This window comes from Acinonyx jubatus, chromosome X (assembly GCF_027475565.1).
Source record: "Acinonyx jubatus isolate Ajub_Pintada_27869175 chromosome X, VMU_Ajub_asm_v1.0, whole genome shotgun sequence".
Lineage (NCBI taxonomy): Eukaryota > Metazoa > Chordata > Mammalia > Carnivora > Felidae > Acinonyx > Acinonyx jubatus.
This window is the reverse complement of record NC_069389.1, coordinates 46,581,032-46,869,389: the sequence shown is the minus strand read 5'-3', so window position 1 is coordinate 46,869,389 and position 288,358 is coordinate 46,581,032. Positions and strand designations below refer to the sequence as shown.

Below are 288,358 nucleotides of genomic sequence, written 5' to 3'. Positions count from 1 at the left end.
TGGGCCCCTACATTCATATTTAGAACCAGAGAATACACTACTACTGGCCAAAGTCTCCCTGACGCTACTGGCAGAAGAAGTCAAAAGGAGATGACCATAAGGACTAGAGATGGAAGGGTACAGGCCAATTGGCCCTGAAGAACCATCCCGGCCATGTCAGCCTTCCCTAATCCTGTTCCAGGAGCCAGGAAAAAAAACTCAAACAGCAGCAGAATGTCCAGGTGCCTAGGAAAAAAACGCAAACCTTGGGGACGTGGGTAAGTTCTGATTGGTGGGTTCTGGGCCAGCTAGTGGGAGCTGGGTGAGGTCTGTGCCAGTCCCCTTTGCCCAGTCCGTTGGAGGTTTCCAGACCTGTCCAAGAACCTGGACCGGTGATATCCAGGTCCTGTCACTTGACTGCCCAGCCGCCCCATTGCCCCACGTGCTGCACCTGTACAGATCTCCTGCCCACCCCAGCCTGTGAACACACGAATCCCATGGCACTCTTGCTGTCCTCCTCTCAGCTCTCCCTCCTCTGCTTCCTCCCAACCACCTCACTGCTCAGGAAGATGACCCGGCTACCCCTGGCCCTCTCCATCCTCAAGGACATTCTCTTTCTCCCCAACCCAAGCATCCCAGTGCCACAGACATGACCTGGGTATCCCGAAACCCATGCTCCTCCATGATGTCCATTTCTATCATTCCTCATTCATCTCTCTCATTACCCCCAACACCATGCCCTGGTCATAGAGAGTTCCCCCTCTCTAATGCCTCTGTACTGACAGCCTTTCTCACCTTGCATTAAGCCCCTCCTCACACAGCCTACCCAGGGCTATAAACTCTACCTCAAACACACCTCTTATGCTACTTTCTCCTTCCTCTCTACTCTCCTGGAAATACCACCAAATGGACACACTCTTTGCACCCTCCACACTTGTATTTCCTCTCTCTCTTCTTCCTACAGTAGCCTTCCACAAGGACCATCACCCACTCTCTTCATGATATTCAATGATAATTCATTGAGAAAAGACCAGTAATCTCACCATTTTCCAACCCTGGATCTGTAGTCTTGTATATTTGTATTCTTTGCTGCCCCTCTGGAGTAGGTGACCAGATCCCATTTGAGGTCAGGACCTTCATTTGAATCCCATATCCTTCCCCTTTCTCAAACAGTAGGCTTTTGCAATGATCATTCCTTTTTCCAGAATCATCGCATTTCTTATTTCTTTTGGATCATCCCATCATCTACAAAGTGGGCAGGAGAATGGCTGGAGTTTAGGAATTTGACTTTTTGGTTCCTGCTGTGCTATAGGTGAGATACCAGGGAACTGCATTCCCTGAAGGTGAAATGTGGAAATTGGCTGAGTCTAGAGCCAGAGGTTCTACCCTGAAGGAGACCTAACCTGGATAGGGGCTTAGATGACTCTGCAGCTGAGGTTGTGTAGTGCACAGCTCTGCCCAAGGGTGGGGTGGAGGATGAGAACCAGATTCAGAGAGGTCTACAGATGTCAACAGAGGTGAGCTGAAGCTGAGTCAACCAGGGAGCACCAGCTCCCAATCAAGAGGAGAAAGATAAAAGTGCAAGTATCACCCACCACACACATGGGTGGTGCAGGTCAGCATCACCAACTGGATCTCAGAAACAAAAGTTATCCTCTCCTCAGAGGATACTGTGAGCAGCATAAGAATTTCATAGACCCCTCCCCCTTCCCACATCACCCAGGAGACTTAAAAAACCATACATACCCCTTCCCAATCTTGGAAAGAAGTAGGGAGGCAGGGTGGAATCTGAGCATTTTCACCAAAAAATACTGCATATTTACTCAAATGAACCATTCACATTATAGTGAGAACAAAAGACCCCAATAATTAGAAAGCAAGATGGAAGAGAAGCTAAAATTTTAACCCGGAAAAATGACCATGAGGAGCAAAATCAGTCAGCACAACCTGAGGTGACAAGCCTGCACGAAATTCAGCAAAATTCCCAAAAGACCCCTGCAACACATCCTGCCATGTTCTTCAGCAGCTGTTACATCCTGAACTACTACAGGAAATAGTGAGTTGTATCCTGCTTGTCACTCTGCTCCCAAAGTTTGCAATTTGGGACCTGAGTCTGACCAAACTTGATAAAGGGCACAGAACTTGTGTGGTTTTTTTGCCTATGTAACCTTCCCCTTTGGAGCATACTGTCCATTTGTAACTGAAGCCTGCCTCTCCCCAGTTTGCAAACTGCATGGCAATAAAGCTTTTCCTTGCTTCTGACTAAATCGTTGCATTGCAAGATTTTTTGTTGTTGTTGACAATAGCATCTATCTACATATGTAAGACTAGACATAAATTCAGTGGGTTTTTTTTTTTTGGTGTTGTTGTTGTTGTTGTTGTTGTTGTTTTCCTCTTAGTGTCAAGTCCAGAGCATGGGCACTCATGATAAAGATCGCATCAGCCAGAGAGAATAAATTAACCAACATTACCTTGTGGTCTGAGGAGCACTGGTGAATCTGTGATCCCAGCTCACCATCCCCACAGGCCCCTGCTCTGTCCACCCTCCAATCGATCCATATTAGAGGAGGATGGGGCATCCTTGTCTTGTCCTCTCCCTTAACTAATGCAATGTTTCACATCCAATAAATGGACCCCCAAAGCAGAGCACAGAAGGAAGAGCAGACCAGACAGACACAGCGGAGTAACTCATAAGAGCTGTCGCTGAGGTGAGCAGGTCCTTCTCAAGTCTGTCATGCCCTCCACGAGTGATGCCAGGCTCCATTCTCCTTTAATAGCACAGACCCATTTTCCAGGGCATGAGCCATAGAGCTTGGCTTCAGAAAATGGTGTGGCATCCTGTACTTCTGGAGAAAATCACAAACACATTAGAGCTACTCTGCTTTCATAGCCTTCATAACCTCCTGGGACTTCAGTGCTTTACAGGATGCTTTCTTTGGGTTGTAGTCCCTCCCCCAGTCCCTTCTGAAGACATCCCAAGATCATGCTTCTCTCCTTGCGTCCTCTACCATACATATAGCCAAACACTTTCCCATTCTCAGGTGAGATCCTAGAAGGCAGGGAGAGGGAGAGAGAAGGGCCTATGTGCTGGGAGGGGGTGGGGGATTATGTTGTCTTGGCAACATTCTTCTGTCTGTCCTCACTGGATCACTCAGCCTCAGGCATCAGCCCAGCTGAAGGTCCAGGATAGATGAGAAAGCACTTCTCTCCATGTTGCTCTCTTTCTGTGACCAGAGTTTGAGATAACAAAAAAAATGGTTACCAGGGTAACTGAAGCTTCATCCATCTGACCCAAGCATAGAAGAAACAAAGGAGTGGAAACTAAGACACTAAGTGTATGGTGGGAGGCCACCCACAGACATGGAATCGTCACTCAAGAAAGGTGTTTGTTCCAAGGGTCCTGTGCATGCACAGATATTTGCACAGGTGGGTACTCAGGAGCACACCTTTCAGCCCAGAGCAGCACAGTTACTGTAGCATAAAGTACTTAAGTGGGAGACAGAGGATGAGGCAATGAGGCAGAAATGTAGGCAGAAGCCAGATCATGAAAGACAGGGAGACACCATTTCTTTTGAAATTACTACCTACCATTTATCACAAGGCTTTTAAAAAAATAGACTGTATTTCATTCAGTGGTTTTAGGTTTACAGGAAAAAAAATAAGTGGGAAATACAGATGGTTCCATATCTCCCCTCCCCCACATCCAGTTTCCCCGATTAGTCGCATCTTGCATTAGTGTGGCACATGTGTTACAATTGATGAACCAATATTGATACCTTATTATTAGCTAAGGTGTACAGTTTACATTTAGTTTCACTCTGAGTTGTACACTCTGAGTTTTGACAAGTATATAATGACACATATCCACCATTAAAGTATCATACAGAATAGTTTCACTGCCCTAAAAATCTACTGGGGTCCTCCTATTCATCCTGCCCTCTTTCTTCCTGAAACCCTGGCAACCACTGATCTTTTCATAGTCTCCATAAGTTTGCCTTTCGAGAATGTCATATAGTTGGATTAATATGGTATATAATCTCTTCAGATTAGTATCTTTTACTAGCAATATGCACTTATAGTTCGACTATGTATTCGTGTGTCTTGATGGCTCATTTCTGTTTATCACAGAATAATATATCACTGTATGAATGTACCACAGTTTCTTTATTTATTCACCTAATGAAGGACATCTTGGTTGCCTTCAAGTTTTTGAAATTATGGCTACCACAAGATAAATATTCATGGGCATATTTTTGTGTAGGCAAAATTTTCAGCTCATTTGGGTAAATACAGAGGAGCATAATTTCTGGATTGTATGGCAAGAGTATGTTTAATTTTGTATGAAAGTGCCAAACTGTCTTCCAAAGTGGCTTTAACCATTTTGCATTGCCACTAGCAATGGATGAGAGTTCATTTGCCCATTTTCAACCAGCTTTGATACATTCAGTGTTTCAGAGTTTCACCATTCTAATAAGGTGTGCAGTAGTATCTCATTGTTTCTTAATTTGCAATTCCCTAGTGACACATGATATTGAGCACCATTTCACAGGCTTATTTGCCATGTGTACATTCCCTTTGGTAAGGTGTCTATTTAGACCTTTTGCCCATTTTTAAATTGGGTTGTTTATTTTGCCATTGCTGAGGTTTAAGTGTTGTTTCCATATTTCAGATAACAGTCTTTTATCACATTTTTTAAATGAATATTTTCTCCCAGTCTGTGGCTTGTCATTTCATTCTCTGAATAGTGTCTTTCACAGAGAAGAAGTTTTTAATTTTCAGTGAAGTCCAATTTAGCAATTTTTTTTCATGGATCATGCTTTTGGTATTGTTTTTAAAACATCATTGCCTAAATTTGCCTAAAATATGTTACCTAAATTTTCTCCTATGTTGTTTTCTAAGAGTTTCATAGATTTGCATTTTTCATTTAAGTTGGTGATCCATTTAGAGTTAATTCTTGTGAAAGGTGTAAAGCCTGTGTCTGGATTTTTTTCTTTTTGCATGTGAATGCCCACCAAGGCTTATGTTGACATTTGTATTATGTTTAGTGTCTTATGTACATTTATTTAGGGGAAACTCTACACTAAACTAACTTCTTCTAAAAGAAGGTACAGCCATATTCCTAGCAACTTATGGGGGGAAAAGCAGACATATTCTCTCTTCAGATAAAGCAGGCTGGGAATTTACCTAGTGTAAATCAAATGAGCAAATAGATGGGGAGATGGTTGTATAATACAGTGAAAGACTTAACTTACACACTGAAAAAAATATGATTCCCAAATTGTACTTTTTTAACAGGATTTAGACGTTGCACTTCCTGCTCCAGGATGCATTTGAGTTCAACAGCACTACTCGTGTGGATATGTGCCTATTAGGTCATTTGGTTCTAGGTCCTTTATAGTTATTTGCTTCTGGTAAGTGGGAGGAACCCCAGTGATTTATCATCTGAAAAGATGTGGGAAAAGCCTGGTTCCATCTGAGATCTTTTGTTTATAAGTTAAAGATAAGTATGTCACACACACACACACACACACACACACACACACACACACACTCAAACGAGGCCATTGGGCTTAGAAGAGACATAGAGGATTGGAATTTCAAATTTGGGGAAAAGGTCCTTTGACCTGCATCATAGGATGATGCTGAAGCTTTTTAATGGGACGTGGACTGTAGTTTAGTTCTCAGCCTCTATAGGATCTCAAAGCATATTTTGGGGGGGATGGATATATGGTTGGAGCCATGATATCATGCATGCATAGGTAGATAGCTAGACATTTTAATTCCTAGTTTCTCTGATGAGGTCACAAGGGGGCTTTCCAGCCCAAGTTAACTTACATGTTTTATAATTGCTTTTAAGATGAAAATAATAATCATTATTAGAAAATGAATAGAAGATAGATCTGAAGATTAAATCAGAAAGGATAATGACTCCTTGCCAAACTGTCCATGAGAAGAATATATGAATGGGGCTGAGTACCCATCTGAGGAATCTACAGATACCAGTGAGTCAATATAATCCATTGTGCATCATGAAAAGTATAGATATACAACTATAAACCAATGTACATGCACATGCTCTAATTCTTATGCAGCCAGTGTGAGAATGCTCTTTATATAATCCCACAAGGAAGCATCCAGGCACAAGGATTGGAATTTGAAGTATCTCAACTAAAGGCAGGAGCAGCAATATGCCTGTCTTCACCACTGTGTGGAGAAACCTCTGGATCCCACTGCAGGGACAATGTGCCACCTGACTACCTCTGAAAGCCCTTCTGCCCTATGCCTGGTTTTAGGTGTGGTTTAGCTACTCACTCAGATTAAATCTTTTTTCCATGTTTCAGTCATTGCTCATAAATTTTGACCTTCAGGGAAATCCTCCTTATGTTTTAGGACACACTAATTAAAATAATCCATTAACCATTTTAGTATAACTTCACATAGAACGAAGAATCTGACTATGAATTCAGACCACTAACTTGATGTAACTTACAACTGAATTTATCGTCCATAAAATTCACTGAGGAAGTTCTGCTTCTGGCCACCATGGAGTGAACCCACTACTGCCTATCTCTTCTACTGATTACAGCTAAAGACTCTAGAAAACATACACAGAGCATGTACCTGAGGAATCAGAAAATTGGTCAAAAATAGATGGATTGTAATAAAGGATCAAAACATGGAACCCATCCAAATTTATATCTGAGGACCATTCTCTTCTCTGAAACCCAGACTTGTCTAACCTATGTGACTTCCCTGTTTGAACTCTTGGGTTTGTTGTATTTTTTCCCCGAGTGTCCATCAGCAAGTTCTCTTGATTGTATCTTGAAAACATATCCTGAGTAAAACTGCCTGATCTATTGCTACCATGTTAATATTCAATGTCACTCATCTTCTCTTGCCTTAATTACTGTAATATCTTAGTTTTCCTTCTTTATTCAACTCTCATCCTCCTAAACTATATTGTCCACAAGCTAGCTATCATGATTTTTAAGGATGTTGAACAAATTATGTCAGGACCTATTCAATTAAAATGGGACTTTGCATTTTAATTTGAATGAAATCCACTCTCCTTTGCATGGCCTGCAAAACCCTACACTATCTATCTGCCTTCTGCCTACCTCTACACCTTCTCCCTTCATTTAGCACAATCTATCCACACTTATCTTTTTCTGTTCCTTGATTATTCTGGGTTTGTTTCCTTCATGGGGATTTTTTATGTTTTGTTTTCTCTGATGTTCTATTTTTTATATTGCTGCTTTCAAATTTTCCATTTGTCTTTAGTTTTCAAGTTGCACTTCTCTTTATGTTTCTCCTGCTTGGAGTTTATTTAGTTTCTTTCATCTGTAAGTTAATCCTTTTACCATAATTTATAATTTTTTGCCTTTTTTTCAAAAACTTTGTCTGCCCCTTCTTTTTCTCCTGTCCTTCTTTTATTACAATGACACATAAATTTGGATGCTTGATGCACAAACCTCTGAAGCTTCATTCACATACATTCACTCTTATCTCTGCTCTTTCTTTCTTTCTTTCTTTCTTTAATTTATTTAAACTTTAGTTGGTGCTAAACATACAGTGCACTATTGGTTTTAGGAGTAGAATTCAGTGATTCATCATTTACATACAACACCCAGTGCTGATCACAACAAATGTCCTCCTTAATAACCATCATTAATCTAGCCCATCTCCCACCCACCTCCTTCCATCAACCTTTAGTTTGTTCTCTGTCCTTAAGAGTTTCTGGTCATTTGTTTTCCTGTCCTCTCCCCCGCTTTCCCATATGTTCATCTGTTTTGTCAGTACACCCTGTGCCACAGCTCTTCTGCATTTTTTCTTTTAGCATGCAGCTGGGATTCAAAATTTGAAATCTTAAAGGACCTAGTACCATGACTCACCCTCCTCCTCCAGAGTAGAACCTCTCTCTGCTGTGTCTGATGTCCTTTTTCCCAGAAAAACAGTTCCACATCTGCACAGTGCACAGTAGCTATGATGTAGCACCGCAAAAAGCGCAAGCAGGTTATCTGCTCTCTGCTTGCACCTCTGTCCCCTGCCAATGAAAGACTTTTTTCTGGTGTTGGCGGGGCTTTTTGTCCTTGGAGAGTCAATATACCCTCTTCCAAATGTACTCCAGGAAGGGTAGTGTGACCCAGCAGATCTCTACACCATGACAAGCAGTCTGGGTCAACACCATCTTTTACCCCAGGAGTGCATGTCACAGCTCTGCTCTGGAGAAAGTTGCACACTTCCAAAATCTCAGTTTGAGCTCCATATGCTGTTTGCAAAAAACAAAACAAAACAAAACAAAAAACAAAAAACAAAACCCTGCAACACTCAGTACCTCTTGCTCCCCAGTCCATGGTCCTGAGAGGTTTCCTCTTGTGTGACCCCATTGCTGCACTCTGTCAACCCCTCTCTCTTTCTCTCCCTTTGTCTCCCCATGGAAAGGGTTCTGTCCCCCACCTCGGCCCTGTCATTTTTCTCTCCTTCAATTCATTTCCATGCACCTTGTACCAACCATGCGGTCTCCCTCTAACCATAGAGATCCTTCTGTCAGTCCTCAGATTGATTTCCTGGGTGTTCCAAGTGACCTGACCTCAATACAGCTGTGATTGAGGAACAAGGAAAGCCCAGGGTCCCCCTACTTCTCTTCCATCTTAACTCCTATATCTGTTCTTTAGATTGAATAATTTCTGTTGTTCTGTCTTCATGTTTTCCAATTGTTTCTTTTGTTGTCTCAGTTATGCTCTTGAGTAAATTTAGTGATTTTTTTTCTAAATTTCGGTTGTTACACTATTCAGCTCTAGAATTTCCATTTTTTTCCTTTCAGAGTTCTTATTTCTTGGCTAATATTCCCTACTTTTGACCTAAATCCACTCTATTTTTCCTTTAACTTTTAAATATTTATTTCTTAAATTCTTTTGACTTATCTATAATAGCTGCATTAAAGTCTATCTGCTAAATTAATATCTAGTTTCACATAGGTGCAAATTCTACTGACTCATTTATTTTCTTGAGAATGGGTTATGCTTTCCATTTTCCCCCTATGTAGTAAATTGGGATTGAAAGATGAGCCTTATAGATGACACATAGTAGTGATTTTAATTTTGTTTTGTTTTTTCTTAATGTTGCTAACTTCATCTTTTTTTAAAATTATTAGTTGATAATTATTGTGACCTCAATTAGACTCAGCTGCTAAAACTGTCTCCCACATGGTGTGTAGGCAATAGTGTCTCTGCTCAGCATTTTTCCCTTTCCTTCCCCCCCGCCCTTTTTTCTTTTGTTAGGAACCCTGGCAGTCTTCCTTTCACTTGTAGAGTTGCTTTGCATTCAGACAATGATTTGGGTAGAGTTTTTGTTCAGACGCCTCAATTCTAAAGTTGCCAAATAAACTACAAGATGCCTTTTGAATTTCAGGTAAATGATGAATACTATTTTTAGTATATTTAAAATTCAAATGTAACTGAGCATTTTCTGTTTTTATTTGCTAAATCTTGCAACCTTACTCAAGCCAGTAAGGCCACCTCTCTCTGCCACCCGAGGTGCATGTGGGTTGAGGAATGCATTCAAAGGTACAGCAACATCCATCAACATCCATCATAAGTAATCCCACACTTCCAACTTTTGCCTGACTCCCTGTGTCTTCCCCATGCATGCAGTTTAGCAGTCAGACCATGAACAGTGGAGAATATAATATCTCAACCCTTTTATGACTCCCCACTTCCAAACTCTCCGTACAAAGTCCTTAATTGGTCTGTCAACATTACCAGATTGAGTCCACCACCTCCACACAGTAAAGGAGTTGATTTTTACTGTCTGAGCTGGAGAGTGGAGATGGGTACACCCCCAGGTAGAAAGGCCACAAACTTTTCTTCTTCCCAACATAACAGGAGTTTTTCATAAAGAAAAACTTTTCAGGGTTTCTATTGTTTGTCAGTGTCATAAAATAGTTGTTTTTCAGTATTTTTGTCCAGGTTTTTACTTGTGTTCTGTGAAAAGTGAATTGCCCAAACTCTTCATACCACTGTTACTGGAAAGAGAATCCCCACGGGGTCAAATTTTTAAAGACAAATAGCCCAAATAAGTGAGTCAAGAGGTGCTATTTAAGTACCTACAATGAACTTTCCACTTAATTGGATGTCAGAAGTACGCATGAGTGATGCAGTGTGGTCACTGACTTTAATAATTCTATGGTTGAGCTGGGAAGTCAGTTTGCAATGACACTATGCATTGCTGAAAGTAAGCACAGTTTGACCAGAAAAATTTTGTGGATTGCTTATGAGTGAAAGTGGTTCTAAAGCCTGATATATGCAGCCTTAAGCCATTCTGGGTACTGAAAACTGATTTTCTTGGTGTGAGGTGGTAAAGGAAATAAGTCCAAGTTATACACATGTAACATATTAACCACTCAATATAATAGCTTATTTACCACCTGGTACCTACACATATAATATCTACATTAAATTTTACAGAACAAAGTGAGTGTATCTTCTGTCAGAGTCATTACAAAGATAAATGAATTAATTCAGTTAGCAAACAGCAATGCCCACTGTGTTTCAAGGATAACCTGGAAGTGGGAAATGAAAGAAGAATGGATTATAGCCTTTGATATCTGGGATCTCACAATTACTTGGGGTAGATAGACATGCAAACAGAAAAGCTGTGTAAGTACAAAGAAAAGACACAGGGGGAAGGAAGCCTATGAGAAAAACACAGAATAAGTTCTGGCCAAAACATCAGGAGAAAGGCAGAGAGAGAATGTGAAAGAGCTCACTGCGACTCATCCAAGGCCACTGATCACTAAGGTCATGTTCTTGATTATGCTAGTGTAAGCTTACATACATAAGAATGACAGCTACAGTAACTGGCTGAAAAACTAAAGTACCTCATGGTAGTGTTGTATTCAACCAACAACTATTTATTGAAACCCGACTCTGTTAATCAGTTCTTTTGTATTTAGGTTTATGAAAGGGAAAAAGTGGAGAATACAATGGTACCAGAATATTCTGAACAAGATATGGGGATACAAACCACCACCACCAGCACTGGCCCCCAGCCCTGTTCTTATGAAAATAAATGTAAGCAGAGACTTTCTATGTTCACTCATCTTCAATATATTATATTATAGTCAATATATTATATTATGAGCAAGATGATCATATAATAATAGAGTGTTTTGAGTAAGCAGCATGTGTCATCATTACTCCTTTGCTGAGTACCAGGGTCCAGGTGCTGGGTGAGGCAGACTATGGAGACACAGGGATGATTTTTGCAGGACAACAGTGCTTGAGTAACTATCGTCTAATAAGCAGATGGCCACAGTGAAAATAATTAAAAGGCAAATGTGATAAGAGTCATAGCAGGAGTGAGCTAAGGAAACTTGGAACACAGAGAAGAATGTGTAATCCAGATATTTGGGAGCAGCCTCACAGAAGGAGTAATATTATTATTTACATTTATGCATGAGGTAATGGAGGATCAGAGAGGCTGAATCATTCATTCACCCTGCCAGTGATGAAGCCAGTTATCAACCTAAGTCTGTTTAAATGCAAAGTCCTGAGAAAATGCACTATGCATTACAAGAATCCTTCCTTCTTACTAGTATCCTCTTTTTGATTCCAATTCACCACCTCTACTTGAATTTGGTTCTGTTTTGCCTTCAAAATCTGCCTTTCTATTTCTAATTTTAAAGCTTTATTGTGATAATTGTAGATTCACATGCAGTTGTAAGAAATAATACAGATATGGGGCACCTGAGTGGCCCACTCAGTTAAGTGTCTGACTCTTGATTTCGGCTCAGGTCATGATCTCATGATTCTTGGGTTCAAGCCCTGCATTCGGCTCCATGCTGGCAGTGCAGAGCCTCTATCTCCCTCTCTCTCTCTCTCTCTTTCTCTCTCTGTCTCTCTGCCCCTCTCTTCAACTTGCTCTCTCGTTCTCTCAAAAAATAAACTAAAAAAAGAGAAAAAAGAAATAATGCAGATGAGATTTTGCAAAACTATAGTATATCACTATTAAGATATTGGCATGGATGCAGTCCACTGATCTTATTCAGATTTCCCAGTCGTATTTATTTGTGGGTGGGAGTGGGTGTGGGTGTATACTTAGTGTTATACAGTTTTACCACATGTTTGGGTTTGGGTATCCAGCACCATAGTAAAGACACTGAAGTGTTTTTTCATCACAAGGATCACACATATAGTCCTTTTAGAATGACACACATTTTCCCACCCTACCGTCCCTGACTCCCCTAATCTGGCAACCACTAATGCATTCTACATTTCTAAAATTCTCTCATTTCAACAATGAAATTATACAGCATATAACTCTTTGGTTTTATTTACTTTTTCCTCAGTGTAATTCTCTGAAGTTTCATTTAAGTTGTTGAGTGTATCAAGAGTTTGTTCCATTTATTAGTACCTTGTGCAATGGATGTATTGCAGGTTGCTTAACCATTCACCTGTTGAAGGACATCTAGTTTTTTCTAGTTTTTGGCTATTAGAAACAATGCTGCTATGAGCATTTGTATACCGATTTTTGTGCAAATATTAATGTTTATTTATAAGGGATAAATGCCCAAGAGTAAAATATCTAGGACTTAAAGTTACTGTATATTTAGTTTTTTAAGAAACTGCCAAACTGTATTGCAGAGTGGCAATGTCATTTTACACTTCCATGAAATATGCATGAGTATGAGTGCTCCAGATTTCCCACACTTTCACCAGTACTTGTATTGTTTGGTCTTGTGAGAATTCTTTATATGGTCAAAATACTAATCCTTTGTCAAATACATAGTTTGCAAACTTTTCTCCCAGTCTGTAGCTTGTCTTTTCATCATATTCACATGGGCTTTCACAGAACAAAAGTGTTTAATTTTGATGAGGTTCAACTTATCAGTTTTTCCTTTTGTGGATCATGCTTTTGCTTTCAAGCCTAAGAACTTGTTTCCTAGCCCTAGATATCAAAGATTTTTCTATGTATTTAAATTTTTTGTTATTGTCTTATGTTTTACTTTTGTCTGTAATTTATTTTGGTTTTGTTTTTTTTTGTTTTTTTTTAATATATGAAATTTATTGTCAAATTGGTTTCCATACAACATCCAGTGCTCATCCCAAAAGATGCCCTCTTCAATGCCCATTGCCTACCCTCCCCTCCCTCCCACTCCCCATCAACCCTCAGCTTGTTCTCAGTTTTTAAGAGTCTCTTATGCTTTGGCTCTCTTCCACTCTACCCTCTTTTTGTTTTCCCTTCCCCTCCCCCATGGATTTCTGTAATTTATTTTGAATTAATTTTTATATAGTGTGTGAAGTTTAAGTCAAGATTCATTTTTTGGACCTAAGGAAGTCTAATTACTCTTATACCATTTGTTGAAAGGTTATCCTTCCTCCATTGAATTAGTTTTGCACCCTTGTCAAAATTTAATTCAGCATATTTGTGTGGGTCTATTTCTGGATTCTCAACCCTAGTACACTTATGTACATGTCTATCCCTCAGCCAACACCACACTGTCTTGATTACTGTAGCTAAATAATAGGTCTTAATATTGGGTAGAATAATTCTTCCCATTTTACTCTTTTGGGGGGATTGTTGTCATTTTTAACAATTGTACCATATTTTATTATATGGTAACTTTTTCAATTAAGTCTTTTTTAGATCATTGTTGAATCACATACAGTTGAAAGAAAATAATAGAGAACCCAGTTAACATTTACCCAATTTCCCCCAGTGGTAATATCTTACAAAACTATAGTGTAATGACAACCAGGATATTGACATTGATATAGGCAAGCTACAAAAAATTTCTATCACAAGGATCCCTCATGTTACCCCCCCCCTTTTTTTTACAACCAGATCCACTTCATTCCCACTCTTAGCACTCTTCAACCTGGCAACCAACAATCTTTCTCACATATATTATTTTTGTGGTCTTAAGAATGGAATAATCCTGTGTGTAACCTTTTAATGTTGGCTTTTTTTCACTTAGCATAATTCTCTGGCAATTCATGAATAGGGTTGCATATGTAAATAGTTCATTCCTTTTTAGCAGTGAGTAGTATTCCATGGCATGGATGCACCATATTCTGTGTAGCCATTCACCCACTGAAGGACATTTGGGTCCTTCCCAGATTTTGGCTATTTCAGATAAAGCCACTATAAACATTCATGCACAAATTTCTGTGTGAACATAGTCTTCATTACTCAGGGATAAATGCCCAGGACTGTAATGGTACCACTTTATTCTCAATCAAAATCGTTTTAGCTATCTTTGGGCCTCTGAATTTCCATATAAATTTTTAAAGTTTATTTATTTATTTTGAGAGAGAGAGAGAGAAAGGGGCTGAGAGAGGAGAGAGAGAGAATCTCAAGAGAGAGACAATCTTAGGCTTGAGATTCTCTGCTTGAGACAGTGTGCAAAGCTTCATGTAAGGCCCGAACCCAGGAACGATGAGATCATGACCTGAGCCAAAATCAAGAGTCTCAACTTAACTTACTGACTTAGCTAAGTCAGTCTGAGCTGATTGAGAAGAGTCAATCAAAAGTCTCAATTTAGCTTAACTGACTGAGTCACCCAGGCACCCCAAATTTCCATATAAATTTTTCAATAGGCTCATCTACAAAAAAACCTTCTTGGGATTTTGATAACCACTGCATCAAACCTATTAAGCAATTTGGAAAGTGTTGACATGTTTTCTAGTTTAATCTTTCAATCCATGACTATGGAAGGTCTCTCCATTTGTTTGAGTTTTCTTTAGTTTTTTTTCATCAATATGTTATAATATTCACTATATGGATCCTGTATATGTTTTGTTAAGTGCACATGCAAGTGTTTCATTTTTCTGGAGTGATTTTAGATGGTAATGTGATTTTACTTTTTTGTTTAAAAAAAAACATACAGTTTAATAAATAATAGCATAGTTCCAAAAGACACATAGTGAGAATTTATGAAAACAAGAAGGAGAGACTTCAATTCAGTTTTTTATTTGTCCTGAGCCATCGTGCCTACCTGTTTGTAAATGATGATTCTTATTGTAGTTGTGTTTTAATTAGTTTCAACATGACAGCATACTAACAAAATTGTCCAGCCTTTTTGAGATATAATTGGCATGTAACAAATTATTAATGGTATAAGGTTTTAAATTTGCTCCATATTATAAATTGTGAGTGTAATTAGGCATCATTTCCAGTTGACACATTAATCCACAGGTAATGTGATGTCTCTTAAATTATGCTTGTGGCAATTAAACCAATAAACAATAGCAGTGAGAAAACTATTGATAAAATACAGGGAATGTTCATTTCTATATACTCTGGCTTATATGTATTTTAAGTAAAAGGACAATTTGAAGTAGGACAAATGGTAACCAGCTACCAAGAAAACAGGTAGTGAGCTCAGTCAGGAGTACTTTTTTAAAGCTCACCATATAACTAGATGGATGAAAAGAAAAATATAGGAGACTCTCATTCCTATAGAAAGATATCCTAATAGCCTTTACTAAAGTAGTAACTTCTGACCAAGATGTTATTAAAGCTATAAATAAAATCAGCCGTGGGAAATGACAGACAGTAACTCTGAATACTCAAGTAGAAAGGACATTGATAAGAATAAACATTCTGTGCCTTCACATTTTGGTGGATAGTTGGATCTCCCAAAACATAAGCAAGGACTGAAATCCAAATGAAAATTACTGTGAAGAAATAAAATAACTTTTGATTCTTAAATGGAAGTTTGGTGGTTTTAGAGAAAATCAGAAAGTAATTTATACATTTTATCAAGAAACCTGGATGATACAAAAAGCCATGATTAAAGGAAACAATTTCAGTAAATAGGCAGATACTGTATTCAGTAAACTTAACGCCTAAAAATATGTCATAAAATAGGTCATAATGGGTATATTTGCCAAAAGTAAAAGAGCAATGAACTCTAGTGAGATGCAAAAATATTCCATAAAACCTTGATAGGTATTTTTCCTTCTCATTCCTAGCATGAGTATCTTCAATAACATGTCCCCAAGTATAATCAATCATAGCAAAGAGTTAACACCTAGGGTCTGGTTGGTTTGATGTAACTGCCACTGAAAAGCACAGTTCTTTGAAGAAAAAGTAGCCATATTTTTTTAAATTAAATTTCACAAAGACTGCTGAAATACATTGAATAAAACACTGTTTCATTTTCTTTTTCATCCTCTGCTTTCTCCAATAGGTCTTTCTTGGATGATGATATTTATTTTTTATTTAGGTTTTACTGCCTTCAAACATCTTAGTTTTTGTTCCCTATCATTTTGCTATAGCAAAATGCCAGGTGAGTAAGCTCTGAGTCATTTGCACAAGTGTGAACGAAAGAAGTGCCTTTCCTCCTAAGTGAACCTTCCCCAGCAGGCTAGCTGAGCATGGTCACTTCTGATGCAGAGGATGGTCCTTGCAGCAGAGACCACGCAAGGTGTGGCAGTTCACGCTGTCGCTTAGTTTCCCAGACTCTGGGCTAGAACAGTCGTGTTGTGAGGTCACCACCAGGGCAATTTCAGCCAAAGGGCCCAACTGACTGTCAGAAAGAGGGGCAGGAACCCCACGCGCTCCCTTGGTTCTGCCCTGCCTTGTGCGGAAGGAGGAGGAGCCAGACGACTGCGTGGCTGAACCCCCAAGACCTGCCAGGGGTGTCCGCAGGCTTGTGACCAGGAGGTGCAGACATAGGCGCCAAGCTGCGTGCTGCTTTTGTATCCTCAGACCTGATTTAAACTCATTTTTTTTAGTTTTTGTTTGGTGTGTGTGTGTGTGTGTGTGTGTGTGTATGCGTGCGCAAGTGTGTGTGCATTTTGTAAATTTCTTTGTATTTTCTATATAGACAATGTTGTTATTGAATCAGGGCAGTTCTATTTTTTTTCCTTTCCCATTAATTTGCTTTTATTTAGTTTTATTATCTTACTTGTTTTAGGGGCTAGTTTACTGTTTGTTTGTTTTTTTTTTTTTTAAGTAAGAGTGGAGAGACTAAGAATAATTTCTTTGTTTTCAGTCTTAGTGGTAAACACTCTGTCTTAGCCATAGGCTTTTTTTGTAGATGTTCTTTATCAAGTTTAGGAAATTCACCCCTATCCTAACTTTCTGAAAGTTTGTACCATGAATTTGTGTTGGATTTTGTCAGGAGTCTTATGTGTCCCTTCACATAATCATGTTATTTTCTTCTTTAGCTTATTCAGATAACATTAATTGAATTTGGAATGTTGCAACACTGAATACCTGGAGAAGCTCCCACTTGACCATGATATATAATTTGTTTTTATATGGTGTTGGATTTAATTTGGTCATATTTCACTAACAGTTTTTGTGCCTGTATTCATAAGAGATTTGATAATGTGGCTTTTTGGTATTGTCTTCATCTGGTTTAGGTAACAGATTAATATTGGCCTCCTCCAATGAGTTGGGAAGATTTTCCTCCTCTTAACTTTTGAAAGAGATTGTGTAGATTGGTGTTACTTCTTATTTAAAGAAGATTCTATGATTCATAGAATTTTCCAATTAAATCATCTGTTCCTGGGTCTTTCTTTTTGGAAGATTTTTTAATTAAAATTTAATTTCTTTAGTAGTTTTGTGCTACTCAAATATCTAATCTGATAATGGAGCATAAGACAAGCTGATAAGCTGCAAACACCCCCCCACCCCAAGGTGGAATATGTGTGATATTCCTCCAGCACTCCTGGCTGCCCAAGAAGAAAGGAAAGGGAAGAAAACAAATGGTTAACTGATAGAGATCACAGTCCTCCAGGACATGAGTTTCCATCATTTTTAAATATCTTAGTAAATTACCAGAAAAAGGCAAACTTCTCAATAGCTTAATCTCCAGAAACCTATAGACTCTGTTTCCTGGAGCCCCAACATCACCCTCCCCTCCATAGTGATGTGGGGAACAAAGGCAAGAAGGAAATAGCAGATAAAATTAAATTTCCTTATAACCTGCAGTCAATTGACAACTATTTGAGGCAGGCAAAGTAAAACATTTCTCCAGGAACTCTTTACTATGTTAATGTTAATGCTTTCCTAGAGGGAAAAGCAACCTTAGCTTGACAATAGCTAGGTCTCCAGTATCCTGTGAGTCTTTCTCAGCATATGAAAATCTAATTGGAAGCTTCCCCTGGACTTTACCTCCCCCAACTCCCAAATATATGCAGTCTCTCCACAGAGTCCTGGGCAGCTCTTCCTGCCCATGGGTCCTGTCCCCTGTTTTAATAAGATCATTTTTGCACCAAAGATGTCTCAAGAATTCTTTCTTGGCCGTTGGCTCTGGACCCCACCCTTACCTCAAAACCTCATCATAATGTTTTATGAGTTTTAACAGTTTTTGAGGAATTGCTCCATTTCTTCTAAATTGTTGAGTTTATCAGCATACAGTTGTTCATGGTATTCCTATATTATGGTCTGGATCACCCAGCAGAAGAACCAAGCGGTACTCGGAGACCTTGGAAGGCAGGAGGTTTATTTTACACCAGTGGGCTCAGAGGAGATCATTCTCCAGAGGTCTGAGTCCTGAGCATAAGCAGCAGGGACAATTTATAGTCTGTTTGTTATGCCCAGAATTCGTGATCCCCAAACACCACCAGGGAGCCAAGTCCGATGCAAAAGCAAAAGAGCCTTTATTCCAGCTAGCTCAAGCTCAATCCCCTACCTGCACTGATGCAGCGGTGAGATACCGGAGAGAGAGAGTGAGTTTCAAAAGCACAAAGGTTTTATAGGGGTCTAGGGGCAGTTGGTGAGGTAATGGCTGTGGCCTCAGCCGATTGGCTGGGGAAGGGTCGTGGCCTCGGCTGATTGGCTGGGGAAGGGTCAGAGTCCTGTTACGAAGGTCGCTGTGCATGTTTTGATAGGGAAGTTTGAACGGGTGAGCGGGAGGTTACTCAAGGGGAGGTCTGAGGTTTCTGTGATTTTCCCAGAAAGGGGGCATGTCAGGGACATAGTCACTCAAGGTGGAGGACACAGAACAAGACGGAGTCGGCTGGCATAGGTCCGCCCTTTCATGTTCAAGCCTGGCAAGCGGGATGGGAAGAAAAACCCAGAAGGGGAGTCTTTGGGCAGGGACTGGAATTCCCCTATCAGTCCTTTCATCCACTTATAACAGATTTTTCCCTATCAATGGAATATCATTCCAGAATCTGCAGCTATTAAAAAGCATAATATAGGAATACCAGACCAGTTTCCATAACATTTGGTTCCCTGACGAGGAAATTCAACCGCACTGGCCCATTGTTGCCACCTGTTTGTGAAAATGGCAAGGCAGTGATGGAATTAGGAATCCCAAAGGAGAACGCATGCCCTGCTGAAATTTCAGCAGTCTCCCACTCAGTTGCTTCAGGCCAGCTCCGCTCTGCCTTTCTCACCAGACTCAAGAGACTTGGCAGGTGAGAACCTGCATCAAATGTTGGATCCCAGTAAGGCTTGGGGCCCCAATTCTGTCCTGTCCAGCCCACCCATAGTGGTGGAAGGGGGACCTGATCACTCCCCAGAGACTTCAGAGGTCTCACAGTTACAGGGCCCCAATTCAGTCTGATCCACCCATAGTGGTGGAAGGGGACCTGATCACTACCCGGAGACCTCAGTGGTCTCAGAGGTAGAAATTCTGACAGAGGGAATGTAATAACCTCTGGTGTGTATGTGAGTGTGAATGTGCAACTTGGTCTGGCTTACCTGCCAAGTTCAAGTCTGTGGCTCTTGGGCGGTCACCCTTAAGGTCCCCAAAACCCCATGGAGTCTGAGTCTTCCAGTCTGAGTGGGCCCGTCTGTGATTCTGGGGTGAATGGCATACAGTCTATGGCGGCATCAGAATAGTTTCCGATTGTAAGTCACAAATCTGAGACTGCTATGGCTAAGCATCACCTAAGTTCCTTTGGAACATGGCCAGATGTGCATGTGACTGGTCTTCTCATTAGAGGGGGCATCCCTATCCCTCTGTCTGTCTTTGTGACTCCATCTCATGGAAACGTTACAGAGTCAGGACAGAGCAAAGAAGGGGTTTTCGGGAGACTATGGAATTAAGATAACCGCTGGCAAGTTAAGGACCCTATGTGTGTTAGAATGGCCCATTTTTGGTGTAGGATGTCCCCCAGAGGGAACTTTAGATGTCCCAACAGTCTGCTGCATCTGGCATGTTGTCTCCAGAGACACAAGTTACCTTGATCAGTTCCCATATATGGACTCCTGGCTAGATATTGCCCAAACACTTCCCCCTTGGGTGTGATTTACCTGCAACAAACAGGGACAGGCTAGGGTCTTAGCCACCTCGACAAAATGGCCCCAGGAAGGTCAACAGAAGTCCTGACCTCCACAAATTCTCTCTGGTGATCCAGAGGAAGAACCAATCTTGCACCCCCCCCCATATGAACCTCCTGGTTCCCAATACTCCACCACCTTCGGTCTCCCCACCCCTCCAGACTCAGCAGATCCTCTCTCCCTTGGACCAGAGGTCATATTGGACCCTCAGCCAGGTGTAAGTGCCCTCCAGATGCTGGCCCACAGTCACCGGTACCAAGAGGCTCTCCTCTGGGGGATCCTAGCAGGGGCTAAGAAGGCCATGAATATGCACAGCACAAAGGAATCACTCGGGGATTATTATGAGAGGCTATGCGAGGCTTACACCCCATTTGACACCCTCCTCAGCCAGATCCCAGGCTCTGCCAGATGTATTACCTGCCTAGACTTAAAGAATGCCTTCTTCTGCCTCCTCTTGACTCCCCCAAGCCAACCCTTGTTTGCCTTCAAGTGGACCGAACCAGACACAGGACATCAGATGCAACTGACTTGAATGTGTCTCCCACAAGGGTTTAAAAAACTTGCCTGCCCTCTTCGGAGAGGCACTGGCCAAAGACCTTTCCGGCTTTCCAAGGGAAGCCTCATGCTGCATCCTTCTCTAGTATGTGGATGACCTCCTTTTTGCCAGCAATACCTGAGAGAATTGTACAGAGGGCACAAGGGCCTTACAGCTCTTGTCGGACTCAGGGTATTGGTTCTCATGGAAAGAGAGCAGTATAGCTGGAGTAAAAGAAGGTCATCACCTCCCTACCCCAGCCCCAAACTAAGAGGGGGCTAGGAGAATTCCTGGGGGCTGTGGGATTCTCCCATATCTGGATTCCCAGATTCTCACAAATAGAAAGACCCCTCTATAATCTCTTGTTAGGGCTGGATCGAGAACACTTTGGACAGAGGAGGCTGAAGCTGCCTTCCTAGAGATAAAGGCTGCCTTGGGGCAGGCACCAACACTTGGCCTGCCAAATATAAAAAAAGCCTTTTATTCTCTTTGCACATGAGAAGGAAAAGGTCACCTTCGGGGTTCACACGGACAGTTGACCCTTGGCAATGGCCAGTAGCATACCTGTCAAAGAGGCTGGACCCAGTAGCATGGCTGGACCCAGTAGCAGGATGGCCACCATGCCTTAGGGCACAAGCAGCCACAGTTCTGCTCATTAAGGAGGCAGATAAACTCATCCTGGGAGAAGAATTAAATGTCAAGGTTCCCCATGCTGTCTCATCTCTCATGCTCCTCCAATTCTCGGTTAGCACAATACCAGGGGCTCCTCTGTGAGAATCCACAGGTCACTCTTAAAACAGTGTGGACACCAGAAGGGAGACAACCCTACAGCATGAGGAAATTGTCTAGCAGACAAGGCAGCCAAGATAGCAGCTAATAAGGAGGTAGACATAGCTCCCTGTGACCCTCACCAGGAGTTCAAAGAAGAAATTGACCACCCCCCCCCCGTTTGGCCTGCTGGCCACAATCCACAGTGATAATGGACCTGCGGACACCAGCCTCAAAGCTCAGGAAAAGTAGAGTGAATGAATTGCACCCTCAAGGGAAACTTAGCCAAGTTTTGTCAGGAAACAGACCTCCCATGGCTGGATCTGTTGCCCCTGGCCCCCCTGCATGCCCGTTGCACACCAGGAACTCAAGGTTTTTCCCCTTTTGGGAGGCCTCCTCCATGTTTAGGGGGCCTCCCAGAAAGTAAATAAGAGAACAACTTCAAGCTTTAGGGGCCACTCTAAATGAGTTACAGTGATACCATAGACAGGGCACCAATCTCTTTAGAATCCCCTGTATACCACTTCTCACCAGGGGACTCAGTCTAAGTCAAAGACTAGAAAAAAGACCCTCTCAAACTACAGTGGACTGGGCTTCATATCCGTACCATATACCATGATTCTGGCCACCCCTACTGCCCTCAAGATCACAGGTATCACTGCATGGGTCCACCACTACAGAGTTAAGAGGGCCAATTCTGAGGAGCCCCAGACTTGGAAGACTGACCCAAATCCGATCTTAGCTTTTCAGCCCGATATCACCCCAGAAGCTGGCTGGTCTACATACAGCAGAAGCTTGAAAAATTGCTGGTCTGATAAAATAGATTATCCTTACTCCTTGTCATCGGATTGGCAGAGGTTGCCCCTAGAAAGCTGGGGAAACAGCGAAAGGTTCCTGTTCATGCTCACCTTCCTCTTATGGATAGGATGTTTTGTTGGTATTGATTACCTCCAATCTGGGCTGCATTTGTAAGAGCAGGGCACTTTCAGTGGAAGAATCTGGGGAGTTTAAAAGCTTAAATGTGGAGGTGCCTGGGTGGCTCAGTCGTTAAGCGTCTGACTTCGGCTCAGATCACGATCTCGCAGTATGTGAGTTCGAGCCCCGCATCAGGCTCTGTGCTGACTGCTCAGAGCCTGGAGCCTGTTTCAAATTCTGTGTCTCCCTCTCTCTCTGACCCTCCCCCATTCATGCTCTATCTCTCTCTGTCTCAAAAATAAATAAACGTTAAAAAAAATTTAAAAAAAAAAAAGCTTAAATGTGGTGTAACCTCTTTCAGTCTGCTGGTTTGCCTGCCAGTAAGGAGGTTGCTAATGCCATTTTGGGGAAGTGTTTGCACTAATGTATGTACCTCAAGCTTCAGGAAAAAGAGATTAAATGATTCTCAAGATAAAAGTTGGTACTTAGGTTAACCTTCAGCCTTATGCCCAGGCTAAATGAGCAGTGTTACTATCCATCCTCCTAGGGGCAGGAATAGCCATGAGGATAGGGACTGGCATAGGAGGCATAGGCTCTTTTGTGGGACTGAGTGGCCAGCTCCCTAGTGTCCCTGCAGAGCCAAAAAAAAGTTCCCTGGCAGGAGTTGTCCTCCAGAACAGATGGGCACTTGACTTCCTCACTGCCGAGAAAAGGGGCACCTGCATCTTCCTTGGAGAAGAATGCTGTTACTTTATAAACCAGTCAGGAATAGTCACAACCAAAGTCAGGGAACTGAGAGAAAGGACCAGCCCAAAATAAATAAAGATGATGCCCTCTAATACAGCCTAGATCTGTTTAAGGGGGGATCATAGGGGGGGATGATAGGGAAAAATCTGTTATAAAATGGACGATAGGACTGATGGAATTCCAGTCCCTTGCCCGAAGATTCCCCTCCTGGGTTTTTCTTCCCACCCAGCTTGCCTCTCCAACAGACTATAAATTGTCCCCACTGCTTAGGCTAGGAGCTCAGATCTCTGGAGAATGAGCTCCTCTGAGCTGTGTAAAATAAACCTCTTGCTTTCCAAGATCTCCAAGGGCCACTTGGTTCTTCTGCCAGGTGATCCAGACCAGTTTCTGTAACACCCTATCTGGTTTTGGTGATATGTGTCCACTTTTGTATTTTTATTAGAATTGCTGGAAGCTTATCAATTTCAGTAACAGTTTTGAAAAAAACTAACATTTAATTTATTTGATTTTTCTCTGCTGATTTCCTATTTTCAGTTTGGTTTCTATTTTGGTGTTTATTATTTCCTTTTCTGTAATTTCATTTATTTTTCTCTTCTTTTCCAAGTTTCTTGGGATAAAAACTTAGATTACTTAATTTTTTCTAATGTAAGCTTTCAGTGTTGTAAATTTCCCTGTCAGCACTGCTTCAGCAGCTTCATTTTAATTCTGCTTCATGTATATTTTATTTCCTTTGTGGTCTCCTCCTTGACCCATGGATTATTTATAAACACATTGTCCCATTTTGATTTGTTTAGAGATTTTCCTATTGCCTTCCTGTTAGTGATTTCTTGTTGCATTCCATTATGTTCAAAGAACACATTGTATGATATCAATTACTTTCAAATTGTTGATGATTGTTTCGTGGTCAAGGAAAAGGGTCTATTTTGATCAGTGTTCCATGATTGCTTGAAAAAAATATGTATCCTGCTGTTATTGACTGGAATATACTCTATATATACTGACTATATACTCTATATATAGTCTCTCTCTCTCTCTCTCTCTCTCTCTATATATATATATATATAGTCTCTTAAATTTCACTATGGCAATTAAACCAATCAATAATAGCAATGAGAAAACTATTGATAAAATACAGACAGGGAATGTATATCTCAATATACACTGGCATATATGTACCCACCAGAACGCAGGTTTGTGGAAGTTGGTGTAAGCAAGCTAGGTGGCCAGTTGGAGCTGCTTCCCTCAGGTGGCTCTGTGTTTATACTTAGGGGCAGGGAATAGAAATGTGGGCTGCCAGCTCCTTTGTTCCAGGAGAGGGGTCTCCTTAAAATGCTGCCTCAGGGATGTGCTCTAAGAACAAGCCACCCACTGTGTGCCCCAAGAACTCTTCAGATTGTTGTTTCCATGCCCTCTGCCCCGTGTTGTTACCCTGCTTTCTCTCCAGAAGTAAGGCACCCAAGCATCGCTAACCTTTAAAACTCCACTCTTTAAGCCCCACCAGTTGCAAGAACTCCAGAAAAATCAGCCACTCTCTTTTTCCCAGCCAATGGCTTTGTGGAAGTATTCACTTTGTGTGCTCCCCTGTGTGCTCCTCTCCCTCTGTCCTTTCTCCAAGACCATAGCTTCCTCCCCTCCACAGCATCCATGGTCTGTTTCTTCCTCAATCCGTATCTCCGCACTTCCTACCTTCTTTGATGTGGCCTTAGTTTTAGAATTTGTTCTGTCAGTCTTCAGGCTTATTTCTGGGGTTTTTAGAATGATTTGATAGTTATCTGGTTATGTTCAGGGGACTAGATGAGCCTAGCATCTTCCTATTATGCCACCATCTTAGCTACTCTACAAGGATAAAACATTTGAGCTTCAGTTACTATGCAAGGTCATTGCAAAAATAAAATGAATTATAGAAGAAATCATAGCAAAGATGGTACTGATGATGATGATGATGATGATAGACTGATTACAGTAGGTTTTGAAGTTGAGAAGTGTGATATTGCTAACTTTGTTCATTTTCAAGATTGTTTTGGCTTTTCTGGGATCTTTTTGTTTCCTTATTAAGGGTCAGCTTGGCAATTTCTGCAAAACAACAACAAAAAAAGCCAGCTGGGGTTTTGATAAGGATTGCATTGAATCTGTAGATCTGTTTGGGGAGTATTGCCATAGTAACAATATTAAGTTTTTCAGTCTGTAAACATAGGATGTTTTTCCTTTTATTTAGATCTTTTAAAATTGTTTTCAATAAAACTTTTAAATTTCAGTGCACAAGTCTCATAATTATTTATTAAGTTTTATCCTATGTATTCTCTTCTTAATGCTATTATAAATAAAAATTTTAATTGTATTTTCAGGTTGTTCATTGAAAGTATATAGAAATACAACTGATTTTTGTATATTTATCTATCTTGCATTTTATGAACTTATTTATCAGCACTAATAGTTATTTTGTGTATCCCTAAGATTTTCTATATGGAAGATCATGTCATTTGCAAATAGAGATAGTTCTATTTTTATTTTTTTCTTTATTTCATTCTATTACCTGACTGCTCTATGTCCTCATGTATAGTGTTGAATTGAAGTGTAGAGAGCAGACATCTTTGAGTTGTTTCTGACTTTAAAGTGAAAGCTTACTATCTTTCACCATCAAGAGTCTTTTTTTCCCATAGGTGCTCTCCAACAGATTGGGAAAATTTCTTTCTAGTCCTACTTTGAGTGCTTTTTAAAAATCATTGAGTCATCTTATATTTTGCAAAATACTTTTTCTGCATATATTGATATTATCATATGGTTCTTGTCCTTTATTATGTTAGTATGCTTTATTACTTTGTTTGATTTTCATATGTTGAACCAACCATCCATTCCTGGGATAAATCCAACTTGGTCATGTTGTATAATCATTTTTATATGTTTCCAAATTCAGTATATTAGTATTTTGTTTGGAATTTTCTTTTCTATTCAAAAAGTGTTGTTCTATGGTTGTCTTGTATATCTTTGTTGGGCTTTTGTATCAGGGTAATAATGCCCTCATAGAATTAATTGGGAAGTGCTCCATTCTCTTCTATATTTTGTAAGAGTTTGTGATGAACTGATTATAATTCTTTAAATGTTTGATCGAATTCACCAGTGAAACCATCTTGTCCTGAGCTTTCCTTTGTGGAAAGTTTTTGGATTACTAATTTAATGTCATTTCTTCTAACACTTTACTATGGTCTAAATGTTTGTGTCCCCGCCATGAAAATTTATATGCTGAAATTCGAATCCTAAATTATTGGGAATTAGGACCTTTGGGAGATGATGAATTCATAAGGACAGAGCTTCACAAGTGGGTTTAGTGCCCTTGAGGCTCCACATAGCAATATAACCCCTTCTATCATGTGGGGACACAGTAAGAAGATAATGGCTATGAAGCAGGAAGACAGCTCTCACTAGTATATGTGCAGCCGAAGCTAGCACGAGAGCTCTCACTAGAAAATATGACCATGCTGGCACCTTGATCTTGTCCTTTCCATCCTCCGCAGCTGAAAAAAATAAATTTCTTTTGTTTATAAGCTATCCTGTTTATGTTCTTTTTGTCATAGCAACCCTAATAGACTAAGACATAAAATTGGTACTGGGAGTGAGGTTGGTACTATAACAAATACCTAAAAATGTGCAAGCATCTTTGGAACTAGATGATGGGCAGAGGCTGGAAGAGCATGGAAGTGAGCTCTAGAAAAAGTTTACATGCCATGAACAGATAGATCTTTAAAGGCAATTCTAGTGAGGATCCAGAAAGAAGAGACTTTCTATCTTCTTAGAGAATATCTAAGTTGTTGTGAATGGAATGTTGGTAGAAATACCAATGGTAAAGGTCCTTCTGATGAGGTCTCAGGCATAAGGAATGTATTGAAAACTGGAGGGAAGGCAATTCTTGTTATAAAGTAGGACTTGGCTGAATCGAGTCCTAGTGTTTTGTAGAAGGTAGAACTTGTGAGCAATGAAATTGGATGTTTGGCTGAGGAAATTTCTAAGCAAAGCTTTGAAGGAGTAGCCTGGTTTCTCTTGAATGATTATTTTAAAAATGTGAGAAGAGAGAAATGACTTTAACGTGAAATTATTCATATAAGAAGAGCAGAACTTCAAAATTTGGGAAGTTTTTACTCTGCCAACATAGAACAGAATGAAAAAAAAAACTTGCTTGGGAGAGAATCTAGAGGGTGTGACTAAATTTGATTAAGTATACTAGTATGGATAGCCCATCTTAAAAGAAAGTAGGAGCTATTCATCAAGACAATGGAGTGATTTGTAAGCCATATAATATAAGCCAGGACCTATTGTCCAAACCATGGGAGAATGATCCCAACTGTGTTGTAGAGATCATCAGGGCTGCCTCTCCTATCACAGGCTTAGAGTAAAAAGTGCCTGTGGTGGGCAGAAAAGTTTCAAGATGATAGTCCTCATATTCTACCACCAGGCTCCTAGGACACAACAAGTTCAGCTCTGGAGGGCCCAGGTGCAGTTAGGTTCAGGGCAGCCACTTCTCCAGAGGGCACAAGCAGTAAACCTTGAATATACATGGTGCACAGGGTACACAAGGCATTGGAACATTGTTCTCTTCACCTAGATTTCTAGAATGGAGCCTCTGGGAAATGTAAGCATGCAATCCAGGAAGAGAGCTGCTGCTATGGAGGGACCATTGACTGATAGAGCCATGGTGATGAGGTTTTGGGGGTGATGGTGGGGACTCCATAGCCAATGGCCAATAAGGAATTATTTAAGACATCTTTGGTGCAAAAGGGTGATTTTATTAAATCACAGGACAGGACTTGTGGGCTGGAAGAGGTGCACTGGGGTTGTGAAGAGTGGCTCCTTATATATTATGAAGTTGGGGGAAGTAAAGTCAAAAGGGAGGCCTCCAGAGGGACTTTGATATGCTAAAGAGGACTCCTAAGACACCTGAGGCCTTGCTATTGTCCAGCTAAGGTTGTTTTTCCTCTAGTAAGGCGTTAACATTAGGATGGTAACTGGTTCCTGGAGAAATGTTATACTCTGTTTTTGCCTCAGGTATTTGTCAATGGGCTGCAGGTATAAGGAAATTTAATTTTACCTGCCATTTCCTTCTTGCCTTTGTTCCCCATATCACTATGTTGGGGCTCCAGGAAACTGAGTCTATAGGTTCCTAGATATTAGGCTTGTGATAAGATTACCTTTATTCTTGTAATTTACTACAATATCTACAAACAGATGGAGACTCATGTCCTGTATGACTGTGATCTCTATCAGTTAACCACTTATTTTCTTTGTTTTCCTTTGTTCTTGGGCAACCAAGAGTGTCTGAGGAATATCACACATATCCCACCTGGGCCTAGGATGGGGGTTAGCTTGTATTTTGCCCTCAGTCTGCTTTATGCTCCCTCATCAATGGGAATGAATTTCCAGCCTGAGAGAGCTACGGGCACTCTATTCCAACCCCTGAGAACATGGATATTACCACGCAGAGCCATAGAGGCAAAGCTACCTAGATCCTTGGAGATCCAAATCCAACCCCAATGTGTCCAGAAGGAGTGATGACAACCCCAGTGGGCCTGAAAGGCTAGGCATTGAGGTCTTGAGGTTTAGGGTTGTTTGCTCTGTTACAGAACCAGGCTGCAACGCTGGCGGAAAAACCAAGCAGCACTCGGAGATCTTGGTGGATTGGAGATTTATTTAACACTGGCAGGCTCAGAGGAGACTGTTTCTCAAAAGGTCTGAGCCCACAATGCAAGTGGGGAGGGTAATTTATAGCCGACAACCTCCATATCTGTGGGGGTTTTCACTGCACAGCAAACAAAGGAAGAAAAACCTGGAGAAGGTCTCTAAACTAGAGACCAGAGTTTGTTTTAGCCCCATCAGCCATCTTTGATGTATTTTATTTACTTGTCCAACAGCTCCACTAGATTTTAGACTTCCTGGGACAAGTTAATCCTTTTTTAATCTTCTATCCTTTCCTTTTGGAATGGGAATGTCTATCCTATGCCTGTCCCACCACTGTATTTGGAAGCACATAACTGTTGAATTCACAATTTCATAACTTAAGACCAATTTGTTCAAGGATGAAACATCTCACCCATATTAAATTAAGATGATATTTAAGATAAACCTTTGAAGTTAAACTTTTGAGTAAATACTGGAACAAATGAAGACTCTGGGGCTAGTGGGATGGAGTGAATGCATTTTGGATGCAAGAAGGACATGAATTTTAGGTAGCCATAGACAGAACTCAATGGTCTGAATGTTTTTTCTCCCACTGCCCCCCCCATTTTTTTGTTGAAATTCTAATCCTCAAGGTAATGGTACTAAAAAAAAATGAGATCATAAAGGCAGAGCCTTCATCGACATGACTAAGTTATAAAGATAGAGCCCTCATAAATGTACTTTATAAAGGATGACTTGCATATCTCCCTAGCTTTCTCCACCATGTGAGGACATGCCAACTGTAAACAAACAAACAAACAAACAAACAAAAGGATTCTCATGAGAACACAACCATGCTGGCATCTTGATCTTAGACTTCTATGTTCAAGAACTTTGGGCAATAAATTTCTGTTATTTTTAATCATCCAGTTTATGATACTTTTGTTATAGCAGTCTGAATGGACTAAGACACATGTCCATTCAGATTATTTGTTTCTTCTTGAGTCAGGTTTGGTACAAAACAAAACAAAACAAAACAGGCCAAAATGGTGTCACTTGTACTAAGCCCCATGCCAGCCAACCAAGACTTAATACCTAGCTTGTTGGACTTTTGGTCTCTCCCAGAAATGGAACTTTAAATTAATAAGTCTGGAATTTTTTGACCAACACTAATGAGGTAATCTGCATGATAGATGTCCACCCTTCCCCCAAAGAAAGATGACCTAGCTTAAAATAATATTTTCTTTTATTACTTCTTCATTCCCATACCTTCTGATTATACAAAATGCTTTCATTTTGTACACCTTATTAGAGCTCCTTTTTATTTCCTAAATGGGATGCTGCCTGATTTATGAATCATTGAATAAACCCAATTAGATCTTCAAATTTACTATTTGAATGTTGTTTTTTTAACATATTTATCAGCAGTATTGAGACCTGAAGTAAACTTATGACAACACTCAGGGACAGTGAGAAACACAGGTATGGTGTTTGCAAACCACCTTTCAGTTCCCCTTTTTACTGTTTCTGAAAACTATGGGTAAGTACCTCTCAGTTCTCAGCTCTTCTTTCTTTGTGTCAAGTTCTCAATAGAATTGACTTTCCAATACAGGGCAGGTCAGCTTTAGCTGGTAGATGACTGTACCAAGAGCCAAGTCCTTAGTGTTTCAGACTGCAAATCCCTAGTTTTTGAGTGAAAAACTCTCAGCTTTTAAATCTGTAAGAAGATCCATGTGGGAACTGTTAGTGGCAGTGTGGAGTCCCAGTCTTTAGCTTGAGTTTCTTGAGTTCTGCTGGATAAATTCATTCCCCAGTTAAAGATTCTAAAAGAATTGTTGGTGTGCACAGGGCCTTAATCTGTGGTCAGGAAGTAGTAAAAATCTCTTGATTACTGCTGATATATTAAGGTACACATGTTTGACTTTATTTCTCTTATTTTTTGGAAATAAAAAATAATTGTTAATGGGAATATCAGAAGTAAAAAGAGAGATGCCTGGGTGGCTCAGTCGGTTAGGTGTCTGACTCTTGATTTCAGTTCAGACCATGATCTCACAATTCATGGTTTTGAGCCCCATGTCAAGATCCATGCGTGACAACATGAAGCCTGCTTGGGATCCTTTTTCCCTTTCTTTCTGCCCCTTCCCTGCACACATACTCTGTCTCTAAATAAATAAAACTAAAAAAAAGGAGTAAAAAGAAAAACTTGAAAAAATTGGTGGCATTGATCAAGCATTTAAGAGCTGTTAGTCTGTATACCACTTAACAAAAAGACTCTTATATTAGGATAAGTTGATCATGGAATGAGTTAGGTTGACACAGCCTAACCTCAAGAAAATGCCCATGCAAATAGGTACACTGTAAAATACCACACAGTCTCCAGCCTGGTGACACATCTCTTTTAGGTAATAGTTCAACTGTCAAAGACTCAAAGCCTTAGAAATAAATAAATAAATAAATAAAATCTTAAAATCCAGACTTCAGAGTGCCACCTTTAGGCAAAACTGTTTATTTTATGTCTAAAAACTGTAGTCCCAGAAGCTGTAAATATCTACAAAAACAGCAAAGTCTTACTAAAAACAACCTAGAATTAAATTGCCACAATTAGGAACAATCCAATTAGATATGATCACTTATTTAAGACGGACACTTGAGAGAGAGAGAAGGAAATAGTGGAGTAGGAAGGTCCTGAGCTCACCTCCTCCCATGGGCACACCAAGGCAACAACTACATGTACTGCAACTAACTCTGAAAATAACTAAAAGTCTGGAAAATAGATGTCTCACAGCTAGTCATGGAAAAAAGGCCATATGAAAAAGGGTAAGAGGTGAGGAGATGCACTCAGGAACCAAACAAACACCCAATGCAACTACCCACAAATGAAGGGATATAGTAAGAATGGAGTAGTGAGGAATTCACACACCATACTGAGCACCCTGGCCCTGGGTACCTGCCCTGAGAAAGCAAGACGCCATAATGTACAGCATTGCATACACTGATTTAGTGGGACTTAACTTTGTGAGCTTTAAAACTCAGCCAGTTTTGCTACTTACATCAGACAAAATAGACATTTTTTTTTAGCTTTCCAAAATTGTTTTTTTAATATGACATTTATAGTCAACTTGGTTTCCATACAACACCGAGTGCTCATACCAACAGGTGCCCTCCTCAATGCCCATCACCCACTTTCCCCTCCTTCCCGCCCCCCCATCAACCCTTAGTTTCTTCTCAGTTTTTAAGAGTCTCTTATGCTTTGGCTCCCTCCGTCTCTGACGTTTTTTCCCCTCACCCTCCCCCATGGCCCTCTGCTAAGTTTCTCAGGATCCACACAAGAGTGAAAACAGATGGTATCTGTCTTTCTCTGTATGACTTATTTCACTTAGCATAACACTCTCAAGTTCCATCCACGTTGCTACAGAAGACCATATTTCAATCTTTCTCATTACCACGTAGTACTCCACTGTGTATATAAACCACAATTTCTTTATCCATTCATAAGTTGATGGATATTTAGGCTATTCCCATAATTTGGCTATTGTTGAAAGTGCTGCTATAAACATTAGGGTACAAGTGCCCTTATGCATCAGCACTCCTGTATCCCTTGGGTAAATTCTTACCAGCGCTATTGCTGGGTCATAGGGTAGATCTATTTTTATTTTTTGAGGAACCTCCACACTGTTTTCCAGAGCGGCTGCACCAGTTTGCATTCCCACCAACAGTGCAAGAGAGTTCCCATTTCTCCACATCCTCTTCAGCATCCAGGGTCTCCTAATTTGTTCATTTCAGCCACTCTGACTGGTGTCAGGTGGTATCTCAGTGTGGTTTTTATTTGTATTTCCCTGATGAAGAGTGATGTTGAGCATCCTTTTAAGTGCCTGCTGGCCATCAGGATGTCTTCTTTAGAGAAGTATCTATTCGTGTCTTCTGCCCATTTCTTCACTGGATTATTTGTTTTTCAGGTGTGGAATTTGGTGAGTTCTTTCTAGATTTTGGATACTATCCCTTTGTCCGATATGTCATTTGCAAATATCTTTTCCCATTCCATTGGTTGCCTTTTAGTTTTGTTGATTGTTTCCTTTGCAGTGCAGAAGCTTTTTATCTTCCTGAGGTCCCAATAGTTCATTTTTGCTTTTAATTCCCTTGCCTTTGGGGATGTGTCAAGTAAGAAATTGCTACGGCTGAGGTCAGAGAGGTTTTTTCCTGCTTTCTCTTCTAGGGTTTTGTTGGTCTCCTGTCTCACATTCAGATACTTTATCCATTTTGAGTTTATTTTTGTGAATGGTATAAGAAAGTGGTCTAGTTTCATCCTTCTGCATGTTGCTCTCTAGCCCTCCCAGCAAAATCTGTTAAAGACACTGTCTTTTTTGCATTGTATATTGTTTCCTGCTTTGTCAAAAATTAGTTGGCCATACTTTTGTTGGTCTAATTCTGGGGTTTCTACTCTATTCCATTGGTGTATGTGTCTGTTTTTGTGCCAATACCATGCTGTCTTGATGATTACAGCTTTGTAGTAGAGGCTAAAGTCTGGGATTGTGATGCCTCCTGCTTTGGTCTTCTTCAAAATTACTTTGGCTGTTTAGGGTCTTTTGTGGCTCCATACAATTTTTAGGATTGCTTGTTCTAGCTTCGAGAATGCTGGTGCAATTTTGGGATTGCATTGAATGTGTAGATAGCTTTGGGTACTATTGACATTTTAACAAAATGTATTCTTCCAATCCATGAGCACGGAATGTTTTTCCATTTCTTTATATCTTCTTCAATTTCCTTCATAAGCTTTCTATAGCTTTCAGCATACAGATCTTTTATATCTTTGGATAGATTTACTCCTAAGTATTTTATGATTCTAGGTGCAATTGTGAATGGGATCAGTTTCTTTATTTGTCTTTCTGTTGCTTCATTATTAGTGTATAAGAATGTAACTGACTTCTGTACATTAATTTTGTATCCTGTGACTTTGCTGAATTCATGTATCAGGCCAGCAGACTTTTGGTGGAGTCTATCGAGTTTTCCACATATGATATGATGTCATCTGCAAAAAGTGAAAGCTTGACTTCATCTTTGCCAATTTTGATGCCTTTGATTTCCTTTTGTTGTCTGATTGCTGATGCTAGAACTTCCAACACTATGTTAAACAATATCAGTGAGAGTGGACATTCCTGTCCTGTTCCTGATCTCAGGGGGAAAGCTCTCATTTTTTCCTCATTGAGGATAATATTATCTATGTGCTTTTCATAAATGGCTTTTATGATGTTTAACTATGGTCCCTCTATCCCAACTTTCTCAAGGGTTTTTATTAAGAAAGGGTGCTGAATTTTGTCAAACGCATTTTCTGCATTGATCTACAGGATCATATGGTTCTTATCTTTATTTTATTAATGTAATGTATCGCCTTGATTAATTTGCAAATGTTGAAGCAGCCCTGCACCCAGGAATGAATCCCACTCGATCATGGTGAATAATGCTTTTTGTATGCTGTTGAATTTGATTTGCTAGTAACTTACTGAGAATTTTGCATCCGTATTCATCAGGGATATTGGCCTGTAGTTCTCTTTTTTTCCTGGGTCTCTGTCTGGTTTAGGAATCAAAGTAATACTGGCTTCATAGAATGAGTCTGGAAGTTTTCTTTCCCTTTCTATTTTTTGGAACAGGTTGAGAAGGATAGGTATTATCTCTGCTTTAAATATCGGGTAGAACTCCCCTGGGAAGCCATCTGGTCCTGGACTCTTATTTATTGGGAGATTTTTGATAACTGATTCAATTTCTTCGCTGGTTATGGGTCTGTTCAAGTTTCCTATTTCTTTCTGTTTGAATTTTGGAAGTAGGTGGGTGCTTAGGAATTTGTCCATCTCTTTCAGGTTGTCCAGTTTGTTGGCATATAATTTTTCCTAGTATTCCCTGATAATTGCCTGTATTTCTGAAGGTTTGGTTGTAATAATTCCATTTCATTCATGATTTTATCTATTTGGGTCATCTCCCTTTTCTTTTTGAGAAGCCTGGCTAAAGGTTTGTCAATTTTGTTTATTTTTTCAAAAAACCAACTCTTGGTTTTGTTGATCTGCTTTACAGTTTTTTTTAGATTCTATATTGTTTATTTCTGCTCTGATCTTTATTATTTGTCTTCTTCTGCTGGGTTTGGGGTGTCTTTGCTGTTCTGCTTCTAGTTTCTTTATGTGTGCTGTTGGATTTTGTATTTGGGATTTTTCTTGTTTCTTGAGATAAGCCTGGATTGCAATGTATTTTCCTCTCAGGACTGCCCTCGCTGCATCCCAAAGCGTTTGGATTGTTGTATTTTCATTTTCGTTTGTTTCCATATATTTTTTAATTTCTTCTCTAATTGCCTGGTTGACCCATTCGTTCTTTAGTAAGGTGTTCTTTAACCTCCATGCTTTTGGAGGTTTTCCAGACTTTTTCCTGTGGTTGATTTCAAGCTTCATAGCATTGTGGTCTGACAGTGTGAATGGTATGATCTAAATTCTTGTATACTTATGAAAGGTTGTATTGTGACCCAGTATGTGATCGATCTTAGAGAATGTTCCATGTGCACTCGAGAAGAAAGTATATTCTGTTGCTTTGGGATGCAGAGTTCTAAATGTATCTGTCAAGTCCATCTGATCCAATGTATCATTCAGGGCCTTGTTTCTTTATTGATCCTGTGACTAGATTTATCCATTGTTGTAAGTGGAGTATTAAAGTCCCCTGCAATGACCACATTCTTATCATTAAGGTTGCTTATATCTGTGATTAATTCTTTTATATATTTGGGGGGCTCCTGTATTCGGCACATAAACATTTATAATTGTTAGCTCTTCTTGATGGATAAATCCTGTAATTATTATATAATGCCCTTCTTCATCTCTTGTTACAGCCTTTAATTTAGAGTCTAGTTTGTCTAATATAAGTATGGCTACTCCAGCTTTTTTTGACTTCCAGTAGCATGATAGTTCTCCATCTCCTCACTTTCAATCTGAAGGTGTCCTCAGGTCTAAAATGAATCTCTTGTAGACAACAAATAGATGGGTATTGTATTTTTTATCCTTTCTGATACCCTATGTGTTTTGGTTGGAGCATTTAGTCCATTTACATTCAGTGTTATTATTGAAAGATATGAATTTAGAGTCACTGAGATTTCTAGGTTTCAAGCTTGTAGTGATATCTCTGGTACTTTGTGGTCCTTGCAACATTTCACTCACAGAATCCCGTTAGGATCTCCTGTAGGGCTGGTTTAGTGGTGATGAATTCCTTCAATTTTTGTTTTGGGAAAACCTTCATCTCACCTTCTCTTCTGAATGACAGACTTGCTGGATAAAGGATTCTCTACTGCATTTTTTCCTGTTCATCACATTGAAGATTTCCTGCCATTCCTGTCTGGCCTGTGAAATTTCAGTAGATAGGTCTGCTACTATTCTTATGTGTCTACTTTTGTACGTTAGAACCTGTTTGTCCCTAGCTGCTTTCAGAATTTTCTCTTTATCCTTGTATTTTGCCAGTTTCACTATGATATGTCGTGCAGATGAATTCAAGTTACATCTGAAGGGAGTTCTCTGTGCCTCTTGGATTTCAATGTCTTTTTCCTTCCCCAGATCAGGGAAGTTCTCAGCTATGATTTGTTCAAGTACACCTTCAGCCACCTTCTCTCTCTTCTTCTTCTTCTGGAATTCCTATGATATGGACATTGTTCCATTTGATTGCATCAGTTAATTCTCTTATTCTCCCTTCATACTTTTGGCTTTTTTATCTCTCTTTTTTTCAGCCTCCTCTTTTTCCATAATTTTATCTTCTAATTCACCTATTCTCTCCTCTGCCTCTTCAATCTGTGCTATGGAAACCTCCATTTTATTTTGCACCTCATTTATAGCATTTTTTAGCTCCTCTTGACTATTTCTTAGTCTCTTGATCTCTGTAGCAATAGATTCTCTGCTGTCCTCTATGCTTTTTTCAAGCCCAGCAATTAATTTTATGACTATTATTCTAAATTCTTGTTCTGTTATATTGCTTAAATCGTCTTTGATCTATTTGTTAGCTGTCACTACTTCCTGGAGTTTGTTTTGAGGAGAATGCTTCCATTTAGTCATTTTGGCTTGTCCCTGTAATAGCTCCAAACTGAAGGGCACTTTCCCTGTGCTGTCTGGAGTAACTTGTGTTGGTGGGGGGGGGCGCAGTCAGACCCAATGTGTGCCCCCAGCCCACAGCTGGGGCCACAGTCAGACTGTTATGTACCTTATCTTCCCTTCTCCCAGGCGCAGGACTCTCACTGTCAGTGGTTTGGCCTCTCTAAGCTACTTGCACACTTGTCAGGTTTGTGATGCTGCTTTGATGGGATCTGACCAAGGGCGTATTAGCCAGGGTGGATCCACACAGTGCACAGGGGTGGGAGGGGTAGGCTTAGCTCCCTTTGCCATCGGTGGTTCCCCTCATCTCTGGCCTCTTACCTACACTTGTCTCTGGAGAGTCCGTTCTCCCAGTCTTCTGGTGGATTTCTGGGTTATTTAGGCATATTTGAGTGGAATCTAAGTGATCAGCAGGACGAGGTGAGCCCAGCATCCAAAATAGACTTTAAAACATAGACTGTAGCAAGAGACAAAGAAGGCACTACATAATGATAATGGTATCAACCAAACAAGAGGATATAACAATTGTAAATATTTATGCACTCAACATAAGAGCACCTAAATACATAAAAATATTAATAAACATAAAGTGAGAAATTTACAGTAATACAATTATAGTAGGGGACTTTAACAAATTCACTTACATCAAGGGGTGGATCATCCAGAGAAAATCACAAGGACAGAGACTTTAAAATTTTTTTATGTTTTTATTTTTGAGAGAGAGTGAGAGAGACAAAGGGTGAGCAGGAGAGGGGTAGAGAGAGAGAGGGAGACACAGAATCCAAAGCAGGCTTCAGGATCTGAGCTGTCAGCACAGAGTCTGATGCGAGGCATGAACCCATGGACTGCGAGATCATGACTTGACCCAAAGTCAGATGCTCAACTGAGTGAACCACCCAGGCGCCTCAAAGGGCACAGAGACTTTTAAGGACACATTAGAACAGGTGGACTTAATGGATACATACAGAACATTCCATCCAAAACCAGCAGAACCCAATATTATTTTCTGGTACACATGGAACATTCTCTAGGATAGATTGTATGATAGGGCACAAAGAGTCTCAATACATTTAAAAAATTGAAATCATATCAAGCATCTTGTACAGCTACAATTAAATAAAACTAGATATCAATTCTAAGAAAAAAAACTGGAAAACATACAAACACATGGAGGCTAAATAACATGTTACTAAATAAAAAATGGGTCAATGAAGAAATCAGTGAGGAAAAAAAATATCTGAAGACAAATGAAAACAGAAAAAAAACGCAGTTCAAAATGTTTGGGACACAGCAAAAGCAAATCTAAGAGAGAAGTTTATAGCAATTGGAGTCTACCTTAAGAAACATGAAAAATCTCAAATAAACGATATAACTTCACACTGATATAAACTAGAAAATGGACAGTCAAAGCCAAAAGTTAGTACAGGTAAGGAAACAATAAAGGTAAGAACAGAAATAAATGAAACAGAGAATAAAAAATCAATACAAAAGATCATTGAGACTAAGAGATCATTATTTGAAAAGATAAAATTGAGAATGTTTAGCCATACTCTAAACAAGAAAAAAGGAGAGAATACTCAAATAAATAAAATCAGAAATGAAAGGTGAGGAATTATTAACACCACAGAAATACAAAGAATTATGAGATTACTATAGAAAATTATATGCCAACAAATTGCAAAACTTAGTAGAAATGGATAAATTCTTAGAAACATACAGTCTTTAATAACTGAATCAAAAAGAAAAAAAATCTGAACAGAAAAACTACAAGTAACAAAATCGAATTGGTACTCTTAAAAGCCCCAACATAAAGTCCAGGACCAGATGGCTTCACAGGTGCATTCCAACAAACATTAGAAGAAAAGTGAATACTTGCCCTTCTCAAATCATTCAAAAAAAATAGAAAAGAAAACTTCCAAATTTATTCTATGAGGCCAGCATTACTCTAATAGCAAAGCCAGTCAGATACTATAAGAAAAGAAAATTACAGGTTAATATCTCCAATAAACAGAGATGGAAAAATACCCAACAAAATATTAGCAATGTGAATTTAAAAATGCATTGAAATGGTCATTTATCACAATCAAGTGTGATTTATTTAGCGATGAACTGATGCCTCAGTATATGCAAATCATTCAATGTGATACACTACAAAAACAAAATGAAGGGAAAAATATGATGATCTAATAGATGCAGAAAAAGCAGGTGACAAAATTCAACCTCCATTCATGATAAAAACTCTCAACAAAGTAGATATATAAAGGGAATATACCTCAACATAATAATGGCCTTATATGAAAATCTCACAGCCAACATCTTACCCAATGGTGAAAAACTGAGGGTATTTCCTCTAAGATCAGGGACAAGACAAGGATGTTCACTCTCACCACTTTTATCCAACATAGCACTGGAAGTCCTAGCCATAAACATTAGACAACATAAAGAAGTAAACAGCATCTAAACTGGTAAGGCAGAAGAAAAATTATATTTGCAGATGACATGATACTATATATAGAAAACCTGAAAGACTCTACCAAAAACGTATTAAAACTGAAAAATGGATTTAATAAAGTTGCAGGACATAAAGTCAATGTACAGAAATCTGTTGCATTCGTATACTCTAATAATCAAGCATCAGAAAGTGAAATTAAGAAAAAAATCACATTTACATAAGGAATTTTAAAAACTCAATACCCAACTCCCTCAAAAAAAAAATGGGCAGAAGACATAAATAGAGATTTTTCCAAAGAAGACATACAGATGGCCAACAGACACATGAAAAGATGTTCAACATCAGTCATCATCAGGGAAATATAAATCAAAACTACAATGAGATATCACCTCACATCTGTCAGAATGGCTGAAATCAACAACACAGGAAGCAACAGGTGTTGGCAAGGATTTAGAGAAAGGAGAAACCTCTTTAACTGTTGGTGGGAATGCAAACTGATGCAGCCACTGTGAAAAACAGTATGGAGGTTCCTTGAAAAGTTAAAAAAAAAAAAACTACCCTATGATTCAGCAATTGCACTACTAGGTATTTGCCCAAAGTATAAAAAATACTAATTCAAAGTGATACATGCTTCCCAATGTTTATAGCAACATTATCTCCAACAACCAAATTTTGGAAATAGCCCAAGTGTCCATTGACTGATGAGTGGATAAAGAAGAGGTGGCACTATATATATATATATATATATATATATATATATATATAGTAATATTACTCAGTCATAAAAAAGAATGAAATCTTGCCATTTGCAACTATGTGGGTGGAGTCAGAGAGTAATATGCTAAGGGAAATAAGTCAGAGAAAAATACCATATGATTTCATTCATATGTGGAATTTAATAAACTACAAATAATCATAGGGGGAAAAAGGAAAACCAAGAAACAGACTCTTAATTACAGAGAACAAATTGATGGCTACCAGATGGGAGGTAGGTAGGGGGATATGTTAAATAGGTGATGGGAGTTAAGAAGTGCACTTGGTTGTGATACACACTGGATGTTGTATGTAAGTGTCACATCACTAAATTTTTTACCTGAAACTAATATTACACTGTATGTTAACTAACAAGAATGTAAATAAAAACTTAAATTTTATTTATTTTTTAAATTTTTTTTTCAAAATTTTATTTACATTCTAGTTAACTTATAGTGCAATATTGGTTTCAGGAGTAGAATTCAGTCATTCATGACTTACAACACCCAGTGCTCATCATTAATAAGTACCCTTCTTAATACCATTACCCATCTAGCCCATCCCCCACCCACCTTCTTCATCAACCGTCAGTTTGTTCTCTATCGTAAAGAAAACAATAACATTTACAATTGCACCAAAAACAATGAAATATCTAGGAATAAACTTAACTGAAGAGGTGAAAGATTTGCACTGTGAAAACTGTAAAACATTGATTAAAGAAATTCAGGATGACCCAAAGAAATGGAAAGACATTCTATGCTCATGGTTTGGAAGAATAAATATTGTTAAAATGTGTGTACTATTCAGAGTGATCTACACATCGAATGCAATTTGTATCAGAAAACCAACAACATTTTTCACAGAACTAGAACACTCCTAAAATTTATATGAAACCACAAAAGACTTCGAATAGTCACAGCAATTATGAAAAAGAAAAACAAAACGGGAAGCATCACAATTACAGATTTCAAATTTTATTGCAAAGTGGTAGTAATTAAAACAGTATGCTACTGGCATAAAAGTAGACACATAGATCAATGAAACAGAATAGAAAACCCATAAATAAACCCACAATTATATAGTCAATTAACTTTTGACAAGGGAGGAATGAATATCCAATGCAAAATTACAGTTTCTTCAACAAATGGTGTTGGGAAAACTGGACAGCCACATGCAAAAGAATGAAACTATATCCCTTTCTTTCACCAATCACAAAAATAAACTCAACATGGATTAAAGACCTAAACGTGAGACCTGAAACCATAAAAATCTTTGAAGAAAGCACAGGCAGTGATTTCTCTGACATCAGCCATAGCAACATTTTTCTAGATATGTCTCCTGAGGCAAGGGAAACAAAAGCAAAAAAATTAACCATTGGGTCTACATTGAAATTAAAAGCTTCTGCACAGTGAAGGAAACAAACAAACAAACAAAACTAAAAGGCAACCTACTGAATGAGAGAAGATATTTGCAAATGACATATCTGATAAAGGGTTAGTACCCAAAATATATAAAGAATTGATATAATTCAATAACCAAAAAACAAATAATCCAATTTAATAATGGGCAGAAGACATGAACAGACATTTATCCAAAGAAGACCTATACATGGCCAACAGACACATGAAAAGATGCTCAACTTCACTTGTCATCTGGCAAATGCAAATTAAAACTATAATGAGGTATTACTTCATACTTGTCAGAATGACTAATATCAACACCACAAGCAACAACAAGTCTTGGTGAGGATGTGGAGAAAAAGGAATTCTCTTGCAATATTAATAGGAATGCATATTCATGCAGCCTCTGTGGAAAACAGTATGGAGGTACCTCAAAATTAAAAATAGAACTAACTACCTAACGGTCCAGGAATTGCACTACTGGGCATTTACCCAAAAAATGCAAAAACATTAATTCAAAGACATACGCATGTACCTATGTTTATTGCACCATTATTTGTGGTAGCCAAGGTATGAAAGCAGCCCAAGTGTCCATTGATTGATGAATGGATAAAGAAGATGTGATGTGCATGTATGTGTATAATGCTAAGTGAAATAAGTCATTGAAAGGCATACCATACGATCTCACTTGTATGTGGAATTTAAGAAACAAAATGAAAGAGGAAAGGGAAAAAGAGAGAAAGAGACAAACCAAGAATCAGCCTCATAGCTATAGAGAACAAACTGATGGTTACCAGAGGAGAGATGAGTGGGGATTGGGGGAAATAGGGGATGGGGATTAAAGAGTACACATGTCATGATGAAATAAAATAAAGTGATAAAAAGTGAATAAATAAAAAAATAAGTCAAAATAAACTCAAAATTGATTAAATCCTTAAATGTGAGACCCCAAACCATAAAAATCCTGAAGAAAACATGGGCAGTAATCTTTTGAACATCAACTTTAGCAATGTGTTTCTGGATATATCTCCTCAGGCAAGGGAAACAAAAGCAAAAATATATAAAGAACTCACAACTCAACACCAAAAAAGCAATATTAAGATTAGGAAATGGACAGAACGACTGAATAGACAGTGTTCCAAAGAAATATAGATAGCCAGGAGACACATGAAAAGATTCTTAACATCAGTAATCATTAGGGGAATACAAACCAAAACCACAATGAGATATAACCTCATGCTAATCAAATGGATAGTATCAAAATAAGAACAAATATTGATTAGGATGTGGAGAAAAGGGAACCCTTGTGCACTGTTGATGGGAATGTAAAATAATACAGCCACTATGGAAAACAATATGAAGGTTTTTCAAAAAACTGAAAATAGAAGTGCCATACGATCCTATAATTCCATTTCCAGGTGTTGTGCTAGGTAAAATATATCAGAAAAATAAAGGGAAATACCATATTATTTCACTTATGTGTAGAATCTAAAACCAAAATCAACAAACAAAAGAAATAGACTCATAAATACAAATAATAAACTAGTAGTTGCCAGAAGGGAGGAGGGTTGGGTGACAGGCAAAATAGGTGAAAGAGATTAAGAGGTACAAACTTCCAGTTATAAAATAAATAAGTCATGGAGATAAAAAGTACAGCATAGGAAATATAGTCAATAACATTGTAATAATGTGTGGTGAAACATGATAACTACATTTGTCTAGTGAGCATTTTATAACATCTATAATTGTCAAATCACAAGGTTGTCTAACTGAAACTAATGTAATAGTATATATCAACGATACTTAAAATAAATACATAAAATGAAAACTTCAAGACAATCAGGGAAAAATAACACAAACTCTGGATTATAGTCATTTAATTCTTGTTTTTTTTCTGATTCCATTTCCCTCTGGAACTCTCCGCACTTTCCACACAACCTATACTATGAATGCCTCCCCTCATGGACATAACTGGAAAACATTTAAAAAGGTATCTCAAATTGAAGGGAAATAAAGAACCACAGAAATCAGAAGTTTGTCGTTTCGATTAACACATGTTACAGATAAGGAAACAAGCTCAGGAAGGTGAATCTGACTTGCTCAAGTTTAGAGGTTAATGACAGAATCAGAACAAGAGTGCAAGTCCTTTTTTTTTTATGACTTGTCTTTTAACTTTTTATTACAGAAAACTTCAAATGTACAAAAGTTGATAGAGAAGTTTAATAAACTCTTCACTCAGTTACAATTATCAACATTTTGCCAGTGTTGTTTTATCTATCCCCTCTTCTATTTGTACTCAATTGTTTTAAAGCAAATTCAAGATATTTTGTCATTTCTTCTGTAAATAGTTTAACATGCTTTTCTAACTGATGAGAATATTTTTAAATATTTAAAAAAAGAAAAATCTATGCCATTAAACATCCAATAAAGTTGACAATAATTCCTTTAATAAAAGTAACGTTTCCCAAATTGAACAAACATAATGGGATACCTATTTAATTTTCATGCAGGAGCCTCCAAGAGGTTTCAAAATTCCAAAATAACTTCATTAAAATCTTCATTGCAAAAGGCTAATAAATATTAAAATACCTAAAATGAAAGATGATAAGACTGAGGTAACTTCTGCTCCCTGCATCCTCATTTATTTGAGCACACATTCTAGTAATCCTCTTTATAATTTGCCTTCTCACTCTGAAAACATTAGTAAAGTTACCTTTTGAAAAAGGACCACCCCAAGACTATAGATGATTCTCTTTATCCTTCACTTCTAGATCAAAGGCTAATCTAAGGCACATTGCACCTTCCTTTCCAAATTCAGGTCATTGTTTATTGATCTTTGGGAGTGCCTCTAGATCTGTTGAAGATAATATCTTTTGCACCTTCTTTGAACATGCTTCTTGGGTCCATGGGGTTAACAGTGCCAGTTTTTTCTGTTTCCTCTCAGTTGAAAACTGACTTAAAAGAATTTTTAAGTAGCTCTGTTTGTGGAGGTTAGCAAACATGGATGCTGAAATTCAGGTCCTGATAAGAACTTTTAATTTTTTTTAATTTTTTTAATGTTTAGTTATGTTTGAGAGAGAGCAAGACAGAGCATAAGCAGCATGGGAGCAGAGAGAGAAGATGCAGAATCTGAAGCAGACTCCAGGCTGCAGCTGTCACAGAGCCCAATGTGGATCTCAGACTCATGAACCATGAAATCATGACCTGAACCAAAGTCTGAAGCTTAACCAACAGAGCCACCTAGGTGCCCCTGATAAGAACTTTTCAAAGGCTTTCTCCACTAAGCCAAATGTACTCAGAGGTGGGGAATAGACATTCCAACATATATGGATGTGTGTGTTACTCCTTTGATATCCTTCAGATAGCAATCCAATTTTTGAATAACTAAAAACAGCTGTTCTTGATTTACAAATCTACTCTTTATAGGACCAGAGATGTGGTTCCAGAAACAATTCAAAGTCCAATCCTTTTTACCAATCACAAAACCACAAAGCCTCCCCTATTTTTCTCAAGAGGTTTGTCCCAGTGCCTTTGACGTGTAAATATCTCACCTGGTCCTTTCCAGGAATTCTTATCTAGGTGATCTCTAAAATACCAACTTCAGGAAGGTAATTCTTAGGAGAAAAAAAAGGGAAAGATTATTTGAAACTTAAGCAAATTAAAAAAAAACCTTAAGTGTCTTCTCCACAAATAACTGTTTCATAACTAAAATCTTACAGTGGAAGATGCAAGGACTCTGTCTGTATGTTCATATGTGTTTATATATGTGTGTACAGATGTGTGATATTTTCTATGTCCAGGTAGTATTGCCAACATTAATTATAAAAGAGCTCTATTTAATTGAATTTTAAAAATTAAGTGTTTAGGGGCTCCTGGGTGGCTCAGTGCATTAAACGTCTGACTTTTGATTTCAGCTCAGGTCATGATCTCATGGTTTCATGGGTCTGAGTCCCATGTGGGGCTCTGCACTAACAGTGTAGAGCCTGCTTGGGACTCTTTTTCTCTCTCTCTCTTTGCCCCTCCCCTGCTCATACTGTCTCTGTCTCTCTCAAAAATAAATAAATAGACTTAATTTTTTAAATTAAAAAATAAATAAAAATGAAGTGTTTGTATAAATTAAATTCCCAGAAATATAACAAACACTTAATTCAAATGAATTTCAGTTTTACATAATCTGGAAAATATTTAATATTAAAGCTAGTTTAAATTTGTTTGATTTTTCAAAGCATGGCTTTAGGGTTATCAGCATTAAATATAATAATGTTAATATATGTATCAGCATTTTATAATAATATAAAACCTTGTATTCTACCTAGGTTTACTAAAGGTCAAATAAGTTAGGGGCACCTGGGTGGCTCAGTCGGTTAAGCATCCGACTTTGGCTCAGGTCATGATCTTGTGAGTTTGAGCCCCACGTCGGGCTCTGTGCTGACAGTTCAGAGCCTGGAGCCTGCTTTGGATTCTTTGTTTCTCTCTCTTTCTCTGCCTCTCCCCCACTTGTGCTCTGTCTCTGTCTCTCTCTCTCTCAAAAATAAGTAAAATGTAAAAATAAATAAATAAATAAATAAATAAATAAATAAATGTCAAATAAGTTAGCGTTATCTCTTACAAAATTTATCAGTAAGAAAAATACCTTGAGACGATGGTTGACTTTTTCTAATGTATAAATGTATTCATAAACTTGCCAATCTATAGAATGATAGAATAACAGATATTTCACAATTGTTTGCTTCTTTATTTTCACATTAATTTAAGGCATTTAAGGGTTAAATTTTGTAATACATACATAAGCTACTAGAAATTATAAGGAAAACTTATCTAAATGCAAGGAAAGTAAGATGGTTGTTTTGAATAAGAGAAGGTATGAGGAATGTGATGCATTTTTTTCATGAGGAAAAGGAAAGTAATTTTGTCTAAAAATGAAGTTCATTGTTTAAAGAGGAAAAACAGGACAAGATCTGAATGCAAAAAGAAAGTAGGGGAAGGTTTGTGAAAAGGAAACTTGGGAAAGGACTTTTATGCTGGACAAGTTAAATAAATTTAAAAGTTTCTTTTAAAAAAAATAAGTTTAATATCTACAGGGTGCTTATGTAAACGTAAACCTTAAAATTTTTCAACTGCTGAAAGGACAAGATTTCTTGGCTTGTTCTTCCACTCTTAATAAGAAACTGTAAGCAAATTGTTTCATCTTTTATGTGATGTTTCTATCAAAACAATTTCCCGTGTTTGTTGTTTCTATTGTTTTGATTACTTAAACCTAGTCTTCTGGATACTGAAAGAGCTGTTTTGCTCATAACTATGAAATCTATATTTTACTATAAAGTCTTTAACTGTCACTTTGGTTAAATAGATAACTAAGTATTGTTTCACAGTAATCTATTATCCTATTTGGCCAAGTATTTTAAAACCTTTTGATATTTTTGATAAACTTCCCCAAAATCCAATTTTAAATAAAGTCTCTTTGAACTCCAACTAACTTTGGGATTTATCAGAAGTTCTCTGGAAATCTCAAGGGATTTGTTCTTTCTCTTTATAAAAAGGGAGATGCTAAATAAATTAGGCTAATTTGGTATATTAAGTTACATGGGAAGCACTGTCAAACAAGAAGTAATACTAAGCTTTCTTTGTCATATTTATATATAAGTGTTCTAGAAATTGTATGAAATGCCTAAAGTCTGATATGTTCTGGTACAATATTACCATAATAATTTCAGTCATCATCTAAAAATATTGTGTCACTGAAATAGTCAAATTCATCTGTCAATTCCATTATAATGAACTCTCATAAGATCTTTAACAATGGACACTTTTAAGTCTTTGTCATTAACAGAGAGTTATTGTTTTACTCTCATGGTTTTACAAAATTATTTCTGCAAGAGTGCTTCATTTTTAAGGAGACTGATGGAATGTACTATAGAATATAGATTTCTGATAACTTTAGGATCATAAAAATGAACTGGGTAAGAGTATACAGAACTAATGAAAACATTGTATTCAAGGAGAACAAGAATTAATAACATGGGACTGAATGAATTGATGAGGGTGATTATAATTTTTATAACTTTTTATTTGAAACATTGCTGGTTTATTGATGTTTTGGGTTTTTTTTCATATTTAAGGAAATATTTTTCTCTTACTATTGGCTTACAGCAGTTTGGTAAAGTAAACCTTTGTAAGCAAAGATAAAACATTTACTTCTCTCCCTACTTGATCCCTCCAGAATTCAAAAACACTTGAGTATTCTTTTCATTGCAATATAGTTAATATTGCATAAATTCAATAAGAATAGTCCTCCTTGTCACAGTACACAATTGAAAACATTGGCTTTATTACCAAGGCTTTTGACTGGAATGTCATATTGGAGAGAGATATGCATAGATTCAGATATGGTCAGACAGATTTAATAAACTGGTTTAACCTTGGCTAAGCTTCCTGACTTCAGAGGCTTCTAAGAGTACAGTCCAAGTTTCCTTATTAAAAGTACCAACAAAGCAGTCATAAAAATAACTCATATGGTCAATCACTCTTCTTGCTAAACTTATGTAAATAATCAGTCCAAATTTAATGCAAACAAATTAGTTTTACTGTGATTATCTTTGGTTAAAAAACAGGTGTGATTGTAGGGAGAAAAATTTTTTTGCACCTTTGTGGCTATTGGATTCTAATCCTGTTGATGTCTTGAGGATTTTATTATGTACTTGTAAACTGGACTGGATCCTGAATTCTTCTAGTTTCCTCAAATATCTGGCTACAACTCTCTAAACTAATGTTTCCAAATTTCTCTCCTGTTTTGATTTTAAATCACTAAGAAGACTGCTCTTGAATCTTCTTGGAAAGGACTATACCAAGTCCTCCTCACTAAACTTAAGAGACTTGAACCTTGGATATACATCCTGCCTGAAAAAGGCTTCACTTGGCATCTGGAGCTGTGCAATTGCTGGAGAACTTCAAATCAAAACGACTAAAAATAAAAGTAGCTGACAGCAAGGTAGACTGCTCTTCCCAAGACAATGAATAGAGCTTTTCTGCTTTAAACATTAAATCCTTTATTTCTTTTTTCCCTTTATTCTGGCATTGGCCTGGAAAGATAACACCATCATAGTAATCTCCCAGACTATTGATAAAGAGGTAACCTTTCAGACTGTTGAATTTGTCATTATAAACCCTGACCTGTGCATAATGCTAGAGACCCCTGGTTTATTTCCCTGTCTCTGGTTAACATTCCCAAACTTGGGGGAATGTTGTGTTCAGGCTGTATGCATAGAAAGGGACATAATGCAAGGGGTAACTAAAATAAAACTGCCTGAACAGCCTATGGACTCTCAACATCTTACTGGCCTCAATGGATGTCATCCTTTTAGTCTTGAGCCACAGATTCAAATAGGAATTACCAGAAGGCCGTTGTGAATCCTTCCTGAATCCTTTCCTTTGTTAGGGCTCTACTTCCCTGGTTATGTAAATGTAAATGAGGCTGTAATCAGGAACCTCTAGATTCTTGAAAATATTTCAGAATCCCCTGGAAAGCAATGTCTGCCCAACAAATATCTTTAGATTCTCTGGAAAAAAAGTTATTCTTTATAATAGGATAGCCCTCTATTATCTTTTTGTTTTATTTTATTTTTATCCTCACGTCAGATAACATACAGTGTAGTCTTGGCTTCAGGAGTAGAATCCTGTGATACATCAATTACATACAATTCCCAGTGTTCATCCCAACAAGTGCCCTCCTCTCTGCCCATCACCCACTTTCCCCTCTCCCCCACCCCCCCATATACCCTTAGTTTGTTCTCAGTCTTTAACAGTTTACTAAGGTTTCCCTCCCTCTCAGTTTTTATTTCATTTTTCCTTCCCTTCCCCTATGTTCATATGTTAAGTTTCTCAAATTCCATATATGAGTGAAATCATGTAATATCTGTTGTTCTCAGACTGCCTTATTTTGCTTAGCATAATACCCTCCAGTTCCATCCAAGTTGTTGCAAGTGGCAAGATTTCATTCTTTTTCATCGCTGAGTAACATTCCAGTGTGTGTGTGTGTGTGTGTGTGTGTGTGTGTGTGTATCACATCTTAATTAATTCATCAGATCATGGACATTTGGGATTTTTCCATAATTTTGCTATTGTTGATAGTGCTGCTATAAACATTGGGGTGCATGTGTCCCTTTGAATCAGCATCCTGTATCCTTTGGATAAATTCTAGTAATGCAGTTGCTGGGTCATAGGGTAATTCTATTTTTAATTTTTGAGGAAACTCTACACTGTTTTCCAAAGTCACTGCGCCAGTTTGCATTCCCAACCAACAGTGCAAGAGGGTTCCCCATTCTCCACATCCTCGCCAACGTCTATTGTTGCCCGAATTGTTAATTTTAGCTACTCTGACCAGTGTGAGGTGGTATCTAATTGTGGTTTTAATTTGTATTTCCCTGATGAGGAGTCATGTTGAGCATCTTTTCATGTGTCTGTTAGCCAACTTGATGTCTTCTTTGGAAAAGTGTCTATTCATGTCTTCTGCCAATTTCTTCACTGGATTATTTGATTTTTGGGTGTTGAGTTTGATAAGTTCTTTATAAATTTTTTGTATTAACCCATTATCTGATCTGTCATTTGCAAATATCTTCTCCCATTCCATTATTTGCCTTTAGTTTTGTTGATTGTTTCCTTTGCTGTGCAGAAGCTTTTTATCTTGATAAGGTTCCAATAGTTCATTTTTGCTTTTAAGTAAGAAGTTGCTGTGGCTAAGGTCAAAGAGGTTGCTGCCTGTTTTCTCTTCTAGGATTCTGATAGTTTCCTGTCTCACATTTGGGTCTTTCATCCATTTTGAATTTATTTTTGTGTATGGTATAAGAAAGTTATCCAGGTTTATTCTTTGCATGTTCTTGTCCAGTTCTCCCAGCACCATTTGTTAAATAGACTGCCTTTTTTCCATTGGATATTCTTTCCTGCTTTGTCGAAGATCAGTTGGCCATATATTTGTGGGTCCATTTCTGGGTTCTCTATTCTGTTCCATTGATCTATGTATCTATTTTTGTGCCAATACCATACTGTCTTGTAATACAGGCTAAAGTTGGAATTATGATGCCTCCAACTTTGGTTTTCTTTTTCAAAATTACTTTGTCTCTTTGGGGTCTTTTGTGGTTCCATACAAATTTTAGGATTGTTTGTTCTAGCTCTGTGAAGAATGCTGGTGATATTTTTTATTGGAATTTCATTGAATATGTAGATTCCTTTGGGTAGTATCAACATTTTGACAATATTTTTCTTCCAGTCCATGAGCATGGAATATTTTTCCCATTTCTTTGTGTTTTCTTCAATTTCTTTCATAAGCTTTCTATAGTTTTCAGCATACAAATCTTTTACCCACTTTCCCCTCTCCCCCACCCCCATCTACCCTTAGTTTGTTCTTAGTCCTTAAGAGTTTCTTATGGTTTGCCTCCCCCTCAGTTTTTATTTCATTTTTCCTTCCCTCCCCCTATGTTCATATGTTAACTTTCTCAAATTCCACATATGAGTGAAATCATGTGATATCTGTCATTCTCAGACTGCCAACCAAAAGGTTGGTTTATTCCCAGGTATTTCATGGTTTTTGATGCAATTGTAAAGGGGATTAATTCCCCGATATTTCTTTCTGTTGCTTCATTATTGGTGTATAGAAATGCAACTGATTTCTGTCCATTGATTTTATATCCTAAGACTTTGCTGAATTCATGTATCAGCTCCAGCAGTTTTTTGGTGGAGTCTTTTGGGTCTTCCGTGTGGAGTATTATGTCATCTGTGAAGAGTGGAAGTTTGACTTCTTCTTTGTCAATTTGGATACTTTTATTTCGTTTTGGTGTCTGATTGCTGAGGCTAGGACTTCCAACACTATGTTAAACAACAGTGGTGACAGTGAACATCCCTCTCATGTTCCTGATCACAGGGGGCAAGCTCAATTTTTCCCCGTTGAAGATGATACTAACTATGGGCCTTTCCTATACGACTTCTATGATGTTAAGCTATATTCCTTCTATCCTGACTTTCTTGAGGGCTTTTATTAAGAAATGATGCTGTATTTTGTCAAATGCTTTTTCTACATCTATTGATGAGATCATGTGGTTCTTACCCTTTCTTCTATTAATGTGATGTATCGTGTTGATTGATTTATGAATACTGAACCAGCCCTGCAGCCCAGGAATAAATCCCATTTGATCATGGTAAATAATTTATTATAATGTACTGTTGAATTCAATTTGCTATTATCTTGTTCAGGATTTTTGCATCCATGTCCATCAGGGATATTGGTCTATAATTCTCTTTAGTGGGGTCTTTGGTTTTGGCCTCAAGGTAATGCTGGCTTCATAGAACAAGTTGGGAAGCTTTCCTTCCATTTCTATTTTTTGTAACAGTTTGAGAAGAATAGGTATTAACTCTGCTTTAAATTTCTGGTAGAATTCCCCTGGGAAGCCATCAGGCCCAGGACTCTTGTTTTGGGGGAGCTTTTTCATAATTGATTCCATTTCTCTACTGCTTATGGGTCTGTTCAAATTTTCTATTACTGTTTGAGTTTTGGGAGTGTGTGTTTAGGAATTTGTCCATTTCTTCCAGATTGTTCAGTTTGTTGGCATATAATTTTTCATAGTATTCTCTAATAATTGTTTATATTTCTGTGGTGTTGGTTGTGATCTCTCCTCTTTCATTTGTGATTTTATCTACATAAGTCCTCTCTCTATTTGAGAAGTCTGGCTAGGGGGGTATCAATTTTATTTTTAAAAAAAAAACCCAGCTTTTATATTCGTTGATCTATTCTACTTTTTTTTTATTCTATATTGTTTATTTATGCTCTAATCTTTGTTATTTCTCTTCTTCTCCAGGTTTTAAGCTTTCTTCACTGCTGCTTTTCTAGCTTCTTTAGGTGGAATGTTAGGTTGTATATTTGCGACCTTTCTTGCCTCTGGAGATAGGCCTGAATTACAATGTATTTCCCTTTCAGGACTGCCTTTGCTGTATCTTATTATCTTTTAGCTTAAAAGGGAGGTGTCTGTGCTATTGTCATCACCACCTGCTGTTCCTGGATTAACACTTCTGGGAACTTGAAGATCACTGAGCATCCCACTTGGCTTAAAGAGGTTACTCCTTCAACAAAGTCTTTGACATATTTGATTTTGATTGGTTTGTGTCTTGGGGACCATAGTTCCAAAGTGCACTACAAATATTGGTAATTATCCTTTTCGTGATAGTCACAGCAATCTCTCTGGCACATTGAATTCTCTCAAAATATTTAAATTCATGTTTGCAACCAATAACCACAAAGCAAATGATATCCCTAAGACTGGAATGTAGACATAGAACAAAGAGAATAACCAACTAAAAAATTGTGAGCCTAAAGTCATGACCTATGTGTACCACAGAGAAACAGCAAAGAAAAACATGACCTGTGAATGTCACCCAGAGGATCAATAAAAGCTTCAAGAACTATTGAATTTAGAGGGACACAAATACCTTAAATTTTGATCACATCTCTCGGTTAGGCTTAGAATCTGATCAAGAGGGAGAAATTGTAAACTAACAGAACAAAACAAAACAAACAAAACACACACACACACACACACACACAACAGCCCCCCAAATGGAGTCATCTGTGCTACGTTCCAGGCCAGCAAACCAAGACTTAACACCTAACCTAACTGCAGTTTCATCCTTTTACAGTATTGGAATTAAAATTAAAAACTCTGTAAGATTTTGATCAACAGCAGTGAGGATCTTGCCTGAAATGATCTTTGTTTTGCTTATGACTTCCTTGTTCCTCTCTCCTGTCTATAAAAACCTTCCATTTTGTACAGCTTCTCAGAGATTCTTTCAATTTGTTAGATAATATGCTGTCCAATTCATGAATTGCTAAATAAAACCAATTAGATCTTCAAATTTACTCATTTTAAAACAGGTAACCTAAGGGGGAGGAAGTCAGCAGCCAGGAGCAGCAGCAGCCTCGGCATCTTGAGCAGCCGCAGCGTTCCAGAAGCTTCAGGCGGTTTTTCTGCCTAGCCTGGGTCCCGGCCCCCATCCTCCATGCCCCGTGGGTTGTTGTCAGGGCAGGTCCTGGCACAGATGTGAGTTTCAGATTTTTAAAAACACAAAATGAAGAGGGATCCTGGGAAGATGGCAGCATAGGAGGATGATGTGCTCACTGCGCGTCCTGCTGATCATTTAGATTCCACCTACACCTGCCTAAATAACCCAGAAAACCGCCAGGAGACTAGCAGAATGGAGTCTCTGGAGCCAAGCGCAGATGAGAGGCCCACGGAAGAGGGTAGGAAGGGCGGCAAGGTGGTGTGCTCTACACGGACTGGAGGGAGGGAGCCAGGGCGGAGAGGCGGCCCGCCGGCCAAGCAGAGCCCCCGAGTCTGGCTGGCAAAAGTGGAGGGGCCTGACGGAGTGTGTTCTGACAGCAAGAGGGACTTGACATCTGGAAGGTAATAAGCTAACAGCTCTGCTCAGAGAACGGAAAGGCTGGAGGATAACGGGAGGGAGAGTTGCTGAGCCGTGGACAACAGAGCTCAGCTTGGTGGGAACAAAGATGCTCACCAGCGCCATCTCCCTCGCCCATCCCTCAGCCAAAATTCCAAAGGGAACCAGTTCCTGCCAAGGAACTTGCTTGCACCACGCACACACCCAACACTGTGCTTCTGCAGATCCAACCCTCCAGCAGGTCTGACTCCCTGTCGGTGCCGCAGGGCCCCTCACAAGCAGATCTCCGAAGGAAAAGCAAGCTGAGCCTGCACCTCCCACCCCTGTGCACCTTGCTGATCCACCCCAGCTAATTCCCCAGATCCCCAGCACCACAAGCCTGGCAGTGTGCAAGTAGCCCAGATGGGCCACGCCACCCCACAATGTATCCCACCCCTAGGAGAGGGGAAGAAGGCACACACCAGTCTGACTTTGGCCACAGTGGTGGGCTGGGGGCAAACATCAGCTCTGACTGAGGCCCCGCCCACCAACGCAAGTTATTCAAGACAGCACAGGGGAAGTGCCTGCAGTCCCACACCACTCCAGGACCTGGCCAAAATGACCAAACGGAAGAATTCCCCTCAAAAGAATCTCTAGGAAATAACAACAGCAATGAACTGATCAAAAAGGATTTAAATAATATAACAAAAAGTGAATTTAGAATAATAGTCATAAAATTAATCACTGGGCTTGAAAACAGTATAGAGGACAGCAGAGAATCTCTTGCTACAGAGATCAAGGGACTAAGGAACAGTCACAAGGAGCTGAAAAATGCTTCAAACAAAATGCAAAACAAAATGGAAACGATGACGGCTCGGATTGAAGAGGCAGAGGAGAGAAAAGGTGAACTAGAAGATAAAGTTATGGAAAAAGAGAAAGCTGAGAAAAAGAGAGATAAAAAATATCCAGGAGTATGAGGGGAAAATTAGAGAACTAAGTGATACACTAAAAAGAAATAATATACACATAATTGGTATACCAGAGGAGGAAGAGAGACGGAAAGGTGCTGAAGGTATACTTGAAGATATAATAGCTGAGAACTTCCCCGAACTGGGGAAGGAAAAAGGCATTGAAATCCAAGAGGCACAGAGAACTCCCTTCAGACGTAACTTGAATCGATCTTCTGAATGACATAGCATAGTGAAACTGGCAAAATACAAGGATGAAGAGAAAATTCTGAAAGCAGCAAGGGATAAACGTGCCCTCACATATAAAGGGAGACCTATAAGACTCGTGACTGATCTCTCTTTTGAAACTTGGCAGGCCAGAAAGGATTGGCACGAGATCTTCAATGTACTAAACAGAAAAATATGCAGCCGAGAATCCTTTATCCAGCAAGTCTGCATTTAGAATAGAAGGCAAGATAAAGGTCTTCCCAAACAAACAAAAACTGAAGGAATTTGTCACCACTAAACCAGCCCTACAAGAGATCCTAAGGGAGATCCTGTGAGACAAAGTACCAGAGACATCACTACAAGCATAAAATATAGAGACATCACAATGACTCTAAACCTGTATCTTTCTATAATAACACTGAATGTAAATGGATTAAATGCGCCAACCAAAAGACATAGGGTATCAGAATGGATAAAAAAACAAGACCCATCTATTTGCTGTCTACAAGAGACTCATTTTAGATCGGAGGACACCTTTAGACTGAGAGTGAGGGGATGGAGAACTATTTATCATGCTACTGGAAGACAAAAGAAAGCTGGAGTAGCCATACTTATATCAGACAAACTAGACTTTCAATTAAAGGCTGTAACGAGAGATGAAGAAAGGCATTATATAATAATGACAGGGTCTACCCATCAGGAAGAGCTAACAATGATAAATGTCTATGCGCCAAATACGGGAGCCCCCAAATATATAAAACAATTACTCATAAACATAAGCAGCCTTATTGATAAGAATGTGGTCATTGCAGGGGACTTTCACACTCCACTTACAGAAATGGATAGATCATCTAGACACACGGTCAATAAAGAAAAAAGGGCCCTGAATGATACATTGGATCAGATGGACTTGACAGATCTATTTAGAACTGTGCATCCCAAAGCAAGAGAATACACTTTCTTCTCTAGAGCACATGGAACATTCTCCAAGAGAGACCATATACTGGGTCACAAAACAGCCCTTCATAAGTTTACAAGAATTGAAATTATGCCATGCATACTTTCAGACCACAATGCTATGAAGCTTGAAATCCACCACAGGAAAAAGTTTGGAAAACGTCCAAAAGCATGGACGTTAAAGAACACCCTACTAACGAATGAGTGGGTCAACCAGGCAATTAGAGAAGAAATTTAAAAATATATGGAAGCAAACTAAAATGAAAATACAACAATCCAAATGCTTTGGGATGCAGCGAAAGCAGTCCTGAGAGGAAAATACATCGCAATCCAGGCCTATCTCAAGAAACAAGAAAAATCCAAAATACAAAATCTAACAGCACACCTAAAGGAAATAGAAGCGGAACAGCAAAGGAAGCCTAAACCCAGCAGAAGAAGAGAAATAAAAAGATCAGAGCAGAAATAAACAATATAGAATCTAAAAAAACGGTAGAGCAGATCAATGAAGCCAAGAGTTGGTTTTTTGAAAAAATAAACAAAATTGAATAACCTCTATCCAGGCTTCTCAAAAAGAAAAGGGAGATGACCCAAATAGATAAAATCATGAATGAAAATGGAATTATTAATCTAATCCCTCAGAGATGCAAATAATTATCAGGGAATACAAGAAAAATTATATGCCAACAAATTGGACAACCTGAAAGAAATGGACAAATTCCTAAACACCCACATTCTTCCAAAACTCAACCAGGAGGAAAGAGAAAGCTTGAACAGACCCATAACCAGCGAAGAAATTGAATCGGTTATCAAAAATCTCCCAACAAATAAGAGTCCAGGACCAGATGGCTTCCCAGGGGAGTTCTACCAGACGTTTAAAGCAGAGATAATACCTATCCTTCTCAAGCTATTCCAAGAAATAGAAAGGGAAGGAAAACTTCCAGACTCATTCTATGAAGCCATTATTACTTTGATTCCTAAACCAGACAGAGACCCAGTAAAAAAAAGAGAAATACAGGCCAATATCCCTGATGAATACGGATGCAAAATTTCTCAATAAGATACTAGCAAATCGAATTCAACAGCTTATAAAAAGAATTATTCACCATGACCACGTGGGATTCGTTCCTGGGATGCAGGGCTGGTTCAACATTCGCAAATCAATCAACGTGATACATCACATTAATAAAAAAAAAGAGAAGAACCATATGATCCTGTCAATCGATGCAGAAAAGGCCTTTGACAAAATCCAGCATCCTTTCTTAATAAAAACCCTTGAGAAAGTCGGGAGAGAAGGAACATACTTAAACATCATAAAAGCCATTTATGAAAAGCCCACAGCTAACATCATCTTCAATGGGGAAAAACTGAGAGCTTTTTCCCTGAGATCAGGAACACGACAGGGATGCCCACTCTCACCGCTGTTGTTTCACATAGTGCTGGAAGTTCTCGCATCAGCAATCAGACAACGAAAGGAAATCAAAGGCATCAAAACTGGCAAAGATGAAGTCAAGCTTTCGCTTTTTGCAGATGACATGATATTATACATGGAAAATCCGATAGACTCCACCAAAAGTCTGCTAGAACTGATCCATGAATTCAGCAAAGTTGCAGGATACAAAATCAATGTACAGAAATCAGTTGCATTCTTATACACTAACAATGAAGCAACAGAAAGACAAATAAAGAAACTGATCCCATTCACAATTGCACCAAGAAGCATAAAATACCTGGGAATAAATCTAACCAAAGATGTAAAAGATCTGTATGCTGAAAACTATAGGAAGCTTATGAAGGTAATTGAAGAAAATATAAAGAAATGGAAAGACATTCCCTGCTCATGGATTCGAAGAATAAATATTGTCAAAATGTCAATACTACCCAAAGCTATCTACATATTCAATGCAATCTCAATCAAAGTTGCACCAGCATTCTTCTCGAAACTAGAACAAGCAATTCTATAATTCATATGGAACCACAAAAGGCCCCGAATAGCCAAAGTAATTTTGAAGAAGAAGACCAAAGCAGGAGGCATCACAATCCCAGACTTTAGCCTCTACTACAAAGCTGTCATCATCAAGACAGCATGGTATTGGCACAAAAACAGACACATAGACCAATGGAATAGAATAGAAACCCCAGAACTAGACCCACAAACGTATGGCCAACTCATCTTTGACAAAGCAGGAAAGAACATCCAGTGGAAAAAAGACAGTCTCTTTAACCAATGGTGCTGGGAGAACTGGACAGCAACATGCAGAAGATTGAAACTAGACCACTTTCTCACACCATTCACAAAAATAAACTCAATATGGATAAAGGACCTGAATGTGAGACAGGAAACCATCAAAACCCTAGAGGAGAAAGCAGGAAAAGGCCTCTCTGACCTCAGCCTTAGCCATCTCTTATTCGACACATCCCCAAAGGCAAGGGAATTAAAAGCAAAAATGAACTACTGGGACCTTATGAAGATAAACAGCTTCTGCACAGCAAAGGAAACAACCAACAAAACTAAAAGGCAACCAACGTAATGGGAAAAGATATTTGCAAATGACATATCAGACAAAGGGCTAGTATCCAAAATCTACAAAGAGCTCACCAAACTCCACACCCGAAAAACAAATAATCCAGTGAAGAAATGGGCAGAAAACATGAAAAGACACTTCTCTAAAGAAGACATCCAGATGGCCAACAGGCACATGAAAAGATGCTCAACGTCGCTCCTTCTCAGGGAAATACAAATCAAAACCACACTCAGATATCACCTCATGCCAGTCAGAGTGGCCAAAATGAACACATCAGGAGACTATAGATGCTGGAGAGGATGTGGAGAAACGGGAACCTTCTTGCACTGTTGGTGGGAATGCAAATTGGTGCAGCTGCTCTGGAAAGCAGTGTGGAGGTTCCTCAGAAAATTAAAAATAGACCTACCCTATGACCCAGCAATAGCACTGCTAGGAATTTACCCAAGGGATACAGGAGTACTGATGCATAGGGGCACTTGTACCCCAATATATATAGCAGCACTCTCAACAATAGCCAAATTGTGGAAAGAGCCTAAATGCCCATCAACTGATGAATGGATAAAGAAATTGTGGTTTATATACGCAATGGAATACTACGTGGCAATGAGAAAGAATGAAATATTGCCTTTTGTAGCAACGTGGATGGAATTGGAGAGTGTGATGCTAAGTGAAATAAGCCATACAGAGAAAGGCAGATACCATATGGTTTCACTCTTATGTGGATCCTGAGAAACTTAACAGAAACCCATGGGGGAGGGGAAGGAAAAAAAAAGAGGTTAGAGTGGGAGAGAGCCAAAGCATAAGAGAGTATTAAAAACTGAGAAGAAACTGAGGGTTGATGGGGGGTGGGAGGGAGGGGAGGGTGGGTGATGGGTACTGAGGAGGGCACCTTTTGGGATGAGCCCTGGGTGTTGTATGGAAACCAATTTGACAATAAATTTCATATATTGAAAAAAATAAATAAATGAAAATAAAAATGCAAAAACAGATGCAATTGCAAATGGATGCCATGGCAGCAAGGATGGATGAAGCAGATCAGGGAATCAGCAATATAGAAAACAACTTATGGAGAATAACAAAGTAGAAAAAAATAGGGAAACTAAGGCAAAAGAGCCAGATATAAGAATGAGAGAACTCTGTGCCTCATTAAAAAGAATAACATCCAAATCATAGGGGTCACAGAAGATCAAAAGGGAGAAAAAAAGGGTAGAAAATTTATGTGAGCAAATAATAGTGGAAACCTTTACTAACCTGGGAAAAGACACAGGCATCAAAATCCAGGAAGCACAGAGAACTCCCATTAGATTGAACAAAAAGCGACCATCAACAAGGCATTTCATAGTCAAACCCACAAAATACACAGATGAGGAAAGAATTATGAAAGCAGCAAGGGACAAAAAGTTCTTAACCTTTATGAGAAGACAGATCAGGTTCACAGCAGACTTATCCACACAAATTTGGCAGGCCAGAAAGGAGTGGCAGGATATATTCAATGTGCTGAATCGTTAAAAAAAAAAAAAAGAAAAGAAAAAGTAGCCAAGAACTCTTTATCCAGCAAGGCTGTCATTCAAAATAGTAGTAGAGATAAGAGTTTCCCAGACAAACAAAATAAAAAGGAGTTTGCAACCACTAAATGAGCCCTGCAAGAAAATTTAAGGGGGATTCTCTGAGGGGAGAAAAGACAAAACAAAGAAGACCAAAGGGAACAAAGACTGAAAGTACCAGAGAACACCACCAGAAACTCCAACTCTACAGACAACATAATGGCAAAAGGTCCATATCTTTCAGTACTCACTCTAAATGTCAATGGAATACACACTCCAATCAAAAGACATAGGGTTACCAAATGGATAAGTAAATAAGATCCATTTATAAGCTGTTTACAAGAGACCCACTTTATACCTAAAGACACCTTCAGATTGAAAGTACAGAGATAGAAAACCATCTATCATGCTAATGGTCAACAAAAGAAAGCTGGAGTAGCCATATTTATATCAGATAATCTGGACTTTAAAATAAAAACTGTAAAAAAAGATGAAGGGCATTACATCATAATTTAAGAGTCTATCCACCAAGAAGACCTAACAATTGTAAACATTTATGTTGCAAATGTGGTAGCACCCAAATATATCAATCAAATCATCACAAACATAAAGAAACTTATTGATAATACTACCATAATAGTAGGGGACTTCAAAACCCAACCTACAGCAAAGAACAGATCTAAGCAAAAAATCAACAAGGATTTACAATGGCTTTACAATGGCTTTAAATGACACACTGGACCAGATGGACTTAACAGATATATTCAGAATACATCATCCTAAAGAAGCAGAACACACATTCTTCTCGACTGCACATGGAACATTCCCCAAAATAGATCACATACTGGGACACAAATCAGTCCTTAACAAGTACAAAAAGAATAAGATCATACAGTGCATATGTTCAGACCACAATGCTATGAAAGTCAAAATCAACCACAAGAAAAAGTTTGGAAAGACAATAAATACTTGGAGAGTAAAGAACATCCTATTAAAGAATGAATTGGTTAACCAAGAAGTTAAAGAAGAAATTAAAAATACATGGAAGCTGATGAAAATGATAATACCAAAGCCCAAACCTCTGGGATGCAGCAAAGGCGGTCACAAGAGGGAAGTATATAGTAATCCAGGCTTTCCAAAAGAAGGAAAAAAGGTCTCAGATACACAACCTAACCTTACACCTTAAAGAGCTGGATAAAGAGCCACAAACAAAACCCAAAATAGCAGAAGATGAGAAATAATAAAGATTCGAGAAGAAATCAATGATATCAAAATCCAAAAAAAAAAATAAAAAAATAGTAGAACAGATCAATGACACCAGAAGTTGGTTCTTTTGAAGATTAACAAAACTGATAAGCCCCTAGCCAGATTGACAAAAAAAAAAAAAAAAAAAAAAGAAAGGACCCAAATAAATGAAATCAAGAATGAAAGAAGAGAGATCACAAACACTGCAGAAATACAAAGAATAATAAGAGACTATTATGAGAATTATATGCCAATAAATTGGGCAATTTGGAGGAAATGGAAAATACCTAGAAACATATAAACTACAAAAACCGAAACAGGAAGAAATAGAAAATTTGAATAGACCCATAACCAGTAAAGAAACTGAATCACTAATCAAAAATCTCCCTACAAACAAGTGTCCAGGGCCGGATGGCCTTCCAGGGGAATTCTACCAAACGATTAAAGCCATCCAGATCCAACAATAAATTAAAATAATTATTCACCATGATCGAGTTGGATTTATACCTGGGATGCAAGGCTGGTTCAATATCCACAAATAATCAATGTGATACATCACGTCAATAAAAGAAAGGATAAGAACCACATGATCCTCTCAATAGATGGTGAAAAAGCATTCGACAAAATACAGCATCCTTTCTTGATAAAATCCTTCAAGAAAGTAAGAATAGAACGATCATACCTCAAGATCATAATGGCAATATGCAAAAGACCCACCGCTAATATCATTCTCAATGGGGAAAAACAGAGCCTCCCCCCTAAGGTCAGGAATACGACAGGGATGTCCACTTTTGCCACTGTTACTCAACATAATATTGGAAGCCCTAGCCTCAGCAATCAGACAACACAAAGGAATAAAAGGCACCCAAATCAGCAAGAAATATTTCAAACTTTCACTCTTCACAGATGACTTCATACTCTTTTTGGAAAACCCAAAAGCCTCCACCAAAACACTGCTAGAACTCATCCAGAATTTCAGAAGTTGTAGGATATAAAATCAATGTACAAAAATCGGTTGCATTTCTATATACCAATAATGAAACAGCAGAAAGAAATCAAGGAATCAAGCCCAGTTACTACTGCACCAAAACTCATAAAATCTCTAGGAATAAATCTAACCAAAGAGGTGAAAAATCTATACACTGAAAACCATAGAAAGCTTATGACAGAAATTGAAGAAGACACAAAAAAATGGAAAAAATATTCCATGCTCATGGATTGGAAGAACAAATATTGTTAATATGTCAATACTACCCAAAATAATCTACATATCCAATCCAATCCCTATCAAAATAGCACAAGCATTCTTATCAGAGCTAGAACAAACAATCCTAAAATTTGTATGGAACCACAAGACCCCAAATAACCAAAGCAATCCTGAAAAAGAAAAACAAAGCTGGAAGCATCACAATCATGGACTTCAAGATGTATTACAAAACTGTAATCATCAAGACAGTATGGTACTGGCACAAAAACAAACACTCAGATCAATGGAACAGGATAGAGAACCCAGAAATGGACCCACAAACCTATGGTCAACTAATCTTTGACAAAGCAGGAAAGAATATCCAATGGAATAAAGACACTCTCCTCAGCAAATGTATTGGGGAAACTGGACAGCAACATGTAGAAGAATGAACCTGGACCACTTTCTTGCACCATATACAAAATAAATTCAAAATGGATAAAAGACCTAAACATAACACAGGAAGCCATCAAAGTCCTCAAAGAGAAGGCAGGCAAAAACCTCTTTGACCTCGGCCATAGCAACTTCTTACTGAACAAGTTTCTGGAGGCAAGGGAAACAAAAGGAAACATGAACTATTGGGACCTCATCAAGATAAATAGCTTCTTCACAGCTATGGAAACTATCAGCAAAACTAAAAGGCAACCAACAGAATGGGAGAAGATATTTGCAAATGACATATCAGATAAAGGGTTAGTATCCAAAATCTATAAAGAACATTTCAAACTCAATACACAAAAATCAAATAATCCAGTGAAGAAATGGGCAAAAGACATGAATAGACACTTCTCCAAAGAAGATATCCAGATGGCTAAAAGACACTTTAAAAAAATGTTCAACATCATTAATCATCAGGGAAATACAAATCAAAACCACAATGAGATACTACCTGAAACCTGTCAGAATGGCTAACATTAACAACTCAGGCAACAACAAATGTTGACAAAGATGCAGAGAAAGAGGGGCCCTTTTGCACTGCTGGTGGGAATGCAAATTGGTGCAGCCACTCTGGAAAGAAGTATAGAGGTTCCTCAAAAAATTAAAAATAGAACTAGTCTACAACCCAGCAATTTCACTACTAGCTATTTATCCAAACAATATAGGAGTGCTGTTTCGAAGAGGCACATACACCACAATGTTTATAGCAGGACTGTGGACGGTAACCAAAGTATGGAAAGAGCCCAAATTTCCATCCGATGATGACTGTATAAAGAAGATGTGGTATATATATATATATATATATATATATATATATATATATATATGATGGAATATTACTCAGCAATGAAAAAGAATGAAACCTCACCATTTGCAACAACATAGATGGAACTAGACTGTATTACACTAATTGAAATTAGCAGAGAATGACAAATATATGACTTCACTCACATGTGGAATTTCAGATACAAAACAGATTAACATAAAGGAAAGGAAGCAAAAATAACATAAAAACAGGGAGGGGGACAAAACATAAGAGATTGTAAATACAGAGAACAAACTGACATTGCTGGATGAGTTGTGGGTGGGGGGATGGGATAAATGGGCAAGGGTGTTAGGAGGACATTTGATGGGGTGGGCACTGGGTGTTATATGTAGGGGATGAATCACTGGATTCTACTCCTGAAATCATTATTGCACTATATGCTAACTAACCTGGATGTAAATTTAAAAAAAAAGTAAACATTATGAAAACTATATGCCATGAAATTGGACATCCTGGAAGAAATGGATAAATTACTAGAAACATATAAACTACCACACTGAAATAGGAAGAAATAGAAAATTTGAAAAGATCAATAAAAAGGGGTGTCTAGGTGGCTCAGTCAGTTAAGCATCCAACTTAGGCTCAGGTCACGATCTCATGGTTCATAGGTCTGGGCCCTACATTGGGCTTCATGCTGACATCTCAGAACCTGGAGCCAGCTTTGGATTCAGCTTCTCCCTCTCTTTCTGTCTCTCTCCTGCTTGTACTCTGTCTAAAAATAAATAAATAAATAAATTGAATTGGTAAACACATGCACACACACACAAACAAAACAAACAAAAAACTCCACCAAACAAAAGTTCAGGGATAGATAGCTTCACAGGTAAATTTTACCAAACAAACTTTTAAAGACAATACCTATTCTTCTCAAACTATGTTTTAAAATAGAAATGAAAGGAAAACTTCCAAAGTCATTCTATGAGGCCAGCATTACCCTGATACTAAAACCAGATAAAGACACCACAAAATAAATTCTCAAAAAAATACTGGCAAACTGAACCCAAAAATACATTTACAAAAATCATTCACAATGATTAAGTGAGATGTATTCCTGGGTTGCAAAGGTGTTTCAGATTTGCAAATCAATCAATGTGATATATTACATTAATAAAAGAAAGGATAAGAGCCATATGATCATTTCAATAGATGGAAAAAAAAGCAGTAGACATCCATTGATGATAGAAACCCTGAACAAAGTAGATTTAGAGGGAACATACCTGAACATAATAAAGGCCACATATGAATAACCCACAGTCAATATTACCCTCAATGGGAAAAATTGACAGCTTGTCTTGCATGGTCAGGAACAAGGCAGGGATGTTCACTCTCACCACTGTTTATTACCATAGTACTGGAAGTACTGGATGCCCTAGTCACAGCAATCAAACAAACAAAAAGAAATTAAAGGAATCCAAATCATTAAGGAAGAAGTAAAACTTTCACTATTTGAGATGACATGATACTCTGTACACAGAGTACTGTACACAGAAACTTGAAAAGACTCCACGAAAAAAACTGCTTAATGAATAAGCATTAAACTTGATGTAAGCATATAAAAATGAATTAATGAATAAGCATTTAAAAAAAACTGATAAATGAATTCAGTAAAGCCACAGGATCCAAATCCACATACAGAAATCTGTTGCATTTCCATATGCTAATAATGAAATAGCAGAAAGAGAAATTAAGGAAACAATTCCACTTATAACTACACTAGAAATGATAAGATACCTAGGAATAAACCTAACCAAAAAGGTGAAAGACCTGTACTCTGAAAAGTATAACACACTGATGAAAAAATTTGAAAAAGACACAAAGAAATGGAAATACATTCTATGATCAAGCATTGGAAGAATGCATATTGTTAAAATGTCTATACTACCGAAAGCAATCTACACATTTAAGGCAATCCCTATCAAAATAACGCCAGCATTTTTCACAGAGTTAGAATAAACAGTCCCAAAATTTCTATGGAACCACAAGAAACCTTGAATAGCCAAACAATATTGAAAAAGCAAAGCAAATCTGGAAGCATCATAGTTCCAGACTTAAAGTTATATTACAAAGTTATAGTTATCAAGACAGTATGGTACTGGCACAAAACTAGACACATAGATTAATGGAACAGAACAGAGAACCCAGAAATAATCCCACAACTATAGGTCAATGAATCTTCGACAAAGCAGGAAAGAAAATGGGAAAAAGTGTCTCTTCAACAAATCATGTTTGGAAAATTGGACAGCAACATGCAAAAGAATGAACTGGACCACTTTCTTATACCATACACAAAAATAAATTCAAAATGAATTAAAGACCTAAATGTGGGACCCGAAGCCATAAAAATCCTAGAGGAGAACACAGGCAGTAACCTCTTTGACATCGCATGTAACAACTTCTTTCTAGATAAGTTTCCTGGGGCAAGGGAAACAAAAGCAAAAATAAACTATTGGGACTTTATCAAAATAAAATGCTTCTGTACAGTGAGGGAAACATTAAAAATATTCCAAAAAGCAACCCTTTGGAATGAAAGATATTTGAAAATGATATATCTGATAAAGGGTTATATCTAAAATATATAAGGAATTTATAAAATTCAACACCCAAAAACCAAATAACCCAATGAAAAATGGGCAGAATACATGAAGAGATATTTTTTCCAAAACAGGCATACAGATGGTCAACAGACACATGAAAATATGCTCAACAGTTCTGATCATCAGGGTAATGCAAATCAAAACTACAATGAGGTATCAGTTCACACCTGTCAAAATGGCTAAAATCACCATGACAATAAACAAAAGTTGTTGGCAAGGGTTTGGTAAAGGAGAAACCTCTTGCACTGTTGAAGGGAATGCAAACTGGTGCAGCCACTGTGGAAAACAATATGGAGTTTCCTTAAAAAGTTAAAAAAAAAACCCTAGCCTATGATTCAGCAATATCACTACTAGATGTTTATGCAAAGAATATGAAAATACTAATTCAAAGGGATACATGTTCCCCAATGTTTATAGCAGCATTATCTCCAACAGCCAAATTTTGGAAATAGCCCAAGTGTCTATGGACTGATGAATGGATAAAGAAGAGGTGTGTATATATGCATACATACATACACACACACACACACACACACACACACACACAGTGTACACAATAGAATATTAGCCATAAAAGGAATGAAATCTTCCCATATGCAACGACATAGATAGAAGTGGATAGTATTATGCTAAATGAAATAAGTCAGAGAGAAAAAAATATCATGTAATTTCAGTAATGTGTGGAATCTAAGGTACAAGCCAAATGACCAAAGAAAAAGAGAGAGAGAGAGAGAGAGAGAGAGAGAGAGAGAATGAGGCAAACCAAGAAACAGACTCTTAACTATAAAGAACAAACGGATGGTTACCAGAATGGAGGTAGGTGGGAAGATGGGTTAAATAGGTGATAGGGATTAAGGAGTGCACTTGTGATGAGCCCTGGGTGTATATGGCAGTGTTGAATCCCTGTATTGCACACCTGAAACTAATATTACACTGTATGATAACTAACTGAATTTAAATAAATCTTTAAAAATAAATGAAAAGGCCATACAATCCAGTTGTTCCACTGTTGGTATTTACCGAAAGAAATCAAAAACACAAATTTGATAGGATATATGCACCCCTACATTTATTGCCGCATTATTTACAATAGCCACATATGGAAGTCACCCAGTGCCCATTGATAGATGAATGGAGAAAGAAAATATGGTACATATATACAATGGAATATGGTGCAAACATAAAAAACAAAAAAAAAAAGAATGGAATCGTGCCATTTGCTACAATATGGATGGGCCTAGAGGATATTATGCCAAGTAAAAGAAGTCCAACAATGAAAAAGAAATGCCACATAATTTCACTCATATGTGGACTCTTAAATACAAAACAAAATGAATAAACAAAAAGACCCTTAAATACAGAGAACCAGCTGGTGGTTGCCGCAGGAGATGTGGGTGTGATGATAGGCAAAATAGGTAAAGAGGATTAAGAGGTACAAATTTCCAGTTATAAAATAAATAAGTCATGAAGATGAAAAATACAGCATAGGGAATATAGTCAAGAATATTTTAATAATATTGTATGGTACAAATGGTGACTATACTTATATTGAGCACTGGGAAATGTACAGGATTGTTGAACCACTATATTCTACACCTGAAGCTAATATAAACTATATCACCTATACTTTAATAATAAATTAAAATAAATAAATAACTTATGGTAATTTTCAGATTCTGGAATATATAACAGAAAGAATTTATGCAGAAATATCTACATAGTGTATTGGTGTATGGTCAAATGGCAAAAAAGAAAACTGCAGATCAATATGTAGAGTATGATCCCATTTATGTAAATATAATGTTGTAATATGTAAAAATAATATGTAAATATAATACTAATGATGATAATCTGCTCCACAGATGAAATTGCTTGATTATGACATAGTCTAGCTGCCCTAGAATTGAGAAGGAAAGGGGAACATAGTGAGAAGAGGAGAATAAAAATTAAAAAGGGAAAAGGAAAAGGTAATAGAAAGGAGAAGATAGAGAAATTCACATTTTTAACTGTATATAATGAAAGAAAGGGAGCATAGTTCTTAAAGAATGTGAGTTCCAAAGAGTGTGAGTTCTGGAACAGACTGCCAGAGTTCATAGTGGGCCTCTGTACTTACTAGCCAGGTAATTATCAAATAGTTACCTCACCTCTCTGATCCTCAGTTTCTTCATCTGTAACATGGGGATAATAGCACCTTATTGGGATGTGCTAAATTAATCCCTGTAAAGCAGTTAATGACGGTTCTGGTACATAGTAATCACTCAATCAACATTAGCTGCTATTTTTTTAAATTTTTAAAAAATTTTTAAAAATGTTTTTATTTATTTTTGAGACAGAGAGAGACAGACATTGAGCAGGGGAGGGGCAGAGAGAGAGGGAGACACAATCTGAAGCAGGCTCCAGGCTCTGAGCTGTCAGCACAGAGCCTGACACGGGGCTCAAACTCAGACTGTGAGATCATGACCTGAGCTGAAGTCGGAGGCTTAACCGACTGAGCCACCCAGGAGCCCCTAGCTGCTATTTTTTTTTTTTTTAACCAGGCAGTGTGCAAAGTTTTCTGTAGATGATGTTATTAAATTGTTACAACGACCTGGATGTAGTCTGTGAAAGCTGAGTCCATTCCCACTTGTGCTGCAGTTGCTTCTGAGTTTTATCGTCCTCCTTTTATAGTTGAGGGAAACCAAGGGTCAGAGAGGTGATTTTGCTCAAGGTGCAGCTACATATTGATTATCTGATTCCAAAACCCAGCAGGCTCATTTAACTATTCCAGAGGAGGAAGAGAAAGAAAATAGGAGAGAGGTAGTGCTAAGTGATGGGGTTGGGTGATAGGGGACTACACTGGGTTTTATCTCTAGCAAAAGCCTGAGATACCTTTGGGGCCAATGGATAGCCTGGCCAGCAGGAGAGAAGGGTGGAGCTGAGCCAAGGGGGGAGGGATAAATGCCAGGTCCTGACTCACAGCACCCACCCGTCGTTCGTTCGTCCTCAGTGCAGGGCAACAGGTAAGAGTTGCTTTCAGCCTGGGTGCACTCTTTCTGGTCTTCTGCCCACCTCAAGGCTGCATACGCTGACTCTCTGGCCTCACTAGATCTAACTTTGTTCCTTAGAATCTGTCATTTTCTCTCTCACTTTTCTCTCTTTTTCTTTTTTCTCTTTCTTTTCTTTATCCCCTTCTCTTCTTTCTCTTTTTTTCTCTTTATATATTTTTTGGCTTTCTTTGGTCTTTTCCTCCCTTGTTTCCCCTCCTTTGTTGGTATTTAAGATCATTCACTTCACTTCAATTCTGACACTCTAGCTTTCTCTTAATTTTCCTTTGTCTGATTTCTGTCTGTATATTCTTCTCCCAATCTTTTTTTTTCTCTTTTTTTATACTCTGTATCTCTCAATCTCTGTCTGTATCTATATTCCTTTTCTTCTCTGTTTCCCAGAAAAAGGTCTTGATATTTATTCCAACAATTCTCCATTTCTCCTTCACTTTGACTCTTTCTCTCTGCTCAGATGATGGCAGAGCTCGACGGGTCAGTGCCTAGATGGCCAGAGGTAGGGAGAGAAAATTGAGGGAATGTGGGGATGATGGGAAGGATGAATTGGGTAGAGAGAGATTTGAAGGAACTGAGAATTGAATAATTAGCATAAAGGGGAGAAGGTGGAAGAGGAATGTTGTGTCACTATAAGGGCCCTATGCTGAAAGTCAATAGATTTGTATTCTCACCCCAATTCACTGTGAGACCCTAGACAAGTCATTCACTCTCTGAAAAGAGGGCTTGTCTTATGACTTCCACAACCTCTTCTGATTTTGATTTTGTGGTCTTCTAAATTTTTGTTTCTAAAAATTTCTGGTTCTATGATTCCAAGTATCTAAAATTCTCTATGATTCTTCCATGATGGTGGGAGGATACTAGGAGGGGAAGTAAGGCCTGATGCTTCCAATTCCTGAAGAAAAGTGATCACATCTCCTCCAAACTTAACTGATTCTTGCAAAGCAGGCAACAAAGGGGAAATAGCAAGTAATGTGGCAATGAGTGGTTTCTGGCTCTCTTCTGGGATAGAGTTGTGGTTGGCCCTTCTGATCTCTGGGACTAAAGATTGGTTGCTGACATGAAAGGGGATTTTAAGGTGCAGGGAACACCTTCAAGTAATAATATGTCACGTGGCCTGAAGTTTTACCATTATACCTTTTGTTAAAAGCATTGTTTTAAGAAGATCCTTGGCAAGGATTATCACACAATGGGTGCATAGTTAAATGAAATGAATGAATGAATGCTCACCCGTGCCTGAAATTCCACTACAATTAGAAATCTGTTCCTTTCGTAAAGGCATTTGTCAAAGTCCAAAATCATATGTCCCAGAAAGGGGCCTGTTAGTGCAGCAGAGGGGATTGATGTCTAGAGTCAGTCTTTCAGTCAAGAAAATATGTAGTAATATTTGAATCATAGATCCATAATGGTTAAGGTATCAGTCTCTGGAGCCAGATGACCTAGGTTTGAATCGTGCCTCTCCTACTAACTAGCTTGGTCACCTGGACAGGTTACTTAATATTTGGGGGCTTCAGTTTCCTCAGGTTTGAAATAAAATTGATATTAGTGTCTACCTCACAGTGTTGTTGTTAGAATTAAATAAGTCAGTGCATGTGAAGCATTTACAACAGTGTTTCACTATTAGGACCAGATGAAATCTATGAAGTTATCTAGTCCAATGTCTATGGAGAAATTGAGGCCCAGAGAAGAAAACTACAGAGCCCAAGTTCACACAGTATGTTGTAATAGGATAAGGACAAAAATCAGAATTGAGACAAGAATCAATTTTTGTGAACTAGTCTAGTGTATTCATGATGTGACTTTACTTGGATGTACCTTCACTTTCTCTACATAGAAAGTATAGAAAATAAAAATAATAGCTAACATATTTTTCAGTATTTAAAATAGGTACTGTTTTATATACTTTGTACAGATTATTTTGCCAAAACTTCACAACATCCCTGTGAAGTAAATTGTCTTTGTTATTATCTACATTTTACAGATATAAGATATAGAGAAGAGACATAACTTTTCTAAGGTCTCAGAGCTAGTGAGCGGTACAGCCAGGATTCAAAAATGTCTGGCTCCCAAAGCTGTGTTCTTAATACCCTAAATTGCCTAAAATACTTTCTTGATTTAATTTTACACACTACAGTCCCATGATAGATAGTGAAATGGAATGGAAACAGAGCTGAAGGTAACTAGACTATAAGATTATGGGTCATAAAGATGGGCAGGCAGAGTGAGGCTGGACAAACTTGAGGAAAGGAGTATCGGAACAGAGAAATTTGAATTGAAGCTTGAAAGAACTTGATAATTCAACAAATTCAAAGAAGTAGTCTGTATTTTCCCAGGTCACTCAGAATATCATTGTCAAAAGTCCCTTAGAGATGATGAGTGTATTGAATTTCTTTCATTTTTATTTTTATTTTTTTAATATGAAATTTATAGTCAAATTGGTTTCCATACAACACCCAGTGCTCATCCCAACAGGTGCCCTCCTCAATGCCCATCACCCACTTTTCCCTCCCTTTCACCCCCCATCAACCCTCAGTTTATTCTGTTTTTAATAGTTTCTTATGGTTAGGCTCCCTCCCTCTCTAACTTTTTTTCCTCCCCTCCCCCATGGTCCTCTGTTAAGTTTCTCAGGATACACATAAGAGTGAAAATATATGGTATCTGTCTTTCTCTGTATGACTTATTTCATTTAGCATAACACTCTCCAGTTCCATCCATGTTGCTACAAAAGGCCATATTTCATTCTTTCTCATTGCCAAGTAGTATTCCATTGTATATATAAACCACATCTTCTTTATCCATTCATCACTTCTCTAAAGAAGACATCCAGATGGCCAATAGGCACATGAAAAGATGTTCAACATCACTCCTCATCAGGGAAATACAAATCAAAACCACACTGAGATACCACCTCATGCCAGTCAGAGTGGCTAAAATGAACAAATCAGGAGACTATATATGCTGGAGAGGATGTGGAGAAAGGGGAACCCTCTTGCACTGTTGGTGGGAATGTAAATGGTGCAGCCACTCTGGAAAACAGCGTGGAGGTTCCTCATAAAATTAAAAATAGATCTACCACATGACCCAGCAATATCACTGCTAGGAATTTACCCAAGGGATACAGGAGTGCTGATGCATAGGGGCACTTGTTTATACCCCAATGTTTATAGCAGCACTTTCAACAATGGCCAAAGTATGGAAAGACCCTGAATGTCCGTCAACTGATGAATGGATAAAGAAATTGTGGTTTATATATACAATGGAATACTACTTGACAATGAAAAAGAATGAAATATGGCCTTTTGTAGCAATGTGGAAGGAACTGGAGAGTGTTATGCTAAGTGAAATAAGTCATACAGAGAAAGACAGATACAATATGTTTTCTTTCATTTTTATACACGGGGTGGGAGTAAACCATAATCCACCATTATTCCAAGGTAGGACAGGACCCTTCTTCCAATCTTGGGGGATTTTCTTCCCATTACATACCCCAATGTTGTTGTCATTATTGTTGTCAGTGTCGATGTTAGGAAAAGGAGTTTTCAAGAGCCTGGAACCTGGCCATTTTCTTTGCCTGCCTTTCCCTGGACCATCCACCCATCCTTACCAAATTTAGCCAGAGTTAGCCCCAGCCAGATGGTCAGAAATGATTCTAAAAAGGAGTTCCCCTCCTCTCCCACACCCTGGTCTCAACTTAGGGAGTGGTCAGACCCCAATGGTGATAAATACTGGGAGCTTTATCTGTGGTCTGCAGACTCAGCCCTAAGTGCTTTGGCCTTTGCAGGCAGGCAGGGGAAAGGGGGACTCATATCTCTACATATGAGGTAGGCATTAGATCCAATTCATTACCTACCCCATGAACTAGCCATAAATGCCTTACATTTGACAGCTGATGAAAGCTATGAACCAGAGAGGGGAAGTGGCTTTCCAAGAACATCCAACAGGGAGTTGGGAAGCTGAAATTGAAGTAGGGAAAGCTAACATTTATTGAAAACTTACTGTGTGCCAGGCATTGTTCTAAAGGCTTAACATGAGTTTCATTTAGTTTTTTCAATACCTTGGCCTTTCCCAATTTCAGGGCCCATAGTCCCTGCCCCACATACTGACCTATGTTCCCATGACAGCCTGTGAATATTGTAGAGAGAATATTCTTGGATAAACAAGGGGAAGAGATTGCTTTGTGAATTAGGGGGGGAAGGATGATACTCTGTAAGATATGAAGGAGGTTGCGGTATGAGGACAGGGCCATGAGTTCCTCCTGTTCATTTTTGCCTTCCAATATAAAGTTCTGTATACTGGAGGTGCTGCTACATTCTACTCAGTATCTCTTCTGGTGGTTCCAGGGCCTTAGTCTTTCCACATTCCCCCATATCTCTCCTATTGTCCTGTCCCATATTTTGTCTCACTGGATGACATTGGACCTCCAGTTTGCCCTTTTCCTTTTAATCTATTTCTCCTTTCATGTTCATTGCCTTTCTCTTTTGTATCTCTTGCCCCTCCCTCATCTTAATCCTAAACCCACCTTAACCACCTCGCCATCTGTATTCTTTGATCTAGTCTCTACTCCTTTCTCTCTTGCTCAGCCTCTCTCTCATCTCCCTCAGTGGGGTTGATTTCGTCTTCCCGTAACTCTTCTGTGTTTCTCTCCCTCACCCCTACTCTCTCTGGAGGCATTTCTCCTTTATCTTTGAACCCTGCTGACTCTCTGCTCCTACTGTATTCTCTCCTCTCCTGCTCTCAGTTTTTTTAGTCTTTGTAGTTTCTGTAGTTACTTCCATCTCTCCTCATGTCCATTTTATATCCCTCTGTCTGTCTCTGCCTATACCTCTGCTCTGTCACTCAATCTCTCTCTCTCTCTCTCTCTCTCTCATCTAAGTCTCTTTGCTTATCCTTTTGTATTTCCCATCATCTTTTTTCTGTTTTTTTTTTTTTCTGGATAAGTCCTCCTCTCCCTGTTCATATAACTACCCTATCCCTTTTCCCTATGTTGTTGATCTCTTTCTTCCCCACAATTTCTGTCTTCTTTTTTTAAAATTTTTAAATGTTTATTTATTTTTGAGGGACAGAGAGAGACATGGAATGAGTGGGGGAGGGGCTGAGAGAGAGGGAGACACAGAATCCGAAGCAGGCTCCAGGTTCCAAGCCATCAGTGCAGAGCCCAATGTGGGGCTTGAACTCACAAGCTGTGAGATCATGACCCGAGCTGAAGTCGGACACTCAACCCACTGAGCCACCCAGGTGCCCCACAATTTCTGTCTTCTAACTTCACCACTATCACTGTACCTTTGTTCTCTCTTACTTTCCTATTTTTATCTTTCCCAATCTCTCTTTTCTTCTGACTCTTCTTTCACCTGCTCTTCTTTTCTTTATTCCTCTTGAGTCCCTGTTCATTCATTAACTTATTCTTAAATTCAGCAAATAGTTATTGAATGCCTACTATAAGTATTTGGTTTCTTTTTTCTGATCTTCATTCTGTCCCTTCTCTTCTCTGTCATAGCCTCTGCCTCTTACATTATCCCATAGACTTGTTTCCCAGACCCTTTGGGTCTTGTTTTCATCTCCTTCTCTAACTGTCCTTTTCTAAAATCCAGTTGCAAGTTCAAAGAAAGCAAAATACCAGTCTAGTGGCACATGGCCTGTAGAGCCTAAAGCCCGCCTTTTTGTCCTATTTCCCTGAATCTACTTAAGCTGGTACCTGTGGTCTCAAACTCCTTTTCCCTTGGTGGCTGGGCCTGCTCAGGAAACACTCTAAACCAAGCCCCAGAAGCCCTGGCCAATGGCATCTGTCTGCATTAGCAGGCTGAATATTAACTTGGCTGAGGCTCATATTCTTAGAAAGATTTTTAGCCTTAAGTGTTATCAAAGAGTTGGTAAGTTGTCAGCTCTCATCCTGCCACACACAATCACACTTTAGTACTCCTCACCATCACAGAAGGGGTCAGTGGCAGTCTGAATCAGAATTCAGGCTTCCTGACCTTCAGCTGGAACTTTCCTTTATCACTTTGTCTAATGGTCATTGTCTTATTTATTCCTCCCTGATGCTCTATTGGTACATTTTTACATTGGGAAAAGTTCTTGCCATGGAAGGATGATAAGTACATCTCTTGGGAGGGCAGCATGCACTGGGTGGGAAGGATCAAACACAGGAATGACCCTTGGCTTTTGGCCAGGCCTTCATGGTAGACTCTCATCTCTTCCACATCTTCTGCAGGACTTCGGGCTCAGTATGGTAGCAGCAGTCATGTTGCTACAGTGCTGTCCGGTGTTTTCCCGGGGCCACATAGGCCTCCTGGGCAAGATGATAAAGACTCACCAGTTCCTGTTTGGTATTGGACGCTGTCCTATCCTGACCACCCAAGGACCAACTAGTTCTCAAATCCACCTTAAGGCAACCAAGGCTGGAGGAGGTAAGAAGTTTATGGAAAATTGGAGAGAATGTTTGAGTCCTGGAGACAAAGTGCCAAGTCATACTGGCCATCATTACCTAACAAATGGGAAAGATCATGTGAAAAGTGTCAAGGCAAATAAGTTAATCCCAAAATTCACCTGGGGTCTGACTTCTGCCAATATTTCTCACGAGAGTCTCACTCCCATCCTCTCACACTCTATATAATCCAGTCTTGCTGAAACTACTTAAAATTACCTGGATCAATTCTATTGTCTCAAGCTTCTGAGTCTTTACTCCTGTCAAATGACCCTCACCCATGCCCTGTATTACAGTATCTCATACTTCTCATGTGACACTTTACTTGAGCATCATCTATCTCCTCTGTGAGCCTTGTTTATACCTCCAGCCTGTCCAATTCCAATTCTGGGTCATGTCCACTCCCTCTTTTAGACTTTCATAGCCCATGTCCTCCCTCTCATTCCAGCACTGTTCATAATGTGTCTTCAGTGTATGCCATTTGTGCCAGCCTAGAAGCTCCTCTAGCACAGGGACCAAGACTTATCTATTTCTGTATCTCTATCATAGCCTGAGATAGAGCTTTGGGATATAGTAGGTTTCAGTAATCATTGTTAAACGTATGGTTGGAAATGCATTGCTACTTACTCTCTTGCCTTTGCATAGACTCTCCATCTTGGGCCAAGAGCCACTGTCCCTTTATGCTGTCAGAACTCCAGGATGGGAAGAGCAAGATTGTGCAGAAGGCAGCTCCAGAAGTCCAGGAGGATGTAAAGACTTTCAAGACAGGTTGGAGTCAAGTGCCACCTCATCCAGCTTCTACTCCTAATGCTTGAACTCACTTCATCACAGTCCTCAGCTAGGCTAATTCAAGGTCAGCTAGTACACATCCCATGATGGGAAGTCCAGTCTTTTCCAAAGGGACCCTAGTAGGCAATAGCTTAGACAGTGTAATGTACCCTCCCCAACACACATATGTGCATAGGCTCTTGTAACTTTTAGCTATTAGTCTAAAATGAGCCCTCTAGAGTTCTTCCTCCTCTATCCCAAGTGGCTAAATGGATCCCAACAGTTTGGGTTCCCACATTTAAGCAATACCCCTCTATGACAATCTGGATTTGCATGAAAGAATAAGTGCTAGAAGCAGATACATCTTTCAGAAGGGCATGAAGCCCAGGTCAACTCAATTGGTGCAGACTTGTCATATACTCTGGGTCTAAAGTTCTTTTTTGTCCAGCAAGAAAGTGAGATGGAGGATTAAAATGTGAGAGATGGCTAAGGTCCAGGAGGAGACAAGAGCCCCAATTAAGGGCCCTTGTTCCATTTTTATTAGGATCAGAAGGCTTACAAACATAGTGATGGACATGCACAAAGAGACAGTAAGTCTGTGAACATTAACTTATGGGCATGAGGGAAAGAGGGGTTTAAAGATAATACAGTGTTAGGGGTTTGGGTCAATATAAAACAAAATCCTGGTGTCAGGCAGATGGTTGTTAATGGCAGACTGTGTCTGTCTACCTTAGCTAGCCTAGGGGATAAGACAGATAGAGCATGCTACCTCAGGGTTAACAAGGCACCTTTCTTTTGCTAATTAGCTCTCCTCTGGGCAACTTCACCCAGTAGTGGTCTATAGCCCTATTTGCCTGTTTACCTAAATTGGTCCTTCTTTCCTGTGAAAGCAGCTTTTTTGGGGGGTGTATCCGCCCTGAATACCTAATCTTACTTACCTCACCTACCTTTGTATTGGGGCTTTTGCCCCGCCCTCTCTATACCTGTTTACCTAATCTTGTTTACCCAAACTTGAGTGTGAGCATCCTATGGCTTTATAATTCTTTATGCCTTGTTAACCCATCAGTGCAGGCTCAGGGAATTCCTAAGCTTATTCCCCACACAGACTATTTAAGATAATCACATTTGAAAGATGATCACAGTGTTGATATTTTTCATAGGCCCTTTTGGGATATTAAAGGTAAAACTTTCAAAATTGAATTTTAATGACATTCAGAAAAGAAGAGTATGGTACACTGTCCTGCATATACCTCCCAACTGCAAGATGCAGGGTGGCAGCCCCAGTTACTTAACCCAAGGGAAAATTCTAATGAGGAAAATATAACACCTTATAGAAGGTGTCCTGACACAGGTTTCCACTTAGGGAGATGAGTTGGGGCTCCCTTTACAGAATATTTCTTCTCTCTGCAGGCTTCTCTACTTCATAAACTTGAATTTTCATGTTGTATTGAGTTTTAAAAGGACAGCACATGCTTTCTTTTTTCTCCCCTCTCTTCATGGCCAATGAATCCCACACTCTGTCAGACCTGCACAGCTCCCTGGCCTCAACCAGCCTAAGAAATCCATTGTCCACTCTTCCGGAGCCAGAGCTAATTTCAGAAAAGGTCACACACCTGGTTCAGAACAACATGGTTGGTGAGTTTGATGAGGTGGATATAGAGAGGTAGGAATGTGGAAGGAGTGCTGAAGAGGCCTCTGAAATGATAGAGGAAATGTCAGTAAGTGCTTTGGAACCAAAGGGAGTCTAGGTTTAAATTTTAATGCTGGCACTTGCTGGATATTTGTGGTTTGGCAAGTAAGTCACTTCCCTTTAGTGAGATTTTAATACCTGCCTCAACAGGTTATCATGAGGAAGAAATAAAATTAGGTTTATGGAAATGTTTCTAGCTGTTTTCAAGGCTCTTTAAATACTAGGTTTACTCCTATTATTTCTTCTCTTTGCTTCCCTCAAAAACTCATCCTTTACTGAGAGCCTTTTCTTTTCCCTTTCTTGTATGTGTTTATAGTGTTTATATTAATTTTTCATAATGCAATTTGGCCTTTTTCTAATATAAAAGGAATATGAATCATTGTATTTTTCAACAGATACAGGAAAATATAAAGAGGGAAATTTAAATCACTCAGAGCACCCATTCACGATTACCTTTTTGTTATATTTTCTTCCAGATATCTTCCCATGACTGACCACACACACACACAGACACACACACACACACACACACACCACACCTCCTATGCTTCCCTCCATATGCATGTTTTTTATTAGGAATGGGGTTTTATTCTATCAGTTTTGTTATCTTGCTTTGTTTACCTAACAATATGTCATGGGCATCATTTCATGTCCCTAAGCATAGAGCTGCATAATAATTATTAATGGTTGAAATGTCTTCTGTAGCATGGATATACCATCAATTAAGTTAATCAAGCATTTATAATTCAGGTTATTATATTCAATTTTTCATTCAATTTTTCAACTTTCTTCTGGTTTATATTGTATGTTGGTTTTATGTACATATAAATGTACTCAATGATAATATATAGTATTATCTTAGACCCAGTATGGATATACTAGAGGTTATTTAGCTATTCCCCTATTGAGTTGTTTTTAGTTTTTCCTATTACAAACAGTGATGTAACAAGCAACGTTGAATATACTCCTCATGCACATAGGTAAGTTTTTTTCTCTAGGATAACATTAAGAGGTGAAAATTCTTAGGGTGTAAGGTTGTGTACAATTTCAGTATTAATAAATATTGTCAATTAGTGCTCCAAAGGGGTGTACCAGTTATCAAAGAGAGTATCTATATTCTCACACCCTCTCCAGCACTTGATATTATCAAACTTTTAAATCATTATCAACATGGGTAAAAATTTGATTTTGCAGTTTGATTTTCCTTGATTAAGCATCCTCTTCCACATTTATTGAATTTTCTATTTATATTCTTTGCCCATTTTTCTACTGGTGTGAAAAGTTTTCATAGTTATTTTTCAGAATTATTAAAAAATAAGTTCTGGGGACACCTGGGTTGCTCATTTTGTTAAATGTGGGATTCTTAATTTCAGCTCAGGTCATGATCCCCCAGTTTGTGGGACTGAGCCCCACATCAGGCTCTGCACTGACAGCTCAGAGTCTGCTTGGGATTCTCTCCCCCTCTCTCTCTCTGCCCCTCCCCCTCTCTCACAATAAATAAATAAATTTTTAAAAAATAATAATTAAAAAATAAGTTCTTGATGTCAATCATTTTTCTGTTAAAAATGCTGCAAATATTTCTCTAAGTATGTCAGCATTTGCATTTTAAAAACTCTTGATACATATCTCTAAACATCCCTACAGCAAAGATGTTACCAACTTACATCCCTACCATGTAAGTTGTCATTTGCAACAATCATGATTTCTGTCTCATGTATAGAGTTCTAGAGTTTAACAAATCTTTTGGCATACATTATGTCAATTTATCCTGAAAATAGTATTGCTCCATTTTGTACTAGTAGCAGTTTAAAAAATAAACTCTAGGTCACTTACTTGTAGGTCACTTACTTGCTGCAAAATCTTGGTAAAGTTACCTAAACTGTCTATGTCTCCATTTTCTCATCTGTAAAATGAATATACTAATAAAACTCTCCAGGGGCACCTGGGTGGCTCAGTCAGTTAAGCATCTGACTGTGGCTCAGGTTAGGATCTCACAGTTCCTGAGTTTGAGTCTCACATTGGACTCTGCTGACAGCTCAGAGCCTGGATCATGCTCCAGATTCTGTGTCTCCCTCTCTCTCTGCTCCTCCCCCACTTGCACTCTGACTCTCTCTCTCTCTCAAAAATAAACATTAAAAAATTAAAAAAAATAAACTGTTGTAAGGAATACATGAAATAATATTTATAACATCCCTAAGAGAAGGCATTACATGTAATAAGCACTTGTTAAATACTGGTTGTAATAATATAATTAAATATTGGCTATTACTATTACTATGACTACTACTACTACTACTATCATTGCAATAACATTACTATGTACCAGACATTAGTTTGGGTGTATTACATTCTGCTTGTCATCAAATGCTTACAATTCTGCAAGAAGATATTAGCCCCATTCTACAGATGAGGATATTAAAACTAAGAGAGCATTTATGACTTGCCCAAGGTCACATAACTAGGAAGTGGCAGAGAAATGACTAGAGACCAGATCTGTCAAAACTCTTTTTACTGAAGCTAGAAGTAGTGATTTCAGTAAGAAGGCTAACCTTAGAAAAAGAGAGGAGGCCATGCCAGGGGTAGGCAGCCCAAGTGATGTATGAATAAATTACTTGAGTGAATAAGCAAGTGAGTAAGCAAAGGGATAGTTGAATGAAATAGTGGAGAGTTACTGTGGTTCAGTAAGTTCATGACTTATCAAATAAATGAATAAATAGAGAACTGGAGAACTCAAAATCAACAGTGCCAATGAAATATGGACTAATCAGGAAGTAATTCAAAATGAATTATTTTCATCTCCATCTCTACTTCTGCAGGGAACGATGTTTTTGATTATGACCAGTTTTTCAGGCACAAGATCATGGAGAAGAAACAGGACCACACCTACCGTGTGTTCAAGACTGTAAACCGCTGGGCTGATGCATACCCCTTTGCCCAACACTTTTCTGAGGCCTCTGTGGCCTCAAAGGATGTGTCTGTCTGGTGCAGTAATGATTATCTAGGCATGAGCCGACACCCTCGGGTTTTGCAAGCTACACAGTGAGTAGTAAGATCTGGGCCATGAGCTGTGGGAACACAGGGAATACAGAGAAGAATCAAAGCCACACATGGGAAAGGCAGAGCTAGCAGTGGAAATCTGGGTTCTACCTACCAACCCTTTTGTTCATGGTCTTCCAGCATATCTAATCCTCAAATATGAACAATGTCAATCAACAAACCATGATTTCCAAAGTCCTAATTGTCCAGTTCTATGAGAAGATGAAAGGCCAAGCAAGTCCCACTTTCCATGAGCTCTTACTTTGGTTACAGAATGAGTATTGCCAGAGATAGTATGTGACCTCCTCTAGAAGGTCTTCCAAGCTGTTTACATTCAACCTAGCTTCTCCCTCCATCCCTGAATGCCATCAGCCTGAGAAGGAGGACCCAGGTGTCATCATTTTCTCCATCTTGCCCTCAACTTGATTACATAGGACATAGCTCATAAGGATCACTAATTCAACACTGTCCTCAATGAAGAGAAACCTGCTCAGTTCCTCAGTGCCTGACAAGGGTTTCTTTCCCCCTCTCCTTGTCTACCCTGTTTTCTCCTTGCCAGGGAGACCCTGCAGCGTCATGGAGCTGGAGCTGGTGGTACTCGCAATATCTCAGGTACCAGTAAGTTTCATGTGGAGCTGGAGCAGGAGCTGGCTGAGCTGCACCAAAAAGACGCAGCCCTACTCTTCTCTTCCTGCTTTGTGGCCAATGACTCTACTCTATTCACCCTGGCAAAGATCCTGCCAGGTAAGCCTGGGGCCTGAGTTCTGCTTATTGTTGGTATCCTGCAGTACAGCATGCAGCCTCACTGCCTTCATCACTTTTTCCGTCTATTATGAGTTCATTTCCTCCCATTGCCCTTTCTTCTTACCCGCTTTGTGTATCCTCAGAGCTGGATGACTATATCCTTCTCATTTCTCCCCTTCTGCACTTAAGCTGAAGACTACTACAGAGTAGTAGTGATAGTAGTGCCCAAACTCACAGATGGTTGACACCATAAATTTATCACCTCACAACTCAACTGGGCTCTTAACACTCATAAACAGTCCTATTATGTCTCCATACTAGCTTTTTCCAAACTTTCTTCTCTTTTAAAACCTGTGACTATCTTTTCTTTCACTCTTAGCAAATAGCCTCACATCTCACATCACACAAAAAAAGAAGCCACCAGACAGAAATTCTTTTAACTTACAGCCACCAAACCTACAAACATCTAATTTTTCATCTGCCCTTCTTTCATTCTTTTCTTTTACAATTTGAAGGCACATCTCTTCTGCCTAAAGCCAATCCCAGTGGATCCCATCTGGACCTAATCTTCCCAATCTCCCACTCTCTAGTTAATAATGTCCTCAACTCATATGCCTGTCATTCTATCACAGCTCCAATCACAGATGACTATAACTCTCCACCTTTTCCATGTCAATCCTAGGTGTATATAATTTCTCAGATGGGAGCCACTAAAAATTCATGGTACCCAACCTTTACCAGGACCTGTATGGTGTCTGGCAATTCTGTTTCTATGGTCAGCCCTCCAAGTCTCCAAAGCAGTTTTGCAAATCCCCCATTCTTCTCAGCCTTCCCACACTTCCACCTCACCTTCACCCATAGCAAGTGACTTCACCTCCTTCCTCCCTGAAAATAGAAGACCCTAGGTAGCAATGTCCTCAACTCCTTGACAAAAACTACCTACAAACTCAAACATCCCCACATGTCCTCTCACTTTTTCTCTCCTGTCACAATGAAAGAGGTGCCCTTTTTCTTGTTGACTAATCCTTTTTGCTGGTGCTCTGTCTCTTTCTCCTCTGCCTCCTTAGGAACCTTGATCTATCACTTCCCTCTCTCCTTGTGTCTTCAGCCTCTCCTCTTTAAACACGCTAATGTCTCTTTCATCTAACAAAATGTCCTCTCATCAGTCTCTAGCTACTGCCCTATCTCTATCCTCTCTATAACAGACAAACTGCTTGAGAGAAGTCTCCACACTTGCTATCTACTACCTTACTTCTGTTGATTCTTCAGCACACTGTAAACATCCCCACTACTTCTCAGAAACTTTTGTGAGATCACACATAACCCCAACCAAATCCAACCTCTTTGGGATTTTTTTCAGTGAACCTCCTCTTCAATCATTAGAATTAAACGTCTTTCCATTTCTACTGCCACCATCCTAGCCTAAACCAAAATCATTTTCTTAATTCACTTTTGCCCTCCTGTATTCTTTTCTTCATGGTAGTCAGAATAATATTTTTTTTTATGCAAACCTATCTTCATTACCCTTCTGCCAAAAACCCTGTAGTATATCCTTATTGTACTTAGGACCAAACCCAAACTTTTTATCATGGCTTCTAAAGTCCTCAATAATCTAGCTTCATTCTACCTCTTCAGCCTCATCTTTTGATAACGCTCCTCTCACTCTTTCATTCAGTAACATATTTATTTACTCACTTATAATTAAGTAATGTGTCCATCTGTTCATTCAAGAAATGTTTACTCAACATCTACTGTGTACTTAGCCTTATACTAAGTACCAGAGACAGAAAGATACAAAATTATCTGATATCTTTTAGTTTTGTTGATTGTTTCCTTCCCTGTACATAAACTTTTTATTCTGATGAAGTCCCAATAGTTTATTTTTGCTTTTGTTTCCATTGCCTCAGGAAACATATCTAGTAAGAATCTACGCCTAAGGTCAAAGATGTTACTGCCTGTGTTTTCCTCTGGGATTTTTCCTCTCACATTTGTCTTTAATCCATTTTAAATTTATTTTTGGGTATGGTGTAAGAAAGTGGTCTACTTTCATTGTTTTGCATGTTGCTGTCCAGTTTTCTCAACACCATTTCTTGAAGAGACTGTCTTTTTCCCATTGGATATTCTATCATGTTTTGTTGAAAATTAATTGACAAACAATTGCAGAATCATATCTGGGTTTTCTATTTTGTTCCATTGATGTATGTGTCTGTTTTTGTGCCAGTACCATACTGTTTTGATCACTATAGCTTTGCAATATAACTTAAGTCCAGAATTGTGATACCTTCACCTTTTCTTTTCTTTTTTTAAAATGTGTTTATTCATTTTTGAGAGAGAGAGCATGAGCAAGGGAGGGACAGAGAGGGGGGACAGAGGATCTGGAATGGGCTCTGTGCTGACAGCAGTGAGCCTGATGTGGGGCTCAAACTCACAGACCATGAGATCATGACCTGAGTTGAAGTTGGACACTCAACTGACTGAGCCACCCAGGTGCCCCTGCCTTTCATGTTCAAGGTTGCTTTAGCTATTTGTGGTCTTTTGTGGTTCCATACAAATTTTAGAATTGTTTGTTCTAGCTCTGTGAAAAATGCTGGTGGTATTTTGATAAGGATTGCATTAAATGTGTAGATTGTTTTGGGTAGTATAGACATTTTAACAATATTTGGTTTTCCCATCCATGAGCATGGAATGTCTTTCCATTTCTTTGTGTCCTCTTCAATTTCTTTCATCAGTTTTCTAAACTTTTCAGAGTACAGGTCTTTCACCTCTTTGGTTAGGTTTATTCCTAGGTGTCTTATTGTTTCTGGTGCAATTATAAATAGGATTGATTCCTTAATTTCTCTTTCTGCTGCTTCATTATTGGTGTATAGAAATGCAACAGATTTCTGTATGTTGATTTTGTATCCTGCGACTTTACTGAATTCATTTATCAGTTCTAAGCAGTTTTTTGGCAGAGTCTTTCCAGTTTTCTATATAGAGTACTATGTCATCTGCAAATAGTGAAAGTTTTACTTCTTCCTTACTCATTTGGATTCCTTTAATTTCTTTTTGTTGTCTGGTTGTTGTGACCTGGACTTCTAGTACTATATTGAATAAGAGTGGTAAGAGTGTACATCCCTGTCTTGTTCCTGACCATACAGGAAAAGCTCTCAGTTTTTCCTCACTGAGGATGATATTGGCTGTGGTTTATTCATATGTGGCCTTTATTATGTTGAGATATGTTCCCTATAAACCTACTTTGTTCAGGGTTTCTATCATCAGTGGATGTTGTACTTTGTCAAATGCTTTTTCTGCATCTATTGAAATGATCATATGATCCTTATTCTTTCTTTTATTGATGTGGTGTATCACATTGATTGATTTGCAAATATCAAACCACCCTTGCAAACCAGAATAAATCCCACTTGATCATAGCGAATTACTTTTTAAAAATATATTATTGGATTCAGTTTGCTGGTATTTTATTGAGAATCTTTGCATATATATTCATTGGGGATACTGGCCTGTATTTCTCTGTTTTAGTGGAGTCTTTATCTGGTTTTAGTATCATGGTAATGCTGGATGCATAGAATGAATTTGGAAGTTTTGCTTCCTTTTCTAGTTTTTGAAATAGTTTGAGAAGAATAAGTATTAGCTCTTCTGCTCTGCTCTGACATGCCATGAGCTTATGATTCAAACTGAAAATCTGCTAAGTATCTACCCTGTAACTATAAGCAGAGAGATGCTACCTGAAAGAGGTGGGATTTTATTTAGACCAGGGAGAATCTAGTATCAGTCCAAGTCGACAAGCATTCCCTGGGATAAACTCCTTTCCACGGCTTGATCTTATATATTTTGATTTTATATATTTAGACCCTGCCCTCAAGAAACTCTAGGGCTTCTTGGGAAATTAAAATTTCGTCCACCCCAAGATAGTGCCAAATCAGGGTTAGAATTGATTGAAGGGAAGGGCATAGGGGTCAAAATTTCAGGCAGGGTAGTCCTTTCAAGGGAGGAAGAGGTGTCAAAAAGACTTCCAGAGGAGAAGGAAGCAGAGCAGGATCTTCAAAGGGAGGGAGGGTTGGCTCTCTGCCCCTGTCAGGTCAGTCCTGAGGTTGAAGTAGAAATACCAGAACAGAAGCTTAAGAAATATGCCTCTGGTTCTTCAGGGTGCACGATTTACTCAGATGCAGGCAATCATGCTTCAATGATCCAAGGTATCCGCAACAGTGGAGCAGCCAAGTTTGTCTTCAGGCACAATGACCCTGACCACCTGAAGAAACTTCTAAAAGAGTCCAACCCTAAGATACCTAAAATTGTGGCCTTTGAGACCGTTCACTCCATGGATGGTATGTACATCATAAAAAACATGATGACAATAATAGCTGACACATATAGAATTTTTTATATGTCAAGAAAAATTATAGTATTTTACATGTATTAATTCACTTAATCTTCACAACAATTCTATGAGGTAGGTACTATTATTATTTCTATTTATTTATATGAGGAATCTGAGACATAAACAAGTAACTTGCCCAAGGTCATATAGCCAGTATAAGCTGAAGGATGGAGGCAGCTATTATACTGATCTTACAGGTTAAAAAACTGAAGTTCAGAGACACCACTCAACTTGTCTTGGTTGGATCAGTAAATTGGTGCCAAAGTATTTGCACCTAGTACATATGATTCCAATTCCTTCACATAATACTCCATTAGAAATGATGTGCATATCAATCACCCAAGTGTCTGGTTTCTGCAATGAAAAATTTTACAAACCATTGGCTGAGAGTTTTTGCAAGGTCTAGTATGAAGCATTGGAATCAAAATTTGTTTGCAAGTGAGACAGACCTGGGCTCAAGCCTCACCTCTGGCACTTACTGGTTCCATGCTCTTGGGTAACTGTTAAACTCCCTGAGTCTCAGTTTTCCCCAACATAAAATATTTGGTTGCAAGAATTAGAGACAATGGAAGTCATCCCATTTATTATGATCTAAGTAGAAATAAATGATCTTTACCCTTCTTCCTCTGATCTTCCCCTAACTAAAACAATGCTCAAATTGCTACCTATTGCTACTTTTTGAGCAGAATTCATGTGTTTTAGGCATCACCTTCTTGATTTATTAAAGAGAGATGCCCTCACTTCATTTCAATTTGTTGTTTTTCCAACTGAAACAAAGGAGAGTCCATAGTATTACCTGATTTAGCTTATATAAGTGCCATCAGCATAACGTAACTGTGATGCTGAAACAGCGGAACCAGACTATTCATGTTCAAATCCCAATATGACAACTTAATAGCTTGGGCAAATTTCTTAATTGCTCTGTGTCTGTTGCTTTATTTGTAAAATGGAGGTTATAATAGAGTAACTGTGAGAATTTAGTTGATATATGTGAAGAACTTAACTGTTGTGCCCACTGCAGTTCTACAACTAGCTGAAACTAGTCTAATTCATTGTCTTTAGTGGAAACCATCTTGGGATCATTTAACTTCCTTACATTTGCAAGTGAATGGCTCCTTATTTTGTTGGCAGAAACTGCTTAAACTATCAATTCTAGGGCTAAATTTCTCCCATTGAAATGATGCTTGAGTCATCTTACTCTTTATCTCAAGTTCCACTTCCTGTGATTTTCTTCCCTCATGTTGTCCCAAGAGTTGCTCACATTCTTTAATCCTGGTTTGGAGCCCCTGTTTTCACCTGAAGAACGTTCTTCTGTATTCCAACTGCCTGCACCTCAGCATTTTGCATATGGGGAAAGACAGAATGTATGAGTTCTTATATATGCAGAGTGGCCACAAAGTCTATATATGAGATTCATAGCCATTTGAAGACCTTATAAACAATTATAAGCATAGAAGATGTCTAGAATAACGTGGGAAAATGGTAAATCTGTATGAATAGTGAGAAACATACAGATTACTTCTAATTCTCTTTCATTCAATAAACTGAGATTGTGCCTGTGGGAGGGTGCCCTCAGGTAACAGTATTGACATAGATGAGAGAAACGCAATCCCACAGAGGCACAGAAAAGACAAGTGATAGAGGCACAAGGAAACTCAGAAAGAGACACAAACTTACAGAGAAAGTCTGAAGCAGAAAGAGGTAGACAGAAAGGGACACAAACAGCGAGATGGTTAAATTAGGGAGGAAGGGGAGGGAGGGAAGGAGAGAAAAAAAGAGAAAGATAGAGAAAAACAAAAGCAGAGACAGAAAAATGGAGACATAGAAATAACAATGGAAATGGTTATGGAAAAAATATAATGACAGAAATCCAGAAAGATAGAAACAAGGAGGACCAGTGAAGTATAAAGATATTGACAGGGATTCCAAAAGCACCTGCCTGAGTGAATGAATTGGATCTGAAATCAGGACGGCATTAACCTAGATCAAAAAGTTGCTTTTTTTTTAATTTATTAAAACAAAGGCATCATATGGGCCAGTGCAACCCTAAGTGAAAATACACAGACTTGTAGGAGGGAAAAAAAAATTGAATGAGGCTGGGAAATGCCTTGAACAAGAGGACAGATACTGTCAGAAGTAAAAAGTAGAGAGGTAAGCTTTGATTGCAAACTAGGGATAATACACACACGCACGCAAACACACACACACACACACACACACACACACACACACACCCTTTGAGTGGGAATGAGGTGGAAGCATTCAACACATTTAAAGAGGTTTGAAATAGTCCCGAGTATACACACCCTCATCCTTTTCCAACCCAAAGTAGTTATGGGTCACAAACCCTGGGGAAGGGTTGTAATCTCCTACCTCTATTTTCTCAGGTGCCATCTGTCCCCTTGAGGAGTTGTGTGATGTGGCCCACCAGTACGGAGCTCTGACCTTCGTGGATGAGGTTCACGCTGTAGGACTATATGGGTCCCGGGGTGCTGGGATTGGGGAGCGTGATGGAGTTATGCACAAGATTGACATTGTCTCTGGAACTCTTGGTGAGTGAGTACCTTGGGCTGCCTTTATATATAATCCAGAAACAAGGCCCTTGTAAGGCCCTTTCCTTCCTCCTCCCCAAAGCTATAAAAGATATTTGGGTAGAATTCACAGCTTCAGGCTATGGAACTCCTGGATTCCCTCCTTCCACTTCCACCCTACTGCAGAGATGCTGAGAAAGTCTGGGAGGGTTTTTCTAAAAAAAAAAAAAAAAAAAAAAAAAAAAAAAAAAAAAAAAAAAAAAGCAAGCTAAGCTGGGCCAAATAGCCAGGTTCAAGTCAGTACATGAAGAGTTGTGGTTCTAAATTCCTTCCCTACTCCAGCTCCAAATTTCATTTTAGTTCCACTTTTGGGCCTAACCAGCTAAAGGTCCCCACCCAGCTCCTGCCTATCTAGTCACTGCATATGGCAGACCTTGAAAGTCCTATCTCAAAGCAGCAGAATTATCAGTTATCGGTCTTGTCATGGAAAAGAGAGATAAGCAGAGGCCTGAGAAAGGAGTCTGGAGCTCCAGCTTCTGGTGCACATCCTTGTGTTACCTGGATATGATCCTATTCCTCTAGAGACTAATGATAGTCTCTGTGCATATCCTTCTTCTCCTTGTCTCCAGGCAAGGCCTTTGGCTGTGTGGGGGGCTACATCGCCAGCACCAGTGACTTGGTGGACATGATACGCTCCTATGCTGCTGGCTTCATCTTCACCACCTCACTCCCTCCCATGGTGCTCTCTGGAGCTCTGGAATCTGTGCAGCTTCTCAAGGGAGAGGAGGGCCAAGCCCTGAGGCGAGCCCACCAGCGAAATGTCAAGCACATGCGCCAGCTACTAATGGACAGGGGACTTCCTGTCATCCCCTGCCCCAGCCACATCATCCCTATCCGGGTGAGAGCCCAACCCTGACCATTGCCCTACTTACTTATCTCTTCTGGGACCTTCCCACACCCAGCAAATCAACATCCGCTCTTCTCATCAACTCTTTGCTTTCCTACTGTCCTTATCTGGAGCTTTGTTACCTTTTTGAAAAATTATCAGCCATTCTGGATTAACCACCTCTTTTTGCATTAGCTATAATCTCATGATTATTAGACTGTCCTGACCCTCACAATATTAGGTACCCATGACCTATAATTCAGTGTTTTTGAAATTATGGATCAAGACCATTAGTGGGTCACAAAATCAGTTTAGTAGGTTATGACTAGCATTGAAAATTTTTAAAAAACAGAATAGAAAATGTTGGAATACATCAAACATAGAGAAGGTATCATTTTGTGAGACATTTGTTTGAGGTTTGTATATGTGTATATGTGTATGTATAATACAGTCATGATGTGAAACATTTCTTAATAAGAATTGAAGTAAAAAAAAAAAGAAAATAAAAAATCATGGGACAAGAAGCTGTTTTGGATTCCCAACTATGTTTAAGAATTTACTGCCTTTAGAAATGAATTGCTACTTCTTAAATAACATCTATTTGTATATGTCAGTATGTCAGGGTGTGGTAAGGACACTTTTTATGTGACTGCTTTATGGATGAGAAAGAAATAGTCACTGCTCCTTGGACTAACCCAGTATTCCTTTTGGGGATATTGGGAAATATTGGGGATACTGAGAAAGACTATTTTGATATTTTTTTTTAATTAACCCAATGAAAGCACCACAGAGATAGTTTAGGGAGGGGGTATCTTCTTACCCAGAACCACCACAAATTAACATGCCATCTAGGTAAAACCAGTGTGCTTGCTCTGCAAACAGAATCAAGACAAGGTACCTAGCACCACCTCCATCCAAACCCCTTCAAATTTAATTGCTGCCTCTGAGAAACTCCTTAATAGAAAATCTGGAGCTGCCACTATAAGCCCCTTATGGAAAAAAACTGTCCAAAAATTCAGTGATGTTCATTGATGTGACTCCCTCCACCTGCTTAATGGAACTAGTTATTAGGCTAGCAGATACTGACAGGCTTTTCTCCTGACCCCAGGTGGGTGATGCAGCATTGAACAGCAAGATCTGTGATCTCCTGCTCTCCAAGCATGGTATCTATGTGCAGGCCATCAACTACCCAACTGTCCCCCGAGGTGAAGAGCTGCTGCGCCTGGCACCCTCCCCCCACCACAGCCCTCAGATGATGGATGACTTTGTGGGTAAGTTCTCAATATGGGTGTCTATAGCAGTCTCTTTGCCTTTAGCCGCAAGATCTGAAGAAGTTGAGAGAATGAATGCCATTCAGTTTAAAAGTTTATTTCTAGAATACCTATTGTGTGCCAGACCCTCTACTATGGTAATAAATGGATGAGAAATAGACCCATAGGGCTCTAGTTCAGTTGAGCCATAGTGGACACAAACAATGACTTTAAGGGGTGATCAAATTTCAACAAAGAGTGCATCAGGGAGTTGTGGGAGCAGAAAGGAGGGGCCTGACCCAACATGCGAGATTCAAGACAGGCTTCCTACTGAGGTAACACCTGAGCTGAGTCTTACAAGGTGAGTGGTATTGGACCAAGAAAAGAAAGAGAGTGTGGAACTGGTATTCCTAGCAAAGGGAAGAGCATGAAGAAAGGCAAGGTGAATAGTGGGAAGCAGCCTGAGATATATCAAGAACAATAAGCAGGTGTTACTGGAAAGTAGGGTAGTAGGAATGAAGTGGAAGAGTGTCAATCTATGAGGCTACAAAGACAACATAAGACAGAGAATGAGTTGAAAGACTTGTAGAACTACCGAGTAGGTTGAGTTGTGTCCTGAATGATGCCAGTTTAGTCAATTCACCTAAAGTTTACTGAATTCTCATTGGATGCAGTTTTTAGCATGGGGCCTGGCATAGAGCAGATGTGTATTCCAACTCTGTTGGGCAAAAGACATGTAGACAGGTGATGGTCTAGCAAAGGAGACAGACATAGACAGTACTGCTCCAGTATGATGAGCTCTAGCACTCCAGGAGCTGGAGGGAGAGTGATCACATAGGGCTAGGTAAAGTAGGAAGCATGAAGTTAGGAAGGCTTTGTGGGTGAGGAAGTCCTTGTGCTGCACCTTGAAGTACACGTGGTATAGTGTACGGACATTCCAGAATAAGGCAATTCCATGATCAAGGACCTAGAGATAGGAAAACAGAGGACATACATTGGCAACAGTCATTCTGTATGTCTGGAGCATAGGCAGTATTAGAGTTCAAGGAAGACAAGATACTTAGGTGCCATTCATTCATTTAAAAACACCAAATATGCTAGCCAACATCTATTAAGTACTTACATGTCCCAAGCACTGTTCCAAACACTGCATGTATTAACTTACCTAATACTCATGGGATAGAGATGCTATTAGCATTTCCATTATATATATATATATATATATATATATATATATATGATACATATATATATATATATATATGGAAATCAAAGCATATATATGTTTCCATTTCCATTATATTTCCATTCCATTTCATATATATATATATATATATATATATATATAATACATATATATATATATGGAAATCAAAGCATAAAAATATATAGTAATGGGTCTAAGATCACACAGCTACTAGATTTGAACTGGGGAGTCTGTCTCTACTTCCATTGCCATAACCACTAAGTCTACTACCTCAGCTGATGATCCAGAGTCCTGGATCTTTTGCTCAGTCCTCTAAATTGTTCTGGGCTTCAATTATAGAGTCCTCAGTACTCTCGGTTCTCTGAGTGTCCATTTACGCTGAGCTTTTGCAGGAAAGATATATGAGAAGCATCTACGATGACTCCACCAATCTTTCAATCCCACAGCCGACCCTTCCTGAAATCCTGCAACTGGTGTCTATAGCCTAATCTGTTTTTTCTATTGCCAGTTTTTTAGTATGTCAATGTTATTTCTTCCTAATTATTCTGCTTCTCTCTTGATCCCTAATTTCTTCCCTATAATGAGCATCAGAGGGGTTTTTGTAAACATTTGACTACCTCTCTTGCTTAAACCTCTTCATGTTTCCTATTTGCCTAGACTAGAGCAGTGGTCTCCAATGTGAGGTATACAAGATGATCCATAGGATGAGCAGGGCTATTAGAATCTTGTGTTTACCTTTTATATCTTAAAAATAGGAAATTAGGCATTACTGATATGGATCTTTAACATATAGACTGACGATACAAGTTTCAGTATATAAAAAATATACATAGATTGAAGGTATGTGCTAAAATGTTTGTATTGATAGAATGTACACTCCAAAATTTGGAGACCACTGGCATATAGAACAGTTGAAGCTCCTTGGCATGACCTTCAATGGCTTCAACCTGGTGATCTCTATGTCCTCACTTTTTTTCCACATGTCTTTTATTTCTGTAGTTACACTGAGTGACTTATAGTTCCCTCAGTTTGCTCTACTTTCTTACCTCTGGTGCTTTGCCAATTATGCTCCCTTTTAATAGGAACGCTCTCCTTCACTCTTCCCTCCGGCTTACATCCTTTTACCTTCTAGACTTAAATCAGCCATCTTTTCATTCATTCTTTCAGCAAATATTTATTGAGTATGGGAGTATGTACTGTTGCTAGACACTGTTCTAGGTGCTGGGGATATAGCAGTAAACAACAGGTGTACAATAACTATCCTTCTGGAGACTATATTCTAGTGGAAGGAGATAGTCAAAAAACTTTTAAAAATAAGTAATGCATTATAGCATGGTACTTTTAAGTGTTATGGGAAAAAAAAGCAGGATAAGGGGATAAGAAGTGCTTTTGGGGAGGAGTTAGTTTGGAGGGTTGTAGCATTAAAGTGTTAAGGGTAGAGATCATTGAGGTGACATTTGAACAAAGCTATGAAGGAAGTGAAGGAATTAGCTGGGTAGATATCAAAAGAAAGGTCATCCAGGCAGATGGAACAACATAAGGCAGGGAAGACCCAATCACAGGAGTATTTCCTCTGTACTTGAGGAACAATAAAGAGATGAGTGTAGATGAAGTGGTATAAGCAAGAGGCAGACAGAAAAGTGGGTGAGGGGAAATGTGAGGCCAGACTGTGTAGGGTATTGTAGTCCAGTGGAAGGATTTTGGCTTTAACTCTGAAATAGACAGTCCTTTGAAGGATTTGAGCAGAGTGACATAGCTGACTCACATTTTAATAGAACTGGTCCAACTTCTATGTTGAGAATAGACTGAAAGGGAGACTGAGTGGAAGCAGAGAGATCCATTTGGGGGCTACTGTAATAATCCAGGTAAGAGAGGATAGTGACTAGGACCTGATGATGGCATTAAAGGTGATGAGAAGTGTTTTAATTATTGAAGGTGAAGCCAGTGGTTACCTGCTGGCCAGTGGTTACTTGCTAATAAATTGGATGTGTGGTAGGAGAAAAAGAGAAAAATAAAGGATGGCTCTAAAATTTTTCAAATGAGCAACTGGAATTGCCATCAACTGCGAGATGGGTAAGGTTGAAATTAGACTTGATGGAAGGTAGGGAGATAATTAGCTCAGTTGTGTTCATGTGAAGTGAAAAATGCTTATCAGACACCCAGGTGGAAATACAGAAAGAAAATTGGATATACAAATCTAGAATTCAAAAGGGTCTGGGCTGAGTTGAAATGTTCAGAATTAGCATATAAATGGTATTTAAAAGCCATGAGACTAGACAAGATCTCCCAGGGAGTAAGCATAAAAACAAAGCCAAGGATAGAGCCCTGGCACACACTTGAGGCACTTCCAACAACAGGGTCAGGTTCTCTCCTCTGGGTTCCCACCCACTCCAGGAACTCCCTCTGCCCCAGGCTCCCAGGTCACAATGATGACACTGCATCATTACTGTCAGTGTTAACTTATCAGGCTGAGTTTCCAAGCAGATGGATTCACTTCTTAGGCCACAGCATGTCCTGTACTTACAGAGTGGTCCAGACCAGGCCAGTACAGCTTTAAATTGTGTCAAATGCTTCCCAATCTTTTGTATATAACAGCACCCACACACAAATGGTAACATTCATAGCACACAATGGAGCAAACAGAAGAGGTTACTTCTGGCTCCAAGATATCTGAGAGGTTTGAGGGGATCATTATCTTGGCACATCTGTATTGTGACACAGGGATTAAGACCTAGTCTAACCAATTCTTTCCTTCCCCACCTCCTACCACCTTTAGAGAAGCTGCTGGTAGCCTGGACTGAGGTGGGGCTGCCTCTCCAGGATGTGTCTATGGCTGCCTGCAATTTCTGTCACCGGCCTGTGCACTTTGAGCTTATGAGTGAGTGGGAACGCTCCTACTTTGGAAACATGGGGCCCCAGTATGTCACCACCTATGCCTGAGAAGCCAGCTGCCTGAAAGCTCCACCCCATCTGCACTTCACTTCGGACTGAGCCTCCTCCTATCCTCTGCTTTATTGTGTGCCTCTAGCTGACTTCAGTCTAAAAATAAACAAATAACAAACTGCAGCATTTGTAGCCCTTTATTAGACAGAAAACTGCATATCTGACTCCTTCAGATGAGTGGCAGCGCCATGAGGAAAATCCAGGGACTGACTGACTCATTAATGGTAGACCTGGACACAATAGGCCCATGTAGCCCCTGAAGTCAGGAGATAGAATCAGCCCTAACTGAACTATCTGGAAGAGAGGAATAGTTCCCCAAAACTTTGGAGGTATTATCCAGCAGATAGAATGGATGTCCGCTTTCTTTTCCATAGTACCTTGTAGAACAGGACTTACCAGCTCTATTTTCCAAGGTGGGAAAGAGACTTGGCTATAGCAAACAACTTTTTCAAGGCGATGCTCCCAATCTTTCCAGGCCATAACACACAGAAAACATTTGCATGGCACTCCTGGGTGAACTAATGACACCACTTGCTTAGGAGGCAATCTCTCCTGACATTTGTGCCCTGCTTGGAAACTCTAAGGCCATTTCTTTCCACCCTATAATACATTTGTGGCAGCTGTGGAACACACCAGTTGGGAAGTGCCAGTTTAAGGCTACACAATCCACCTGAGCTTTCTAACACACCACACCCACCTCCCTTGCTGATCCAACATCAGCAGTGCAAGGAACCCCTACAATTCAACAGAGCACCTTTATAGTGAATACCACTCTTCCTTCCTCCCCTCTCTCTAGGAGTTGTATCATCAGGCTACAGGCCGCTGGGAAATCCAGTGTTGAGATAATGTCTCTAACTCAACTTCATGGAGCATATCCAAATTGTGTACATGACATAGTATGCTAAAATAAAAACAGACTTTATTTAGGCACAGATATATTTGTCAGCAAGGAATAAAGGGGTTTAAAACCAACTTTCTACGGCAATTGGTTCCTGTGTACTTCTGACAGAAAGGTGGGAAGTACATTGGGGAATTGGGTCACAGCAATAGGGCACAAACAAGTAGCTCACCAATGAGGAGGAGCTAGGCAGGAAGAAGAAAGAGTAAGAGAGGCCTTAAAGAAGGAAGAGGAAGAGAAAGAGGAAAGGGAAGGGTCCTTGAGGAAAGTGGAAGAAGAGGAGGAGGACTTGGGGGAGGAAGAGGTAGCCTAGGAGGGGGCTGGCCTGAGTATGTACAGGGTTAACCATGATAGATATCCCTAGGCCTGGGTTGATTCAGCTGGGCCTGCTCCAGAGAAAAAAGTTGCAGCGGGAGGAAGGGTCAGTGGGAGGACCCTGGGGCCTGGCACAGATATAGAAGTGGCGGCCCAGGTTGGGTCCTGGCTTCTTCACAGTTCGCCTCACACATGGCTCCCTGTGGCCCCTACAGAGGGGCATGGACAAGGGCCCCCCTAGCACAGACTTCCAAAAAGAGGTCCGTATCTCCTTCTCATCCTTGGCCTCTGAAGCACTGGCCTGCCCCTCTACCACTTTGGCCATCACCTCCTTTTCTGACGTCTTTGGGGTCACGAGGGCACCCACACTAGGAAGTTCCAAGTTAGGAGAAGCTTGGGGATGGCTGGAAGATGGCTGGAAGTAGCTTGTCAGGTTTTTTTGGCCTCTGCTGGAGCCAGCTTGACTTGGCCGAGGCCTGGTTGAGCGCACACGAGCTTTGTTTTGGTGCATCTGTACCTGGGTTTTATTGTTGAGTTTCAGTGCTGAATGCCTGAACACAGGATCTTTGAGACGAACTAGGAAGCGACGGATCTTGAGCTGGGTGCCTGCAAACTCAGGGAGGAAGCGGGTACACAGAGGTGGGCACTCTTTTGCTGGCACAGAGGACACACTCAAGACTGCACCCACAGGGCAATGGTCAGAACCCATCACCTCAGGCAGTAGGAAGGAGTCCTGGAAAGTGTCTATTACCAGGGTCCGGTCCCCCAGCACATAGTCAAGCCGGGAGCCATAATTCAAATGCCGGGCACCACTAACTGCTGACCAGCAGGTGAATGCCCCCTCCTGCTTTGGCTGGAAGCAGCGGTAGCTATCAATGAATGGCCCCACATGAGACCCAGTCTGGCATCCCAGGCTACTGAGCAAGCTGTCCATCCACTTGCGCCCTGGGTCCTCTTCAAAGCATTCCTGGCAAAGGGGAAAGAGGAAAACAGGCAAAACTAGATGCCTAGACCTGGAAGAGACTTAAAACCAACTGCTTCATTTTTCAGATGAGAAAACTTGATTGTTCCAAAGACTAATACTCATGGTCACACAGTCCAGAACTGGCAGAGCTGGGATTCAATTTCCATCCTTACTTATTTAAAAGCCCATGTTTGTTTTTCCTTCTGTATCAGGTTACATTTGCCTTGCATTGATCCATAAATGCCAAATCTGAAAGCTTGTTTGCTTAATCAAAGCAATTCTCAAACTGCTCCCAAAAGGATGGAAAGCAGAAAGCTAAAAATGGTTACCTCTAGGAAGTAGGACTGGGATTAGGAGTTAAGACTGTTACCCTTTTCATTTAAACCCTCTGGAACAATTTGTCTTATCTTGTGTGTGTCAGAGGCCTCACAGACCATCTTCCCACTACCCCACCAACTCCTCAGATGAGGAGCTCCACAAATCTATGCCTAAGTATTTCCTTTGGCTCTGATCCCCAACTCATCCATCCATCCAATCCCCCTGCCCACCCACTCATTAAATGAAAAACGTTCAAAGAACACAGATTATTTGCCAGGCATGATGCTAGGGACAAAGTAGAAACCTGAACTCATCCTGAAAAGTGATCTAGAGCTGGGAAGTGAAGGCTGAGCAAGAGCAAGCCAGGCAGAGGGTGTTATAAATTGAGAGGGCAGCCTCTGTAATGGGCCTCTGGAGAGAGGGAGCAGTGTACCCAAAAGACTTGAGGGGAGACCAGACTGGGGACCAGCAGACCAGTAGGATAACTATCATAGTCCATGCAAGCAAGAGAGGATAAACACTCAGACTAGGGTAGGGCCTGAGGAGACAAAGAGAAATGAAATTAAGAGATGGTTTGATACTAAAGTCAATAGTACTCACTGATCAATTGAATGTGGGATGGGGGGATAGAAAAGAACAATACTAACACAACTCCCAGACTTCTGGTTGGAGTAGCCAAGGGGATAATGGTGCCATTTAGGGAGATGAAGAGCTGGGGCACCTGGCTGGCTCATTTAGTAGAACGTACGACTCTTGATCTCAGGGTCTTGAGTTCAAGCCCCATGTTGGGCATGGAGCTTATTAAAAAAAAGACTAAAAGAGCCAGTCTTTTAGGAAGTGGACATATTCTGCTATTTTGGAAAGTTTGTGCTTGTCATGTGACCTGGTACTATTAATTCTCTTTACCTAGAAGGAAGAAGAGGTGCACTTTTGAGATCTGCAATAGTTCTGAACTAAGAAGAAAAGGTATAAAGTTATATAAACTATCTCAGGAAGCAGAAAGAACAAACTGAGTAAATGCCTGATGAGGAATAAGGTAGGGAGGGACCAAAGGCTTTGTAATGTACAGTCTTCCCCACCACACACAACCACCACCATTCTTTCATTATCTCATTTCTGTTCATTTTCCCAGCTAGAAGCCACATCTATGTTTATGTGGCTCTTCTGCAAACTAATCAAGGAATCTTCCTACAGCCCCTTCTTTGAGCCATGCCCAATACTGAGTTGGACTATGCCAGCATAAATTACTGATCACTCCCCTTTATAAGGCAAATTGGGAACTGGCTTATAGATTCTAGTCAAGCTTGACTGTACAATAAAATCAGCCTAGGACCTTTTAAAACATACTGCTGCTCTGGCCCCACGCCCAAAAGATTCTGATTTAATTGGTCTGGGTGGCACCAAGATATTGATACTCTTGTAAAAGTTCCTCATTCTAATGTGCTATCGGGGTGAGAACCATCGGCCTAGAGGCACTCAGAGATGAGACATTCATATAAGAAAAAAAGACAGAATGGTACAGTGAGAAAGACCAAAATGAGAATAACTTTTGCAATGGACTGAGAGGAGATGATCTGTCTGCAGTGGATGGAGTGTGTAGGAGTACTGAGGATGGAAGTGGAGACTGGGCACAGACCAGAAAAAGTCTTCAATGCCAGGCCTAGATGTTTTCTCTGCACTGAACAAGTAACAGGGAGGTATTGAAGGCTCATGAGCAAGAAACCAGGGAATATTAGGGAAATGATCAAGGCAATGTAGAGTTCAAGGACCTTGAAATCTGGCCCCCAAAGGACTCTCCAGCCCCATCTCTGGCCACTCACCTCCCTTTCCATGTCACTGCCTAACAAGAATGGGACTTGCAGTTCACCATGCACACCAGGCAAATTCTCACCTTGCAGCCTTTGCTCATGCTAGAATGCTTTGCTTTCTTCACCCCAAAGCTCTGTTCTACTTATCTTTTAAAATCCAGCCATTTCCAGGTGCCTCTCTAATGTCTATGTTGGCTCAGGAATCCCATTTCTCCAGGCACGCCTAGACTCCTGGCCTGCCATCTCTGCTTCAGCCTGAAGACACCTTTCTGTAATTGGCTGTTCATATGTCCATAGCCCATCACCATGCTGAGCCCTCTGAGGGTCCAAGAGCCAGTACTGACTGGTAACTGAGTCCCCAACACATGGCTCAGGACCAAGCCAAGGGCAAGATCAGTAATGTCTTCTGAATGAATAATCCTCAGTGCTTTGAGAATAGTATTTCAAACTAAGCTCTGCTTTTCCATGAAGGAAGCTATCCTTGGCCCCAAAATCCAGCATTGGTTGGTTGGCTAAACAGAAACCCAATCAGAAAAAAAAAAAGAAAAAAAGAAATGAGGCAGGGGCCTAGAAGAGCCTTACCAGGTTGACTGCATCCCAGTGGTCAATGGGGCGGTGGGCTGTATTCAGGTCACCCAGAATGATCACATGGCTGAAAAACATGATATGGGATTATCAACTAGACATTCAAGAAAGGGAAGCAATAGTTCTGGCCCATGTACTTTCCCCTGGGCCCAAGAGCTCAGATTGGCCACTTCCCACCTTGAGGCCAAGGTGGGAACCCACAGCAATGCATAGCAGCCTACCTCTCCAATCTTACCACAAGATTACCACATTTTATGTCTGACCAACCCAATTCTGATCTCCAAAGATGACATCATTCCTTATTTGACACGATTGTCTTACTGATCTCTACCTAAGGCATCTTTCTGGTCCTTCAAAGTTGAGCTCAGGTACTACTTCTTTTAGGAAGCAACCCTTGATTACTCTAAGCCACCCTCACTTTCCTGTCCTTCCCTGGGACAAGACTTTTCATTTGCTTCCAGGCACTTTTTCTTTGTCTCATTCCATCCTTAAAATTATTCTGTGAGGTAGGAATTCATACATTCACTTAACAAAAGAGAAAATAAAACCAGAACTAGACTTGGGGCTCATAGTGAGTAAAAGGAACCAGAATAGGTGCTCAGAGGTATCTGAGAATAAAACCCATATTTGTATCACTTTTTCTGGTCCTTACAGCTCATACAGAGCAGGGCCCATTCAGGTAGGCATGCTGGTGTCTCCATCTAGGCTTTAAAGGACCTCAAAAGACAAAGACCCCATATTCCTTCCAATAAAGCTTGACACCTAAATAGGCTGTGTACCTAGAACAAGCTCAAGTACTTCCCAGGTTTACAATACCTGCCAGCTGCCAGGAGGGCTTCTGCTCGGATCTTCAGCAAACTATAGAAGCGCATCTTAAATGCTAGCCGCTCAGGTTTCCCAGGGTCCGCGTGGGGGCAGTACACGTTGATTAGGGTCAAGATCTTCTCTTTCCCTTCCCATGTGCTGGGGAGAAGAGACCGCCCCCCAGCCAAAAAGGTCATTTCCAAGCTTTCCCTCCCCATACCATGTGGATTCCACTTAATGACTGTCTGTGGGATGGATGTGAAGAAGGCAACAGAAAGACATGAATGGGCTGGCATGCACAGGACATGGGGACTGACTACAGATAAGGCAAAAGAGAGGGGCATCTAGAATGACCCCCAGGTAAACCACATGATGGTGCTGCCATTCACAACAAGACACCCAGAAAGAGAGCAACCTGGGAGTGATGAGTTGCCAAGTTGCTTTTGAGGTGCCTGGGTAATAAGAGAGCTGGACCTCCTGCAGTTCCCCACTGTAGAGATGGGGAACTCAAAGCTCAGAAGGGGACATGATTGGCCCAACGTCACACAGTGAATAGCCCAGATAGAACTAGAGTCCAAGAAAGGCAAATTTGGGAAGTTTTCCATGAGTACATGTTTTTTAAGGCAAGCCTCAGAATCACCATACTCAGAGTAGAAGCAGCAATGCTCAGTGACAGGGGGATGTGAACTATTACCGGATTTTGTGCTGTGTGAGAAGGGCCCGGCCCTCACTATCCAGAGCCCGAAGCTCCTCCTGGGTGAATTCATCCATGTTTCCATAGCAACCCACGTCCCCCTTCTGAGTGGCAAGTAGGCCACTGAGGCCTTCTTCAGCAGCCACAGGGGTAGCGCTGTCCTTACAGAAGGTGGCTACACCTGGAGACAGACAGGGTACTCTGAGCAGACCTAGAAGCCAACAGCCTATTGCACAGCTTGTTGTCCCCACACAGGTCACCTTAGACATCTTCATCAAGTGTTGCTGTAATGACAACCCTCCCAACTCAAGGGCCATGGATGGCTCCAAGAGCCCAAGGCAACTCTACTCAAACCATGGAGTCTGAGTTCCTTCATCTAAAAAAGCCACAGAATTAATAAGTTAATATTCTAAGTGTTTTACATGGACACATGGTAAATACCCAAAAAGTGTTAGCTATTATTATTATCACATGGCCTAATTTGTTTAATCCTTGTATAGGCATACCCCAATAGATTGTGAGTTTAGTTCCAGACCACAATAAAGCAAATATTGTAATAAAGCGAGCCAAATGAAATTTATGGTTTCCCAGTGCAGATAAAAGTTACGTTGTTACTATGCTGTAGTCTATTAAATGTATAACATTTTGTCTAAAAAAATCAATGTATATGCCTTAAGTAAAAAATACTTTATTGCTAAAAAGTGCTAACCTGTTAACCTGAGCTTTTACCAACTTGCAAGCAGTGATCACAGATTACCATAACAAATGTAATAAAAATGTTTGAAATATTGTAGGAATTACCAAAAACTGACAAAGAGACATGAGGTGAGCAAGTGTTGCTGGAAAAATGGTGCCAAGGGACTTGTAACACAGGATTGCCATAAAACCTTCAACTTACAAAAAATGCAGTATCTGGGGCACCTGGGTGGCTCAGCTGGTTAAGTGTCTGACTCTTGATTTTGGCTCTGGTCATGACCTCACAGTTTCTGAGATCGAGGCCCTCCCATGTTGGGCTCTGTGCTGTCAGCATGGAGCCTACTATGATTCTCTCTCTCACTCTCTCTCTGCCTCTCCCCTGATCGCATACACTCTCTCTCAAAATACATAAACATTAAAATAAATAAATAACACAATACATGCAAAACACAAAGTGTTTTATATATATATATGTATATTTATATATAGATATGTAAATTCATGTTATATATTTATTTACATAGAAGTTTATATATTAGTATTATATATACATATAATATATACATACATATATACATATAATATACATGCATACTATATATACATACAAAACAAAGTATGCCTATACTAGCCCTAGGAGGTAGGCATTATCTCCCATTTTTCAGCTGGAAACATGAAGCATGTAGAGGTTGAGTAACTTGCCAGAGGGTACACAGCTAGGAAGTGAAACAGGATTCAAACCCAGGCAGTCTGGCTCTAGAGCTCATACAATTTACTACCACATGATTGCTTCCAAAGTCCAATAGAATAATTTTATACATAAAAACTATCCTTCACATAATCTTATGTGACTTTAGCTCTGCGGATTAAAAGCCTGGGGACCTTCAACATTGAACAGAATTAGGGGATGCAAAAGACGCAGGCCAGAGCCACTGCCCTCACCATGACCCATGGTAACCAGCTAGCCCACCAGCCAGAATATGAAAAAGCAGAGTGAATAGGTTAAGGGAAAGTCCAAAGAATGAGAATGACAGGCTTCTGCTGCTACCCGCATGCAGAGGGACTCCGAGATCATTCAGCAGAAGCAGAAAAAGGCTAAGGAGAAGGAGGAATCCATGTATCTTTGTGTCCAATCCTCTTGCCCTTCCCTGTGTGCCTGGAGCCAGCCCCACCAAAGTTTGCCTTTTTTCACAGGTTCCAGCACAGATGGCATTCCCTTTGCCCTGAGTTTGCAGCATGTCCCTTTTGTACTTCCTTCCCCTCAGGTAGCCTCTTTTTCCCCTGGATCACCCTGGGGGTGAGGGGGTTACACCTTCCCAGTATTTTTATTCCTGTGGGGCTTACCCCAAAGTATTAAAAGTAGCTTTGTAATTTCAAAAAAAAACAACTTAAGAAAAAGCCCAAGTTTCTTACGACCTTCTCATCAAATATTGGAAAACCCCGGAACTGCCTCCATCACTCATTTTAAGTCCCAGAAAGCCCCATTTACCAGAATAGCCACTGCGGCTGCGGCTGAAGCTGAAATAGGAGTTATAGCCCTCAGTGATAGCCAGGGGCTCTGTCAGCACATCCCCTGCAAAAACAAATAAACAAACAAAAGAAAAAACCCCTAAAGTAAAGCCCCAGATACACAAAGGTCTGTAATTAACAGTTGTAGGCTAATTCCTTGCACATATCAGAGCCAGAGTTGGGAGGAAATATCTATGATTAGAGGAGAAGCTAGAAAGGCAGGGACTAGAGAAGAAATTGATATAAGGAGGGGGAGGCTATGGAATGTGAGGAAGGGAATTAGGTGAGAGGAAGCTAATGATTAGGTTAATGGAGGGAGCTGGAGGTGGGGAATGGGAATATGGGAGACGGAACTGGGAATCTGAGCTAGGAATAGGAGGTATGAGAGGGAGGCAATTAGAGGATCTGAATTGGGGATGGAGGGAAATGTAGTTAGAGGGTCTTAGAGGGGGTGCATGGGAGAGGGAAGGAATGGGGGTGTTGAGCTAGGGTGTGTGAGAGAGGTAACTTAGGGGATCTAATCTTGGGGTGGGACATGTGATAGAAATGATATAAGGTTCTGAGTCTGGGAAGGAGAGATGGGGGTAGAGAAATAGGGGACGTGAGGGGAGAACTGAGGATCTGAGATGGAGAGGTAAAAAGGAAGGAATTAGATAATCTGAACTGAGGGCAAAGGTGGGGTGGAAATTAAAGGATCTGAGCTGGGAGCAAGGAAGGGGAGTTGGGGGATCTAATTTGAGAGTTGGAGCTGGACAGGGTGTGGAAATTGGAAATTTGGAGTACTGATCTGGGACAGGATAATGAGTGGAAATTAGGGGATCTGAGCGAGGATGAAGGTTACAAGGGTGAGGGAATTAAGGTTCTGAGGAGGACAGGAGATGAAGTGGGAATTAAGACATAAAGCTGGCGTGAGAGATAGGAGTTTAAGGGGTAGGGGATCAGGATTCTGAACCGTGTCTAAGAGGACTCTACGGATAGAGAAATAGGAAAGTAAAATGATAACAAGTAGGGGGCAAAAGTTAGTAGAAAAGGTAAAGTATGGTATGGGTCCTGGACTTCTGAGCGCTCACTGGTCACTTTCGTCTCCTGAAAACACACGATGTCGGCGTCCAGCTTGTCCAAAATGCGCCCCACGACCATGGCGGCATAATTGCTGGGCTCCTCGTATATCATCCCTTGCAGGGGGCTCCGGATCCCATTGACGTTCCAGCTCACCACGCGCAACATCTTGACTCCAACGCCTCACAGTCCGCGCCCAACCTAGGGGCCACAGGTCGGCGGGACACCCTCAACTTGGCCAAGTTCTGCCTTCCGCGCGTAATGGCGCCTGCGTTCTCCTGCGCGCCACAACAGCGTCGTTGAAGGTTGGGGAGGGCTTCGAGTTCCTCAGTTCTTATTGGCGGGAGGAGCGGAAGCTGAAGGGTGTGGTGCAAATCCGTGGGTGGAATGAATGGCAGGAGAAAGCTCAGCAGTTAGGCTCATGCTCCTCCCGTCGTTCACTGGCGTCAGACTTCCTTTCCTTGCTGCTCAAAAGCCCCCTGGGTGCCGCCAATTACTTACAAACGAGATTTCACCACTTTTTAAGCAGCGGAACCTTGAACGGAACCGCGCTGCGACTGAAGCCCCGTCCCTAGTGCGACTGCCCCCTAAGTGCGCTGCTGGCTGTGTCACTGACGTCCTGGCAGTAATGGCTGTAACTGTGCTTGGGTAGGAGAGGGGAGGCGGGAAGGACACTGCGCGGCTAGAGGGAACAGGAAGAAGTACATTAGTGGAATAAGATTTAGGATTAGGCTCCTAGCTTTAAAGGGCAAGGAGAAAGGAAGGGAGGAAGCTGTCTCAAACCCACCTTATAGCCATTATGTGTCTTATAATGCCTTATGACATTCCTAAGGACATGGCCCAACACATACTTTTTATAGGCTCCATTTCTCAGATTAGTAAAATCGAGGACCAGAGAATTTAAGTGGGCCACCCAATCTCCAGAGCAGCACTGTTTCCCAGTGTAGCCCGTAGCTCTTCCATATACAATATTTGTTTCATTCGCTGGGCAACCCTGTAAGGGGTATTAAGGCTAAGTATGAGAGAATGAGTGAATTCATCTGTCTCACAGAAGTGGTAAAGCCAGTATTCAAACACTACCTTAATCACCTCAAGGAATACTTTCCTGAATAAGTTTTTCCTAACACCCATACACCACACCTCCCCAGTTAGATCTTTTCCTCTGGGCCCCCACAGCTCCCTCTGGTCCATTCTGTCACAGCACTTATCACAATACACAGCTACCATTGATTTCTGTTTTTGTCACACGACTTCCAGCAACTTGACAGCATTGGCCATGTCTGATTCATCTTGTTAGCCCCATCCTCTAATCTAGGGGACAGCATATATTAGGAGTCTATAAATATTTCCTAACTGAATGAACAAACACAGGACAAATGCAAAAACATGTTAGTGACATGTTTTTCAGAACACACAATATAACTAATAGACATGCCTAATGTCCAAGGAAAAGCATGACTTTGCAGTCTTAGGTTCCTTACCCCAAATTGCAACATGATTATTTTTCCCCAGAATTATTTTATAGTCTTAGAGCCATAATCCTCAATGTCTGCAGAAAAGACCCAAAGAGCTGCTTTTCCTCCTAGAGGACTTAAAGGTTACCTTCCAGTTATTGCCATCAAGATAAATAGCTCTGCAATTAAAATAAAAAAAATTGTTGCTTTGAGCTTTTTCATGCTTTGATGGTTATTGGCTCAGGATTGAGTCCCAGGAGTGGGATAACTAGGACAAAGGAAATTAACATTTTTATTGCTCTTGTTTCCTATTGCCAAAGCACTGCCCAGTAAGAGTTCATGTCCATTTACACTGAAGACCAATTTGAAACCCAGCCCCGAGGAAATCCAGATCTTGCCTGTCTCCATTGCTGGTTTTAATTTACCCATTTTGCAGTTGCTTGTTAATATTAGTTCTGACCTTTGGTGCAAGGAGAACACATGGTTGGCCTGAAGAGTAAAGGCTCCGGGTGGCTCACGAACTTCTTTGATAACTAACAGCTGATATTTCAACAGAGGGCACACATGCCCCTCTTACCCAGGGTACTTCCCTAGCCTTTCCAAGGAAACAACCAATGCCTCCAGGCTCTCTCTTTGATGCCACTCATGGACTTGCTTTGAGGGTCTAAATGCAAGAAAGCTGTGTGTTGGATAATTAGCGATGGAAGAAAAAACCTCTAGGAGAACAGGTAGGTGAGACAGAAGGAAAAATAGATGGGGTTACACAAACCCAAATCCATTCTTCAGGCTCTCTGGAAAGTTTTCTTTACATAGGGATTGCTTGAAGTGTGGATTAAAGGGTATGGAAGAGTTGGAGAAAAGAGGATATCTATGTCTAATTTATGTATGTATGTATGTATGTATGTATGTATCTATTTGTCATCCATTCCCACCTGTCTTTGTGGGACACTGTCATAAAGATGCAGTTCCCAAACACCTTGAAAAGTCTAACTTTGTCTATTCCAGTTTTGAGTGAACTGGATGGTAGGAATTATATCTCTTACCTCCCCAATGGTGTATAAAGTAGGTCTGGTTTGCGGTGGCACTTTGAACAAGCTTTTCACCTTTTCTGAGCTTCAGTAACCTCCTTACTATAATGGAAGTTGAAGTCCTTAGGCTACTTCCTTCAGAGGGCTGTCTCAAGGTGAAGAGGAGTGGGAGAACAGGAATCGAATTTCTGGAGATGTTTCAGGACTTCATGCTCTGAGATTAGTGATCCTGCTTTTTTTCTCTAGCCTCCACAGGCAATACCACCACAGCCGTACAGCTGCTCTTCTCCCTGAGTGACTATAGTCTGTGGAGAGTCACTCCTAGGACTACAATGCAGTGAGCCTTGGGCCCTAGGCATGGGGCTGAATATAGTGGGGGGGGATAGTGGGCCAGGGAAGTGGCTAAGAAGGAAGTGTTACCTAGGCTGTTGCCACAGAAGGTCTGATACTCACATATAAACACCTAAACTGTAAGCATGTAGCCAATCTCCCCTCTATACCCTTACCCCCCATAAATGCATTCATACTCACATACTCCCAAGCATTACTAATAAGGAGATCCCATTTTGTGATTTTGTAACCCATCAGTATGGTCTTCTTTTTTTAAAAATTTTTTTAACATTTATTTATTTTTGAGAGACAGAGCGAGACAGAGCATGAGTGGGAGAGAGGCAGAGAGAGGTGAGTATACAGAATCCAAAGCAGGATCCAGGCTCTGAGCTGTCAGCACAGAGCCCGATGCGGGGCTCGAACCCACGAACCATGAGATCATGACCTGAGCCGAAGCCGAATGCTCAACTGACTGAGCCATCCAGGTGCCCCCCATCACTATGGTCTTAATACTGCTTTTAATGGGATTCTCCCACATACCCCATACTTTGGGAGGATAGTCAGGATAAGTGGGCCTCAGGAAGTCACACTATGTAATTTTTCTTCCTACAGTTAACCTCATTTTAGAATTTGTGATAACCTCATTTTAGAATTTGTGACTCAGATCTGGGTCTTGTGTAAGTCTCTGATAGTGAACTCTTTTTTTGTAACCAGTTAACTGGACCTTTTTAGGGAAGGCTTTCATTCTTTTGTTTATTCTATTCTGCCCCATTCAAGGTTGAGAAACTTTCTAGATTCCACCTTCTACTTTTAGACCTAGTTTGCCCCCCCCCTCCAGTTCCCTGCATAGCTCTAAGTTATAACATTTACCTTTCTGAATGGGGGATTATTCATCTACATGGTCATCTCATCTAGGGCAGAGAGATATAGATTGCACAAATACTCACTGAGCAAGTGTCTTCCCTTTACCAGGACCTGAGCTGGACACTGGAAACACTGATCACAGATAACTGAGGTCTAGTCCCTATCCTCAAGTAACTCACAGTCTAGTAGGGAAGTATACAAACAAACACTGGTGGATACTTGCTCAGATAGATTGAAGCATATAGACAATACGAGAACCAAAGATAATGCCTGTCCCAGTATACAGGGAAAGTTTCCCAGAGGAGACAAACATTGAACCAGGTCTTGAAGAATGAGTCAGATTTAATTGAGAATGGAAGGAAAGATAAGGCATTTCAGGCTGAGCAAAGGCCCAGAGGTTAAAAAAAAAAAAGGCATATGCTATGTTTGGGGAATCAGTGAGTCAGCCAGTGTAGTTTAAGCATGAGGGTCTAAAGAGACATATGGCTACAGAAATAGGTTGAACTTGATTGAGAAGAGCCATTCTAAAACTTTTCCATAAAGCTTGTTTAGTTCTCCTGCTTCCAGTATCAAAATTGGTAACAGTGGTAAACAACAACAACAACAAAAACCCAAACAACACACATACAACCACAAAAACAAAACAAAACAAAACAACAACAACAAAACCAACCAGCTAGCTAGTTCCAGTTCCAGGTAATTTTCACTTGGGTTTTCAAGCCTGGAATCCAGGTTTACCCTTTCAGACCTTGCCAATAGCCTGCTTGCTTCCTATCTCAGATTTCCTGCTGCTAAAATTATCTTTCTGCCTCTTGGCAAGTTTGTGAGGACAAAACTGTAAACATAGAAGGGGGTTCATGTGACTGGCTCAATTACTTTGGACAAGTTATTTCCCCTCTCTAGACCTCAATTTCCCTGTGAGACTAGTGAGAATATTTATAAGGCACAACTAGGATATGGAATATGCTGTTGCTTTGTGCTCCATGGAAACATACATGTGAAAGGTTATTGTTAAGATTATTAGCATTGCAAATGAAAATGAGATATTACCTTACATGTGTCACAATGGCTAAAATCAAAAACACAAGAAATAACAAGTGTTGGCAAGCATGTGGGAAAAAAAGGAACCCTGATACACTGCTGGTGGGAATGTAAATTGATGGAACCACTGTGGAAAACATTATAGAAATTCCTCAAAAAATTAAAAATAGAAATACCATATGATTCAGCAATTCCACTACTGGGTATTTACCCAAAGAAAATGAAAACACTAATTCAAAAATATATATACACTCCTATGTTTATTGCAGCCTTATTTCCAATAGCTAAGATATGGAATCACCCCAAATGTCCATTGGTAGATGAATGGATAAAGAATATATGGCATATATATACACAATGGAATATTACTCAGGCATAAAAAGAATAAAATCTTGCCATTTGCAACAACATGGATGGACTTAGAGAATAATAATGTGAAGTGAAATAAGTCAGAGAAAGACAAATATCATATGATTCACTCATGTGAAATTTAAGAAGCAAACAAACAAGAAAAAAAGACAAAAACAAACTCTTAAATACATATAAACTGGTGGCTGCCAGAGGTGAGGTAGATGAGGGGAGGGATAGAATAAATAAAAAAGATTAAGAGTACACTTATCTAGATGATCACTGAGAAATATGTAGAATTGTTGAATTATTATATTTCACACCTGAAACTAATATAACACTGTATGCTAATTATACTTCAATAAAAAAAATCTAACACAAAATATAGTATGTGCAATATTGCACTGTCAGAAAAAGAAAAAAACCCAACTCAGTAGCAAGCAAAGCCAATGCTGAGGGGAAAAAAAAAGATTAACATTAGCAGAGTAATACCAGTTAGGAGACTTATTAGGATTAAGAGAGTTGTATCTCTTCCAAAGTCTAGTTCTGAGACTCTCAAGGTTCTGAGACCATCTGGAAGACTCCCTTCTTAAATCAAGCTAAACTAATTAATTAACAACAAAAAAGCCCTGGACTGGGAAAAATCAGGTCCACAGTGTCTTACTCCTGACTTGGTCACTTGTTTGCTACAGGACCAAAAAAGTAAAAGTGAGTTTATCTAATTGATTAGCAAGAGCTCTTTATTTATTATAAATGTTAACCCCTTGTTATATGTCATAAGTTCCCCTTACTGTTTCTTATATGCTCAGCATTATGTTAGAAGTTGCAGATTAGCTAAAGAGGTGATTGATCATTTACTACATAAAAAGAATGGGTGTTAAGTAATGTATTTTGAGCATTTCTAGGTTGCTTTATGTGTATTAACATGTTGAATCTTCAACAACTCTAAGTGGGTAGATACTCTTATCAGATTAAAAAAAAAATGAGGCACTGAGAAGTTAAGTCTTCTGCCCAGGATCTCATAGCAGAAGGAAGAGGTGGGATTCCACTCAAGTAGTATGGCTCCACAGCCCATTGCTCTTAACCACTGTGATTCACTGCCTCAATAGATTCATTTAGATGAGCAGGCTTTGAAATGTATTAAAGGTTTGGAATGATTTATACACAACCGGAGGGAATCTAACCTCTGAATAGACCAGGACACTGAGAATAAATTTTTAAGGAACTTCTTAAAAGGCAAAGTGGAGCTGAGAGCATTGAAGGAAAGTGATTAGAGATTTCTATCCCCAAAAGCTTGCTCCTGTGTAGCCCAGTTCAGTGGAAGAAAGTTGAGTTTCCTTGTAGCCAATCACTGGAGATTCATCAGGGGGTGGGAAGGTTGCAAAAGAATGAAGTAAGAGTACACTTGGACATCTTCCAGGTAAGCTGTGTCATTACATGAGTTCTACACATGAAAACCTCAAAACAACCCGGTGTGGAGGGGGGTGGCTAGGTAGAGCACACACATCTGGGTGGGATGGTTCTGGCCTATGGACTTGTCCTACTTTGAGGTCATTGCTCCCTGATCCCCACACTCAGCCTGCTGCAGCCTTCACCCTAAGCCTCCACCATCTTCACAGCTTGGCTTGAAGAGCTGTAGTCAGGTTGTGGATCAGATCATGATGCCTTTCTCCCTGGGGTTCCTAATGGCAGCTGGAAGCCATGTGGGCAGTGCTTACCATCTCTCCCCCCAAAAATGGCTGCATTCACTCCTCTTCCAAACGTTTACTCTAATTTATTTAGCCTTGGTTGGGGAGAACATAAAGATGACCAGATGGTGTCCATCTCTCCAAGTATGCTCCCTAAGCAGAACATTTTAGAAGGGAGAGGCCCTGTGGTGGGAAAGGCAGCAGAATTCAGGGGAAGACAATAGTTGCAGTAACATTTGGGGGTGGGGGAAAACAGGGAGACAATGAACCTTCCACTTCCAGTTTGGGTTTTTGATTGCTAGCTCAAAATATTGCAGTTTTCAGTAGGGATTTTTTTGTTTGTACTTGAGAACCTTGAATTTGTGATGTGGATCTCTAGAGGTTTCTGGGTTAGAATTTGACATTCTACTTGGGCGCATTTTTATTTCAAAGCTGTGAAAGCTGCCGAGACATGTCTCCATCACCTTTACTTTTTCCACCCCACACAGGATGTAAGCACATGATCTTTGGTCTTTTATTTGCATACTCTACTAGTCCTGTCTTCATTGGAGGGAAGTAACTGGCCAGACCTAGGCTATCTTGCTGGCTACCTTCCTTGCTGGGCTCCAACTTATCTCCTATGTACACAGCCCTTGGAGTTCAGAGGCCTCTGCTGACCTCTGCCCAACCTCTCTCTCTCTCTCTCTCTCTCTCTCTCTCTCTCTCTCTCTCTGTCACTCTGCGCCCAAGCCCCCACTGGTACATACAGGCACAGAGGCAGGCAAGTCAGGCAAAGACTAGGAAAGAGGAGAGGGGGCTGGATACAGGCTGCCAGAGGGCTCAGAAGCCCAGTGCACCTCCCTGTCCCAACTCTGTCCACCTGCTGCTGTGGCCACAGCAACAGAAGAGATAGCTAGTAAGGCAGGAGTGAGGCCCAGTACCTTGTGGACAGTGGTGTCATTAGCTGTGATGCCTAAGATGTCTCGAGAGATGGAAGAGCTCACCCAAACCAGGTTGCAGAAGATCTGGATTCCACATAGCAGTGGCAGCAGCGGGTTACAACGGAGGAGGGGCTGTAAGTGTGATTTGCTTCCCTGGGCCTCAAGGTGGTGGTGGTAGAGGGGGTATGTAAGAGCAAAGGACATGCTCCCCATCTACCCCCAACCCAACCTGAAAGTGGGACTAGATAAGCAGCTGAATTAAATAGCTGAAAAATAACAAAAGGGCAATGGCAGAAAAGATAGAAAAAGAATGAGAGAAAGACAAAAAGAGAGAGATGAAAGACAGAGAAAGAATGCAGATTAGGTAAAGACCATCTTAATCAGAACGATTTTTCACTAGGCACTTTTTTCTTTCTTATCCAGAGCTTATTTCAAATGCTTATTGTTTGAAATTTCACATTTCTAATTTGGAACTGTTCAGTGCTGGCCTAGAATGTTTCATTTTGGTGATCTCAGTGAAGTGTCTGGAAATTGGTCTTGTCTGATAGTGCTTGGGTGAAATAAGGTGATGGTTCCTGGCATAATTTCTCAGGGAACAGGTGCTGGATACATAATAGTACCACGTCATTGGTCAGTTTGTCTCCTCCATTTTCTCAAGCCTCTTATGGTAAGTTTCTATCTGTCTGATGCCCTGGGTGTCCTGTCTCCTGCATTGCTATCTTGGCATACATGGACACTTTTGCTGTTCTGGGAATTTGAGAGAGAAAACACTCAGCTTCTCAGGGACACCCTGCTGTGAAATATTCACTTGGAGAACTTAAAGAGCAGGGACAAAGGAGAATCAAACAAAACTTGTATATATATATACAATATATACTATATATATATACACACACAATATATATACTATATATATACACAATATATGCTATATATATAAATATATATACTATATATATAAATGTATATACTATATATATATAAATGTATATACTCTCTCTCTCTCTCTCTCTCTCTCTCTCTATATATATATATATATATATATATATATATATATATATATAAACTGTAGTATACCATTCCCCATAGATAACAGGGATGGTTGTGAACCAAGGTGCTTCCAGCCCAAGGATATGGCTTGAGGAGCCATGAGGTGGGCAGAGTTAAGACAGTTGTGCACTGTGGGACCCAGACATCTTGAGAAACAGCTAAGTTTCCACTATACAAATGTTCGAGGATGTTCAGGCTCAAGGATTTTGGGAGGAGATGTAGTTGCTTAGAGAATACAGGAAGATGTAGAATGTTAAAATATGGTATGTAGTATGTAAGATGAAGACAGAGGAAGAAGAGGAAGAGGCAGAAAAAAACCCAGCCTCCTGTTCTCTTTCCTTCTTCTATCCACCAGCAGTTTCACTCACTCATCTAGAGATCTAGGAGCCTGGATGAGACTGAGAATTTCATCTCACCTCCGTCCAGTCAACCACTTTGATCCTTTCCAAGGGACAGTTGGGTCTAGCTGGCAAGCAGGCAAGCTAGTCTCTGCACACGTGGGTCCTACAGAGTTAGGCCTTTTATATTCCTGTGAACTCTTTCAGGTTGCAGAACTATTATACATAAATCACTTAATATAGTTGCTGTCATGTGGAGGGTGCAAAACAAATATGTGCTCACTTTAGTTCTGAGCCTCTATTTCCTCAACTGCAAAACAGGATTAATAACTACTCCCCACACCATGTTGTTGGGGTGATTCAGTGGTTCAGAGGTTCTGGATCCAGACTGCCTAGGTTTGAATCCCAGCTCGGCTACCTCCTGCCTCTGTGACTTTGGGAGAGTATCTTTACCTCCCTGTGCTTCCATTGTTCCATCTGTAAAAAGAAGTGACTAATAATGTTGTTGTGAAGATTAGAGAGCTAAAGTATATGAAATGTTTAGAGAATTGTCTGGCTTAAAATAAGTGCTCAATGAATGTTAGGTATTATTTAAACAACGTAGGTGTGTGATCTTTTTGCCCATCATATCTTCAGCATCAAGCTCAGAGCCTGGCACATAGCAGGTATTTAATGCTCTACTTCCACTCTACCACTTATCATAGGCAAGCATGGGCTCTGTTTGCACAAGACAGTCACTCATTAGTGATTGACTGACTTATGTCAGACCACAGATGCAATAAACTTAGTGTTTGCCAAATCCTGCCCTGGGCAATGTCTGCCTCACCTCCCTTGCTGGGAGTCTATTTACCACTGAAAGACCTGAATCATCTTTTCCTTGGAGCATCCTCTCTAGAAGACCTACTTGGCCCCAAAGGAGGCAGTGGGCGAGGAGATGGACACAATCAATGATGCTATTCTGAGAACTAAATTCTTTAACATGTGTAAAGTGCTTGAAAAGCTGTGTATGTTCATCTGCACTTGTTTTATCATTCAACATTATGTTTTGTGTGCCATCTATATTATTGTGCATGCAGTTACATTGTTTATTCTCCATGCTATGCAATGCTACATTTTGTGAATATCTCATGGTTTGTTTACCCATCTAACTGTTTATGATCATTTAGGTAGTTTCTAGCTTTTGGTTATGAACAATAGTGCAATAAAAATTTTTGTCCACATAAATTTTGGAAGCAACTTTTCATTTTTTTTTAATTTTAGAGAGAGAGAGCATGCACGAGCAGGGTAGAGGGGCAGCGGGGAGAGAGAGAGGGAGAGAAAGAGAGAGAGAGAGAGAGAGAGAGAGAGAGAGAGAGAGAGAGAGAGAGAGAAGCTTAAGCAGGTTTCATGCTCAGCATGGAGTCCAACACGGGGCTTGATCCCAGGACACCGGGATCATGACCCAAGCTGAAATCAAGAGTCAGACATTCAAATGACTGAGGCACCCAGGTGCCCCAGGAATCAGCTTTTTAAGTTACACACACACACACACACACACACACACATACACACACACACAGGCAAACCTTTTGAGATTTTGATTGAAATTGCATTCAATGTGTAAATCAATTTAAGGAGAGTTAACATTTTTGTGACATGGAGTCTTCTGTAAACATAGTATGTCTCTCCATCTATTTAAACCCTTTCCATGTTATTCAAGTGAAGCTTTATAATTTGAAAGGACTTGCACATCATTATAAGTAATTCTTTTATTTCCTTTTTTTTTTTAGAGTGAGAGTGCCTCTGTGCACGTGTGGGGGAGGGACAGAGGGAGAAGGACAGAATCTTAAGCAGGTTCCATGCCCAGTGCAGAGCCCGACATGAGGCAGGATCTCTAGACCCCTGAGATGATGACCTGAGCCTAAATCAAGAGTCAGATGCTTAACTGACTGAGCCACCCAGATGCCCCAGAAATTCTTTTATTTCTTGCTGCTATTGTAAATAATACCTTTTTAGAAAAATATATTTTATAGCAATTTATTGCTAATGTTTACAAGTATAATTATAGTTGTTTGTATATTGCATTTGTAACTAGAAAACCTGATAAACTTTCTTATTAATTTTGATAATTTATATGTAAATGACAGTTTTCTTTTTTCACCCCCATCTTTATATTTTTATATCTCCGTTTCTTATATTACTGGACTCCTAGGACCTCTCACCTCCAACACAAACACACCATTTTAAGTACAATGTTGAATAGAAATGTTAACAATGCACATTGTTATGTTGATCCTAATTTTTAAAGGGAATGCTTTTAAAGTTTCACCATTGAATAAATTTGCAGTAGTTTTTTGTAGATACCATTTAACAGGTTAAGGAAGTTCCAGTTCATTCTTAGTTTGTCAATAGGATTTTTTTTAATGAGTACTTTCATTAAATGTGTTTTCTGTATTCACTAAGATGACATGTTAATTTTCTATTTGAATTTGTTAATGTGAATTACATTAGAGATTTTTCTCGTGTTGCACTAATCTCACAGTCTTAGGATAAATAAAAACTGCTGGATTTAGTTCATTAACATTATATTTAGGAATTTGGCATTTTGTTCATGAATGAGATTGGTTTGTAATTTTTCCATTCTCATGTTTCTGTTTGATTTTGGTGTCATAAAATGAAGTGGGAACGATTTCCTTTCATATTATTTTCTGACAGAGGTCATACAAGAAACTATATGTTTTTAAATATTTGGCACAACTTTCAGATAAAACCGTTTGAGACAGCTGTCTTCTTTGAAAGAAAAAATTTAACTGATACAATCTTTTAAATAGTTATAGAATTATTCCAGTTTGCTATTTCTACTTGTTAATATTGTTAAGTTATGGTTTTCTAGGAATTTTTCTATTTCATATAACTTTTCAAATTTATTTGCTTGAAGTTCTTATTTTTGGATTTTTAAAATCTCTGTTGCAGGGCGCCTGGGTGGCTCAGTTGGTTAGGCAACTGACTTCGGGTCAGGTCATGATCTCACAGTTTGTGAGTTCAAGCCCTGCGTCAGGCTCTGTGCTGACAGCTCAGAGCCTGGAGCCTGCTTCAGATTCTGTGTCTCCCCTCTCTTTGCCCCTCCCTTGCTCACGCTCTGTGTCTCTCTGTCTCGCAGTAATAAATAAACGTTACATTTTTTTTAAATTAAAATCTCTGTTGCATTTGCAGTTATATCCTCTCTTTTGTTCTGATATTGTTTATTTGTACTTTCTCATTTTCCTCTTGATCAATATTGCCAAAGTTTGTCACTTCTATAAGTTTTTTAAAATAATCAACTTTTGGCTTTTTAATTTTCTGTTATGTCTTTGTTTTCTATTTAGTCTTATCATTATACTATTTCTTTCAATTTCTTTTGATTTTTTTAACGTCTGGAGTTGGATGCTCATCTCATATTTGAGTATCAGCACCCGATGTTATAAATGACCTAGTAAATAGGACTGATATTCCTCAGATGCACAATTGTATGGACATAAGGATTTTAAAAGTCTTTCCAGATTATTTGGTAAATAGACATTGCTCCTGGCTTTTTTAGTTTCCCCACCACTTACCTCATTGCCCTGGCCACCTCAGTCCCTTTCTCAGGACGGCTGGGACCTACTAATCACCATTTAACAACTAAAGGGTTAATGCCTGACACAGCAGGAGGCCTTCAGTAATTTGGTGCCAGTCCTTGGGCCAGCTTCTGTTTTGACAGATCAGTGCCCCTGCCACTTCCAGTTTTCTTACATTCTTCTCAGAGAACAAACTTCTTATGATTTCAATTCTTTGAAACATACTGAGATTTGCTTTTTGTACCAAAGAAGGTCATTTTTGGTAAACATTCCATAAGTGCCTGAAAAAAATATACATTTTAGTGTAGTATATCCTTCAATTAGTCATGTTTGTTAATCTGGTTCAAATGTTCTACATTCTTCTGGGTTTTTGTCTAATTGTTGATATGAAAAAAATTGTTGCTATCTGCTGGTAACTATGTCAATTTTGAATAATTGTAAATACATTTGCAATTGTTATATCTTCCTGGTGAATTTAATATCTTATCAATGTGTAAGGAAATAATTTCTGGTTATTTAGTATCTTTGGCATTTTGCCCTACAATCAAAATGTTTTCTGATATTAATACATTTAGTTTATTATTTGCTTGGTATATCTTTTCTATACTTTCTAAAGATTGTTTTTGATAGAGATTTAATTCACACACCTTTTTAAAGTATACAACTTAGTGGTTTTTATCATATACACAAGGTTGTATACTATTACCAGTAATTCCAGAACATTTTCATCACCCTCAAAAGAAACCTCATACCCTTTGGAGTCATTCCAGTTCCCCCTTCCCCTCAGCCCCTGGCTACCACTAATCTGTTTATTGTCTCTATAGATCTGCCTGTTCTGGACATTTAATACAAATTGAATCATACAATATGTGGCCTTTTCTACCTGCCTGCTTTCATTGGACATAATATTTGCAAGGTTAATCCATGTTGTAGCATGTGTAGATATTTCATTCCCCTTTATAACTGAATGATATTTCACTGTACGGATATACAATCTATCTAATCATAAATTGATGGACATTTAGGTTGTTTCCACTTTTGGCAATTATGAATGCTTCCACGAACATCATTGTACAAGTTTTTGTGTGGATATATGCTTTCATTTCTCTTGGATATATACCTAGGAATAAAATTGCTGAGTCATCTGGTAACTCAATCTATGATGCTTTGAGGAACTGCCAAAATATTTTTCAAAGTGGCCAAACTGTTTTTCAAAGTTTTACATTCCCAAAAACAGTATTTGAGGGTTCCAATTTCTCTGTGTCCCCACTAGCACTTGTTTTTGTCCATTTTTAATTATATCCATCTTAAGTGGGTATGAAAGTATATCTCATGATGCTCATTTGCATCTCACTAATGACTGTAAACTAGTTCTATAACTATAAACTATAAACTAGTTCATAAACTACTTGGCCATTTGTATATCTTCTTTGGAGAAATGTCTATTTAAATTCTTTGCTATTTTTAAATTAGGTTATTTGTCTTTTTATTACAGTTGATTTTTTTTTGAAATTTTATTCATTTTTTTAACATTTATTTTTGAGAGAGAGTGTGTGAGGAGGGAGGTGCAGAGAGAGAGGGAGACACAGAATCTGAAGCAGGCTCCAGGCTCTGAGCTGTCAGCACAGAGCCAGACGCAGGGCTCGAACCCACAAACTGTGAGATCATGACCTGGCTGAAGTTGGATGCTTAACAGACTGAGCCACTAATTTCCACTAACAGTCCAAGAGGTTCCTTTTTCTTCAGGTCCTCACAAACACATGTTTCTTGTGTTATTGAGTTTAGCCATTTTGAGAGATGTGAGGTGGTATCTCATTGTAGTTTTGATTCGCATTTCCCTGATGGTATGTGATGATGAACATCTTTTTATGTGTCTGTTGGTCATGTGTATTTCTTCTTTGGAAAAATGTCTATTCATGTCTTCCACCCATTTTTTTTTTCTGCTTCAGTGTTCAATTTCTTATATTTTCTTCCTTACATTTCTTTAAAAACTTTTTAATTATAGGGGCACCTGGGTGGCTCAGTCAGTTGAACGTCTGACTCTTGATTTTAGCTCAGGTCATGATCTCACAGTTTGTGAGTTCGAGCCACACCTCAGGCTCTGTGCTGACAGTGTGGGTCCTGCTTGGGATTCTCTACCTCCATCTCTCTCAGTGTCTCTCCTCGGCTCGCTCTCTCTCTCTCTCTCTCCCAATCTCAAAATAGATAAACATTTAAAAAAATAAAAAAATAATAAATAAATAAAATTGTTATATTTTTACTTATTTTTTCAAATTTTTATTTAAATTCTAGTTAGTTAACATATAGTGTAATATTGTTTCAGGAGAAGAATTTAGCGATTCACTCACATGTAACACACAGTGCTCCACACAACTTCCCTCTTTAATGTCCATCAATCATTTAGCCAATCCTCCAGCCACTCCCCTTCAGCAACCCTTAGTACTATATAGTTAAAAGGCCCTATGGTTTGCTTCCCTCTCTTTTTGTCCCTTCCCATATGTCCATCTGTTTTTTTTTTTCTTAAATTCAACATATGAGTGAAATCATATGGTATTTGTCTTTCTTTGATTGGCTTATTTTGCTTACTTAACATAATATACTCTAGCTCCATCCACATCTTTGCTAATGGGAAGATTTCATCCTTTTCGATGGCTGAGTAATATTCCTGTGTGTGTGTGTGTAGCAATTCTTTATCCATTCATCAGTCAGTGGACATTTGAGCTCTGTCCATAATTTGGCTATTGTTAATAATGCTGCTATAAACATCAGAGTGCATGTACCCCACCAAATCAGTATTTTTGTATCCTCTGGATAAAAACAGAGTAGTGCAATTGCTAGGTCATAGGGTAGTTCTGTTTTTAAATTTTTGAGGAACCTCCATACTGTTTTCCAGAGTGGCTGCACCAGTTTACATTCCCACCAACAGTATAAGAAAGTTCCCCTTTCTACACATCCTTGCCAACATCTGTTGTTTCCAATGTTATCAATTTTAGCCATTCTGACAGGTGTGAGGTGGAATCTCACGATGGTTTTGATTTGTATGTCCCTGATGATTAGTGATGTTGAGCATCTTTTCATGTGTGTGTTGGCTTCTGTCCTTTTTAAATTGAATTATTTGGTTTCGGTTGCCAAGTTGCATAATTTCTTTATATATTTTGTATACTAACTCTTTATCAGATATGTGATTTGCAAATATCTTCTCCAATTCTATAGGTTAGTTTTCAGTTTTGTTATTTCCTTCGCTGTGCAGAAGCTTTTTATTTTTATAAAGTCCAAATAGTTCATTTATGCTTTTGTTTCCCTTGCCTCAGAAGACTTATCTAGAAAGAAGTTACTATTCCCAAAGTCAGAGAAGTTATGGCCTGTGGTATCTTCTATGATTCTAAAGATCATAGGTTTAACATTTAGGTTTTTAATCCATTTTTAATTTTCTTTGTGCATGGTGTAAGAATATAATCCAGTTTCATTCTTTTTTTTTCAATATATGAAATTTATTGTCAAATTGTTTCCATACAACACCCAGTGCTAATCCCAAAAGGTGCCCTCCTCAATACCCATCACCCACTTTCTACTCCCTTCCACCCCCCATCAACCCTCAGTTTGTTCTCAGTTTTTAAGAGTCTCTTATGCTTTGGCTGTCTCCCACTCTAACGTCTTTTTTTTTTTCCTTCCCCTCCCCCATGGGTTTCTGTTAAGTTTCTCAGGATCCACATAAGAATGAAAACATATGGTATCTGTCTTTCTCTGTATGGCTTATTTCACTTAGCATCACACTCTCCAGTTCCATCCACGTTACTACAAAGGGCCATATTTCATTTTTTCTCATTGCCACGTAGTACTCCATTATGGATATAAACCACAACTTCTTTATCCATTCATCAGTTGATGGACATTTAGGCTCTTTCCATAATTTGGCTATTGTTGAGAGTGCTGCTAAAAACATTGGGGTACAAGTACCCCTATGCATCAGTACTCCTGTATCCCTTGGGTAAATTCCTAGCAGTGCTATTGCTGGGTGATAGGGTAGGTCTATTTTTAATTTTTTGAAGAACCTCCACACTGTTTTCCAGAGGGCTGCACCAATTTGCATTCCCACCAACAGTGCAAGAGGGTTCTCGTTTCTCCGCATCCTCGCCAGCATTTATAGTCTCCTGATTTGTTCATTTTGGCCACTCTGACTGGCGTGAAGTGATATCTGAGTGTGGTTTTGATTTGTATTTCCCTGATGAAGACCGATGTTGAGCATCTTTTCATGTGCCTGTTGGCCACCCGGATGTCTTCTCTAGAGAAGTGTCTATTCATGTTTTCTGCCCATTTCTTCACTGGGTTATTTGTTTTTCAGGTGTGGAGTTTGGTGAGTTCTTTATAGATTTTGGATACTAGCCCTTTGTCCGATATGTCATTTGCAAATATCTTTTCCCATTCCGTTGGTTGCCTTTTAGTTTTGTTGGTTGTTTCCTTTGCTGTGCAGACTTTTTATCTTCATAAGGTCCCAGTAGTTCATTTTTGCTTTTAATTCCCTTGTCTTTGAGAATGTGTCAAGCAAGAAATTGATACGGCTGAGGTCAGAGAGGTCTTTTCCTGCTTTCTCCTCTAGGGTTTTGATGGTTTCCTCTTTCACATTCAGGTCCTTTATCCATTTTGAGTTTATTTTTGTGAATGGTGTGAGAAAGTGGTCTAGTTTCAATCTTCTGCATGTTGCTGTCCAGTTCTACCAGCACCATTTGTTAAAGAGACTGTCTTTTTTCCATTGGATGTTCTTTCCTGGTTTGTCAAAGACTAGTTGGCCATACGTTTGTGGGTCTAGTTTTGCGGTTTCTATTCTATTCCATTGGTCTATGTGTCTGTTTTTGTGCCAATACCATGCTATCTTGATGATGACAGCTTTGTAGTAGAGGCTAAAGTCTGGGATTGTGATGCCTCCTGCTTTGGTCTTCTTCTTCAAAATTACTTTGGCTATTCGGGGCCTTTTGTGGTTCCATATGACTGTTAGGATTGCTTGCTCTAGTTTCGAGAAGAATGCTGGTGCAATTTTGATTGGGATTGCATTGAATGTGTAGATAGCTTTGGGTAGTATTGACATTTTGACAATATTTATTCTTCCAATCCATGAGCACGGAATGTTTTTCCATTTTTTTTTATATCTTCTTCAATTTCCTTCATAAGCTTGTGATAGTTTTCAGCATACAGATCTTTTACATCTTTGGTTAAGTTTATTCCTAGGTATTTTATGCTTCTTGGTGCAACTGTGAATGGGATCAGTTTCTTTATTTGTCTTTCTGTTGCTTCATTATTAGTGTATGAGAATGCAACTGATTTCTGTACATTGATTTTGCATCCTGCAACTTTGCTAAATTCATGTATCAGTTCTAGCAGACTTCTGGTGGAGTCTATCAGATTTTCCATGTATAATACCATGTCAACTGCAAAAAGCGAAAGCTTGACTTCATCTTTGCCAATTTTGATGCCTTTGATGTCCTTTTGTTGTCTGATTGCTGATGCTAGAACATCCAACACTATGTTGAACAACAGCGGTGAGAGTGGGCATCCCTGTCGTGTTCCTGATCTCGGGGAAAAAGCTCTCAGTTTTTCCTCATTGAGGATGATATTAGCTGTGGGCTTTTCATAAATGGCTTTTATGATGTTTAAGTATGTCCCTTCTATCCCTACTTTCTCGAGGGTTTTTATTAAGAAATGTTGCTGAATTTTGTCAAAGGCCTTTCTGCATCGATTGACAGGATCATATGGTTCTTATCTTTTCTTTTAATAATGTGATGTATCACATTGATTGATTTGCGAATGTTGAACCAGCCCTGCATCCCAGGAATGAATCTCACTTGATCATGGTGAATAATTCTTTTTATATGCTGTTGAATTCGATTTGCTAGTATCTTATTGAGAATTTTTGCATCCATATTCATCAGGGATATTGGCCTGCAGGTTTCTTTTTTTACGGGATCTCTTTCTGGTTTAGGAATCAACGTAATACTGGCTTCATAGAATGAATCTCGATGTTTTCCTTCCCTTTCTATTTTTTGGAATAGCTTGAGAAGGATAGGTATTATCTCTGCTTTAAACGTCTGGTAGAACTCCCCTGGGAAGCCATCTGGTCCTGGACTCTTATTTGTTGGGAGATTTTTGATAACCGATTCAATTTCTTCGCTGGTTATGGGTCTGTTCAAGCTTTCTATTTCCTCCTGATTGAGTTTTGGAAGCGTGTGGGTGTTTAGGAATTTGTCCATTTCTTCAAGGTTGTCCAGTTTGTTGGCATATAATTTTTCATAGTATTCCCTGATGATTGTTTGTATCTCTGAGGGATTGGATTAATAATTCCATTTTCATTCATGATTTTATCTATTTGGGTCATCTCCCTTTTCTTTTTGAGAAGCCTGGCTCGAGGCTTGTCAATTTTGTTTATTTTTTCAAAAAACCAACTCTTGGTTTCGTTGATCTGCTCTACAGTTTTTTCCATTCTGTATTGTTTATTTCTGCTCTGATCTTTATTATTTCTCTTCTTCTGCTGGGTTTAGGCTATCTTTGCTGTTCTGCTTCTATTTCCTTTAGGTGTGCTGTTAGATTTTGTATTTGGGATTTTTCTTGTTTCTTGAGATAGGCCTGGATTGCAATGTATTTTCCTCTCAGGACTGCCTTCACTGCATCCCAAAGCATTTGGATTGTTGTATTTTCATTTTAGTTTGCTTCCATATATACTTTTAATTTCTTCTCTAATTGCCTGGTTGACCCACTCATTCTTTAGTAGGGTGTTCTTTAACCTCCATGCTTTTGGAGGTTTTCCAGACTTTTTCCTGTGGTTGATGTCAAGCTCCATAGCATTGTGGTCTGAAAGTATGCATGGTATGATTTCAATTCTTGTATACTTATGAAGAGCTGTTTTATGACCCAGTATGTGATCTATCTTGGAGAAGGTTCCATGTGCACTCGAAAAGAAAGTATATTCTGTTGCTTTGGGAAGCAGAGTTCTAAATAGATCTGTCAAGTCCATCTGATCCAATGTCTCATTCAGGGCCCTTTTTTCTTTATTGACCATGTGTCTAGATGATCTATCCATTTCTGTAAGTGGAGTGTTAAAGTCCCCTGCAATGACCACATTCTTATCAATAAGGTTGCTTATGTTTATGAGTAATTGTTTTATATATTTGGGGGCTCCCGTATTCCGCGCATAGACATTTATAATTGTTAGCTTTTCCTGATGGATAGACCCTGTCATTATTATATAATGCCCTTCTTCATCTCTTGTTACAGCCTTTAATTTAAAGTCTAGTTTGTCTGATATAAGTATGGCTACTCCAGCTTTCTTTTGACTTCCAGTGGCATGATAAATAGTTCTCCATCCCCTCACTCTCAATCTGAAAGTGTACTCAGGTCTAAAATGTGTCTCTTATAGACAGCAAATAGATGATTCTTGTTTTTTTTATCCATTCTGATACCCTATGTCTTTTGGTTGGTGCATTTAGTCCATTTACATTCAGTATTATTATAGAAAATATGGGTTTAGAGTCATTGTGATGTCTGTATGTTTTATGCTTGTAGTGATGTCTCTGGTACTTTCTCTCACAGGATCCCCCTTAGGATCTCTTGTAGGGCTGGTTTAGTGGTGACGGATTCCTTCAGTTTGTGTTTGTTTGGGAAGACCTTTATCTCTGCTTCTATTCTAAATGACAGACATGTTAGATAAAGGATTCTCGGCTGCATATTTTTTCTGTTCATCACATTGAAGATCTCCTGCCATTCCTTTCTGGCCTGCCAAGTTTCAGAAGAGAGATTGGTCACGAGTCTTATAGGTCTCCCTTTATAAGTTAGAGCATGTTTATCCCTCGCTGCTTTCAGAATTTTCTCTTCATCCTTGTATTTTGCCAGTTTCACTATGGTATGTAGTGCAGAAGATCGATTCAAGTTACATCTGAAGGGAGTTCTCTGTGCCTCTTGGATTTCAATGCCTTTTCCTTCCCCAGATCTGGGAAGTTCTCAGCTATTATTTCTTCAAGTACAACTTCAGCACATTTCCCTCTCTCTCGAATACCAATTATGCGTAGATTATTTGTCTTCAGTACATCACTTAGTTCCCTAATTTTCCCCTCATACTCCTGGATTTTTTTTATCTCTCTTTTTCTCAGCTTCCTCTTTTTCCATAATTTTATCTTCTAGTTCACCTATTCTTTCCTCTGCGTCTTCAATCTGAGCCGTGGTCATTTCCATTTTATTTTGCAGCTCGTTGATAGCATTTTTTTAGCTCCTCCTGACTGTTCCTTAGTCCCTTGATCTCTGTAGCAAGAGATTCTCTGCTGTCCTTTATACTGTTTTCAAGCCCAGCAATTAATTTTATGACTATTATTCTATATTCACTTTCTGTTATATTGTTTAAATCATTTTTGATCAGTTCGTTAGCTGTTGTTATATCCTGGGGATTCTTTTGAGGGGAATTCTTCTGTTTGGTCATTTTGGATAGTTCCTGGAGTGGTGTGGAACTGCAGGGCACTTCCCCTGTGGTGTCTTGAATAACTTGCTTTGGTGGGTGGGGCCACAGTCAGACCTGATGTCTGCCCCCAGCCCACTGCTGGGGCCACAGTCAGACTGGTGTGTGCCTTCTCTTCCCCTCTCCTAGGGGCAAGATTCACTGTGGGGTGGCATGGCCCGTCTGGGCTACTTGCACACTGCCAGGCTTGTGGTGCTGGGCATCTGGCATATTAGCTGGGGTGGATAGTCAAGGTGCCCAGGGGTGGGAGGGGCAGGCTCAGCTCACTTCTTCTTTGGTGAACTGCTTCGGGAGGGTCCCTGCAGCAGCGGGAGGGAGTCAGACCCACTGCCAGAGGGGGGGCTCCTCAGAAACATAGTGTTGGGTGTTTGCGAGTGCAAGTAAGTTCCCTGGCAGGAACTGGTTCCCCTTGGGATTTTGGCTGAGGGATGGGCGAGGGAGATGGCGCTGGTGAGCGCCTTTGTTTCCTGCCAAACTGAGCTCTGTCGTCCAGGGCTCAGCAACTCTCTCCTGTTGTCCTCCAGCCTTCTCGCTCTCCAAGAAGAGCTGTTAAGTTATAACCTTCCAGATGTTAAGTCCCGCTCGCTGTCCGAACACACTCCGTCAGGCCCCTCTGCTTTTGCAAGCCAGACTCCGGGTCTCTGCTTGGCTGGCGGGCCGCCCCTCCAGCCTGGCTCCCTCCCGCCAGTCCTTTTAGCCCTTCCTACCCTCTTCCGTGGGCCTCTCATCTGCACTTGGCTCCGGAGACTCTGTTCTTCTAGTTTTCTGGTGGTTTTCTGGGTTATTTAGGCAGGTGTAGGTGGAATCTAAGTGATCAGCAGGACGTGGTGAGCCCAGTGTCCTCCTACGCCGCCATCTCCCCCAAAATTCCAGTTTCATTCTTTTGCATGTTGCTGTCCAGTTTTCCCAAACTCATTTGTTGAAGAGACTTTTTTTTTTAATTGGACACTCTTTTCTGCTTTGTCAAAGATGACCAAATTATTGTGGGTTGATTTCTGTGTTTTCTATTCTGTTCCATTGAACTATGTGTCTACTTTTGTGCCAGAGCCATACTCTTTTGTTTAAGCAGCCTTGTAATATAACTTGAAGTCCAGAATTGTGATGCCTCTAACTTTGCTTTTCCTTTTCAAGGTTGCTTCAGCTACTTGGGGTTTTTTGTGGTCACATACAAATTTTAGGGTTGTTTGTTCTAGTTCTGCAAAAAGTATTGCTGGTATTCTGATAGAAAATTGCATTAAATGTGTAGATTGCTTTGGGTAGTACAGACATTTTAAAAATATTTGTTCTTAAAGTGCTTGAGCTTGGGATATTTTCTTTTTCTGTGTCATCTTCAATTTCTTTCATCAGTGTTTTATAATTTTCAGAATACAGATCTTTTACCTCTTTGGTTAAGTTTATTCCTAGATATCTTATGGTTTTGATGCAAGTGTAAATGGAACTGATTGCTTGATTTATCATTCTGCTGCTTCATTATTGCTGTATAGAGATGCAACAGATATCTGTACATTGATTTTGGGTCCTGTGACTTTACTGAATTCATGTATTAGCTCTAGCAATTTATTGGTGGAGTCTTTCGGGTTTCCTATATGTAGTATCATGTCATCTTCAAATAGTGAAAGTTTGACCTCTTCCTTGTTGATTTGGATGTCTTTTATTTCTTTTCATCATCTAATTGCTGTTACTAGGTCTTCTAGTACTATGTTACATAGAAGTCTGGAGAGCAGACATCCTAATTTTGTTCCTGACCTTAGGAGAAAAGTTCTCAATTTCTCCCATTAAGGATGATGTTACCTGTGGGCTACTCATATATGGCCTTTATTTTGTTGAAGTATGTTCCCTCTATCCCTACTTTGTTGAGAGATTTTTTAAAAATCAAGAATGGATGTTGTAGTTTGTCAAATGTTTTTTCTGCATCTATTCAAATGATAGTATGGTTCTTATCCTTTCTCTTATTGATGTTATGTATCACATTAATTGATTTAAGAAGATCAAATCATACTTGCAACCAAGAAATGAATCCCAGTCTATCATGGTGGGTGATTTGTTAACATATTGTTGAATTTGATTTGCTAGTATTTTATTGAGAAATTTTGCATATATGTTCACCAAGGATATTAGCCTCTAGTTATCTTTTTGGTGAAGTCTTTATCTGGTTTTGGTATCAGGGTAATGCTGGCCTCATGGAATGACTTTAGAAGTTTTCCTTCCTTTTCTATTTTTTTGGAATAGTTTGAGAAGAATAGGTATTAACTCTTCCCTAATATTTGGTAGAATTTGCCTGTGAAGCCAACTGGTCGTGGTCTTTTGTTTTTTGGCAGTTTTTTTATTACTAACTCAAATTCCTTGCTGATTATTGGTCTGTTCAAATTTTCCATTTCTTCATGTTTCAGTTGTGCTAGTTTATAAGTTTGGAGGAATTTATTTATTTCTTCTAGGTTGTCCAATTTGTTCGCATATAGTTTTTCATAATATTTTCTTATAAACACAGAGCGTTGCTGGAGGGGTTGTGGGAGGAGGGATAGGCTAAATGGGTAAGGGGCATTAAGGAAGACACTCGTTGGAATGAGCACTGGGTGTTATATATAGGGTATGAATCACTGGAATCTACTGCTGAAAGCCTTGTTGCACTAAGTGCTAACTAACTGGGATGTAAATTTAAAAATAAATACATTTAAAAAATAAAGTAAAATATGAAAAAATATTCTCTTATAATTGTTTGTATTTCTGTGATGTTGGTTGTTATTTCACCCCTTTCATTTGTTTCTATTTATTTGCTTCTATTTATTTGAGTCTTTTCTCTTTTCTTCTTGGTGAGTCTTGCTAGAGTTTTATCAATTTTATTGATTTTTTCATAGAACCAGCTCCTGTTTTCATTGATCTATTCTATTGGATTTTATTTTCTATGTAATTTATTTCTGCTTTAATCTTTTATTATTTCCTTCCTTCTGTTGCCTTTAGCGTTTTTTGCTTTTTCTTTTTCTAGCTTGTTTATTTGACGTTTTTCATTCTTCTGGAGGTAGAACTGTATTGCTATAAACTTGTCTCTTAGGACCACTTTTACTGCATCCCAAAGGTTTTAGACCTTTGTGTTTTCATTTTCATTTGTTTCCACGTAATTTTTTATTTCCTCTTTTATTTCTAGTTGACCCATTCATTGTTTAGTAGCATATTATTTAGCCTCCATGTATTTGTGGTCTTTTCAGGTTTTTTCTTGTGGTTGACTTCTAGTTTCATAGCATTGTGGTTAAAAAATATGCCTGGTATGGTTTTGATTTTGAATTTGTTGAGGTTTCGTTTGTGGGCTAATGTGCAACCTATTCTGGAGAATGTTCCATGTGCATTTTGAAAGAGTGTGTTTTCTGCTGTTTTAGAATGGAATGTTCTGAATATATCTGTTAAATCTATCTGTTCTGGTGTGTCGTTGAAAACTATTGTTTCCTTGTTCATTTTCTGTTTATTGATCTGTCCATTGATGTAAGTGGGATATTAAAGTCCCACACTATTATTGTCTTATTAACAAACAGTTCCTTTATCTTTGTTATTAACTGTTTTATATGTTTGGGTTCTCCTTTGTTGAGTGCATAAATATTTACAATTGTTATATCTTCTTGTTGGAGAATCCCCTTTATTATGATATACTGTTCTTTTTCTCTTGTTACAGTTTTTGTTTTACAGTTTTGTTTGTCCGAAAAAACTATTGCTACTCCAGCTTTATGTTGACATTTATTTGTATGATAGATGGTTCTCCATCCTCTCACTTTCAATCTGCAGGTGTGTGTAGCTCTAAAATGTGTCTCATATAGGTAGCATATACATACATTTTGTTTATTTTATCCAAGTCCATTTCTATTCAAAGTTATTTAATTTAATTTTTAAAAGTTTATTTATTTATTTTGAGATAGAGGGAGAGAGCAATCAGGGGAAGGGCAGAGAGAGAGGGAGAGAGAGAATCTCAAGCAGGGTCTGCAATGTCAGCACAGAGCCTAATGCAGGGCTTGAACTTATAAGCCATGAGATCATGACCTGAACTGAAACCAACAGCTGCATGCTTAACCAACTGAGCCATCCAGGTGCCCCTGTATTCAAAGTTATTTTTGATAGATGTGTATGTATTGACATTTTATTACATGTTTTGTTTGTTTTTGATGGTTTTCTCTGATCCTTTCTTTTTAAAAACTATTAATTTATTTTAGAGAGAGAGAGAGGGCAGGGGAGGGGCATACAGAGAGGGAGAGAGATAATCCCAAGCAGACTCCATGCTGCCAGTGCAGAGTCCGACACAGGGCTCAATCTTACAATCCTGGGATCATGGCCTGAGCTGATATCAAGAGTTGGAACCTCAACTGACTGAGCTACCCAGGCACCCCTCTAATCCTTTCTTGTCTTTCATTCAAATTTTGTTGATTTTCTTTAGTGCTATATTTGGATTTTTTCTCTTTATCTTTTGTATATTTATTCCTGGTGTTTGATTTGTGCTTATCATTAGGTTTGTATATAACCTCCTTAGCATATAGCAGTTTATATTAAGTTGATGGTCATTCAAGTTTGAACCCATTCTTTTCTCTTTTCCTCCTCATTTTAGATATATGTTATTATATTTTGTATATTTTTTTGTAATCTCCTTGACTTATTTTTTATATGTTTATGTTTACTACTTTTGTGTATCCTACCTATAAACTGTCACTTTTGGTCTCTCCTTTCCACTCAAAGAGTCCCTTTTAATATTTCTTGCAGAGCTGGTTTAGTAGTCATGAACTCCTTTAGTTTTTCCTTGTCCAAGAAAATCTTTGTCTCTCCTTCTATTCTGAATGATAGCTTTGCTGGATAGAGTACTCTTGGCTGCAGATTTTTTTCCCATTCAGAACATTGAATATATCATGCTACTCCCTTCTGGCATGCAAAGTTTCTGCTGAAAAATCTGCAGCTAGCCTTATCGGTTTTCCCTTGTAAGTTATTGTCTTCTTTTGCCTTACCACTTTTGAATTTTTTCTTTTTCATTATATTTTTCAAATTTAATTATAATATGTCCTGGTGTGTGTCTGCTTTTGTTGATATTTGGGGTGCTCACTGTGCCTCCTGGAGCTCAATATCTATTTCCTAGATTGAGGAAGTTTCAGGTGTTATTTCATTTCTAAAATTTTTTATTATTTTTAATTTAAATTCATGTTAGTGACACATAGTGTAGTAATGTTTCAGGAGTAGAATTTAGTGATTCATCAATTACATATAACTCACAGTGCTCAAAACAAGTGCCCTACTTAATGAGCATTACCCATTTAGCCCATCCCCCACCCACTGCACCTCCAGCAACCCTCACTTTGTTCTCTGTATTTATGAGTGTCTTATGGTTTGCCTACATCTCTGCTTTTATATTATTTTATTTTTCCTTCCCTTCCCCTATATTCATCTGTTTTGTTTCTTAAATTCCACATATGAGTGAAATCATATGGTGTTTGTCTTTCTCTGACTGACATATTGTGCTTAGCATAATAAATGCTAGCTTCATCCATGTCATTGCAAATGGCAAGATTTCATTCTTTTTGATGGCTAATATTCAATTACATATGAATACCATATCGTCTTTATCCATTCATCAGTCAATGAACATTTGTGAAATTGTTGATAAGGCTGCTATAAACATCAGGGTGCAAGTACCCCTTTGAATCTATATTTTTGTATCCTTTGGGTAAATACCTAGTAGTGTAATTTCTGGGTCATAGAGTAGTTCTATTTTTAAGATTTTTTTAAGTTTATTTATTTTGAGAGAGGAAGAGACAGTGTGAATGGGGCAGGGTCAGAGAGAGGGAGAGAATCTCAAGCAGGCTCCACACTGCCAGTGCAGAGCCAGATTCAGGGCTCAAACTCATGAGACTGCAAGATTGTGACCTGAGCCAAAACCAAGAGTCAGATTCTTAACTGACTGAGCCACACAGGTGCCCCTCAATTATTAAGTTTTTGAGGAATCTCCATACTGTTTTCAAGAGGGGCTGCACCCATTTGCATTCCCACCAACTGTGCAAGAATGTTCCTCTTTTTTCACATCATTTCCAACACCTGCTCTTTCTTGTATTGTTAATTTTAGCTACTCTGACAGGTGAGAGGTGTTGTTTCATCATGGTTTTGATTTGTATTTTACTGATGATGAGTGATGTGGAGCATCTTTTCTTGTGTCTGTTAGCCATTTGGATGTCTTCTTTGTAAAAGTATCTATTCATGTCTTCTGCCCATTTATTAACTGGATTATTTGTTTTTTGGGTGTTCAGTTTTATAAGTTCTTTATAGATTTTGGATACTCTTTTTTATTTCTTTATATTTTTCATATGAAATTTATTGTCAAATTGGTTTCCATACAACACCCAGTGCTCATCCCAACAGGTGCCCTCCTCAATGCCCATCACCTACTTTCCCCTCCCTACCACCCCCCCCCCCATCAACCCTCAGTTTATTCTCAGTTTTTAAGAGTCTCTTATGGTTTGGCTCCCTCCCTCTCTAACTTTTTTTCCTTCCCCTCCCCCATGGTCTTCTGTTAAGTTTCTCAGCATCCACATAAGAGTGAAAACATATGGTATCTGTCTTTCTCTGTATGATTTATTTCGCTTAGCATAACACTCTCCAGTTCTATCCACTTTGCCACAAAAGGCCATATTTCATTGTTTCTCATTGCCACATAGTATTCCATTGTGTATATAAACCACAATTTCTTTATCCATTCATCAGTTGATGGACATTTAGACTCTTTCCATAATTTGGCTATTGTTGAAAGTGCTGCTATATACATTGTGGTACAAGTGCCCCTATGCATCAGCACTCCTGGATACTAATTCTTTATCAGACATTCATTTGCACATAACTTCTATCATTCTGTAGACTGCCTTTTAGTTTTATTGATTGTTTCCTTTGCTGTGCAGAATATTTTAATCTTCCCAGTAATTCATGGGAAGATTTTAATCCTAGGAATTCATGTTTGCTTTGTTTCTCTTGCCTACATCTAGATGTCTAATAAGAAGTTGCTGCAGGGGTGCCTGTGTGGCTCAGTTGGTTAAGTGTCTGACTTCAGCTCAGGTCATGATCTCACAGTTTGAGCCCCGCATCAGGCTCTATGCTGACATCTCAGAACCTGGAGCCTGCTTCACATTCTGTGTCTCCCACTTTCTCTTCCTCTCCCCTGCTCATGTGCTCTCTCTCTGTCAAAAATGAATAAACATTTTTTTTCAAAAAAGAAGTTGCTGTGGCCAAAATCTAAGAGGTTGCTGCCTATGTTCTCCTCTAGGATTTTAATGGATTAATGTCTCACATTTAGGTCTTTCATCCATTTTGTATTTACTTTTGTGTGTGGTGTAAGAAAGTGGTCCAGTTTCATTCTTCTGCATGTTGTTGTCCAATTTTCCCAACACCATTTGTTGGAAAGACTGTCCTTTTGTCAATAGATATTCTTTCCTACTTTATTGGAAATTAGTTGACCATATGGTTGTGGGTCCATTTCTGGGTTTTATACTCTGTTCCATTGATCTATGTTTTGTTTTTTTGTGCCATACCATAGTGTCTGGGTGACTACAACTTTGTAATATAGCTTTAAGTGTGGAATCATGATGCTTCTAGCATTGCTTTTCTTTTTTATATTTGCTTTGTCTATTCAGGGCCTTTTGTGGTTCCATACAGATTTCAGGATTGTTTTCCTAGCTCTGTGAAAAATGCTGGTGGGATTTTGATAGGGATTACATTAATGGTGTATATGGCTTTAGGTAGCATACTCATTTTAACAATTTTTGTTCTTCCAATCTCTCAGCATGGAATATTTTTCCATTTCTCTGTGTCATCTTCAATTTCTTTTCTATTTTTTAAATGTTTATCTATTTGTGAGAGAAAGAGAGACAGAGCATGAGTAGGGGAAGGGCAGAGAGAGAGAGAGAGAGAGAGAGAGAGAGAGAGAGAATCTGAAGCAGACTCCAGGCTCCAAGCTGTCAGCACAGATCCTGATGTGGAGCTTGAACCCACCAACTGTGAGATCATGACCTGAGTTTAAGTTGGACGCTTAACTGACTGATGGGGTACCACTCAGGTACCCCATCTTCAATTTCTTTTATAAGTGTTCTATAGTTTTCAGAGTACAGATATTTTATCTCTTTGGTTTGGCTTATTCCTAGGTATCTTATGTTTTTATTGAAATTGTAAATGGGATTGATTTCTTGATTTCTCTTCCTGTTGATTCATGATTGGTGTATAGAAATACAACAGATTTCAGTACATTGATTTTATTTCCTGCGACTTTGCTGAATTAGTTTATTACTTCTAGCAAATTTTTGGTGGAATCTTTCATGTTTTTGACATAGAGTATCTTGTCATCTGCAAATTCTGAAAAATGTTCTTCTTCCTTGCCAATTTGGATTACCTGTATTTCTTTTTGCTGTCTGAATTCTGAGTCTAAGACTTCCAGTAATATGTTGAATAGTAATGGTGACAGTGGACACCCCTGTCATATTCCTGACTGTAGGGGAAAAGCTCTCAGTTTTACCCCATTGAGGATGACATTAGCTGTGGGTTTTTCATATATGGCATGCATGATGTTGAGGTATGTCCATCTATCCCACTTTATTGAGGATTTTTATCAAGAAGGGATGCTCTCTATTTTGTCAAATGCTTCTTCTGCACATATTGAAAGATTCACATGGTTATTATATTTCTTTTAGCAATGTGATGTATCATGTTGATTGATTTGGAAATATGAACAACCCCTGAAGCCCAGGAATAAATCCCACTAATAATGATGAATAATTATTTTAATGTATTGTTGGATTCAATTTGCTAGTATTTTGCTGAGAATTTTGCATCCAGGTTCATCAGGATTTGGACTGTTGAATCCTCATTTTCATTTGCTTCTATGTATTTTTTTTAAATTTCTTCTTTAATTTCCTGATTAACCTATTCATTTTGTAGTAGTATGTTCTTTAACTTCCATGTATTTGTGGTCTTTCCAACTTTTTCTTATGGTTGACTTCAAATATTATAGTGTTGTGGTCAGAATATATGCATGGAATGATCTCAGTCTTCTTGTACTTGTTGAGGCCTGATATTTGACCTAGTATGTGATCTATTGTGAAGAATGTTCCGTGTGCACTTGAGAAAATGTGCATTCTGTAGTTTTAGGATGAAATATTCTGGATTTATCTGTTGTCCATCTGGTCCAGTATGTCATCCAAGGCCATTGTTTCCTTGTTGATTTTCTGTTTAAATGATCTGTCCATTCCTGCAAGTGGGGTGTTAAATCCCGTAGTATTATTATATTATCATCAATGAGTTTCTTTATGTTTGTTATTAACTTATTTACATATTTGGGTGCTTAAAATTTGGGGGGCATAATTATATACAATGGTTAGACCTTCTTGATGGATAAACCCCTTTATTATGATATAGTGCCCTTCCTCATCTCCTGTTAGAGTCTTTGGTTTAAAATCTAGTTTGTCTGATGAAGTATGGCTACTCTGGCTTTCTTTTGAAATCTATTAGCATTGTAGATTGTTCCCCATACCCTCCCCTTCCATCTGTAGGTGTCTCTCAGTCTAAAATGGGTCTCTTATAGGCAGCATAGAGATGGGTCTTATTTTTTCATCTTTTCTGATACACTATGTGATTTGATTGGAGAATTTAGTCCATTTACATTGAGAGTGATTATTGATAGATAATGAATTTAGTGCCATTGTGTTACCTGTAAAGTTGGTGTTTCTGGTCATGTTCTCTGTTCCTTTTCTAGCCTATGTTGCTTTTGTTTTTCCTTTCCCACTCAAAGTGTCCCCTTTAAAATTTCTTGCAGGACTGGATTAGTGGTCACAAACTCCTTTAGTTTTTGTCTGAGAAAGTCTATCTCTCCTATTCTGAATGACAGCCTTGCAGGATAAAGAATTCTTGGATGCATATTTTTCCAATTCGGCATGTTGAATATATCATGCCACTCCCTTCCAGCCTGCCAAGTGTCTGGATATATCTGCTGTGAACCTGGTTTTTCTTCCTTTGTAGGTTAAGGACTTTTCTTCCTTTGCTGTTTTTAGGGTTCTTTCCTTGTCTGTGTATTCATACCCGCACTCTTAAGGAAATCGTCACAAAAGAGCAAACAATTTCACTTTCTGTGTCTCCAGCCTCTGTCAGATCTCTGCCTTCACCCTGTCCATGTCCAAGCTGTCTATCTGCCAGGCAGCAAGGCTCTCGGCTGTGCTTCAAAACTCATGATTTTAAGGATCCATGTGACATGGACCCCTGCTGATCCTCTGTGGGAGGTTCTTGCTGCTATGTGGCTGAGGCTGACCTGTCCCAGAAAAGCAGTTGTAGGACCGGGCAGAAATTCAGTTTATGGTAAAGTGCAGCAAAGAGCTGGCACCAAGTCTTAGTTCCCCAGCAGGTGACTCTTTTCCTTTGCTAGTGAACAGGGAAACTTGCTGATGCCCAGTAGCATTTCTGTCCCCATGTCATCACTCCCAAATACACTCCAAGTATAAACTGTTTCTACTTCTGTGACCAGGGGATCCTCAGACCACCCTGCCCATTCCTGGGCCTCTGCCCTCACTCCCCACTAGAGCACCACTAAACCTGCCAGGGATTGCCCTGATGATGGCATGGACTTGTAAAATTTCAGAGTTTGAGCTCCACTGCTTATAAAAACCTATCGTAGTCAGCCCCTTTCCTTTTCCCAGTCAATGGTTCTGGGGAATAGTTTTTCTTATGTAGTCCCCTCCAACCTGTTCTCACTCCTTTGTCTCTCTCCCTCTCTCTCTTGATCCTCTCTCCATGGCCATTGCTCCCTCCCTTCCATAGCATGCACAATTCCTTTCTTCCCCAAATCAACTCTCCAAAGCCCCCACCTTCCATGATGTTGCCATTTCTACACTTTTAGATGTGCAGTTTGTTCTCTTAGTCCTCAGATCAATCTCTTAAATGTTCAAAATGATTTTATATTTATCTAGCTGTGTTTGAGGGACAAGGCAAGTTCAGAGTCCCACTAATCCTCCACCATCTTAACTCCAAATAGCTTACTTTCTATTTTTGACTTTTTTTTATTGGTTGCTCTAGGTCTTTCCATATACATCTCAACAATCAGAGTCTACTTCAGGTTTATGCTAAGTCCAATGAGAAATAGAAATGTTACCTCTTTATAACTTGATTCCATCTTATCTTTTTTGTGCTATTATTTCATGCATATCATATCTGTGTATGTTAAAATCCCAACAATATAGTGTTATGATTATTATTTTACATCATTTTTATGTTTTAAAGAAGCTGAGAAAATTAAGGAAATCATGTATCTATTTATAGTCAAATATATATGTATATATAGTAAATATATACAGTAATATATATAGTAATATATATATATTTACTCTCTAGTTCTGTTCATTCCTGGGCTCACTTTAACTATATTTTTACCTGATTTTTGTATTAAGCTGTCAAGTTCATTTTGTATTACACTATAGGCTCCATTGCTTGCTCATGCTCTCTTGCATTCTCTCTGTCTCTCTGTCTCTCTCTGTCTCTCTCTCTCTCTCTCTCTCTCTCACACACACACACACACACACACACACACACACAATGCCCCAAGGTATACATTACTCAGCAGTGTTATCCAATCAAACCCTGGCAAAGGTACTTTTTAAAAATATAATTTATTGTCAAATTGGCTAACATACAGTGTGTACAGTGCACTCCTGGTTTTTTAAGTGAGTTTTTGAGGTTTGTTCTGGCCCCAGGAGTCTTCTTCTTAAGTCCCTCTTTCTTTGGTTCTTTGGGGTGAACTAGCTGGCCTATAGTTTAGCTTATTGCTCTTAATTAAGTGGACTTATTGTTTTTAAGAGCACCCTTAAGCTTGAGCTTCTCTGTGTTCTATTTCTAGTTAAGTCATTTCCTTTGGGGAAAGTTTCAGAGCTCTCTTGTATTTTGTATTGCCTCTGTCCATGGACAAACTCCCTGAGCCACTGCTGTGAGCGTTGAGTAGGGCAGTGGCATTCAGTCTTCTTCATTTGCCTATCCTGGTGTGAAAATTCCCACATATGAGCAAGTTGGAGTGAGGGTGACCAGGGCCCCACTATTCTGAACCTGCTGTACCTGGGGAATATCTTTCATCCTATAGGTGGGAGCTAGATGGAGGGAAGGGAATCTCCAACATCTTAGCCACACTTGCCATTGCAACTTAGAGCTGAAAGGGATGTGAAGTGCTGGCTGTCAGCTCCACGTAGTGAGGTACCATATCACTTGATTGGGTGACCTCCTCAAGGAGAAAGGGAGCTTCACCTTCTTGGCAACAGATACCTGGAGTGGAGTTTCCATCATGCTAAGCTTGGGTAGTAGTGAAGGTCGTGGCACAAATGTCAAAGAATTTTATTTGTTCTTACTGAATTTTAGTAGATTTTCTTGAATAAATGCTTCTTCATGTGCTATGTCCCATTAGGGCAATTTCTAGAGACTTTGAAAGTTTTGTTTTTAAATAATATTTATCAATTTTGCTTGTTTAACTAGGGAATGGGTCCATGGAGCTCCTAATGATGGAAGTAAAAGTCTCACAATTGATTTTTATGTGTTAATTTTGTATCCTGCAACCTTGATGAACTCACTTGTTAGTTCTAGGAATTTTTATAGTTTAGGGGGTTTTCTATGTACATTTGACCTTGAACAACGTTGGGGTTAATGTCATGAATCCTCCCCACACAACTGAGAATCTACTATATATAATTTTTGATTCCCCAAAAACCTGACTCCCCAAGCCTACAGTTGACCAGAAGCTTTACCAATAATATAAAAAGTTGCTTAACACATATTTCGTGTGCTACTTGTATTATATACTGTATTCTTATAATAAAGTAAACTAGAGAAAAGAAAATGTTATTAAGAAAATCATAAGGAACTAAAAAAATGGCTAGGGAGGGAGGGAGACAAAACATAAAAGACTCTTAAAAACTGAGAACAAACTGAGGGTTGATGGGAGGTGGGAGGGAGGGGAGGGTGGGTGATGGGTATTGAGGGCATCTGTTTGGATGAGCATTGGGTGTTGTATGGAAACTAATTTGGCAATAAATTTCATATTAAAAAATAAATAAAAACAAAAAAAGAACTAAAAAAAAGAAAAAAAATCACAAGGAAGAAAAAATAAATTTAAAGTACTGTACAGTATTTATCAAAAAAAATCTGCATATAAGTGAACCCACACATTTCAAACCTGTGTGGTTCAAGGATCAACTGAAGATAATTATGACATTGGCAAATCTGGAGTATTTTATTTATTCTTTTCCAAACTGTATGCCTTTTGTTTCTTTTTGCAGCCTTAATGCAGTGGTTAGAGCTTCCAGTACCATGTCAAAAGAATCAAGAGGGTGGGCATCCTTACATTGGTTCTGATATTAGTAGGGAAAGCATTCAGTCAGTTTTAAGGGTAGTGAGGAACAGATTATTTGTTGTACAGTTTTCTACAAGTTTAAGTAATTCACCTCTATTCCTAACTTGCTGATCATTTGTATCATGAATGGGTGTATGAACTGCTTTTTTGCATAAGTTGATATATTTTCTTCTTTAGTTTGTCAATATTGTGAATTACATTGAATTTTTTGAATGTGAAAAAGTACAGGTAGCCTTGCATACCTGTACTGAGTTTTACTTAATCATTGCATATAATTCTTTTTATGAGAATTTGGGTTCTATTTGTCAGTATTTTCTTGACGATTTTTGCATTTAAGTTCATGGTAGTTATTATTATTATCATTATTATTATTATTACAATTGGTACTCTTTTGGTCTGGTTTTGGTATCAGGGTAATTCTGGCCTCATAAAATTAGTAGGGAATGCTCCCTTCTCTTCTTGTTTTCTTACAGATATTATGTAAAATTGGTGTTAGTTCTTTAAATGTGTGATATTTTTCAAACCAATATATCTTGGCTTAGGAATTTCTATTTCTAGAGATTTCATTTTTAATTCAATTATAGGAATTAATTGGTTATATGAATATTCAGATTGTCTATTTTATCTTGGCTGAGTTGTGGGAGGTTGTGCATTTCAAAGAATTAATATTCTAAGGAACTCGAAGAAGTCAAATTTATGAGTGCAAAATTGGTTGCAGTATTCCCTTATTGGCTTTTTTTAAATATGAAATTTATTGTCAAATTGGTTTCCATACAGCACCCACTGCTCATCCCAACAGGTGCCCTCCTCAATACCCATCGCCCACCCACCCCTCCCTCCTACCCCCCATAAACCCTCAGTTTGTTCTCAGTTTTTAGGAGTCTCTTATGTTTTGGCTCCACTCTTTCTCTAACCATTTTTTTTTTCTTTCCCCTCCCCCATGGTCTTCCACTAAGTTTCTCAGGATCCACATAGGAGTGAAAACATATGGAATTTGTCCTTGTCTGCATGACTTATTTCACTTAGCATAACACTCCAGTTCCAACCATGTTGCTACCAAAGGCCATATTTCATTCTTTCTCATAGCCACGTAGTATTCCATTGTGTATATAAACCACAATTTCTTTATCCATTTGTCGGTTGATAGTATCTCTTATTGGCTTTTTAGTGACTGTGAGATATATAGTGATGTCCTTTATTTCATTTTTTTTTATATTGCTGTTTGTGTCTTCTCTTTTATATTTGTCATTCAAGCTAAAAGTTTATTTAACCGATTTTTTTTTGTTAGAAATCAGCTTTTATCTATTATTCTTTTTCTTGTGCTTGCTTTTGTTTATTTTGCTCTCATTTTTCTAGTCTTTTGAAGTTAGAACTTAGATCATTGATTTGAGACTTTTTCTTGCTTCCAGTGTAAGCATTTAGTGCCACAAATTCCCATCAGTACTGCTTTAGTTGCATCGCTCATATGAGTTGTGTTTTTGGTCAAAGTTGTATTTTTACTTTCCATTGGTTCTATGCATATTTTTAAATTTTTTTTTGAGACTTCTTTTCTCAACCATGGATTATTTGTAAGTATGTACTTTAATTTTTGAGTGTTTAGAGACCTTCATCTCTTCTTTCTTTTGATTTTTACTGTGATTTCATTGTGACCAGAGAACACACTATGTATAATTCCAATCATTTTTAATTTACTGAGTGTTGTTTAATGGTCCAGAACACAGTGAATGAACCATGGGTACTTGAACAAAACATTTATTTTGGTGTTTCTAAGTGTGGTGTTTTATATATGTCAATTAGATATTTGGATTGATTCTGTTGTTTAGTTCTATATTCTTACTAATTCGAATAATCCTATCAATTACTGAGAGTGTGTGTTGGAGTCTTCAAATATACTTGTAGTTGTGTATATTTCTCCTTTCATCTCTATCAGGTTTGCTTCATTTATTTTGAGTTTGTTTTTCTGGTGTACACTTTGGATTGTCATACCTTCCTAGGGATTAATCCTTTTATCACTATGTAATGCCCCCCTTTGTATGTAGTAATTTTCTTTGCGCTGAGGTCTAATTTACTGGATATTAATTGAGCCACTGTTTCCTTTTTTTTTTTTTGTAAATTAATGATTGTATGGTATGTTATTTTTTGTTTAAAACATGCATTTATTAATGCATTTAAATATGAAAATAATAAATCCAGTACATGTTAACATAAATAGCATATTTTTTCATTAAAAATAATTTTAGGGGCACCTGGGTGGCTCAGTTGGTTGAACATCCAACATCAGCTCAGGTCATGATCTCACAGTTTTTAAGTTTGAGTCCCACATTGGGCTTGCTGCTGTCAGTGTAGAGTCTACTTCCAATCTTCTGTTCCTCTCTCTTTGTCCCTCTCCTGCTCACACACTCACTCTCAGAAATAAATAACATTAAAACAATTTTAATAATTATTTCAAAAAATGGGAAAGAAAATTTGTTTTCCATATTTGCAAGTCTCTTCTATGTGTGGCTTAATAGAAGTTAGGTGTATTGTTATAGGTTCTGCATTCAATCTGTTGCAATGTTTTATCTTGGTGAAATACATATACAAAAATTATCCTCACATACAATAGCTTGGAAACACAGCAATATGGTAGTAGAATTTGTTTTTAGATAATGGTATTTTCTTTGATATTTTACCAAAATTGGACATTAGACTAGGCAGTGATTTCTTGGCTATGACAGCAAAGGCACAAGCAACAACAAGAAAAAGAGACAAGTGAGACTACCTCAAGCTAAAAAGCTTCTGCATGGCAAAAAAAATAAAAAAAATAAAAAAAAATAAAAACAAAAACAAAACACAACAGGGTGAAAAATGCAATCTATGGAATGAGAAAACATATTTTCAAACCATATATCTTATAAGGGGTTAATATCCAAAATATATAAAAAACACCTTCAACTCAATAGCAAAAAAGAAAAAAAAAGAAAAAAGAAAAACCTGTTTTAAAAAAATGGTCAAAGAACTCGGATAGACATTTCTTCAAAGAAGACATACAAATAGCTAATGGATGTATGTAAAGATGCTCATAAAAATATGCTTATTATTATTTATCATTAGAGAAATGCATATCAAAACCACACGTTTCATCTTATACTTGTTAGGATAGCTATTACATTTTTATTTAAAAAAATTTTTTTTCAATGTTTATTTATTTTTGGGACAGAGAGAGACAGAGCATGAATGGGGGAGGGGCAGAGAGGGAGGGAGACACAGAATCGGAAACAGGCTCCAGGCTCTGAGCCATCAGCCCAGAGCCCGATGCGGGGCTCGAACTCACGGACCGCGAGATCGTGACCTGGCTGAAGTCGGACGCTTAACCGACTGCGCCACCCAGGCGCCCCACATTTTTAAAAAGATAACAAGTTTTGGAGAAAATGTGGAGTAATTGGAACCCTTTTACATTGTTGGTGGAAAAGTAAAATGGTGCAGCTCCTATGGAAAACAGAATGAAGGAACCGGGGAAGATGGCGGCGTAGGAGGACTCTGCGCTCACCGCGCGTCCTGCTGATCACTTAGATTCCACCTACACCTGCCTAAATAACCCAGAAAACTGCCAGAAGACTAGCAGAATGGAGTCTCTGGAGCCAAGCGCAGACGAGAGGCCCACGGAAGAGAGTAGGAAGGGCGGAGAGGCGGTGCACGCTACACGGACGGGTGGGACAGAGCCAGGGCGGAGGGGCGGCCCACCGGCCAAGAAGAGCCCCTGAGTCTGGCTTGCAAAAGTGGAGGGGCCAGACGGAGTGTGTTCCCACAGCAAGTGGGACTTGACATCTGGAAGGTTATAAGCTAACAGCTCTGCTCGGAGAATGGAAGAGCTGGAGGACAATGGGAGGGAGAGTTGTTGAGCCCCGGATGACAGAGCCCACTTTGGCGGGAACAAAGGCGCTCACCAGCGCCAACTCCCTCGTCCATCCCCCAGCCAAAATCCCAAAAGGAACCAGTTCCTGCCAGGGAACTTGCTTGCACCGCACAAACACCAAACGCTGTGCTTCTGCTGATCCATCACTCTGGTGGGTCTGACTCCCTCCTGGTGCCACAGGGCCCCTTCCGAAGTTGAACTCCCAAGGAAAAGTGAGCTGAGCCTGCCCCTCTCGCCCCTGTGCACCTTGCTGATCCACCTCAGATAATACGCCAGATCCCCAACACCAGAAGCCTGGCAGTATGCAAGTAGCCCAGACGGGCCACGTCACCCCACAGTGAATCCCACCCCTAAGAGAGGGGAAGAGAAGGCACACACCAGTCTGACTGTGGCCCCAGCCGTGGGCTGGGGACAGACCTCAGGTCTGACTGTGGACCCGCCCACCAACGTGAGATATTCAACACAGAACAGGAGAAGTGCCCCGCAGAACCGCACCACTCCAGGGACTATCCAAAATGACGAAACAGAAGAATTCCCCTCAGAAAAACGTCCAGGATATAACAACAGCTAATGAACTGATCAAAAATGATTTAAACAATATAACAGAAAGTGAATTTAGAATAGTAGTCATAAAATTAATCGCAGGGCTTGAAAACAGTAAAAATGACAGCAGAGAATCTCTTGCTACAGAGATCAAGGGACTAAGGAACAGCCAGGAGGAGCTAAAAAAAATGCTCTCAATGAACTGCAAAATAAAATGGAGACAACTACGGCTCGGATTGAAGAGGCAGAGGAGAGAATAGGTGAACTAGAAGATAAAATTATGGAAAAAGAAGAAGCTGAGAAAAAGAGAGATAAAAAAAGCCAAGAGTATGAGGGGAAAATTAGAGAACTAAGTGATGCACTAAAGAGAAATAATATATGCACAATTCGTATCCCAGAGGTGGAAGAGAGAGGGAAAGGTGCTGAAGGTGTACTTGAAGAAATAATAGCTGACAACTTCCTGGATCTGGGGAAGGAAAAAGGCATTGAAATCCAAGAGGCACAGAGAACTCCCTTCAGACGTAACTTGAATCGCTCTTCAGCACGATATATCATAGTGAAACTGGCAAAACACAAGGATGAAGAGAAAATTCTGAAAGCAGCTAGAGATAAACGTGCTCTAACATATGAAGGGAGACCTATAAGACTCGTGACTGATCTCTCTACTGAAACTTGGCAGGCCAGAAACGAATGGCAGGAGACCTTCAATGTGACGAACAGAAAAAATATGCAGCCGAGAATCCTTTATCCAGCAAGTCTGTCATTTAGAATAGAAGGAGAGATAAAGGTCTTCCCAAACAGAAACTGAAGGAATTCGTCACCACTAAACCAGCCCTACAAGAGATCCTAAGCGGGATCCTATGAGACAAAGTACCAAAGACATCACTACAAGAATGAAACCTATGGACATCACAATGACTCTAAACCCATATCTTTCTATAATAATACTGAATGTAAATGGACTAAATGCACCAACCAAAAGACATAGGGTATCAGAATGGATAAAAAACAAGACCCATATATTTGCTGTCTACAAGAGACTCATTTTAGACCCGAGGATAACTTCAGATTGAGAGTGAGGGGATGGAGAACTATTTATCATGCCACTGGAAGTCAAAAGAAAGCTGGAGTAGCCATACTTATATCCGACAAACTAGACTTTAAATTAAAAGCTGTAATAAGAGATGAAGAAAGGCATTATATAATAATTACAGGGTCTATCCATCAGGAAGAGCTAACAATTATAAATGTCTATGCACCGAATATGGTAGCCCACAAATATGTAAAACAATTACTCACAAACATAAACAACCTTATTGATAAGAATGTGGTCATTGCAGGGGACTTTAACACTCCACTTACAGAAATGGATAGATCATCTAGACATACGGTCAATAAAGAAACAAGGGCCCTGAAAGACACATTGGATCAGATGGACTTGACAGATCTATTTAGAACTCTGCATCCCAAAGGAACAGAATATACTTCCTTTTCGAGTGCACATGGAACATTCTCCAAGATAGATCATATACTGGGTCACAAAACAGCCCTTCATAAGTATACAAGGCTTGAAATCATACCATGCATACTTTCAGACCACGATGCTATGAAGCTTGAAATGAACCACAGGAAAAAGTCCAGAAAACCTCCAAAACCATGGAGGTTAAAGAACATCCTACTAAAGAGTGAGTGGGTCAACCAGGCAATTGGAGAAGAAATTAAAAAATATATGGAAACAAACGAAAATGAAAAGACAAGAATCCAAACACTTTGGGATGCAGCGAAGGCAGTCCTGAGAGGAAAATACATGGCAATCCAGGCCTATCTCAAGAAACAAGAAAAATCCCAAATACAAAATCTAACAGCACACCTAAAGGAAATAGAAGCAGAACAGCAAAGACAGCCTAAATCCAGCAGAAGAAGAGAAAAAATAAAGATCAGAGCAGAAATATACAATATAGAATCTAAAAAAACTGTAGAGCAGATCAACAAAACCAAGAGTTGGTTTTTTGAAAAAATAAACAAAATTGATAAACCTCTAGCCAGGCTTCTCAAAAAGAAAAGGGAGATGACCCAAATAGATAAAATCATGAATGAAAATGGAATTATTACAACCAATCCCTCAGAGATACAAGCAATCATCAGGGAATACGATGAAAAATTATATGCCAACAAACTGGACAACCTGGAAGAAATGGACAAATTCCTAAACACCCACACTCTTCCAAAATGCAATCAGGAGGAAATAGAAAGCCTGAACAGACCCATAACCAGCAAAGAAATTGAATCGGTTATCAAAAATCTCCCAACAAATAAGAGTCCAGGACCAGATGGCTTCCCAGGGGAGTTCTACCAGACGTTTCAAGCAGAGATAATACCTATCTTTCTCAAGTTATTCCAAAAAATAGAAAGGGAAGGAAAACTTCCAGACTCATTCTATGCAGCCAGTATTACTTTGATTCCTAAACCAGAGACCCAGTAAAAAAAGAGACCTACAGGCCAATATCCCTGATGAATATGGATGCAAAAATTCTCAATAAGATACTAGCAAATCGAATTCAACAGCATACAAAAAGAATTATTCACCATGATCAAGTGGGATTCATTCCTGGGATGCAAGGCTCGTTCAACATTCGCAAATCAATCAGTGTGATACATCACATTAATAAAAAGAAAAGATAAGAACCATATGATCCTGTCAATCGATGCAGAAAAGCATTTGACAAAATTCAGCATCCTTTCTTAATAAAAACCCTCAAAAAAGTCGGGATAGAAGGAACATACTTAAAGATCATAAAAGCCATTTATGAAAAGCCCACAGCTAACACCATCCTCAATGGGGAAAAGCTGAGAGCTTTTTCCCTGAGATCAGGAACACGACAGGGATGCCCACTCTCACCGATGTTGTTTAACATAGTCCTGGAAGTTCTAGCATCAGCAATCAGACAACAAAAGGAAATCAAAGGCATCAAACTTGGCAAAGATGAAGTCAAGCTTTCGCTTTTTGCAGATGACATGATATTATATATGGAAAATCCGATAGACTCCACCAAAAGTCTGCTAGAACTGATACATGAATTCAGCAAAGTTGCAGGATACAAAATCAAGGTACAGAAATGAGTTGCATTCTTATACACTAATAATGAAGCAAAAGAAAGACAAATAAATAAACTGATCCCATTCACAATTGCACCAAGAAGCGTAAAATACCTAGGAATAAACTTAAAGATGTAAAAGATCTGTATGCTGAAAACTATCACAAGCTTATGAAGGAAATTGAAGAAGATATAAAGAAATGGAAAAACATTCTCTGCTCATGTATTGGAAGAATAAATAATGTCAAAATGTCAATACTACTCAAAGCTATCTACACATTCAATGCAATCCCAATCAAAATTGCACCAGCATTCTTTTCGAAACTAGAACAAGCAATCCTAAAATTCATATGGAACCACAAAAGGCCCCGAATAGCCGAAGTAATTTTGAAGAAGAAGACCAAAGCAGGAGGCATCACAATCCCACACTTTAGCCTCTACTACAAAGCTGTAATCATCAAGACAGCATGGTATTGGCACAAAAACAGACACATAGACCAATGGAATAGAATAGAAACCGCAAAACTAGACCCACAAACGTATGGCCAATTCATCTTTGACAAAGCAGGAAAGAACATCCAGTGGAAAAAAGACAGTCTCTTTAACAAATGGTGCTGGGAGAACTGGACAGCAACATGCAGAAGATTGAAACTAGACCACTTTCTCACACCATTCACAAAAATAAACTCAAAATGGATAACGGAGCTGAATGTGAAACAGGAAACCATCAAAACCCTAGAGGAGAAAGCAGGAAAAGACCTCTCTGACCTCAGCCGTAGCAAATTCTTACTTGACACATCCCCAAAGGCAAGGGAATTAAAAGCAAAAATGAATTACTGGGACCTTATGAAGATCAAAAGCTTCTGCACAGCAAAGGAAGCAACCAACAAAACTAAAAGGCAACCAGCAGAATGGGAAAAGATATTTGCAAATGACATCGCACAAAGGGTTAGTATGCAAAATCTATAAAGAGCTCACCAAACTCCACACCCGAAAAACAAATAACCCAGTGAAGAAATGGGCAGAAAACATGAATATACACTTCTCTAAGGAAGACATCCAGATGGCCAACTGGCACATGAAAAGATGCTCAACGTCGCTCCTCATCAGGGAAATACAAATCAAAACCACACTCAGATATCACCTCACGCCAGTCAGAGTGGCCAAAATGAACAAATCAGGAGACTATAGATTATGGAGAGGATGTGGAGAAACGGCAACCCTCTTGCACTGTTGGTGGGAATGCAAATTGGTGCAGCCACTCTGGAAAACAGTGTGGAGGTTCCTCAGAAAATTGAAAATAAACCTACCCTATGACCCAGCAATAGCACTGCTAGGAATTTACCTTAGGGATACAGGAGTACTGATGCATAGGTACACTTGTACCCTGATGTTTATAGCAGCACTCTCAACAATAGCCAAATTTTGGAAAGAGCCTAAATGTCCATCAACTGATGAATGGATAAAGAAATTGTGGTTTATATACACAACGGAGTACTATGTGGCAATGAGAAAGAATGAAATATGGCCCTTTGTAGCAACGTGGATGGAACTGGAGAGTGTGATGCTAAGTGAAATAAGCCATACAGAGAAAGACAGATACCATATGGTTTCACTCTTATGTGGATCCTAAGAAACTTAACAGGAACCCATGGGGGAGGGGAAGGAAAAAAAAGAAAAGAGGTTAGAGTGGGAGACAGCCAAAGCATAAGAGACTCTTAAAAACTGAGAACAAACTGAGGGTTGATGGGGTTGGGAGGGAGGGGAGGGTGGGTGATGGGTATTGAGGAGGTCACCTTTTGGGATGAGCACTGGGTGTTGTATGGAAACCAATTTGACAATAAACTTCATATATTGGAAAAAATAAAATAAAATAAATGGTTATTATGCAAAAAAAGGAAAACAGTATGAAAGCTCCTCAAAATATTAAAAATATAACCATCCCATGATCTAGTAATCCCATCTCCACTTATGTCATTGAATTTAAAATGAATTTCTTATAGATAGTATAATGATGGGTTGCATATTTTGTATTCACTCTGACAATCTCTGTCTTTTAATGGTGTCATTAGACCTCTTAATATAATTATTGATTTTAGTGCTTAAGTGCACCATTTAAAATGCTCTTTTCTTGTTTATTTTCTCTGGTCCTTACTACTCTGCTTCTCTTTTTATTCCCTGGGTTACATTGGATTATATTGATATAGGTATAATGCTATTTACCACCCTTTTAAGTGTTTTCTATTTGTTGCATTCATTCTCCTCCCTTCTTTTTCTGTGTTCTCTCATTTTAATTGAACTTTTTATGTGATTCAATTTCATCTCTTCTCTTTAGTTATTAGTGATGCTTCCTTTTCAAAACATTCTTAATGATTTACCTAAGGTTTAAAATATATGCTTTTAAATAATTTAATTCTATCTTCAAATAACAGTACTCTTTCAAGTGTAGTTCAGGTACCCTACAATCAATTATTTGCAATCCCCCATCCTTTCCCTTGGGTTATTACTGTTATTCATTTCACCTATTTATATGGTATAACCCAATACATTGTTATTATTATTGCTTTCCAAAGACAATATCTTTTAGATCAATTAAAAACATGAAAAATAAAAAAATAACGTTTTTTTAACCTTCATTTATTCCTTTTCAAACTCTCTCCCTTAAACATTTTTTGCAGAGAAGTTCTTCTAGTATCTTATTTCAGGATGCTATAACAGAATGTCATTGACTGGGTGGCTTATAAACACAGAAATTTATTTCTCTGTTCTGGAGTCTGAAAATCTTGGAAACCCAAGATCAAGATGCCAGCAGATTCCATGTCTGGTGAGGATCTACTTCTTGGCTCATGGACGACTATCTTTTTACTGTTCTCACATGGCAGAAGGGACAAGAGAGCTTTCTGGGTCTTTTATAAGGGTAGTAATTTCATTTCATTCATGAAGACTCTATCCTTATGACCTAATTGTGTCCCAAAGATTCCACCTCCAAATACATTGGGCATTAGAATTTAACATAAATTTTGGGGGTCACAATCATTCAGTCTATAGGAACTATCAATAAATTAATATGTGTGTTTATATAAGAAAGTCTTGCAAACTTTGCTGAGTATCAGTTTAGGTTTTTTCCTTTCAACACTTCAAAGATTTTGTTCCACTTTTTTCTTGCTTGCATGGTTTCTGATGAGAAATCTTCTGTAATCCTTATCATTGTTACTCTGCAGGTAAGCTGCCTCCCCCAACCCATTTATGGCTTCCTCAAAATATTTTGTCTTTGTCTCAGAGTTTCTGAAGTTGGTTGTAGTTATAGGTACAAAAGACTTCACATTTCTTTAGTGATCTTTTTTGTCTTTCCTCTTGGCTTTCAGGCTTCCCTTTGGATTGTATTTTACAGAGAGTCTCTCTCTTGAAGCTTTCCCAGTTGGAATTGCTGTTATTATTACTCAAGGAATATTAGTATGGTAGAGAGGTGTGAAGGAAGGTAGCTGTTCTCTAGTCCTCTGATTAAGTTTTAATCTTTGGATTGCACAATGGTCTGGTGTTTGGGGCATGTGTCCATTAGAAGTATTTCTGTCCTTCTTTGGCTATAGCATTCCTAGTCTATCACCTTGAAGCCTCTCTTCTTTTGGCTGTGGTTTTATTTTCATTAGGTGAGATATAAATTTTGGACCAGGTTACTGTGGGTCAGATTTTTCTTCTCCCAGATGTTGTAAAATTTTAGAATTGCGATGTCCTTCCTTTTGGAATTCAGGCCTTTGTTAGGGAGAAGGGTCTAAGAAGAGTTTACAATGACTACCCTTCCCCTCCTCCTGCCAATGTCACATTAGGAGCTTTCTTATATCGTCAAAGTGAAAACCTTGTGGAATTACTGAAAGAAATTTTTGCAAAAGTGTGGAAGCCCTTAAGAACACAGGGCCCGGGAGCTCCTAATTCTCATGGTAGTCCATAGTCTCCAGAAGTTTGTCAACATTACTAATTAATTATTCCAACTAGATTCTGGCATCTAGTGCCTTCTGCTCCAAGTAAGTAAATTTCAGGTGCTGTCCGTGCCTAGAAGTTCCTCACTTCAGATTTCAGTTTTCTATATGATCTCAATTCTCAGGTAAGTCCAAGAGAAGTCTGATTTTCAGACTGACCAAATTTTTCTAGTTGTAAAGAACAGAGCAATAACTCCAAGCTGTTGGAACTGAAACTAAAAGTTCCTTGGTTATTTTATAATCCCCAAATTAGACTTTTTTATTGTCATTTCCTGAGTCAATATTGGCTTAGTTTGCCATTTTACTTGTTCACCATTTCCTCTTGCCTGCTAGCCCTTATTTCTGGGACGGTTTTATATATATATATATATATATATATATATATATATATATATATATCTATCTATCTCCCATAGAACCCTACATACTGAAAGTCTGTTGATAAATTCTCTCAGTTGTTTTCTTGAAACTGTGTTTATTTCATCCTCATTTTTGAAAAGAGTTTTGATGAATACACAATACTGGGATAATAGTTATTTTCTCACAGAACTTTGATGATATTATTCCCCTATCTTTGGTTTTCATTACTGCATTGATAAATTAATTGCAAATATAATTGTAACTCTCATTAGGTGATATTTTCCTCTTATTGTTTTTTTAAAAAGATCTATTCGGTTTTAGTGTTCTTCAATTTTATTATGATATTTCTGAATGTTGCTTCTCTTCATTTTAATTTTTTAAGCTGTGCTTTTCTTACCTAAGCACTAATGATTTTCACCCATTCTGAAAAATTCTCTCACGTATAATTTATTCAAATATTGCTTTCCCCACATTATCTCTATCATCTCATTCTGGAACTGCAGTTAGAGTTATGGTAGACTATCACATTCTATCCTTGTTTTTCAATTTCAATTTTATATTTTTATATATTGTTTCTATGGTGCATTATTTATACATTCTTCAGATTTATGTTCTAGTTCAATAATTACCTTCACGTTTTTAGAATTTTCTGTTTAACTCATAGATTACATATTGAATTTCAATGATTTTATTTTTAATTTATGTATTATTTGATTCAGAAAAAAAATCATGTGGCCTCTTTTGATAATCTCATGTTTCTCTGATATATTTTTGATATCTCTTTCCATTTCCTTAAACATATCATGTGTGCTTATTTTACAGTATGCATCAGATAATTCCAATTGCAGTTTTTGTAATTCTGATTCATCAGTTTGTTGTACCTGTGGGTTCTTTTTCATATAGATTTTTCTTCTTGGGGTGTGTATTTGTCTATGTGTGTGTGAATGTGTGTGTGTGTGTTGCCTTGTTGTTGTTTTTTTCCACAGAAGTAATGTAAATTCAAACCCCAAACCCACATGAAAGCAGGCTTGGGTTAAGAACTCTCAGGAACGTTTATTTATACTTTTGTTCCCTACACAAAAGCAAGGTTGAGACAGTCTCTCTCAGTTGGGTGATTTTTTTTAACCAACTGGTAATTTCACCTTTTTGAGTCTTGACTTTAGGCAGACTCTGATTCAGCTTCAGACTTTGAGCTCATAATTTTGTTTAACATGCCCTGTACAACTGGGCCACACAGGAGGGAGGGAGATTTACTCATCTCAGAGCATTACTTGAAAAGACAGATCCCAAAGGGACCCCTCCCCTGAAAGGAGCTTTCAGGCATCCTTTTTCTCCTCCACCCCCAGTGTAAATACATGGCCACCTATGGGAACCTGTTCAGCACCAACACTCACTACTTGCTTGCACCAAGACACCTGCCCCCTGTGCTTAGCAGATGTGACCTCCCCAGGCATGTTCACCTCACACCTATTGCTGAGGGGCTTCTCTATCAGAAGACCAATGCAAACATTTGCAAACCTCAGTCTCTTGCAGTTCCCTCTGCTACTGCTGCAGCTGCCCCTGCTGCAGCTTCCAGGTCAAAGGCCCCACAAAGGCATGGATTGGTACCAGAGGATCAAACAATGCTCACAACATGCAAAGAGAGACACTACAGACCAATGGACTGAAGGGAAAAGCAGCAAAGACACAACAGGGCACATGCAACACACAGAGGAGTCACTCCCTGAAGTGCCAGGTCCTTGGGAACATGGGACACTACACTGCAGAGCATTTCAGGATCTTTTATTCATAAGGACATTACCTAAAGAACAGGAGACATAGCTGTCTTTTGTAACACAGAGAAACAGACAAACAGTTAGAAAAAATGAGGAGACAGAGAAATATGTCCCAAATGAAAGAATAGGAGCACACCACAGCAAGAGAACAAAGCAAAATGGATATAAGAAATATGCCTGATACAGAATTTAAAGTAATGATCATAAAGAGACTCACTGGATTTGAAAAAAAGAGTGGAGAACATCAGTGAGACCCTTAAAGAGATAAAAAAAAGAACCAATCAGAGATTAGGAAAACAATAAATGAAGTTTAAAAATACACTTGATGGGGGCCCCTGTGTGGCTCAGTTGGTTAAACATCTGACTCTTGATTTTTGCTCAGGTCATGATCTCACAGTTCATGAGATTGAGCCCCGCATTGGGCTCTACACTGATCATGGAGATTGCTTAGGATTCTCTCTCTCTCCCTCTTTCTCTGCCCCTCCCCCACTTACTCTCTGTCTCTCAAAATGAATACATAAATATATATATTAAAAATACACTTGATGGAGTAATAGCAGGCTGGAGGAAGCAGAAGAATGGATTAATGACCTGGAAGACAGAGGAATGTAAAGCAATCAAGCTGAGCAAATGAGACATAAAAATTATGCAAATTGAGCATAGTCTAAGGGTTTTCAGTAATCCCATCAAGTATAATAACATTTGCATTATAAGGATCCCAGAAGAAGAAATGAGAGAAAAGGGAGTAGAAAATTTATTTAAAAAAATAATAGCTAAAATCATCTTTAATCTGGGGAAGAAAACAGATATCCAGATCCAGGAGGTACAGAGATCCTCCCAAAATCAACCCAAGGGGGTTCACACCAAGACACATAGCAACTAAAACGGCAAAAAGTAGTGATAAAGAAAAAAAAAATTAAGTAGCAAGAGAAAAGAAGACAGTTACATACAAGGGAAACCCCACAAGGTCATACGCAGAAATTTTGCAGGCCAGAAGGGAGTGGCATGATATATTCAAATTTCTGAATGGGAAAAATCTGCAGCCAAGAATACTTTATCCAGCAAGGCTATCACTCACAATAGGAGAGATGAAGAGTTTCTCAGACAAACAAACAAACAAAAAACTAAAGGAGTTCATGACCATTAAATCAGCCCTGCTAGAAATATTAAAGGGAACACTTTGAGTGGAAAAGAAAGACAGAAAGTGACAGTATGAAGGTAGGAAACACAAAATCAATAAAAATGAATATTTTTGTAAAAAAGTCATGTTAAGAAACTCACAAAATAAATGTATGTAAAACATGAGAACATATAACTAAAACGTGGGTAGGAGAGGAGTAAAGAATGGGTTCAAACTTAAATGACCATCAGGGCACCTGGGTGGATCAGTCGGTTAAGCGTGTGACTTTGGTTCAGGTCATGACCTCACAGTTTGTGAGTTCGAGCCCCACATTGGGCTCTGTGATGACAGCTCAAAGCCTGGAGCCTGCTTCAGATTCTATGTCTCCCTATCTCTCTACCCCTCACCCACTCACACTCTGTCTCTCTCTCTCTCTTAAAATAATAAACATTAAAAAAAATTTTAAAAACCTTAAATGACCCTCAAGTTAATATAGACTGCTATATGCATAAGAGGTTATAAACAAAACTAATGGTAATCTCAAATCAAAAATCAGTAATAAATATAAAAAGAGTAAAGATAAATCCAAATATATCTCTAAAGGAAATCAGCAAACCATGAAAGACAGAAATAGATGGATCAGAGAAAATATTCAGAAACAAACATAAAACTAGTAAAATGGCAATAAATACATATCTATCAATAATTATGTTGAGTATAAATGTGCTAAATGCTCCAAACAAAAGACATAGTGAAAGGATGAATAGAAAAAAAAGTCCATTTATATGCTGCCTACAAGAGACTCAATTTTGGACCTAAAGACACCTGTTGATTGAAAATGAAGGGAATGGAGAAACTTTTATTATGCAAACTGATGTCAAAAGAAAGCCAAAGTAGGGATAATTATTTCAGACAAAATAGACTGTAAAACAAAGACAGAAACAAGAGACAAATAAGCACAGTATATCATAATAAAAGGGATTATCCAACAAGAATATATAGTAATTGTAAATATTTATGCATTCAACAGAGAATAACCCAAATACATAAAACAATTAATAACAAACATAAAGAAACTAATTGATAATACTACAATAATAGTAGGGGACTTTAACACCCCACTTCCATCAATGGACAGATCATCTGAACAGAAAAGAAACAAGGAAACAATGGCTTTGAATGACACACTGAAACAGATGGATTTAACATATATTCGGAACATTCCATCCTGAAACAGCAGAATAAACACTCTTCTACAGTGTACATGGAATATTCTCAAAAGTAGGTCACAGATTAGCCCCCAAAATAAAACTCAACAATAAAAGAAGATAGATATCATACCATGCATATTTTCAGGCCACATGCTATGACACTAGAAGTCAATCACAAGAAAAAGTCTTCAAAGATCACAAATACATGGGGGTTAAATAACATTCTATTAAACAATTAGAGGTTTAACCAAGAAATCGAAGAAGAAATAAAATAATACCTAGAAACAAATAAAAATGCAGCTAAAGCAGTCCCAAGAAGAAAGTATATAGCAATACAGGCCTACATGAAGAAGCAAGAAAAATCCCAAGTAAACAAATGAATCTTACACCTAGAGAAGCAAGAAAAAGAATAACAAAAATAACCTAAAATGAGCAGAAAAAAGTAAGTAATAAAGATCAGAAAAGAAATAAATGATAAATAAGTATAAAACAACAGAAAACATCACCAAAACCAGGAGATGGTCTTTTAAAAAAATAAATAAAACTGATAAACCTCTAACCAGACTTATCAAGGAACAAAAAGGAAGGATTCAAATAAATAAACTCACATATAAGAGAGGAGAAATAAAAACCAACACCACAGAAATACAAAGAATCAGAAGGGAATACTATGAAAAACTATATACCAAGAAATTGGACAATCTGGATAAATGGATAAATTCCTAGGAATATATCAACTACAACAATAGAGACAAGAAAAATAGAAAACTTGAACAGACCAATAAACAGGAAGGAAATTGAATGAGTGATCAAAAAAACTCCCAACAAACAAAAGTCCAGGGCCAGATAGATTCACAGACAAATCCTACCAAACATTAAGGAAGAGTTAATACCTACCCTTAAACTATTCCAAAAAATAGAAAAGGAAGAAAAACTTCCAAGTTAATTCTATGAGGCCAGCATTACCCTGATATAAAAACCAGATGAAGAATTCACAAAAAAGAGAACTGCAGATTTGTATTCCTGATGAAGATGGATGCAAAACTTCTCAATAAAATACTAGCAAACCAAATCCAATGGTACATTAAAAGAATCAGAGGGAAGACCCAAGATGGTGGAATAACATGGAAGTTTTTTCTGTGTCTCGCATCCATGAAATACAGCCAGATCAACACTAAACCATCATGCAAACCTAGAAACCTGATTTGAGGATTAACACAAAAATCTGCACAACCTGAACCACAAAACTCAGCAGGTATGCAGCACAGAGAGGTGAACTGGGGGAGAGAGAAGCTGTGGAGGGCAGGGAGCTGTTTTTGCTTCTGGAGAGAAGACAGAGATGGGGGACAGGGAGAATACAGGAAAAGCACCCCCAACCAAATCAGCTAGAGAGAAAGTGGAAAAGTGAAAATAGCCACAGGGGCTGAACAATAAACGGATAAAGGAGAAAGGAGATGATTTAAATTCCATTAAGCATCTATAAACAGGGGGAGTGGAGTCTGAAATCCACAGCTTGATACCTGGCAGTGCTCTTGGTGGGAAGAGTGAATTCCCAGGAGCAGAGTGAACTCTGGGGCTCTTTGGGCCACAAGGGGAGAGGCAGTTCCCCTGCTGGGAGGACATCTGGTAGACGCTGTTTGGCTCCCCAAAAGCAAAGGCCTAAGTGGACCCGGGAGAACAACCACACTCGCTGGTGCTGGAACAAGATCGTTGGGTTGAACCCTGGTGCCAGATGTGTGCTGTTATTTGCCATAATCCCTGAAACACTGTTGCCACACGATCATGTGAACTTTTTCTGGGGCAGACTGTTACCCAGCCACAGTCTCTGGGCATTGGCAGCAGCACAGTTCCACGAAAGTTCCTGGGTGTGGCCAGTACCTGGCTATTGCTTGGTGAGACCCTCCCATAGAGGGGCAGAAAGGGTCAAAGCTGAAGTCCCACAGAAGTAAGAGATATGGAAACACAGCCACATCTGAGATAAAACTCAGGAGGGAGGTTCTGCCTGGGGCTTGGTCACGGACAGTGTAAAAGCCAGGAGTGGACAGAAGCATAAGACAAAGGATGGGTGCATGATTGCTGATTAGGGAGAACAGAGTTCTGATACGAGAGACTGGGTAGCTGGGGGACGCAATTACCACCGCTCCTGGGGATGCCCATACACAACTACAAGTGCCACAACAATGCACCCCAGTAAGCTAAGCATCACCATTTGGTGGAGAATGGAGCCATTACACTAAGCCCCACCCCACTGGGCCAACCTCGCTCTTCAGGAACACAAGCCTCTCCACCTGATTAGTTTACGGACTATAAAGCACTTCATAGTTCGACTTCTAGGTGAAAGAGAAGTAATTTCAGTCGTATTTCAGTCAGTTCACTGGTACATCTTTTCAATTTTGATTTTGTTCCTTTTTTCTCTCTTTCTTATTTCTTTTCTTTTTCTTTAATACAGAAAGAGAAAATAATATTTTTATTTTCAATATTTATTAAAAATAATTTTCTTCCTTTTTTCTACTATATTTTTACTTTTGTGTAATTTTTTTCAAATTCTATTTTACTTGCATCATTTCATTTTATTCTATTTCACTGTATTCATTTTTTTTCAAATTTACAAACAATTCACAATTTTTTTCTTTTCCTTTTTTTCTCTAATTATTCAAGCCCCTTTTCAACACCCAGACCAAAACACACCTAGGATCCAGCATCATTTATTTGATTTTTTGTGTGTTTGTTGTTTTTAATTTTTTAATTTTAGTTTTTAATTATTTTTACCTCATTAATTGCTTTGCTCCCTTCAAAATGGTGAAACAAAGGAATTCACCCCAAAAGAAAGAGCAGGAAGTAATGATATCCAGGGACTTAACTAACACAGATATAAGCAAGATGTCTGAACCAGAATTTAGAATCACAATAATAAGAATACTAGCGGGAGCCAAAAATAGAATAGAGTCCCTTTCTGCAGAGATAAAAGAAGTAAAAGCTAGTCAGAAGGAAATAAAAAAATACTATAACTGAGCTGCAATCTCCAATGTGTGCCACGGTGGTAAGGATGGATGAGGCAGAGCAGAGAATCAATGATGTAGAGGACAGACAGACTTATGGAGAATAATGAAGCAGAAAAAAAGAGAGAGAGTAAGGCAAAAGAGCACGATTTAAGAATTAGAGAAATCAGAGACTCATTAAAAAGGAATAACATCAGAATCACAGGGGTCCCAGAAGATGAGGAGAGAGAAAAAGGGGTAGAAGGGTTATGTGAGCAAATCATAGTGGAAAGATTTCCTAACCTGGAGAAAGACGCAGACATCAAAATCCAGGAAGCACAGAGGGCTCCCATAAAATTCAACAAAAACCGACCATCAACAAGGCATATCATAGTCAAATTCACAAAATACTCAGACAAGGAAAAAATCATGAAAGCAGCAAGTGGAAAAAGTCCCTAACCTCCAAGGGAAGACAGATCAGGTTTGCAGCAGGCCTATCCACAGAAACTTGGCAGGCCAGAAAGGAGTGGCAGGATATATTCAATGTGCTGAATCAGAAAAATATGCAGCCATGAATTCTTTATCCAGCAAGGCTGTCATTCAAAATAGAGAGATAAAAAGTTTCCCAGACAAACAAAAATTAAAGGAGTTTGTGACCACTAAACCAGCCCTGCAAGAAATTTTAAGAGGGATTCCCTGAGGGGAGAAAACATTTAAATAAATAAATAAATAAATAAATAAATAAATAAATAAATACCAAAAGCAACAAAGATTAGAAAGGACCAGAGATCACCCCCAGAAACTCCTCCTCTACAAGCAACATAATGGCAATAAATTCATATCTTTCAGTACTCACTCTAAATGTCAATGTACTCTTTGCTCCAATTAAAAGACTTAGGGTAACAGAATGGATAAGAAAACAGGATCCATCTATATGCTGTTTACAAGAGACCCATTTTAGACCTAAAGACACCTTCAGATTGAAAATGAGTGGATGGAGAACCATCTATCATGTTAATGGTCAACAAAAGAAAGCTGGAGTAGCCATATTTGTATCAGACAATCTAGACTTTAAAATAAAGACTGTAACAAGAGGTGAAGAAGGGAATTATATCATAATGAAGGTATCTATCCACCAAGAAGATCCATCTATCCACCAAGAAGAAATTGCAAACATTTATCCTCCAAATGTGAGAGCACCCAAATACATAAATCAATTAATCACAAACATAGAGAAACTCATCGATAAAATGCGATAATAGGAGGTGACTTCAATACCTCACTTACAACAATGGACAGATCATGTAATCAGAAAATCAAGAAGGAAACAATGGCTTTGAATGACACACTGGACCAGATGGACTAAACAGATATATTCAGAACACTTCACCTAAAGCAGTAGAATGTACATTCTTCTCCAGTGCACGTGGAACGTTCTCCAGAATAGACCACGTACTGGGACACAAATCAGCCCTCAACAAGTACAAAAAGATTGAGATCATACCATGCATATTTTCAGACCACAATGCTATGAAACTCGAAATCAACCAGAAGTAAAAATTTGTAAAGGTAAGAAATACTTGGAGACTACAGAACATCCTACTAAAGAATGAATGGACTAACCAAGAAGTTAAAGAGGAAATTAAAAAGGACATGGAAGCCAACGAAAATGATAACACCACAACCCAAAACCTCTGGAATGCAGCAAAGGCGGTCACAAGAGGGAAGTATATAGTAATCGCAGGCCTTCCTAAAGAAGGAAGAAAGGTCTCAGATACACAACCTAACCTTCCACCTTAAAGAGCTGGAAAAGAACAGCAAATAAAATCTAAAATTAGCAGAAGACAGGAAGTAATAAGGATTAGAACAGAAATCAATGCTATAGAAACAAACAAAGAAACAAACAAACAAACAAAACCCAGTAGAACAGGTCAGTGAAACCAGAAGCTGGTTCTTTGAAAAAATTAACAAAATTGATAGACCACTAGGCAGTTTGATCAAAAAGAAAAAGGAAAGGACCCAAATAAATAAAATCAAGAATGAAAGAGGAGAGATCACAACCAACACAGCAGAAATAAAAACAATAATAAGAGAATATTATGAGTAATTATATGCCAATAAAATGGGCAATCTGGAAGAAATGGACAAATTTCTAGAAAGAAATAAACTGCAAAAACTGAAACAGTAAGAAATAGAAAATTTTAACAGTCCCATAACCAGTAAAGAAATCTAACTAGTAATCACAAATCTCCCAAAAACCAAAAGTCCATGGCCAAGTGGCTTTCCAGGGGAATTCTACCAAACATTTAAGAAGGAGTATACACCTAGTCTCTTGAAGCTGTTCCAAAAAATAGAAATGTAAGAAAAACTTCCAAACTCTTTCTATGAAGCCAGCATTACTTTGATTCTGAAAACAGAGACCCCACTAAAAAGGAGAACTATAGACCAATCTCCCTGATGAACATGAATGAAAAAATCCTCAACAAGATATTAGCCATCCAGATCCAACAATAAATTTAAAAAGTTATTCATCATGACCAAGTGTGATTTATACCTGGGATGCAGGGCTGGTTCAATATCTGCAAAACAATTAACATAATTCATCACATCAATAAAAGAAAGGACAAGAACTAAATGATCCTCTCAATAGATGCAGAGAAAGCACTTGACAAAATACAACATCCTCTCTTGATAAAAACCCTCAAGAAAGTAGGGATAGAAGGATCATACCTCCAGATCATAAAAGCCATATGTGAACGACCCAACACTAATATTATCCCCAATGAGGAAAAACTGTGAGCTTTCCCCCTAAGGTCAAAAACAAGACAGGGATATCCACTCTCACAACTGTCACTCAACATAGTATTGGAAGTCTTAGCCTCTGCAATCAGACAACACAAGGAAATAAAGGCAGCCAAATTGACCAGGAAGAGGTCAGATTTTCGCTCATAGAAGATGACTTGATACTCTATATGGAAAACCTAAAATATTCCACCAAAAAACTGCTAGAACTGATTCATGAATTCAGCAAAGTTGCAGGATATAAAATCAACACACAGAAATCAGTTGCATTCCTATACTCCAACAATGAAGCAACAGAAAGAGAAATCAAGGACTTGATCCCATTTACAGTTGCACAAATAACCATGAAATACCTAGGAATAAATCTAACCCAAGAGGTGAAAAATTTATACACTGAACAGTATAGAAAGCTTATGAAAGAAATTGAAGAAGACACAAAGAAATGGAAAAATATTACATGCTCCTGGATAGGAAGACAAATACTGTTAAAATGTCAATACTACCCAAAGCAATCTGCATATTCAATGCAATCCCTACCAAAATAACACCAGCATTCTTCACAGAGCTAGAACAAATAATCCTAAAATTTGTATGGAACCAGAAAAGACCCGAATAGCCAAAGCAATCTTGAAGAAGAAAACCAAAACAGGAGGCATCACAATCCCAGACTTCAAGCTATACTAAAAGTTGTAATCATCAAGACAGTATGGTACTGGCACAAGAACAGACACTCAGATCAATGGAACAGAATTGAGAACCCAGAAATGGACCCACAAACGTATGGCCAACTAATCTATGACAAAGCAGGAAAGAATATCCAATGGAATAAAGACAGTCTCTTCAGCAAGTGGTGCTGGGAAAACTGGACAGCGACATGCAGAAGAATGAAAATGGACCAATTTCTTACCCCATACACAAAGATAAACTCAAAATGGATGAAAGACCTCAATGTAAGAGAGGAAGCTATCAAAATCCTCAAGGAAAAAGCAGGCAAAAACCTCTTTGATCTTGGCTGCAGCAACTTCTTACTCAACACGTCTCCGGAGGCAAGGGAAACAAAAGCAAAAATGAACTACTGGGACCTCATCAAAATAAAAATCTTCTGCACAGTGAAGGAAACAATCAGCAAAACTGAAAGGGAACCAACGGAATGGGAGAAGATATTTACAAATTACATATCAGATACAGGGTTAGTATCCAAAATCTACAAAGAACTTATCAAATTCAACACCCAAAAAAAATAATCCAGGGAAGAAATGGGCAAAAGACATGAACAGACACTTCTACAAAAAAGACATGCAGATGGCCAACCAACACATGAAAAAATGCTCCACATCACTCATCATCAGGGAAAAAAAATCAAAACCACAATGGGATACCAGCTCACACTGTCAAAATGGCTAACATAAACAACTCACGCAACAACAGGTGTGGCAAGGATGTGGAGAAAGAAGATCTCTTTTACATTGCTGGTGGGAATGCAAACTTGTGCAGCTACTCTGGAAAACAGTATGGAGGTTACTCATAAAAATAAAAATAGAACTACCCCACGACCCACAATTGCACTACTTTTATTTAAATTCAACTTAGTTAACATACAGTGTAGTAATAGCTTCAGCTGATAGCTTCAAATACAATATAGTGATTCATTACGGCCATACAATACCCAGTGCTCATCACGGCTGCACTCCTTAATTGCCATCAGCTATTTACCCAACCCTCAATCAACTCTCCTCTGTTAACCATAAATTTGTTCTTTTTTTAAATAAGAAATTTATTGTCAAATTGGTTTCCATACAACACCCAGTGCTCATCCAAACAGGTGCCCTCCTCAATACCATCACCCACCCTCTCCTCCCTCCCACATCCCATCAACCCGAGGTTTGTTCTCAGTTTTTAAGAGTCTCTTATGTTTTGGCTCCCCCCTTCTCTAACCTTTTTTTTTTCCTTCTCCTCCCCCATGGTTTTCTATTAAATTTCTCGGGATCCACATGTGAATGAAAACATAGGGTATCTGTCTTTCTCTGTATGATTTATTTCACTTAGCATAACACTCTCCAGTGCCATCCACATTGCTACAAAAGGCCATATTTCACTCTTTCTCATTGCCACGTAGTATTCCATTGTGTATATAAACCACAATTTCTTTATCCATTTATCAGTTCATGGACATTTACGTTCTTTCCATAATTTGGCTATTGTTGAAAGTGCTGCTATAAACATTGGGGTACAAGTGCCCCTATGCATCAGCACTCCTGTATCCCTTGGGTAAATTCCTAGCAGTGCTATAACTGGGTCATAGGGTAGATCTGTTTTTAATTTTTTGAGGAACCTCCACACTTTTTTCCAGAGTGGCTGCACCAGTTTGCATTCCCACCAACAGTGCAAGAGGGTTCCCGTTTCTCCACATCCTTGCCAGCATCTATAGTCTCCTGATTTGTTCATTTTAGCCACTCTGACTGGCGTGAGATGGTATCTCAGTGTGGTTTTGATTTGTATTTCCCTGATGAGGAGCGATGTTGAGCATCTTTTCATGCTCCTGTTGGCCACCTGGATGTTTTCTTTAGAGAAGTGTCTCTTCAATGTTTTCTGCCCATTTCTTCACTGGATTATTTGTTTTTCAGATATGGAGCTTGGTGAGCTCTTTATAGATTTTGGATACTAGCCCTTTGTCCGATATGTCATTTGCAAATATCTTTTCCCATTCTGTTGGTTGCCTTTTAGTTTTGTGGATTGTTTCCTTTGCAGTGCAGAAGTTTTTGTTCTTCACGAGGTCCCAATAGTTCATTTTTTGCTTTTAATTCCCTTGCCTTTGGAGATGTGTCAAGTAAGAAATTGCTGCGGCTGAGGTCAGAGAGTTTTTTTCCTGCTTTCTCCTCTAGGGTTTTGATGGTTTCCTGTCTCACATTCAGGTCCTTTATCCATTTTGAGTTGTGTGTGTGTGTGTGTGTGTGTGTGTGTGTGTGTGTGTGTGTGAATGGTGTAAGAACATGGTCTAGTTTCAATCTTCTGCATGTTGCTGTCCAGTTCTCCCAGCACCATTTATTAAAGAGACTATCTTTTTCCCATTGGATATTATTTCCTGCTTTGTCAAACATTATTTGGCCACACTTTTGTGGGTCTAATTCTGGGGTTTCTGTTGTATTCCATTGTTCTATGTGTCTGCTTTTGTGCCAATACCATGCTATCTTGATGATTACAGCTTTGTAGTAGAGGCTAAAGTCTGGGATTGTGATGCCTCCCACCTTGGTCTTCTTCTTCAATATTACTTTGGCTATTCGGGGCCTTTTGTGGTTCCATACAAATTTTAGGATTGCTTGTTCTAGCTTCGACAAGACTGCTGGTGCAATTTTGATTGGGATTGCATTGAATGTGTAGATAGCTTTGGGTAGTATTGACATTTTGACAATATTTATTCTTCCAATCCATGAGCACGGAATGTTTTTCCATTTCTTTATATCTTCTTCAATTTCCTTCATAAGCTTTCTATGGTTTTCAGCATACAGATCTTTTACATCTCTAATCAGGTTTATTCCTAGGTATTTTGTGCTTCTTGGTGCAATTGTGAATGGGATCAGTTTCTTTATTTGTCTTTCTGTTGCTTCATTATTAGTGTATAAGAATGCAACTGATTTCTGTACACTGATTTTGAATCCTGCGACTTTGGTGAATTCATGTGTCAGTTCTAGCAGACTTTTGGTGGAATCTATCGGGTTTTCCATGTATAATATGTCATCTGCAAAAAGTGAAAGCTTGACTTCATCTTTGCCAATTTTGATGCCTTTGATTTCATTTTGTTGTCTGATTACTGATGCTAGCACTTCCAACACTATGTGAAACAACAGCAGTGAGAGTGGACATTCCTGTCGTGTTCCTGATCTGAGGGGGAAAGCTCTCAGTTTTTCCCCATTGAGGATGATATTAGCTGTGGGCTTTGCATAAATGGCTTTTCTGATGTTTAAGTATGTGCCTTCTATCCCGACTTTTTCGAGGGATTTTATTAAGAAAGGATGCTGAATTTTGTCAAATGCTTTTTCTGCATTGATTGACAGGATCATATGGTTCTTATCTTTTCTTTTATTAATGTGATGTATCACATTGATTGATTTGCGCATGTTGAACCAGCCCTGCAGCCCAGGAATGCATCCTACTTGATCATGGTGAATAATTCTTTTTATATGCTGTTGAATTCGATTTGCTAGTATCTTATTGAGAATTTTTGCATCCATATTCATCAGGGATATTGGCCTGTAGTTCTCTTTTTCTGTTGGGTCTCTGTCTGGTTTGGGAATCAAAGTAATGCTGGCTTCATAGAATGGGTCTGGACGTTTTCCTTCCCTTTCTGTTTCTTGGAACAACTTGAGAAGGATAGGTATTAACTCTACTTTAAATGTCTGATAGAATTCCCCTGGGAAGCCATCTGGTCCTGGACTCTTATTTGTTGGGAGATTTTTGAGAACTGATTCAATTTTTTCTCTGGTTATGCATCCATTAAAGTTTTCTATTACTTCATGTTTGGGTTTTGGAAGTGTGTGGGTGCTGAGGAATTTTTCCATTTCTTCCACGTTGTCCAGTTTGTTGGCAGATAATTTTTCATACTGTTCCCTGATGATTGTTTGTATTTCTGAGGGATTGGTTGTAATAATTCCATTTTCATTCATGATTTCATCTAATCGGGTCATCTCCCTTTTCGTTTTGAGAAGCCTGGCTAGAGGTTTACCAATTTTGTTTAATTTTTCAAAAAAAACAACTCTTGGATCTGCTCTACAGTTTTTTTTTTTTTTTTAGATTTTATATTGTTTATTTTTGCTCTGATCTTTATTATTTCTCTTCTGCTGGGTTTGGGGTATCTTTGCTCTTCTGCTTCTTTTTCCTTTATGTGTGCTGGTAGATTTTGTATTTGGGATTTTTCTTGTTTCTTGAGATAGGCCTGGATTGCAATGTATTTTCCTCTCAGGACTGCCTTCACTGCATCCCAAAGCGTTTGGATTGTTGTATTTTCATTTTCATTTGTTTCCATATGTTTTTAAATTTCTTCTTGAATTGCCTGGTTGACCCATTCATTCTTTCGTCGGGTGTTCTTTAACCTCCATGCTTTTGGAGGTTTTCCAGACTTTTTCCTGTGGTTGATTTCAAATTTCATAGCATTGTTATCTGACAGTGTGCATGGTATGATCTCAATTCTTTTATACTGATGAAGGGCTGTTTTGTGACCCAGTATGTGATCGATCTTGGAGAATGTTCCATGTGCACTCGAGAAGAAAGTATATTCTCTTGCTTTGGGATGCAGAGTTCTAAATAGATCTGTCAAGTCCATCTGATCCAATGTATCATTCAGGGCCCTTGTTTCTTTATTGATCCTGTGTCTAGATGATCTGTCCATTACTGTAAGTGGAGTATTCAAGTCCCCTGCAATGACCACATTCTTATCAATAAGGTTGCTTATGTTTGTGAGTAATTGTTTTATATATTTGGGGGCTCCCATATTTGGCACATAGACATTTATAATTGTTTAGCTCTTCCTGATGGATAGACGGTGTAATTATTATATAATGCCCTTCTTCATCTTTTATTACAGCCTTTAATGTAAAGACTGATTTGTCCAGGGACACCTGGGTGGCTCAGTCGATTAACCGTCAGAATTTGGCTCAGGTCATGATCTCGCTGTTTGTGAGTTAGAGCCCTGCGTCGGGCTCTGTGCTGACAGCTCGGAGCCTGTAGCCTGCTTCGGATTCTGTGTCTCCTTCCCTCTCTGCCCCTTCCCCACTTGTGGTCTGTCTCTCTCTGTCTATCAAAAATAAATAAATGTAAAAGAAAATAATTCTAGTTTGTCTGATATATGTATGGCTACTCCAGCTTTATTTTGACTTCCAGTAGCATGATAGTTAGTTCTCCATCCCCTCACTTTCAATCTGAAGGTGTCCTCAAGTCTAAAATGAGTCTCTTGTAGACAGCAAGTAGATGGGTCTTGTTTTTTTATCCATTCTGATACCCTATGTCTTTTGGTTGGTGCATTTAGTCCATTTACATTCAGTGTTATTGAAAGATATGGGTGTAGAGTCATTGTGATGTCTGTAGGTTTCATGCTTGCAGTGATGCCTCTGGTAGTTTGTGGTCCTTGAAACATTTCACTCACAGGATCCCCCTTAGGATATGTTGTAGGGTTGGTTTAGTGGTGATGAATTCCTTCAGTTTTTGTTTGTTTGGGAAGACCTTTATCTCTCCTTCTATTCTAAATGACACACTTGCTGGATAAAGGATTCTCAGCTGCATATTTTTTCTGTTCATCACATTGAACATTCCCTGCCATTCCTTTCTGGCCTGCAAAGTTTCAGTAGATAGGTCTGTCACTAGCCTTATCCGTCTCCCTTTATGTGTTAGAGCATGTTTATCCCTAGCTGCTTTCAGAATTTTCTCTTTATCCATGTATTTTGCCAGTTTCACTATGATATGTCATGCAGAAGATCAATTCAAGTTACATCTGAAGGGAGATCTCTGTGCCTCTTGGATTTCAGTGCCTTTTTCCTTCCCCAGATCAGGGAAGTTCTCAGCTATGATTTGTTCAAGTACACCTTCAGCCCCTTTCTCTCTCTCTTCCTCTTCTAGAATTCCTATGATACGGATATTGTTGTGTTTGATTGCATCACTTAGTTCTCTAATTTTCCCCTCGTACTCCTGGATCTTTTATCTCTCTTTTTCTCAGCTTCCTCTTTTCCCATAATTTTATCTTCTAATTCACCTATTCTCTCCTCTGCCTCTTCAATCTGAGCTGTGGTCGCCTCCATTTTATTTTTCACCTCGTTTTTAGCATTTTTTAGCTCCTCGTGACTATTTCTTAGTCCCTTGATCTCTGTAGCAACAGATTCTGTGCTGTCCTCTATACTTTTTTCAAGCCCAGAGGTTAATTTTATGACTATTATTCTAAATTCTTGTTCTGTTATATTGCTTAAATCATTTTTGATCAATTTGTTAACTATCGCTACTTCCTGGAGTTTCTTTTGAGGAAAATTCTTCCGTTTTGTCATTTTGAATAGTCTCTGGGGTGCCGCAGAATTTCAGGGCACTTCCTCTGTGCTGTCTGGAGTAACTTGTGTTGGTGGGCAGGGCCACAGTCAGACCTGATGTCTGTCCCCAGCCCACTGCTGGGGCCACAGTCAGACTGGTGTGTACCTTATCTTTCCTTCTCCCAGGGGCAGGACTCACTGTGGAGTGGTGTGGACCTTGTGTGGGTTACTTGCACACTTCGAGTCTTGTGGTGCTGCTATGATGGCTCTGGCATATAAGCCAGGGTGGATAAGCAAGCTTCACAGGGGCGGGAGGGGTAGGCTCAGCTCGCTTTGCCATCAGTTGTCCCCTGCAGGAAGGGCCTTGCAGCACCAGGAGGGAGGCTGACCTGTCAGAGGGATGGTTCCACAGAAGCACAGCGTTGGGTGTTTGCGCGGTGCAAGCAAGTTCAGTGAACTGATTCCCTTTGGGGTTTTGGCTGGGGGATGGGAGAGGGATATGGCGGTGACCAGCGCCTTTGTTCCCAGCCGAGCTGAGCTCTGTCTTCCAGGGCTCAATACCTCTCCTTCCCAATCTCCTCTCACCCTCCTGTTCTCCGAGCAGAGCTGTTGACATATAACATTCCAGATGTTAAGTCCCATTGGCTATCAGAACTCCTGGAGTCCGCCCCCTCTGCTTTTGCATGCCAGACTTCAGGGGCTCTGCCTTGCCAGGCAGGCTGCCTTTCTACTGCCCCAGCTCCTTCCCACCAGTCCGTGTAGCACGCACTGCCTCTCTACCCTTTCTATCCTCTTCCGTGGGCCTCTTGTCTACACTTGTCTCCAGAGAGTCCATTCTGCTTGTCTCCTGGTGGTTTTCTGGGTTATTTAGGCAGATGTGGGTGGAATCTAAGTGATCAGCAGGACGAGGTGAGTCCAGCGTCCTCCTTCACTGCCATCTTCTCCCTCACCATATATCTAAAAAACCTCAATTTGTTCTTTATAGTTAACAGTCTTTTTCTTGGTTTTCCTCTCTCCCTTTTGTATCCCAATGCTCAGTTGTTTTGTTTCTCAAATTCCACATATGAATGAAATCATACGTTTTTTTTTCTCTGACTGACTTATTTCACTTAACATAATACTCTCTAGTGCCATCCATGTTGTTGCAAATGGCAAGACTTAATTCTCTTTTATGGCTGAGTAATATTGCATATATATATATATATATATATATATATATATATATATATATATATCTTATTCTTTATCCATTACTGAGTCAATGAACACTTGGGCAGTTTCCATAATTTGGCAATTGTAGATAATGCTGCTATAAACATTGGGGTGCATTTATCCATTTGAATTAATATTCTTGTATTGTTGGGGTAAATATTTAGGAGTACAATTGCTGGATCATCAGATAGTCCTATTTTTAAAATTTTGAGGAGCCCAGACCCCATAATGTTTTCCACAGTGGCTGCACCTGTTTGCACTCCCACCAACAGTGCAAGAAGGTTCTATTTTCTCCACATCCTTAACAACACATGTTGTTCTCGTGTTGTTGGTGTTATCCATCCTGACTGGTATGAGATGAATCTCATTATAGTGTGGATTTGTATTTCCCTGATGATCAGTGATGTTGACCACATCTTTTCCTGTGCCCGATGGCCAGTTCTATGTCTTTGGAAAAAATGTCTATTCGTGTCTTCTGCTCATTATTTAATTGGATTATATATTTTTTGGGTGTTAAGTTTTTTTAAATTATTTTTTAAATTAATTAATTAATTAATTTTTATTTTTTGGCATTTATTTATTATTGAGAGACAGAGAGAGACAAAGCATGAGCATAGGAGGGCCCTTAAAGGGGAGAGACACAGAATCCAAAGCGGGTTCCAGGCTCTGAGCTGTCATCACAGTTCCTGACGCCGGGTTCAAACCCATAAACTGGGAGATCATGATGTGAGCTGAAGTCAGATGCTTAACCGACTGAGCCACCCAGGCACCCTTTAATTTATTTTTTTTAATTACATACAATTTAGCTAACATATAATGTAATGATTGTTTCAGGAGTAGAATTTAGTTATTCATCACTTGCATATAACACCCAGTGTTCATCTCAATAAGTGTCCTCCTTAATGCCCCTTGCCCATTTAGCCCATCCCCCCACCAAAACCCTGCCAGCAACCCTCAGTTTGTTCTCTGTATTTAAGTGTCTTTTAGGTTTGTCCCCTCCCTGTTTTAATATTATTTTTGCTTCCCTTCCTTTATGTTCATCTGTTTTGTATCTTAAATTCCACATGTGAGTGAAGTCATATGATATTTGTCTTTCCCTGATTGACTACTTTTGCTTAGCATAACACACTCTAGTTCCATCCACATTGTTGCGAATGGCAAGATTTCATTCTTTCTGATAGCTGAGTAATATTCCATTGCGTGTATGTGTATATATATGTGTGTATACACACACACACATATATTCCATATATTCCATATATACATATATATACCACATCTTCTTTATCTATTCATCAGTCAATGGGCATTTGGGCTCTTTCCATACTTGGGCTATTGTCAATAGTGCTGCTATAAACATTGGGGTGAATATGTCCCTTCGAAATAGCACTCCTGTATTTTTGGATAACTACCTAGTAGTGCAATTGCTGGGTCATAGGGTAGTTCTATTTTTAATTTTTTGAGGAACCTCCATACTAATTTCCAAAGTGGCTGCACCAGTTTGCATTCCCATGAGCAATGCAAAAGGGATCCTCTTTCTCAGCATCCTCACCAACATCTGTTGTTTCCTGGGTTGTTAATTTTAGCCATTGTGACTGGTGTGAGGTGGTATCTCATTGTGATTTTGATTTGTATTTCCCTAATGATGAGTGATGTTGAGCATTTTTTTATGTGTCTGTTAGCCATCTGTATGTCTTTGGAAAAGTGTCTATTCATGTCTTTTGCCCAGTTCTTCACTGGGTTATTTGTTTTTTGGGGTGTTAACTTTGATAAGTTCTTTATAGATTTTGGATACTAACCCTTTATCTGATATTTCATTTGCAAATACAGACACATAGATACAATGGAATAGAGAACCCAGAAATGGGCCCACAAACATATGCCAACTAATCTTTGACAAAGCAGGAAAGAATATCCAATGGAAAAAAGACAGTCTCTTCAGTAAATGAACCTGGACCACTTTCTTGCACCATACACAAAAATAAATTAAAACTGGATGAAATATCTTTTAGAAGTTTTATATATTTACATTATATATTTAGCACAATAATCTATTTTGAGTTCTTTTTTGCAAAAGTACAAGGTTTGTGTTGAGGTTCATGTTTTGTATAGGGAGTTCCATTTGTTCTAGCACCATTTTTGAAAAGTCTCTATTTTCTCCATTGAATTGCTTTCGATTTTCCTATATCAATTGACTGTATTTGTGTGGGTCTATTTGTGGGCTCTCTATTCTAATCCATTGACATATATGTCTATCCTTTTGACAATACACACTGTCTTGAGCACTGTAGTTTTATAGTAAATCTTAAAATCAGGTACGGAGTTTCCTCCAAAATTGTTATTAACTTGCAAATTATTTTAACTATTTTAGTTCCTTTGATCTTCCATATTAACTTTAGAGTTGGTTTGTCTATATTTTCAAAAAATCCTGATGATAGATTTTATTGATATTCTGTTAAATCTGTAGGTCATTTTGGATAAAATGGACATATTTACTATGTTGAGTCTTTCAATCCATGAACACGATATGTGTATTTATTTAGTTGTTTGATTTCTTTTAGGAGCATTTTGCAGTTTTCAGCATACAGATCTTATACAGGTTTTGTTAGTATTATACCTAAGTATTTTTTTTATCTTATTAGAAGTATTATAGTTTTTTCATTAATTTTGTTCTTTAGCTATTAATTGCTTATTTATAGGAATATGATTGACTTTTTTGTGTTGACATTGTATCCTGTGAAATTAATAAAATCACTTATTAGTTCTAGGAGTATTTGTTGCTTGGAACCCTCTCAGGAGCTTCCCAGGTGTAATATGAACCTAGATCCCTTATGAAGAAGGCAGGGAGAATTCAAAGAAAGAGGCAAGCTAATTCCAGGTGGGTAGGCGGAAATTTTTAATAATAATAATGGGAACCTACATACAAGGCTTGTCTTGGCTGGCAGCAAGAAAAATGGATCCCTGCACCTGGTCTCCAAATCTTAAAAGTTTATCATGAGGCCCTAACTGGCTCAGTAACATACCATATAGGTATTTTCCTTTATTTTTCCCTTTATTTTAGAGAGAAAGAGCGTGAGTGAGGAAGACGGGCAGAGGGAGAGAGAGAAACTTAAGCAGACTCCACACTGAGCATGGAGCCTGATGCAGGGCTTGTCCCACGATCTTGTGATCATGACCTGAGCAGAAACCAAGAGTCAGATGCTCAACATACTGAGCCACCCAGACACCCCGGTATTTTCATTTAAAAAATGTTTATTTATTTTGAGATACAGAGGGAGGTGCAGAGTGAGAGGGTGAGAAAGAGAATCCCAAGGAGTGTCCTCGCTGTCACCACAGGGCCCAATGATCTCACAAACCATGAAATCATGACCTTAGCTGAAATCAAGAGTTAGACATTTAACTGGCTTAGCCACCCAGACACCACCCCCCCCATGCAGGTATTTCCAACATATCACCATCTCAATTTTGTCCTTGGAGCAGCCCCTGGGAGTGGGAAAAGCAAGTGGAACCCATATTCCTAGGACAGAGGAGGGGGTGAGGAGCCTCTGAGTGCTTAGGTCCAGCTCATGGGGCAATTGGCTATCATGTATTTTGATGATGTTCCTCAACAGAATTTTTTGCAGATTTACTGGAATTTTGTACAATCTGTATACAATCTGTATACCTTATATTTGTTTGGTTTTGGCTTATAATACTGACTAGGAGTTTTAGTGCTATTGAATAAAAGTGATGAAAGTAGATATCCTTGCTTTGTTCCTTTTTTTCCATTGTTTTCTGTTTCTTTCTTTTGAAATTTTTACTTAAATTCTACTTAGTTAACATACAGTACAATATTGGTTTCAGTTGAATTCAGTGACTCATTACTTACATACAACACCCAGTGCTCATCATAACAATGATCTCCTTAATGCCCATCACCCGTCTAGCCCATCTCCCACCTCATCCTTCCATCAATCTTCAGTTTGTTCTCTATCATTAAGAGACTCGTGGTTTGTTTTTCTTTCTCCAATAGGTTCATCTGCTTTGTTTCTTAAATTCCACATATGTGTGAAATCATATGAAATTTGTCTTCCCTGACTGACTTGTTTCACTTAGTATAATACTTTCTAGCTCCATTCATGTTGGTACAAATGGCAAGATTTCATTCTTTTTGATGACTGAGTATGTGTATGTGTGTATATATATATATATATATATATATATAAAATACATATGTTATAATGTGTATTATATATAATATAATATATATGTTATACAATATATATAATATATAATGTATATATGTATAATATATAAATATATATATAATATAATGTATATATACATACTAGTAATGTATACATATATATATATATATATATATATATATATATACACATACACACTCACACACACAAACACACACACACACACCATCTCTTCTTTATCCGTTTAATAGTTGATGGACATTTAGGCTCTTTCCATAGTTAGGTTATTGTTGATAATGCTGCTATAACATTGAGGTGCATGTACCCCTTTGAATCTATATTTTTGTATTCTTCAGGTAAATACCTAATAGTGCAATTGCAGGATCATAGGGTAGTTCTATTTTTAACTTTTTGAGGAACCTCCATACTGTTCTCCAGAGTGACTGCACTAGTTTGTATTCCCACCAGCAGCTCAAGAGGGTTCCCCTTTCTCCACATTCTAACCAACACCTGTTTCCTGTGTTATTAATGTTAACCATTCTGACAGGTGTAGGGTGGTATCTCATCGTGGTTTTGATTTGTATTGCCCTGATGTAGAGTGATGTTGAGCATCTTTTCATGTGTCTGTAAGCCATCAGGGTGTCTTCTTTGGAAATAGTGTCTGTTCATGTCTTCTGCCCATTTCTTAACTGAATTTTTTTTTAATTTTTAAATTTTATTTAAATCCAGTTATTTAACATATAGTGTAATAATTATTTCAGGAGTAGAATTCAAGGATTCATCACTTACATAAAATACCCAATGCTCACCCTAACAAGTGCCCTCCTTAATACCTATCACCCATTTAGCCCATCCCCGCAACCAACACCCCTCCAGCAACCCTCAGTTTGTTCTCTGTATTTAAGAGTCTCTATGGTTTGCCACCCTCTCTGTTTTTATCTTATTTTTCTCCCCTTCCCCTATGTTCACCTATTTTGTTTCTTAAATTCCACATGAGTGATATCATATGATATTTGTCTTTCTCTGACTGACTTATTTCACTTATCATAATACACTCTAGTTCCATCCATGTAGTTGTAAATGGCAAGATTTCATTCCTTTTGATCTCCAAGTAATACTCCATTGTATGTATATACACCACATCTTCTGTATCCATTCATCAGTCGATTGACATTTGGACTCTTTCCATACTCTGGCTATTGTAGATAGCACTGCTATAAACACTGCTGTGCATGTGCTTCTTACTGCATTTTTATATCATTTGCATAAATACCTAGTGGTACAATTGCTGGGTCATGGAGTAGTTCTAATTTTAATTTTTTGAGGAACCTCCATACTAATTTGCAGAGTGACTGCATCAGTTTGCATTCCTACCAGCAGTGCACAAGGGATCCCCTTTCTGTGCATCCTTGTCAATATCTGTTGTTTCCTGAGTTGTCCATTTTAGGTGTGAGGTGGTATCTCAATATGATTTTGACTTGTATTTCCCTGATAATGAGTAATGTTGAGCATCTTTTCATGTGTTTGTTAGCCATCTGTATGTCTTCTTTGCAAAAGTGTCTATTCATATCTTTTGCCCATTTCTTCATTCGGTTATTTGTTTTTTGGATGTTGGATTTGATAAATTCTTTATAGATTTGGGATACTAACCCTTTATCAGATATGTTGTTTGCAAATATCTTCATTTGTACTGTAGGCTGCCTTTTAGTTTTGGTTATTGTTTCCTTTGCTGTGCAAATGCTTTTTATCTTGATGAAGTCCCAATAGTTCATTTTTGCTTTTATTTCCCTTGTCTCAAAAGACATATTTAGAAAAATATTGCTATGGTTGATGTCAGAGACCTCACTGCTTGTGTGTGCTTCTAGTATTTTTATAGTTTCAGGTCTCACATTTAGATTTTTATGCTGGTATGAATTTATCTTTGTGTATGGTGTAAGACAGTGGTCAAGTATAATTTTTTGCATGTAGCAGACCAGTTTCCCCAATTTCTTTTGTTGAAGAGACTTTTTTCCATTGGATATTCTCTCCTGCTTTGTCAAAGATTAATGGACCATAAAATTATGGGTTTACTTCTGGGTTTTCTATTCTGTTCCATTGATCTATGTATCTATTATTGTTCCACTATCATACTGTTTTAATGACTACAGCTTTGTAATATAACTTGAAGTACAGAATTGTGATGCCTCCAGCTTTGATTTTCTTTTTCAAAGTTGCTTTGGCTCTTTGGGGTCTTTTGTGGTTCCATAGACATTTTAGGACTTTTTTCCTTCTAATTCTGTGAAAAATGCTATTTGTATTTTGATAGTGATTGAATTAAATGTGTAGATTGCTTTGGGTATTATGGACATTTTAACAATATTTGTTCTTCCAATCAATGAGCATGGAATGTCTTTCCATTTCTTTTTTTAAATTATTTTTAGGGAGTGTGTGAGTGGGGAATTGGGGCTGAGGGTGTGGGAGAGAAAATCTTAAGTAGGTACCACAATCAGTGTGGAGTCTAACATGGGGCTCAATCCCATCACCTTGGGATTGTGACCTGAGCCAAAATTAAGAGCAAGACACTCAACTGACTGGGCCACAGAGGTGCCCCTGTCTTTCCATTTCCTTATGTCCTCTTCCATTTATTTTGTCATTGGTTTTTAGTTTTCAGAGAACAGGTCTTTAACTTCTTTTGTTATGTTTATTCCTAGATATCTTATTATTTTGGGTGCAATTGTAAATGGGATTGTTTTCTTAATTTTTTTTTTTTGCTGCTTCCTTATTGTGTATAGAACTGCAACCGATTTCTGTTTATTGTTTTTGTATGCTGTGACTTTACTAAATTTGTTTATCAGTTCTAGTCATTTTTTGATGGAGTCTTTATGGTTTTCTATATATAGTATCATGTTATCTGCAAATAGTGAAGTTTTACTTCTTTATTACCAATTTCGATGCCATTTATTTCTTTTCATTGTCTAATTGCTGTGGCTAGGACTTCCACTACTATGTTGAAAAAAAGTGGTGAGAGTGTACAACCTTGTCTTGTTCGTGACTTTAGGGGGAAAGCCCTGTTTTTTCCCTATTGAGTATGATGCTCTTTGTGGGTTTTTCATATATGGCCTTCATTATGTTGAGGTGTGTTCACTCTCAACCTACTTTACTTAGGGCTTTTTATTATGAATGGATGTACTTTGACAAATACTTTTTCTGCATCTATTGAAATGATCATATGGTTTTTATCCTTTATCTTAACTGGTATGATGTATCATGTTGATTGGTTTTTGAATATTGAACCATGTCACAGACTATGAGTTTGGAGTTCTCTCTTGTCCAGCAAGAGAGTGGACACAGAACTGAATACAAGAGAGGCTAATGTCCGTGAGGAGACAAGAGCCCTGAACAGGGGCTTCGTCTCTGTATTTTGAGCACTCAAGATCTTACACATATGGTGAACGTGAAGAAATCAGATAGTAATCATTAATTTGTGTGTGTAAGAAGCAAAGGGTTTGGGGGGAAAGTGGAGCTTGTGAGCAAAGCACAATAGTATATTGGCACCAGATGGAAAGTAAGTTCCTGCAGGTGATATAACAAGTTACTCATGATCCCATTACAATATCTTGCTAGCTAACCTTGGGTGCTTTCGCCTCGTGGAGGCAGCTTTCTGCCCTAAGCTTTTTTTCTAACCTATTTGTGTAAGTAGAACCTATTTCCCCACATAACCACTCCTGCATACCAGGAATAAATCCCACTTGATCATGGCAATGCTTTTTTAATGCATTGTTGGATTCAGTTTGTTAGTATTTAGTTGAGGATTGTTGCATCTATGTTAATCAGAGATATGGGTCTTTAGTTCTCTTTTTTTTTGTGATGTCTTTATACGGTTTTGGTATCAGGGTAATTCTAACCTCATAGAATGAATTTGGAAGTTTTCTTTCCTCTTCTTTTTGAAATAGTTTGAGAAGAATAGGTATTAACTCTTCTTCAATGTTTGGTAAAATTCACCTGTGAGGCTGTCTGGTACTGGATTTTTGTTGGGAGGTTTTTGATTACTGATTCAATCTCTTTGGTGGTAATAAATCTATGAAAATTTTCTATTTTTTTTCTGTTTCGGCTTTACTAGGTTATATGTTTCTTGGAATTTATCCATTTTTTTCTAGATTGTCCCATTTGTTTGCATATAATTTTACATAAGATTCTTTTATGATTGTATTTCTGTTGTGTTGGTTATTTAGCACTTATATTTGTAATTTTATTTATCTGAGTCCTTTCTCTTTGTTTCTTGATAAGTCTAGCAACAGGTTTATCAATGTTATTGATTTTTTTCAGGGAACCAGCTCCTTTTTTTAATGATCTGTTCTATTGTTTATTTAGTTTCTGTACCATTTATTTTTGTTCTAATCTTTATTATTTCCTTCCTTCTGCTATTTTAGGGTTTGTTTATCTTTTTCTTTTTTTAAAGATATTTTCATTTTTCAAAAGTTTTTAGGGGTGCCTGGGTGGCTCAGTCAGTTCAGCGTCTGACTTTAGCTCAGGTTATGATCTCACAGTTCATGGGTTCAAGCCCCCACGTCGGGCTCTGTGCTGACAGCTCAGAGCCTGGAGCTGCTTCAGATTCTGTGTCTCTCTCCCTCTTTCTCTTCCCCTCTCCCACTAGCACTCTGTCTCTCTCTTTCAGAAATAAACATTAAAAAATTTTTAAAAATTAAATTAAATTAAAAAAATTTAAACTTTTATTTATTAAGTAATCTCTGCCCCTAACATGGGGCTCACACTCATGTCCTGAATATAGTCACATGCTCTACCAACTGAGCCAGCCAGGTTCCCCTTGTTTGTTTTTCTTTTTCTAGTTACTTTAGGTGTGAGGTTGGGCTGTTTATTTCAGATTTCTCTTTATTTTTGAGGTAGACCTGTATTGCTATAAACTTCACACTTTGAACAGCTTTACCTTCATCCAAAATGTTTTGGACCGTTTGTTTTCATTTTCAATTGTTCCCATGTGCTTTTTGGTTTCTGTTTTGATTTCTTATTTTACCCATTAGTTGTTTAGTAGCATATTATCAAATGTCCATGTATTTATGACCTTTCCCAATTTGTGTGTGTGTGTGGTTTATTTCTAATTTCATAACGTTGTGGTCAGAAAAGATTCATGGTATGACTTTCATTTTTTTTTAATTTGTAGAGACTGATTTTGTGGTCTAATATGTGATCTATTCTGGATAATGTTTCATGTGTACTTGAAAAAAAATGTGTATTCTGCTGTTTTAGGATGGAATGTTCTGGATACATTGGTTAAGTCCATTTTGTCCAGTGTGCCATTCAAAGCCATAGTTTTCTTGTTGATTTTCTGTTTAGATAATCTGTCCGTTGATGTAAGTGGCATGTTACAATCCCCTACTACTATTGTATTACTACCAGTTAGTTCCTTTATACTTGTTATTATCTGTTTTATTTATTTGGGTTCCCTCATATTGGGTGCATAAATATTTACAATTGTTATATCTTCTTGTTGGATTGTCCCCATTATGATTGTATAGAGAGTCTGTTTTTGTCTCTTCTGACAGTCTTTGTTTTAAAATCTACTTTGTCTGACATTATTATTGTTCCTCTGGATTTCTTTTAATACCCATTTGCATGATAAATATTTTTTCCATATTCCCAGTTTTAATCTGCAGGTGTGTTTTAGTCTAAAAATGAATCTCCTGTAGGCAGCATATGGGTGAGTCTTGCTTTTTAATCAATTCTATCACCCTGTGTCTTGATTGGAATGTTTAGTCCATTTATATTCAAAGTAATTATTGATATATATGTATCTATTGGCATTTTATTACTTGTTTTGTGGTTGTTTCTGAAGTTCTCTTATTACTCTTTCTCTCTTTCATGATATGCTGTTTTTTCTTAGTGGTACATTTAGATTCCTTTCTCTTTATACTTTGCATACCTATTAGTGGTTTTTGATTCATTGTTACAATTATCTTGTACAAAAAAAGAGGTTAGAGTGGGAGAGAGCCAAACCTTAAGAGACTCTTAAAAACTGAGAACAAACTGAAGGTTGATGGGGGGTGGGAGGGAGGGGAGGGTAGGTGATGGACATTGAAGAGGGCATCTTTTGGGATGAGCACTGGGTGTTGTATGGAAACCAATTTGACAATAAATTTCATATATTAAAAAAACAATTATCTTGTACATAACATCTTCTGTATATCGCAATCTGTATTAAGTTGATGGTCATTTAAATTTGAACTGATTCTTTATTCCACTCCTTCCCACGTTTTAGGTATATGGTGTCATATTTGACAACCTTTTATTTTGTGGGTTCCTTGACTGTTTTTTTAACAGAAATACTAATTATCACTGCTTTTGTGCTTCTTATCTTCATATTCTAATTTATAGTTCTTCCTGTCCACTCAAAGAGTCCCCTTTAATATTTCTTGCTGGCTGGTTTAGTGATCAGTAACTCCTTTAGTTTTTGTTTGTCTGAGAAACTTTTTATCTCTCCTTCCAATGTTGGTAGCCTTGCTGGATAGAGTATCTTGGTTGCAGTTTTTTTCCCATTCATCAGTTTAAATACAACATGGCCTTATCCAGTTCATTCATTTGGGATAGATTTCTCTGTCCTCTCATTTTTTTCTAAGTCTTTATGCATGTTTCAATGTCTTAGGAAAGTCAACTACTTCTCCTGTTCTTGAGGGTAATGGTCTTATGAAGAAGATGTCCTGTAGTGCTCTGTAGTGTAGTATAGTACCCCAGGGCTTAGTACTTCAGGGGGTGTCTCTAATGTATGCTGCAAGCGCTCTGCCATTGTGTCCTGGGTGCTCTACCCACAGGCCAGTCATCTGCAGAGGCTCTTTTTGTCTGTTGTGGGCAATATGTGATCCCTACCTGAATGTGACAAGTTTTAACTAAGATGTGCTCTGGTCTCCTTGTGAAATAAGACCTTTCACCACTGCTACTAAAACCAAGGCCCTGAAAAACTCCTGGTTTGATAGATGCAGTATGGACAGGGCTTTAAGCTGGTCTTCTAGGGGAAGGAGCCCACTGCAATGGGACTGAGGCAAGCATGACTGAGAATGGTGGTTCCACCACAGCATGGGGGGGGGGGGGTTGGGGCTTGGTGTAAGCAAGTTTTGTGTCAAGTATAGTCTAATTGGTTCCTGCAAGTGACCCTGTGTTTAAACTGAAAGGCTGGGGAGGAAAATGGTGCCTGCCCTTTGTTACCAGAGGGGTCTTTCCCTGAATGCTGACACACTACAAGATATGCAGATATCCTCCCCCACTGTGTACCCCAGGTACTCTTCATATTGCTGTTTCCATGTTGTATGCCCACACGTTATTTGCCCTGCTTTCTCTTCAAGAACAGCCCCAATGCCCTCTGTGCTTTCCCAGAGCCAAAGCCTCCTGACCTTTAAATCTCTAGACTTTAAACCCAGGTGGTTTCAAGAACTCACAAAATTCATCCTGTCTTGCTTTCCAAGCCAATTTCTATGGTGGCTTGTATTCCCCCTGTGGGCTTCTCAGTGTGCTAGTCTGTCTCTGACCCTTTTCTACCGCTTCAGCGCCTTCCCCACCATGGTAGCCATGATCCGTTTCTCTACCAAACTGTGTCTCCACACCTCCTACCTTCTTTGGTGTGACCTCTTCTCTACCTTTAGTTGTGGAATTTGTTCTGCCAGTCTTTAGGTTTATTGTTGGGTCATTTAGGATGATTTGATAGTTATCTAGTAGCATTCACAAAGAAATGCAAGCCTAGAGTCTTCGTATTCCACCACCATCTTCCCAGACCTCTTTGCTTCTTTTTTAACATTTTGTTTTGGCTTCTTCTCATCTGATTTGAGAATTTTTATGATTCCATTTTATTTATTGTATTTATTTATTTATATATCTCTTTTTTTTAACTTTTTTAGTGGTTCCCCTAGGGTTTACAATGTATATTTTAAAGTAATTTGGGTTCACCTTCAAATAACACTATATTGTTTTACATGTAGAACAAGTACCTTATAACAGAATATTCCCAGAATCTTCTTCACTTTCTTTGTGTCATTGTTGTACTTATTTAATTTTCATACATGTTATAAACACCCAGTAAATTATTACTAGTATTGCTTTAAGCAGTTATCTTTTAGGGGCACCTGGGTGGCTCAGTCAGTCAAGCATCCAACTTTGGCTCAGGTCATGACCTCATGGTTTGTGGGTTTGAGTCCCACATTGGGCTCTGTGCTGACAGCTAAGAGGCTGGAACCTGCTTCAGATTCTGTCTCCCTCCCTCTCTGCCCTTCCCCCATTCATGCTCTGCGTCTCTCTCTCTCTCTCTCAAAAATAAATAAGCATTAACAATTTTTAAAACAATTATCTTTTAGAATGATTAAGAATATGTAAAATAAAAGATATATATTGCTTTTATTTATTCCTTTCCCAATGCTCTTCTTTAATTATGTAAATCCAGTTTCTTGACCTATATCATATCCTTTCTTTCTAAATATTGTTCTTTAATATTTCTTATAGGTCAGTTCTGCCTGTGATGAATTTTCTGTTTTTGTATGTCTGAAATACAAGCATTTACTTTGCCTTTATTTTTGAAGGACATTTTTGCTGAATTTAGAATTCTGGATTGGCATGGTTTGTGGTGTTGTCACTGTTGTTTGCTTTCAGTACTTTAAAATTTTTATTCCACTGTCTTTTTGTTTATGTGGCATCTGACAAGAAGTCTAGCATAATTCTTCTCCTTGTTCTTCTGTAGGTAAGGTGTTCCTGCCACTCCTTTTTCCTGGCCTCTTTCAATATTTTATTTTTGCCTGATTTTCTGCAATTTGAATTTGATACATCTGGGTGTGGTGTGGTTCTTTTTAAAATTTATTTACTCTGCTTGGTGTTCTCTGAGATACTTGGATCTGTGGTTTGGTATCAATAACTCAATTTTAGAAATTTTTTACAATTTTTTCTTCAAATATTTCTTCTTTCCCATTATCTCCCTCTTCTCCTTTTGTCATTCTAATTATATATTGCATATATTTTATATATACATATATATTACACTATTTGATACTTTCCCAAAATTTTTGGATGTTTTATTCTTTTTTCTTTTTTTTTTTTTTACTAATTTTTCTCTCTGCATTTTAATGTGTTTAATTTCTAGTAATATATCCTCAAGTTCATTGATTCTTCAGCTATGTTAAGTTCACTTATGAACACATTGAAGATATTCTTCAGATCTATTACTGTAGTTTTTTTCTCTTGATTTTCCTTTGATTCCTTCTTATAATTTTCATCCATATACTGAAATTATCTGATCTTTCATGTTGTCTACCTTTTCCAATAAAGTTTTTTTCTAAATTTATCAATCATAGCTATTTTAAATTCCCTGCCTGATAATTTCAATATGTGTATTATACCTGAATCTGGTCCTGATGATTTCTTTTTCTCTTCAGACTATTTCTTTCTTGCCTTGATTCTTCCCTTTCTGCTGCTCTCTGGAGACAATTTGTATGAAGATGAATCTTCTATTTGTGTGAAGATGTAATCTATTATTTTACTTTTTTTTTTACCCTGGTAGTAAGGAATAGGTGACTAATGATATTTCATGTTAGTCTGATTAAGCCTCAGCTTTAGCATGCTTATCCTCAGTCTTGGAGGTGTGACCTTCCCATGTGTTCCTGCCTCTTCTCTAACTACAGTGGTAGGCCCAGGACATCACCCTTCTTCCTTCACATTAAGGTTTATTTGCTTTAGGGGAGATGGAGTAGATTGGTATGGGCAGAGTTTCAGTAGTGTTGGCTATTCCCTCTGTCAGCTGCAGTTAATTTCCACTACCACTCTCAAGTTACAGTTGCATTGTCTTTCTCTGTGAAGACTAAAGCTTTTGTTTCATAGGATATAAAAGGAGAATGGTCTGGGCACAATTTCAGCAATAGCTGCTATTCTGTTTTACTCCCCAAGCCAGAACTATAGGACATCTCAGGATTGTTCTATCTTCCCTGTCAGCACCTGGTGGAATTCGTAGAGGAAGTCTGCAAGAGGATGCAAAACCACCTAGGTCTTCAACCCCCAGGGGCTTCACATTCTCATACAAGCCCACAACCACGTTAGCAATTTATTAAAAAGTTTTAGCTGAGTCTACTTATGAGTGTATGTTGAGCAGTAGTATCTATGAAAAATAAGCAAATACCTGGACTTTATTGCTCCCTGCAGATGTTTGACTGTTTATACAGATTAAGGGTTAGCTGTTTGCAGCACTTTTTTTTTTATTTTTTTTAAATTTTTTTTCAAAAGATTAAATTTATTGTCAAATTGGTTTCCATACAACACCCAGTGCTCATCCCAAAAGGTACCCTCCTCAATACCCCTCACACACTCTCCCCTCCCTCCCACACCCCATCAACCCTCAGTTTGTTCTCAGTTTTTAAGAGTCTCTTATGCTTTAGCTCTCTCCCACTCTACCCTCTTTTTTTTTCCTTCCCCTCCCCATGGGTTTCTGTTAAGTTTCTCAGGATCCACATAAGAGTGAAAACATATGGTATCTGTCTTTTTCTGTATGGCTTATTTCACTTAGCGTCACACTCTCCAGTTCCATCCACGTTGCTACAAAGGGCCATATTTCGTTCTTTCTCATTGCCATGTAGTACTCCATTGTGTATATAAACCACAATTTCTTTATCCATTCATCAGTTGATGGGCACTTAGGCTCTTTCCATAATTTGGCTATTGTTGAGAGTGCTGCTATAAACATTGGGGTACAAGTGCCCCTATGCATCAGTACTCCTGTATCCCTTGGGTAAATTCCTAGCAGTGCTATTGCTGGGTAATAGGGTAGGTTTATTTTTAATTTTCTGAGGAACCTCCACACTGTTTTCCAGAGTGGCTGCACCAATTTGCATTCCCACCAACAGTGCAAGAGGGTTTCCGTTTCTTCACATCCTCTCCAGCATCTATAGTCTCCTGATGTGTTCATTTTGCCACTCTGGCGTGAGGTGATATCTGAGTGTGGTTTTGATTTGTATTTCCCTGATGAGGAGCGACGTTGAGCATCTTTTCATGTGCCTGTTGGCCATCCGGATGTCTTCTTTACAGAAGGGTCTATTCATGTTTTCTGCCCATTTCTTCACCGGGTTCTTTGTTTTATTGGGTGTGAAGTTTGGTGAGCTCTTTATAGATTTTGGATCCTAGCGCTTTGTCTAATATGTCATTTGCAAATATCTTTTCCCATTCCGTTGGTTGCCTTTTAGTTTTCTTGGTTGCTTCCTTTGCTGTGCAGAAGCTTTTTATCTTCATAAGGCCCCAGTAATTCATTTTTGCTTTTAATTCCCTTGCCTTTGGGGATGTGTCGAGTAAGAGATTGCTACGGCTGAGGTCAGAGAGGTCTTTTCCTGCTTTCTCCTCTAGGGTTTTGATGGTTTCCTGTCTCACATTCAGGTCCTTTATCCATTTTGAGTTTATTTTTGTGAATGGTGTGAGAAAGTGGTCTAGTTTCAACCTTCTGCATGTTGCAGTCCAGTTCTCCCAGCATCATTTGTTAAAGAGACTGTCTTTTTTCCATTGGATCTTTTTTCCTGCTTCGTCAAAGATTAGTTGGCCATACGTTTGTGGGTCTAGTTCTGGGGTTTCTATTCTATTCCATTGTTCTATGTGTCTGTTTTTGTGCCAATACCATGCTGTCTTGAGGATTACAGCTTTGTAGTAGAGGCTAAAGTCTGGGATTGTGATGCCTCCTGCTTTGGTCTTCTTCAAAATTACTTTGGCTATCCGGGGCCTTTTGTGGTTCCATATGAATTTTAGGATTGCTTATTCTAGTTTCGAGAAGAATGCTGGTGCAATTTTGATTGGGATTGCATTGAATGTGTAGATAGCTTTGGGTAGTATTGACATTTTGACAATATTTATTCTTCCAATCCATGAGCAGGGAATGTCTTTCATTTTCTTTACATCTTCTGCAATTACCTTCATAAGCTTTCTATAGTCTTCAGCATACAGATCTTTTACATCTTTGGTTAGATTTATTCCTAGGTATTTTATGCTTCTTGGTGCAATTGTGAATGGGATCAGTTTCTTTATTTGTCTTTCTGTTGCTTCATTGTTAGTGTATAAGAATGCAACTGATTTCTGTACATTGATTTTGTATCCTGCAACTTTGCTGAATTCATGGATCAGTTCTCGCAGACTTTTGGTGAAGTCTATCGGATTTTCCATGTATAATATATCATCTGCAAAAAGCGAAAGCTTGACTTCATCTTTGCCAATTTGATGCCTTTGATTTCATTTTATTGTCTGATTGCTGATGCTAGAACTTCCAACACTATGTGAAACAACAGCGGTGAGAGTGGGCATCCCTGTCGTGTTCCTGATCTCAGGGAAAAAGCTCTCAGCTTTTCCCCATTGAGGATGGTGTTAGCTGTGGGCTTTTCATAAATGGTTTTTATGATGTTTAAGTATGTGCCTTCTCTCCCGACTTTCTCAAGGGTTTTATTAAGAAAGGATGCTGGATTTTGTCAAAGGCCTTTTCTGCATCGATTGACAGGATCATATGGTTCTTATCTTTTCTTTTATTAATGTGATGTTTCACGTTGATTGATTTGCGAATGTGGAACCAGCCCTGCATCCCAGGAATGAATCCCACTTGATCATGGTGAATAATTCTTTTTTATGCTGTTGAATTTGATTTGCTAGTATCTTATTGAGAATTTTTGCATCCATATTCATCAGGGATATTGGCCTGTCGTTCTCTTTTTTTACTGGGTCTCTGTCTGGTTTAGGAATCAAAATAATACTGGCTTCGTAGAATGAGTCTGGAAGTTTTCCTTCCCTTTCTATTTCTTGGAATAGCTTGAGAAGGATAGGTATTATCTCTGCTTTAAATGTCTGGTAGAACTCTCCTGGGAAGCCATCTGATCCTGGACTCTTATTTGTTGGGAGATTTTTGATAACCGATTCAATTTCTTCGCTGGTTATGGGTCTGTTCAGGCTTTCTATTTCCTCCTGATTGCGTTTTGGAAGAGTGTGGGTGTTTAGGAATTTGTCCATTTCTTCCAGGTTGTCCAGTTTGTTGGCATATAATTTTTCATCGTATTCCCTGATGATTGCTTGTATCTCTGAGGGATTGACTTGTAATAATTCCATTTTCATTCATGATTTTATCTATTTGGGTCATCTCCCTTTTCTTTTTGAGAAGCCTGGCTCGAGGCTTGTCAATTTTGTTTATTTTTTCAAAAAACCAACTCTTGGTTTCATTATCTGCTCTACAGTTTTTTCCATTCTGTATTGTTTATTTCTGCCCTGATCTTTATGATTTCGCTTCTTCTCCTGGGTTTAGGCTGCCTTTGCTGTTCTGCTTCTAGTTCCTTTAGGTGTGTTGTTAGATTTTGTATTTGGGATTTTTCTTGTTTCTTGAGATAGGCCTGGATTGCAATGCATTTTCCTCTCAGGACTGCCTTCACTGCATACCAAAGCGTTTGGATTGCTGTATTTTCATTTTCGTTTGTTTCCATATATTTTTAAATTTCTTCTCCAATTGCCTGTTTGACCCACTCATTCTTTAGTAGGATGTTCTTTAACCTCCATGCTTTTGGAGGTTTTCCAGACTTTTTCCTGTGGTTGATTTCAAGCTTCATAGCATTGTGGTCTGAAAGTATGCATGGTATGATTTCAATTCTTGTATACTTATGAAGAGCTGTTTTGTGACCCAGTATATGATCTATTTTGGAGAATGTTCCATGTGCACTCGAGAAGAAAGTATATTCTGTTGCTTTGGGATGCAGAGTTCTTAATAGATCTGTCAAGTCCATCTGATCCAATGTCTCATTCAGGGCCCTTGTTTCTTTATTGACCGTGTGTCTAGATGATCTATCCATTTCTGTAAGTGGAGTGTTAAAGTCCCCTGCAATGACCACATTCTTATCAATAAGGTTGTTTATGTTTATGAGTAATTGTTTTATATATTTGGGGGCTCCCGTATTCGGTGCATAGACATGTATAATTGTTAGCTCTTCCTGGTGGATAGACCCTATATTTATTATAAAATGCCCTTCTTCATCTCTTGTTACAGCCTTTAATTTAAAGTCTAGTTTGTCTGATATAAGTATGGCTACTCCAACTTTCTTTTGGCTTCCAATAGCATGATAGATAGTTCTCCATCCCCTCACTCTCAATCTAAAGGTGTCCTCAGGTCTAAAATGAGTCTCTTGTAGGCAGCAAATAGATGGGTCTTGTTTTTTTTATCCATTCTGATACTCTATGTCTTTGGTTGGTGCATTTAATCCATTTACATTCAGTGTTATTATAGAAAGATATGGGTTTAGAGTCATTGTAATGTCTGTATGTTGTATGCTTGTAGCAATGTCTCTGGTACTTTGTCTCACAGGATCCCGCTTAGGATCTCTTGTAGGGCTGGTTTAGTGGTGACAAATTCCTTCAGTTTTTGTTTGTTTGGGAAGACCTTATCTCTCCTTCTATTCTAAATGACAGGCTTGCTGGAGAAAGGATTCTCGGCTGCATATTTTTTCTGTTCAACACATTAAAGATCTCGTGAGAATCCTTTCTGGCCTGCCAAGATTCAAAAGAGAGATCAGTCACGAGTCTTGTAGGTCTCCCTTTATATGTTAGGGCACGTTTATCCCTTGCTGCTTTCAGAATTTTCTTTTTATCCTTGTATTTTGCCAGTTTCACTATGCTATATCGTTCAGAAGATCGATTCAAGTTACATCTGAAGGGAGTTCTCTGTGCCTCTTGGATTTCAATGCCTTTTTCCTTCCCCAGTTCAGGGAAGTTCTCAGCTATTATTTCTTCAAGTCCACCTTCAGCACCTTTCCCTCTCTCTTCCTCCTTTGGGATACCAATTATGTGTATATTATTTCTCTTTAGTGCATCACTTAGTTCTCTAATTTTCCCCTCATACTCCTGGATTTTTTTTATCTCTCTTTTTCTCAGCTTCCTCTTTTTCCATAATTTTATCTTCTAGTTCACCTATTCTCTCCTCTGCCTCTTCAATCCGAGCCGTGGTCATTTCCATTTTATTTTGCATCTCGTTAAAAGCGTTTTTCAGCTCCTCCTGACTGTTCATTAGTCCCTTGATCTCTGTAGCAAGAGATTCTCTGCTGTCCTCTATACTGTTTTCAAGCCCAGTGATTAATTTTATGACTATTATTCTAAATTCACTTTCTGTTATATTATTTAAATCCTTTTTGATCAGTTCATTGGCTGTTGATATTTCCTGGGGATTCTTTTGAGGGGAATTCTTCCGTTTGGTCATTTTGGATAGACCCTGGAGTGGTGGGGACCTGCAGGGCACTTCCCCTGTGCTGTGGTGTATAACTGGAATTGGTGGGCGGAGCATCAATCAGACCTGATGTCTGCCTCCAGCCCACTGCTGGGGCCACAGTCAGACTGGTGTGTGCCTTCTCTTCCCCTCTCCTAGGGGTGGGATTCACTGTGGGGTGGCGTGGCCTGTCTGGGCTACTTGCACACTGCCAGGCTTGTGGTGCTGGGGATCTGGCGTATTAGCTGGGGTGGGTAAGCAAGGTGCACGGGGGCAAGAAGGGCAGGCTTAGCTCGCTTCTCCTTAGGTGATCCACTTCAGGAGGGGCCCTGTGGCAGTGGGAGGGAGTCAGACCCGCTGCCGTAGGGGTGGCTCTGCAGAAGCACAGCGTTGGGTGTTTGTGCAGAGCAAGCACGTTCCCTGGCACGAACTGGTTCCTTTTGGGATTTTGTCTGGGGGATGGGCGAGGGATAATGGCGCTGGGTTGCACCTTTGTTCCCCGCCAAACTGAGCTCTGTCGTCCCGGGGCTCAGCAACTCTCCCTCCCTTTGTCCTCCAGCATTCCCGCTTTCTGAGCAGAGCTGTTGACTTATGACCTACCGGATGCTAAGTCAGGCTTGCTGTCCGAACACACTCGGTGGGGCCCCTCCGCTTTTGCAAGCCAGACTAGGGGGCTGTGCTTGGCTGACGGGCCGCCCCTCCTCCCCGGCTCCCTCCCGCCAGTCCGTGCAGCGTGCACCGCCTGGCCGCCCTCTCTACCCTCTTCAGTGGGCCTCTCGTCTGCACTTGGCTCTGGAGACTCCCTTCTGCTAGTCTTCTGGTGGTTTTCTGGGTTATTTAGGCAGGTGTAGGTGGAATCGAAGTGATCATTAGGACGCGCGGTGAGCCCAGCGTCCTCCTACGTCGCCATCTTCTGGATCCCCCCAGCACTTTTTTAAAAAATATAATTTATTGTAAAATTGGCTTCCCAGTGCTCATTCCAAGTGCCCTCCTCCCTGCCCATCACCCACTTTCTCCTCTCCCTCACCCCCATCTACCCTTAGTTTTTTCTCAGTCCTTAATAGTCTCTTAGAGTTTGCCTCCCTCTACCTCTGTAACTATTTTTCACCCTTCCCCTCCCACATTGTCTTCTGTTAAGTTTTTCCAGATTCATATATGAGGGGAAAAATATGGTATCCATCTTTCTCTGCCTCGCTTATTTCACTTAGCATAATACCCTCCAGGTCCACCCACATTGCCACAAATGGCCAGATTTCATTCTTTCTCATTGCCACGTAGTATTCCATTGTATATACAATCCACACTTTCTTTATCCAGTCGTCAGTTGATGGACATTTAGACTCTTTCCATAATTTGGCTATTGCTGAAAGTGCTGCTGTAAACATTGGGGTACAAGTGCCCCTATGCATCAGCACTCCTGTATCCTTTGGGTACATTCCTATCAGTGTTACTGCTGGGTCATAAGGTAGTTCTACTTTTAATTTTTTGAGGAACCTCCACACTGTTTTCCAGAGTAGCTGCACCAGTTTGCATTGCCACCAGAAGTGCAAGAGGGTTCCCATTTCTCCACATCCTTGCCAGCACCTATAGTCTCCTGATTTGTTCATTTTAGCCACTCTGACTGGCATGAGATGATACCTCATTGTAGTTTTGATGTGTATTTCCCTGAGAAGAAGTGACGTTGAGTATCTTTTCATGTGTCTATTGGCCATCTGGATATCTTCTTTGGAAAAGTGTCTATTCATGTCTTCTGCCCATTTCTTCACTGGATTATTTGTTTTTCAGGTGTGGAGTTTGGTGAGTTTTTTATAGATTTTAGATACTAGCCCTTTATCTAATGTGTCACTTGCAAATATCTTTTCCCATTCCTTCAGTTGCCATTTATTTATTTATTTATTTATTTATTTATATGAAATTATTGTCAAATTGGTTTCCATACAATACCCAGTGCTCATCCCAAAAGGTGCCCTCCTTAATACCCATCACCCACTCTCCCTTCAGTTGCCTTTTAGTTTTTTTTTTTTATTGTTTCCTTTGCAGTGCAGAAACTTTTTATCCTGATGAGGTCCCAATATTTCATTTTTGCTTTTAATTCCCTTGCCTTTGGGGATGTGTCGAGTAAGAAATTTCTGCAGCTGAGGTCAGAGAGGTTTTTTTCCTGCTTTCTCCTCTAGGGTTTTGATGGTTTCCTGTCTCACATTCAGGTCCTTCATCCATTTTGAGTTTATTTTTGTGTGTGGTGTAAGAATGTGGTCTGGTTTCATTCTTCTGCATGTTTCTGTCTAGTTCTCCCAGCACCATTTGGTAAAGAGAGTGTCTTTTTTCCATTGGATACTCTCTCCTGCTTAGTCAAATGGCATGCATGTTAGCCATGCATTTGTGCGTCCAATTCTGGGGTCCCTATTCTATTCAATTGGTCTATGTGTCTGTTTTCTGCCAATACCATACTGTCTTCATCATTACAGCTTTGTAGTAGAGGCTAAAGTCTGGGATTGTGATGCCTCCCGCTTTGGTCTTCTTCTTCAATATTACTTTGGGTATTTAGGGTCTTTTGTGGTTCCATAAAAATTTTAGGATTGTTCATTCTAGCTTTCAGAAGAATGCTGGTGAAATTTTGATTGGGATTGCATTGAATGTGTAGATTGCTTTGGGCAGTATTGACATTTTAATATTTATGCTCCCAATCCATGAGCATGGAATATTTTTCCATTTCTTGTATCTTCTTAAATTTCCTTAAGAAGCTTTCTATAATTTTCAGCATACATAGATCTTTCACATTTGGTTAGGTTTATTCCTAGGTATTTTAAGGCTCTTGGTGCAATTGTGAATGGGATAAGTTTCTTTATTACTCTTTCTGTTGCTCATTATTGGGGTATAAAAATGCAACCAATTTCTGTACACTGATTTTGTACCCTGAGACTTTCTTGAATTCATGTATCAATTGTAGCAGACTTTTGGTGGAGTCTTTCAGGTTTTCATGTAGAGTATCATGTTGTCTGTGAAAAATGAATGTTTGACTTTATCTTTACCTATTTTTATGCCTTTTATTTCATTTTGTTGTCTGATTGCTGATGCTAGGACTTCCAACACTATGTTAAACAACAGTGGTGAGAGTGGACATCTCTGTCGTTTAGCTGATCTCAGGGGGAAAACTCTCAGTTTTTTCCCATTGATGATGATATTAGCTGTGGGCTTTCATACATGGCTTGTATGATGTTTAAGTGTGTTCCTCCTATCCCGAGTTTCTTGGGGGTTTTCATCAAGAAAGAATGCTGTATTTTGTCAAATTCTTTTTGTGCATATTGACAGAACCGTATGGTTCTTATCTTTTCTTTTATAATGCAATGTATCACATTGATTGATGTGCAAATATTGAACCAGCCCTGCAGCCCAGGAATGAATCCCACTTGATCATGGTGAATAAACCTTTTTATATGCTGTTGAAATCGATCCGCTAGTATCTTGTTGAGAATTTTTGCATCCATATTCATCAGGGATATTGGAATATAGTTCCTTTTTTTTTCTGGGTCTCTGTTTGGTTTGGGAATCAAAGTAATGCTGGCTTCATAGTATGAGACCAGAAGTTTTCCTTCCCTTTCTATTTTTTGGAACAGCTTGAGAAAGATAGGTATTAACTCTGCTTTAAATGTCTGGTAGAATTCCCAAGGGAAGCCATCTGGTCCAGGACTCTTACTTGTTGGGAGATTTTTGATAACTGATTCAATTTATTCACTAGTTATGTGTCAGTTCAAATTTTTTATTTTTTCCCATTTGAATTTGGTAATGTGTGGGTCTTTAGGCATTTGTCCATTTTTTCCAGGTTGTCCAGTTTGTTGGCATATAACTTTTCATAGTAATCCCTGATAGTTGCTTGTATTTCTGAGGGATTGGTTGTAATAATTCCATTTTCATTCATGATTTTATCTATTTGGGTCCTCCCTCTCTTTCTTTTTGAGAAGCCTGGCTAGAGGTTTATCAACTTTGTTTATTTTTTTTTTCAATAAGCCAACTCTTGGTTTCATTGATATGTTCTACTGGGTTTATTGGTATTGTATGTTGTTTACTTCTGTTCTGATCTTTATTATTTCTCTTCTTCTGTGGGGTTTGGGGTGTCTTTGCTTTTCTGTTTCTATTTTCTTTAGGTGTGCTATTAGATTTTGTATTTGGGATTGTTATTCTTTCTTGAGATAGGCCTGGATTGCAATGTATTTTCCTCTTAGGACTGTCTTTGCTGCATCCCAATGGGTTTGGATTGTTGTATTTTCATTTCATTTGTTTCCATAAAACTTTTAATTTCTTCTCTAATTGCCTGGCTGATCCATTTATTCTTTAGTAGGATGTTCTTCAATCTGCCTGCTTTTACAGGTTTTCTAGACTTTTTCCTGTGGTTGATTTCAAGTTTCATAGCATTGTGGTCTGAAAGTGTGCATGGTATAATCTCAATTCGTTTATACTTATTAAGGGATGTTTTGTGACCCAGTATGTGATCTATCTTGGAGAATGTTCAATGTGCACTGGAGAAGAAAGTGTATTCTGCTGCTTTGGGATGTAGAGTTCTAAATATATCTGTCAAGTCCATCTGGTCCAACGTATCATTCAGGACCATTGTTTCTTTACTGATTCTGTGTCTAGATGATCTTTCCATTGCTGTACATGTAGTATTAAATTCCCCTGTAATTACCACATTCTTATTAATAAGCTTCTTATGTTTGTGCTTGTTTTATATATTTGGTGGCTCCCATATTTGGTGCATAGACATTTATAATTGGTAGCTCTTCCTGATGGATAGACCCTGTAATTATTATATAATGCCCTTCTTCATCTCTTGTTACAGCCTTTAATTTAAAGTCTAGTTTGTCTGATATAAGTATGGCTACTCCAGCTTTCTTTTGATTCCCAGTAGCATGATAGATGGTATCCCCTCACTTTCAATCTGAAGATGTCCTCATGTATAAAGTGGGTCTCTTGTAGACAGCAAATAGATGAGTCTTGTTTTGTCCATTCTTATATCATATGTCTTTTGATTGGAGCATTTAGTCCATTTATATTCAGTGTTATTATTGAAAGATATGTATTTAGAGTCATTGTGTTGTCTGTAAGGCTCATGCTTGAATTCATGTCTCTGGTCCTTTGTGCCCCTTGGAACATTTCACTCTCAGAGTACCCCTTAAGATCTCTTGTAGGGCTGATTTAGTGGTGATTAATTCCTTCAGTTTTTGTTTGTTTGGGAAAACCTTTATCTCTCCTTCTATTCTGAATGACAGGCCTTCTGGATAAAGGATTCTTGACTGCATATTTTTCCTGTTCATCACATTGAAGAATTCATGCCATTCCTTTCTGGCCTGCCAAGTTTCAGTAGATAGGTCTGCTACTACCCTTATGCTTCTACCTTTGTATGTTAAGACCTGTTTATCCCTAGCTTCTTTGAGAATTCTCTCTTTATCCTTGTATTTTGCCAGTTTCACTATGATATGTTGTGTAGAATATCAATTCAAGTTACATCTGAAAGGAGTGTTCTGTGCCTCTTGGATTTCAATGTCTGTTTCCTTCCCTAGATTGGGGAAGTTCTCAGCTATGATTTGTTCATGTATACTTTCAGCCCTTTGTCTCTCTTCTTCTGGAATTACTACGATATAGACATTGTTCCATTTGATTGCATCACTTAGTTGTCTAATTCTCCTCTCTTGATCCTTGGTTTTTTCTAATCTCTCTTTTTCTCAGCTTCTTCTTTTTCCATAATTTTAGCTTCTAATTCACCTATTTTCCCCTCTGCCTCTTCCATCTGTGCTGTGGCTGCCTCCGTTTATTTTGCACCTCATTTATAGCATTTTTTAATTCATCATGACTATTTTTTAGTTCCTTGATATCTTCAATAATAGATTCTCTGCTGTTTTCTATGCCTTTTTCAAGCCCAGCAATTAATCTTATGACTGTCATTCTAAATTTTTGTTCACCTATATTGTTTACATCTTTTTTGATCAATTCTTTAACTGTCACTTCTTCCTGGAATTTCTTTTGAGGGCATTTCTTCCATTTCATCACTTTGGCTATTTTTTTTTGTACCTTATGAATTTTAAAAGCTTGTTTTAGCTATTTACCTGCGAGCACTACTATATTACAGTGGTGTAATACACTGTCCAGGGCCTAGCTCTTCAGGAGGTGTTTTTTGGAGAGTGTTACTTGCTTTCTGTTGCTGTGACTTTGGTTATTTTATTTCTCTGCTTGTAGTGATGTTTTAGACACTCCACAAAGTGTGCTTTGATTTGTTCCTTAAAGTAGCCCTGGAAAGGAAAACAAACAAAGAGGAAACAGAGACTCGCAAACACACAAACAAATAAAACAAACAAATGGACACACACACACACAAAGAAACAAAAACAGTCCAAAAGCAAAAAAAGAAGGAAATAAAGAAATAAAGAAAAAGAAGAAACACCAACTCCAAGTAAAGAACAGGGTGGAGGCAGTGCTGATGGAAGAGCACATATAAAGAGAGAAATGACGGGGGCGGTGGGGACAAAGAGAAAATAAACATTGACTGGGCAGAGAGACTAAACGGCTTAATCCAGAGGGAGAGAAAGGAAAATTAAAGAAGGAGGCAGCAAAAAAATCGAAGGTAAAGTTACTGACATAGAAACTATATGGCTTGATTATCCTCAAGAGAGGGAGAGGAAAGTACTGAAGGAGATGTAGAACATGTATCAGGGAAATGGATTAAATATGTCTGCTTAAACAAACCAACAACCAGAGTTATAAGCCTAGATTAAGGAAGATATAGGAAGGGAGAATATATCTAAATAACAAGAATTTTCCTGGAATTAATCCAGGCTATGCATCATCACTGGTCTGGATGATGGAGCTCTCTGGTTGCACAGCATCTATCTGGTCCTAGCAGAAATGCAGTTACCCAGCACAGGGGGGCATAGTTTGGTGTAGGCTGGTCCCACCTCCACTATGGGCCCTAGGACTGATCCCTCAGGCCCTGCCTTGGTGGTTGATGGGGAAGGATGGTGACACCCCAGTCTTTTCTCCATGACCCGCTGGACTTCTTTCGAGTTGTCCTCACTGTGCTATGGGAGCAGATGGGGCAATCCTTCTCACTCCACCAACTCCCCTGCCCGGGCACCTGGCTAGGATTCAGAGATCTGCTCTGTGTGCTCTGGTACTGGGGAAGAGCCTATCTGTATGGTTTGATATGTGGTCCTGGCTGGCTTTCTCTGTGCCACTGCACTTCAGGGAGGACCGCCTTTTCCTGCTGTGGACTGCACCGCTGACCTTGCCGCCAAGCCTGGGGGTGGCGGACGCCGGTAGGCTTTGTTCTGTCCCACCGCACTCCAGGGAGGGAGCCGCTTTCTCCTACTGCAGACTGCACCCCTGACCTACCACACAACCCAGGGCTTGCTCCCCTCATCCCCAAGTGCATGAACAGGGAGCCTGCCACAGGCTGAAGAAAGTTCCACAGGTAGTGACAGGATTCCTCTCAGTCCTAGTCCGAGATTTTTCTCTTATCCTACACTTCCCCACCTCTTCTTTCTCTTCCCTTTGTCTCTCCCTTTCTCTTCCCTTTGATCCCTCCCCTCCATGCTTACTTGGCCCATTTTATCTCCCCCAGTTTGCAATCACCCACCTATCTTTTCTCAGGTTTTCTCATTTTCTTCCTGGTAGATTCAACCTCTTTTCCTCCCAGACTCCTGGGGTTCAAAGTTCTTTGTCTTCAGCACTTCTTTGTTTGAGAGATGTGGGAAATATGGATCCCCCTTCTTCTCCACCATCTTGGCCTATCAGATTCCTGTTTGCAGCAGTTTTTGATGAATTCATAAGTCAGTTAGAAAATTTTCAGGTACTTGTCATTGTTGTTGCTGTTATAATGGTAGGAAAGATAATTTTCCAATTCTGTGTCTCTGAGCTGATACCAGTAGATCATGGGAGCCTGGGGATAAGCTTTTAAGGCTCTGCTTATCTTCCAGCATCAGTACCCCAGTTTACCAATTCCCCCACAATGGTGATCATGGTTGGCTTACCAGCTCGAGGAAAGACCTACATCTCCACGAAGCTCACGCGATATCTCAACTGGATAGGAACACCAACTAAAGGTATGTCTGTGACACCCTTTGTTCTACAGCTCCCTACAGGCTACTGACTGAAAAAAGTAAGGTAGCATGTCAGAAAAGACATTACTTCAGTACTAGGAATGCCTCAAAACATTATTACCAGTCTTAGGATGACTGCTGCTGCTACTACTACTACTACTACCACTAGCATTACACTTTTATAAGTTTTATAATTTCATGAGCACATACTCTGCCTAAACTGTATTCTAGGTACTAGGTACAGGAAAACTAGTAAGATTAAATGCCTATTCTCAAGGAACTCTAGTTTTGCAAGACTTTAAAACAACTGTTGCACACTATGAGTCTGGAGTTCTCTTGTCCAGCAAGAGAATGGACACACAATCTGAGAGAGGCTAATGTTCAGGAGGAGACAAGAGCCCCAAACAGGAGTTTCATCTCTGTATTTATTGAGCTCACAAAACATTACCCACATGGTGAACGTGAAGAAAACAAGATCTTACAAACATGGTGAACGTGAAGAAATAATCAGATAGTAATCATTAACTTGTGTAAGAAGCAAAGGGTGGGGGTGAGCAAGTGGAGTTTGTGATCAAAATACAATAGTATATTGGTGTCAGATGGAAAGTAATTTCCTGCAGTGATATAATAAGTTACTCCTGATCCCATTTCAATATCTTGCTAGGTAACCTCAGGCACTTTCACCCCGTGGTGGTGGCTTTCTGTCCTAAGCTTTTTTCTAACCCATTTATGTAAGTAGAACCTATTTCCCCACAAACATCCCTATTAGTAATAAACTACTTTTTATTACCATTACTGTTATTACAACAACAACATTACTATTTTGATTAGCATTACCATTTATCCAAAATCTTAAGATATTTTCTTCAAGCCTTAGGGCTTTCAGAGTCAAGCACACTAAAACCACAGCCCACAGGTCGCCACAGAGTCTCAACTAAAGCTGGGCACCTTAGCTCACCTGTGCTCTGGAGTCCAGAAGGCGTCCACGCTCTCTCCAAGCCTCTCCTTAGGTTTGAGCCTGTCAGCTTCTCCTCCCCAGCTGGAAGTGGTCCTGTCTTTTTCCACCTCCAGAGGGGTCTCCTTCTCTGCCTGTCAACCTCCTCCCTCACTCCCCACTTTCAACTTTCCATTCTCCTCAGTGTGGTCTCTTTTCTGTGTACTACCTCTTATTTGGTAATTGCTCTCTCCTATTTTCCATTTGATTTCTCTATCTCCCACCCTGTATCTCCATTCTTATTTGATTCCTTTTCCCCCCCGAAGAAGACTATGCTTCTCTGAGTTCCCATACCAACCTTTCCTACAGCCCCCTCTATGCCAACACTAATCACAGAGTGTATTGTTGTAGTGTGTGCCTGGGTCTCTCTCCCCAGAAGCTGTTCTGGGGTCAGGGGACTAGGTCATATTCATTTCTCTCCCAAGTATGACCAGATTAAAACATTTAGAGGCTCTAAATACTATGAGATAGGGTGCCCCCGCATCATATGCAATTCAGAATAAAAACAGTAAAGGTAAGAAAGTCTACCAACATTTTTTAAATTTATCCCTGATGACTATATGGAAGCTTTTAAAGAATATCAACTTATCTGAAATTTTTTTCTGGGACAATGTTCCTCCTTTTCTGGTACACTAAGCAAGTACTTAGACTCTTGTGAAATGGAGCACCGCTCCCCAGTGTGGCCAAGAGTTCTTGGGAATTTATTTATTCACTCAATCATTAATTATTCATTGAGCATACAGCTGTGGCAAAGCCTTTGCTGGATGTTGGGCAAACAAATAAAAATACGAGGATGTCTGTCTTCAAAGTACTAACATCTATTCTTAAGTTCTAAATTGCCCATGAAAGAGAAACTAGTATTATCATCATTTCTTTTTTTTAATATGAAATTTATTGTCAAATTGGTTTCTATACAACACCCAGTGCTCATCCCAACAGGTGCCTCCTCAATTCCCATCACCCACTTTCCTCTCCCTCCCACCCCCCCATCCACCCTCATTTATTCTCAGTTTTCAAGAGTCTCCTATGGTTTGCCTCCTTCCCTCTATGTAACTTTTTTTCCCCCTTCTCCTCCCCCATGGTCTTCTGTTAAATTTCTCAGGATGCACATAAGAGTGAAAACATGGTATCTGCTTTTCTCTGTATGATTTATTTCACTTAGCATAACACTCTCCAGTTCCATCCACGTTGCTACAAAGGGCCATATTTCATTCCTTCTCATTGTCAAGTAGTATTCCATTGTATATATAAATCACACCTTCTTTATCCATTCATCACTTCTCTAAAGAAGACATCTAGATGGCCAATAGGCAAATGAAAAGATGCTCAACGTCACTCATCATCAGGGAAATACAAATCAAAACCACACTGAGATATCACCTCATGCCAGAGTGGCTAAAATGAACAAATCAGGAGACTATAGATGCTGGAGAGGATGTGGAGAAATGGGTACCCTCTTGCACTGTTGGTGGGAATGCAAACTTGCGCAGCACTCTGGAAAACAGTGTGGAGGTTCCTCAAAAAATATCATCATTTCACAGTTGATGAAATTAATGCCCAAGAAGTGGGCATTGTCAAGTGCCTTGTCTAGAGGCACATGGCCAATGAGTGACACAACCAGGAAATGAACCCACATCCGGTTGATTCCAAAGCGTGATACTCACCGTGCAGGTCTGATACTTGGTTCTACTGATGGGAAGAGAAAAGAATCCCACATTGGTCTTATACTTTCTTTTTCTCCATCCTCTTCCTCTCCTTTCTCTTATCCATCCCAGCATCTTATTTCTCTCCCTCCTTCCCTCTCTCTCTTCAATTCTCTTCCTTTCTTTCTGTTGCTTTTCTTTTCCCTTTATGCAGTTTCTCTAATTCACTGGTGAAGCGTTTTCCAATGTTTATTTTTTATGTGCCAAAACCCATGGTAGGCATTAAAGATGAAAAAATGAATGAGATTCATGCCCTACCCTTGAAGAGTTTTCTATTTGTCTGGGATGCATACAAATACCTCAATACCTCATGTCACATAAAGAATCCTACAGCAGGGTACTAAGGTGTTCACAGAGAAATCATCAACTGGAAGGCAGTGAAAGCTTCCAGATAGGGTATATTTAAGCTTGGTCCTGTGGAGAGAAAGTGGAGAGAAAGAACGGTTCTGGTGGAGAACTGGAGGCTCCAAGGAACCTCTGTTGGATGTTAGGGGTACATGAGATGGTGGTGGATGGATCTCTGCTCTAATGCACATGTTTTTCATCTGCTCCAGTCCAGTCCATTCTCACAGAAGCCCTCAGAGTCATGTTTCAAAGCACAAAGCTTATCATACTTACAGCCTCAAAGAGTCTTCTTGGCCTGCAAGTTTCAGACCAAGCCTTTTAGCTTATTGTTCAAGGCACTCCACAATCCACCCCTACCAGTCTCTCAGTCTTCAGTCACAGTGAATGACTTAACATACCCCAAACACGTTCTACCTTATGCCAATGTCATACCTTTGCTTATGATGTTCCTCTACGTGGAATGTCTGTTACCTGCCCCCACTCTCCATGGCTGCCTATAAAAGGCCTTCCTTCCTAAAAGGGCTGGTTCAAATGCTGCTTTCTATAAGAAACAATCTCAGATTTACCCAAGTTTAGTTAATCTGTCCATCCCCCTTATTCTTTTCCATGGGTCTGTCAGAGAATTTAACAAACTGGATAGGAACTCTACATTTACTGGTTTACTGTCTGTCTTACCTGCTGGATTGTGACCTCCTTGGGGCCCCATCATGCATATTTGGTCTATCTTGGAGACTTCTGAACTCATGTCCTGCTTTATAGAGTGTGCATCAGAAAGTATTTATTGAATGGATGAATGAAATATTGCATTAGCCTTTTATACTCTTTCTCCTCCTTTCCTTACCTTCTCTCAGGTTTTTCACTATTACTGATGAGAAAGTATGGCTTAGAGAGGGCAAAAAATTTGGATTCTCTGTCATTATACAGGAAAATATAATAACATTAGACTAGGATTCAGGAGGCCCAGTCTAGTTCTGCTACCTGGCGACTCACTATTTTATCCTTGATGATTGATTTTACTCACTGGATTTGTTTCCTTACCTTTCCAATAGAGTAAGACATTGAAAGGGTTGGGGTTTCTAATAAAATAGAATAATGGAAAGTGACTAGTTTTGGAGCCAAACAGACCTGGTTTTGAATCCAAGCTCTCCACTTATTAACTGTGAAAGTTACTTCCTATCTCTGAATTTCAGTTTCTTCATTTGTAAAATGGGATCATAATTCTTATGTGTGAGGAATAAGTAATCTGGTAGCCATAATTTGAACATTTATAAACATATTACCTATATCTAAATTATATCTTCTATTTTTGAAATCCATACTAGAAAGGACATATTTTATTCCACTAGATTCTTTCCAACCTCTTCACCAGGTTTCCCTGCTTTCAGTGTTTAATTTAGGCCAGTACCGACGAGAGGCAGTGAGCTACAAGAACTATGAATTCTTTCTTCCAGACAACATGGAGGCCCTACTTATCAGGAAGTAAGTGATTAACATTTTAGAGATCAGTACTGCCAATGGCTGAAGGAGGGCTTTGTTCAGATGATGGGGACATGGAGCAGAGCAACTTAGGTTAGTAAGGAGGTCTTCTAGACTCTCAAAGCGTGGTTGGGAAAGCCCTTCCATTAGCCTACCCAAAGTCTGTTTCTGGTCGTAACCATCCCCTACTTAAGAACTTAGGAACAAATAATCCCCTACTCCTTACAAGAGAGAGTGGAAAATTCTCAGCCTAACATTTAAGAGTCTCAATAGCTTGGCCCATTCCAGTCTTTCCAACCCTATCTATTCAACCTCAAGGCCTCTCTCCTCTACAAGACACTGAGCACTTCCAGTACTCATTTATTGATCCATGCCCTTATAATATAACCCAGCAAAGAGTAATCGCTAGATAGATTCTTGCCAAAGACATAAATACATTGCCACCATCATACCAGTGCTTGTACTGTTACCCATTCCAGGAATGCCTTCTACTTCACAGGCCATATACCCGAACTCTTCTTGGGTTTAAGGACCAGTTCTACTTGAGGTCTGTCAGTTCAAGGGATAGATCTTTTAATATTATGACATCTGTCATTAGTCTACTTTTCCTGGGTATTCCACTTTATCCCTGCCCCTGAGATGTGCACACAGAGCCACTCAACTGTGTGACCTGTCTGTGCTCTTCATAGTGTCTAGAACATAGGATACCCAGTGTAGATGTTTCATAGATGAATAATGTGGAACATCTTAGAGATGGTGTAAAAGATAATGGAGAAAAATACAGAGGAACTGATCTTGGTGCTAGTGATTGTCTCTGTTTCTTTCTCCATCTTTTTCAGGCAGTGTGCCCTGGCAGCCCTGAAGGATGTCCATAACTATCTCAGCCGTGAGGAAGGTCATGTTGCGGTAAAGAAATTTGAATTTTTCCTCAAGTTTCTGCTGTGATGAATGACAGCTAATATGTATTGAACATTTACTATGTTACACACATTATTCTAAGTAATTTGCAAATATTAATTTAATTCTGCTTTCTTCCAAGAGGCAGGCATTGTTGTTATACTCCATGGTATAGCATAGAAGAATGACACAGAGATTAAATAATTTTCCAAGGTGGCACAGCGTGTTTGCAGCAAAGCCAAAACTAGAATTCAGGTTGTATAGCTCCAAAATCTATACCTTTAACCACTATGCTTTACCACTCTACCTCCAAGAATTCAGTAAGACTACACTAGAGTTTAAGAGTACCGTACAAATATTTCTTAGTTCTAGAGATTTACCTAAATATCTATTCAATTTAATCCCATAGACCCTGGGCATAAGATTTGTGAAATCTAAAAGGAGAATAAATCCTCAAATGGTCCCATCTAAGGTGCTGAGGGTAAAGAGTTTCCTGTTCTTGAAGAGCTCCAAAGTGTTGGGGAAGGAAGAAGCCTCAACTAGGAGTTGAAAAGATCTATCCTAGCTTTGCTCTGTCAGCAACTCTTGGTGGCCTTGATTAAGGCAAATATTTCCTCTAAGCCTCAGCTATTTTACCTATAAAATGACCTTAATAAAAATTTACAATTCTTCTCTTATTTATACCTAAAGTCTGCTACATTTCTGGACTGACAACAAAGGCTCAATGAATGCTTGAGAAATAGGCATAAGTCAACTCCAAATCATTCCTATCCTTCAAAACTCAGTTCAAGTTCTATCTCACCCTGGAAGTCCTCCACTTAGCATAAGGATAGTCAAGGCGTAGGTGTTCTTTCAGCACTATATTCAGAGTAAATCAATCTCATCATTTGCCTCTAGGTTTTTGATGCCACCAACACTACTAGAGAACGACGGTCACTAATTCTGCAGTTTGCGAAAGAACATGGTTACAAGGTATAGTTACATTCCCACTCTTATCTAGGGCTTACTTATCTAGTACAAACTCCAAAGAAAGGCAAACCAGAGAACTCCAAGCTGCCAAATCAGCTACAAATCAGGCTCAACATTTTAATTTGGTTATATGATTTTTCAGATCACAGAAGCAAAGAAACAGAATAGGAAAGAAGAGGTGTTATATTAGGCAATGGAAGATAATTGCTGACAGGCTGCTGACACTGTGGGGGATGGAAATGAAGAAGGAGGGAAGACAGCCACTTATAGTGGATATATAAGAATATATAAGAACTAAAAACCAGTAAAAACATAAAAATTAATCTAGGGCTATTCAGTTTAGAGTCTATATGCCTCATAAAACTCAGAATCATGGAAAGCACCACCGAATGAAATTATGTTGTCAGAGATGCCTCTAGATATGACTCAGAGCCACCAAGAAGAAGTCAAGCTATGTTTGGCCATACCAAACATAATTCTCTGCCAGAAATCTCTCTTCTTTTTCTCTTATAGGTTTTTTTCATTGAGTCCATCTGTAATGACCCTGGCATCATTGCAGAAAACATCAGGGTAAGGAACACCTGTTATCTTTCCTCCTCACTTTTCCTCTGGCTTGGATAATGTATAAAAATACCTCTATTAGGTTAAAGGTGGTATTCTTCTCTGAGGTTCTCTCTTCTACTTCCTATAGGAAGTATTCCCTGGCCATCCTTGCCTACAATGATCCTAAGAAATTTAAAGAAGCCAATGTGGGGTGCCTGGGTGCCTCAGTAGGTTAAGCGTCCAACTCTTTATTTCAGCTCAAGTCATGATCTCATGGTTTGTGAGTTTGAACCGTACATGGGTCCCTGTGCTGGCAGTGTGGAGCCTGCTTGGAATTCTCTCTCTCTCTCTCTCTCTCTCTCTCTCTCTCTCTCTCTCTCTTCCTGTCTTTCTCTCTCAAAATAAATGAATAAACTTTTAAAAAGAAGCCAAGGTAATATAAAGTCCTTAACATGCACTAGGCACCAAGCTTGACTCTTACTGATTTGTGACAACAAACCTGCATGTTAGGAATCATTTCATTGCTGGAGAGAGAAAATAGAGGTTCCAAGATAGGCGACGTGTCAAGGATTCATACAACTAGAAAGAGGTAGAACTGGGACTGGATCTCAGGCTTGTATCAAGAATATATCTGCTTTTATTTTTTTAAATATAATATACTGTCAAATCGGTTTCCATACAACACCCAGTGCTCATCATAACAAGTGCCCACCTCCATGTCCATGACCCACTTTCTCCTCTCCCCCACCCCCTGTCAACCCTTAGTTTGTTCTCACTCCTTAAGAGTCTCTTATGGTTTGCCTCCCTCCCTCTCTGTAACTTTTTCTTTCCCCTTCCCCTCCCCCATGGTCTTCTGTTAAGGCACCAAAATTGGCAAAGACGAAGTCAAACTTTCACTTTTCGCAGACGACATGGAAAACCCAACGGACTCCAACAAAAGTCTGCTAGAACTGATACCTGAATTCAGCAAAGTCACAGGGTACAAAATTAATGTACAGACATCGGTTGCATTTTTATCCACCAATAATGAAGCAACAGAAAGAGAAATAAAGAAACTGATCCCATTCACAATTGCACTAAGAACTGCCTTTAGATTCTAGGCCCATAGCCTAGAACTGGATTGCCCACCCCATTTTGCTTTCCCCTATTTCATGAAATTACTGGATTTGGGGGACAGAAGAGACCTTAAAGGTCACCCCCTTCAACCCTCCCTCAGATACTTGTAATTTCAGCTAAATGTTTGCCTATATTTTCTTTTCATACCTCCAGTGACAAGAGACTCATTGCCTTCATCAAATTCAGTCAATTGAAGCTGAAATATGCCTCCCTGAAATTTTCACTGATTGGTCTTATTTTTGCTTCTTGGAGCATAGAACATCTACAATCCCTTTTTTCTTCATCCAGCCTTCTACCCATTTACTGATTCAACACGAATTGAATCTATACAACTGAACTGAACCATTCTGAGTATTAGAGACATAGAGGAGAGTCCTGCCCTTGAGCTCACAGTCTAATGAGAGATAGCGGCGAGTTTATAGACATAACTATAAGATCAGTGCTGAGATGAATAAATAAAGGAGGCTGTGGGAGAACATTGTTGAGAAACTAACCTTGCATGGGAGGGATAGGGGTATATCAGGGAAGGATTCTCAAAGAAAGCAATAGCTGACCTGAATCTTGAAGAATGCATAGGAATTTGGCAGGTGAAGAATTGGATATAAGGGAACAACATATATTAATTATGGTATCTCCAGGGAACTATAAGTAGTTTAAGTTAGCTAGAGCAGAGCAATGAGAGAGCAATGGGAGATAAGATGAAAAAATAATTTGGGGCTCAATTATGACAAATGGGTCACCCAGTGAAATAGTTCACACTGTTCCCTAAAAGATTTAAGAAAATAGTGCACAGTTTTAAGCAGGGAAATGCCATGGTCAGATGTGCGTGTTAAAAAATATCTTTCTGGCTACTAGTTTGAGGAATACATCAGAAGTAACAAGACTGTAGACAAGAGTAATTAGCCACAAAGCTAGAGTAAGCATCCAGGCAAGAGAGAATGGAAATCAATAGGAAGGATATTTAGAAGATAGAGTGAAGATGATGGGGCATGGAGATACAGCCTACTGAGAGGTGGGGGATGAAGACACATCAAGGATGACTCCTATATTCCTTTTAGGCTCAGGTAACTGAGTGGATTATAGTGCCATTCACTGAGATAGTAAATGTGGGTGGAGAAGATAGGCATTGGGGGATTAGGAGATGTGAATCCTTCAGAAATTTAAAGCCAACATGTTATGTTCTCTCATTAAACACTCAACACATGTAAGCCATTATGAACCTTGGCCAAAATCTTCTGTCCCTCTTCATCCATTTCTCACATCACAATTTCTGCTCCTCTTTTAAGTGTTCTTCTTAAACAGTGTGTGCTCTGGAACTGATTACAATATAACAGGCCTTGTTTAATCACATAGAGATAAGAAATGAGGAGTTACACAGTCCAAATTTTCTTCAAATGACTGACTTTGTAAACTTGGGCAAGACCCTTTGTCCAAGTCTCAATTTTATCATTTTTGTTATGAAGGATGTTGTACTCAATGATTTCTAAGGGCACTTCCAAAGGGCACTGTTAGAGTCTCTGTCTTTCATAGTTCCTCTATTCTACCTTTTCTTAGCAAGTAAAACTTGGAAGCCCTGATTACATAGACTGTGACCGGGAAAAGGTTCTGGAAGACTTTCTAAAGAGAATTGAGTGCTATGAGGTCAACTACCAACCCTTGGATGATGAACTGGACAGGTAAGAACCCAGAACCCTAAAGCCCAGGACTGGATCCTTAACCCTATTGTCATGTCCTTTAGGACCTGGGAAAATAACCTCCCTCTCTGGGCATCAACCTCTCTATCTGTAAAATCAGGGAGCTAGATTTGATGATTTGTCTTCAAGAACCCTCCAAGTTCTAATTATCTGAGGTGGTGATTCCTTGATATGTGAAACGTCCGTTGAAGTGTTAAAGTAGTGCCTTCCTGAACAATATGGATAGATCAGGATGCTGGTCTCTGGTAACAAATGCCCCCCTCCTATGGTTTTTGCTATTATTTTTTCAAAATTATTGCTCACACATGGGTGACACTTAAGTTTCCAAATATGTTCACCTTCTTTGTTTCATCACATACCCTCACCACCCCTATAAAGGAAGCCAAAATAGATCTTATGTTCATACATTTTCAAGACGAGGAAATTGAGTCTTAGAGAGCTGAAACCACTTGTTCAAGCTTCTGGCACAAATCAGGGGATATAATTCAGATTCTAACAATATATTTTGTCTCCTACTCATATCTCTTTTCACAAAACCCATGTACCTTTTCAGTCAATAAGTATTTTGCCCTTTTGGGCTGTGGTGTACATAGGGGGTATAAATAATGGTAAGAGAGGTGGTTTCTATCCTCAGGTAGCTTCCATCATGACTTGACATATGGGAAGATACATAAAAAATATGAAACTCTCATTCATAATGCCAGCTAAAAATTAGAAAGATGTTATCTGGTAGTACAGGGAATGTGTGAGTTTTGGGCATAGGATATTCCCAGAATCCTACTCCTCAAAATGGGCTGTGATGATCAGACTCTGGTCATCCATATCCTTTGGACCCCCAAGTGAGAAGTATAAGGAGGCTTCAAATAGTCATTCAAACCTTAAGAAGTTTAAAGAGCAGCCTTACTGCTTTGCCCAGCCAAAGTCTTATGAGGCAAGAATTGTTACTGCCTCAGTCCTTAGGTGGGTAAACTGAGACCCAGAGCAGGTCAAGGACTTACCTGAGTCCACATAATGAGTCAGTAGAATATTTATTCAAACCCATATCTTCAAACTTCCAGACTGGTTCTCCCCCTCCCATATCCCTTAATCATAAAGAAGTGTCACATCAGATTTAGACACTCAGTGCAAGGAGCAAGACCTTTATGTACAATTGTAAAGATTGTTCACTGTGCAAGGACAACCAGGTCAAGGGCACACTTTCTTTTTTCCCCCAAGCATGTGTGCTGGAGTGAGGCTGTTTCTGCCCTGATGGCAGTGTAACTTTTTCAAGTGTCCATAAATGCACCATATAGGCTAGCACCATGTGGTGAAAGAAGCTTGAAGAAGGGGAGTTAAAGTGAAATAATGGAATTAAGAAAGCCCCTAACCTTCAGCCTATACTCCTGCAGGTGTTCAGCTAGTGTTTTATTAATCAGTTTGGGCCTGAAGGTGACAGATTCTGAAGGTTGGTTTTATTTAATCATTTTTACATCAACAGACATTTACAGCCCATGCATCAGGGTCCAACCAAACCTGTGCCCCAGGAATCCAAAGAGGAAAGGGCTATCCCTGCTTTGACAAAATACCCGCTTGGTTGGAGAAGACAATACACAATGTGCAGTTGATCAGAATTGTGGAAATGATAAACCAAGTGGGCTAGAAGAACACAGAGGGGAAGACCCAGCACAGTTTGGGAAAAAAAATCTGAAAGAGCAGGTTTACCTAGTATAGGTAGAAAAGACACATGTTTGGGGTACCAGAAGGGTGGAGGCTACCAAAAATAAGAACAAAAAAATCTGGAAAGCTTTTTAATATTTTAATTCCAAAACAGCATCAATGTGATCAAGATGAAAAAAAAACAGAATTTCATAGGACCTTATCATATTATACAGTTTATAATTTTTATTTTACATTACACACGGTAGAGGTGGGCATTAACTAATATAATACTTTTGGTGGGAAACACCTCTAAATGACTTCACATGATCCTAGACTCAACGAAAACTTAGAGTGAATGTGCTGGCTCTTGAAGGATGGTTGCACAGGTGCTCAGCTTTGGAAAGCAGGCAAAGAATGCCTTTTCAAGCAAAGAGAAAAGCATTTTGGAATGACCTAGTTAAATCTGAATGAAGTAGAGGGTGCAGAGAATATTCCAGCAAAAGCATGAAAGCTAGATTGAAACAGAGAAATCATGGCATGGGTGAGGTCATGGGACCATGATGTCAGGCCAAGTGGGGCCAATGCTTGAAGGCACCTGGAATGTCAGACTAAACTGAGCAAATAGGAAGTTCTCCTAGAGCCACCCAGGACCTAGTTTCAGGAACAGTCAGTAATTAGGCAAAAAAGCTACACCAGATATTTTCTACCCCTAGGTTCTGAGATCCTAGACAAGATAGTTGGAGAGGTTAACCTTAGGCAAATCACTTCCTCTTTCTGTGTTTCAGTTTCCTCTCCTATAAAATGAAGCTAATAATGCCTGAGTCCTAAGATGATTATAATGATTCATGTAGTTTGAAGTCCCCAGGGAGTGGGACAAAAGAAAATTCTCAGCAAGTGCAAGTGTCCTTTGGGAACCACTGGACATAGATGACAGGGATGGGCATGATTAAGCTCATGCTTAATGAGCAGCTAAAAAAGGACTTCTTTAAGAAAATCGGAGGAGAGGCTTTCTGAAACCAAATCCCTCAGCCACTGCTTTACGTGATTTGGGGTAGTGCAGCTATTTCTATTTACTTGGTTTTGTTAGTGTGCACCCAGGGTTGCTGGTGTGTCACCCCATTGCTGCAACCTTCCCCACCTCTTCCCAGAGATCTTACCTCTTATAGTCCAGCAACTAAAGGATTCACACCTGGTTTGTCAGGGTCCTCAGAAGACTTACTCCATGGTTCTAGTGTTCTGATTAGTCAGTGTTGCCCATTCCCAGCTTCTCTGCAGACAGGTTGTTGAGTAGTTTGATTATCACTCTGTGTGTAGTTATTAGTTCATGCCTAGAACACAGAATTGAGGGGATAAAAAAGGGGCTTGAAGTAAGGACCACAAGATTTCCACTAATGTTGTGGAGAGCCTCTGCATCCCCATACCCCAATACTTGGCACACCTATGAGTAAATGACTGTTTATGGAAGGGGTGTTGAGCATTGATGGTGCGTTTCCAAGTGTGTGTTCTTGACTAGCCTAAGAGCTCCCAAAGGGCAGATGCTGAGTCACCACCTCAAGCACAATGCTTAGAACAGAAGAGGGTGTGTTTGTTGACTGCATGACAGATGGGGAGAGAAATCCCAATCCTTTTCCCTTTCTGAGTGAGGAGAGAGGCATATACACAGACACAAGTGCACCCAGACACAATCTGGTAGCTACCTGTAGAATGTCAAATACAATATATCATATCAGAGGCTTAAATAATAGAGATGCAGAGCTCAGCTTGAGATTTAAAAGAGTGAATAGACAATTGAGGAGCTGCCAGTGAGATGTGGAAGGCAGCCAGGGACACAGGGGACTACTGCTTTTCTCTGAGTATGTCAAGAGTGTGAACCACAGAGAAGAGAGCCCAGATGCCTGGAGTGTAAAAAAATAATGTTAGGAGATATCCTGTATTAAGATGAAACTGAGGAAAGGAGATAGGGGGAGATGGTAGCAGGCAGTGAGCTCTTTGGGGTGGCCAAGAGCCTAGTCTCTAGAATGGGTACCCAGAACAGGGCAAGGCATGGCATTTTGTTAGAGGAATAAATTAGGTGAAAGCTGCATTGTACAGGAAGCTTGAAAGCAGGGTGTGTGGTTGGGGCTTTGTCTTGGGATCAACCTCTACACTGTCATCCCCTGAGCTACTTGCTCCTGCTTGGGCTGGCCCAGCCACCTCTCCTACATCAAGATCTTCGATGTGGGCACACGCTACATGGTGAACCGAGTGCAAGACCACATCCAGAGCCGCACAGTCTACTATCTCATGAACATCCATGTCACACCCCGCTCCATCTACCTATGCCGGCATGGTGAGAGTGAACTAAACCTCAGAGGCCGCATTGGAGGTGACTCTGGCCTCTCAGCTCGGGGCAAGCAGGTAGGAAGGGCCCCATGTATCCAAGGCATTGACTGATCTGGCCTAGGTGGGCCATGGGTGGGTGGTGTGGCCACTGCCTGGGCCCTGAGGATGGGAGGGAGACTCAGTTTTTGGTCACAGCCACTCTTCTACTCCATCATCCACTCAGTGTTGTCCCAACCTTGAATGGCTTCCATGTATCAACAGCATCTGCAAGTCTGATAACTTGATCCTGGCACTTAAGGCCTGCCCAGATCTGGCTACACCTCCAGCCCCACTACAGTTAGAACACTTCACTCCTGCCTGACTTGTCCCCTCATCTTTCTCACAACTCTGTGCCTTTGCTTGTACAATTTCTCCCACCCAGCCTGCCCTCCTCTGTCATCTGGTCATCATCACTTGCACAGACAGCTTCCCTGGATCCTTGAATCCATCTTCTCCTCCCTTACTTAGGGCTGATGCCACAGCCCCCAGCCCCCATTACAGGTTATTTCACTGTCAGAACTTGTCCCCTACCAGTTACAGCTCTTTTCCTGCCCTCCATCCCCCACCCCTTTCCAAGGTATACCTCCTGCTCCATGGTTTTGTCCAGGAAACGCTCCCCTGTCCTCCCCTGCCCTCCCAGGCAGGTCACTGTGCCCTGGGCTCCATATCTCCCAGTCCTGGCCCATCTCTGACTCTGTGGCATGAATCTCTTCTCTCCAGCCAAGCATAGTAAACCTGTACATGATGGGTATAAAATAAAATAAAGACACATGTTTTCTTTAGTGTCTGGCCCTGTGCCTGGGCTTGTTAACACAGCTATTGTTCTTGCTGGGAGGATGGCTTGGGTAGGACAAATGGGAAATGAGGTGCAGGAGGGAGGGAACACTATCTTTTATTGGGCACCTGTGTACAGTCACAGCACCATCTGCTGTGAGCCTCATTTAATCTTCACAGCTCTGTGGGGTGGGAATTACCATTAATGGTTTATGAAACTTGATGAAGCTAAGGCCCAAGGAGGAGCAAAGAGCAGTCCCAGGTCATGCAGCCAGTAAAAGAGAGAGCCAGGACTGAAAACCATGCTTTCCTGCCTGCCCCTCAGCATTCCCCACTGCAGAGGTGGTGCTGTCCTAGGCAAGGCACTGCACTGGAAGGCCCATGGCTCCCTTTCTGTTACCTTCAGACTGGCAGCCTCCCATTGAGGTAGACTCAAACCTCTGACTCCTACCCCTCTCACTCCTTAGAGCTGAATAGAGGGTATTGGTGGCATCACCCACCCCTGCCACATGGCACCACCTGCAACCAGAGTCTTTTGGCTGGGGCCAGCTATTGCCCTGCCCAGCTAATTCCCTACCTACACAGCACAATGCCCACTTTGGACACATGCCACCTCCACAATGCATATCACCTTTGCACAAAAACATGTGCATATACATGCACATGCCTGGCACCAATCTTCATGCTTATGGGAACAGTGAATCATAACAGTTTACAAAGCACTTTACCATTGACCGTCATCCATAATAAATCACAGAGTCTGTCACCTTGTGTGTGTCAGGGAGCATTCTGTGTGCTCCTTGTTCACTATCTAACATGACACTCATAGAATCGGGCTGATGAGTTAATGCTGTTTGCATCTTACAGGCAGGAGCTACGAGGCTTTTTCCACTAGAGAACACTGCTGACTCACATCCATAATTAGAATGTGTGTACACAATGCCTATATTTGTACATATGCATATGTATATAGATTTTTGCATTTGTGTTGATATTCCTCACACACCCTCTGAGACTAATAACATGCCTAAATGCAGAAGAAGAGTGAATCACTTGATCATTTGGGGTCCCACAGCTCTTCCTAGTTCCTCTCAGTGCTGTCATCATTTCCCTCACTGGACTGTGTCTTGAGAACAGGACATCCTGATACCCACACATGACCACACACACTATGGATGTTTGAATGTCCTTAGAAGCTGGGTACTGAGACCCCCATGGTCAAAAAGAAATGCTCCCCAAATCCAACATCCCCTAATTCTAGACCACGTTGTGAGTATCCAGAACCCAGAATCTGCTGTCCTTCTGTACTGGAGTATATTTTCCATGTCTGCATGGGCCTATCCCAGAGTCTGTTCACCTGAGAGCAGACCATTTCACAGTAGTGTTTACCCCTAGGCAAAGGGATAGCCAAGGGGTCACTGTTTGTGGATCATGGGAACCAGTGGAGATAGGATGTGGACAGAACTTTGTCATGTACAAACATGTACTTAAGGCATCTAGAAATGCAGGATGGAGGCAGATATGGGAATAGAAGAGAGGTTGACTGTGGACTGCCTTCATTTGTACTCTTGTCCTAGGCTCCAGAAATGCCAGAGTTGGGCTGTTTGAATGAACAATCAAGTAGGGGGTTTAATAAGCATCAATGAACACACACACATATAAAGATATACACACATAAGCACACATACCCTTTTCTATTACCTTAATCCTTGTCATATCCTTGTTTATAAATTGAAAAATTTTAAATTATACTTTCTTGTTCATTATTATTTCACCATTTGTGGTAGATCTGAGTTTATTCTTACAGCTACTCTGTCTTCTTTCATCTCTCTTTCTCCCCTCCTCCTTCTCTGCACCCCCACCTCCTAGTATGCTTATGCCCTGGCCAACTTCATTCAGTCCCAGGGCATCAGCTCCCTGAAGGTGTGGACCAGCCACATGAAGAGGACTATCCAGACAGCTGAGGCCCTGGGTGTTCCTTATGAGCAGTGGAAGGCCCTGAACGAAATTGATGCGGTAAGATGGAAGGGGATGGATTTCCTGGTGATTTATGGGACCTGATTCTGGGATTATCCCCTGGATTGCTTCTGCTGCTTAACAACGAGCCATATTCCATACACTGTTCTGTGTGTTGAGGGATCCATTGAAGGCCAGAACAGACATGTTCTCTGTCCTCATGGAGCTCAAAGGCAGGCCATAAATAAGACATTGCATTTTCTGTGACAAGGGTTGTAACAAAGGAAGTACAAGGGAGATGAGGTTGGAAAGGAAGGCAGTTCACAGAGTTTTGTAATTAATGTTCAGGGATTTGGATACTGCTTTAAAAATGGGAAGCCAATGATGTAGTCTAAGTCAAGGAAGAGTGGCATGAATGTAATTCACATTTTTTAAAAAGAAGGTAATACCATGTTATTTCAATAAATTGTGGAATTTAATAAATAAACAAATGAACAAAGAAAAAAAGAGATAAACTGAAAACAGACTCTGAAATAGAACAAATTGATGGTTACCAGAGGGGAGGTTGGTGGGTGGATGAGTGAAATAGATAAAGGGTGTTAAGAGTACACTTATCTTCATGAGCATTGAGAAATGTATAGAGTTGTTGAATATTCTATATTCAATTGTTGAATTTTTGAATATTATACACCTAAAACCAATATAACACTGTATGTTAATGATACTTGATAAATAAAAAATAAATAAATAAATAAATAAATAAATAAATAAATAAGAGACCATTCTGGTCATGTGTGGAAACTAGGTGGGAAGAGGGCAAGAATAAGCATGTAGATTAGTAGGGAGATGGCACCTCCAGGCAAGAGGTGAAGGTATGAGGGACTAGAGTAGTGGCATTGAAGATAGATCAAAGAAAAACTTCATCTGACTCTCTTGACATGGCAATCTCTCTTCAGGGTCAGGTTTTCCCATGAGCTCTTTAAGAAGGCATTTTTTCCTCCCCATTGTCTCATCTGCACTATAGGTATACTGACATCAGGTAGCATCCCACAGGTTATGATTGTTAGGCCTTAAAGTAAAAGCTTCACCACAAACATAGATAACTTGCATGTAGGTAGGTTAACTTGCTTGCCTGGTAGATATACTTCTATAAATACAGGGAGGTATATGTGTGTATACATACATACATATGTACTTAGGTATAGATGTACAGAGATATGCATATTTAGAAAAAGAATATATAGTATTGCTCTACATATCACATATATTTGCTGTAAAATACATTCAAGCAAATATATAAAGAGATCAGTCACTACTTGTTTCTGGTGCATATGTGGTGTAAGCATTTATTGGGTACCTACTTTGTTTCAGGCTCTAGGGTGGTGTTGGAGACAGAGATTGATTCTTGTCTTCACTGAGTTTTCAGTCTAAACAGGGTAAATTAAAAAAAAACAGAGGGATACAAAACAGCATGTGTGCTATAGGCTATACCATTTATGCACAGATGTCAGGGCAGGGCATCTGAGCCACACAGGATCTGCCTGGAAGAAGTGATACCTAGCTGAGAGTTAATTAACAGTGAGCCAGGTAGAGAAGATCAGGAATGATATGTCAGGAGAAATCATAATAATTAAAAAAGTGTGTGTGTGTGTGTGTGTGTGTGTGTGTGTTTTGTGTGTGTGTGTGTGTTGTGTGTGTGTGTGTGTGTGTGTGTGTGTGTGTGTAGATCTGCTAAGATTGTAACAGTGGAGACAGGGAAGAAAAAGGGATGGATTTTAGAGAAATTTAGCAGATAGAATCTTAGAAACTGGCTATGGGGGAGGGGTAAGGAAGAAGTAAGAATTTAGAATAATGCCTAAGTTTCTGGTTTATTTTCCGTGATCAATAATATATTAGCAATTAGTACTACTGATTGAATCTTTAAAATGAGACTTGTACATTCTGTGCTAATCTCTTTTATATATTTTATCTCTAATATTCAAAACACATTTGTGAGGTAGTTGTAATTCTCCTCATTTTTCAGTAGAGGAAAATAAAATTCTAAGAGGTAGGCAATTTGCCTTAAGTCAATAGGAAGTCAGTGGCCATAGGGCACTTGGTTGGCTCAGTCGGTTCAGTGCCCAACTTCAGCTCAGGTTATGATCTCATGGTTCAGGTTGTGAGGTCCAGCCCAGCATCAGATTCTGTGCTGACAGCTCTGAGCTTGGAGACTGCTTCGGATTCTGTCTCCCTCTCTCTCTGCCCCTCCCCTGCTAGTGCTTTCTTTCTCTCAAAAATAAATAAACATTAATTTTTTTAAGTCAGTGGCCATTTCCACCATTTCCACAGGAAAAAGGCTCCAGGTATGTCTCAGAATAGAAAGTCAAAGCCAATCTGGAAGGACCTTGTGTATCCATTAGGGTATGCTTTCTCCCATGGACAGTGTCGATGGAGAAGTTTGACACTGCAGAGCTGTTTGTGAGCTGTGTCAGGGGCAAACTTCACCCCTAATGGAAGGCTGTTAGATGACTCAAAAGACAAAAACAAGAGCCAATTGCCCCTTACAGGAAAGTCTAATCAGAATGCACACAATCAAAAGGAAACTTTATAAACCTAAATGCTTCCCACCCCCACTCCCAGCAGCCACCTCACTTCTGGGGATTTTTCAGTGAACTTGGGAAGCTCTCATGTGCTCCTGAGAAACTCCTCTTATCTCTATATTCCTTCTTTGGGTAAGGAGACCATATCTCCCCAAGGCCCATTCTGAAAGCATTAGGAATTCATTAATTTTTGCCTTCTGATATGTCTGTGGATACCTATTTTTTTATCTGCCAGAGGTTCTGAAGCAGATGTAGGAGCAGAGGAGATGGGAAATGCTATAAAATGGGAGCATACTGTTGTGTATGTGAGCACATGTGTGTGCTCGCATACACAGTCATAGACACCCACCACAAATATGCTTACACCCACCATAAATATGCTTACACTCACAGACATGCACTTCACAGACACATTGATCTTCTAGTCAGACATAGAATCCCTCTCAGACACATCTACCAATCTACACCCACAACATGCATGCACACACATACACACTCACAGATAGAGACACCTAGAGATACATATAGACAAACTCACCATAGACATACATGCAGTCTTTGTATACAAAGATACCTATATCACATAGACACGGAGAAGCATACTATGGTTGGAAATGTATGTAGTACAGATGCATAACCTCAAGTGTATTACCACAAATTCACATGACCTCCAACATAAGCACACAGATACTCACACATAGACACCAGAGACATAATCAGAGACATACACACTCACAGAAACACATGCCACAGACACACTGAGACCCAAATGGAGAGACAGACCATAGAGACACTCACACGAGCACATTCTTAGATGCTCAGACACTCTGTACACACACACACACACACACACACACACGCACAAACACACTAAAAATACTGAGACAAATACACAAACACAAGACATAGGTCCTTAAACATACCAGCATGCTACACATACACACACAAATACAGTTACAAATCCTTAAACCCATATATTTACAAAAAAATACTTATACAATGTACATATACAAACCTATTGGGACAACCACAAAGAAATACCACAGGTACCTACCATATACTATATGCTCAACCATGAACACATCTGTACATATGCACACAGTCTCACATCCACACACTTCATGCGCGCACACACACACACACACACACACACACACACTCAGACAACAGGCACAAACTTAGATCTGTGTTTATAGAAACCCAGGTTATTGTGTGCTGTTGTTTCACAATCATTGGCCTCAGAACTATGGTAAAGGCTTGTGGGTTTCACCTTGTGAATTTGTTCCCAAATAATTTTTTCCAGGGTGTCTGTGAGGAGATGACCTATGAAGAAATCCAAGAACACTACCCTGAGGAATTTGCACTACGGGACCAAGATAAATATCGCTACCGCTATCCCAAGGGAGAGGTAAGGGTTGGAGGGGCTGCCTGACTCCTAGAACACCTGCCAGTATCCTCATTCCAACTACCAGAATTCCACAGTCTCCTGGACAGCTTTAGAAGCAGAGTAAAGCATATTTTGTAGCAGCTGACATCCCACAAGGCACATGATAATCTGGCTCTTGCCTGCTTCTTTTCCATCTGCTTTCAGGAGGGCTCACTTTATCCTACATGTTGTCTTTAGTTTATTTTCACTAAAGACACTTCATATAGTTCAACATACTCCTGACATATTATTGCCAAGTTGCCTAAAGCTCCGGTCACTCTGGGAAGTGGGTTGAAGACCCAAGGAACAATGGCTAATAGTTTAACTAAATTCTTTGCCACCACATGAACCAGACCATCAATTCCCTATTCCCATATCAGGTGGGTCCTTATTGCTTTCAACCCAGACTCCATTTAGCCAGTTCCACACTGGAAATTATTTATTAGTCATACTCCATTTCTGAAATAAATTCCTGGGAACAATTATCAGAAAAGCAGGACACCAGCGAAGATAAAACAACAGACATCATATGTTACAAACCACATTTCACATTTTTATCCTCATCCTTTGAAATGACATTCTAAAGTCAGTCTGAGTTTGCCTTTATTTTCCTTTACATATTTTGAAGGCTATATTATTGGAGGCATACAAATTTAAAGTAATTATATCTTTTGACCAAATTGCATGTTTTATTATTAATAATAATATTACCCTAATAATATTCCTTGCTTAAAAGTGTATTTTGTGTAAGATTAATACAGCTATATAATTGTTTTCTGCTTAGTATTTGCCAATTTAATCTTTATTTACTCTATTACATTCAACTTCTCTATTTTTGTTTAATGTCTCTTGTAAACAGCATATATTGGCTTTTGTTGTTTTTAATACAAACTGAAAATATATGCCTTTTGAATGGTAATTTTGGCACATTTACTTTTATTGTAATGACTGAATTATTTGACCTTATTTCTAGTCTCTTATTTTGAGCTCTTTATGCTTAGTTTATTTTTCTGTTTCTCTCTTCTTTACAATTGTGCTCCTGAGTTTTTACATCTATATTTAAGATATATAATCAGTTTCATTCTTTTAGAGATTACTCTTAACATTTTAATATACATGATCAACAAAATCTAAAATCAGTACCTTCACTTTTCCCCTAAAACAATATAATAACTTCAGAACTCTTGTGCTTCCCTCACCTAAATTACATATTAATTGTTTTGTATTTTAGTTCAACCTTGTGTCTTAATCCTCAAATGAATTATATTGTTATAATTAAACTATTTATGCAGTCAATGTCTATTTAGATTTAACCACATTAACCACTTCCTTTAATCATTTTTTCTTCATTTTTAATAGGAAATTTATTGTCAAATTGTTTTCCATACAACACCCAGTGCTCCTCCCAACAGATGCCCTCTTCAATGCCCATCACCCACTTTCCCCTCCATCCCACCACCCATGAACCCTCAGTTTATTCTCAATTTTTAAGAGTCTCTTATGGCTTGGCTCCCTCCCTCTCTAACTGTTTTTTTTTCCCTTGTGCTCCCCCATGGTCTTCTGTTAAGTTTCTCAGGATTCACATAAGAGTGAAAACATATGGAATCTGTCTTTCTCTGTATGACTTATTTCACTTAGCATAACACTCTCCAGTTCCATCCACGTTGCTACACAGGCCATATTTCATTCTTTCTCATTGCCACGTAGTATTCCATTGTATATATAAACCACAATTTCTTTATCCATTCATCAGTTGATGGACATTTAGGTTCTTTCCATAATTTGGCTATTGTTGAAAGTCCTGCTATAAACATTGGGGTACAAGTGCCCCTATGCATCAGAACTCCTGTATCCCTTGGGTAAATTCCTAGCAGTGCTATTACTGGATCATAGGGTAGATCTATTTTTCATTTTTTCAGGAACCTCCACACTGTTTTCCAGAGCAGCTGCACCAGTTTGCATTCCCACCAACAGTGCGAGAGGTTTCCCGTTTCTCCACATCCTCTCCAGCATCTAGAGTCTCCTGATTTTTTCATTTTAGCCACTCTGACTGGCACGATGTGGGATCTCAGTGTGGTTTTGACTTGTATTTCCCTGATGAGGAGTGACGTTGAGCATCCTTTCATGTGCCTGTTGGCCATCTGGATGTCTTCTTTAGAGAAGTGTCTATTCATGTTTTCTGCCCATTTCTTTACTGGGTTATTTGTTTTTTGGGTGTGGAGTTTGGTGAGCTCTTTGTAGATTTTGGATACTAGACCTTTTTCCGATATTTGCAAATATCTTTTTCCCATTCCGTTGGTTGCCTTTTCGTTTTGTTGATTGTTTCCTTTGCAGTGCAGAAGCTTTTTATCTTGATGAGGTCCCAATAGTTCATTTTTGCCTTTAATTCCCTTGCCTTTGGGGATGTGTCAAGTAGGAAATTGCTGTGGCTGAGATTAGATACTTTTTTTCCTGCTTTCTCCTCTAGGGTTTTGATGGTTTCCTGTCTCACACGCAGATCCTTTACCCATTTTGGGTTTTTGTGTGTGTGTGTGTGTGAATGGTGTGAGAAAGTGGTCTAGTTTCATCCTTCTGCATGTTGCTGTCCAGTTCTCCCAGCACCATTTGTTAAAGAGACTGTCTTTTTTCCATTGGATATTCCTTCCTGCTTTGTCAAAGATTAGTTGGCCATACGTTTGTAGGTCCAATTCTGGAGTCTCTATTCTCTTCCATTGGTCTATGTGTCTGTTTTTGTGCCAATACTATGCTGTCTTGATGATTACAGGTTTGTAGTAGAGGCTAAAGTCTGGGATTGTGATGCCTCCTGCTTTGGTCTTCTTCTTCAAAATTACTTTGGCTATTTGGGGCCTTTTGTGGTTCCATACAAATTTTAGGATTGCCTGTTCTAGCTTCGAGAAGAATGCTGGTGTAATTTTGGTTGAGATTGCATTGAATGTGTAGAAAGCTTTGGGTAGTATTGACATTTTAACAATATTTAATCTTCCAATCCATGAGCATGGAATGTTTTTCCACTTCTTCATATCTTCTTCACTTTCCTTCATAAGCTTTCTATAGTTTTCAGCATACAGATCTCTTACATCTTTGGTTAAGTTTATTCCTAGGTATTTTATGATTCTTGGCACAATTGTGAATGGGATCAGTTTCTTTATTTGTCTTTCTGTTGCTTCATTATTAGTATATAAGAATGCAACTGATTTCTGTACATTAATTTTGTATCCTGCGACTTTGCTGAATTCATGTATCAGATCTAGCGACTTTTGGTGGAGTCTATCGGATTTTCCATGTATAATATCATGTCATCTGCAAAAAGTGAAAGGTTAACTTCATCTTTGCCAATTTTGATGCCTTTGATTTCCTTTTGTTGTCTGGTTGCTGATGCTAGCACTTCCAACAATATGTGAAACAACAGTGCTGAGAGTGGACATCCCTGTCGTGTTCCTGATCTCAGGGAGAAAACTCTCAGTTTTCCCCATTGAGGATGATATTATCTGTGGGCTTTTCATAAATGGCTTTTATGATGTTTAAGTATGTTCCTTCTATACCGACTTTCTTGAGGGTTTTTATTTTAAAAAATGCTGAATTTTATCAAATGCTTTTTCTGCATTGATCGACAGGATCATATGGTTCTTATCTTTATTTTATTAATGTGATGTATCACATTGATTGATTTGTGAATATTGAACCAGTCCTGCAACCCAGGAATGAATCCCACTTGATCATGGTGAATAATTCTTTTTATATGCTGTTGGATTCGATTTGCTAGTATCTTATTGAGAATTTTTGCATCCATATTCATCAGGGATATTGGCCTGTCGTTCTCTTTTTTTGTCGGGTCTTTGTCTGGTTTAGGAGTCAAAGTAATGCTTGCTTCATAGAATGAGTCTGGAACTTTTCTTTCCCTTTCTGTGTTTTGGAACAGCTTGAGAGGGATAGGTATTATCTCTGCTTTACATGCCTGGTGGAATTCCCGAGGGAGGCCATCTGGTCTTGGACTCTTATTTGTTGGGAGATTTTTGATAACTGATTCAATTTCATCGCTGGTTATGGGTCTGTTCAAGTTTTCTATTTCTTCCTGTTTGAGTTTGGTAGTGTGTGGGTGCTAAGGAATTTGTCCATTTCTCCCAGGTTGTCCAGTTTATTGGCATATACTTTTTCATTGTATTCCCTGGTGATTGCTTGTATCTCTGAGGGATTGGTTGTAATAATTCCATTTTCATTCATGATTTTATCTATTTGGGTTATCTCCCTTTTCTTTTTGAGAACCCTGGCTAGAGGTTTATCAATTTTGTTTATTTTTTTCATAAAACCAACTCTTGGTTTCATTGATCTGCTCTACAGTTGTTTTTTTAGATTCTATATTGTTTATTTCTGCTCTAATCTTTATTATTTCTCTTCTTCTGCTGGGTTTGGGGTGTCTTTGCTGTCTGCTTCTAGTTTCTTTAGGTGTGCTGTTAGATTTTGTATTTGGTATTTTTCTTGTTTCTTGAGATAGGCCTGGATTGCAATGTATTTTCCTCTCAGGACTGCCTTCACTGCATCCCAAAGCGTTTGGATTGTTGTATTTTCATCTTCATTTTTTTCCATATAGTTTTTAATTTCTTCTCGAATTGCCTGTTTGATCCATTCATTCTTTAGTAGAGTGTTCTTTAACCTCCATGGTTTTGGAGGTTTTCCAGACATTTTCCTGTGGTTGATTTCAAATTTTATAGCATTGTGGTCTGACAGTGTGCATGGTATTATCTCAGTTCTTTCATACTTATGAAGGGCTGTTTTCTGACCCAGTATGTGATTGATCTTGCAGAATGTTCCATGTGTACTCGAGAAGAAAGTATATTCTGTTGCTTTGGGATGCAGAGTTCTAAATAGATCTGTCAAGTCCATCTGATCCAATGTACCATTCAGGGCCCATGTTTTTTTATTGATCCTGTGCCTAGATGATCTAGTCATTGTTGTCAGTGGGGTATTAAAATCCCCTGCAATTACCACATTCTTATCAAGAAGGTTGCTTATGTTTATGATTAATTGTTTTATATATTTGGGGGCTCCCGTATTCACTACATAGGCATTTATAATTGTTAGCTCTTCCTGATGGAAAGACCCTGTAATTATTATATAATGCCCTTCTTCATCTCTTGTTACATCCTTTAATTTAACGTCTAGTTTGTCTGATATAAGTATGGCTACTCCAGCTTTCTTTTGAATTCCAGTAGCATGATAGATAGTTCTCCATCCCTCACTTTCAATCCGAAGGTGTTCTCAGGTCTAAAAAGAGTCTCGTGTGGAAAGAAAAGAGATGGGTCTTGTTTTTTTTTCTTTTTTTATCCATTCTGATACCCTATGTCTTTTGGTTGGAGCATTTAGTCCATTTACATTCAGTGTTATTATAGAAAGAGATGGGTTTAGCGTCATTGTCATGTCTGTAGTTTTCATGCTTGTAGTGATGTCTCTGGTACTTTGTGGTCCTTGCAACATTTCACTCAGAGAATCCCCTCAGGATCTTTTGTAGGGCTGGTTTAGTGGTGATGAATTCCTTCAGTTTTTTGTTTGGGGAAACCTTTATCTCTCCTTCTATTGTAAATTACAGACTTGCTGGATAAAGGATTCTCAGCTGCATATTTTTTGTTTGTCACATTGAAGATTTCCTGCCATTCCTTTCTGGCCTGCCAAGTTTTAGTAGATAGGTCTGCCACTACTCTTACGGGTCTACCTTTGTAAGTTAAAGCCTGTTTATCCCTAGCTGCTTTCAGAATTTTGTCCTTATCCTTGTATTTTGCCAGTTTCACTATGATATGTCATGCAGAAGATCGATTCAAGTTACGTCTGAAGGGGGTTCTCTGTGTCTCTTGGATTTCAATGCCTTTTGCCTTCCCCAGATCAGGGAAGTTCTCAGCTATGATTTGTTCAAGTATACCTTCAGCCCCTTTCTCTCCCTCTTCTTCTAGAATTCCTATGATACAGATATTGTTTTGTTTCATTGCATCACTTAGTTCTCTAATTCTCCCCTTGTACTCCTGGATTTTTTTTTATCTCTCTTTTTCTCAGCTTCCTCTTTTTCCATAATTTTATCTTCTAATTCACCTATTCTCTCCTCTGCCTCTTCAATCCGTGCTATGGCTGCCTCCATTTTATTTTGCACCTCATGTATAGCATTTTTTAGCTCCTCATGACTATTTCTTTGTCCCTTGATCTCTGTAGCAATAGATTCTCTGGTGTCCTCTATGCTTTTTTTCAAGCCCTGTGATTAATTTTATGACTATTATTCTAAATTCTTTTTCTGTTTTATTGCTTAAATCATTTTTGATCACTTTGTTAGCCATTGCTACTTCCTGCAGTTTCTTTTGAGGAGAATTCTTTCCTTTCATCATCTTGGGTAGTCCCTGTGGTGGCTCCAAACTGCAGAGCACTTCCCTTGTACTGTTCGGAGTAACTTGTGTTGGTGGGCAGGGCCCCAGTCAGATCTGATATCTGCCCTCAGCCCACTGCTGCGGCCACAGTCAGACTGGTATGTACCTTATCTTCCTCTCTCCCAGGGGCAGGACTCACTGTGGAGTGGTGTGGCCCTTGTCTGGGCTACTTGCGCACTGCCAGCTTGTGGTGCTGCTTATGGGATCTGGCATATTACCCAGGATGGATCAGTCGGGTGCACAGAGGCGGAAGGGGCAGGCTTCACTCACTTTGCCATTGGTGGTCCCCTGCAGGAGGGGCCCTGCAGCATGAGGGAGGCAGGCCCCGCTGATGGATGCATCCACAGAAGCACAGCATTGGGCGTTTGCTTGGTGCAAGCAAGTTTGGTGACAGGAACAGGTTCCCTTTGGAAATTCAGCTGGGGGGTGGGAGAGGTAGATGGCACTTGCCAGCACCTTTGTTTGCCCACTGAACTAAGCCCTGTTCCAGGGCTCAACAACTCTCCCTCCTGGCATCCTCTCGCCCTCCCTGCTCTCTGAGAGCAGAGCTGTTGACTTTTAACATTCCAGATGTTAAGTCCCACTGGCTTTCAGAACTCACAGAATCCGGTCCCTCCACTTTTGCAAGCCAGACTTCGGGGGCTCTGCCTTCCCAGGTGGGCTGCCCCTCCATGGCCCCAGCTCCCTCCCACCAGTCCATGTAGCATGCACCGCCTCTTCACCCTTCCTACCCTCTTCCGTGGGCCTCTTGTCTATGCTTGGCTCTGGAAAGTCCATTCTGGTAGTCTTCTGCTAGAGGTTTTCTGGGTTATTTAAGCAGATGTGGGTGGAATCTAAGTGATCAGCAGGACGAGGTGAGCCCAGCGTCCTCCTATGCCACCATCTTCCCCTCTGAGTCCAATCATTCTTTATTCTTGTATCTCAAGTTTTTCCTTCTGTGTTAAATTTCCATCTTTCAGAAATTACTTCAGTGATGGGAGCCAAGGTGGCTCAGTCAGTTGAGTGTCTGACTCTTGGATTTGGCTCAAGTCCTTACTTTGTGGTTTGTGGGTTTGAGCCCCATATCAGTCTCAGTGCTGCTGTTGCCAAGCCTGTTTTGGATTCTTTCTCTCTCTCTTCCCCTCCTCTGCTCTCTCTTTCAAAATAAACAGATAAACTTACAAAAATTACTTCAGTGAGGATTTATTGGCAACAAAGTAATCTTTCTGTCTATAAGTGTCTTTGGGGAAGTCCTCAATACCATGTAATAATTTGCCTGAGCATAAAACTCTAGGTTGATGGATTGGTGAGGCTAAGACTTCCACTTCTATATTAAATGGTAATGGAGGGAGGGGGCATCTTTGTCTTGTTAAAGACTGTAGGGGAAAGGCTGTCAGTTTTTACCCATTGAGGATGATATTAGCTGTGGGTCTTTCATATATGGCCTTTATGATCTTGAGATATATTTCTTTTGTCCCTAGTTTTTTTTTTTTATCAAGAATAGATGCTTTATGTTGTCAAATGCTTTTTCTGCATGCATTGAGAGGATCATATGGTTCTTATCCTGTATTTTATTAATGTGGTGTGTCACTTTGATTGTTTTATGAGTTTTGAACCAGACCTGCAGCCCAGGAATTAATCCCACTTGATTGTGGTGAATATTTTTAATGTATTGTTGAATTAGGTATACTAGTATCCTGTTGAGAATTTTTGCATTCCTTTTCATCAGGGATATTGGTCTTTAATTCTCCTTTTTAGTGGGGTCTTCAGTTTTGGAATCAAGGTAATGCTGGCTTCATAAAAAGAGTTTGTAAGTTTTTCTTCCATTTCTTCTTTTTTGGAACAGCTTGAGAAGAATATGTATTAAGTCTTCTTTAAATATATGTTACAATTTCCCTGGGAAGCCACCTGGCCCAGGATTCTTGTTTCTTTTGAGCTTTATGATTACTAATTCAATTTCATTGCTGGTTATGGGACTGTTCAAATTTTCTATTTCTTCCTGTTTCAGTTTTGGTTGTTCGTGAGTTTCTAGGAATTTGTCCTGTCCCTTTCTTCCAGAATGTCCAGTTTGTTGGCATATAATTTTTCACAGTATTCTCTTTAATTGTTTGTGTTTCTGTGGTGCTAAGTGTAATCTCTCCTCTTTCATTCATGATTTTAACTACTTGGGTCCTTGCTTATTTTAATAAGTATGGTTAGGAGGTTATCAATTTTGTTTACTCTTTCAAAGAACCAGCTATTAAGTTTAATTGATCTGTTCTACCATTGTTGTTTTTGTTTCTTTGTTTGTGTGTTTGTTTCTATTTTATTTCTGCTCTAATATTTATTATTTCCCTTATTCTGACTTTAAGCTTTATTTGCTGTTGCTTTTCTAGCTTCTTTAGATGTAAGGTTAGATTGTGTATTTGGGGCCTTTCTTGCTTATTGATATAGACTTGAATTGGAATGCACTTTCCTCTTAGGATTGCCTTTGCTGCATTCCCAAAGAGATTGGACTGTAGTGTTTTCATTTTCATTTGCTTCCATGTATTTAAAATTTTTTTCATTAATTCCCTGGTTAACCCATTCATTTCTTAGTAGGATGTTCTTTAGCTTCCGTGTATTTGAAGACTTTCCAAATTTTTTCTTGTGGTTAACATCAAGTTTCATAGTGTTGTGATATGAAAATGTGCATGGGATGATCTCAATCTTTTTGTATTTGTTGAGGGCTGATTTGTGACCTAGTCTGTAATCTATTGTGAAGAATGTTCCACACACAAAGAATAATGTGTATTCTGCTGTTTTAGGATGAAATGTTCTGAATATATCTGTTAAGTCTATCTAGTTCAGTGTGTCATTCTAAGCCATTGTTTCCTTGTTGATTTTCTGCTTACATGATCTTTCCATTACTGTGAGTTGGGTGTTAAAGTCTCCTATTATTATTGTATTATTATCGATGAGTTTATTTATATGTGCTACTAATTGGTTTATATATTTGGGTTCTCTCCAATTGGGGGCATAAATATTTACAATTGTCAGATCTTCTTGGTGGAGAGACCCCTTAATTATGATATAACTCCTTTCTTCATCTCTTGTTACAGTCTTTGTTTTAAAATCTAGTTTGTCTGATATAAGTATGGCTACTCTGGCATCCATGCTCCTGGATTGGAAGAACAAACATTATTCAAATGTCTATACTGGAGCGCCTGGGTGGCTCAGTTGGTTGAGTGTCCAGCTTTGGCTCAGGTCATGATCTCGCAGTTCATGAGTTCAAGCCCCATGTCAGGCTCTGTGCTGACAGCTCAGGGCCTGGAGCCTGCTTCAGATTCTGTGTCTCTCTCTCTCTGCCCCTTCCCCGCTCATGCTCTGTCTCTCTTTGTCTCTCAAAAATGAATAAATATTAAAAAATTAATGTCTATATTTCCCAAAGCAACCTACACATTTAATGCAATCCCTACCAAAACACCACCAGCATGCTTTACAGACATAGATCAAACAACCTTAACATTTGTAAGGAACCACAAAAGACCCAAAAGAGACAAAGCAATCCTGAAAAAGAAAAACAGAACTGGAAACATCATGATTCCGAATTTCAAGCTATATTACAATGCTGTAGTCATAAATACAGGATGGTCCTGGTACAAAAACAGACACATAGGCCAATGGAACAGATTAGAAAACCCAGAAGAGGACCCACAACTATATGGTAGTCTTTGACAAAGCAGGAAAGAATATCAAATGAAGAAAAGACAATATCTTCAATAAATGTTGTTGGGAAAACTGGACAGCAATGTGCAGAAGAATGAACCTGGACTACTTTCTTACACCATACACAAAAGTAACTCAAAATGGAGGAAAGATCTAAATGTGAGACAGGAAACCATCAAAATCCTAGAGGAGAACACAGGCAGCAACCACTTTGACCTTGACCAGAGTAACTTCTTACTATACACGTCACTGAAGGCAAGGGGAACGAACAAAAGCAAAAATGATATTTATCAAGATAAAAAGCTTCCACATAGGGAAAGGAAAAGTAAAACAATCAACAAAACTAAAAGGCAGCCTGTAGAATATAAGATATTTGCAAATGACATATCTGATAAATGATTAGTATTCAAAATCTGTAAAGAACTTATCAAACTCAACAACCATAATACAAACAGCCCAGTTAAGAAATGGGTAGAAGACATTACTAGACTCTATTACAAAGAAGACACCCAGATGGCTAACAGACACATGAAAAGATGCTAAACATCACTCATCATCAGGAAAATACAAATCAAAACCACAATGAGATACTACCTCACACCTGTCATAATGGCTAAAATTAACAATACAAGAAATAGCAGGTGTTGGCAAGGATATGGAAAAAGGAGAACCTTTTTGCACTGCTGGTGGGAGTGCAAACTGGTGCAACCACTTTGATCAGTGTGGAGTTTCTTCAAAAAACTAAAAATAGAACAACCCTAAGATTCAGCAATTGCACTATTAGGTATTTACCCAAAGGATACAAAAGTACAGATTCGATAGGCTATATGCACCCTATGTTTGTAGCAGCATCATTAACAATGACTATACTATGGAGAGAGCCCAAATGTCCATGGACCAATGAATGCATAAAGAAGATGTGGTATATATACACAATGGAATATTACTTAGCCATCAAAAAAATGTCATTTGCAATGATGTGGATAGGTCTAGAATGTATTATGCTAAGCGAAATAAGTCAATCGGAGTAAGAAAAATACAATATGATTTCATTCATATGTGGAATTTAAGAAATGAAACAGATGAACATATAGGAAAGAGGGGTGAGAGAAGAAAGGAAAACAAAGCACAAGAGACTCTTAGTGATAGAGAACAAACTGAAGGATGATGGAGGGAGGTGGGAGGGAGATGGGCTAGATCGGTATTAAGAAGGACACTTGTGATCAGCACTGGGTGTTGTATGTAAGTGATGAATCACTGAATTGTACTTGTAAAATCAATTTGCTCTGTACACCAACTGAAATACAAATTTAAAAAATTAAACTGTACCTTGACCGTTGTTTTCTTTCAGCATTTTGAAGATATTGCCACCACTGTCCTCTGTGTTCTAATGTGGCTAAGAAGTCTCCACTCAGGTTAATTGCTGCTTCTCTTCTCTCTGGCTGCCTTTAATGTCTTTTATCTTCATTGTTTTGAAGTTCCACTGTGATATGTCTGAATATTTTTTCATTTATTTTGCTTGGGATTAAACTTCCTGAATCTGAGGATTGGGATTCTTCATCAATTCTAGAAAACTCTAAGACATTATGTCTTACTCCTTTTTCATATTTTCTCCTTCTGGAAGTACAGTTTAATGTGTGTGAATCCTGCCCCTATACTCTATGTTACCTAAATTATTATTATTTTTAAAGTCTTTGCTGAATTTTGAGTGATTACTTCAGGACTATCTTCTAAATCACTGTTTCTTAATTTGTATCTAATCTTTTGTTTACTCAATGCAATGAGTTTTCGGATTTAATAAATATATAAATTGTTTCTAGAAATTCTATTACTTTTTTAAAATCTACATTATATTTAATATCATCTTCTTTCTTCTTTACATTTTTATTCCATCTTCTATTTCTTTATAAATTTGAAACATTTATTTTAAGTTTTGGATCTTTTATCTTAAATTTTTAGAGTTCTCTTATTGTTTCTACTTATTTTCATTCATCGTAGCTTATTTCCCTTGTGCGTTATGTGAGCTTCTATGGGCAAAATTTATATGTAAGAATCCCACAGCCTACATTGAGAGAATTCAGGGATAATTCCCATTTGCTTCTTCCATAAAATTCTGGGAACTAATGACTTGAAGTCACTTTTTGTTAAACTCTCATCTTAGCATTTTCCAAAGCACATGGGTATTGTAATTCTGAACCACAAACACACCTGATGGTAGGTTTGTGGTTAATATATTACTACAGGAATATTTTCCTTATTTTTCTACCAAGAGTCAAGCAGAGACAGATAAATGACATTTTTCCTTTTGCCTGTGGATATTTTCTCTTTAATTTTTATATAATTTGTTATCAAATTGGTTTCCATACAACACCCAGTGCTCATCCCAACAAGTGCCGTCCTCAATGCCCATCACCCATTCTCCCCTCTCCTCCAGCCCCCATCAACCTTCAGTTTGTTCTCAGTATTTAAGAGTCTCTTATGATTTGCGTCCCTCCCTGTCTGTTTGTAACTATTTTTTCCCTTCCCTTCCCCCATGGTCTTCTGTTAAGGTTTTCAATATCCAGATACGAGTGAAAAATATGGTATCTCTCATTCTCTGACTGGCTTATTTCACATAACATAATACACTCCAGTTCCATCCACGTTGCTGCAAATGGCATGATTTCATTCTTTCTCATTGCCAAGTAGTATCCCATTGTATATATAAGCCACATCCTCTTTATCCATTCATCAGTTGATGGACATTTAGGCTCTTTCTACAATTTGACTATTGTTGAAAGTGCTGCTATAAACATTGGGGTACATGTGCCCCTATGCATCAGCACTCCTGTATCCCTTGGGTAAATTCCTAGTAGTGCTATTTCTGGGTGGTAGGGTAGTTCCATTTTTAATTTTTTGAAGAACCTTCACACTGTTTTCCAAAGTGACTGCACCAGTTTGCATTCCCACCAACAGTACAAGAGTGTTCCTGTTTCTCCACATCCTTGCCAGCATCTAGAGTCTCCCAATTTGTTCATTTTTGGCACTCTGACCAGTGGGAGGTGGTATCTCAGCGTGGCTTTAATTTGTACTGCCCTGATTATGAATGACGTGGGGCATCGTTTCATGTGTCTATTGCTTATCTGGATGGCTTCTTTGGAAAAGTGTCTATTCATGTCTTCTGCCCATTTCTTCACTGGATTATTTATCAGGTGTGGAGTTTGGTGAGTTCTTTATAGATTTTGGATACTAGCCCTTTGTCCGATATGTCATTTGAAAATATCTTTTCCCATTCCATTGGTTGCCTTTGAGTTCTGTTGATCATTTACTTTGCAGTGCAGAAGGTTTTTATCTTGATGAGGTCCCATAGTTCATTTTTGCTTTTAATTACCTTGCCATTGGAGATGTGTGGAGCAACAAATTGCTATAGCTGAAGTCAAAGAGGTTGTTGCCTGCTTTCTCCTCTAGGGTTTTGATGATTTCCTACCTCACATTCAGGTCTTTCTTCCATTTTGAGTTTATTTTTGTGAATGGTGTAAGTGTTCTAGTTTCATTCTTCTGCACGTTGCTGTCCAGTTCTCCCAGCACCATTTGTTAAAGAGACTGTCTTTTTTCCATTGGATACTCTCTCCTGCTTTGTCAAAGTTTAGTTGGCCATACTTTTGTGGGTCCAATTCTGGAGTGGACCAGAATTTGTGGACCAATTCTATTCCATTGGTCTATGTGTCTGGTTTCTGCCAATACCATACTGTCTTGATGATTACAGCTTTGTAGTAGAGGCTAAAGTCTGGGATTGTGATGTCTCCTGCTTTGGTCTTCTTCAAAATTACTTTGGCTATTCAGGGTCTTTTGTGGTTCCATACAAATTTTAGGATTGTTTGTTCTAGCTTTCAGAACAATGCCAGTGCAATTTTGATTGGGATTGCATTGAATGTGTAGATTGCTTTGGGTAGTATTGACATTTTAACAAGATTTATTCTTCCAATCCATGAGAATGGAATGTTTTTTCATTTCTTTGTATCTTCAATTTCCTTCAGAAGCTTTCTATAGTTGTCAGGATACAGATCTTTTACGTCTTTGGTTAGGTTTATTCCTAGGCATTTTATGGTACTTGGTGCAATTGTAAATGAAATCAGTTTCTTTATTTCTCTTTCTGTTGCTTCATTATTGATGTATAAAAATGCAACCAATTTCTGTACATTGATTTTGTACCCTACGACTTTGCTGAATTCATGTATCAGTTCTAGGAATCTTTTGGTAGAATCTTTCAGGTCTTCCATGTAGAGTATCATGTCGTCTGCAAAAAGTGAGAGTTTGACTTCTTGTTTGAAAATTTTGATGCTTTTTATTTCATTTTGTTGTCTGATTGCTAAGGCTATGGCTTCCGACACTATGTTAAACAACAGTGGTGACAGTGGATATCCCTGTCATGTTCCTGATCTCGGAGGAAAACTCTAAGTTTTTCCCCATTAAAGATGATATTAGCTGTGGGCTTTCATAAATGGCTTCTATGATGTTTAAGTATGTTCCTTCTTTCCCTACTTTCTTGAGAGTTTTTTTTAAGAAAGGGTGCTGTATTTTGTCAAATGCTTTTTCTGCATCTATTGAAAGAATCATGTGGTTCTTATCCTTTCTTTTATTAATGTGATCTATCACATTGATTGATTTGCAAATATTGAACCAGCCCTGCAGCCCAGGAATGAATCCCACTTGATCATGTGAATAATTATTTTCATATGGTTGAATTCGATTTGCTAGTATCTTGTTGGGAATTTTTGCATCCATATTCACCAAGGATATTGGCCTGTAGTTCTACTTTTTTGTGTGTGTGGTCTCTGTCTGGTTTGGGAATCAAAGTAATGCTGGCTTCATAGAATGAGTCCAGAAGTTGTCCTTCCATTTCTATTTTCTGGAACACCTTCAGAAGGATGGGTATTAACTATGCCTTAAATGTCTGGTAGAATTCCCCAGGGGAGCCATCTGGTTCAGGACTCTTATTTGTTGGGAGATTTTGATAACTGATTATATTTCTTCATTAGTTATGGGTCTGATAAAATTTTTTATTTCTTCCTGTTTGAGTTTTGGAAGTGTGTGGATGTTTAGGAATTTGTCCATTTCTTCCAGGATGTCCAGTTGGTTGGCATATAATTTTTCATAGTATTTCCTGATAATTGCTTGTATTTCTGAGGGATTGGTTGTGATGAATCCATTTTCTTTCGTGATTTTATCTCTTTGGGTCCTCTCTCTTTTCCTTTTAAGAAGCCTGGCTAGAGGTTTATAAATTTTATTTTTTCAAAAAACCAACTCTTAGTTTCATTGATCTGTTCTACTGTTTTATTTTTTTTATTCCTTATTTCTTTATTTCTGCTCTGATCTTTATTATTTCTCTTCTTCTGCTCGGTTTTGGCTTTCTTTGTTGTTCTGCTTCTAGTTCCCTTAAGTGTGCTGTTAAATGTCGTATTTGGGATTGTTCTTGTTTCTTGAGATAGGCCTGGATTGCAATGTATTTTCCTCGTAGGACTGCCTTTGCTGCATCCCAAGGGGTATGGACTGTCATGATTTCATTTTTATTTGTTTCCAAATTTTTTTTAAATTTTTTTTAATGTTTATTTATTTCTGAGACAGAGAGAGACAGAGCATGAGTGGGGGAGGGACAGAGAGAGAGGAAGACACAGAATCTGAAGCAGGCTCCAGGCTCAGAGCTGTCAGCATAAAGCCTGATGTGGGGCTCAAACTCACAAGCCATGAGATCATGACCTGAGTCGAAGTCATTCTCTCAACCAGCTGAGCCAGCCAGGTGCCCCTCTGTATATTTTTTAATGTCTTCTTTTCCTGGTTGATCCATTCATTCTGTAGTAGGATGTTCTTTAACCTCCATGCATTTGGAGGCTTTTCCAGACTTTTTCCTGTGGTTGATTTCAAGTTTCATAGCATTGTGATCTGAAAGTGTGCATGGTATGATCTCAATTCTTTTATACATATTAAAGGCTGTTTTGTGACCCAGTGTGTGATCTATCTTGGAGAATGTTCCATGGGCAGTTGAGAAGAATGTATATTCTTCTGCTTTACAATGGAAAGTTCTAAATATACCTGTCAAGTCCATCTTGTCCAGTGTATCATTCAGGGCCATTGTTTCTTATTGATTTTCTGTGTAGATGATCATTGTTATAGGTGGAGTATTAAAGTCCCCTGCAATTAACTACATTCTTACCTATAAGATTGCTTATGTTTGTGATTGTTTTGTATATTTGGGTGTTCCCGAATAGGTTGCATAGACATTTATAATTGTTAGCTTTTCTTGATGGACAGAGCCTGTAATTTGTTATATAAATTCCTTCTTCGTCTCTTGTTATAGCCTTTAGTTTAAAATCTAGTTAGTCTGATATAAGTATGGCTACTCCATCTTTCTTTTGATTCCCAGTAGCCTGACAGATGGTATTCCCTCACTTTCGATCTGAAGATATCCTCATGTCTAAAATGTGTCTCTTATAGACAGCAAATAGATGAGTCTTGTTGTTTTATTCATTCTTATACCCTATTTTTTTATTGGAGCACTTATTCCATTTACATTCAGAGTTATTATTGAAAGATATGTATTTAGAATTATTGTGTTATCTGTAGGGTTCATGCTTGTAGTGATATCTCTGGTCTTTTGTGGTCCTTGGAACATTTCACTCACAGTGTCCCCCTTAGGATCTCTTGTAAGGCTGGTATGATGGTGATGAATTCCTTCAGTTTTTATTTGTTTGGGGAAACCTTTATCTCTCCTTCTATTCTGAATGACAGGCTTGCTGGATAAAGGATTCTTGGCTGCATATTTTTCCTGTTCATCACATTGAAGATTTCCTGCCACTCGTTTATGGCCTGCCAAGTTTCAGTAGATAGGTCTGCTACTACCCTTATGTGTCTACCCTTGTATGTTAAGGCCCATTTATCTGTAGTTGCTTTCAGAATTCTCTCTTTATCTTTGTATTTTGCCAGTTTCATGATGATATGTCATGCAGAATATTGATTCAAGTTATGTCTGAAGGGGGTCTCTGTGCCTCCTGGATTTCATTGCCTGTTTCTTTCCCCAGATTAGGGAGTTCTCAGCTATGTTTTGTTCAAGTACACCTTCGGCCCCTTTCTCTCTCTTCTTCTTCTTCTTCTGGAACTCCTATGATATGGATATTGTTCCATTTCTAAAATTTTTTAATGCTTATTTATTTTTGAGAGAGACAGAGACAAAATGCGAGTGGGTTAGGGGCAGAGAGAGAGGGAGACACAGAATCCAAACCAGGCTCCAGGCTCTGAGCTGTTAGCACAGAACCCGATGTGGGGTCCTAACCCATGAACCGTGAGATCATGACCTGAACTAAAGTCGGTCGCTCAACTGAGTGAGCCACCCAGGCACCCCAATATTGTTCCATTTCATAAATCATTTAGTTCTCTAATTCTCCCCTTGTGATCCAGAATTTTTTAATTTCTATTTTTCTCCATTTCTTCTTTTTCCATAATTTTATCTTCTATTTCACCTATTCTCCCTTTTGCCTTTTCAATCCTCAATGTGACTGCCTCTATTTTATTTTAAACCTCATTTATAGTATTTTTAATTCATCACTAGCGTTTTTTAGTTCCTTGAAATCTGCAGCAATAAGTTCTCTGCTGTCTTGTATGCTTTTTTCAAGCCCAGAGATTAATTTTATGACTATTATTATAAACTCTTGTTTAGTTATATTGTTTATATCTGTTTCAAACAATTCTTTAGTTGTCATTTCTTCTTGGAGTTTCTATTGAAGAGAATTCTTCTGTTTCATCATCTTGGCTAGTTTCCTGTCCCTATGTGTTTTAAAAGCTTATTATGTGTCCTGCATCTGTGAGCACTACTATATTAAAGAGATCTCATACATTGTCCAGGGCCTGGCCCTTCAGGAGGTGTTTTTTGGAGAGTGTTACTTGCTCTCTGCTGTTGTGACTTTGGTTATTTTATCTCCCTACTTATAGTGATGTTTCGGACCCTCCACCAAGTGTGCTTTGATTTGTTCATTGAAGTAGCCCTGGGAAAGAAAACAAACAAAAAACAAACAGAAAACAAAAACACACAAACACAAACAAACAAAAACAAAAAAAACCAGAAGCACCAGCTACAAGCAAACCACAGGGTGGAAGCAGTGATGATGGAGGAGGCCTCATGCCATATGAAGAGAGAAATGACAGGGGCAGGGAAAAAAAATAAACATTGATCAGGCAGAGAAACTATACAGCTTAATACAGAGAGAGAGAAAGGAAAAAAAGAAGAAGCCGGGAAAAAGAAAAGAAGATAATGTTGTCCAGACAGAGAAACTATAAGGCTAATTACTCCAGAGAGAGAGAAAAGAAAATAAAGAAGGAGCTATAGAACATGTATCAAGAGAATGGACTAAATATGTCTGCTTAACCAAACCAACAACCAGAATAACCAGACTAGAGGGGGGAAGAGATAAGGAGAAAAGGAAGGGAGAATATATCTATATAATAAGAATTGTCCAAGAATTAAATCAGGCAATCCAACAGCACTGGTTTGGAGGAGGATTCGTCTGGTTCATCAGCATCAATCCTGCTCCAGTAGATATGCAGTTGCCACACGCAGGAGTGGTTTGGCTGTAGGCGGGTCCCGCTTCCACTGTGGGCCACACTGTCCAGTCCTATCCCTGAGACCCCATTTTGGTGGTGGTGGGGAGAAAAATGGCAACACTCCAGTCCCTCCTCCATTGACCTGGAATCCCAAACCACTCTGTTCAAGCCGTCATCACTGCTGTGGGCACAAACGAGGTGGTTTGTCTCGCTCTGCTTATTCCTATGTCCTGGCACTTGACTGGGATTCAAACTTTCACTCTGCACACCCCGGTACTGGGGAAGTGCCACTCTGCACCACCCGATATATGGTCTCTGGCTGGTAAATGCAGGCAGGCTTTGTCCTGTCCCACAGCACTCCAGGGAGGGGATCACTTTCTCCTACTACAGACTGTGCCCTTGACTTAGCCACCGAGCCCGGACTAGCTCCTCTCCTCCCCAGGTGCACTAATCGGGCAGCCAACCCCAGTCTTGAGAAAGCCCCTCAGTTAGAGATTGGATCTTTCTTTGTCCCAGTCTGTGGTTTTTTCTCTTGTCCAGATACAGTCTTATGCTTCCCCAGCCTCTCTTTCTCTTCCCTTTGTCTCTCTGCAAAAGGGGATCCCCTTCTGCAGTGGAGATCCTCTCCTCTGCAGAAGGGGATCCCACTGCTCCACTCATTTTATCTCTCCCAGTTTGCAATCACACATCTATGGCCCATCAGGTTGTCCTGGTGGTTCCCTGGAAGCGACTCTGTCTGTGTTCCTCCTGGACTCTTAGGGTTCAAAGTCCTTTGGCTTCAACACTTCTTTGTTTGAGAGATTAGGGAACCTCAGATTCCCCTACTTCTCTGCCATGTTTGCCCCTCCTCCTATGGATATTTTTTTTCTGGTTTACACTTCTATTAAGGATGTATCCTTGGGGTACCTGGGTGGCTCAGTCGGTTGAGCGTCTGACTTCAGCTCAGGTCATGCTCTCATGGTTTGTGGGTTCAAGCCTTGCGTCGGGCTCTGTGCTGACAGCTTAGAGCCTGGAGGCTGTTTTCGGTTCTGTGTCCCCCTCTCTGTCCCTACCTTGCTCATGCTTTGTCTCTCTCTGTCTCTCAAAAGTGAATAAAGGTTAAAAAATTTAAAAAAAGATGTAACAGAAACCCATGGGGAAGGGGAAGGAAAAAAAAAGAGGTTAGAGTGGAAGAGAGCCAAAGCATAAGAGACTCTTAAAAACAGAACATTGGGGCGCCTGGGTGGCTCAGTCGGTTAAGCGTCCGACTTCAGCTCAGGTCATGATCTCACGGTCCGTGAGTTCGAACCCCGTGTCGGGCTCTGTGCTGACCGCTCAGAGCCTGGAGCCTGTTTCAGAGTCTGTGTCTCCCTCTCTCTCTGACCCTCCCCATTCATGCTCTGTCTCTCTCTGTCTCAAAAATAAATAAACGTTAAAAAAAAATTTTTAAATAAAAAAAAAACTGAGAACAAACTGAGGGTTGATGGGGGGGTGGGAGGGAGAGGAGGCTGGGTGATGGGTATTGAGGAGGGCACCTTTTGGGTTGAGCACTGGGTGTTGTATGGAAACCAATTTGACAATAAACTTCATATATTGAAAAAAAATTAAAAAATTAAAAAAAATAAAAATAGATGTAGCCCTTTGAGGGTCTCAGATGTATGTGAAAGTTTCAGTCCTGATTCTCAACCGTCTACACACCTAAAACCTTGTCTTCTGTCTCTATAAGGTTTTAAAATCTCAAGCCTGTTAGATATTGTGATTGAAAAATGCCCCCAGAGCATTGTGGCTTCTGTATCCACTTATTTCTTTTTTTCCCCACGTTTTTCTTCATTTTGGAATCCTTCATTCATATTTCCTTTATTTTGTTAAAAGACCAGCAGTGCAACCATTTATTTTGTGTGGTTTTTCTAGGAATTTTATATTAAGAAGTTTTATTATTGTTATTGTTATTTAGTCCACTGTATTGATTGTCCCCATTTAGTACATGAGAAACTAAGACCCTAAAAAGAAGTGAGTTGCCTAAGACAATATTGTTGGGTCAATAACTGAACGGGCACCAGATTCAACTTTTCCTGATTCCTAGTCCTGAGTTCTCTGGGCAAATGTGCCTCATCTACTCTTTTTACCCAAATGTTCTCTCATTTTTAGTCCTATGAGGATCTGGTTCAGCGTCTGGAGCCAGTTATAATGGAGCTAGAACGGCAGGAAAATGTACTGGTGATCTGCCACCAGGCTGTCATGCGGTGCCTCCTGGCCTACTTCTTGGATAAGAGCTCAGGTACCACTCTCCTCTCTGTTCCTGGCATAAGGAGCTGGGTATGATTTGGAACCCTTACACCAGCAGTCTGTGGTTTATACCTTAGTGGTTAAGAGCACAGTATCTAGAACAAAGATGCTTGAGTTCAAATTCTTGCTCTGTAACATAATAGATTTGGCAAATTACTTTAGCCTCTCTGGCCTCAATTTTCTCATCTGTAAAATGGGAAAATAATGATGAAGTTTAAATACATTAACATATGTAAAGAGCTGAGGGCAATTCGTGACACATAGTATGGGCTATATGTGTTAGCTGCTGCTATTAGTATTATTTTGAGCTAATGTTTTAAAAGCCAACATTAACAGTATGCATCAACATGAAAAAGCTGAGCCAGTTTTTCTATGAAGCATGCTGTCATCAGGTGGTAACAGGACTTTTTGTTGCCTAATGATCCTGATTATAGGTTTCTGTCTTTGTTGTGGGGATGGTTTCTCCCAAGATAGTGATATTTCCATTTTATTTTTTAAATATTTTCTTTTTAAAAATATATCTAGACATTATAATTTACAGAGTATCTATACACTGACAACATATGCTGGAATGCAAACTAGGGCAGAGAGCCTAGAAAGGGACCATTATGTTAACCTCGGGTGTGAGAGTCCATTTCTGATGTGGATGCTGAAGTATGGGCATCTCCAGGATACTCTGAGTATGTGAGGACATTGAAAAGTTATACTTGAAAGTTATATTGTGCAATGTCCTGCAGACTTGAATATTTTCTACTATGGTAGTTTCCAAATAAAGGGCACTTACAATATGAAGTCATCAAAAATCGAAACCTAGGGAACTTGAGAACTTGACATCGAACAAGTCATTTCCTCTGCCTGGTTCTCAGTCTCCTCACTGGAAACGTGATGAGGCTTGGGATGAGGGTTCTTGTGCTACTAGATTTCTGACAGCTTCCAATCTCCATTGCTTGGTACTGTCTTTGAGACCATGAGGCAAGCACTGTAACTCTGACTGTGCAGATGAGGAAATGGAGGCTTTGAGAGGTAAAGTGATTTACCCAAGATCATGGGGCTCAGAGGATCAGTGAGGAGTGTCAATCTCAGGTGCTTTCCAGAGGATTCCCAGTTAATAAATGCATAGATTTTCAGGGGGTGGGGTGGGGAGTGGTACATTCACCTGTCATTCTCACACTGCTTCACCCACTTCCTACCTGCTTTCATGCACAGGACATACCAGTTGTTCACAAAGGCCCTGGGAGTTGGGCCAGGCAGTGCTCGGGACATGCTTTACCCATATTACTTAGTGAGGAAACTTAAGGCCCAGAGAGATGATGTGACTCAGGAAGCAGACCCCCCCAGGAGCCTCATAGCTGGGGCATGCTCAGAGTACATTTGGTCCAATCCTGTCCTATGAGAGATGGGAACTCTGAAGGCTAGAGAAAGAAAAGGCTGGGCCAAGGTCAGTTGTCCAGGTGGTGGCAGAGCTAGGTCAGAGACCTCAAACAAGTCAGTCACTTCCCTTCTCTGAGTCCAGTTGTCATGTGTGCCATGTGTGTCATGTGTGTCATGTGTGCAGGGGAACAGTCACCCCTGCAGAGTATCAGCAAGGGTGGAATGAGATCTTGCACCAAATGCAACCAGAGGGCCCAGAGCCTGACAATGATGATGACAAAGATGAGGAGGAGCAGGATAGATGCCCAGGATATCACCAAACCTGATGCCTCAGGAGGCTAGGAGGGTGGTGGTGACCTTAAAAGACCAGGATCAACCTTGGGGGCAGGGAAGCCATGAGGGGTGGGGTTCTGGCTCAGTGAAGGGAGATGGGAAGTGGTAAGTGCTTGCTGGGTGAGTGAGAGTGACTGTCGTCGGAGAATAGTGGCAAATGAGGGTGTCATTCCCGTGACACTGTGAGCCCCTCCAAGGCAATGGTAGCTGGCTGCCGTGGGCAGAGCACGCATTTAGCCTCTGAGGGTCTTAGGTTCAAGTCCCAGTGCTGCCACTTTCTGAGAGTGACATAGGGCAAATGTCTTCCCTTTCAGAGGCTTAATGTCCTCATCCATTGAATTGGGCCTGATCAACTCCTCCTCTCAGGGATGTCTAATAAAACCTAGGCCCACATAAGAAATGGTACATGAATATTCAAAACAACTTTATGAACAATAGTCAACTGGAAACAAGTGAATCAAGAAATGCTTGTCCATCAACAAGTGTGAGAGGAATCAGAGAGCACAGTCCTGGGCCGGAGCAAAAAACTGTGGGAGCTGTGAAGGTGCATGTACACCTATCCAAGGGTCCTGGCACATAGCAAGGTCTCAGAAAACTTGCTGACATACATTTGTGTGCCTTCATTTAGAGGCCTGTGGAAAGCCTGGGGCTGGGGCAGGATAGAGGTCTGCCTTGGTCTCATGTTTGCCCTGTTAATGAGGAGATAAACCACTTCCCAGATGACCAGCCTGTCCCTCCTGGAGAACTCACAATCTGTCCACATTCCCCAGGGACCTCTTTTCTCCCTGTTCTAGAGGTCATCTCTCTGCATTCTTCGTCATTGCTCACCCTACTCTCAGCACTACCCACTGCAGAGTGTGGGGAGTGTGCCCTTGATGAAGCTGACCATAAGGAAGGGGTTGTGGCAGAAGAAGCCTGGGGAGGTGGTACCCTCCACACTACCCTGTCTCTGATGGCTGTTTTCTCCTCCTTTCTAGATGAGCTGCCATATCTCAAGTGTCCTTTGCACACAGTGCTTAAACTCACACCTGTGGCTTATGGTGAGTGCCCCTACCCTCATCTGAGGAAAGGCACATAGAGAGCATGAGCATACCTCCAGTGCATACCATTTGTACAGCAGAGACCTTGGGGAGGTTTCTTGGGTATGTAATTAGATGTCTTGGTGAAGGAAAGATTAGCAGTAATAAAATGAGAACAGGGAAGAACGGGGATGGCCTCTAAATCCAGGGCCTGGCCTCAACTTTCTCTGGCTCTATCAAGTATAGAGCACTAGCTGTAGAAGAGGTCCCCAAAGGGGACCAGAAGAATAAGTGTAGTTTGGGACCAAATTGAAGAAAGGGCTCAAAGATTGGCCTTGTCAGTTTAGACTATCTCTTGGGGCATTAGTTTTCTATGAAATATTCATGAGCAGGAGAGAGACAGAGACTTTACTATCTTCTAGGATGTGAGCAGGGCAAACAGCACACTGAAGCCCTGAGCAGGGTGCAATCCACAGAGATGGAGCTAAGGGGGGCTTCTACAGGCATTATGCTTCTTCTGCCAGCCCCAGACCCCAGTGATATCACTCTCCTTTTTCTTCAGGCTCCCAGAACTCCCTTGTGACCTTCCACACCTCTGGTGTTGCCATAATCATTTTGCCTCTAAATGAACTTTACCTGGGATTGATTGCCCCAAGGCAATGGCCCCAGAACTCTTCCACCACTTCAGCATTTAACACAGCTTAGAAGATCCACAGAACTCCATCATTATTATATACATTAGATTGCTGCCTCACAGACCACAAGAGTTGAGGGAGGCCCCAGAGATCATCTATTTTCATCTCCTTCCCATTCCCAGTTGAGCAACTGAGGCTCAGAGAACTCTAAGACTATCAGGGACAGGTGGGAGGACACCCCATTGACTCCTCTTAGACCTGGTGTCTTCCCCATATGTCACACAGCTGGTCTACATTCCCCTCCCTACAGCCCAGTCACAATCTGCACACAGTGTGGAGCTGGGGGTATGGGTGGTGATGGGCATGGGAGTGAATGACACCTTAGGAAAGACCTGTGCTTACCTTGGGGGCTTATGGATGGACTGGTTGTTCTTTTCTGAGGCTGCAAAGTGGAGTCCATCTACCTGAATGTGGAAGCTGTAAACACACACCGGGAGAAACCTGAGGTAGGTGAGGGATTCTATGGCCTAAGCTGGCACATAGTGAAAGCACCCACCTGCACAGAAAGACCACTCCAATCCCACATAGCTTGGATGTTTCATACCAACTGGTAGAATAACCAGCACCCAGAAATGCAGGAACCATGGCCCAGGCCTGAGGTGACTTGAAGATGAGGGACTAGAGCAACCTTTACCCAAAATACCTCAGGTTGAGATTCCCCAGAGGCTTGCCTGAGAAAAGGGTCAGGATCCACGCCTGGCTGAAATACAGGAGCCTGGGACAAGAGGGCAAGAGGCAGGGGTGGGTCTGGGGCTCCATAGTGGTATCTCCTTCCTATTAATCCTGGGCTCTCTTCCCCCAGAATGTGGACATCACCCGAGAACCTGAGGAAGCCCTGGACACTGTCCCTGCCCATTACTGAGCCCTTTCCAAGAAGTCAAACTGCCTTTGTCTCCACTGTTTCCCACCTTTAAGTGCTGCTTACCTTGCACTTCTCTTACCTCAAGACGCTGGACTTGGTCTTACTAGAAGACCCCTGCTTCTAGTGAAGAAGCCCTCAGCATCTCCAAAACAGGCCTCGATTTCCAGCTACAACCAAGGAGCTGTCTAGTTATGAATGAAGCTTTTTCTTTCTTAATTCCTAGTTCCTTATCAATAAAGCCTTCTCTTGCTGCCTACAAGGAAGGAGAGGAAGTCATTGTGAGACTTCTCCTACAAGATCTTCTTAAGATCTTATTTTGTGAAATGCCTCTGTTGCTGTGGGGTGTGGAATGGATGAGGGCTTCCTGGAGGGTAGGGTTCTGGGGTAGCGCTTCTAAAAGTGAGGGAGGATATAGGTCTCTGTGAGTACCTATGGGCCTTGTTCCTTGGTGGGCAGCATGGATGGGGACGTGATACCTTCATTCATACACTCAGAAGAATCTGTACCTAGACCATAGTGTTCCTCTCTTTTCCAACTCCTGCTGCCATCCTTAGTGATTTTCATGTTCATATAAATTATCCAAACAATACCCTGACCTCCAAGTCTCCTGACTCCCTCAACTCCAGTAATCATTTCCCCCTCAGCTACCCATTCCATAGACCTTGGCATCATCTAGACACCCCTCTCCCAGTATGACTTCTTAAATACAAGGATCCTGCTATCTGACCACTGGCCCCTAGTCCTTACAACTCTGTATCATCCATAGGATACCTAGCAGCATGCCTCCCACATAGGAGGCATGTGTGTAATATTTCTCGAATGAACGATATTTGTTCTTATGCTGCATCAAGAGTATAATCTTTTTATTCCTCCATTGTCTCCTAATCAACAAGTCCTCTTCCTCCTCCTTGTTCTTCCATTCCTAACCAGCTTGGATTCTATATTCCATTTCTTCAACCACTCTCTATGCACCTAGGTATTGGCAACCTAGTGGTGAAGAGACAGACTCGTATACTCACTGCTTTGATTCCTTTGTTCTTCCATCATAGCCTCCAGCAAGACCCAAACCTTGTATAATCCATATTACCTTTTTGGGGGGGGAGGATCTACCACTTGAAACAAACCTACATTTATTTGCTTCCACAGCCACCCTTAAATCCTATTCAAAGTCAAAGTCACCCTCTATTCTCTGGCACTCTATCTCATCCCACCTTCTCAGGCATGGGCTACTTCAGTCAATTGTTGACTGTTCCTTATCTATCTCTTGTCCTTTATTGGCTTTTATATGTCCTTTATACGTCTCTGCAACATACTCATATGTCTCTCTCCTATCTCAAGAAAACCCTCCCTTGCTCCCGTGTCTACCTCTAGTCTCACTCTATCTCTCCATTCCCATACAAATGTCTCAAAACTAATCTATATTTCCTTCCAGAACCCTCTCCCTCAAATTTCTGTTCTAGGATTTCCCCCTTTACATCTTTGCTCAAGCTATAATCCTCTTGCCTGCCATGCTTTCCCCAGGTCTTTATCCCATTGAAATCATACTTTCATTTTAGCCTAAAGCTGGAGCCCACCATCTCTGAAGAGCTATGCTGATATCTATTTCTTTTATGAACCTAAAATGTCACTCACAACAACCTAAGCACATTAAAAGACAGAAAAAACTCCAATTCATTTTGCAAATTTAATATAACTCCAATACCAAAATATGACAGCACACAAAAAGCAAACAATAAAGCAGGATCAGCAAGCAGATTTTTCATAGTGTTTCACCCTCAGCTGATTGATAATATCTGCTTATACTGCTGTATGGACAAAGATTCCAAGGATGTACCTTGGATCCACGGGAAGAACTGCTGCAATTAATTAGCATTATCTGTAAACCTGGGATCTGAAAACAAAACACCAAACAGAAGCACTTTTAGCAACAAATGTTTTCTCATACTTCCATCATTGTCCTCATCTCCCTACCCAACCCTCCCACTTCGGGGTTTCTTAAAATTTCCCAGCTATTATACACATTCCCATAGGCCATGCTGTGGAAATGTTGTAATTACCTGAAACTTCACTAGCCATAGAAGCTACAGGCAACAAGGCTGGTGGCTTCACCACCAAAGCCAGCACCATTTCTTGGTCCACTGCCAAAGCCATCACCACTGCTTGGTCCACTGTTGAAGCCAGAACCTGTGCTTGGTCCACTGCTGAAGCCAATGATAGAACTGGGTCCACCATTAAAGCTGGTGCTGATGCTAGGTTCACCAATAAAGCCAGTGCTGGTGTTGGAACCACTGCCAAAGCCAATGATGGTACTTGGTCCTCCATTGAAGCTGGTATTAGGCCCAGCACCAAAGCCATCACTGATGCTGAGGCCACCACTAAAGCCAGCACTGGTGCTAAGTGTGCTGCCAAAACCAGCATTGGTGCCCAGTACACCACCAAAGGCATCACTTGAGATCAGTCCACCACCAAAGCCAGCACTGTGCTCAGTCCACTACCGAAGATAGCACTGGTGCCTAGTCCACTACCAAAGCCAGCACTGGTGCTCAGTCCACCACTAAATCCAGCACTGGTGCTTAAGCCATTGCCAAAGATGAAACCGGCAGTGGTACTGGATCCATCACCAAAACTAGAGCTGGTAGCACCACTAAAGTAAGTGCTAGTGCTAGGAGGGCCACCAAAGCATAGGTTGGTGTTAGATACGCTGCCAAAGCAGAGGCTGGTGCTGGGAAGTCCACCAAAGCCAATGCTGGCACTGGGAGAAATGCTAAAGTCAGTAGTAGTGCTAAGTGCCCCACTGAAGTCTGTACTAGTGCTGAACACACCGCCAAAGCCAGACATGCTGTTAGGTGCACTGCTGAAGCTGGCATTAGTGCTAACAGCACTGCTAAAACCAGCACTGGTGTTGAGTGCATTGCCAAAGCCAACACTGGTGCTGAATGAACCACTAAACCTGGCACCAGTGCTGGGAGGACCACCAAAGCAAATGCTGGTACTTAGTGTACCGCCAAAGTCAGCACTGGTGCTGGAAGAGCTACCAAAGGAGACACTGGTGCTGAGTACTCCATGAAAACCAGTGCTGGTGCTAGGAGAGCCATCAAAGCAGATACTGGTACTAAGTGTGCCACCAAAGCTGACATCAGAGCTGGAAGTGCCACCAAAGCAGATACTAGTGCTGAGTGTGCCACCAAATCCAGTGCTGGTGCTGAGTGCACCACTAAAGACTGTGCTGGTTCTGGGTATAGTGCCAAAACTGCTACTGGTAATGAGTGCAGCACAGAAGCCAGCAGTGGTACTGAGTGTCCCTCCAAAGCCAGAGCTGACTCCACCACTGAAATTGGGACTGGTGCTGAGTGGGATACTGAAACTAGAGCTGATCCCACCACCAAAGCTGGCACTGGTACAAGGTGTGCCACCAAAGCTAATGCAGGTTTCACTGTTGAAACTAGGGCTGGTGCTGGCTGCACCACTGAAGCTAATGCTGGCTGCACCACTGAAACTAGTGCTAGTGCTGGGTGTGCCACTAAAGCAAATGCTGGCTGTACTGCTGAAGCTGGCACTGGTACTGGGTGTGCCACCAAAGTTAATGCCAGCTCTGCCACCAAAGCCACCACTGGGGCTGGTTGCATCACTGAAGCTAATATTAGCACTATTGCTAAAGGTAGCCCTGGTGCTAGCTCCTCTGCTGAAGTCGATGTTGGTGCTGGCATCTGCATATTCTTGGGCTATGGCCTCAATTTCAAATGAAAATCTGTTCCAGGACTGATCATCATCGCCTAACTCTTCCCTTGTTAGGCAGTCGATATCCATGTCATCCCAATTCCAGGACCCAGCCACAGCTTCCTCTCCAATCCCCATTTGGGCTCTTGCCTCAGCCCTGGCTTCAGCCTCAGCCTCAGCCACAGCTGCAGCTTGCACTTCCATCTCTACTGCCTCCCGGTACTGAGCAGCCCAGTCCTTGGGGTCTTTCTTCTGCACCTGAAATGGGGATGATAATCATTATGAGGATAATAACATTTGTAATTATATATTAAGTACATACTATGGGCTTTGTATAAAAGCAATAGTAGTATTTTTTTTTCCAATCATGGGTCAATCCTGATATCCATTTCAGCTCTGATAACTAAGGTGCTGTGTGTGATCTTGGACGAGTTAACCTCACGGAAAAGATGGAAAATGATAAAAGAGTAAGTTATGGATTGAATGTTTGTGTCCTCCTAAAATTCATATGTTAAAGCACCAGCCCCCAATGTGACTGTGTTTGGAGATTGGGCCTTTATGGAAGTAGAGGTCATAAATGAGGTCATAAAGGCGGGGCCCTACTCCAGTAGGATTAGTGTTTTTATAAAAAGAAGCTCTCTCTCTTGGGGCACCTGGGTGGCTCAGTCAGTCAAGCATCTGATTTTTTATTTCAGCTCAGGTCATGATCTCATAGTTCGTGGGATCAAGCCCTGTGTCAGTCTCTGTGCTGACTGCACAGGGCCTGCTTGGGATTCTCTCTCTCTCTCTCTCTCTCTCTCTCTCTCTCCCGCTCTCTCTCTCCTTCTCTGCCCCTCCCCCATTCGTGCTCTCTGTTTCTTAAAATAAATAAACATTTAAGAAAAGAGGAGGCTCTCTACCACATGAGAACACAGCAAGAAGACATTCATCTGCAAGCCGGAAAGAGGCTTCATCAGAAACTGACCCTGCTAGACCTTGATTTGGGACTTCCAGTCTCCAGAACTGTGAGAAAATAAATTTCTATTGTTTAAGTCACCCAGTCTGTAGTGTTTTGCTATGGCGGTGCAAGCAGACTAACACAAAGTATGAAAAAGGAATGAAACAATTAAACTTTATGTTCAGCAGCATTCTCAAACATCAATGAAGTTCCACATATGTTTGTATATGAACTGCAGGCTACCCTGTGCCTGACCATCCCTGCATGTAGCCTGCCCCAGCTGGGGGCATCCAGAACCCTTAATATAACAAGTCAGAATTCTCTCCTATTACCTTACATGCAAACTTGAGGACTTTCATCTTGCTAGTCTCATGGTAGGAGCGCAAGCCCCAGAAGAACTCATATTCAGGTGGTCTGCTGTTAGGGACCTTCTTGTACTCCAGGTACCTTGGAGAAAGGAAATGAAACTTGCTTCTAACCAAGCAAATCTGCTGTGTAACCACTGGGCACTAGATGGCAACCTCTTTGAAACAAATACTAAACTCAGCTCCTGGAGAAGGATTTCTAAGACCCTTCTTCCCCAGACTCACTCCCAAACCTAGTTCATGATCTTGGCCTCTAATATTGAGTCATTTCCCATTGGCTCTGTGCAAAACAGTCACTTGATGCTTCAGAGAAGGAATGTATAGGGCATGGTGTCACAGGAAGGCCAAAGTATCTTGCCACCTGTGAGGAGTAAACCCAAGTTCCTGTTGGGTGTGTTGTAAACAGAGGAGCCATTCTTCAGGCACCCTGCTCTGAGCACACCCCAAAGCAAGGGTCTTGTCTTTGGTCTAGCCCAGTCCTGGAATTGTCCACTTATAGGAATGGTGGACAGAACTCAGTTCTAGGGCATAGGATGCTCTTATTACATCTAAAGCTAGTATAATAAAATGGCTGATAAAGCAATTTATTAACCAAGCCAGCACACTCAGAACATGTCAGGGCCAAACAAAGCCCCCAAATACCACTTACTTCTGCTTCACAAACTCGTCTGTGATGAGCTTCCTCACTTCCCCAAAAAGTGAGTGTCTCACCCTGACAATGGGAAAAATAACCCATAAACAGAGATGAAAACTTCCCAAATGAGAGCAGAGGCATTTCTCAACATGGAAGAGACCTCTCTAGCACATGCAGCAGTCCCAATGAAGCTGGGCGAGTATTGAACACATGGTCGCTGGAAGCAAGAAATTGAGGCCAGATGGTTCTTTGTCAGGGGTGCCCCTGAAGTTCTATCTTATATCTCAGCTTAGAATGACATAGCAATTACATAGGGAGAATGAACTCCAGGGAACTCAGGACCATTTCATCATCCACCCACGTCAGAACCCTGGACCCTCTACCCAGTCCAGCACCCTTGCCCACTCCACCAGACCACCAGACTGATGAATTCCTGGGATTCCTCTCTTGTCAAAGGACAACATGGACATCAAGCACTGAAAGAGCCCAATCATACCCAGGGCGCAGCCCCAGCTTGCGCAGCACCTCCCAGATGACAGCTGCAAGGGGAGGCAAGAGGAGACAGGGACAGAAAATGAACATGTGGAATTCCAACTGTGGCCACCCATTCAGCTGCATGCTCAGCCACTCACCCTCACTGGCCTTGTTGCCATTCATAAAAATGACACTCAGAATCACCATGAGAAGACCTAGTTTGGGTGTGTCCTTGGTCCTAGGGGAATAACAGGGTAGAGACAAGGTTTATGTCTAGCAGCTATCTGCAAATAACACACCAGTCAGTTCACTAAGCTAGCCTCTCCCAGATTCCTCAGACATGAGAGAAATCTGCCCAGTCTATGCTTCAAGCTCTATGTGACCCTGGGCAAGGCACTTAGACTCTTGAGCCCCAGTCTCCTATTCAGTAAAATGGGAGAATCCAATCTTCCCCTGCCTCAGGTTGCTAATAAGATGGAAGAATGCTTGTTAAACTGGTACAACCCAGGTACCCAGCCAACGTGAGTCCCTTCTTTTTCTCCCAGATCCTTATGCTCCAAGAGAATTCTAGGAACGGCCCCAGTGATGGCCCCTGTCCTTTAAGAATCATGATTCACCTACCCTAAGAAACCCTCCTTTGAGAATCACTCTACCAAAGCCAGTAGGAAGAGACAAGCAATGACAGGTCTACTTTCCTGGGAAGCTTCTGAAGAAACAGAAAACCTGACAGTAGGAATGCACTGCTTCAGGCTTCTACACCTTCATTTAATCATAATCAAGCACCACTACTGTGTGCAGGGCTCCAACTGGGTGTAGGAGCTGGAACGGGGGCTTTTTCAGCCCTGTCTTCCTGCCTCTCCAAGGAGATATGGGGAGAGATGACAGGGATGGGATAGGGCCATAGACAGAAGCAGAGCCTCCCTCCCATCCCAGCCCTTTCCCAGCTTACGTTCCCAGTATGCCTGCAGAGGATTCCTGAGTGCTGATCAGAATATACAAGCTAATTTGCTTATCAATTTCCTTCAGATTGACTCGAAACATCTGCCAAGTAAAAGAATAGCCTGTGAGATCACAAAATTCAGCCTAGGCATCAATGATCTTCTTGAGCATCCCACACTTCCCTGTGTAGAGTTTCAAGTGTGTGTGCAAAATCAGTGAGATAATGCACGCAAAGCACTTAGCTAAGTTGTCACCACTACAGCAAGCAGGTAAGAAATGTACTATTATTATCAGCATCACCTTTGTAATTAGTGGGGATCTAGGGATACAGAGAATGGGGAATGAAAGGGAAAGGTGAGCATCTGAAATACATTACAGGACATGTCTAGCAGCAGACAGGACTAAATTGGGAGGCTTGGGTCCTAGCTGTGCTTTTACCACTGACTTGCTGTGTAACCCTGGGCTAGTCTATGTTCCCACTTAGGCCACTGTCTGCCTACATGGACAGTGATGGGGTTGGATTAGTGAGTCTCTGTGGTCTATCCCGGAAGGGACATGTATGTCTTTGTTTGATTCAAGGCTTCCCCATTACGCCCATCCCCCAGGGCTGCCCCTTCACCTTCTCCAGAGCGTAGCTTGCTCGTTCAATGATCTCTGGAAAATATTCATCATATTCTTTGATGACATCCTTCAGCATGTCTGTAAGAAGGGAAAGGTAGGAGCAGCTGGGCTAAGCAGGGGCCACAGAGCCGCAGCCCTTTTGACAACCTGTGGGCTCAGTGCAGTTTGAGTTCTGAACTATGTTAACAGGAGATGCCAGCCATGGCACAGTGTAAGAAGGGAAGAGGAGGACATATGAGAGAATGAGGAGCTATAAAGTAAATGGTTACCCCAGGGCATGGGAAAGATGAGAATCAACAGGAGATTTCAGGGAGGAGGGTTGGTATGACTCTACCTGAGCGCTTGATGGGGATCTTTGTCTGGTCCTTAACCAACAGGTATTTCACCAACTTATTTGCCTGGGAGAAGAGGAATACATGGGGAGATCTCAATATGTTTTTATAAAACTTAGAAGAATGACAGAAAAGAAGAAAGGTGAAAAAAAGAAGAGACTGGACAGCATTGGAGTCTTACCCTTTCTTGCAAAAGAGCCACATCTCGGGTGGCAGAGGCCTCCAGCCCCATGGGACCAACCTGTAATTATCACCACCTCTCTCATCCCCATTCAGATGCTTGGACTACATCATCAGAAAGAAGGAAGGTCCAGAGTCACCATGTGAAAGAGACAGCTCTGTATCCTTATCCTACCTTCTCCTAAAAATCCCCTAAACCCTCCCTGTAATGGGTCTTGACCTTACAATTGGCGACCCTGAGTCCCAGATTTGTCTTTCACTGTCTTCCAGGCAGGAGTTTCATTTCCCTATCAGGACAGAAGCCACCCAAGGGCAGGACCTGGGATTCCTCCTCTTCGTCAGCCACCACTGACTGGACAAGTCACTTCACCTCTCTGAAACTCAGCTTTCTTATCTGTAACACTGTATCTGTGATCCCCAGATAGCAAAAGTTACTTTCAAAACATAAAGATACAACCTATATGACTGTACCCAAGACAAAGCTTGCCTCATGGTAACTATTATGAAAATACAAGTTGAATTATATCCAGGTTGTAGCTAAGTGTATGGATGTATTATTTCCCCACCAATCTATGAACCGTCAGGGAGCAGGAACTATATCACATTCTTCTCAGCATCTCTCACAGCCTATCTGAACACAGGTACTGGCTCAGACTAAAAAGTCTCAGTAAACTTTTATAGAACAAATGAACAAACTAGGAGGATAGGAATGGGAAAGAAATGAAAAATTAAGGGTGGTAACATCAGAGATCTCACCTTTTGTTTCCTCTTGCCCCGGGTCCTGGTTGTAGGCTCCAGACTCAAGTGAGCCAGGTAGTCATCTGCCAGGGCCTGGACAGCAGCAGCAACCTGAGTCTCAAGGGCATTTTTGTTGGTCCTAAAGGTGGCCATCTTGGCCTGGGCCCCTTGGTCAACAATTTTAGTCTGGCTTTCAGCTATCTGGGCCTTAGTGGCAGACTTATGAGCCCTGGACCCTCTCCTGACCTGGAGGGTGGCTGCTAGGGCTTGGTTTGTGACCATTTGAATGGCAGGTGGAACCTCAGAGGCCTCATAGGCAGAATTTGGGCCTTTAATGGCAGTCTTCTTGCCCTTGAATTTTTTGGGCCAGATAGCTGCTGCTGTGGCCTCAATCTGCCTGGTAGCTGTCTCAGTGGCATTTAGGGCCTCTAGAAATTCAGTGTCAGTATGTATGCCCTTAACAGTTGCCTTCTTGGCTTTGGAAGCTTTATTAGTTCTAATGCAGGCTGCTGTGGCATGAGTAGTAGCTGCCTCATTAGTAATTCTGCCTTGGGTAATAGCTGTGTGGGTGGTGGTTAAAGCCAGTGAGATATCAGTAGCACTAGTTATAGCCTTATCAGCAGCCTTCTTAGCTTTGGAAGCTTTCTTGGGCTTAGTGGGGGCTATCAAGGCCTGGGAATTGGCTGACTCAATGGTAATTGGAGCCTGGATAGCCTTCAGGATGTCTGGTAGGTTGAGGGCCTGTAAGGGTGTCTTGATCTGTGCAGTAACACTCTCATTGCCAGTTAGAGATTGGAAGACTTGGTCTGCCTAAGCCATAACACTCTTTGTCTTATTGGCTTTCATAGGCTGAGCAGTGACTGAAGAAGCCTGAGTATTGGCTGCTTCAGTGGTAGCTTCAGCCTGGTTGATCTGGGGGATGGCAGGCAGGTTTAAAGCCTGCAAAGTTACTTTAGGCTTGATAGTGGTAATCACAGTCTGTAGGGGCAGCAGGTATGGTCTTAGTAATAGCCTTACTAGAGGACTTCTTGGTCTTGCTTTTCTTAGGCTGGTTGGCAACTGGTGGGTCCATGGCCAGAGGGTCCTTGGTTGCCGCCAAGAGGGTATGCATCAGCAAGACTCTATCTTCTTCTGTCGTCCCAGTCTGTATATCTGGAGGGAAGTGAAGCCCCAGGCTCCCAGGGGGAAGCAGAGGGCCCTACACACTTAGGATTACGATCTACTGAGCCATCTGGCCTCCCTACAGCCCACCCTTTCCACGAAGGCCTCCCCTTCCTCTGCGCTGTGATTGAAGGGGAGGGTGAGGGAAGAGAAAGGGAGCAGGAGATAGAGTAAAACAGGTTTTCCTCTCCTCCTCCTTCCCCTGGTAGGGGGAGGGCTGTGACAGGTTAGGCAGGAAATTCTTCAACTATAGAGTGGCAGGGGGCTCAAGAGCAATAAATGAACTCAGTACGGGACAGATGGACTGGTGAGAATGTACAGAGACCTCACCTGGAATGGGAGTATCCTATAACCGTAGTCATTTCTCCTATCCATTTTCTGAAAGGCCGAGTAACAGCTGAGCCTGAGGGGAAGGGGTCTGAGTTAGGGAAGAATGAGAAGAGGGAGATTCACCCGACTTCCTGCCTATCCTGAAGGAAGGGGGAATCTCATCTAACTTTGGACCCCAAACCCTTCAATCACTGGGTTCTCATACCTAGAAACCCAGACCACCTATCCAAACCCTAGCTCCTTTTGCCTCCAAGAAACTGCAAGTCAGTTATACAGCCCCGCCCCTTTAGCTTACACACGCCCCCTACTGCAACTAAATAGTGCGCATGCGCACCAACTGGTGCGGGGTGGGAAGAGTAGTATGTATTCATGCCTTCATGCACATGCGCTTTGGTGGACTGGACAGTCAGACCACCTCAATCCCACAGACACCCCCTCCTCTCAGAGCAGCAGAACATGTCGGCCAGCCTAACTGCATCATATTTCAGTCCAAACAATCCCCCAACACCAGCCCGCTCCCTCCCTGCAGGACTACTTTGCACCGCCCCTTCCCCAACACAGCCCACCTCCTCTTTGTGGAATAGACACGCACCCGCCCCTTCCTGATATGCCCCCTCCCCCCTTCCTGCAGTATTTCTCCACACCTCCTCTTTCCCTATTACGCCCCTTCCCTTCTCTCTGTAGTATGTCCCTGCACCTCCCCTTCCCCCAAACCGCACCGACACTTCCACGTTTACAAGTGACTGGTTCGCCCTTTCTGCGACATGGATACCCCACCCACACATCCAACGACATTACGCTATAGTGTATTCCTTGTTCCCGAATACTACCAGGTTCTATCCCTTCCCATTTCAAACCACAATCAACCAGGTCCTAGCCCCTCTTTCTGCCCGTCTGAGTTAGGTCGTTTTAGCTATTCAAAATAGATTTTGCCCCTCATTTCTGGGTCCTGATCACTACTTCGGTGGCCCAAACCGGATCCTGTCCCCTTTCGCCAGCCTACTAGAGTCCTGCCATAGCTTATCTCCCTCCCGACTCGGGTGCTACTTCTTTTTCTACTGCCTGAACCATGGATTGATCTTTCTGCAGTCCGAACCGGGTCTGCATCCCTCCTTTCTGCGGCTTGAACAGATTCCAGATCCCTCCATTAATAAGGCCCAAAAGGGATTCTGCCCCCTCTATCTCCCTTATGAATAGGATCCAGGCACCTCTGAACCGGACCACTTTAATGTGGTTAGTTTCCAAACCCGTAGCAGGTTTTCTTCAAGGCTTAGGGTGTGTGGAGTCAAATACATTGAAGCCACAGCCCACAGGCCCCCGCAGGGTCTTCACTAAAGCTGGGCACCTTAGCTCACCTTGTGCTCTGGAGTCCAGAAGGCGTCCGCTCTCTCCAAGCCTCTCCTTAGGTCTGAGCCTGTCAGCTTCCCCTCCCCAGCCGGAAGTGGTCCTGCTTTTTTCCACCTCCAGAGGGGTCTCATTCCTTGCCTGTCAACCTCCTCCCTTACTCACTACTTTCAACTTTCCATGCTCCTCGGTGTAGTCGCTTTTCTGCATACTACCTCCAATTCAGCTATCGCTGTCTCCTGTTCTCCATTTGATTTCTCTATCCCCCACTCTGTATCCCCATTCTTATTTGACTTCTCTGTTCCCCCTAAGAGGACTGTGCTTCTTTGAGCTCCCATACCAACCCTTCCTACAGCACGCCCCCCCCCCATGCCAACACTAATTACAGAGTGTGTTGTTGTAGTGTGTGTCTGGGTCTCTCACCCTGGGAGCTGTTCTGGGGCCAGAGGTCTAGGTCATATTCATTTCCTTCTCAAGTATGACCAGATTAAAACATTTAGAGTCTCTAAACACTAAAAAATAGGGTGTCCCACATCATATGCAATTCAGAATAAAAACAGTAAGGGTAAGAAAGCTTACCAACGTTTTTAAATTTATCCCTGATGACTATATTGATGCTTTCAAAGAATATCAACTTATCTGAAAAGCTTTATTGGGACCATGTTCTCCCTTTACAGGTGCACTAAGCAAGTACTTAGACTCTCTCTCTCTTGTGAAATGGAGTACTGCTCCTCAGCAAAGAGTTCTTGGGCTTTTATTTATTCATTCAATCATTAATTATATGTTGAGCACACAGCTGTGTCAAGGTGCTTGTTGGATGTGGGCAAAGACAAGTAAGATAGGATAGTTATACACACACACACACACACACAATGGAGTATTACTCGACAATCAAAAAGAATGAAATCTTGCCATTTGCAACTAGGTGGACAGAACTAGAGGGTATTATGCTAAGCAAAATTAGTCAGAGAAAGACAAATATCATATAACTTCACTCATAGGAGAACTTTAAGGTACAAAACAGATGAACATAAGAGAAGGGAAGCAAAAATAATATAAAATCAGGGATGGGGACAAAAACATAAGAGACTCTTAAATATGGAGAACAAACAGAGGGTTAATGGAGGGGTTGTGGGTGGGGGAATGGGCTAAATGGATAAGGGGCACTAAGGAATCTACTGCTGAAATCATTGTTGCAGTATATGCTAACTAACTTGGATGTGAATTAAAAAAATGAATTAAATAAAAATTTTAAAAAATTATAGTAGCTGTCTTCAAAGATCTCAAATCTATTCTTTTTTTCTAAATATTTTAATTAATTTGCTTTGTTACATTTTTAGTTTAATTCTAGTTAGTTAACATATAGTGTGATATTAACTTCAGGTGTATAATGTAGTGATTCAACACTTCCATACATCACCATGAGCTCGTCACAAGTGCATTCCTCAATCCCCATCACTTCTTTTTTTTTTAATTTTTTATTTTATTTATTTATTTTTTTAATATATGAAATTTATTGTCAAATTGGTTTCCATACAACACCCAGTGCTCATCCCAAAAGGTGCCCTCCTCAATACCCATCACCCACCCTCTCCTCCCTCCCACCCCCCATCACTTCTTTAACCAATCCCTTCACCAACCTCCTCTATGGTAACTATCAGTTTGTTCTCTATAATTAAGAGTCTGTTTCTTGATTTCTCTCTGTCTCTCTCTGTCTCTGTCTGTCTCTCTCTCTCTCCTCTCTTATTTTTTTTTACCTTTGTTTGTTTTGTTTCTTAAATAGCACATATGAGTGAGGTCATATGGTGTTTGTTTTTCTCTGTGTTATTTCACTTAGTATTACATTCTCTAGATACGTCCATGTCAATGCAAATGGCAAGATTTCATTCTTTTTATGGATGAATAATATTCCATCTTCTTTATCCACATCTTCTTTATCCATGGACACTTAGGCTGCTTTCATATGTTCCCTATTGTAAATAATGCTACTATAAACATAGGGGTGCATGTATCCCTTTGAATTAGTGTTTTTTGTATTCTTTGGGTAAATGCCCATTAGTACAATTGTTGGATTGTAAGGTAGCTCTATTTTTAACTTTTTGAGGAACCTTCATACAGTTTTCCACAGTGGCTATACCAGTTTGCATTCCCACCAACAGTGCACTAGTGTTCCCTTTTCTCCACATCCTCACCATAACCTGTTGTTTCTTGTGTTGTAGGTTTTAGCCATTCTAACAGATATGAGGTGATAACCACTGTAGTGTTGATTTGCATTTCACCCATGATATGTGATGACGAGCATCTCTTTATGTGTCTGTTGGCCATCTATATGTCATTTTTGGAGAAATGTCTATTCATGTCTTCTACCCAATTTTTAATTGGATTATTTGGTGTTTTGGGGGGGAGGGTGTTGAGTGGTATAAGTTCCTTGTATAGTTTAGATACTAACCCTCTATCTGATACGTCATTTGCAAGTGTCTTCTCCCATTCTGCACGTTGCCTGGTAGTTTTGTTGACTGTTTCTTTCACTGTGCAGAAACTTCTTATTTTCATGTAGTCCCAATAGTTTGTTTTTGCTTTTGTTTCCCTCACCTCAGGAGACATATCTATTAAGATGTTCCTATGGTCAATGTTAAAGAAGTTACTGCCTGTGTTCTCTTCTATGATTATTATTATTTCAGGTATCAGATTCAGGTCTTTAATCCATTTTGAATTTAGTTTTCTATCTGATGTAAGAAAGTGATCCAGTTTCATTTTTTTGCATGTTACCCTCCAACCATTTGTTGAAGAGACTGTCTTTTTGCCATTGGATATTCTTTCCTGCTTTGCTGAAGATTAATTGACTATACTTGCGGGTTCATTTGTGGATTTTCTATTCTGTTTCATTGATCTATGTGTCTGTTTTTGTGCCAGTACCATACTGTTTTGATCACTACAGCTTTGTAATATAACTTGAGGTTGGGAATTGTGATGCCTCCAGATTTTCTATTCCTTTTTAAGATTACTTTGGCTATTCAGGGTCTTTTGTGGTTCACTATGAATTTTAGGATGCTTTGATCTAGTTCAGTGAAAAATGCTGTTGGATTTTATTTTTTTAAATGTTATTTTTGTTTTTTATTTTGTTTTTTATTATTTTTTAAATATGAAATTTATTGAAAAATTGGTTTCCATACAACACCCAGTGCTCATCCCAAAAGGTGCCCTCCTCAATACCCGTCACCCACCCTCCCCTCCCTCCCACCCCCCATCAACCCTCAGTTTCTTCTCAGTTTTTAAGTCTCTTATGCTTTGGAACCCTTCCACTCTAACCTCTTTTTTTTTTCCTTCCCCTCCCCCATGGGTTTCTGTTAAGTTTCTCAGGATCCACACAAGAGTGAAACCATATGGTATCTGTCTTTCTCTGTATGGTTTATTTCACTTAGCATCACACTCTCCAGTTCCATCCATGTTGCTACAAAGGGCCATATTTCATTCTTTCTCATTGCCACGTAGTACTCCATTGTGTATATAAACCACAATTTCTTTATCCATTCATCACTTGATGGACATTTAGGCTCTTTCCATAATTTGGCTATTGTTGAGAGTGCTACTATAAACATTGGGGTACAAGTGCCCCTATGCATCAGTACTCCTGTATCCCTTGGGTGAATTCCTAGCAGTGCTATTGCTGGGTCATAGAGTAGGTCTATTTGTAATTTTTTGAGGAACCTCCACACTGTTTTCCAGAGCGGCTGCACCAATTTGCATTCCCACCAACAGTGCAAGAGGGTTCCCATTACTCCACATCCTCGCCAGCATCTATAGTCTCCTGATGTGTTCATTTTGGCCACTCTGACTGGCATGAGGTGATATCAGTGTGGTTTTGACTTGTATTTCCCTAATGAGGAGCGACTTTGAGCATCCTTTCATGTGCCTGTTGGCCATCCGGATGTCTTCTTTAGAGAAGTGTCTATTCATGTTTTCTGCTTCATTTCTTTGTTTTTCGGGTGTGGAGTTTGGTGAGCTCCTTGTAGATTTTGGATACTAGCCCTTTGTCTGATATGTCATTTGCAAATATCTTTTCCCATTCCGTTGGTTGTCTTTTAGTTTTGTTGGTTCTTTCCTTTGCTGTGAAGAAGCTTGTTGTCTTCATAAGGTCCCAGTAGTTCATTTTTGCTTTTAATTCCCTTGCCTTTGGGGATGTGTCAAGCAAGAAATTGCTACGGCTGAGGTCAGAGAGGTATTCTCCTGCTTTCCCCTCTAGGGTTTTGATGGTTTCCTGTCTCACATTCAGGTCCTTTATCCATTTTGAGTTTATTTTTGTGAATGGTGTGAGAAAGTGGTCTAGTTTCATCCTTCTGCATGTTGCTGTCCAGTTCTACCAGCACCATTCGTTAAAGAGACTGTCTTTTTTCCATTGGATCTTCTTTCCTGCTTTGTCAAAGATGAATTGGCCATACATTTGTGGGTCTAGTTCTGAGGTTTCTATTCTATTCCATTGGTCTATGTGTCTGTTTTTGTGCCAATACCACTCTGTCTTGATGATTACAGTTTTGTAGTAGAGGCTAAAGTCTGGGATTGTGATGCCTCCTGCTTTGGTCTTCTTCTTCAAAATTACTTTGGCTATTCTGGGCCTTTTGTGTTTCCATATGAATTTTAGGATTGCTTGTTATAGCTTTGAGAAGAATGCTGGTGCAATTTTGATTGGGATTGCATTGAATGTGTAGATAGCTTTGGGTAGTATTGACATTTTGACAATATTTATTCTTCCAATCCATGAGCACGGAATGTTTTTCCATTTCTTTATATCTTTAGAGAAGGTTTTTTTAATGTTTATTTTTGAGAGACAGAGAGAGAGACAGAGCACAAGTGGGGGAGGGACAGAAGGAGAGGGAGATGCAGAATCTGAAGCAGGCTCCAGGCTCTGAGCTGTCAGCACAGACTGATGCAAGGCTCAAACCCATGAACCATGAGATAACCTGGGCTGAAGTCAGATGCTTAACCTACTGAGCCACCACTCCCTGTTGGGAGTTTTTTGATTCCTAACTTAATATCTTTGTTGGTTATCAGTCTGTTCAAATTTACTAGTTTCTCCTCTTTCATTTTTGGTAACTTATATGTTTCTAAGAATTTATCCATTTCTTCCAGGTTGCCCAGTTTGGTGGCATATAGTTTTTCATAATATTCTCTTATAATTTTGTATTTCTGTGATGTTGGTTATTTCTCCTCTCGCATTTGTGACTTTATTTATTTGAGTCTTTTCTCTTTTTTTCTTCTGGCTAGAGGTTTATTTATTTTTTATATTTTTTCAAAGAACCAGCTCCTGGTTTCATTGATCTGTTTTATTTTTTTATTTTCTATAGCATTAATTTCTGCTCTAATCTTTATTATTTACTTCCTTCTGCTGCTTTCAGATTTTATTTGTTGTTCCTTTTCTAGCTCTGTTAGGTGTAAGGTTAGTTGTTTATTTGAGATTTTTCTTGCTTCTTGAGGTAAGCCTGTATGACTGTATACTTCCCTTCTAAAACCACTTTCACTGCATTCCAGATGTTTTGGACCATTGTGTTTTTATTTTCATTTCAAATTTCATTTTATTTATTCTTATATATCTTTGTTGACCCATTCATTGTTTAATAGTATGTTATTTAACTTCCATGTGTTTGTGGTCTTTCTAGATTTTTTCTTGTGGTTGACTTATAATTTCATAGTGTTGTGGTCAGAAGAGAGTCACGGTATAACTTCAATATTCTTGAATTTCTTGAGGCTTCTTTTGTGGGCTAATATGCAATCTATTCTGGGGAATGTTCCATGCACAGAAGAAAAGAATGTGTATTTGCTGTTTTAGGATGGAATGTTCTGAATACATCTGTTAAGTACATCTTTTCTAATGTGTCTTTCAAAGCCATGGATTGTTTCCTTGTTCATTTTCTGTTTAGATGATTTCTATATTGATGTAAGTGGAATGTTAAAGTCCCTTACTATTATTGTATTCTTATTGATTAGTTTCTTTATGTTTGTTATTAACTGTTTTATGTATTTGATCACTTCTACGTTGGGTGAGTAAATATTTATAATTGTTATATATTCTTTTTGGATTGTACCCTTTATGATTATATTGTGTCTTTTTTGGTCTCTTATTACAGTCTTTTAAAGTCTGCTTAGTTTGTGAATGGAGCTAGAATGTATTATATATATACTAAGTGAAATAAGTCAATCAGAGAAAGACATATACCATATGATTTCATTCATATGTGGAATTTAGGAAACAAGACAGATAAACACATGGGGGGAGGAAAAAAGAGAGGGAAACAAAACACAAGAGACTCTTAACAGTAGAGAACAAACTGAGGGTTGATGGAGGGGGTTGATGGGTAGGAGATGAGCTAGATGGGTGATGGGTATTAAGGAGGGCACTGGTTGGAATGAGCACTGGGTGTTGTATATAAGTGATAAATCACTCAATTCTACTCCTGAAACCAATATTGCATTGTATATTAACTAAAATTTGAATTTAAGAAACACCTCTTTAGTTTGTTATAAGTATTGCTGCCTTAGCTTTCTTTTGACATACATTTGCATAATAAATATTTTTCCATACCCTCACTTTTTTTTCTCATTAAACTTTTGCTTTAATGGGTCTCAAAATTCTGTGACAGATTTTTGATCAAATTTGTTTCCATTAAAAAGTACTGATTTTAAAAACTAATAAAACTGCCACACACACACACACACAAACAAATGGTCCACAAAACATTCTCCTTTCCTTCTGAAGGTTTTACGATGCATTATCATTAACCAGTCTTTTACTATTAAACTTAAACTGCCAATTCACACAAACAGTTCTGAGACTGTTCTTCCACCAGTGATTAAGACTGGGGTGGCAGGTATTGGGGATAATATTCATTTAGCCTTCTGAGCTTTCTCGGCAGACTTGGTGACCTTACCAGCTCCAGCTGCCTTCTTGTCCACTGCTTTGATGACACCCACAGCAACCGTCTGTCTCATGTCACGAACAGCAAAACGGCCCAGTGGAGGGTAGTCAGAGAAGCTCTCAACACACATGGGCTTGCCAGGAACCATATCAATGATGGCAGCATCGCCAGATTTCTAGAACTTGGGACTATCTTCCAGCTTTTTTCCAGAATGACGGTCAATCTTCTCCTTCAGCTCAGCGAACTTGCAGGAGATGTGAGCTGTGTGACAGTCCAGCACAGGTGCCTATCCAGCACTGATTTGGCCTGGATGGTTCAGGATAATCATCTGAGCTGTAAAGCCAGCTGCTTCCATTGGTGGGTCATTTTTGCCATCACCAGCCACATTGCCACGACTAACATCTTTGACAGATACGTTCTTGACATTGAAGCCCACATTGTCCCCAGGTAGAGCCTCACTCAAAGCTTCATGGTGCATTTCAACAGACTTTACTTCAGTTATAACATTGACTGGAGCAAAAGTGACCTCCATGCCTGGCTTAAGAACACCGGTCTCCACTCAGCCCACAGGGACAGTACCAATACCACTAATTTTGTAGACATCCTGGAGGGGCAGACGCAAGGGCTTGTCAGTTGGACGAATAGATGGCAGAATGCAATCCAGAGCTTCAAGCAGTGTGGTTCCACTGGCATTGCCATGTTTACGGTGACTTTCCATCCCTTGAACCAAGGCATGTTAGCACTTGGCTCCAGCATGTTGTCACTATTCCAACCAGAAATTGGCACAAATGCTACTGTGTTGGGGTTTTAGCCAATTTTCTAAATGTAGGTGCTGACTTCCTTAACGATTTCCTCGTATCTCTTCTGTCTGTAGGGTGGCTCAGTGGAATCCATTTTGTTAATCCATAAGTTGTTTTACACCCAGTGTGTAAGCCAGAAGGGCATGCTCACGGGTCTGCCCATTCTTGGAGATACCTACTTCAAATTCACCAACACCAGCAGCAACGATCAGGACAGCACAGTCAGCCTGAGATGTGCCTGTAATCATATTTTTTGTAAAGTCTCTGTGTCCTGGGGCATCAATGATGGTCACATAGTACTTGCTGGTCTCGAATTTCCACAGGGAGATATCAATGGTGATACCATGTTCACGTCTGGCTTTCAGTTTATCCAAGACCCAGGCATACTTGAAGGAACGCTTTCCATCTCATCAGCCTCCTTCTCAAATTTTTTGATAGTTTTTGTCGATCCCACCACATTTGTAGATCAGATGACCAGTAGTGGTAGACTTGCCTGAATCTACGTGTACAATGACGACGATGTTGGTATGAGTCTTTTCCTTTCCAATTTTGGTTTAGGTTTAGCGGTGGCTTTCATGACACCTGTGTTCTAGTGGCAAACCCGTTGTGAAAAATCTCCATGCCCTCACTTTTAATGCATGTCTTTAGGTCTGAAATGAGTTTCTTGTAGACAGCATATAGATGGGTCTTGTTTTTATCTTGTTTTACATTCAGAACAATTATTGATAGACATGTATTTATTACCATTTTATTATTTTTTGGCGATTGTTTCTGAAGAAATCTCTGATTCTTCCTTGTCTTTCCCTTTTTCATGTTTTGCTGATTTTCTTTAGTGATATATTTGAATTTATTTCTCTTTATCCTTTGCATATTTATTAGTGGGTTTTTATATATAGTTACCATTAGGTTTTTATATAACCTCTTCTGCATATAACCATCTCTATTAACTTGGTTATTTAAGTTTGAACCCATTCTTTATTCCTTCCTGCCCACATTTTAGATGCATGTCTTTATATTTTATATCCTTTTATTTTGTGAGTTCCTTGATTATTTTTTACAGAAATATTCCATTTAGATTTTATGTTTCCTACATCTTTTTTTTGAAATTTATTTATTTAAATTCAAGCTAGTTAACATACAGTGCAGTATTGGTTTCAGGAGTAGAACCCAGTGATTCATTACTTATATATGTAAATGCTTATTCCAACAAGTGCCTTCCTTAATGCCTATAACCCATTTAGCCCATCCCCTTACCCACTTCTCCAGCAACCCTGTTTTTTCTCTGTATTTAAGAGTCTTTTATGGTTTGCCTCCCTCACTCTTTTTATCTTATTTTTGCTTCCCTTCCCCTATGTTCATCTGTTGTGTTTCTTAAATTCCACATATGAGTGAAATCATCTGATACTTGTCTTTCTCTGCCTGACTTATTTTGCTTAGCATAATAATCTAGTTCCATCCATGTTGTTGCAAATAGCAAGATTTTATTCTTTTTGATTGCTGAGTAGTATTCCACTGTATGTATATATATATATATATATATATATATATATATATATATATATAGTATACTATATATGTATAGTATGTATATATATAGTATCTGTGCATATAGTATAGTATATATATATGTATATATATATGTACATACTATATGTACTATATATGTATATATAGTATACTATATATATAGTATTGGTTATTGTTGATAATGCTGCTATAAACATCGGGGTGCACATGCCCCTCAAATCAACATTTTTGTATCTTTTGGTTAAATACCTAGTAGGGCAATTGCTGGGTTGTAGGGTAGTTCTATTTTTAATTTTTTGTGTTTCCTACATTTACTGTCACTTTTGATTTATCCTTTCCACTCAAAATATCCCTTCTAATATTTCTTGCAGGCATAGTTTAGTGGTCATGACATCCTTCAGTTTTTGCTTGTCTGGGTAACTCTTTATCTCTCCTTATATTCTGAATGATAGCTTTACTGGATAGGGTATTCTTGGCTGCAGACATTTCCTATTCAAGCACTCTCTTCAGGCTTGTAAAGATTCTGCTAAAAAATCTCCCAGTATCCTCATGGGCTTTCCCTTGGAAGCTACTGGCCTTCTCTTGCAGCTTTTAGAGTTTTTCTTTATAACCAAATGTTACCAATTTAATTAAAATGTCTGGTTGTCAGTCTGCTTTTGTTAGTTTTGATTGTACTTCTCTGTGACTCCTGGATCTGGATATCTGTTTCCTTCCCCAGAGTAGGGAAATTTTCAACTATTATTTCCTCAAATAAATGTTCTGTCCCCCTTTCTTTGTCTTCTTCTTCTGAGACTCCTATAATACAAATGTTATTATGTTTGATGGAATCACTGAGTTCCCTAGCCTACTCTCATTTTGCACAATTTTGTTCTCACTATTTTGTTCAGCTTATTTTCCATACTCTGTCTTCTAAGTACTAATTTTTTTCTTAGCGTGTTCTACCATACTTTCATTCCATCAAGTGTGGTTCTCATTTTGTTTCCTTGTTGATTTTCTGTTTAGATGATCTTCCCATTGATGTAGGTGGGGTGTTAAAGACTCTTACTATTATTATATTACTATCAATTAGTTCCTTTATATTAGTTACTGAATGATTTATATATTTGGGTATTTCCAGTTGGATTCTTAAATATTTATAATTGCCATAAATTTTTGTTGGATCATCCCCTTTAGGATTGTACAGTGCCCTTTTTTAAATATACATTATTATCAAGTTGACTAACATATAGTGTATACAGTGTGCTCTTGGCTTTGGGTGTAGATTCCCGTGATTTATCCACTTACATACATCATCCAGTGCTCATCGCAACAAGTGCACTCTTCAATGCCCATCACCCATTTTCCCCTCTCCCCCACCCCCATCTCCCCTCATTTTGTTCTCTGTATTTAAGAGTCTCTTGTGGATTGCCTCCATCCCTCTCTGTTTGTAACAATTTTCCCTTTCCCTTCCCACATGCTCTTAAGTTTCTCAAGTTCCACATATAAATGAAAACATATATCTGTCCTTCCCTGACTGACTTATTTCACTTAGCATAATACCGTCCAGTTCCATCCATGTTGCTGCATTTGGCAGGTTTTCATTCTTTCGCATTCCCAAGTAGTATCCCATTGTATATATAAACCACATCTTCTTTATCCATTCATCAGTTCATGGACATTTATGCTCTTTCCATAATTTGGCTATTGTTGAAAGTGCTGCTATGAACATGGGGGTACATGTGCCCCTATGAATCAGCACTTTTGTCTCCTTTGGATAAGTTCCTAGTAGTGCTATTGCTGAGCCATAGGGTAGTTCTACTTTTAATTTTTTGAGGAACCTCCACATTGTTTTGAAGAGCAGCTGCACCAGTTTGCATTCCCACCAGCAGCACAAGAGGGTTCTGATTTCTCCACATCCTCTCCAGCATGTATAATATCCTGATTTGTTCATTTTAGCCACTCTAACCAGCGTGAGGTGGTATCTCAGTGTGGTTTTGATGTGTATTTTCCTGATGAGGAGTGACATTGAGCATCTTTTCATGTGCCTGTTGGCCATCTGTATGTCTTCTTTGGAAAAGTGTCTATTCATGTTTTCTGCCCATTTCTTCACTGGATTATTTGTTTTTGGGGTGTGGAGTTTGGTGAGTTCTTTATAGATTTTAGATAATTAGCTTTTATCTGATATGTCATTTGCAACTCTCTTTTCCCATTCCGTTGGTTGCCTTTTAGTTTTGCTGATTGTTTCCTTTGCAGTGCAGAAGCATTTTACATTGATGAGATCCCAGTAGTTCATTTTTGCTTTTATTTCCTCTCCCATTTGGATATGTGTCAAGCAGAAAATTGCTGTGGCTGAGGTCAAAGTGGTTGTTGCCTATTTTCACCTCTAGGGTTTTTATGGTTTCTTGTTTCACATTTAGGTCTTTCATCCATTTTGAGTTTATTTTTGTGTATGGTGTAAGAAAGTGGTCTAGTGTTCTAGTTTCATTCTTCTACATGTTGTTGTCCAGTTTTCCCAGCACCATTTGCTAAAGAGACTGTCTTTTTCCATTGGATACTCTTTCCTGCTTTGTCAAAGATTAGCTGGCCATACATTTGTGGGTCCAATTCTGGGTTCTCCATTCTATTCCATTAGTCTATGTGTCTGTTTTTGTGCCAACACCATACTGTCTTCATGATTAAAGCTTTGTAGTAGAGGCTAAAGTGTGGGATTGTGATGCCTCCTGCTTTGGTCTTCTTCTTCAATATTACTTTGGCTATTTGGGGTCTTTTGTGGTTCCACACAAATTTTAGGATTTTTTGTTCTAACTTTGAGAAGAATGCCAGTGCAATTTTGATTGTGATTGCATTGAATGTGTAGATAGCTTTGGGTAGTGTTGACATTTTAACAACATTTGTTCTTTGAATCCATGAGCATGGAATGTATTTCCATTTCTTTGTGTCTTTTTCAATTTACTTCATAAGTTTTCCATAGTTTTCAGCATATAGGTCTTTTTCATCTTTGGTTACGTTTATTCCTAGGTATTGTGTGGTTCTTCGTGCAATTATAAATGAGATCAGTTTCTTGACTTCTCTTTCTGTTGCTTCATTATTGGTGTATAGAAATGCAACGGATTTCTGTATATTGATTTTGTATCCTGAGACTTTGCTGAATTCATGTGTCAGTTCTAGCAGCTTTTTGGTGGAATCTTTCGGGTTTTCCATATAGAATATCATGTCATCTGTAAAAAGTGAAAGTTTGGCTTCTTCCTTGCCAAATTTGATGCATTTTATTTCATTTTGTTGTCTGATTGCTGATGCTAGGACTTCCAACACTATGTTAAACAATAGTGGTGAGAGTGGACATCCCTGTCGTGTTCCTGATCTCAGGGGAAAGCTCTCAGTTTTTCCTCATTGAGGATGATATCAGCTGTGGGCTTTTCATATATGGCTTTTATGATGTTTAAGTATGTTCCTTCTATCCCGAATTTCTCAAGGGTTTTTATTAAGAAAGGATGTTGTATTTTGTCAAATGCCTTTTCTGCATCGATTGACAGGATCATATGGTTCTTATCCTTTCTTTTATTAATGTGATGTATCACATTGATTGATTCGCAAATATTGAACCAGCCCTGTAGCCCAAGAATGAATCCCACTTGATCATGGTGAATAATTCTTTTCATGTGCTATTGAATTCGATTTGCTATTATCTTCTTGGGAATTTTTGCTTCTATGTTCATCAGGGATATTGGCCTGTAGTTGTACTTTTTTAGTGGGGTCTTTGTCTAGTTTGGGAATCAAGGTATTGCTGGCTTCATAGAATGATTCGGGAAACTTTCTTTCCACTTCTATTTTTTGGAACAGCTTGAGAAGGATAGGTATTAACTATGCTTTAAATATTTGGTAGATTTCCCCTGGGAAGCCATCTGACCCATGACTCTCATTTGTTGGGAGGTTTTTGATAACTGATCCATTTTTTCACTAGTTATGGATCTGTTCGAATTTCCTATTTCTTCCCGTTTGAATTTTGGTAATTTGAGGGTGTCTAGTAATTTATCCGTTTCTTCCAGGCTGTCTAATTGTTGGCATATAATTTTTCATTGTATTCCCTGGTAATCATTTTTATTTCTGTGAAGTTGATTGTGATATTTCCTTTTTTATTCATGATGTTATCTATTTGGGCCCTCTTTCTTTTTGTGAAGTCTGGCTTTATCAATTTTGTTTATTTTTTCAAAAAACCAGCCCTTAGATTCATTGATTTTTTTCTACTGCTTTTTGGATTCTATATTGTTTATTTCTGCACTGATTTTTATTATTTCTCTTTTTCTGCTGGTTTTGGGGTGTCTTTGCTGTTCTGCTGCTAGTTCCTTTTGGTGTGCTGTTAGATATTGTGTTTGGGATTTTTCTTGTGTCTTGAGATAGGCCTGGATTGCAAAGTATTTTCCTCTTAGGACTGCCTTTGCTGAGTCCCAAAGCATTTGGACTGTCGTTTTTTTCATTTTCATTTGCTTCCATATACTTTTTAATTTCTTCTGTAATTGACTGGTTGACCCATTCATTCTTTAGTAGGATGTTCTTTAACATCCATGCATTTGGAGGTTTTCCAAACTGTTTCTTATGGTTGATTTCAAGTTTCATAGCATTGTGATCTGAAAATATGCATGGTATGATCTTAATTCTCTTATATTTATTGAGGGCTGTTTTGTGACCCAGTATGTGATCTATCTTGGAGAATCTTCCATGTGCACTAGTGAAAAATGTGTATTCTGCTTCTTTTGGATGAAAAGTTCTGCATATATCTCTCAAATCCATCTGGTCCAGTCTATCACTCAGGGCCATTGTTTCTTTATTGATTTTCTGCCGGGATGATCTGTCCATTGCTGTTAGTGTAGTATTAAAGTCCCCTGCAATTACTGTATTATTATGAATAAGGTTGCTTATGTGTATGATTAACTGATTTATATATTTGGGTGCTCTAAATTTTGGTGCATAAACATTTATAATTGTTAGCTCTTCTTGATGGAAATACCTCATAATTATGATATAATGTCCTTCTTTGTCTCTTATTACAGCCTTTAGTTTAAAATCTCATTTTTCTGATATAAGTATGGCTACTCCAGCTATTTTTTTTTTTTACTTCCAGTACCATGATGGATGGTTCTCCATCTCACATTCAGTCTGAAGGTGTTCTCAGGTCTCAAATGGGTCTTTTGTAGACAGCATATAAATGAATCTTGTTTCTTAATCCATTCTGATTCCCTGTGTCTTTTGATTATAGCATTTAGTCCATTTACATTCAGTGTTATTATTGAAAGATTTAGTGTCATTGTGTTATCTCTATGTTTCATGCTTGTGGTGATGTCTCTGGATCTTTGTAGTCTTTGCAGCATTCCACTCAGAGTCCCTCTTAGGACCTCTTGTAGGGCTTGTTTAGTGGTCATGAACTCCTTCCGTTTTTGTTTGGGAAAGATTATCTCTCCTTCTATTCTGAATGACAGCCTTGCTGGATAAAGGATTCTTGGCTGCATATTTTTCCTATTCATCCCATTGAATATTTCCTGCCACTCCCTTCTGGCCTGCCAAGGTTCAGTGGACAGGTATGCTACTACACTTATGTGTCTATCCTTGTATGTAAAGGCCCATTTGTCCACAGCTGCTTTCAGAATTCTCTCTTTATCTTTGTATTTTGCTAGTTTCACTACAATATGTCATCGAAAAGACCTATTCCTATTATGTCTGAAGGGAGTTCTCTATGCCTTCTGGATTTGGATGTCCACTTCCTTTCCCAGATTGGGGAAGTTCTCTGCTATTTGTTCAAGTAAAACTTCTTCCCCTTTCTCTTTCTTTTCTTCTTCTGGAATTCCTATGATACAGATATTATTATGTTTCATTGAATCACTTATTTCTCTATTCTGCCCTAGTGTTCTCATATGCTTTTATCTCTGTTTTTCTCAGGTTCATCATTTTCCATAATTTATTTCACTTATTCTCTATTTCACTTATATCTGTTTCACTTATTCTCCGCTCTGCCACTTCCATCCTCGCTGTCACCACATCCAATTTATTTTGCACCTTATTTACAACATTTCTTAATTCGTTATGACTATTTTTTAGTTCCTTGATCTCTGTAGCAGTAGATTCTCTGCTGTCTTTTATGCTTTTTACAAGCCTAGCAATTAATCTTATGACTATTATTCTAAATTCTTGATCAGGTATATTGTTTATATCCGTTTTGATGCTTTAGCTGTCCTTTCTTCCTGGAATTTCTTTTGAGGAGAATTCTTCCATTTCATCATTTTGTCTAGTTTTCTGTCCCTTGTGTGTTTTAAAAAGTTTGTTATGTGTCTTGCACCTGTGAGCACTACTATATTAAAGAGAGGTCACACACTCCAGGGCCTGGCCCTTCAGTAGGTGTGTTTGAAGTGTGTTTCACATTCTCTGTTGTTGTGACTGGTTGCTTTATCTCTCTACTCATAGTGGTGATTTGGACCCTCCACTATGTGTGCTTTGATTTGCTCATTAAAATAACCCTGAAAAAATAGTTTTTAAAAAGAGGGGGGTGGTCATGGTGGAAGAAGCCTTCTCGCATAGAAAGACAGAAATGACAGAGGTGGGGAAAAAGAAAAGAAAAGAAAGTTGAGAAACTATATGGCTTAATCCAGAGAGAGAGGAAATTAAAGAAGGAGATACAGAACACGTGTAAAGAGAATAGATTAAATGTCTGCTTTAACAAACCAACAACCAGAATAACTAGACTAGAAAAGGTAAGAAATAAGAGGAAGAAAAGGAAGTGTGTGTGTGTGTGTGCGTGCGCGTGTGTGTGTATAAAATAAGAATTGACCAAGAATTATGTCAGAAAATGCAAAACCGCTGGGTGCCTTGGAACCAGTGACTGCACTGGTCTGGAAGAGGGGCTATCTGGTTGGTCAGTGTCAGTCTTGCTCTGGTATATACATGGTTACCAGGTGTGGATGGGCGTGGTTTGGTGTAGGCGGGCCCCACTTCCACTGTGGCCCCTTGTCTATTCCCTGAAGCTCTACCTTATTGATGATAGGGAGAAAAATGGTGACACCTCAGTCTCTCCTCCCCGGACTTGGTGTCCCAAACCACTCTGTTCAAGCTGTTTTCATGGTGCTGCGTGGGCATGATTAGGCTGTTTTTTTGTTTTGTTTTGTTTTGTTTTGTTTTGTTTTGTTTTGTTTTCCTGCTCCACAGTCTCCCATGCCTCCCAGGCTCTTGGCTTGGATTCAAACCCCAAAATCTTAAAGGATCCTGCTCTGCACACCCTGCTTCCACGGTAGAGCCACTCCACCTTGCTGACAAAGGACCTCTTGTTCCTTACAATGCTGCACGGGCACAGTTTGCCCCCACTCCACCCACTCCTGCACCTCCCTGGCACTTTGCAAGGATTCAAGCCCCGATGTCTTAAAGGATCCCACTCCACATGCCCCAGTTCTGAGAAAGTGCCGCTCCATCCTGCTGATAAAAGGCCTCTGGCTGGCAAGTGCAGGCAGGGCCCTTTGTCCTTGGAACAGCTATATACCTTCTTCCCACAGCACTCAGGAGAGGGGATTGCTTTCTCCCACTATGGACTGTACCTCCGAGGTAGTTACTGACCTGGGGCTGGCTCCCCTAATCCCCAGGAGTGCAAACAGGGCTGTCAATCCAGAGACTCTCAGAAATTGGAACTTTCCGGGGTACCTGGGTGGCTCAATCAGTTAAGCATCCAACTTTGGCTCAGGTCATCATCTCACGGTTTGTGAGTTGAAGCCCCACATCAGGCTCTTCACTGACAGCTCGGACAACCTGGAGCCCGCTTCAGATTCTGTGTCTCCCTGTCTCTGCCCCTCTGCTGCTCATGCTCTGTCTTTCTCTCCCAAAAATGAAAAAAAAATAAAAATAAAAATAAATAAATTGGAACTTTCTCCATTTTTTCCTATCCCTGGTCCATGGTTTTTCTCTTTTCCAAATACAATCCTACACTTCCACAGCCTCTCTTTTTCTTCCTTTTGTCTCTCCGTGGAAGGGGATGCCTGCCCTCTGTGCTTATGTGGCCTCTTTTATTTCTTTCAGTTTGCAAGCATGCACCTATGACATGCCAAGTTGTCCCTGTGGGCCCCTGGAGATGTTTCTGCCACTCTGCAGCCTGGACTCTTGGAATTCCAAGTCCTCTGGCCTCAACACTGCTGTGTTAGGGACGAGGGAACTTCAGATCCCCCTACTTCTCCGCCATGTTGACTGTTCTCCTACAGCGCCCTTTTTTTTTGTCTCTTGATACAGGTTTTGTTTTAAAGTCTAGTTTGTCTTGGGTGCCTGGTTGGCTCAGTCAGTTGAGTGTCCAACTTTGGCTCAGGTCATGATCTCACAGCTCGTGAGTTCAAGCCCTGCATAGGCTCTGTGCTGACAGCTCAGAGCCTGGAGCCTATTTCTCATTCTGTTTCCCTCTCTCTGCCACTCCCTTGTTCATGCTGTGTGTGTGTCTCTCTCTCAGAATAAATAAACATTAAAAAATCAAAACAAACTTTAAAGTCTAGTTTGTCTGATATAAGTTTTGCTGCTCTGGTTTTCTTTTGACATCCATTTGTGTGATAAATGATGCTCCATCCCTTCACTTTCATTCTGAAGGTGACTTCAGGTCCAAAATCAAACTTTATAGGCAGCATAGATGGATTTTTTAAATCCATTTTTATACTCTATGTCATTAGATTTGAGCATTTAGTCCATTTACATTCAAAGTAATTATTGATAGATATATATGTATTGCCATTTTATTACTTGTTTTGTCATTGTTTCTGGAGATTTTCCCTAATGTTTTCTTGTCTTTTTCACATTTGTTCTCTCCTTTCCACTCAAAAGTTCTCTTTAATATTTCTTGCAGGCCTGTTTTAGTGGTCAGGAAATACTTTATTTTTTGTTCGCCTGAGATAATGTTTTTATCTCACCTTCTGTTCTCAATGATAGACTTGCTGGATAGAGAATTCTTGGCTGCACATTTTTCCTATTTAGCACTTTGAATATATCATGCTACTCCCTTCTGGCTTCCAAGTATCTCTTTGAAAATCTCCAGCTAGCCTTATTTGTTCTCCCTTGTAAGTTATAGACTTCTTCTCTTGCTTTTTTAAAAGATTTATTTTTATCATGATATTTTGCAAATTTAATTACAATATATCCTGGTGTTGTCCTGCTTTTGTTTATTTTGATGGGCGTTCTATGTGCCCCATGGATCCAGATGTCTGTTTCCTTCCCCAGATTAGGGAAGTTTTCTGCTAATATTTTTTCCATTAAAATTCCCTCCCCCTTTTCTCTCTCTTGTTCTGGGTCTCCTATAATATGACTGTTTTTATGTTTGATGGAGTCAGTAAGTTCCCTAAGTCTATTCCTTTTACTCTCATTTGTTCAGCTTCATTACTTTCCATTAGTTTGTCTTCTAAGTCAGTAATTCACTCCTCTGTTTCCTGTAGCCTGCTGTTCATTGCATCAACCCTGTTTCTTATCTACTTTACTGCACTCTATCTTTGATTCTTTTTTAATTCTTTTATCTCTGTGGTGTCTCACTGATGTCTTCCATTCTTTTGTCAAGACCAGTGAGTATTTTTATGATTGTTGCTTTAAATTCTCCATCAAGCATGTTACTTACATCTCTGTCACTTAAATATCTGCCCGTGGACTTATATTGTTCTTTTATTTGGGGTGTATTCCTCTGTGTTGGCATCTTGTCTACAGCTCTGCCTTCTTCTCTGTGTTAGAAAAGCCAGTTATGTCTTTGGCTTCTGAAATTATTGCCTTATGAAGAAGAGGTCATGTAGTGCCCAGGGATTTGCACTTCAGGAAGTGTCTCTGGTTTGTGTTGCATGCACTCTGCTGTTTTGTTTTGGTCGCTCTATTTTTCAGGCCAATAATTTACAGGGACCTCCTTGGCTGCTATAGGCAGTGTTTGGTCCCTAGTTTGAATGTGGTGAGTTTCAACTAGGTGTGCTCTGGTCTGTTTGTGAAATGAGATCTGATACCACCTCTATGGCCCTGCAGAACTGTCTGGTCGGGACTCCTATAATATGAATGTTATCACATTTGATGGAATCATTGAGTTTCCTAAGTCTATTCTCATGTTGCATCATTCTTCTTTTTCTCTTTTGTTCAGCTTCATTACTTTTCATTACTTTATCTTCTAGTTCACTAATTTATTTCTCTGCTTCTTCCAGCCTGTTGTTTATTGGAGCAAGCCTATTTCCAGTCTCCTTTTATTGCACTCTTCATCTCTGACTGATTCTTTTTTTAACTCTTTTATCTCTGTAATAATGGTCTCCCTGGTCTCCCTGATGCCTTCTATTATTTTCTCAAACTCAGTGAGTATTCTTTTGATTGTAGCTTTAAATTTCTTATCAGTCATGTTACTTATATCTGTTTTGCTTAGATCTCTGGCTTTGACCTTATATTGTTCTTTCATTTGTGATAAATTTTCCCACCTTCACATTTTTTGTAAGTCTTTACCTTCTTCCGTGTGTTAGAAAAACTGGTCATGTCTCCTGCTCCTAAAAGTAATGGCTTAAAGTACAGGTTAGTGCCCAGGGCCTGGCCCTTCAGGGAGTGGTTCTGGTGTGTGCTGCTTGTGGTCTGCTGTTGTGGTTGTGGCTGCTCTATCTTTCAGGCCAGTCATGTGTAGAGGCTTTTCTTGCCTGCTGTGGGCAGTGTTTGGTCCCTGGCTTGAATGTGGTGAGTTTTAACTAGGTATGCTCTGGTCTGCTTAAAAATGGGAACTTTCACTACCTCCACCAGAACTGTGGCCTACATAATTCTGGTCAGGAAACATGGTGTGGACAGGGGTTTGTGCTGGTCTCCTGAGGGAGAGGCCCACCACACTGGGACTGAGGCAAGTGTGACTGGGAAAGGCATTCAATCAGAGTACAAGTGTTGGGGCTTGGTGTATAAGTTAGCAGCCAGTGTTGGCTATGTGTTTCTTCCTACAATTGGCTGTGTGCTTATGCTGAAAAGCAGAAGAGGTAAATGACACCAGAAGATTCTTCTTCTCCTTTGTTCCCAGAGAGTGGTTGACGTGAATCCTGCAACTTAGGGATGTGCTCTGAGAATAATCTCCCCACTTTGTGTCCCAGGCATTCTTTAGATTGCTGTTTCTATACTGTTTGTGGGTTATCTGCCTTCTCTCCAGGAGCAGAGAAGTGCCCTTGGGGCTGTATCCCAGCCAAGCCCACTGACCTTTACAACTCCATATTTAAGCCCAACTGCTTGTAAGAACTCATGAAATTCAGTCCCTCTCATCTTCCAAGCCATGGCTTCAGGGAAACATTCTCCTTGTGAATTTTCCTGTGTGCACCTCTGTTGTCCTTCTCCATGACCATAACTCCCTCCCCTCCATAGCACCTGTTATCTGTTTCTCCCCTAACACACATCTCCAGCTTTCCTACCTTCTTCAATGTGGCCTCTTCTCTCCCTTTTGTTGTCAGTCTTTAGGTTGATTCCTTGAGTATTTAGGATAATTTGATAGTTATCTATTTGTGTTTGTGGGCCGAGGTGATCCTAGAGCCCACCTGTTCTGTCACTATCTTCTCCAACTCTCCCAATGGTCAATTGGTTTTTAATAAAGGTGCCAAGATATTTCAATAGAGAAAGAAAAGCCTAATCAACAAATTGTTATGAAACAATGGTAAAAAGCAGAATTCAGAACCACAAATATTATCAGAGATAAAGAATAATGTTATAAAATCATAAAGAAACTAATTCTTCAAAAATATAACATCTTTAAATTTGTATGCAAAATACAACAGAGTTTCAAAAAATATGAAACAAAAAGTTATGGAATTTAAAATAAAAATGATAAACCAACGATAATAGTTGAAGAATTTAACACTTACTTCTCAATAACTGGTTGAACACGTAGGATATAGAAGACCTGAACAACATTACTAATCAACTAGATCTAATTCAAAATCATAGAAAACAATAGACCAATAACAGGAAAAAAACATTTTCTTATCAAATTCCCACAGAAAGTTTATTTTAAAAACAAAACACATTCAGGCCCATAAGACAAATCTCATTAAATTAAAAAAATAAAAATATAAATTGTAGAAAATATTCACTTGAACCACAATAAAACTTAGAAACCAACAACAGAAAGATATCTAGCATAACAAAATATATGAAAACTAAATCACACTTTACAATAAGCATCTGTCAAAAAAAGTTTCAAGGGAAATTGAAAAATAATTTGAACTAAATGAAAGTACAACATATCAATATCTGTGAGATGGACTTCTGGTTTAAGTCAATATGGAATAGTTCTTTTCTTTCCAGATTTTTCCTCTTACAACTAAAGATCCCTAGGCATAATACAAAAAAGAAGCATAGAAAGATTCTGCAAAATCAAAAGAAGACAAACTGCCTAAGCACCTCCAGACTTAAACATTCCTGTGAGTTCTCTGGGTTTTCTTATTAGCTCCCATATATCCCAAACATGGCACCGCAGAATCCTGCAGCCCACCAACACAGACAAAAAACAAACAAAAAAAACACAAGAAAAAGAAAAAGAGAGATAAACTCAGAGAAAAGCCTATTATCTCTAGACAAAGAACAGAAACAAGGATGACCTTACAACAGATAACTTGTTTTAGCAATGACTATTCCACTCCAACCAAACCCCACTCTCCCTGCTCCCCCACAAAGGCTTGCCATAATGTAAACAGAGCTAAGCAGGGAGCTTAGTTTTTACCTTATTCCATCCCATTCATGGGAGCAGACAGCATTGCTCCAATTCCAACTGGTGGTGTCAACAGGACCAAACTGTGAACTAATCTTTCATTCCCTTCTTAGCAGAATACAGCTCTGCAATTTCCCTGTCAGAGTAATGAAGGGAAAGCTGATCTTCCATTCCTACTTGGTGGAACTAAGTGGTGGTTGTGTTCCAAGTCACCCAAACAAGGTAGTGTCAGTAGGATTCAGCAATAAACTTAGCTTCTACCCCCAGCTAACATCAATAAAATGGAACAGGCAGTGCATGACAAGGCTACTTAGCACTGCACTTTCTCCTAATTCAGATGTCAGCAGACAACACTGGTAGGCTGATTTTGGACCATTGTGTTCTCATTTGTCTCCGTATAATTTTTTTGTTAAAAAAAAATTTGTCATATCCATCAACTTTTCCAAACACAACAGTATGAAACTAGAAATAGATTACAAGAAAAAAATCTGGAAAAAACATGAACACATCGTTCATTTAGAACATGCTATTAAACAACAAATGGGTAAACCAAGAATTCAAAGAGGTAATCAAAAATTGCATGGAGATAAAATGAAAATGAAAACATGTCCAAAATGTTTGGGACACACCAAAAGCAGGTCTATATGGAAAGCTTATAGCTTATGAGCCTACCTCCATACACGAGAAAAATCTTAAATAAACAACCTATCCTTACACATAAAAAAGCTAGAAAAGGAAGAATAAAGCCCAAATATAGTAGAATAAAGGAAATAATAAAGATTAGAAAATAAATAAATAAAATAAAGGGGAAAAACAATAGAAAAGATCAATGAAACCAAAAGGTGGTTCTTTGTAAAGATAAATAAAATTGATAAACCTTTAGTCAGGCTCATTGAAAAAGAGAGATAAAAACTCACGTAGAAAAAAACAATAAAGAAGGAGAAAAATAATAACCGACACCACAGAAATATAAAACTTATAAGAGAATATTATGAAAATTATATGCCAACAAATTAGACAACCTAGAAGAAATGCATAAATTCCTGCAAACAAACAATCTTTCAAAACTGAATCAGGAAGAAATATAAAATTTGAACAGACCAATTAGTAGTAATAATATTGAATCAGTAAACAAAAAAACTCTCAACAAACAAACAACTCCAGAATCATTTGGCTTCAGGAGAATTCTACCAAATATTTAAACAAGAGTCAAACCAATACAGAAAAAAAAATAAAAAAAGGAAGAAGAAGAAGAGGAAAGAAAAATTCCAAATTTATTCCATAATGTCAGCATTACCCTGATACCAAAACCAGATAAATACATTGCGAAACAAAACTACAGCCCAGTATCCTTCATGGAAATACATGGTAAGGGCCTTAACAAAATATTAGCAAAACAAATCCAATAATACATTCAAAAAATATTCACCACTTATAATCAGGGAAATGCAAACCTAAACAACAACAATGTATCACCTCACAATTGTCACAATAGATAAAATCAAAAACATAAGAAACAATAAGTGTTGGCAAGGATATGGAGAAAAAGGAACCTTCATGCACTGTTGGTGGGAATGCAAACTGGGTGCAGTCACTGTGGAAGACAGTATGGAGTTCCCTTAAAATGTTAAAAATAGAATTACCTTACAATACAGTAATCACACTAATGGGTATTTACCCCCAAAACACAAAAATACTAATTCAGTGGGATACATGCACGCCTATGTTTATTACAGCATTATTTACAAAAGTCAATTATAGAAGCCGCCCAAGTGCCCATGGATAAATAAAATATTATATGTACATATATATATACATATATAATCTATTATATATACATATATTATGTACATATATTATATATGTATATATACATATATGTACAAATTATATATGTATATATTATATGTACATATAATCTTTTATCTATATACATATTATATATGTATATATATGTATATATACATATTATACATATAATATACATTATATACGTATATATACATATTATATATGTATATATATATAATATGTATATAGTATATATGTATAATATGTATATATAATACCATATGTATTATATGTATATAAGGAAAACTATACATATAAACATTACGTATATAATATATATTACATATATATGTATTATATATATATACAACTGATAGTTACCAGAGGGGAGGTGGGTTTGGGGACAGGTGAAGTAGGTTATGGGGATTAATTTATCACACTAACCACTGAGTAATGTATAAAATTGTTGAATCATATATTGTGCATCTCAAACTAACATAACACTGTATTCAACTCTTCTAGAAATAAAATTAAAACCTTAATGAAAAATATTCACTACAGTCAAGTGAGATTTATTCCAGAGATGTAAGGGAGGTTCACTATTTGCAAATCAATCAATGTGACACATCACATTAGCAAGAGAAAAGGTAAAAACCATATAATCATCTCAATAGATACAGAAAAAGCATTTGACAAAATACAATATTCACTCATGATAAAAATTCTCAACAGAGGCTTTAGAATGAACATATCTCAACATAATAAAGGCCATATATGAAAACTCACAGTGAACATCATACTCAACAATAAAAAAAAAAACTGAAGGTATTTCCTCTAACATCATGGACAAGACAAGGATGTCCATTCTCAACACTTTTATTCAACATAGTGCTGGAAGTACTAACCACAGCAATCAGAGTAGAAAAATTTTAAAAGGCAACCAAAGAAAGAAGTAAAGCTGTCACTATTTGCAGATGACATGATACTATATATAGAAAAACCTTAAAAACTCCACCAAAAAACCCCAACTATTAGAACTTATAAGTGAATTCAGTAAAGTTGCAGGATATAAAATTAATATACACAAATTTGTTGTATTTCTATACACCATTAATGTGGTAGCAGATTGTTCATAAAACAATCTCATTTAAAATTACACAAAAAAGGATAAAATACTTAGAAACAAGTTTAACCACAGACTAGAAAGACCTATTCTCTGAAAACTATAAAACACTGATGAAAGAAATTGAAGACAACAGAAACAAATAGAAAGATATACAATGCTAATTAATTGAAATAATTAATATGGTTAAAATATCCATACTACCCAAAGCAAGATACAGATTCAATTCCATCCTTATCAAAATACCTATAGTATTTTTCATAGAACTAGAACAAATGATCGTAAAATTTGTATGGAATCACAAAAGTCTTTGAATACCCAAAACAATCTTGAGAAAGAACAAAGCTGGAAATATTACAATACCAAATTTCAAGATATACTACAAAGTTTTAGCAATCAAAAAAGTATGGTACTTGCAGAAAAATAGGCACATAGATCAATGGAGCAGAATACAGAGCCTAGAATTAAACCCATATCTATATGGCCAATTAATCTACAACAGATGAGACAATAATTACAATGGGGAAAGATAGTCTTTCAATAAATGTTGGCAAAACTGGAAAGCTATATGCAAAAGAAAAACTGGGCCACTTTCTTACAGCATGCACAAAAATAAACTCAAACTAGTGTAAAGACATAAATGTGAGACCTGAAACCATAAAATTCCTAAAAGTAACTAAGCAGTAACTTTTTGGACATCCCCCTTAGCAGCATATTTATGGATATGGTTCATCAGGCAAAGGAAATTAAAGTAAAAATAAACTATTGGTACTACACCAAAGTAAAAAGCTTCTGCACAGCAAAGGAAAACCATCAACAAAACAAAAAGGCAACCTACTCAATGGGAAGATATATTTGCAAATAATATATCCAATAAGGGGTTAATATCCAAAATATGCAAAGAACTTATATAATGATACAAAAAATGCAAATAATCCAATGAAAAAAAAAAGGCAGAGGACCTGAGTATACATTTTTCTGAGGAAGGCATACAGATGGTCAACAAACAAGTGAAATGTGCTCAATATCACTAATCCTCAGGGAAATGCAAATCAGAGCCACAATGAGATACCACCTCACACCAGTGAGAATGGCTAGTATCAAAAGACAAAAAAATAACAAGTGTTGGTAGTTCCTGTCCAAGATGGTGATGTAGGAAGTTCCTGAATTCACTTCGTCCATGGAACACACCGAATTATACTTATTTATGGGGCAATTACTCCTGAAGAACTGAGGGCTGACTGAATAACTTTTTCACAACAAAAGACAGAACAGCAAGAGAGAGGGAGACACAATTATGGGAACCACAAACCCTGATGCTGCAAACTGGGAAAGTGATAGTACATAGCGACCAGGAGCAGATTCATTTGTCCTTGGGTACAGAAAGTAAGCCACAGCTTAAAAGACAAGTATTTTATAAAAATCCAGCCCTAGAACTCTGCCAAATGGCTGAGAAGCTGCTGGAACTCTCTCTGAATCAGAGGGACTGGCGAGTGACACAATTTAGACTTCCCCACCACCCTCAAACTACAGACCAGAGCAGGGTCTGGACACCATAGCTGTTTTTATATTTCAGTGATGCCCAGATACTTAGCCCACACTGGAACTGGACATACTGGCACAGAAGAACAGCTGTAAATTAAGAGCAACTAGCATATAAAAGAGCCAGCCCTAAAACTCCATCAGAGGATGAGGAAACTGCTAGCACTCTCTTCTGGTAGGATGAGTTTGAGGACACAGTTTATGCTCCCCCTTTATCTTAATAATGTAAACAGGAACAGAGCCTGGGCACTCCAACTAGCCTGCCAACTCAGTGCCTAGGCCCCTGGCCCACACTAGACCCAGCCATTCCACTGAAGTGGCCACAGGACAGTGCACACTGGGACACCCCTGGTCATTTCTCACTACAGCTCCAGCCTTTGCACCAAAGGACACAGGAATAAAGCACCCTGGAACACTTCAGGTCCACATCACTTTGGCTTCAGATAGCTTGCTAAGGCACTTTCAATGCAGGGCACTTTGAGACCTTCTGTGTGACATATGCTTCAGATATAGCTGAGCCATCAGGTTGCCCCTATGTAGGGTACCCTAGAAACTCCTGGTTGTGAAAAACTTTCCCTAACCTATGGAAGTATATGGACATCCAGGTTCAAGAAGCACAGAGTTGCAAACAAGATGAGCCCAAGGAAGTTTATACCACAAAACATAAAACTTAAAATGTTAAAGTTTAATGATAAAGAAAATTTTGAAAGCAGCAATAGAGAAGCAAAAAGTTGCATACAAAAGAAATCCTATATCAGCTAATTTCTCAGCAGAAACTTTGCAAGCCAGAAGGGATTGGCATGATGTCTTCAAAATACTGCAAGGAGAAAGCCTATAACCAAGAATACCCAGCATGGTTAACATTCAGATTTGGAAAAAAGATAAAAAAGATTTTCAAACAAGCAAAAGTTAAAAGAGGATATCACCACTAAAATAGTCTCACAAGAAATATTAAAAGGACATCTTTTTTTTTTTAAGTAAGCTCAACACCCAACATGGGGCTTGAACTCATGACTCCGAGATCAAGAGTGGCATGCCTTACTGACTAAGCCAGCCAGGCACCTCTAAAGGGGCTTCTTAAAGTGGAAAAGAAAAGGCTATAATTAGACATAAGAAAATTATGAATAAAAGGATAGAAATACGACAGCATATACATAAAACATTGAAGAGAAAGTTAAAAAAAAGTATCTTTAGAATGTGTTTGAACTCAAAAGACCATCAACTTAAGATACACTGTTATACATTTGAGATATTATACATAAACTTTGTGGTAACCACAAACCCAAAGCCTATAAAACACCTAAAAAAAGAGAATGAAAGTCAAACATAGCACTACAAAGAAGCATCAATCAAAAACAAAGACAATAAGAGAAGAAGAAAGGAACAGAGAAAAACTGCAAAACAACCAGAAAACAATTAACAAAATGGCAATAAGTACATATCTATAAATAATTACTCTAAATGTAAATGACTTATATGCCCCCCCCAAAAAAACATAGGAGAACAGAATAGATGAAAAAAGCAAGATCCATGTATATACTCCCTACAAGAGAAGCAACACAGACCTAAAGACACACACAAACTGAAAATGAATGCATGGAAAAACGTTTGCCAAGCAAATAAAAGCAGGGAAAAAAAAATCAAGGTAGCACTACATATATCAGAAAAAAAATAGATTAAAAACAAAGACTATAATAAAAAACTAAGAAGGACATTACATAATGATAAAGGGATTGATCAAATAAGAGATATCAGCTCAATAACAATTGCAAATGCCTAAGCACCCAACACTGGAGCACACAAATACTTAATTATCAGCAGAATAAAAGTAGAAATTTATGGTAATACAATAATAGTAATGGACTTAAACACCCCACCTACATCTATGAGTAGATCATCCAGGCAGAAAATCAATAAGGAAAGAGTGCCTTTGAATGACACATTAGACCAGATGGAAATAATAGATATATACAGAACATTCCATTGAAAAATAACAGAATAAACATTGTTTTCGAGTGAACATGTAACATTCTCCAGAATATATCCCATGTTAGGCCACAAAACAACTCTTTTTTTTAATATTAAATTATTTTATTATCATTGTTACTTAAATATGTATAAAGAGAAAACAAAGTTTAAGTTCCTTATGCTTATAGTTTTAATGGAATTATAAAGCCAAAATAAATGATAAATTTAATTACAATAAAAGTACATAACTAATAAAGGTTACATCACCATTGCTATGAAGGCAAAACAACTCTTAATAAATTTAAGAAAATTGAAATCTAACCTGCATCTATCCAACTACGTTATGAAAATATAAATCAATGACAAAAAATAAAACTGGAAAAAAACCCACAAACATATGAAGGCTAAACCACATGCTACTAAACAAAAAATGGATCAATAAAAAAATCAAAGAAGAAATAAAAAAATACAAGAAGAAAAAAGAAAACAGTAACAAAACAATCCAAAATTTTTTAGATGCAGCAAAAACAGTTCTAAGGTGGAAATATATAGCAATGCAGACCTCATCAAGAAACAAGAAATGTTTACAATTGCTGGGAATATAGTAAAGTAAAAGGAACCTAAGTTCACCTCGTCCCATGGTCCAATGGATACAACTAGATAACACTCACATCAGTGTAAATTACCCAGAAAATGAGCTGAGGATTTTCAGAACAAATGACACAACTAAATGTAGAAAAGAGGCCACATCAAAGAGGGTAGAAAGGGTGGAGACAAGGTTGGGAATTAAGTGGACCTGCAGCGATGTGCGAAGGAGGGAAAGACCCAAGGGCATGGAAAGAGGAGAGAAAAAGACCCTCACACTGAGGAACCTGAATGGGGAAGAGGAATCTCCCATAGAATTTTTCTGAATTTGAGTTCTTACAAACAGCGGTACTTAAAACCAAGGATGTTAGAAGTCAAGGGTCTTAGAGCTAAGAGAGCAAGAAAAAACTGAGCCCATGCCCTTAATTGAGAGACTACAGTAAACAATCCATGGAGATATAGCATGGAAGCAGCAGTTTGAAGAACACCTGAGACATATGGGAAGGAGAGTTATTTACTAATCTGAGAGCATGTCCTGGTAGGACAGAGATCATCCAGAAGAAGAAGATCTGGCAGGCAACATTTCCCTCCCCAACATCTCAGCATATAAACACAGTGATCTGTGGGAAACAGCATCATGCTACCTAAATTGCTAACACCATCCCTCCTCCTTCCTGCTTTGGTGGATCAACCCCCTCCAGCCAGGCCAGCCTCAGTCCTGGCACTGCAGGGTCCTCCAACAGAGGACTTGTGGCACATAAACCTTACTAACACCGCCACACTGCCTCATCATCCCCTCCTTCATGCATATTGCAGATCCAACACCTCCAATATGCTCTTGGCCAGAGCTCATCCAGAGCAGTATCACATGCCTACTAGGGTACAAGGACTTAAAGGGCCCAGCATCCCTCCTGACCTAAAGAGAGAAAACGATAAGCCCACACACCAGTCAAACTGCTGCCCCAGCAATGGGCTGGGGACAGACAACTGATATGACTGAAAACCCCACCCACCAATAAAAGCTTCTCAGAGGACAAAACAGGAGAAAGTGCCCTACAGTTTGGTGCTACTGCATCTCTGGCAAACACCTGGTCTGACAACTCAAGGACAAGGTAGCTCCACACTGGCCCACTAACGCTTTGACTAAACACTGCCAAAAACAGTAAAATTGAGCCACTACAAATGACTAGACTGAAGCAAAAACCAGCTCAGCCACAACAGCAGGGTGAACACAACACACATAAGGAACAACCCTGAAGTTCCAAGCAAGGTGAACATGGCACAATGCACTGCAGGGCACTAAAGGACTTCTTTTCCACAAGGCCATTACTTTCAAGTTCCAGAAATGTAGCTGTATTTCCTAACACACACACACACACACACACACACACACACACACGTAGACACAAAGAGTTAGACAAAATGAGGAGATAAAAGAACATGTCCCAAATGAAAGAACAGGACAAAATCACAGCAAGAGAACTAAGCAAAATAGGGACAAGTAATATCCCTAATGGAGAATTTAAAGTAATTATCATAAACATACTCACTGGACTTTAGAAAAGAGTGAGGGCATCTGGGTGGCTCAGTCGGTTAAGCATCCAACTCTTGATCTCAGCTCAGGTCATGATCTCATGGTTCGTGAGTTTGAGCCCCACATCTATTAGTGCAGAGCCTACTTAGAATTCTGTCTCTCCTTCTCTCTGCACCTCCCCCGCTTGTACCTCTCTCTTCCTCTCAAAATAAAAATAAGGGGAAAAAAGGAAAAGAGAAGAGTTAAAGGCATCAGAGAGACCCTTAAAATTAGATTTTAAAAATCGGGGTAGGAGAAGATGGTGGTAGAGTAAGAGAACCCAAGTTTCCCCTTTTCCCATGAACACAGCTAGATGATTATCAAATCATCTTATATACCACAGAAATAGACCTGAAGAGCAAACTCCACAACTAAAGGGAAAGAAGAGGCCACATCAAAGAAGTTAGAAAGTATGGACACATCATTTATGGGACAAATAGATCATGGGTGCTGTGGAGGGGAGGAAACCATGGTTGTACAGAAGGATGAGAGAGAAAGAAAGAATCACAGAGGAGAACACACAAGAAAAGTGTTTCCCAAAGTTATTGACTTGGAAAATGACAGAGGTTGAATATCAAGAGTTCTTGCAACCAGCAGGGCATAAGCATGAAGTTTTAAAGGTCAGTGAGCTTGACTGGGCTAGAGCCCAGAATGCACTTTGGTTCTCTTAAAGAGAAGGCAGGCAAACAACCTGAGGGCACAGAGCATGGAAATAGCCATCTGAAGAGCACATGGGGCACACAACAGGGGAGATTATTTGCTCTTCTCAGAGCATGTCCCCGAGAGGCAGCTTTTATGGAGATATCCCGCTGGGAACAAAAGGAGCTGGCTGTTGCCATTCCCCTCTCCTGACCTTCAGCACAAACACAGAGTCATCAGCAGGAAGGAACACAGTGCCAACACTGGCTGCCTAACTTGCATACACCAATGCCCATCCACCTGTGCAGTGGTGGGGCTTTTCTTCTCAATCAAGCTTGCCTCAATCTCAACACAAAAGACCCCACATATGACCAGCACAAACACATGCCCACGCCATGCCTCCCAATCAGAGAGTTCTACAGAACCTAAGTTCTGGTGGAGGGAGTGTCAGTTTCATTTCACAAGTAGACCAGAGCTCACCTAGTTAAACTCTCCATTTTCAGGTAAAGGACCAAACATTTCCCAGAGCAGCCAAAGAGAGCTTCTGTAGATAACTAGCCCGAAACATAGAGAAGACAAAACACAACAGCAGAACACACACAGTTCACACCAGAGACACTTCCTGAAGCAAAATACCCTGGGCACTACATGACTTTTTCTTCATAAAGGAGCAGGAGACATAACTGGTTTTTCTAACACATAGATGAATGTAGACACAGATAAAATGCCAAGACAGAAGAATATACACCAAATAATAAAAAAAAAAGATAAAGCCACTGCCAGAGATCTAAGTGAAACAGATATAAATAACATGCCTGATGAAGAATTTAAACCCAGAGGAGAAATATTTATATCAGACAAACTAAAATTTAAAACAAAGTCTGTAGGAAAAGATAAAGAAAGGCACTATATGATTGTTTTTTTTTAATTTTTTTTCAACATTTATTTATTTTTGAGACAGAGAGAGACAGAGCATGAACGGGGGAGGGGCAGAGAGAGAGGGAGACACAGAATCCGAAACAGGCTCCAGGCTCTGAGCCATCAGCCCAGAGCCTGACGCGGGGCTCGAACTCACGGACCGCGAGATCGTGACCTGGCTGAAGTCGGATGCTTAACCGACTGTGCCACCCAGGCGCCCCAAGGCACTATATGATTGTAAAGGGGAAAATCTAACAAAAAGATATAACAACTATAAATATTTACAGACATAATATGGTAGCACCCAAATATATAAATAAATTAATAACAAATATAAAGGAACTAATTGATAATAATACATTAATAGTAGGGGACTTTAACACTCCATTTATATGAATGGACAGATCATCTAAACAGAAATCAACAAGGAAACAATGGCTTTCAATGACACACTGGGCCAGATGGACTTAACAATTATTCAAAACATTCCATCCTAAAATAACAGAATAAATATCCTTTTCAGAGTGCATGGAACATTCTTCAGAATAGATCACATATTAGATCACAAAAAAGGTCTTAACAAATACAAAAAGATTGACATCATACCATGCATGTTTTCTGACCACAATGCTGTGAAACTAGAAGTCAACCACAAGAAAAAAATCTGGACAGTTCACAAATACTTGGAGATTAAACAACATGCTACTAAACAATGAATTGGTCAACTAGGAAATCAAAGAAATAAAAGAATAAATGCAAATGAGAAGAAAACAGTACAAAACCAATCAGATGAGGCACAGTGGTCCTAAAAGGGAAGTATATGGCAATACAGGCCTACCTCAAGAAGCAAGAACAGCCAGAAAAAAAAAAAAAACAACAACAACACCTAATCTTACACCTAAAGGAACTAGAAAACAAGCAACAAATAAAATCTAGAGCCAGCAGAAGGAAGTAAATAATAAAGATTAGAGAATAAATGATATAAAAACTAAGAAAACAACAGAACAGATCAACAAAATCAGGAGCAGTTTCTTTAAAAAAACTAATACAATTGATAAACCTCAAGCCAGACTTTTCAAAAAGAAAAGAGAAAGGATCTAAAGAAATAAAATCACAAATGAAAGAGGAGAAATAACAACCAAAACCACAGAAATACAAACATCATATGAGAATATTATGAAACACTGTATGCCAACAAATTGGACAACTGCAAGAAATTGATAAATTCCTAGAAACATATAAATTACCAAAAATGAAACAGGAAGAAATAGAAAACTTGGACAGACTGATAACTAACAAAAAAATTGATTCAGTAATCAAAAATCAACCAACAAACAAAAGTCCAGGATCAGATGGCTTGACAGATGAATTTTAGCAAATATTTAAAGAAGAGTTGAAAAACAGAAAAAGACTCCACTAAAAAACAGAACTACAGGCCTATATCTCAGATGAACACAAATACAAAAATTCTTTTAAAAACACTGGCAAATCTAATCCAACAATACATTTAAAAAAATCATTCACCACAATCAAGTGGGATTTATTCCTGGGCTTCAGGGCTCATTCAATGTTCACAAATCAATCAGTGTGATACACCACATCAATAAAAGAAAGGATAAGAACCATATTATGCAGAAAAAACATTTGACAAAGCACAACCACCATTCATGATAAAAACCCTCAACAAAGTACGTTTAGAGGAAACATACCTCAACAAAATAAAGGCCATATATGAAAAGCCCACAGCTAATGTTATCCTCAGTAGGGAAAAACTGAGAGCTATTCCTCAACAGTCAGGAAGAAGACAAGGATGTCTACTCTCACCACTGCTATTTAACATAGTACTGGAAATCCTGGTCACAGGAATCATACA

The 288,358-nt window shown here is 39.4% G+C and overlaps 4 protein-coding genes, 1 non-coding gene and 2 pseudogenes across 15 annotated transcripts; 2 read left to right on the top strand and 5 right to left on the bottom strand.

The window, feature by feature from the left end:
* Positions 1-15,013: 15,013 nt before the first annotated feature.
* Positions 15,014-16,082, bottom strand: LOC106986523 (probable G-protein coupled receptor 160; annotated as a pseudogene).
* Positions 16,083-69,362: 53,280 nt separating this feature from the next.
* On the top strand, positions 69,363-95,523 carry ALAS2 (5'-aminolevulinate synthase 2). 3 transcript variants are annotated; one of them, XM_027053537.2, is made up of 11 exons: positions 69,363-69,510; positions 75,755-75,950; positions 76,613-76,735; positions 78,260-78,370; positions 81,242-81,464; positions 82,021-82,205; positions 86,351-86,530; positions 88,971-89,135; positions 89,744-90,012; positions 91,109-91,271; positions 95,234-95,523. In XM_027053537.2, the coding sequence occupies exons 2-11, from the start codon at positions 75,770-75,772 to the stop codon at positions 95,395-95,397; spliced, it is 1,764 nt and encodes a 587-aa protein (XP_026909338.1). In that variant the 5' UTR covers positions 69,363-69,510; positions 75,755-75,769; the 3' UTR covers positions 95,398-95,523. The 3 variants fall into 3 exon arrangements, with proteins under 3 accessions (XP_026909338.1, XP_026909339.1, XP_053058339.1); XM_027053538.2 differs by lacking the exon at positions 78,260-78,370; XM_053202364.1 differs by lacking the exon at positions 86,351-86,530.
* Positions 95,524-96,296: 773 nt separating this feature from the next.
* On the bottom strand, positions 96,297-105,591 carry APEX2 (apurinic/apyrimidinic endodeoxyribonuclease 2). Of its 3 annotated transcripts, XM_053202365.1 has the most exons (6): positions 105,062-105,591; positions 103,972-104,055; positions 101,787-101,967; positions 101,105-101,251; positions 100,286-100,355; positions 96,297-97,580 (listed from the first exon to the last, which is right to left on the bottom strand). In XM_053202365.1, the coding sequence occupies exons 1-6, from the start codon at positions 105,216-105,218 to the stop codon at positions 96,675-96,677; spliced, it is 1,545 nt and encodes a 514-aa protein (XP_053058340.1). In that variant the 5' UTR covers positions 105,219-105,591; the 3' UTR covers positions 96,297-96,674. The 3 variants fall into 3 exon arrangements, with proteins under 3 accessions (XP_053058340.1, XP_053058341.1, XP_026909340.2); XM_053202366.1 differs by lacking the exon at positions 101,787-101,967 and having other exon boundaries at positions 105,062-105,077; XM_027053539.2 differs by lacking the exons at positions 103,972-104,055; positions 105,062-105,591 and having other exon boundaries at positions 101,105-101,337; positions 101,787-101,917.
* A 1,296-nt stretch (positions 105,592-106,887) lies between these two features.
* PFKFB1 (6-phosphofructo-2-kinase/fructose-2,6-biphosphatase 1) lies at positions 106,888-242,928 on the top strand. 7 transcript variants are annotated; one of them, XM_027053469.2, is made up of 15 exons: positions 106,888-107,232; positions 172,284-172,392; positions 196,884-197,015; positions 201,440-201,533; positions 202,370-202,436; positions 203,325-203,399; positions 203,910-203,966; positions 206,610-206,731; positions 210,577-210,784; positions 213,392-213,538; positions 217,361-217,465; positions 238,252-238,381; positions 241,071-241,133; positions 242,189-242,253; positions 242,610-242,928. In XM_027053469.2, exons 2-15 carry the CDS (start codon positions 172,353-172,355, stop codon positions 242,667-242,669), a joined length of 1,365 nt encoding a protein of 454 aa, XP_026909270.1. In that variant the 5' UTR covers positions 106,888-107,232; positions 172,284-172,352; the 3' UTR covers positions 242,670-242,928. The 7 variants fall into 7 exon arrangements, with proteins under 7 accessions (XP_026909270.1, XP_026909272.1, XP_026909271.1 ...); XM_027053470.2 differs by lacking the exon at positions 172,284-172,392 and having other exon boundaries at positions 106,890-107,232; positions 196,890-197,015; XM_027053468.2 differs by lacking the exons at positions 106,888-107,232; positions 172,284-172,392 and adding an exon at positions 108,185-112,857 and having other exon boundaries at positions 196,890-197,015.
* A 773-nt stretch (positions 242,929-243,701) lies between these two features.
* Positions 243,702-254,651, bottom strand: LOC106986438 (trophinin). The gene is given in 14 exon segments (XM_053201644.1): positions 243,702-245,147; positions 245,150-246,644; positions 247,656-247,770; positions 248,338-248,400; positions 248,819-248,861; positions 248,955-249,034; positions 249,746-249,837; positions 250,355-250,434; positions 250,691-250,754; positions 250,870-250,895; positions 250,898-250,973; positions 251,625-252,588; positions 252,590-252,804; positions 254,607-254,651. Coding segments are annotated over 14 exon segments (3,768 nt in total). The 3' UTR covers positions 243,702-244,737.
* LOC113597437 (small nucleolar RNA SNORA11) lies at positions 248,005-248,133 on the bottom strand. The gene has a single exon (XR_003418206.1). It is a non-coding gene; the product is annotated as a small nucleolar RNA SNORA11 (small nucleolar RNA).
* A 6,373-nt stretch (positions 254,652-261,024) lies between the features above and the next one.
* LOC106986514 (elongation factor 1-alpha 1-like) lies at positions 261,025-262,700 on the bottom strand (annotated as a pseudogene).
* Between the last annotated feature and the right edge of the window lie 25,658 nt (positions 262,701-288,358).

Excerpts from the sequence above, each read along its gene's own strand:
- ALAS2 (XM_027053537.2), top strand. The coding sequence starts at position 75,770 with ATGGTAGCAGCAGTCATGTTGCTACAGTGCTGTCCGGTGTTTTCCCGG. Across the intron at positions 75,951-76,612 it reads GGCAACCAAGGCTGGAGGAG|ACTCTCCATCTTGGGCCAAG; the intron begins GTAAGAAGTTTA and ends GCCTTTGCATAG. Across the intron at positions 89,136-89,743 it reads CATTGTCTCTGGAACTCTTG|GCAAGGCCTTTGGCTGTGTG; the intron begins GTGAGTGAGTAC and ends CCTTGTCTCCAG.
- APEX2 (XM_053202365.1), bottom strand. The coding sequence starts at position 105,218 with ATGTTGCGCGTGGTGAGCTGGAACGTCAATGGGATCCGGAGCCCCCTG. Across the intron at positions 101,968-103,971 it reads CAGCCGCAGTGGCTATTCTG|GTGTAGCCACCTTCTGTAAG; the intron begins GTAAATGGGGCT and ends GTCTGTCTCCAG. Across the intron at positions 97,581-100,285 it reads ACTGGGATGCAGTCAACCTG|GAATGCTTTGAAGAGGACCC; the intron begins GTAAGGCTCTTC and ends CCCCTTTGCCAG.
- PFKFB1 (XM_027053468.2), top strand. The coding sequence starts at position 112,752 with ATGCCTAAGATGTCTCGAGAGATGGAAGAGCTCACCCAAACCAGGTTG. Across the intron at positions 217,466-238,251 it reads ACCGCTATCCCAAGGGAGAG|TCCTATGAGGATCTGGTTCA; the intron begins GTAAGGGTTGGA and ends TCTCATTTTTAG. Across the intron at positions 241,134-242,188 it reads ACTCACACCTGTGGCTTATG|GCTGCAAAGTGGAGTCCATC; the intron begins GTGAGTGCCCCT and ends TTCTTTTCTGAG.